The sequence below is a fragment of the Rhinatrema bivittatum genome, chromosome 5 (assembly GCF_901001135.1).
Source record: "Rhinatrema bivittatum chromosome 5, aRhiBiv1.1, whole genome shotgun sequence".
Classification (NCBI taxonomy): domain Eukaryota; kingdom Metazoa; phylum Chordata; class Amphibia; order Gymnophiona; family Rhinatrematidae; genus Rhinatrema; species Rhinatrema bivittatum.
Window position 1 is genome coordinate 376,825,834 of NC_042619.1, and position 288,358 is coordinate 377,114,191.

The window sequence follows — 288,358 nt, forward strand, 5'->3', positions numbered from 1 at the left end:
ATAGTTTTCTACTGTTATATTCTTCCGTTATATGCCTCTGTGTTAATATTTATATCTTATTTATGCCTTTCCTCCATACTTTTATGCATCTTACGTTCGCAATTCCCAGTTTCCTGCGCCCTGTTTTTTTGTAACTGATTTTTCTATGTTGTTTACCCTTGTTTCGATGTAAACCGGCATGATGTCCCTGACGAAGGTCGGTAAAGAAAAACTTTAAATAAAATAAATAAATAAAATAAATAAGAGTTAAACTGTAAATTCATGGAATCGTTATTCTATCAAATGTGCAAGATCGTCGACAGACTGGTATGCATCTTCCCCAAAATGTGCCGCTGTATGCTGAATTTTAGTATTTATATATAGATTTGGGTAGATATTATTTAAAAACATTGTGCGCGCGCGTCCATGCGTGCATGCTACCTGGCACGCACACATGGATGCGCGATTTTATGACATGCGTGCACTGGCGCGTGCATGTTATAAAATGCCACGTCGGCGGGCGCAAATGGGGGGGGGGGGAGATTTTTGCATTTATGCGCCGCGATGCATCGGGGCCTTTCCCAGTTCCCTCCAAGTGGCACAGCGGTAAATGGCTGTGCCACCGACGCGTGGCCGGGCCTTCTAAAATTGGCCCGGCGCGCGTAGGTGATTTAAAATCCGGCCCATTGTGTTTATCAGGCAAAGGGTAGAATGGTTTGAAAAACTGGCTTTAGCTATCAAGTGAAAGCTAAAATATGGCAAATGCCATCTTCCTCTTGTCAGTCATTGGAAACTATAACTACATCTTAAAATAGAAACAACCAACCAGCACACCCACACAACGAAAACTGTTCTCAGCAAGTGAAGAAAGGAACACTCATGAAATCATGAGGATACAGGTGATGCCCACCACATGCAGATTATAATGACTGAGTCCCCATAGTCCTTTATATATATATATATTTATATATATATTTTTTTTTAATCTAAAAGTCCCCTAGTCCCTTACTATTTACCTAAGAGCAGTGGTTCTCAACCCTGTCCTGGGGACCCCCCCCCCCAGCCAGTCGGGTTTTCAGGATATCCACAATGAATATGCATGAGAGAAAATCTGCATGCACTGCCTCCATAACATGCAAATTTTCTCTCATGCATATTCATTGTGGATATCCTGAAAACCCGACTGGCTGGGGGGGGGGGGTCCCCCCAGGACAGGGTTGAGAACCACTGCCTAAGAGTCTCCACGGGCACTTGTCAGTGAGGGAGTGATCAGTGCAGTGATTCCCCAGACAATCACCACTGGGAGATATCTTGCAAGGACTACAGTTTTCATAAAACAGACAAGCCCTCGAGATTTCCTGTTCTTCTCGTCTTTCTCCTATTCTAGAAAAGTGACTGCGGCTCAAGTATAAAGTTCCCAGGCCTCCAGGAGTTGGAAGTCTTCTTGGATCCTGAGTGCAGAGGTAATTTCAGTATACGCCTTGTATACTGTACTTGTTAAAATAATGGTTTAGAAAGTGGATTTACATTCTGGAGTCAGAGGAAACACTGCCAGGTTTGTGAAGCTATTGCTTCGATCAGTAGCAGCAGAAGCTTATGATCAGGAGAATCTCACAGAGGAGATCAGCACATTACTGATTAGGTACCAGTACAGGGAAATTCCCGGAAGGGAGGAGCAAATCTAAAAAGAACATTAATAAGAAAATGTTTAGAGAAGAGGAATCCCGATTGCTGTAGATTTCTGTCATTGTAAACAAATATGGCCTGGTTTGAATTTTACTTTCTGTATGAATTGCTCTTGAAAGAAGGTATACTGTCTGCTAAATCATCCAGATTTACCAAGTACCCCAGTAAACTTGCACTGGTGGACAAACCCTCATTAGTGTATGGCTGCGTTATTTTGCTGGGAGATTCCAAAGACACTCCAATGTAGTGAAGGAGGGCAAGGAGAATATATATAGGTATATATTATATATACACCTTTAAAACAGTCCAAATTAAGTCCAAAGGCCCCAGAATTCCTGGATATACCTCATATTATCTGTTCCTTTAAGCTTTGGGTGATGATATATGGAACCCATAACCCCAGTCCCACCTTTTGGCAGCACGGGTAAAAGTATTCATGCGGTGGAGGGGGAGGGGGGTGCAATGGCAATTTTCAGCAGTTGGTTTTACCCAGGCAACTGCCAGATGGGCCTGTTTTCTGTAGATTATTCAAAGCCATTTTAGGGGTCATTTTCTCACCACTGCAAAGAGGGTTACCTGCAGATTTTGCACCAGTATTCAAAGTGAAAGTATGCATGTGCATTCACTTAGAAAATGATCCCAGGAAAAATACCCGCACACATTTACACCTGCCAAACTGTGCAAGGGGGTCCTTCTGTGATGAATTGAAAAGAATGATTTTAACCGCAAGCCGTGCTCCTTGGAAGGCTTCTCCTCACCGCAGGTAAAAAGGTGCATGAAGTGGAGCTATGTGCCCACTTTTACCTACGCACAGGGCGAGCAATTTTTGTAAAAGCCATTTCCTCAAGTAAGCCACCTTTTTACCCAAGGAAATTACTATGAAAATTATGTTCCCTGTGTCCTCAGTACTCCCATTCTAGAGCATCACTAACATCTTTCAATGTCTTTTATTAGAGTACCCTTATATTAGAATTTCCATTGAGAAACGGTACAAAAGTAAAACCTTACCCTATTCCTCTTGTGGTGCCATAACAGCCTCCTATTCCACCCGTAACCCCATTTTCCTCGGGGTCACCTTCAGAGACTGCACAGGGATGTGAGTGCCAATGCTCCAGCCCTGGGAACCAGTAAAGTCCACCAGGGGATCACCAACTGCGAGACCAGACTGTCTCTGGGAGGCACAAGGGAAAACTTACTACACAACAAAGTCCAAGATCCATGCCATTGGTTGGTTCCAAAAAAATAATTAATTTTATTTGTAAATCCAAGTGACAGGACAGCAGGAAACAATAGTAGAACCTTAAGTTGAAGAGCTGGATATTGTCCAACAGAAAAAAACCACATTCAGTATTTACACACTTTTCTTCGACCAGGAGGAATCCCACTCAGACTTCACTTTAGCTCCAAGGCCTTCGGGACAGCATCATACTTAGAAAGTTCTTCCACAGGAGCTTTCCCAGACTAGGATTTTACCCTTTCTCTTAGCAGAGTGTCCTCCCTCTAGTAGGCTATCAAAAAAACCTTTTCCTTATCTTAGAACCTATCTTGTTCTTTGTTTCAGAAATCTCTGGATGCCTTACAAGGCCTGGCTTCTCAGGACTCTAAAGGCAACACCTTACAGATTCCTGGGCACATCTTATATAGACTTTTGCTAACCACATTCCTTGTGGAGGGAAATGTACTTCCCCTATAACATCATCCTAATCTTCTCCATGCATCTCTCACTCCTAGAACAAGCATTACCTCATCCCCCTTAGTTATCCCACACAGAATTACCTGAACTTTAGGTGAAACTTGAACAGCAAGAACCGTTCAGTAGGGATATGCAGGTGAAAGAGATTCATTTTTGTTTTCGGTTCATTTTCTGGAGGGTTTTTTCCCACAAATTTCGGTTTGTGGATTGTTTTATTCTTTACGTTTGTGAGAAAAAAAATGAATCAAACAATTAAAAAAAAACAACAAACCCCCAAATGGCCAAAAAATGAAAACAAGGCCTCCCGTCCACCTACCCGGAAAAATGCCGGGACCAGGATCCCCCCCCGGCTTCCACTTACCCCGTCTAATGGAGATCCATTGGCGAGGCCTAGGCCCAGGCTGAAGCCTCGGCCTTGCACAGGCCAAGGGAACTGTATGTCGCTGTGACCTCAGCCTACTCAAGGCCAAGACTTTGCCCTGGGCCTAGGCCGCAACCCAGACCCAGGCCTGATGCTGTGACGCAGCCCAGGGGCCGGGTCCCAACACTGAGTTCACAGCCTAGGTTAGAGCTTGGACACAGGCATGCCTCTGCAAAACAGCCAAGAGGCTGGGTCCCGACACCGGGACCTTGGGCCGGACCCAGGCCCGATGCCACAACTTGGCCCAGAGGTCAGGCCTCACAACTTCTCCCGTGTTGTCCTCTTCTGATACAGTCTGCTGGGGTTGTGCCAGAGTTAATTAACTCCGGCACATTCATCCCAACAGATGATGCCATTTTGATGTATGGCAATTGCCTAATTTATAGGGGGTAAATTTGTTTACTTGCATAAAACACCTTGACAATTGCAAATATTGTAGATCTATCTATTTATTTATTTATTTATTTATTTATTTATTTATTTATTTATATTATTTTTTATACCGAAGTATGGCTGAGTGCCTTCACCCCGGTTTACATTGTAACAAATTCATACAAGAAACAAGTTTTAACATATAACGTAAGTACAGAATAATATGAGTATAACAACTCGGCAGAGGCAGAGTATAACATGTTAGCAGAAGACAATTTACATTTTAATTAGAAGAAGATATTTATAACAGAAGAATTAGAGTTCAAGATGAGGATTGAGAATATTTGAATCAGTCTGTGTATGATTGTCTAAACAGCCAAGTTTTTAGTTCTTTTTTGAAAGTTTTGGAATCTCTGATAGAACTTAAGTACTTTGGAATAGAGTTCCATTCTATGGGTCCTGCTATCGAGAAGGCTCTATTTCTAGTAACGGATAGTTTTGCAGATGACAGGGGGGGGAATGATTAGTTGTAATTTTTCAGTAGACCTTGAAGAACGGGGTGATTTGTGAATTGCGATCATATTATCCAGAGAGGAATTCTTATCTTTGTAAATTTCATTATGTAGAATAGTTAAGGTCTTGTATTTAATTCTTTGTGAAATTGGTAGCCAATGAAGATTTTTTAAGGTTGGAGAGATGTGATCAAACATCCTTTTGCCAGAGAGTACTCGTGCTGCTGTGTTCTGCAGTAATTGTAGCGGTTTTAGAGTAGTTTGAGGAAGCCCTAGGAAAATTGCGTTACAATAATCTAGGCTTGAGAAAATGAGGGTTTGTAGAATCGTTCTAAAGTCGTTCGGGTACAGTAGGGGTTTGAGATGTTTGAGAATCTGTAGTTTATAAAAGCCTTCTCTCGTTTTTATAGCTATACAGTTTTTAAAGCTCAGATCATTATCTAACCAGATACCAAGGTCCTTTATTGGATTCTTCATTTGAATGTTGGAGTTGTCAATTTGAATGTTGGGTATTTGAGGAGATTGCATTGACATGTTTCTTTTTATTAGTATCCATTCGGTTTTGTTCATATTTAGACAGAGTTTTAGTTGGTTCAGAAAACTTTTGATTGATTTGAGGTAATTTACTATGAGGCATATGGCTTCTTCGATGGTAGCTGTTATAGGGATTAGTAGTTGGATATCGTCGGCATATAGAAAGAAGGTGATTCCAAGATTAGAAATGAAGTGACATAGTGGTAGAAGATAAATATTGAAGAGGGTGGCAGACAGAGCAGATCCTTGCGGAACTCCTGTTTCAAGTGGGTAGAGATCAGATGAGGAGTTATTAAAGGTGACTTTGAAAAACCTGTCTTTTAGAAATGAAGTGAACCAATCAAGGGTATTTCCAGCTAGGCCTATGTTGGCAAGGCTTGATATTAGTATACTGTGATCTACTGTATCAAAAGCAGCAGATAGATCAAGCATAATTAGTAGGTGATTTAGTTTGTTGTCCAAGCTTCTTGTTAATTTGTTAGTTAAATTTAATAGAAGGGTTTCAGTGCTGCGGTTCTTCCTGAAGCCATGTTGTGTGGGGTGGAATATGTTGTTGTTTTCAAGGTGCTCATTTAGTTGAAACAGCGCAGCTTTCTCAGTTTGGCAAGTAATGGGAGGTTGGAGATTGGACAATAATTATTCAGATCTTTGGGGTTAGATTAGTTTCATCAGTTATTTTGTGTGAATAGTTTTTTTTTCTTTTTTATTTGCTTTTTGTTTTGGAAAATAAAGCATGACATGCTATTTGCAAAAGCAAGAAAAAACATTTAAATCTCAGACCACACCGCGTCCCTGGAGGAGGCTGTTTCCCCAGGAAAAAATACTAATTTTTAAAATAAAATCCTGCCCACAGGCCCTGCTCCCACCCCTTCCCCTTTATAAACCCCCCCCCCAAAAAAAAAAAAAACAACAACCCTAGATTATCCCCTTGGGAGCTGGCCCACCCTCCTGACCCTCCCTGCTTACTCACCAAATCCTGCCTGGTGGTTTATTGGGGCTGAGAAGTTATGTTTATTCTCCTGGACCCGGCGATCACTATTTTGAAAAATGGCACTGGCAATCCTTTGCCCCTTTCATGGGACAGGGTTCCAATGGTACCATTTTTCTAAATGGTGGGCACTAGGTCTGGGAGCAGAGGGGGGGGGGTCATTCCTGGGCCCCCACTAGACCACCAGGCAGGTTTTAGTGAGTGATGGGGGGTGGTTGGGAGGGTGGGATGGCTCCGAGCGGGGAGTATTCACAAATATTACTTGTTCTAGGGAAATTAACCGATGCAGGGGTGGTGAGGAGGGTACAGGGTGTCCCTGGAAATCTCTGGGTTGCTCTATTTTGTGGGTGTTCCGGTGTGTACTATTTGCAAATAATACACACTTTTGTAAATAGTGTGCACTAAAAAACGATAGGAAAAAAATATATTTTGTGGGGTTTTTTCTATCATTTAGTTAAAAAAAATGACATGAAATGACATAAGCAATGTTATTGACATTGTCTGTCATTTCAAATGACAGATCATTCCTACTAGCTGGGTAAAATGGCTTCCCTGTGTATTTGGATTAGGAAAACAGTACACATATATTCGATTTCAAAATGCACACACACACACACTATTTTGACACACTCCTGTTTTGCTCTCCCTCCACTATCCAATGCAATGCAATGTTTGGACTATTTGAAAATTGCCCTGAAATTAATCATGGACATACAAACTTCCTCCAGATTGTCCCTTAGCATCATTTTTCATATTTATAACATAAAACGTATTCACAGAACGTGCAAGACCAGCCGAAGATATAGCAGCAGTACTGGTAGCATCAGTTGGAAATTTTGAGTACTCCTCTTCATGCCTTGGCTATTCTGTCACTAGCAAACTTCCTACTAAAATCAGTCTTGTGTGTCTCTCTCTTATTCTGAAATCAACAGAATTATTACAAATATACTCCTTATAGTTTGCAAGTGAATCAGCAACAGAAAGATAGTAAAAGATGTGCACTTGCAAATCAGTAACTTCAGTTATGCACACTTCCTCCCTACATCCTATTTTCCAAACTGTAAAGGAAAAATTTTTGAAAAAAATAATAAGAAAAAGAAAATGAGAAAAAAGTAGTTCTATAGGTATGAATGGTACTATTTTATAGGATGTCACAAATGAGTGATATTTATTTTATTTATTTATTTATAATTTTTATATACCGACATTCTTACATTAAAATGCAAATCATACCGGTTTACATAAAACAGAAAAAGCAGGAAAAAATATTTCCATAGTCAAATACAGATATAAAAAGCATACAGATGTTTTCTTCTTGCTTTCTCATTATACACAATGCTAATGGCAATATTGACCTTCTTATCTATCTTTGCTGATATCATTGTGTGCCATATTTTCTTCAGTTTTGCATAAATCACTTGTAATAGAATAGGTCAGTTTTATAAAACGAATATCTACCATATTACTAGACAATGGTGTTCATTAGACTTAATCTCATTTTGTTCTATGTCACAAGTAGAATGTAGAGCAGCTGCAAAAATTTAGCATCATCATAATCATGATCTATAACAGTGTTTCTCAACCCAGGCAGTCTGATTTTTAGGATATCCACAATGAATATGTATGATTTATATCTGCATGCACTGCTTTCACTGTGTGAAAATCTATCTTATGCATGTTCATTGTGGATATCATGAACACCAGATTGGATGGTTTCTGACTCCTGCACTAGCTTTTGTCTTTGTTCCTCTGATGATGCATTGGAGAACTGCCAATGCTGGTACCCCCTTTGCCCCTTTAAGAAGCTGTAGGATATTGATGACACTTTTTGTGCGACTTTGCCACAGTCCAGTTATCTGTTCTTTCCCTTTTCTGATTATTTCTTCCCAGAAGTTCCACATTCAGAACATATATTTGGTTTCCAATGAGTGTGGTTTTATTTTTCTCACAAGTTGTGAGGGTTGCTTTATTTAAGAACCCTTTTCCATATTCTGTAACTGGACAATGCTGTTCTATTTCTTTATCTTCTAGTTTTGCATGAGTTCTTTCTTCCTTTCTGATATGTTTACAACACTCAAAACATGGAAATCATTTCTCTTCTGTAAGTTTCCTGTTCTGCCTGTATTTTTTCCTTCAGACTGAGGAATTTTTTTATTTTTTATTAAACCACCCCAGGATAATCAACAAACAATCATGGTGAGAGAACTAGGCTGAGAGTAGTAGAGTAGTAGAAGAAAGTGATGAATCATAAAATTGGTGGAGTATGGAGAAACTTGAATTTTTCTTTTTTTTAATTTTTCACATTTTTATGTCTGGGGAAAAACAAAGTATAACCATACCCAACAAATTAACAAGAGCAAACAACACAGAGGCACCAAAACTCCCATGTTGGATAATACTAGGCATAGGAGATAGGTGGAGCAGTAGCAGCAAGATTCCTATGGTGATACAAAGGGATTGGCAGGTAGGCAGATCAGTAGCACCAAGACCCCTGTGTGGTATAAGGGGATTCACAGGTAGGCAGAGTGGTAGCAACCCATTAGATGGTATATGGGGGCATAGCAGGCAGATAAGTAACAGTCAGGCCCCTCTGCTGGTTATATCTGTTACATGGCAGGCAGATTGAGTGTTTAGTTAGATCTCTGGGGTGGTAGATGTGGGGCATGGCAGGCAGGCAGGCAGAGTGTCATTACTGCTTTCCTTTCTTATTGGGTGAGACCAGTGCAGCAGTACTAGCAACAGGCAGACAAAATGTATTTTCTAATGTTGAAGTACAAGTGAAGTTTGCATTGTTGCAGCACCCCATATACATGCACAGTCTCCAGGATCAGTATCACAGGATCCAGAGAGCAGTATAAAAAAAAATCTTCACTCTGATATGTTGTCCAACTAATCTCTGTGGTTTTCTTGCCAACAAGAAAAAAAAAAAAAAAAAAAAGGGTTCGCACTCAAAACGCGGGGAGTAGCTGGCTTGTTACGGCAGTTACTACCCCAAACCAAATGTGCCTGATACTTCACTTTCCATGCATATCCAGCATGGTTCTCTGCTGCATCGGCATGGGAGAAAGACTGATACATCACGCATTTCCAGCATAGCTCTCTGCTTCAACGGCAGGGGAAAAAAAAAAAAAAAAACAAAAACAAAAAACTGATGCTTCACGCATATCCTGCATAGCTTCAACGACAGGGGTGAAGAAAAAAAAGGATTCGCAATCACAAAGCGAGGAGTAGCTGGCTTGTTACGGCGGTTACTACCCCAACCAAATGTGCCTGATACTTCACTTTCAATGCATATCCAGCATGGCTCTCTGCTTCTACAGCAGGGGAGAAGAAAAAAAAAAAAAAAACCCAACAAGAGCTGTACAACATAGTCTAGGTAAAACAAATAAGCATGGGTGTAGCTTGCTTATCGCGGCGGTTACTGCCCCTACTACCCCTAACTAATCAAGCTAGATATTTCACTTGCATGCAGCTCCATCACTGCTCTCTACATTAATGGTGGGGGTGGAAGGGGAATAGAACAAGGAGCTAAGAGTAACAGATAAGAATGAGAGAAAAAATGTGTGAGGCTTGCTGGGCAGACTGGATGGGCCATTCGGTCTTCTTCTGCCGTCATTTCTATGTTTCTATGTTTCTATGTACTGCCCAGTCTATGACTCAGAGGAAAGAACTGATTGTTATGCTTACTTACACCTGTCTTCCCTATTGACTTCACAGCGAAGGTCCTGGTTCTGCTGTTCTGATTGACTTCAATGGCCCACAGAAATGAATGGGGGAATAATTGAATGAAACTAACAGGATATGTTTAATTCATGGGATGGTTCCTAGTCATTTTATGGTCCCCATGAATGAAACAAATGGGACACATTTGTTTCAGATGTCATATTCATTTTAAACAAATGTACATCCCTAATCAGTAGCTACCATTCTGGAAGAGACAAGGGGATACACTGTTCTTCTTGATTCTTATAACATACAATGTGCCTCTTGGTCAAACCCCTACCATTATAATACAAAACACCAGAAAGGGGGAATGTTAAAGCTTATTGGTGAATTCTTTTGCCTGGTACATTAACTTAAGTTTATGGCCACATTATTGGCCATAAACAAAAATGGACTGCTGTACCAAAATGATGTGACATTTTTCTTATGACCTGTGTTTTAGTCTTTTTCAATTTTTATCTTTTTTATATGCAAATAAAATTTGATTTGTAAATCATCATGTCTTTCTAAAAATTCATGAATATGCTACTCTCTCTTTGTTGTTTTATGAATGGTGGTATTTTGCACTTTCCTGCCTGTGGTGTCCTGCTTGGTGTATCATGCCTGATACTGGCAACCTTTCGACAAAGATTGTCTGCTTCAGGTGCTAGAGAGAGTGCTTAATCCATAAACATTTATATTGTGAATGTTTCTAATCTTTAAGCCCGCATGAGAGTCCAACCACCCTAATTCCTTAAAATAACTTACTGTGTGCTTGTCAGCTTCTTTTACATGGTTGCCATCTTACACAAGTCATCAGTGTCTTACCTCATTTTAAAGCAGCTGTTGCACCAAACTCATGCTCAGTTTTAGATGTTGTCACTATTTCTGATTGGTTGCTTGTCTATTACTGTTCCCTGCTGCGAGCAGGCTCTTACCTTGGCCTGTTAAGATGAAGCCAAGGACTCGCCTGAAGCTGCCGACGCCGGGTGCTCCTGCGGCCGGCCGCCATCTTGCCGGCACAGCAGGAGCTGTGCCGGGACTGTCTACTGCAGCAGGAGGCTGCTCACATGCTTGTCTCCTCTGGGGAAGGGGTCCTCCTCCCCGGTCCTTCCTGAGGCAGGGATATTGCACCTCAGCTTGTCTCCACTGCTTGGATGCCACCTCTCTCGTCGGGCCTGCTCCATCTCCTCCTGCTCTCCTCTGCACAGTGGCAGCATGGCTGCTGTCCAGAGTCCTTCCCCTTTCCCTTTAGGGGTGGACCCGCGGCTTCCTCCGAGATTTTAAGGTACAGCGTAGGTGGGATCCCCCTGGCCCTACCTGATGACATCACCTGGGAGCCTCCCTAGTTGGCCTACTTAAGGACTCTTCATTCATTCACACATCACCTTGGCAATGGTTCAGTCCTCCCTAGGACTTCTCTATCTTTATCCTGCCTGGCTTCCTTGATGTCTTCGTCTCCTGATCCTTGATGATATCTGCAGTATCTCTGATATTCCACTCCTGATATTCTAGTCCTGATGACCCAGCTTCCGAGTAACCCATGCCTCTGGAGGTTCCTGTTTTTATTGTTGAGGTTCCAGCCCTCAAGTTCCCTAGTTACGACCTCAGAGGATCCAGGGATTGCTCAATCCTTTCCTTGTATCTTGTTCTGAGCATGCCGCTCCCCTCGTGGTCCGCGCCCAGCCTTCCGGCTGTGTAGGGCGCATGGAGATCAGTGTGGCCATGACCAGCCTAAGGGCTGTGTAGGGCACTTTAGGGACTGTGCTCGCCCGTCTCATCTCATAAGTTCCAAGACCTCGTCTCGTCTGTCCCAAGTTCCAAGATCTCATCTCGTCTGTCCCAAGTTCCAAGATCTCATCTCGTCTGTTCCAAGTTCCAAGACCTCGTCTCATCTGATCCAAGTTCCAAGGTCTCACCTCATCTGTTCCAAGGCCTTCAGCTAAACCTGACCTCTGTCCAGCCTGCTGCCTCTGCTGCTCCCTGCGGCAGGGCCGGGAACGGTTGGAGGACCGTTCAGACACCACCATAGCATTGGTGGTCTTTCTGGGGTGTGCAGGTTCGGCGGAGGCTCTGGACCTCCAGATTCCTTGCCTCTACCCAGAGGGACTAGTCTCACCGCAGGGGCGCACATCTGCTCCCGTGCTTAGGAGTGCTCCCTTGAGCTCCCATCCACTGAGCACAATTACCTTGTTAATTGGAGCCTGATAGATAAATGGTATTGAATAGAAGTATTGACTGATAAAAATGTTAATTAATAAAAAAATATTGATTAATAGAAATGTGCCCATTCTATTTCTGTTTAATCCTCGGGGAATAATGGTGTTCCATTATAAATGAATTGTTGTTCTAGTTGCAATAATCATGAATCAAAATCCCCTCCTCTTGATCTTTGCAAATGAATTAGGAAAAATGCTCGTACTTCTTCTATCGTGTGGGGTATTGCTATCCAGTGTACTACCACTAGTGCCTCCAGTTTTAGCAGACATATGCAGCTCAGATGTTCTTGGATTTGTGTGCAAAACATTTGAGTTGTTTTGCCAATATAGATTAACCCACAAGGACACCAAAAGGCACAAATTACTAGGGATGTGAATCGGGTGCCCGATCAATCCTGCTTTCGGGATCGTCTGGCCTCGGGAAAAAATTGTTTTCCTGCGTTTCCCCGTTTGTTTTTGTTAGTGAAAAATCGCTTTTCGGGTTAGTGCGCGCTAACAAAAATAGCAAAAAATAACAAGGAGTAACAAAAATAAATAGTTTTTTGTTAGCGCGTGCTAACATGAGTTAGCGCGCACTAACCCGAAAAACGATTTTTATGAAAAATTGTTTCTTTCTTTTAACGATTCACATTCCTACAAATTACTCCTTCTGAAGTACATGAAAGATGCTGATGAAATTTAAATGGTTTCTGATTGGGCAACCTAAGTTCTGATCCTTGGACAGTTTTATCACAAACATTACAATGTCCACATGGAAAAAGCCCCTGTGGCTGAGCCAAGCATTTTCTTAATTGTTGTTCAAAAAAGGCTGAATGCAATATCATGAAGATTTTTGCTTGGGTCATTGCAAATATAGGTGACTGCTGAAACATTAGATGTATACTTAGAACCTGCCAATTGTTTTGTAATCCTCTTTTTGAGCTCCTGTATGTACAGATTAAAGGGCAAAATACACTCAATGTTTTGTTCAGTGTCTTTAGGAGTTGTGACCAAAAGGAGTGGTCTGTTTGCCCATCTTCCTCTTTTATAAGCTATTTTGATTAAATAACTGGGATATCCTCTTTGTGAGCAAAAAATGTCTCAAATGTAAAAATTGTTCTACTGGAAGATTATCCCGAAGATGTCTTGGGTGGAAGCTCGTGTAATGGAGTAAGGTATTGAGATCCATCTTCCTGTGGTGAATAGAAAACTGGAACCCTTCCCCAGTAAAAAAAAAAAAATTAAGATATCTAGAAAGGAAGCTTTTTTTTTTTTTTTTACACTAAAGGTTGATGTAAAATGCAGGTTTTTATCACATGTTTAACCAAGACAAACATCTCTCCAGATCTTCAGAATCTCCTACCCATAGCATAAGGAAGACATTGATGAAACATTTCCAAAGTTTAATGTTCTCTCGATATGGGCAAATTTGGTAATCACCTCTGCTCAAAGTCCCCCCACATCGAGGTTAGCTAAATCTGGGGCCATTGATTTGTTGCTAATAGATTCCAAGCTAAATAAAGTTTTCTTGTATGGCCATTGCAGGCAAATCATATAATCAATGATGTGCTGACAATTTCATATCAAAGAGCTCTCACTAGGTCTGTTCCATATGGTAAGGTGCTCCTTTTTTACAAAATTTAATTCTGCACCATGTCTCTCCATATAATAAAAAAAAATCTTATATCACCATCACTTCACTCTCTCTGTCCTCTTATATTTAGGTCATCCCTCCTCCTCCCTCCCTCCACTTCTATCCTTCATCACTCACCCTCCAATTCTCCCGGTTCCAACACTTCCCCATCTCTTCCCTCCATTATTTCTCTCATACTCCATATCTCCTCACTTAGGCTCTTGCTCTCGGGGGTCCATCTTCCCCCAATAGTAACCCTACCTCTTTCTACTCCCCATCATCCGCACGCTGACTTTCTCACCTCCCTCACCTTCTCATGCAGTCTGATGAGTGTGACCACATTTATTTCATTGCTTATGCAAGCAAAGCCCTTTTACTGACTGAACAGAGATTATCTCAAACTTCGAGGGAAGCTCCCACTTTCATCTATATATCTCTGGTTGTCCTTTCATGGTGGTTACTGACCACAAGCATTTGGAGACCATGCTAAACCACATTTCATTTCAGCCACCAGTTCATATTGAGCATTGATGCTCAAGATGCAAACCTATAAATACAAAGTCATCTATCATCCAGGCAGCAATAATCCTGCTGACCATTTCTCAAAGCACCCATGCCACCAATCATGAACAACCTGCCTGTCAGGATGGGAGCTCCTGCAGTAAAATCCATGCTGAGGATGTTGTCTCAATGCTGATTTCTGAATATTCAAGATGTTAACATAAACATACCCTGACTTAGAAAGTACTGCAGGAATGAATAAACAAGTAACTTCAATAAAGATTGCAAACACTCATGGTTAAGGCAAAGCTTAAATCCAGTCCATTTTTCTAATCAGGTCAGTTTTCACAGTCATTTCTTTCTATTGACAAACAAAATGAAGCATAACTTCTATGCACAAGGTTAGCACAGAGCTTTCATATCTTCATATATACAGGTCTTCCACCAGGACCCCACACCATCACTTGGCCTCTGGGCCTTCTAAATGCTCGGAACACCTTCCTTATATCTCAGCATGTCTTTTAAATCCTCGTGAGACCAATCCGGATCATCATGGGTAGGACCATATACTAGACAATCAGTAGTGAGTGCTTGGATTTCTCAGAGGCATTATATGGCTCTACACTAGGGATGCACAGAGGCACAAATTGTTTCACTTCATTTATTCATTTGATAGGTCACAATCATTCATTTGGTTCATTTCAGATGAAAAATATTGTTTTTGTTTATTCATTCTATTTGCTTATTTGTTTTCCATTAAAGTCAATGGTGGAAGCAATGCAGCCTATTTTGTCAGCTGATGACAAAGGAACTTGAAGAGCTCTCAGAAATAAGAAAACTGCTACTCAAGTCCAAATCTACAATATTAACTTATGTTGACTTTGTACCCTACAGTGCCTCTGTAAAAAATGGGAACACAGAGGATGAACTAGAGTACAACTACCACCAGTTTTTTATAGCACTAGAAACATTAATGTGGCAACTAAGAAACATCTAGGGAAAATGGCCCCTATTATGAAGGTCATGACAAATATATCCTAGCTCCAAGCCCACTGTCACGGTGCCTGGCTGTGCACTAATGTGTGTGGTGTGCACACAGACGCTGCTTGCTTGTAAGCACAAAAAGGCAGACTCCCTGGGCACTTGACTGAACAGACCCACCCAATAATTAGGTTCAGTCTGTTAAAACTACTCACTGCCCTCTGTCACGGTACCTGGCTGTGCACCAATGTGTGTGGTGTGCACACAGACGCTGCTTGCTTGTAAGCTCAAAAGAGGAAGACTCCCTGGGCACTTGACTGCACAGACCCACCCAATAATTAGGTTCAGTCTGTTAAAACTACCCTCTGCCCACTGTCACGGTGCCTGGCTATGCACTAATGTGTGTGGTGTGCACACAAAGGCTGCTTGCTTGTAAGAACAAAAGAGCAGATCCCCTAGGCACTTGACTGCACAGACCCACCCAATAATTAGGTTCAGTCTGTTAAAAATACCCACTGCCCACTGTCACAGTGCCTGGCTGTGCACTAATGTGTGTTGTGCACACAGAAGCTGCTTCCTTGTAAGCACAAAAGAGGCAGACTCCCTGGGCACTTGACTGCACAGAGCCACCCAATAAATAAGTTCAGTCTGTTAAACTAACCACTACCCACTGAAGACCAGTGTACAGAGAGACTAAGTGACTTGAAGAAAAAAAAACTCAGTTTAAAAAAGCTGGATTTTTTTTTAAGTAATATATCTCTCCCAGCCAGCCACAACACCCTAATGGTGGTGCGTGGTAGCTGCTTCTCTCCCTGGCACAGCTTCTCTTCTCAGATCACCTAAATAAACAGCTTGAAAGAAACAGGACTAGCTGGCACTGGCACCTCAGCAAAATAAAGAATAATTAGCTTTTTTTTCCCTTAACTAGCCTATCTCTCAGTGCAGCCTCCTCTTACATCAAGCCCACCTCCCCACAGCTCTGCTCGTGCTGATCTTTGTATAGTGCTGGCTCATCAGTAAAATCGACAGAGAGCACTGAATGACAGCGCGATTGGCTGCATTCAGTGCATTTCACAAAATTTCAGCGCGGATACGCTGCATTCCGGTATCCAGGCCGACCTGTCCGACCCTTTCCTGTGAGTCACTGTGACCCCCCCCCCCCCAAGACTTGCCAAAAGTCCCTGGGGGTCCAGCGGGGGTCCGTGAGCAATCTCGCCGTCTGCTGCCAGTAATCAAAATGGCGCTGATAGCCTTTGCTCATACTATGTCACATTCTTGAGTTTGGGTTTTGGCCTAGGCCGAGTTCCACACATCAAGCCTAGACCAAGCTGCCAGGTGGCTTACCGCTGCCTCAGCCTACACAAGCCTGAGGCATTGGCTTGGGTCTAGGCCTTGAAAGCAGAGCCCCAACAAAACAGGAAAGTAGGGGCTCGGGGGGGGGGGGATCCTGGCCCCAGTATTGTTCCATGTGAGAGGGATGTGAGAGTGGGATGGAAGGCCTTAAGAGGCCCCATTTCCTTTTTTTCCTTTTTTGTTTCATTCATTTTTTTTTAACCAAAAGAAAAAAATTATTAAATTAAATTAAATTTGAGGGGGAAAAAACCCTCCCGAAAATGAAATGAAAAACAAAACAATTTTTTTTTCCCCCTTCACATCCCTAGAAGACACCACAGCTAGGCTCTCCCGATCAACATTCGGCAGAATAAAATCCACTAACAATAGCACCTCCTCTTACAGAACAATTTTGTGAATATCCTCCATTAAATAACTATCTCTTTCTTCTGTCTGGGTTGGAGGTCTGTATATATACCAATATAAATAAATGTATACTATACATAAAGAATAATATTAAAGCAACAGAATAGCAGGGCTTACGAGGTAAGGAGGCGGCACTGTGGGTTAATCTGGAAAGAGAGAATGGAAAATTTATTGGCATCCTCCTTTCCTTCCTACCCAGTCCTTCCTGAATAGATTATAGCTCAGTTTAACTATGTCCCAGTCATGGTTTTCCATGTTATATATTGTCTCTGTGACAGCTAGAGATGTGCATCGTTTTTTATTTTCGTGTCGTGCTTCGTTTTCGGCCCCCGTCCCGCCCCCTCCCTGCCCCTTTTTGCAAGCCCCGGGGACTTACACGGGTCCCGGGGCTTTACACGCGTCGCTGGGCCTTTTTAAAATAGGCCCGGCGTGCGTAAGGCTGGTTACGCGCCTAAATCCTTCAGATTTAGGCGCGTAACCTTTTTGAAATCCGGCCCACAATTTTTATCCCTGGCATGTTACAAAGCCACGTATACTTTAGCTTTGAAAATTAGTGCAATTTCTCTGTGTTAAAAGTACTCGAGGTCTTTGTCCCAGGATAGACAGTTTCAGAATTGCCCCCAAATGTGACAGAATGGATAAAAATCCTGTTTCTTTTTGAGACCTGGGTAGCCAGGGTTGAGAGGAGTGAGGATTTCCAAGATGACATTGGAAGAGATAGCAGATAGAATCGGAAGTTTGGAATTGTTTTTGCCAGATCATGATGTGAGAAAAGGCAGATAAAGATTTGCATCTGCCTCCCACAGAAGATGCCAGCCCCCCTGGCTCTTGCAGGCCACTCTGGACAGCTTCTTGCTATCAGCAACAGAAGGAAATATTGCTCTAGAGATGGGGGCATGGTGATGGATTCTCCACCTCATAAGATGTAGAGGTTCTGCTGAGCTTGGAGTTTCATGTATCCCCCCCAGCTCTATGCCCAAGATACAGTACGATTTGGCGGTCGCCCTTTTGGAAGCAACAGCAGCTATGGAAGAATTCTGATTGCAGTTCCGCCTGGGAAGACAGGTCTGTCAGTCTTCCTGCCTACTGCTAAAGCTCAGAGTGGGATTCTTGGAAAAGAAGAGGCGATGAGTGGAACACTGGATGGAATGCCTTCTCTGATCTGTTTTCGCAATATTTGTTCTTAGCTGAGGATAATATCCCAGCTATATGTAAAATGCCCTTTATTTGAAGTTGCATATACCGATCTCCATTTCTTCTCTGCTATACAGCCAACTGGATCGGCTTCCGATTTGTTTTCTGGGTAATATCCCAGCTACCCTCTATAATTTCCTGGATTCCTTCCATCTTTTGAGGTTTAAATGAATACATTATTTTTTCTTTGCATGATCATGGCTTCATACAGTCAAAGGTATATTGTTGTATCTCTTGCTTATAATTTGAGTTGTTTTTGTTTTTTTTTCATGGATTCTTGAAATGTACAATGTTTATACATAAACTAAAAAAAAAGTAAGCTTGCCTTTTTTTTTTTTTCAAGATGTGAGCCCTAGGAAAATGCTGCCTGAACTGCACAAGGTACCTGACTGAAGGCTCTATAAAGTAGACGGGTTTGGGGGCAGAGTTTCCTGCTAGCGAGACCATAAATCATGTGCCCTGTCAGCTAGCTTGGGAAAAGGTAAGCTTATGCTACTTAGTGTTGGGTAATGTTTGCAGGAAAAGGACTTGTAAGGCTGTGGTTTTCCTTTCAAAACTATGCTGTTCTGATGTCTACATGCTGGAACATTCTTTTTTGGTGCTTGAGGAGGGAGTTGTATCTTTAAATGAACAAACAGGAAGAAATAGTCATCATTTCGCAGCTGCTGTGCTGCATTGTTTCAGAATTACCTGCCAGTAATCCTAGCAAAAAATGATTTGTCATAGTTCCGTCACATATGCATAATGTTACATAACTGTGTGCAAGTTTGGTTTACCCATTTTGCATAGAAATGCAAATGTTGAAAATGTATACTTTAGATGTGCTCACAAAATGTAGTCAAAACTGGCAGTGCCTCCTCCTTACGAGAAAATGTAAGTGTAGAAGAGGATTCTTTTCCTTTAAAACAGATATATCAGTGTTGCAGGTGACTGAGTCAAGCACAACTGGAATTTTTGTTCTGAGCAAGACTACAGCAAGAGAGAGTTTGGCCTTTAAAGGTTGCTTGTTAACTTCTGGCAGGAAAGGAAAACAAAGCATGACTTACAAAGAGATCATACAAAGCGGAGGGAGGAAGGGTTGGTTTAGAGAACTGTGTTCCCATAAAGGAAATAGATAGACCTGAAATGTGAGCGGGTCCTAACCACAGTTGACAAATGATTTCACAAAACATGTAGGTATTTTCAAATGCTCCTGCTGTTTTTTCATTTACTTGGTATCTATTTCAATTAAAACCTTAAAACTGTCTCTTTTCTTACAATGTGTTATGATGAACTATCTATGCCTTCATTTCTTCCTTCTTTAATATTTTTTTGTAGAGCAGTTTACGTTTACCTTTTAAAGTCTCACCTGTATTTTTAAGAATCACTACAGCAGGCTGTGGATGAAAGAGGAGTTTCTTATGTCTTTATTATCTTTTCTGATGCAGTGTATCAAAAGATGACTGTGGACCTCTGAAAGACTCAATTATCACCTTTACTGTCAGTTTGCTCCTTTGGATAATGAGGTACAATAGCGCCTTCTTTATAATGAGGTCTCTATGTATATAGCAGCATTCTCATTGGTTAGGGAAAACCTTTATAGAGTTGCAAAATCAATAAAGCAAATCTGAAATTAGTTAAAAGAAAGCTAGTATACTAGCTGGGTAGTGGTGATACTTCTAAAAGGTTTAATAAATGTTTAAATAAACAGCTTTCTGGGCTACTAAAGTTCCTTCTTCAGGATTGTCTCAAAAGAATATATCAAGAAACCGAGTAACATTTTAAGAGGTTGGAAAATAACATTTTAATAATAATGCTGCTGTAAAACACGTTTTGAAATTATTAAGAAGTAGATCTACTCCGGAAACAATAGCCTCCTTTCCTTAACAGGTTCTAGAGCAACGGAAAATGGAAGAGATTAACAGTATGATTTGGGGTGTTGTATATTGGATGGCAATCTGAATTTTGTTGTCAATAACAATAACTGGAGATTCATTTTCTTTGTTAGTCATCTAATGAATAATATTCTAAAGATCTGTGCTATTTGCCTTTATATACATATTAATAGCACCGAAACATGTCTGGCATTGCTCAGGTAGTCTGGTCTATAACAGCGTGTGTGTATGTGTGTGTGTGTGTATGTGTATGTGTGGGTGCCTCTGCCTGTCTGTAATTACCCTTCTAGCGCTGGAAGTGTAGTCCGAGTGTAAGTTGTGTTTCCAACGCAGCTTTAAAAGAGGCTGCCTGGACATCGCCGGGAGTGAGTAAGTTTGGACCCCACTCCCAGTAGGGCTTTTACAGGTTTGGGGGGGGATGGGAGGAGGGTTTGGGGTGGGGGTATGTGCGGCAGTTGGGTTTATCTAGATGGTGGAGTGGTGGGAGTGGGAGGGCCTGGAGGAATCGTTGCACGTCCGGGATGGGGGTTAGGAGATCTGCAACGGAAAAGGGGGAATTTGATCTATAAAGGGAGATGATGTGGGGGTGGGGATTGCAAGACCCCGCTAGGGCCTCTTTGCTATTTGATGATGAGGGGGTGGGAGGAAATCTGGCCATGGAGCCCCTGCACGTTTTCCTTGCGCTACTTATACAGATACCTTAGGCCACAAAAGACCGAATAACTTAGAGACCTAACCGGCTATATTCAGTCATAGCTGATTAGGTTTTCAAGTTATCTGGCTACATTCAGTCAGATAACTTTAAGCAAATATGTTCAGCAGGACATTTATCCGGCTGAATGATATACTGAACAAATTATCTTTAGCCGGATAACTTCTCAACCAACCAGCCTATGAAATATTGTCCTCATAATGTTTTATTGTTAACATCAACTTTGTTCAATTATTTGCATTTTTTGTTATTAGAATTCGACTCATAGACTTTAAGGGATTAATTTTCCAAAGATTTTGTTGCATAAAATTTGCATATATATGTAGAAGTAGCATATACACATTAGGGATGTGAATCGTGTGATCGATTGTCTTAACGATCAATTTTGGCTGAGGGGGGGGGGGATCTGATCGTCTTAGTTTTTTAGGTTAAAAAATCGTTTTATCGGGGGAGGGCGGGAAAACCGGCACACCAAAACAACCCTAAAACCCACCCGACCCTTTAAAATAAATCCTCCACCCTCCCGAACACCCCCAAAATGTTTTAAATTACCTGGGGTCCAGTGGGGGGGAGGGGGGTCCTGGCGCGATCTCCAGCTCTCTGGCCACGGCTGCGTTAAGAGAAATGGCGCCGGTGGCCCTTTGCCCTTATCATATGACAGGGCAAAGGTAGCGCCGGCGCCATTTTGGTTCCTGTGACCCGATGTCACGAGGGCAGGAGATCGCTCCCGGACCCCCGCTGGACCCTCAGGGACTTTTGGCCAGCTTGGGGGGGCCTCCTGACCCCCACAAGACTTGCCAAAAGTCCAGCGGGGGTCCGGGAGCGACCTTCTGCACTCGGGCCATATTGCCAATATTCAAAATGGCGCCGGTGCTACCTTTGCCCTCGCTATGTCGACATAGCGAGGGCAAAGGTAGCACTGGTGCCATTTTGGGCCCCTGGGGGAATTTCTGGGCCCCTGGAGGAATTTCATTTTTCCCACGGTTTGGGTTTTTTTTTCGGGGGCCCCGATTTTCAAGTTAGTGTGCGCTAACTTCTGATAGTGCGCACTAACCCGAAAATGATTTTTTTTCGAAATTTCAGAAAAAATTCAATCCTTTTCGGTTCTCCCGAATCATTCTGAATTAGGCAATTTCGTTGAAATTTGTTCAGGGGAGGGTCCCCACTATCATGTTCGAAGGCCCCCTGTGATAGTGGGACCACTCCCATGAAAAAATATCACAGCTTGATGCATCTAGGGCAGGAGTGGGCAATTCCAGTCCTCAAGGGCCACAAACCTGTCGAGGTTTTAGGATATCCTAATGAATATGCATGACATAGATGTGCATGCAAATCTCTCTCATGCATATTCACTAGGGATATCCTGAAAACCAGACTGGTTTGTGGCCCTCGAGGACCGGAATTGCCCAACCCTGATCTAGGGGTATGTGATCCAGATGACATCAGAATTTGATCATTGTTAGTCATCTGTAGGAGTTTTCTGATGACAGCACAATTTCCTTATCATCAATGATGAAAACCTGTTCATTTGGTTTGGATTGTCCCCATGTTTTGTGAAATAAATATATGATTATGTATTACATTTTTGGTTCATTAAGGAGGAGTTTTTGAACTAGTTCAGACTGGGAACTATTTTGATTGGATTATTTTACTTGCAACAAAATATAATAAAACAAAATGAGGAACATATTGACTGATTAATAGCAAATGATTATATAATACAAGTGAATTTTCAAAGAGATACTTATTAATTTTATATATTTTAACAACTTGTATTCCACCAATCTACAAATCTTGGTAGATAAGAACAATACATACACGATCAAAAATAAGCAAACATAAGTAAAAAAAATTACAAAATATTCTAGATACAGTAAAAGAAAACATAGGGGCCCAACCAAATCTTGTATCTGATCATCCACAAAGAAATAGACATTACCAAACCATTCTCAAGACCCACCACAGCCTCCATGAGAGGTCACTGAGGGAATTTAAGAAGGAAAAGTCAGAGAAAAGAAATAGCCTTTAAACCTTTTCCTAAAGCATATCAGGTCTGTTTCTGCCCTTAATTCTTTCAGTAAGCTTAGCTAGTCCACAGAATAGGGCCTGCAATTTTAAACATCCTATTTCTAGATTCAGAAAGCGGCATATCTCTTAAAGAGGGAATTTCTAATACACATTGAGAAGTTGACCAGAGTGTTTGGCCTGGTTGGTAATTGTGTATTGTGGATGCAATTGTTACGACGGTCGCTGCTCGAAGTCCTCACTCCGTGCTTTTTACCTCTGTGGCAACTCCCTCCGGGTCTGATGGAAGGCTGGCTGCCGCAGCATCTCCATGCCATCTCCCTCCAGTGTCCCCGGACTGGCTCAAAGTTGCAGATCCACCATGTTGCCTGAAGACCTAGGGCGCGTGCGCGCGCTCTGATTGAAGTACCAGCAAGAGCGCTAACTGAGATGACGTCATCCGCTTCCAATATTTAAAGGTCTCTATTTCACTATCTAACTGAGTTAGCAAGGGGATTGCTTATGGCTACACCTCCAGAGCTACTCTACCTCCTCGGACTTACCAGAGGTACCCGCTCCTCGGGGCCTCGCTTTTTTCTTTACTTTCAGATTACAGATAGGAACCGGTACTCGCTCCTCGAGGGCCCATGTTCCTGTACACTCTGAATATTCTCTACTGCTTGGAAGCTATTGCTGCTACAAAAAATTGTGAGTTACCAACGCTCTCTCAGAGCTTTCCCTGGAACCAGGTACTCGCTCCTCGAGGGCCTAAACCTTTCCAGCTCCTGAGCTTCCTTGAGACCTTATGTGAGTTTTGTCATCTAGTTCTGTTCATGAACTCTGCCTACTCTACCTACTCACTTTCTACAGTTTCTCAACAGCTCAGCCATCCTGGATTGCTGTTCCAGTACCTGAGGGACTACAGCCCTGCCGGGCATATCAGCTCACTACTGCCACCTCTGGTAGTTTCAAAAACCTGTTTAATAAAAGAACTAATGTGTGTCTGTCTCCATACTCAAGCCTAGCCGATGGTCCCTCTCGGGATATCCTCCCGGGGGCGTGGTCATCTGCCACCGGCCCAGGGATCCACCCAGCACCCACAACTATATCAGAGTCATTACAGATTGCTACTCCTTAGCAAGATGATATCTGAGACAATACAAGATTGCTGACTCCTCCTTCTTTAGGAGCCATTAATAACAGATTGCTACTCCGCAGTCTAACTAACAGTAGATTTATTACAGATTGCTAACTCCAGTGGATCCGGCTTAAACTTTGGGGTGTTGTTCTCCAGTGGATCCGGCTTAAACTATGGGATGTTGTTAACTCCATGGATCCGGAACATCTCTCTGCCTTGCAGGCTATACCGGGCCTGGCCCAATGCATCTCAGAGCAGCAAGAAACTTTGGAGAAACTTACTGCAGCATTTCATCAGCTACACACACAGAAGATACAAGGCACAGCTTCTAACCAAGAAGGTCAGTTACAGGAGGTAACTTTAAAGACTGCTGTACCACTGGCGGCTCCTATCCGCTTTTCCGGAGAAATCCAAAAGACCCTGGGCTTTCTGAACCAGTGCTGCATGCACTTTACCTTACAGCCAACTTTATTTCCCATGGCTCTTTCAAAGACCACCTACATCCTGTCATACTTGGATGGAAGAGCCCTATCGTGGGCATCTACCTTGTGGGAATGCAAGGACCCTATTTTGCAGGACATAGAAGGATTTATGGACTTGTTTAAATCCGTCTTTGATGACCCTGCTCATATTTCTGTTGCCGGTTTTGTTTTGGTGGACTTGAAGCAAGGCAACAGATACTGGCTAAATTCGCCATAGAATTGAAGACTCTTGCAGCGGAACTTCGCTGGGACCCCAAATGTCTCAAGACTCTCTTCTGCAGAGGCCTGGATACCCGCTTAAAGGACGAGCTGGCCGTTCGCCAGACACCTGACTCACTGGACGAATTAATAGACTTGGCCACTCGGATTGATCACCGGCTCTGAGACAAAGTTAAGGAACTCCGGCCTAAGGTGTTACTTGGGTTGAAACAGGCTAGTACTACCACTGCACCTCGGATGGTTCCAGTAACTTCTGCTGCTGATAAAGATGAACCGATGCAACTTGGTCATGGACACTTGACCTCCAAGGAGAGAAGATTTCGGAAGAAACGCGGCTTGTGCATGTACTGTGGTCAGCCCGGCCATGATGTCTCTACATGGCCCGTTTTGTCCGGGAAACGGACGGACTTAAGACCTGCGGGAGGACTGTTCTTAGGCCTTACTGCCTAAGAATAGTCTCTCTCTCCCAGTCTCCTTGACCTACGGACCAGTCACGGTTCAGACTCCTGCCCTGGTGGACTCAGGGATAGGAGGCAACTTCATTCTCAGACGTTTAGTGGAATACTTGAGGATCCCGCTCATCAAATTAAAAGATCCACTACTGTTATCCTCCATTCACGGGGAGCCCTTACCAGGCATCGTAACTTGCGAAACCGTACCAGTTACGCTTTGCACTGGAGCGCTCCATACGGAAACAATCTCTTTCTTTGTACTGGAAAAGGCTATGCACCCTATCGTCCTGGGGTTACCCTGGCTGCAAATGCACCAACCTCAATTTGACTGGGCATCCCTGGATCTCTCATGATGAGGCCCAGAATATCATGGAAGGTGCCTTAAGGAGATCTCACCTATCATATGCATGCCTACGACTCCAGCGATGCCAGAACTGCCGCCCCAATACGCATCCTTCAGGGATGTGTTCTCCAAAGAAGCGGCTGATATTCTTCCTCCATATAGGCTCTATGACTGTGCCATAAGACTGAAGCCCGATACTGAGCCACAGAAAGGACGGGTGTATCCTCTCTCAGTTCTTGAGAATAAAGCTATATTGGAATACATTGAAGAAAATCTCCAAAAGGGTTTTATCCGACCATCTAAGTCGCCAGCTGGCGCAGGCTTTTTCTTTGTGGGGAAGAAGGACGGTACCCTATGCCCATGTATCGATTACTGAGGTCTAAATGAGATCATGATCAAAGACTGTTACCCCTTGCTGTTAATCTCAGAGCTATTTGACAGGCTGCAAGGGGCCAATATATTTTCAAACTTGACCTGAAGGGGGCCTACAACCTTATTCGCATACGGAGTGGCAATGAGTGGAAAACGGCCTTCAATACACGAGATGGCCACTTCGAGTATCTTTTAATGCCATTCGGGTTGTGCAATGTACCCACCATATTCCAAAATATGATGAATGACATCTTGCGGGACCTGCTGTACAAGAATGTTGTGGTCTACCTGGATGACATATTAATCTTCTCCCAGGATTTGGACACCCACATTGCAGATGTCAAGCAAATACTCCACCGTCTCCGTGAACACCAGCTGTACACCAAACTCTCCAAGTGTGAATTTCACAAAGACTCTGTGCCTTTTCTAGGCTACATAGTATCGAAAGAAGGTTTTCAAATGGACCCTCACAAACTTGAAAGTATCAAGAATTGGTCTCAACCTACCAGCCTGAAGGCCTTAAGGAGATTCCTGGGGTTTACCAACTATTATCGAAGCTTTTTCACATTCGAGAAATTGAAGACTGTCTTCTCCACTGAACCATGCTTATGGCATCCAGACCCCAACAAGCCCTTCATAGTTGAAGTTGATGCTTCAGATGTGGGGGTAGGGGCTGTGTTGAGCCAAGCAGGAGACTCAAAAACCTTACGACCCTGTTCATTCTTCTCACGAAGATTTTCTCCAGCCGAAAAGAACTACGGGATCGGCAACAAGGAGCTCCTGGCTATAAAGCTTGCATTCGAGGAGTGGCGGCCATGGCTCAAAGGCGCTCAACATCAAATAACTGTCTTCACGGACCATAAGAACCTTGAGTATCTCCGCCATGCACAACGTTTGAATTAAAGACAAGCCAGGTGGTCTTCTTCAACCGTTTTGATTTTGTGCTTAAGTATCGACCTGGAGATCTGAACACCAGAGCAGACGCGCTGTCTCACTCGTTTCACTAAGAAGATGTGCCTGTTGAACCACAGCACATAAGAGATCCGAAGAAGATATCTTTAGCAACCAGCCAATCTGTTTCCGCTGGTGATGACACCATCTCTCATCCAGCAACTTCTACTGGAGAGTCATCTTTAGAAGTGGGTCTTGGACTTTCCTTAACATCACTACTTCCACTGAAACTTTCAGTGACGTCCACAGCAGCTCAATCCTTTGCTGCTGATATCATCAATAACACTCTGCAAGATTCTTCCAAATCTCAAGATCCACCAGTCATCAATGAGGAAGACGACTTAGAAATTAAGATCAAAGAGATTCTGGATGTTCATAACAGAGGCAAGACTTTTGAATACCTTCTGATTTGGGAAGGCTTCAGCCCCGATTTTATCTCTTGGGAGCTTCAGACCAATATCTTGGACAAAGAGATGCTTCATCAGTTCCCCTCACGCATCTTTCTAAACCTAAGCCTGGTACCCGAAGAGCAGATCACCCTTTGAAGGGGGGTACTGTTGCGACCATCGCTGCTCGACATCCTCACTCCTCCCTCTTTACCTCTGTGGCAAATCCCTCCGGGTCTGATGGACGGCTGGCTTCCACGGCGTCTCCATGCCATCTCCCTCCAGCGTCCCCGGGCCTAAACCTTTCCAGCTCCTGAGCTTCCTTGAGACCTTATGTGAGTTTTGTCATCTAGTTCTGTTCATGAACTCTGCCTACTCTGCCTACTCACTTTCTACAGTTCCTCAATAGCTCAGCCATCCTGGATCGCTGTTCCAGTACCTGAGGGACTACAGCCCTGCTGGGCATATCTGGTCACTACTGCCACCTCTGGTGGTTTCAATAACCTGTTTATTTATTTATCTATTTATTTATTTATTTACTTTATTTAAGAGTTTTTATATACCGTCATTGTTATTCTCCATCATATTTTATTTATTTATTTTATTTATTTATTTTATTTAAAGATTTTTATATACCGCGGTACATATGGATATACATCACCTCGGTTTACAGAAAACAATAAATTAGCAACAGGCTTTACATACAACAGGTTATACAGTAAGTAATCAACAGGTAAACAACAGGTTATACAGGAAGAAAACAAATAACAGCCATAGGCTTTACATAAATAACAGGTTTCAGGAGTTTTACGGTTTACAATAGGGCACCTATATAAAAAATGGGTCGTATATTACATAGGTGGTGCCATTAGTATTCGGTAACAAAAAGGCGTTTATTTGTGGGGATTGAGTGTTTCATAGCAATGTGACCTGAAGGTTGCCTACAGTTAAAAAAAGGTTGAACTAATTCAGTAAGGAACATTAAATTAGGCATTCAGTGCTTTATGCCGCATATCCTTGCTTAATTGCCTGCATCAATTTTCTTTCTTGAAGGCTTGTATGAAAAGCCAGGTTTTGAGTTGTGTTTTGAAAAGTTTATGATTGCTCTGGAGTCTGAGGTCAAGGGGCATGGAGTTCCATAATATGGGACTGGATAGGGACAAAGCTCGCTCCCTCACTTGGGTAAGTCTTGCGGTGAGGGAGCGAGCTTTGTCCCTAGCCGGTCCCATATTATGGAACTCCATGTTTAGGGGTAGATTTTAAAAGAAGCGCGATCAGCCTACTTTTGCTTGCGCATCAGACTCAAGCAAAAGTACGCTGGATTTTAGTAGATACGCGCGGAGCCGCGCGTATCCACTAAAATCCTGGATCGGCGCGCGCAAGGCTATCGATTTTGTATAGCCTGTGCGCGCCGAGCCGCGCTGCCTCCCCCCGTTCCCTCCAAGGCCGCTCCGAAATCGGAGCGGCCTCGGAGGGAACTTTCCTTTGCCCTCCCCTCACCTTACCCTCCCTTCCCCTACCTAACCCACCCACCCGGCCCTGTCTACACCCCCCCCTTACCTTTGTCGGGGGATTTACGCCTCCCGGAGGGAGACGTAAATCCCCGCGCGCCAGCGGGCCTGCTGCGCGCCGGGCCGCGACCTGGGGGCGGGTACGGAGGGCGCGGCCACGCCCCCGGGCCGTAGCCACGCCCCTGTACCCGCCCCCAAAACGCTGCCGACACGCCCCCGGAACGCCGCGACGACCGGGCCCACCCCCCGACACGCCCCCCTCCGAGAACCCCGGGACTTACGCGAGTCCCGGGGCTCTGCGCGCGCCGGGAGGCCTATGTAAAATAGGCTTCCCGGCGCGCAGGGCCCTGCTCGCCTAAATCCGCCCGGTTTTGGGCGGATTTACGCGAACAGGGCTCTGAAAATCCGCCCCTTAATAAAAGAACTAATGTGTATCTGTCTCCATACTCAAGCCTAGCCGGTGGTCCCTCTCGGGATATCTTCCCAGGGGTGAGATCATCTGCCACCGGCCCAGGGATCCACCCACATCAGATTCATTACAGATTGCTACTCCTTAGCAAGACGATATCTGAGACACTACAAGATTGCTGACTCCTCCTTCTTTAGGAGCCATTAATAACAAATTGCTACTCCGCAGTCTAACTAACAGCAGATTAATTTCAGCAATAGAAGGTGGGACCAGATTATGCTGGGATTTAAAAACCAGAGTAAGTGCTTTGAATTTAATCCGCCATTGGACAGGTAGCCAATGCTAAAACTGGAGAGATATGTTCGTGAGTTGCTACCCAGTTGATCAAATGAGTGGCAAAATTTTGTATAAGTTGAAGAGATTTAAAATATGAAGGAGGAAGCCCCCCCAAAAGGACATTACAGTAATTGAGAGTAGACAGAAACAAGGCTTGTATAACAGAATGGAAATTAGCCTGATTAAATAGAAGTTTTAAAGACCGCAAAAGACATAGTTTATAATAAGAAACATTGACTAAAGAGTTAAAATGTGGCCATAAAGATAACAAGGAGTCTACATGAATCTCCAAATTATGCCCATGATTTTTTATAGCATCAAATGAAACACTCAGAGAAGCAATATCGGTTTTTGTTCACAATAGAAGCAAAACTTCTGTTTTCCTGACGTTCAGCAGCAGCTTGTTATCAGCCAACCAATTTCTGATCTGGGATATGTATGATGATACTTTCTCCAGAGCCAGATCCATAGAAGAAGAAATAGGAAAGAAGAACTGGATATCATCTATATAATTTTAAGAGACATCCAAGCGAGAAAAAAGTGAGCAGAGAGGAATTAAGTAGATATTGAAAAGAATAGGCAAAAGCAAAGACCCTTGTGGAACCCCTGTGGATAGGGGAGATGCGTTCGAGAAAGCACCATCAATTGTCATCCTTTAAGACTGGTCTAATAGAAAGGAGGAGAACCTGGAATGGCCCCGATACCAAGACTTCTCATGTGAGTCAACAAGATCTCATGATTTAGGGTATCAAAGGCTGAAGATATGTCTAACATTACAAGCAAAAATTTGGTCCCTGAGTCAAATCCCTGATGAATAAGGTAAAAGATGGACAAAAGTAATTTCCATATTATGAAGCATATGGAAGCCAAATTGTGAGTGTTGTGACCACAATCTACAGGTCCTGATGTGGGTGCATCCACTAGTTCATGGGAGAGCGTGAGCCCCTGGACCACGACACGACTCAGAGAGGATCCCCGAGCAACACCATGGGAAGTGAGCGCATGCAAGCATGGGCAGAGCAGGAACAAAGCAGGACTGGAACTAAAGCAAGGAACTCGGAACAGGCACAAAGCAGGATCAGCTCTCCACTGGACCTACACGTACCAAGGAGACCCAGCAACACAATGCTGGTCTCAGAAGTAGCCCTCCGGCCACTCGAAAGCCCTTTTGGACCCGTCGCTTGGGAAAGACGTGAGGCGTGAGGCCAGACGGAGGCTGAGGGCAGGAACAAGATGAAGACTTGGAACTTGGAAGGACTCAGATAAAGACTTGGAACTTGGAAGGACACAGAAGAGGACTTGGAACTTGGAAGGACTCATACAAGGACTCAGATTACTCGGAAGACTCAGATGAGGACTTGGAACTTGGAAAGACTTGGACGAGGATTCAGGTTACTCAGAAGACTCGGACGAGGATTCAGGTTACTCAGAAGACTTGGACGAGGATTCAGGTTACTCAGAAGATTTCAGGCAAGGTTTTTCAGGACTCAGGTGAAAGTACTGGGTGAGAACTGCATCACAGCACACCCTACACAGCCGCCCATGGCTGGTCGTGGACCACACTGAGTGCGAAGCAGACTCCAGGCGAAGTAGTGGAACTTGAGACTGGAACATGTCGAAGATTCAGTAGAGGCCTGCAGTGGGGCACGCCCTACACAGTCGCCTGTGGCTGGTCACAGACCTCGTTGAAGCAGAGCAGGTTCTGGCAAAGTCTTGGGCATGGATGGAAGCAGGCAATGAACTCCAAAGACCGGGACAGGATTCAAGACTTAGGATTCAAGACTCGGAGCATGGAACTCGGAACTCAGAACATTAAAAAACAAGGGTCTTCCAGAGACTTGCGCTACAGATGAGAAGAAGGCCTTGTACCACAAAGTGCCCTACATAGCCCCCCATGGGATGGTCATGGACCACAACAGTAGCACGCCAGGAAAGGTGGACGCAAGAAACTGGAAATTGGTTGCAGAGGTGAAGATGAAGGCATCAGGACCAAGACATCAGGAACACGGCACCTGTGGAACATCAGGACTCAGGAACAGAACATCGGAACATCAGGACATTGAACATCAGGACATGAAACAGGCAACAAAGGAACTCCAACGAAGGATGAGACCAGGAACACAGAACGAAGCCATCTAGACAAGTGAAGACCACGGAGGACCTGGATCGACACGGAAGAACATGGACAACCATGAAGTCATCCAAATGCATATCCCTACCAGAGAGAAAGTATGACACACCAATTCTGGAAATCTATTCCAAGTATATGATGCATCAAGATAAGAAGCACAGAACTGAGAGTTGGCGATGGAGGATAAGGGCATGGATAAGAGCATCTTGCCTGATGAATGAAGTGTTCATGAGAAGGGATGTAGGGAGCATTAAGGGAAATAATTTAATGATATGCTGCAGAATGAATGCACTTGTAGTTGAGCAAGAGAATTATGTGCAGAAGTGGGTAGGGAGCCAATGAAGTGATTTGAGAAGAGCAACACTGGCAGATGATAAGTTACACAGCTGAATTTTAGATAGATTGTATTGGAGCGAGACGGTTCACTGGGAGAGCTGTAAAAAGCAAGTTGCAGTAGCCAAAGAGGGAGGTGATAAGAACTTGGATCAAAGTTTTAGTAATTTATTCAGAAAGGATGGGCCAATTTTTGATGATGTTATAGAGATAAATTACACATTTTAGTGGTGTTTTGTATGTGTGTAGAGAAGGAGAGATAGAGAAGATGACCTCAAGGTTATAGGCAGATGGGACGCTTTATCCCTCTACCAGGTCTCCCTTCAGCCTCGGAGCTTGCTAAACTTTTTCTGAAGAATATCTTCCATCTTCACGGACTCCCCAAGTAGATTGTGTCCGACCGGGGACCTCAGTTTGCCGCCAAGTATTGGCGTTCCTTGTGCCGAAAATTCAATATTACCCTAAACTATATATCGGCCTACCATCATCAGCGAATGGGCAGGCCAAGAGAACCAATTGGTCCTTGAAGACATTTCTACGTTCCTACGTTAATGATCTACAAGACAATTGGTCGGAACTCCTCCTCTGGGCTGAGCTGTCACATAACACCCATGTCGCAGCAGTCACCGACACATCTCCGTTAGCAGTAGTCTTCAGAAGGCAGCCCCATCTGCCTCTTCCTGTACCTTTGGCGGTTCCATCTCCAGCAGCTCAATCCATGGCTCAAACCATTCGCCACATGTGGACCCGAGTAAGAGAGTGACTGGCACAAGCTGCAGAACGTGCCAAGCACTCCTCTGATCTTCATAGAGACCTGCTCCACTCTTTTGTCCAGGCCAGAAAGTGTGGTTGAGTGCTCGACACATCTGCCTAAGACTACCCTCGAACTGCCTGGCTTCTAAATACATAGGACCATTTCCAATAATCAGAAGAGTAGGAGCTGTTTCCTATCAACTGCAGTTACCTCGTTCATTGGGTATCCACAACACATTCCACGTGTCCCTGTTGAAGCCATTGGTTCACTCTTGGCCCTCTCATAAAGACCCTCCTGCTCCGCGTGTCTCTGCAGAACCAGACACGTCTCTCCAGGTAAGAGATGTCCTCGACTTCCGACGCTGCCGAGGCAAGTGGGAATACCTCTTAGCCTGGGAGGGCTATGGGGCCGAGGAGAATTCATGGGAACCATCTCAAAAGTTTCTCGATCTTTTGAAGACTTTCCAAAGAATACACACTGAGAAACCACGGCCACGTAGGGGGAGGCCTAGAAGGGGGGATACTGTTACGCGCCCCACCTGCGGCCATCCCACGTACAGGACCGCTCACCTGCATAGTTCCTCAGTGAGTCCCGGGACGACCTCCCTCGCAGTGGTTGCTAGTCCAGCTAGGCCCTGGCGGTCCACTTCGGTGGTCGCCGGGCCTTCTACTGAATTCCAGGCCTCACGCCAAGGTTTGGCGTCTTCCTCCATGCTAGCCATGCCCATATGCGCGCGCGGCCTGCCTCAAGACTTGTAGGGCCGAGGGCAGGACTGGGTTCCGCGGTGCGCCCTGATTGAGCTACGATATAAGGAAGTTCCTGTGCACTTTCTTGCCTTGGTAATCGGGTTAGTACTCTGCTAGATTGTCTTCGCGTTTGTTCCTTCTTGTTCCTATTCTCATTCCAGGATCCTTCTGTTCCAGTTCTGTTCCTGACTTGTTCCTGTATCTTCGTTCCTGAGTCCTGTCTGTTCCTGTGTTCATCTTTCTGCCTTCCCAGGTAGTATCCTCGGTCTGACTTCTAGCTTGTTCTTGACCTGTCTGCCTGCCTGCTGCCTGTCTATGACCTTAGCTAATTCCTGACTCAGCCTGTTCTTCATCTACTCATCTGTCTGCCACCTGCCTCAAGGACCTCTGCTTGCCTCTGACCTCCAGTATCTGACCCTTGCTTTGGTGATCACTCCTCGGACTGATCTATGGACATTGACCTTTCGCCTGCCTGACCACGCTTCTAGATTCTGGATCTGTTCTTCGCCTTGTTGTTACCAACTCTGTTCTGGTTCTCCTTGCTCCAGCTCAAACCTGACCGCTCCTTCTGTGTCTGTGGGCACGCCGGACTATCGTTCTCCCAGGAGACCCTGTGAGGTCCACCTAAGTCTAAGCGGCCCGGGTCCCTACGGGCTCCTCCCGGGGGACCTTGGGCCTCTAGTGGTGAAGCTCTGCCTAGCCTCTGTCTCCTTCAGTGCTCCACCCCCTGGGGCCAGTTACCTCCTGTTTCCTTTCAGGAGCTATTCCACCCTTGCCCCAGGCCAAGGGTCCACCCGTGAGCACAACAATAAGCACCAAAACACATAACACGATGCAAATTTTTAAAAGGGGAGGGATTGGGGGGGGGGGGGGATTTCTGCAAAAGTGGGCTGGCTTCACAAAGTGTGAAGCCATAACATACAATATCACACAGTTTTAATGCTGAAAATAACTATACCTTTTCCAGTACTGTTAAACTGTGTGATATCATGCATTAAGCCTATAATGCAATTTGTGATTTATTCACAAATTCTGTTTTGGGCATTTTTAGGTTGGGGAGGGGCCTGTGGAGTGGGAGGAGGAGGAGTTGGGGGAGAGGGAGAGAGAGCCTCTGGGGATAGTATCATAGTAAGCAGCTATTTAAGCTACTATTGGAGGCCCACCTAGTAACTCGAGGTGAGATTGAAGTGAGATTAATATAACTTGCCTAATATTACACACGATGTAATTTTGGTATATAATGCTTACCATGTAAGCACTTACGTTTCTGCTTATTTGCTTTGTTCTCCTGTTAGAAATTGTTTAACCTATCCTTTCCTCTAACTACCAAGTTCCACATTCCCTGTTATAATGTAATTTCCTGCTTCTATTGTTAACTGTTTTTTTCCCCCTAGTTCATTGTAAACCGGTACGATAAGACCTGGTCTTGAGCATCGGTATATTAAAAGAATTTAAATAAATAAATAAATAAATAAGTAGTAGTGTAGGGGGTTAGGGGTCACTTTTACATGCAGAGTGAGACGTATGAACAGAACAGTATGCTCTTGTGAAGATTTGATGTCTTTCGGAGTGAGGAAACCCACCCAAAGATGAGATTTAAACAATGTTCTCTCAACCTAGCTTGATGTTACCCAGGTAGAGAGTCCATCAATTCCATAGAGCTAATAACTAAGAAACACAATTTTGGGCTACATATGGAAAAAGATGAGGGCACAAGAAGGCACAAAATTATTTTCTGCTATAAAATATTTTCAATTATGGAGCAACTAAGATCATACAATCTAGTCAAGACAAGATACATGAAAAACAAAAGCCTTTAAGAATTTATTTGGGAGAAGAATGTAGGAATAAACTTTCAAAGTTTTCGTGTGTAAAAAAGCGCATATGTGCATGTATGAGAGGCATCTGCATCCAATCTGTATTTTCTCAACATGTAATATATGTGTGTATATGAGCATCTGTGCATAAATACATAAAAAAAATAGGGCATGTTGGGGCATGATTACTATGTACTTGCGTAATGAGCTATTTTAAAAGAGACATATGCACAAACATTGAACATAGCCAACATGTATCTGGCTATCATCAAACAGTTACTAAACCAGATGGAATTAGTTATTACCATAGAGAAAACAGAATTCCTACATTTAGAACGTAAAAACATTGAAATCATTCAAAACACAATCATACTCAAAAACAACCAAAAAATAGAATTAGCAGAGAAAGTAAGAAGCCTTGGAGTGATAATTGACACAGAGCTTAACCTGAAACAACACATATCTTTAAAAGTAAGGGAAGGATACACCAAACTCATGACTCTTAGAAGACTAAAACCACTACTAACAACTAATAATTTCCGTTCAGTATTATAAGCTCTAATTTTCGCTAGCACTGATTACTGTAACACCCTCCTACTTGGTTTACCATACACCACGATAAGACCACTCCAAATACTGCAGAACATGGACGCAAGAATTCTGACTGGTAAAAGTAAAAGCTGAACTACGCTGGTTACCCATCGAGCAAAGAATACAATACAAAACCCTATGTACCATACATAAATTAATACATAATGAAAAAGCTGAATGGCTGAACACAGCCCTTCGCGTACATGTCCCTCACAGAAACCTGAGATCAGCAAATAATGCTTTACTAACCATTCCCTCAATTAAAACAGCAAGACTAACCCAAGTAAGGGAAAGAGCGCTTTCCTTAGCAGGACCTATACTGTGGAACACCATGCCTGTCGAAATCCGCTTACAAAGAGACATCAAAACCTTCAGAAAAAATGTAAAAACATGGTTATTTAAACAAGCGTACAACAAAGAGAAAGTAGAGTAGAACACAAGGAAAATGGGAGGCAATCTGCAGTACACCCATGCACACTACCCTAATCTATACGGGTATGTATTTTATTTTTATATATATTCGCTCACCACCAAAGAATAAGAAATTATAAGTTATCTATTTTAAATCTGTCACTGATAAGAATGGACATGATGTATCACACCCACCAATGAGTAATTATAACAAACTATGTTACCGTAAATTGTTGGCACCTGTTTAGTGGATAGAAATCAAGATATTTTTCCAACATTAATATTTGTGCCTTATTGTAAACCGTTGTGATGGTACCTAACTAAACGACGGTATAGAAAAGTTTTTAAATAAAAAAAAAAAAATAAAAACCTAATCAAAACTATTTGAGTGCTTTTACTATTGCTGATTTATGCACAGAACTTCAAACTTTCATGCTGTTTTGCCACTTACTGTTTTCCAGGCTAGCTTTTCCGGGTTAGTGGACATGCAGCAGGCTAGGGGGTGGCAATGAGGGTCCCTGGGACAGACTGGCCCATACTGGTGGTTGCTAACTGAGACATTCTGGGCTATACTGAGGGATGTGAGTAAGTGTACCTGGAACATATTGGGCTATATCGAGGGGTAACAGTGAGTATATCTGGGACTGACAGGGTTATACTGGGAGTGGGATTCTGTGGTGGTAAAACCATCTAATGGGTTTATGGGTACTCATGTCACAACAGTTAAAGAGAGAGGGAGAACAGAGGAAGAGGACGAGATACCCCTTACAGAGAAAATACAGGACTAGGACACAGGTTTTTGGATCTTTCAGAAGAGCAAGTGTTGCATCTATTCAAATTCAACAGCAGTTAGAGCAGAACATGCACTCTTCCACCCGCAGGGGCCACATCTTGCCTGTACGCTCAAGATCACTATTACTCTGATATTTTTGGCCTCTGGTATCTTCCAGACATCTCATGGCAGGAATATGCCAGTCTGCCAATATGCCAGTCTGCCAGCTCCATGTTTATAGATCAGTTCCTGGCTATCAGTCTAAGGAAAACACATCAATATATCTCTTTCCCTTGGAGCAGACAGCAACAACAAATTATAACTGATCTCTACAACACTGCATACTTTTCCTCTGACTTGGAGGCTATTGATTATATTCATGTCCCTTTAAGGGCACCAGGAAGAGATGAGGCTACCTACCATATCCACAAGGTCTTCCCCTCCCTCAATATGCTAGTGGTCTGAGATGCCAAGGGCATCATCTTAAACTTTATGCCCAGGTTTCCAGGATCCAGTCATAATACCTATATCCTCTTATAGTTAGGAATTCATGATCATTTCCAGGAAGGCCACATTACTGGGGGCTAGGGATGTGAATCGTTTTTTGACGATTTAAAATATCGTCCGATATATTTTAAATCGTCAAAAATCGTTAGGGCCACGATACAATACCAATTTCCCCGATTTATCGTCAAAAAATCGTAAATCGGGGGAAGGGGGAGGGCAGGAAAACCGGCACACTAAAACCCCCTAAAACCCACCCCCGACCCTTTAAATTAAATCCCCCACCCTCCCGAACCCCCCCCCAAATGCATTAAATTACCTGGGAGTCCTCCGTAGCGGCGGTCCGTGGCTAAATCGGGGGAAGGGGGAGAGCACGAAAACCGGCACACTAGATCGTGAGGTCTTCAGCCGGCGCCATTTTTCAAAATGGCCGCCGCAAAATGGCGGCGGCCATAGACGAAAATGATTCGACGCAAGAGGTCGTTCCGGACCCCCGCTGGACTTTTGGCAAGTCTTGTGGGGGTCAGGAGGCCCCTCCAAGCTGGCCAAAAGTTCCTGGGGGTCCAGCGGGGGTCAAGGAGCGATTTCCTGCCGCAAATCGTTTTCCGTACGGAAAATGGCACCGGCCATACGCATATGGCTGGCTCCATTGTCTGTATGGAAAATGGCGCCGGCAGGAGATCGACTGCAGGAGGTCGTTCAGCGAGGTCCGGAAATCTCGCGAGGGTTCCGGACCTCGCTGAACGACCTCCTGCAGTCGATCTCCTGCCGGCGCCATTTTCCGTACGGAAAACGATTCGCGGCAGGAAATCGCTCCTTGACCCCCGCTGGACCCCAGGAACTTTTGGCCAGCTTGGGGGGGGCCTCCTGACCCCCACAAGACTTGCCAAAAGTCCAGCGGAGGTCCGGAACGACCTCTTGCGTCGAATCGTTTTCGTCTATGGCCGCCGCCATTTTGCGGTGGCCATTTTGAAAAATGGCGCCGGCTGAAGACCTCATGATCTAGTGTGCCGGTTTTCGTGCTCTCCCCCTTCCCCCGATTTAGCCACGGACCGCCGCTACGGAGGACTCCCAGGTAATTTAATGCATTTGGGGGGGGGGTTCGGGAGGGTGGGGGATTTAATTTAAAGGGTCGGGGGTGGGTTTTAGGGGGTTTTAGTGTGCCGGCTCACGATTTTAACGATTATGACGATACTTTACACACACAAACGGCAACAATATGATTCCCTCCCCCTCCCAGCCGAAATCGATCGTTAAGACGATCGAGGACACGATTCACATCTCTACCGGGGGCTGACTTCTAGGTAAGAATGTACTTCTCATTACCATCATGCTTCAACAAACTTCTTCTTTTGGTCTCTCTCATATCTAGCTAGATTTACAACATTGATCCTGAAGGATCACTTCTACTTCCATCAGAGAACTATCCCCTTGTCCAACACTAAAGGATTTAACTCTGTTCTTCTCTGTGTTCTCCCCTATAGGTGATAGAGGATATTCACTCAAAACCTGGCTCGTGATTTTAATTAATAATTTAATAGGGATGTGAATTGGGCTTTGGACGATTTAAAATATCGTCAATATTTTCAAAATCGTCAGCAATCGGGGGCTCTCCAAAAACAATAGGAAAACCCCACGATATTGATCGTGGGGCTTCCCTTATCGTTTTGGGGGAGGGCGGGAAAAAACGGCACACAAAAATAACCCCTAAACCCACCCGACCCTTTAAAAGTAACCCCTTAGCTTCCCCCACCCTCCTGACCCCCCCAAAACCTTTTTACATGTACCTGGTGGTCCAGTGGGGATCCCGGGAGTGATCTCCCGCGATCTCCCGCTCCGTGCCGTCCTCCGGCTACCGGGCTGTCCTTTGCCCTTACCTTGTGACAGGGTATCCGTGCCATTGGCCGGATCCTGTCACATGGTAGGAGCACTGGATGGGCGGCGTCATCTTGTGCTCCTACCATGTGACAGGGGCTGACCAATGGCACCGGTAGCCCCTGTGACATAGTAAGGGCAAGGCTATTGGCGCCATTTTGGTTCCTGGCACCCGACGGCACGAGTGCAGGAGATCGCTCCCGGACCCTCGCTGGACCCCCAGGGACTTTTGGCCAGCTTGGGGGGGGGGGCCTCCTGACCCCCACAAGACTTGCCAAAAGTCCAGCGGGGGTCCGGGAGCGACCTCCTGCACTTGGGCCGTATTGCCAGTATTCAAAATGGCGCCGGCGCTAGCCTTTGCCCTCATATGTCACATAGGTCCACCGGAGCGCACTGTACTGTATCGGCCTGTAGGTTTACCATGAGAGGTCATTATTTTTTTTATTGATAAAGGAAATTAAATCTCTCTACCCAAAAGCTACAAGATGTTGTTTTCAATGTGACCTACTATAGTCTTATACAAGATATAGGATATAGAGTTCACCTGATCCATTTCATGCTATAACTTGGATAAATAGTGTAGTTGCTGTGTGAGTCCACTTGAATGCTCAGAAATAAAGGTTAACAAACACAAAAATATACAAGGTGATATCTTTTACTGGACTAGCTTTCGGGAGTTTACATTTCTTTATTCAGGTCCAAATGAATGAATAGATTAGAGTAAAAGATGGCTTGCCATAAAATGCAACTGAATTATAAAATGCATCCAGAGGTGGCTTGCTCTATTGGGCATCCTACTAGTGGGTCAGTTTGCAGAGAGCTTCAGTGCTGACCTGTGCATCTGCAACCTGTCTGGGAAGGCGGGAAACAGGAGGGGAGAGGCTAGATTAGGGAGCAGAGTAGCTCTTCTTCAGTCTGCTCTGCTCTATCTAGTCCAGATTCACCCCTCTCCACCTGTTCCCTGAAAGACAGGTGGGAAGGGGCTGGATAATGGAGCAGCGTGCTTATTTTCTTCTCCACTCTGTCTGCTCCAACATCTGCCTCCCCTTCCCTCCTGTTCCCTGCAGGCTGCCTAGGAGAGGGAAAGGCTGGAGCAGCAAGCAGAGAGCTGTTTTCTGCTGGGTGAATTTCCTTTCGCTAGGGAGAGGGAGAGGGCTTGGGTCAGTCGGCACTACATAGTAACATCCTGCACTGGAAATGAAACACGGCTTGGCAGTGTCCTCCCTCCAAAGTGGGGTAAGTGCTGATCACCATCATAAAAAATAAATTTGGTTAGAAAAATAATCACCTGTGAAGGAGAAGTATTCAGCTGACAAGAAATGTTAGACCTGTGGCAAATGGAAAAAAAAAATCTAATGAGAGACAAAGTAGTAAAATGTGTTTAGAAAGTGGCTGAGTGGGCCTGTAGTGCAAAGAGCTTTAGCCAACAGGAACCAGAAGCCCAGCAGTAAGAAAGAAGAAGAGAGACTGAAGCACTGATGGATGAGGTGGAAGAGAGAGAGAGACTTGGCATGCTTTTGGGAGCTATTGAAGCATGTGCTGCAGGAAAAAGCACACAAGGGAGTCAGACAGATTCCCTGTAAGCTGTTTTTGAAAACAATTATTTGGGCTATTTTACAGTTCACCCCTGCATAGAGGTTAGCAGAATTTCCTTTGCCATGAAAAAGAAAAAAGGAACAAAACAATACTTTCTTAAGAAATGCTTTTGCAACCTCAGCTGCAGGATTGTGAAATACTTTGAGTAAGAGTAATAGTTGTTCCCTACAATCCACAATAATATTTAATACCTCATATCTAGGAACCTTCGTTTTCCAATTTTTATTTCATTTTTCCTGGGACTTTCTCAGTGTTCATTTATAGAAAACAAAAATGGGAGCAAATCAGTGGAAAAAAAAAATGAGTCAATATTTTCTAACAGATTTTCTCTCCTTTGTTTCATTATTAATATAAACACTGATAAAATTCCCCGGAAAAATACAATAAAAACTTGAAAATAAAGGGTTCCTACTTACATCAAAACCTGTTTTCACAGCAAGACATTTTATGGGGAATATAATTTTTCAGCTTTTATCTTATAGAGACCTATTTTCAGGCAAATCTGAAGGATGAAAAGAAAATTGCTAACCACACATTGGATATTTCTCCTGGCAATTGCAGAGGCAATGTCTCGAGATTCGGCTTTAACAGGTAAGGATTTATTGGATTATTTGTTAGTACAAGATAAATATGTAAAGAGACCGATATTCAAAGTGTGTTTAGCACTACTTTGCTACATAATTATAGCTTATCTGGCTGTGGGGCTACTGAATATCTGGCTAAAAACCTACTAAAATATAACTATCACACCTCAAAATTCACAAAAGTAGTATTTAAATAGTAATGACCTTCATACTTGGTTTCATCGTAAATGCTAGCCGTGAACAGGTAGCATATTTGGATGTGTGAGTATTAAGAATAACACCGTATTCACCACTGTAAATAGAAAAGACACCGATAGCAAAAACTTGTTGAGATATGAGAGTCATCATACCACGCCATTTAAACGTGGGTCACCAGTGTCACAATTTTTCCATATACGATTAATTTGTTCAACGACGGCTGAATTTGACCATTAGGCAGTCTTATTAAGCCAAAGATTTTTGTCTAGGGGATATCTTAAAAAGGCCATTAGACATGCATACAAAAGGGCAAAATATGGTGATCGCAATACATTGTTACAATATAAACCATGTAAAGAACAGGATCGGATGGTTTGTGTATTACCTCAGAGCATGTCCACAGGGGCTATTATCACTTCTATCAAAAAACATTGGCATGTTCTGGTGCTACATGGGATATTTCAGGAGGTGCCCCTAATAGCCACTAAAAGGGGGCCGTAACATCAGAGACTGTTTGGTGCATTCCCAGTTGAGAGAAGTCATTCCAACAGAAGTGGGCACACACAGACAGTGTGGATGATGCTAAGTCTGTGAAAACACCATTGAAGGCACAACCTGGGTAGACCTAGTTATGAGACACAAAGTTAGGAGGAAGAATGATACAGATTGTCTGAATGAGTCAGTGATTTATATGATAATATGCCCCTGTCCAAAAGTATACGTGGGATTAACAAGTAGGTCTGTTAAACAGAAGATCATTGAACATCGTTTGCAGTTGCATATGGCAAATTTCACAGCACCAATAGTGACGCATTACATGGATAATAAACACATATTTGAACAGTTACAATGAACTGTCATAGATAACATTGCCCAAATGGGAGGGGATGTCTCAGCAACTTTAAATTATCGTGAACAATTCTGGATCTTTAAATTATGATCAGAACAACCAAGTGGTCTGAACGAGGAGTTGGATTGGATGTCTCTAATATAAATAAAGAACGGTGATTGGTTCTTTCGGAATATCCATGTGATCATAAATTTGAGTATGGAGTTGAGCACAGGTTAACCACCATTAGGACGCACTTAATCTAGGCCTGGATTTATCAAAATGTGATAGCAAAAGGGGTGTGTTTTATGCTAATAGGGAGTTTATTGTGATAATGTTTTCAAACTTTGTGATACATGCCAGGTCTGTTGTATTTGCTGCAGATAACCCCTGGAGGACCATGTTTAATGGTCCCAGGGAGTTCAGATGAGAGAGAGAGAAAGAGAATCTAGCCCTAATGCCCTAACCCTAGATAGATATTTGTATCTCTATGGGAAGCCCACCTAGTAACTCGAGGTGAGGTTTATGTATTAGTGTAGGGGGGTTAGGGGCCACTGTGACATTCAATGTGAAACGTATGAACAGAACAGTGCTCTCTTGTGAACATTTGAGGACCCTTGGAGTGAAGAAACTCACTCACAAATGAGATATGTGCAATGTTCTCTCAACCTACCTTGATGGACTCTTTACCTGGGTACCATCAAGGTAGGTTGAGAGAACATTGCACAAATCTCATCTTTGAGTGACACATGCTTTCACAAGTGAAATAACTTCATATATAATGTTGCACTAGAAATGTCAGAGGCTGCAATACTTTTATATGCAAACAATTTGCTCATACAGGGGCTGTTGCAATAACATGCATCCAGCCTAGCGCACAGGTTTAAGCGCAGTTGGATGCACGTTTTGGACACGCTAGACTAGCATCAGATGCAATAAGATTAGTGCATCCAAAACGCGCACCCAAACAAATGCATAGCTGATAGCACTTGTCACATGTAAATTCCATGTAGATTAGCTATTATCCCCGATGCAGAAAATTGCTGAGTACCCAGCGCACACTTTTTATTGCAGCAAATTTAACTCCAGCCCTGGAGGTGATGTTAAGTCAATCCGCAAGTCAAGGACACAGGAGAAATTTAAAAAATATGGTCCTCCATGGTTTCTTCTATTTAGTATTGTTGCGATACTTAAATCACCTGCTTGCAGTGTTTAGGAATAGATATAATGCAATGGCTTGATGTAAAAAAAAAAGAAATTCTGGATGCGCAATATACATGCTCCAGGCCGATTTTGCCCCTTGCTATGTGGGTGCATATTGGGCGAAACTGACCTGAAGTGGGTTAAAATGGATGCTTGTATTCAGTGCCCGTTGCAATTGTGGGTACCCTGTGCATTTGAGCGCATCCTTTTTACCGCAGCAGCTCATTTAAATATTGCATCGGGCATCCAGGAGACGTGGCTATGCACGCATTAGGAAGATGGGCGCTCAATAAGAGTGCTTTATTGTCTCAGCCCCACAGAGCCACAAGAGTTCTGGCTCCAATTAGAGGGATCTTGCACACATGATATATGCTGGGACAATGACACTATCTTATCACATAGGTTAAATATGTTCCCTTCTGCATGCAAAGATGGGCCCTTCCTTGAAAACCTCATCAATAGTGAGAATGTCCCAGAGGGCAATTTTCAAAAACCATTTACCTGGGTAAACGGGTATTTAAAAATTGTCTAACTTGTATGCAGGTAAAACATGCCTGCTTTTGCTCACATTTTCTGTAAGCAATCTCAGGGCAGGGCTAGGCTGAGGGAGGCAACAGCATGTATAGTTGTGCATTTCCAAAACTGCATGCATTTTTTTTGTCCAGAAAATATTACCCTCTGAAAAGTTGGCATTTGGTGGCAATGCTGTTCTTGGGCAAATTTTCAGAGGGGAAGAGTTCTCGTACTTTCCCTTTGGGAACTGGTGCAGAATCCAGGGGTGAAAGCATCCGCAGACTTTACATCTGCCTGCACAGTTTGAAAGCTGACCCCTATATAGTTAAGTAATCATTTTTAATGATGCAATTAGCTTTGGTACAAGGGATGTTCTTGTTCATAAATGTGCAGGATTGATTTACTTTTTTTTTTTTGCTTAATCACTCTCCTTATTTAAACCATTTACCAGAGGGAATGCTTGGCATACCGTAAGAACTAGGGATGTGAATCGTGTCCTCGATCGTCTTAACGATCGATTTCGGCTGGGAGGGGGAGGGAATCGTATTGTTGCCGTTTGGGGGGGTAAAATATCGTGAAAAATCGTGAAAAATCTAAAAATCTAAAAATCGCAAAACCGGCACATTAAAACCCCCTAAAACCCACCCCGACCCTTTAAATTAAATCCCCCACCCTCCCGAACCCCCCCCAAATGAGTTAAATAACCTGCGGGTCCAGCAGCGGTCCGGAACGGCAGCGGTCCGGAACGGGCTCCTGCTCCTGAATCTTGTTGTCTTCAGCCGGCGCCATTTTCCAAAATGGCGCCGAAAAATGGCGGCGGCCATAGACGAACACGATTGGACGGCAGGAGGTCCTTCCGGACCCCCGCTGGACTTTTGGCAAGTCTTGTGGGGGTCAGGAGGCCCCCCACAAGCTTGCCAAAAGTTCCTGGAGGTCCAGCGGGGGTCAGGGAGCGATTTCCCGCCGCGAATCGTTTTCGTACGGAAAATGGCGCCGGCAGGAGATCGACTGCAGGAGGTCGTTCAGCGAGGGTTCCGGCGCCTCGCTGAACGACCTCCTGCAGTCGATCTCCTGCCGGCGCCATTTTCCGTACGAAAACGATTCGCGGCGGGAAATCGCTCCCTGACCCCCGCTGGACCTCCAGGAACTTTTGGCCAGCTTGTGGGGGGCCTCCTGACCCCCACGAGACTTGCCAAAAGTCCAGCGGGGGTCCGGAAGGACCTCCTGCCGTCCAATCGTGTTCGTCTATGGCCGCCGCCATTTTTCGGCGCCATTTTGGAAAATGGCGCCGGCTGAGGACAACAAGATTCAGGAGCAGGAGCCCGTTCCGGACCGCTGCCGTTCCGGACCGCCGCTGGACCCGCAGGTTATTTAACTCATTTGGGGGGGGGGGTTCGGGAGGGTGGGGGATTTAATTTAAAGGGTCGGGGGTGGATTTTAGGGGGTTTTAGTGTGCCGGCTCACGATTCTAACGATTTATAACGATAAATCGTTAGAATCTCTATTGTATTGTGTTCCATAACGGTTTAAGACGATATTAAAATTATCGGACGATAATTTTAATCGTCCTAAAACGATTCACATCCCTAGTAAGAACAGTTCTATAGCCAGACGGGACAACCATGGTAGTGGAGGCCATCTTCCCTCCCTCTCTGGGACTGAGCATACCGCATGTGTGTGGTGCATCCTGGTCCAAGCAACCCCTAGCAGATCGTAATTGTGAATGTTAATGTAAATCATTTCTGCACAGTTGATTTCCACTAATTAAGGTTGCCATTGACTTACTGTAGCGATGACTCTTACAGGTTGCTTGCATGAAAAGCCAAGGTTGAGATATCGTGCACGGAGTGAGGAACAGTTTTACCTTCAATGTGATTCACCACATCCACCATTTCAAAATTCAGTCCATTTCTTCAACCACTCCTCAGTCAAATGGTTCCGACAGCAAGAAAATGAGACTTTATTAGAGCTTGAGAACAGCAGCAAAGACAGTAACACCCTTTGGTTTTTACCGGCAAGAATCAATGACTCTGGAACATACATCTGCACATGGTACTACAAAGACTAATTAACAATACATAAGTATGAAATGATGCTTGTGTTTGCAATGGAAAAAGTACCTCCGGTTTAATGAAACAAGAAGTGTTTTACTTCCATGTGAATGACCTCTAACTGAAAAGAGTAATATGCACCACTGTTAGATAAATTGTGCCAGAAAGCACTAATATCATTAATTTTTTCAGTCTGCAGTAACGGTAACACTTTCCATGCCATTAGTGAGTATTGATGATTAGAGGCATGAGCTGAGTCTCAGGAGCTTTGATTTCATTTACTTGATGCTAACTTATCAGGAGAGACCCAGTCTGTCACAACATTTCTTAAAATTAGACACTGAGTAGCTTTAGGCTGCCATTTGGGACTCTGATGGCAATAGTACTACAGACATGCATTTGTACACCTTGCAATATTACCAATGAGGCCAATATTCAAAACTTACTAAATTTAGTTTTCAGGTCCCATAAGCAGTCTCAAAATTTGTCCCATAATATGTATTTACCCAAAAATTCAGATTAACACAAAAGCCTTGTCTTCTACTGGGTCCTGGGGAAGAGGGGGTAGATACAGTAGCAAAGAACACCTATATCAATTATTTTCATTATATCTTTAATTCCTTTATGTTTAATGCTTAGAGTCTGTAGTATCTACAACAGAGTAAAAGCAATACATTCATAAACACATACTGTAAATAAACTAAAAATACATACATAAAACAGACAATACAACAAACACCGCTGAATCAATAAAACTAATCAGCCATTACTCAGCAATAAATAAAAGATACTATACTAATTCAATTCCTCAAAAGCCTGCTCAAATAGATGTGCTTTCAGCAGCTTCAAAAACTTGCAGATTACCTTTTAACTTGCAGATTACCTTTAATAGGGACAATAGGACTCTATATATATATCCTGTATATATCTAGCACTGTAGATGAGTACATTCAACTCAGGGTGGCTTTGGAGGTTGGGCTTACATACACAGAGGAAATAACTAAATTTGCAATCACTGAAGAATTGTTATCAATTGTACAAATCAACTCCTCTTGTACTTTTCATCAATTTAAATGGTAGAAATTCTCTCTCTCACACACACACATTGATGAATCTAGCTGTTAAAAATCCCTGCTAACTTTAGCTGGATAAGTTATCCGTTGACTGCTTTTCTGAATATTTACAGCATTTAGCATATGTCCAAGTATTACATTTTTACTTTATTACTATTTTTTTGGCTTGACAGGAACCTTTGGATTTCCAACTCAATCAGATCCAGCTTTCAAGGAATTTTGCTCTCATATTTAATCTACCCTTCCATTCAGCCCAACTTTTGCAGGGACAATCCTTCATTCAAGAGCCACAGATTCCTTTGGAACCCAGAACATATGCACCCAGAGCCTGACCAACAAGGGTTAACGTGATTCCCGCTCCCAACCAAGGATGCAAATACTGCATCTGTAGCATTCTCCAGGTTTAGTCAGTTTGAGGAGTAGAAGCCGAATTCAAGAATCTTTGGCATGGCGCCCCTCATTGCTAGCATCTCGGGTGGCTTCCTGATGTATGGGGAAACCTATGTACGGTTTATACCATTTCAGAGTAGAAAATTAAGAAAAGAAACGTATCTGATGATATTTTTGGTTGTGATTTCTGGTCATTTGCAATCTAAGCTTTTGGTCTGGTGGAGGTTCGAATTCCAAGTTGAGTTCCAACATTTAAATCCCAAGCATTGGTATGGATGCTGTCCCTTAATCCCTACTTGGCCTTCTGGTTGGCCTCAGTGACAAGGGTCAGCGACTCTCTTATTCTAACCAAAATAATTGTTAAACAATCTCCTCAACAATCAGCCCGCTCTCCATTTTAAAAAAAATCCAATTACCATAGGTATTCCTTCAACTGCTTTTATTTTTTTGCTTCATATGTCCAATTTCAGAAAAAAAACCATAACTATTCTTCAGGTAGAAATGCAATTCTCCAGTAACTAATCACAGCCTACACTTCTGGGTTTGAAAACAAAACAGTTGCAGCTCCCACAAGCAAGCTATAAGACTTGGGTTAATCATGTTTTATAAGATAGGAATTCTAATTCTGCTAGTACTGCTCTTAGGTGATTCCTCAGTTCCGATAAAGCCTGGGATTCTGGATAGCAAGTGGTTTCCTTTCTTCAGTTATGAAAGTTCAGTTTCACACAGACAATTAGCTTTCAAATAGGGAAGTTCCATTCTGTATGGCTCACTCTCAAGCTGTGGTTTCAATTATATGGCCAATGGATGAGAGTTTCACATCTGTATAATCCTAATTCATTGATTTAGCAGTCAGTACCAACTTACTCATATGCAGATCCAATGTCTGGCTAAACATTTAGGAAAGCTTTTAGCTTTATAAAACATTCTTGATTAAAAGTCTTTACTCCTGTGTAGTTTCTAGATACAGCTTACTAACTGAGGAGAATTCTATTTCTGTGTATTACTGGAGAATAAAGGATAACTTCCCACTGCCGCCATCACATGCATTCCTTCTACTTCATTGGGTACATCCGAGTTCACAGCAGCATTCTTGAACAAAACAAACGAACCAAAATTAAAACAGGGTGCAGCATTTCTAGTTCCTGTCTTATCTGTCCCTCTTATCTGGCTTCCTCAGGCCTCTCTGTAAAACTTCTCTTTTCACCTTCCCCAAGGATTAGCAGTTCAAACTCTCCTTTTTCACAGTAGGCATAGAAAAAAATTCACTTAGCTCTGAGGCTGAGCTGATAGGTAAATCTTGCCTTCGGGTCTTCCTCATCCTCAGTGCCTTCATCCATGGTTAACAAAAGGCCAAGTCTGCCTCCTTTCACAGGTGGGTCCTTCCTTTTCCCCACAGCTCCATCCTTCTCCTTCATGTCTAGTTGTTCCCAGCCACGACCTCCTCCTCAGCCCCTGCTCAGCTGCTCCACAAGCCTCTTATAGCCCTCCCCGAAGTCTGAGAGGTGTTAACCAATTCAATTTGTCCTAAGCCAGATGTGATGGCCTCAAGGTCAAGAAACTAGGCAGAGGCATTATGGGAAATGTAGCTCCCTGCATAGCTACTTTTATTTACCTAATGCTGTACTACTCCTAGGAGTTTAATCAGGGATTCCTGAACAGGGACTAAGCCTCAAACTGGTGCATCACCGCAAATCAAAGTCTGATTTCCAATATGGCAAAGCTTAGCACTGCTACTGAATTATTGAACTGATCCTTGCACAATATATTTTTCTTTCATATGACTAGTGTGTCCATGTTTTATTTTTATTTCTAGGCAAGAAAATGATTGTGTCAAGATCATCCTTGAAGTTCATGGAAAGGAAAAGGCAAATTGCTCAGATTATGGTGAAAGTAATATATATATTGTTGTTGGAACTGGTAAATCCATTTTTTGTCCTGCAGTGAACTGTGACAATGATTTACAGAGGTCAGCAGAAAAGATAACATGGTACAAGGTAATCACTTTCATAAAACTATAAAAAAAATCATTGTGTAAAGTATTTTTTAAAGCAGAGGAGCAGAAGAATCTTAAGTGCCTCTTTACTAAGCTGCCCTAACGCAGCAACATGTATTAAATTCTCATAATATCAGCAACTCTTGAGTGAGAATATTACACAAAAATAGCCCGATGAGATCAAAATATTAAGAAACTTTCAGGGTCATTCATCAAAATGTGTTAGGCCTCTAATGCCCGTGACAGAGAGGATTGAGGAGAGAGAGGGGGCCAGCCTCTAGGATGGCACACATAGAGTCAACTATACCACTATAGGAGGGCCAATAAGTAACTCGAGGTGAGGTTATGGTGGTAATCTAGGGTTTTGTGGCCAGTTTTATACGCACAGTGAGACATACGAACAGCATCTTGCTTGATGGATTCTCTATTAGGGTACTATCAAGCTAGGGTGAGAGAACATTGTAGAAATCTTATCTTTGTGTGACTTTCCTCACTCAAAATTTATTTATTTATTTATTTAACATTTTTATATACCGGGATTCATGTAAGAATTTACATATCATCTCGGTTTACATTGTAACTGAAAAAAACAACAAGCATGTAAGAATGCGATTACATAGAACGGGGCATAAAACTTGGATCTGAATAAATGGGAAAAAACGCATAAATTATATTAAAGACATGAAAGACATGTTTATGGACCAAGTTTAGTCTGGCTGAGGATCTAGGTACATATTAGCTTTATTTAATGATCGGGTAATCTGAGAAAAAAACTTTGGGGTGATCTGCCGAGGAGATGGGTTGCTAAATTATAAGGGTAGTATGCAAGGATAGTCTGAAATTTAGCCTGTTGGCTAGTGTGGTGGTGCCAAAGGAAAGTCATTAGCATAATTGGAATGCTTGCTCACATCAAATCTTCACTGATGTGTATTGTGCTGTTCGTACGTCTGAATGTGCATGTAAAACTGGCCCCAAAACATAAGAAATTGTCATACTCGGTCAGACTAAAGGTCCATCAAGCCCAGCATCCTGATTCCAACAGTGGCCAAACCAGGCTAGAAGTACCTGGCAAGTACCCAAACACTATCCCATGCTACTGATGTCAGTAATAGCAGTGCTTAATTATTCCCTAATTCAACTTGATTGATAGTAGTACTAGTTAATGGACTTCTCCAAGAATTTATCCAAGCCTTTTTTAAACCCAGCTACATTAACTGTACTAACCAATTCCTCTGGCAACAAATTCCAGAGCTTAACTGTGCTTTGAGTGAAAAACAATTTTCTCCGATTAGTTTTAAATGTGCTGCTTGTTAACTTCTATTATCTAAAAGAATAAATAATCAAGTCACATCTACCTTTTCTAAACTTCTCCTGATTCTATCATATCCCCCCTCAGCCATCTCTTCTCCAAGTGAACAGCCCTAACTTCTTTAGCCTTTCCTCATAGGGGAGCTGTTCCATCCCCTTATCATTTCGGTCACCCTTCTCTGAAATTTCTCCACTGCAACTATATATTTTTTGAGATGCGCTAACCAGAACTGTACCCAGTACTTAAGGTGCAGTCTCACATTGGAGCGATACAGAGGCATTATAAGGTTTTCCATTTTATTCCCCATACCCTTCCTAATAATTCCTAACATTCTGTTTGCTTTTTTGACTGCTACAGCACACTGAGCTGTCGATTTCAATGTATTATCTACTATGATGCCTAGAACTTTTTCCTGGGTGGTAACTCCTAATATGGAACCTAACATCGTGTAACTATAGCATGGGTTATGGTTCCCTATATGGAACACCTTGAACTTGTCCACATTACATTTCATCTGCCATTTGGATGACCAAGTCTCGCAAAGTCCTCCTGCAATTTATCACAATCCGCTTGTGATTTAACTACTCTGAATAATTTTGTATCATATGCAAATTTGATAACCTCACTCATTGCATTCCTTTCCAGATCATTTATAAATATATTAAAAAGCACCAGTCCAAGTACAGATCCCTGAGGCACTCCACCGTTTACCCCTTTTCCACTGAGAAAATTGACCATTTAATTCTATTCTTTGTTTCCTGTCTTCTAACCAGTTTGTAATCCAGGAAAGGACATCACCTCCTATCCCATGACTTTTTAGTTTACTTAGAAGCCTCTCATGAGGGACTTTGTCAAACACCTTCTGAAAATCCAAATATACATCTATTGTGTTGCACCCGTCGGTTGCAGACAGCTGTGACCTCTGTTGCTCACCTCTCTTTTGCCTGCTTCAGTGATTTCAAGGAGTCTTTTGGCCTTAGCCTGCAAACACCGCTCTACCCAGCATCCCCGGGATGGCTTGGGTGATCCCGGACGCCATCTTGATGACGGAGTTACCTAGGGCGCGTGCACACCTGCCTCCTTCTTTCCATCAAGGTGGGAACCTCTGAGGTGTTCCCTCCTGTGATGTCACCGGCCAAGAGGTATTTAAACCCTACACTTCCTAACATCCAGCGAGTTAGCAAGGACTTCTGTCTTGCCTGATTCTACTCCTAGAGAGATCTTCCCTTCGCTTCACAGTACTCGTTACTGACTACTGATAGTGGACTTAAGGTACCCGCTCCTCGGGGGCCTATTGTGTTCTGGCTATCTGCTCCACGGAGGGCCATGCTGCCTGCAGGAATCTTCTACTTCAGTCTGTGAGAACCATCATCTACCACCTTGGTGATAAGACCTTCAGTGTACCCCGTGCCTTGGGGCCCTACCGAGTGCTCTCTGTTGCCTGCCTCATCTCTACTAAAGTGAGTGCTTTCATCTTCTCTGCTCCTCTGCTTTGAGTGCTTCTCTCTCTCATCATCCACCTGATTTATGGTGTATCCCATGCTGTGGGCCACTACTGGATCACATCTAAGAAGCATCTCCACTCCAGAGGAGCTGCCCTGGCATACCCCGCTCTGCGGACCATTACCAAGAGGACCAGCATTGCACCACCTCAGTCCGGACTGAGTCTTTGCCCACCTAGTGGGATACTTACGTTCCTGCTTAATAAAGTCTAATCTCCTGTTGTATGTCTATTGAAGCTAGAGCATATCGTAGTTAGTCCCCACAGGGCTCCTTCCTGTGGGTGGAGCCAACTCTCACTACTAACGAGGGGTCCACAACCACACTGAACAATAACATATTGGTTGACATTTATTCACATGTTTATTAATCCCTTCAAAAAAAATGAAGCAGATTTGTGAGGCAAGACTTCCCTTGGGTAAATCCATGTTGATTGTGTTGCATTAAACCATGTCTTCCTATATGCTCTGTGAATTTGCTCTTTAGAATAGTTTCCACTATTTTTCCCAGCACTGAAGTCAGGATCTCTGGTCTATAGTTTCCCAGATCACCCCTGGAGCCCCATTTAAATATTTGGGTTACTTTGACCAACCTCCAGTCTTCAGGTACAATGAATGCTTTTAATGACAGGTTACGAATTGTAAATTATAGATCTGAAATTTCATTTTTGAGATCCTTCAGAACCCTGGGATGCATACCATCCAGTCCAGGTAATTTACTACTCTTTAGTTTGTCAATCTGGCCTAGTACATCTTCCAGGTTCACAGTGATTTGGTTGCTCATCTAATTCATTACCCTGAAAATCATTTCCAGAACCGGAATCTCCTCAAAATCCTCATTATTAAGCACAGAAGCAAAATATGCATTTAATCTTTTTGCAATGACCTTATTGTTGCGGTCGGGAGTGGATCCTTGTCCTGGGGCAGAGGTGGAATGCCTCCTGAAAGAGAACAGGAGGTAACTGCCCCCAGGGGGCGGAGCACTGGAGGAGACAGAGGCTAGGAAGAGCTTCACCACTGGAAGCTCGAGGTTCCCCCGGGAGGAGCCCATAGGGAACCAGGCCGCTTGGACTTAGGTGGGCCTTGCAGGGTCTCCTAAGAGAGTGAAAGTCCAGCATGCCCACGGAGACAGGGGGAGTGCAATCGGGTTCAAAGGTGGCTGCTGGTTGGAACAAGGAGAACCAGAACATAGTTGGTGATGACAAGGCGAGGAATAGAGCCAGAATCTGGAGACAAGGTCAGGCAGGCAAAGGTCAATGTCCAGAGGTCAGTCTGAAGAGTGGTCAGCAAAGCAGAGGTCAGGTACCGGAGGTCAGATGAGGTCAAAGGCAGGCTGAGGTCTTGAGGCAGACGGCAGGCAGGCAGGCAGGTTAGGAGCAAGCTGAGGTCTGAGGCAGGCGGCAGGCAGGTCAGGAACAGGCTGTGGTCTTTGAGGCAGGCGACAGGCAGGCAGGTCAGGAACATGCTTTGGTCTTTGAGGCAGGCGACAGGCAGGCAGGCAGGTCAGGAACAAGCTGAGGTCAGTACCAGTAAGACAGTCCGAGGGTATTACCTTGATAGACAGACGAACACAGGTACAAGCAGGGCACAGGAACTAGGATGCAGGAACGAGTCAGGAATAGAACTGGAACAGAAGGATCCTGGAACGAGATTAAGAACAAGCAGGAACAAGTACAAGTGCAGAGGCAATCTCAGAACAAACCGACCCGATTGCCAAGGCAAGGAAGCATAGACAGGAACTTCTTTAAATCGGGGAATCAATCAGGGTGCGCCACGGAGCTAGGACCCACCCTTGGCCCTACATGAGTCTGGGCAGTCCGCACACGCATGGGCATGGCCAACATGGCCAAGGATGGCGAACCTCGGCGTGAGGCCCGGCGCGCAGTGGAAGGCCCAGTGACCGCCGCCGCGGGACGCCGAGGCCTGGCAGGACGTGACTACCGCGAGGGAGGTCATCCCGGGACCCACTGTGGAACCATGAAGGTGAGCAGGCCCGCACGAGACGGCCACGGGTGGTAGCGTAACACTTATTTTCCCTAAGAGCCCCTTTAATCACTTGGTCATCTAATGGTCCAACCGACTCCCTCACAGGTTTCTTACTTCAGATATATTTAAAAAAGGTTTTATTATGAGTTTTTGCTTCTATGGCCAACTTCATTTCAAATTTTCTCTTAGTTAGTCTTATCAATTTTTTACACTTAACTTGACAATGCTTTGCTTCTTAATATTTTCTTCAGATGGATCCTTCCAATTTTTGAATGATTTTTTTTGGCTAAAATAGCCTCTGTCACCTTACCATTTAACCATGCCAGTAATTGTTTGCCTTCCTTTTACCTTTCTTAATATGTGGAATACATCTGGACTGCGCTTCTAAGATTGTATTTTTAAACAATGTCCATACCATACCAAAAAAGTAGTAAAAATGAACTGAGATGTTAAAAGAGAAAATCAGCGATGTGAAGACTCGTGTCCCCCCCCGACGTCATGACGACCAGCCAGCGGCGACCTGATTAACGGTGCGATTCCACCAGGCGCTGTTACAGAGGGGCAGCCCACTACCATAGGGCACTTAAAGAAAACTACATCTTGTGAGAAAAAGACACAAAAAGTAGTAAAAATGAACTGAGATGTTAAAAGAGAAAATCAGCGATGTGAAGACTCGCCCCCCCCCCCGACGTCATGACGACCAGTCAGCGGCGACCCGATTAACGGTGCAATTCCACCAGGCGCTGTTACAGAGGGGCAGCCCACTACCATAGGGCACTTAAAGAAAACTACATCTTGTGAGAAAAAGACACAAAAAAATAGTAAAAATGAACTGAGATGTTAAAAGAGAAAATCAGCGATGTGAAGACTCGCCCCCCCCCGACGTCATGACGACCAGCCAGCGGCGACCCGATTAACGGCGCAATTACACCAGGTATCGCGTGCCGGGCGTGACAAAGGGGTTTTCCCCTTTGTGCTCCCCTTCATGCTAACCTTTGTGCTCCTTCTAATATAATTATATTTATGTTTATGTTAATAATTTAACTTTTATTAATGTTATTTAGCTTTTTGCTTTGTTTAAAATTATTTCATTATTGACGCTTAAATGTATTAGACTAAGGAATTTTACTTCCTGCTCATTCTGTTTCATTGTAAACCGGTTTGATATGCATTTTATGCAGGAAAATCGGTATAAAAAAACTTAAAATAAATAAATACCTGTTGAACAGTTTTATCCTTTGCAACTTCACCTTTTAGTTTTTTTCTATTTTCCTCATTTTATCAAAGTTTTCCTTTTGAAAATTTATTGTTAGAGCTGCAGATTTACTTATTGTCCCCCTTCCATTTATTAGTTCAAAGTTGATCATATTATGATCACTATTGCCAAGTGGCCCCACCACTATTACCTCTCTCACCAAATCCTGTGTTCCACTAAAATCTAAAATATTCCTCTCTCTCTTGTTGATTCCTGAGCCAATTGTTCCATGAAGCAGTTGTTTACTCCATCCTGGAATTTTATGTCTCTTGAATGTCTTTACATTTACCCACTCAATATTGGGGAAATTGAAATCTTCCAAGACAGAAGCAAACCTTGCACATAAGCAAGTATCAGCAAAAACCGGTGCAAGAACACACTTAGGCCATCCACCTTCAAATATAAATAGTCTTTAATAGAAAGTCTTTCATTCAATGTAATCGGCAACTCCACATAAACTTGCAAACATGATTTAGATTGGTCCCCCAATCTAAATCATGTTTGCAAGTTTATGTGGAGTTGCCGATTACATTGAATGAAAGACTTTCTATTAAAGACTATTTATATTTGAAGGTGGATGGCCTAAGTGTGTTCTTGCACCGGTTTTTGCTGGAAATTGAAATCTCCCATTATTATTGCACTGTAAAAATTGGTTAGCTTCCCTGATGTCTCTTAGCATTTTATCATCTGTCTGACCATTTTGTCCAGGTGGACGGTAGTATACTCCTATCACTATACTCTTACCCAACACATATGGGATTTCTACCCATCCATCTCAGACAGGCCTTTTACCAGGAACAAGTACAAGTGCAGAGGCAATCTCAGAACAAACCGACCCGATTGCCAAGGCAAGGAAACAGAGACAGGAACTTCTTTATATTGGGGGATCAATGATGGTGCGCCATGGAGTTAGGACCCACCCTTGGCCCAATTGGCCTTTTACCACTTCTTAGCCCTGAAATTGAGAGAGGAGAGGCTGAAGCTCAAAGAACACTGTTCCTGCTATACTTGGCCCTGTTTACACTCTATAGGGCTGAAATCCATGCCCCCCGATGATGTCATCAGAACAGGGGGGTGAAGAGCCAGCGTGGGATGCCAGAGGAAGTCGTGCATCCATCTTAGACACAGCTCTGCCTCCTCTCTCCAAACTAACGGGTCTTTTACTACCTCTTAGCCCTGAAATTGAGAGAGGAGAGACTGAAGCTCAAAGGACGCTGTTCCCACTATACTCGGCCCTGTTTACACTCTATCGGGCTGAAAGCCATGCCCCCGATGTCATCAGAATGGGGGGGTGAAGAGCCAGTGTGGGATGCTGGAGGAAGTCGTGCATTCATCTCAGATGCAGCCCTGCCTCCTCCCTCCGGACCAACAAGCCTTTTACCACCTCTTAGGCCAGAAATTGAGAGAGGAGAGACTGAAGCTCAAAGGAGGTTGTTCCCGCTATATTCGGCCCCATTTACACTTTATCGGGCTGAAAGCCATGCCCCCTAATGATGTCATTGGAACAGGGGTGAAGAGCCAACGTGAGACCCTGGAGGCGCATCGGGCCGGAACATCGCACGACTTGTGCTCACGAAGGAGCGTGACAAAGGAGCCCCTTTGTGCACTCCTTCTTGTGCAATGAGTAATGTTTCTCACTTTGAGGTTTATTCAATTCGAGTAATTTCAGGTAGAGGTATTTATGGTGATCTTTCTGCTTCTGTTCGAAAAACTTCTCCTTGTAGACTTTCAAGTTTAGTAAATATTCCAGTCACTGTATCAGCATCCAACCCCGTTCCTTCTGACGTGAAAATTATGTTAATTAATGCTCAATCTGTTAGAAAAAAATTTCAATTTTTATATGATCTGATAGAGATGGAAAAACCTGATTTTTTTTTTTTTGTATAGTTGAGAGTTGGCTTTTAGACTCTGATTTAGTCACTTTAAATCAGATGTGTCCCATGGGATATTCATTTACTTCACAACCACGTGTTAAAGGTAGAGGTGGGGGATTGCTTATAATCTTCAAAGAAAGCTGGTATCTTAAGTCAAAATCTTAGTGGAATCTCTTCACAGGAATTACTTCTTGTTTATATATCAAGTTTTACCATCTATCTTGTTTATTATCCACCTAAACTTTTACATTCTAATCTATCTCTATTATTTGAGCAATTGCTTATGGCTCAAACTAATTTGAATAACATGTTAATATTAGGTGATTTCAATCTACCTTTCAATCACATTTCAGACGATAATCAGATACAATTATTTAATGACATTTTAGTGTCTCTGGGATGGTTTCAATTGATTCAGTGCCCTACACATCGATTAGGAGATATTTTTGATTTGGTTTATATTAATAATTTTTCTAAATTTCAGTCTATGAGTACTCCAGTTGTTAAAGATGTACCTTGGTCCGATCATTCTCTCATCAGTTTTTTTTTAACTGGTGCTAATGAAGTTAGCATATGTGCTACATCCTCTATATACTCTAAGAGATCTTTTATTGATATCTCTAAATTTAAACAGGCCCTTTCTCCTATTCCAGAATTTCTTGAGGATAATGACCTTGATAGTTATCACGCAATTACTGTACTTGATAATATTGCCCCAATGAAACAATTTATTCATATGAAAAAGAAGTTCAAACCATGGCTGACACCTTCATTAATCTTACATCAACTCTTAGAAGTGAGCGAAAATGGTTAAAAAAAAACCTTCTCGAGAATGAAGTCAATTTTAGAGCTTTATTAGCTAAATATCAGATAGAAATGCTCAATGCTAAAAAAAAAGAATACTATTCAAGAAAAATAAAGGAATTGGCAAATAGTCCAAAAGTCCTTTTTCATCTTGTGCATAACGTGACCAGAGATCATAAGGCGAATAGATCCTGTACTGATTCTTTATCAGCTGATATGTTTTCAAAATATTTTGCCTTAAAAATTAAGAATCTTTCATTGATTTTCAATGATGTCATCCCTGGATTCTCTAATGAAGCTTCCACTAGTTGTCCAGTTTGGACAACCTTTGAGACTGTCTCTTTGTTGGAAGTGTCCAATATTGTTTCACATATGAATAATACAATTTGTCCTATGACAAATATTCCAGTATCAATTTTTAAAGCTATCTTTGATGTTTTGAGTTCATCCATTACTTCCATCGTGAACATTTCACTCAATTCAGGAGTGATGCCTAACAGTTTGAAATCTGCTTCAGTTAAACCTCTATTAAAAAAGCCACATTTGGATGCTAATAATGCAGCAAATTATAGACCAATCTCTTCATTGCCATTTGTAGCCAAGATCATTGAAGGCACTGTATTAAAACAACTTACTGATTGTCTCAAAAATAACGAAATTCTAAACTCACATCAGTTTGGGTTTCATCGTGGTATGAATACTGAGCCTTCTCATTTCTCTTATTAACTCTATTAAATGAGGTCTTGTTGGAGGTCAGCAATACCTGTTGGTTTCATTGGATATATCTTTGGCCTTTGATACGGTCGATCATGATATTCTACTTTTTCGTCTTCGTGAATGTGGTGTCTCTGGAGTGGTTCTCTCATTGTTTATTGATTATCTTAACGGTCATTCTCAATCTTTTAAATTCAATCATCAGTCTACTTCTTCTCAATCATCAAAATAAACTTTCTCTTAATACAAACAAAACATAATTTTTATTGATACATCGGCCTCATTCTGTGCCACAAAAAAATAACATTACTCTTGATAATTTTTCTTTTCCACTCAACAAACCTGTTAAAAGCCTCAGAATTTTGCTGGATGAAACTCTATCTTTTAAATCCCAAAGTAATTGTTAAATCTGGGTTCTATAAACTTTGCTTGATCTCTGCTTCATGATTATGATCTTCATACTGTGGTACGAGCTATTCTTTTTCCGCATGTAGACTATTGCAATAGTCTGGTAATAGGGCTGCCCAAAGTTACTATACAACCTTTGCATCTACTACGTAATGCAGCTGCTAGACATGTATCCAATACTAAACGTTTTGAGCATATTTCACCAGATCTTTCTAGCTTGAAATGGTTATCCATCTCTGAGCATATTGGATACAAGATTGCCATGGCAGTATTTAAATTACTTAGCCCAGATTCGCCACTTTGGACTAATGCTCTGTTACGTATCTACAAACCCACTCGTGGGTTGAGATCTTCTCAACTTGGCTTACTCAATATACCCTCTGTCCTTCTCGCGCATCTTTCCTCTATGAGAGAAACATCATTCTCTGTAGCTGCTCCAGCTCTGTGGAATCTCCTCCCATTTGAGCTGCATACACAAGATAACTTGAAAAAATGTAGATGTTTATTAAAAGACTTTCTTCTTCAACATGCTTATAGAATGTTCTAAATAACTGATGAGTTGCACATAGAAGATAGTCTTTCTCCCTCAATATGCTTATGATTTCTTCTAAAATATATAATGATGGAATAGCACGGTTAGTGAATACTAACAATACGAATTTCCTTCGGCAAATGTCTTTTTTGTTTGTTTTCTTTTTTTTTTTGAATGCTAATGGTATGTTTATTATTTGTATGGTATGTTATCAAATTATTTTATGTATGTTTTTACTGTGAATCACCTAGACCTGTGACAGGCGATCAATAAATTTTAATAAAAATGAAAAAAAATATGTAGATTCTACTGAGCATTTAGTCTCCTGTATTAGAGATGTGAATCGTTTTCCATATCGTCTTAACGATAGAAATCGTGTGGCAGGGCAAGAAAATCGTGTTAGGCACGATTTTTTAGTTAAAAAATCGTTAAAAATCGTTTTTTCCGATTAGTGCGCACTAACTGGGAGTTAGTGCGCACTAACTGAAAATGATACAATTTGACACTTTTCAGATCAGTTAAGGTCAGTTTAGGAATGAATATGTATTCCTATTGGCTGCCCTCTTATTTATTCATGTTACCAAGCTTCCCACTGACAGTATATGGGGGATGGGAAATGGAAACAGTTGGTAGCTTGACAAAACAAGTAATGTGATCAGTCAATGTGACTAGAACTTGTGCCCTAACCCTAATACCAGGGGTATTGTGATCTTCCTGCACACAGTGCCCTATCCCTATTAATACCAGGAGTGTTGTGATCTTCCTGCACACAGTGCCCTATCCCTATTAATACCAGGAGTGTTGTGATCTTCCTGCACACAGTGCCCTAACCCTGGCACCAGGGGTGTTGTGATCTTCCTGCACACAGTGCCCTATCCCTATTAATACCAGGAGTGTTGTGATCTTCCTGCACACAGTGCCCTATCCCTATTAATATCAGGAGTGTTGTGATCTTCCTGCACACAGTGCCCTAACCCTGGCACCAGGGGTGTTGTGATCTTCCTGCACACAGTGCCCTATCCCTATTAATACCAGGAGTGTTGTGATCTTCCTGCACACAGTGCCCTAACCCTGACACCAGGGGTGTTGTGATCTTCCTGCACACAGTGCCCTATCCCTGGCACCAGGGGTGTTGTGATCTTCATGTACACAGTGCCCTATCCCTATTAACACCAGGAGTGTTGTGATCTTCCTGCACACAATGCCCTATCCCTAATACCAGGGGTGTTGTGATCTTCCTGCACACAGTGCCCTATTCCTGATACCGGGGGTGTTGGGATCTTCTTGCACACATCCCGGTATCAGGGATAGGGCACTGCATGCAGGAAGATCACAACACTCCTGGTATCAGGAAAAGGGCACTGTGTGCAGGAAGATCACAACACCCCTGGTATTAGGGATAGGGCACTGCGTGCAGGAAGATCACAACACTCCTGGTATTAATAGGGATAGGGCACTGCATGCAGGAAGATCACAACACCCCTGGTATCAGGGATAGGGCACTGTGTGCAGGAAGATCACAATACCCCGGAGGAGTGAGGGTCAGGCAGCTCCCCCCTGTCTGTGAAGCCAGCCTCTCACTAGTAATGCAGGGAGGGAGCTGTCTCAGACTTCACCATCCTCCCCCCCCTCACCCACGCACCATTCACTAGCTGGGACATGGGGGAAGTCAGGAGTGAGGGTCAGGCAGCTCCCCCCTGTCTGGGAAGCCAGCCTCTCACTAGTAATGCAGGGAGGGAGCTGTCTCAGACTTCACCATCCTCCCCCCCCTCACCCACACACCATTCACTAGCTGGGACATGGGGGAAGTCAGGAGTGAGGGTCAGGCAGCTCCCCCCTGTCTGTGAAGCCAGCCTCTCACTAGTAATGCAGGGAGGGAGCTGTCTCAGACTGGTATCAGGGATAGGGCACTGAGTGCAGGAAGATCACAACACCCCTGGTATCAGGAATAGGGCACAGGTTCTAGTCATATTGACTGATCACATTACTTTTTTTGTCAACTACCAACAGTTTTCATTTCCCATCCCCCCAACCATCACCTCAGTTGTAACCTTGGTAACATCAATAGATAAGAGGGCAGCCAGCCAATAGGAATACATATTCATTCCTAACTGACCTTTACTGACCTGGATAGTGTCAATAATTTGTATCATTTTCTGTTAGTGTTCCTGAGTTTCCATTTCCATTTCCCATCCCCCCAACCATCACCTCAGTGGGAACCTGGTTAACATCAATAGATAAGAGGGCAGCCAGCCAATAGGAACACATATTCATTCCTAACTGACCTTTACTGACCTGGAAAGTGTCAATTTGTATCATTTTCAGTTAGTGCGCACTAACTCGAGTTAGTGCGCACTAACACGATTTAACGATTTTTAACGATAAATCGTTAGAATTTCTATTGTATCATGTTCTATAACGATTTAAGACGATATTATAATTATCGGACGATAATTTTAATCGTTAAAAAACGATTCACATCCCTATCCTGTATGATCTTTATCCTGTTGGACTCTATACCCTCCCGGACATACACCCCATCAAGTTGATTCTCCCTATCATTGTGTTATAATTTGTATCCTGATATAGCACTGTCCCATTGGTTATCTGCCTTCCACCAGGTCTCTGAGATGTCATTTATGTCTATCTCATCATTTACTGTTATACATGCTAACTCTCTCATCTTAGTTCTTAGACTTCTGGCATTGGTATACAGACATTTCAAAGCACTTTTTTTGTTTGTATTAACAAGCTGCTTTTCAGTTGATAGGGATAATTTAGAAATCTTTGGCTCAGGTGATTTTTTACACATAGGCACATGGATTACGTTTGCTTTTACTGGAACCTCTCTGTTGGGATGCCCTAACTCTCCTGTTTCATTAGTATCCTTCAAAGATATATTCCTCCAAACTATGCATTGCTCAGTGACTGTTCTAGTTTAAAAGCTACTCTATCTCCTTTTTAAAAGTTAGCGCCTGCAGCCTGGTTCCACTCTGTTTAAGATGGAACCTATCCTTTCGTAAAAGTCTCAGCATTCCCCAAAAGTTTCCCAGTTCCTTACAAAACTGAATCCCTCTTCCCTGCACCATCGTCTCATCCACGCATTGAAACTCTGGAGCTCTGCCTGCCTCTGGAGACCTGCATGTGGAACAGGAAGCATTTCAGAGATTGCCACCTTTGCAGCAAGCAGGCAAGTTACCAGGCAGTCCTCATGTCCACCAGCCATGTGTCTGTCTGCATTTCTAATAATCAAGTCACGAACTATGATGGCCGACCTAATGCTTCTGTCCTGGGCAGTAGCCCTAGGAGACTTGTCCTCAGTGTGAGAGGACAATACATCACCTGGAGAGCAGGTCCTTACTACAGGATCACTTCCTGCTACACCAGGGTTATGTTCTCCTACTGGGAGACCTTTCTGATCCAAGGCAGCACCGGGGCTACTAGACTGGATTTGGGACTTGGTTACAATGTCCCTGAAGATCTCATCAATGTACCTCTCTGTCTGCCTCAGCTCCTCCAGCTCTGCCACTCTAGCCTCCAGAGTTTGGACTCGTTCTCTGAGAGCCAGGAGCTCTTTGCACCGGCTGCACACATACGATCTCTCACCGGTGGGTAAAAAATCATATATGTGACACTCAATGCAAAAGACTGGAAAGCCCCCCTCTTGCTGCTGGACCACCACCAAAACCTCACCTCGAGTTACTAGCTTGCTGTCCTAAAGTGGTATAAAGAGTTGATTACTATGAGAGCCTTGTGAACACATTCTCTCTCTCTCTCTCTCCCACTCCAGGATCAGCTCAAAATAAGAAAATTCCTGTTTGGACACTTCACCTTATTGAAATGTATAGCATTTTGATGAATCTAGACCTGAGTCCTATACAAATGCATGCAAAACAGCTCATTAATATTAACATGGATTACAATAAATTTTACAGTCTAGCATAGTCCATGAAAAGTTAATTATACCTCTAGGTATAGTCAACTTTTTCTCCAACAGCATCAGCAGGCTTATGTGCCTGCCAGTGATCTCTGCCGCTTCCCACCCCCAAAACACGCACACCATGCTTTGAAAAGGGGCAGTTAACCCTGAGTAACAAGCCCACCCTGCATATGAAAGCTCCCCCCCCCCCAGTGGAAATTCTCATTGAATTCCTCAGTCACTCTAGCTCTGCCAGCATCGTCATCCAAAATATTCATCATGGCTGACTTCACATAAGGGACAAAGAGAAGTCTTTGCTCAGCCATGCCATTTTGAATGGTGACATTGGCATGGGCTTTTGGTAGGGGATTTTGAGTGTAGAGAGGGCAATTTCTGAGGGCTTACTGCCCTTTTAAGAAGCACAGTAATAGCAATTGGAATGTGTATTGCCATTTCTGGTAGAGGATAAACCGTCAGACCACAAAACACCTATCTTCTACAGACTACAATGAATACTGATTGAAACCAGGATTAAATTCAAAGCCTACTCCTTCATTTTTAAATGTGTGAGCAAACAGGCCCTGGCGTATCTCACCTGTCTCCTTGCCTCTTCTACACCCTGGCTAGAGAGCTCTGATCCTCAAGTCCCTTCTCTCCTCCCCGACCCTGACTTCTGCCAAATTGAGCTGCACAAGACTAAGAGCTCCCAAGGCCTGGAATGAGGTTCCTTTGCTCATCCGCCAAGAACCAAACTACCTCGCTTTTCAGAAAAAAAACCAAGGCAAGGCTATTCAACCAGGCCTCTCCCCAGCCGGCTCATTAGGAATATAAAAGTTTTACCCACACTTGGTCCTTATGCCATACAATGGCCCTCAGTGTTAACTATATTAACCATGTTATACCTGTCAATTTCTGTAAACCAAAACTGGCAAAAAGTGGAATATCAAATGTTCGCGAACAAATAAATAAATAATGCTGTGGTATCTGCTTGCTTTAAAATGGGGTGTCAGTGCTCCATTTTAATAAGGCTTAGTAAATTGGCTCTTTAGCAGAGAACAATCTGTTTTTTTCTTACAGGATGAAAAAGCATTTGTCATGTCATCACCAAGAGTGGAAGTTAAGCCTAACAAAATTGAATTCTTCAGAATTGACAAGCACGACACTGGAACTTATGCGTGTGATTACGTTCAGTGTGATAACACCAGCCTGTGTGACATCACCAATAAGTGGATAATGAGAGCAGTACTCAAGGTGATTGTGATTGGTATGTAACAGAGTAAGTCTGCATTCTAAAATGCTAGATATCTGACTGTTTCCAATAAAATGGCATGCCAAAAATGCCCTCTACAGAGTGGTTATTACTCTATGAGGAGTCCTTGTGCCTTTGTAAGCCCTCTGAGGACAGGGAAATACCTACCGTTCCTGAATGTAATCTGCTTTGAAGCACTGAAAAAAGTGCAAAAAGTGGAATATAAAAATCTAAAAAAATTAATAAATAAATCTAAATATAGGGGTCAGTTTTCAAAGGAACGTGCCTGCATCCATGTGCGTGCGGTTCCTGGTGCACGCACATGGACGCGGCTATTTTATAACACGTGTGTGTCATAAAATACGATATCCGTGCACACATGCGCGGTGGATTTTAAAATCCATGTGCGCATGTGCAAGCGGTGCATGCTGGGGGGGTGAGCATAGACTCCACCCACAGGGAGGAGCCCTGTGGGTGCTCACTACAACAGGCGAATGTCTCAGTAGTGAAAGACAACAGAAAGGTTTTATTATACTGCCAATGATGATCCGTGAAGCGAGTCTAGGAGTCAGTGGATGAATACCGTCTCTAGGCATAGCTTGTGCTGGTTACTCCGGTAGTGGTCCACGGAGCGGAGTAGGCCGGAGGCAGTGATGACAGCTGGGCGCTGCTAGTGGCCCACAAGCAGGGTAACCTGGGAACCCGTGCCACGAAGGTAGATGAGCAGGTGTTGTACTCACTGAGACTATGTAAGTAGACGGCAAGAAGGCAGGTCAGGTGTCGAGGAGACCCAAGACTGGAACAGGAGGGGACCCATGGAGCAATGCAGGAACTCACAGGATGAGTAGCGAGAGAGAATGGTCCTCCGAGGAGCGGATAGCCCTGAATGTGGGAAGGCCTCTGAGGAGCGGGTAACTGGGTCACTCAGAAGGACAGCGAAGCGAAGTCCCAGAATGGTGGAAGTAGCAGGACGGGAATCCTTGCTAACTCAAATAGCAAGGAAGTCAGCTGAGCTTAAATTTGGGAGTTTATATTGACCAAGAATTAACCTTCAAAAATCATATCGCAAACAGGACACAAGAAGGATACTATAAATTGTTAATTTTAAAAAGATTAAAACCACTGTTAAAATCAAAAGACTTTAGAACAGTCCTGCAAGCCTTAATTTTTCAATCAATTGATTATTTCAATGCTTTACTGCTCAGACTGCCTCATTCAACACTCCATCCATTACAAATTATGCAAAATTCTGCTGCACGACTACTTACAGGTACCAATAGAAAAGAACATATTACACCAATATTAAAAGAACTTCATTGGTTACCAATTGAACAATGTATATAGTTTAAAACCCTCTGTATTATTCATAAAGCAATACACAAGGAGAAGGTGGAATGGCTGAACGCTGCAATACGGGTACATATACCCCAAAGAAACTCAAGATCTGCCAATAAAGGCCTACTATCTATTCCCTCTATGGTTTTGGCAAAATTGACGTCAGTGAGAGAAAGAGCTTTGTCACTTGCTGCCCCAAAACTCTGGAATAAATTACCGGTTGAGATATGATTAGTAACAAACATAATAACATTCAGAAAAAAAGTCAAGGCATAGCTTTTTCAACAAACATTCAATGAAGGCACCAGTAACTTGTGAAACAAGCTCTATACGGAGATAAGTGCTAAGAGAGGTTGAGAAAAAAAGGGTGTTGAATGTTTTGGTATTATATGGTTTTTTTTAGGCCTTTTATAAAAAATATTGTAACAAATCGAATAATTTTAGGATGTGTTTTTATACTGTCTGTATTGATTTTTATTTTATTTTATATTGTGAAACTTTGGAAACCGGTATGATGGTTTTTCCTAATACCGGTATAGAAAATTTAAATAAATAAATAAATAGATATGGTAGGCTGATGACATCATGCGGTGGGGACGCCCCCGAGGTTCCCGTCATGACGTGCTAAGAAGGGGGCAGGCACGTACGCGCGTGTGCCTTAGGTAGCCCTGGATGTAAGCTGGCTGCCAGGAGCACCCACGCCATCCCAGTCATGCCATGAGGGTCAGTGTACAGATGCAAAGGTCGCCCTCCTTCCCAGACTCAGAGCTGGATAGAGAAAAGAGGTGAGCAGCAAAGGTCGCAGCCACCTGCGACCGACGGGAGCAACATTTAGCTTTTTTGCAAGCAGCGCCCTGGAGATGACATCCCTCATAATTTACACTTTTTCCACCGGCAACCGCAAATTCATTTCGACAGAATCCAACTCAATACTTAGAAAAGCCAGACAAGTACAGGATCCCTCTGTCTTACCTTCAGCTATGGAGATCCCAAAATGTGAGGCAGTCCTCTGAAAACAGCGCAGAAAATGCAATCAAGTCGACGAAGACGAGTCACCTATGAACAGAAAGTCATCCAGATAGTGCACGATGTTTGCTACACCAGCCTTTTTGGCAACCACCTATTAAACAAACGAACTAAAGACTTCAAAGTAAGTGCACATGATTGAACACCTCATGGCCAAGCATCTATCAAAATAAAATGCATCTTGAAAATGAAAACCCAACAAGGAAAAACACTCTGGGTGTATAGGGAGCAGCCAGAAGGCAGACTCGATGTCCACCTTTGCCATCAAGGCCCCCATGCTGCAACAACAGACAACAGCTACTGCCAATTCAAAAGAAGCATACCGTACAGTCCAAAGATCTCTGGGAATGTAATCATTGACAGAATTGCCTTCCGGGAACGAAAGATTATGAATTAAGCGAAAATTTCCTGGTTCCTTCTTCAGTTCCACCGATAAAGGAGATAAAACCATATCAACAAAGGACCCGCAATTCTACATATCAACATATCAATTCTACATATCAACAAAGGACCCGAGTTGATCTCATTTTGCAATTTTGTAGCAACCACATGAGCCAATTTCCGAACTGACGGACAGTTCTGTCCCCCCCAACCCCCACTGGACCCACAAAGGGAATGTGAAAACCATGTTCAAAACTGTGAAACAAGAGAAGCGCGGCCTCTACTTTTGGGTACCTCCCCAACCACGGAAACATGGCCACCAAATGGATGGGGTTAGGAGCCCTCTCAACCCAGGAGGCCTGCACCTATCAAACCGACCGCTGGGGCCACTGCAATCCCAGCCTGGCATGCCCCTTGCCCCCCTGGGCCCTGGATCTGCCCCAGGAACCAGCCCCAGCTGAGTATTCAGACACATGCACTACCCCCAGCTTCAGCACCAGACAACTCCGTGTGTGAAACTACTGCAGGCACAGCCACCGGAAAAGACCCAGGAGTCTCACCAGATGGGGGGGGGGGGGGGGGGGGGGCTGTTGCGAGACCGCGTGTTGGGGATCAAAGAGGCAGCTGAAGCACCCACCCTCTCCTAACCACCGCGGCCTTGCCACTGCGCACCCGGGCTCGTGAAGCCCACACCCTGGAACCGCCCGTGTCCGAACTTACCACTGCCGGAGCAGCCTCAATACCCGCACCACCACTGGCCCTCTCCAAAGCCACCAGTCGGCTCCCCACCTGGCAACGCCACTTCCTTGGACTCCATTGCCAGGGCCCCAAAACCACGGTAAGCCATCAGACCAGGGATGCAGCATCAGGCGCAGCAGCGGGCAATTGAGGCTTGCCCAGCTGCGTGTCAGGGAGACCATCCAGACTCCGCCCACTCCCAGATACCCGAAACAAGTGGGAACCAATCGGTTCCCCTGAAGCCAATGCTTTAAATTTAAACCACAGGATCCCTGACTTACAAGCTGCAAGCAGCACAACGGCCCACAGGCCACAAACGTCTACCCCCCCCCCCCCCCCCCCAATGAACCTGACCTGCCAGGCTTGCATAAGTGAGCCTGGCACCATATTACAAAGACCAGGCAGGTACAGGACCTGCCTGACCTGCTAATCCCTAGATCTGGAAACATGGGAGGCATGGGAGCATGATCAGAGGGGCCTGAAGATGCCTATTTTTTCTTTTGTTTTGGGAGTGGGGATTTGCTTCTTAAATTATTTGTTGGGGGAGGGGAGAGGATATGGGAAATGTACCAAACTGAAAAAACATTAAATGAACTGAAAAAATGAATCCCCCCCCCACTCAAAACGAAAAAATGAACTGAAATGAAAAATTGTGTTCTGCACATCCTTAGTAAATGTCTGTTGTAAAACAGGCCAGAGCTCAGTTGGGCTGATACAATAAATGTGTGCAGAAAACGGGCACTCAGCCACCTTTCCTGGCCAGATGATCTGATAGTTAAATGAGGGGTCACAATAAAAGGAGGTGCTAGGGAGAAATATGCATCCCTAGTGCCTTCTCGGCATTGGGCGCACAGAGGTGGCTGTCAAGTGGGTTGGGAAAAAGCACGCTCAATCTACGAGCATCTGTTTTCTCCCACTGCAAGATAAACACACACGAGATAAACGGCCTGGACCGTGTATCTTGTGTGTTTATTGGATGTCCAGAATTTTCTTTTTTAAAGACTTTTAAAAAAACATAAACATTACTTTCTTTTGTTCCTCCTACTTGTTTTCGCTACAATACTATTGGGAGAATTCACAGAAAGCAGGATTATTTTTTTTCAGTGCGCCCTTGAGCGTGACATACCTTTACGCCAAAATTTGCCATGTTGCAAGGGAGCATTGGCCACGTGGAAAATGTATCAGATCATGGCGATTAGTTAATAGTGCTCATCTACATGAATTTCCATGTGATGAGCACTATTAGCTACGCAGTGATTTGGACGTGTGTTTTGGACACACGAATCCCCATATTGGATTGGGGGTTATGGAAGCACATAAAAGTCGGCAAGTGTTAAGGAAAAAAGGTGAGGTTCTTTTTCTTGTGTAAATGATTAATATTAGGAGCACAAACGCATGTGCACAGCAGATGTCCGCCACTTATTCAGATAAATTTTGACTTAGTTGAATAAGTCTTAAAAAGCACTACTTAGCCAGATAAGTAAGATAGCCAAATAAATCTTCAATTGCTAATTATCTGTCTATTTTAATTATCAGGCTAAGCAGTGCTTATTGTTTTACTTATCCGGCTATCTTATGTAGCCAGATAAGTCTTAAACAGCACTATTTAGCTGGATAAGTTGCCACAGTGCTATTTAGCCAGATATATGTCATCACTTAGGCCTGGATTTATCAAAATCCGATAAGTATTGCATGTGATAGAAAAAGGGGTATGGTTTGTGCTAATTTACAGTTTATCGCAATTTGCATTATTTACCTATGCAAAGAGATGTTAGTATACATTGTGCTAACCTTTTCAGACTTTATGATGTGCTAGACCGAGAGAGTCTAGCCATAATAGCCTCTCCCTAGATTAGGTATTTTTATCCCTATAGTAGGCCCACATAGTAACTCAAGGTGAGGGTTAGGTATTGGTGTAGGGGGTTAGGGGCCACTTTGACATTCAATGTGAGACGTACGAACAGAACAGTGCTCTCATGTGAAGATCAGAGGACCGACGGAGAGAGGAAATTCACTCCAAGATGAGATTTGGGCAATGTTCTCTCAACCTAGCTTGATGGACACTCTACCTGGGTAACATCAAGCTAGGTGGAGAGAACATTGCTCAAATCTCATCTTGGAGTGAGTTTCCTCTCTCTGTCGATCCTCAGATCTTCAGAAGAGACCACTGTTCTGTTCGTATGTCTCACATTGAATGTCAAAGTGGCCCCTATCCCCCTACACCACTACCTAACCCTCACCTCGAGTTACTAGGTGGGCCTACTCTAGTGATACAAATACCTATCTAGGGAAAAGCTATTACAGCTAGTCTCAGTTTCTCTCTCTCTGTTAGCACAATACTTATATACTGACTATGAACATGTTATTAGGTAGATTTGTGTGTATTGTAGTGTTTGTGCATAGCTCAAACTGGTACTATTATTTTATTCTCCCACAAACAAATTTTACAAAAACATATAATATTTCTTTTTTTATTTTATACTCCAGCGGAAAATACAAAGCACACACCAACTATTCTGGATCCCCAAAAGGACACTACAATGGAAGTGGAACTTGGTAATTTTGAGATTTTATTTTATGAAATCGAGTATATCAATTAATCTAAACAAGAGGTAAGAGAGAAACACTTGATAGGTTAAAGACTTGTTCAGTTATCCTGTTCAGTCTGCTACAAATCATTTTATCACTAAGATCTGTTCTTACAGAATAGCTTCAGAAATAATTTCCACATTTGCAAAAATTAGTTTTCAGAATTAAATATCATTGGTCATATTTTCTAAAGTTCTACAATAGGCCCAAAATGAACACAAAACTAAAAACATTATTATTATTATTATTAACTTGATTAATTGCAGTACATTATAAAAGTAAATCAATTAATTTTCCTTCCCTTATTCTGAATCATTTCTAGCTCCTAGCAAAAACATTTGAGTAACACAGATTAGAGAGCGCTGTACTATCATACTTCTATGCCATTGTTCATTTTACGGTATGTGCATATACAAATCTCTATACTAGTAAGTAACTCACTCTGGGGCCGATGCAATACAGTGTGCTCAGCTGAGCAGGTTCTAGAGGCACTACCTAATCCCCTTATGCAATAAGGGGCAGATTTTCAAAGGCTATGCGGGTAACATATGCACGTAACCTGAGAAAATCTGCACCTGCATAGGCTCGGCGGTGCACGCAAGCCCCGGGACGCGCATATGTCCCGGGCCTTAAAAAAAAGGGTGGGGCGGGACCGGGGCAGGGCTACGGTCCGGGGCGTGGCTGGAGGTGTGGCGGTGGTGCGGGGCAGTCTGGGGGCGGGGCCTAGTGCTCCTACACAGCAGCCTGTGCTGGGGCATGGCGCACCGGCAACTGGCCAGCGTGCGCAAGTTACGCCTGCCTTGGGCAGGTGTAACTAATGCAACAAAGGTAGGGGGGTTTAGGTAAGGCTGGGGGGGGGGGGTTAGATAGGGGAAGGGAGGGGGAACGGAAGGAAAGTTCCCTCCGAGGCCGCTCCGATTTCGGAGCGGCCTCGGAGGGAACTCGGAGGGAGGGAACTCGGAGGAAACCCGGAGGGAACCCAGGGAAAGCCACTGGGGCTCCCCTGGGTTCGGCGCGCGCAAGGTGCACAAGTGTGCACCCCCTTGCATGCGCCAACCCCGGATTTTTTAACATGCGTGTGGCTGCACGCATGTTATAAAATCGGGCGTAGATTTGTTTGCGCTGTGCTGCGTGAACAAATCTACGCCCGCGCGTATTTTTTAAGATCTGGCACTAAGGGTATTAGCGCCTCTGCAATGCGCATCTAATGCACAGCGAAAGTAATAGTGCTCATCACATGCAAATGCACGTTGATGAGGCTATTAGCGGTTCACCTGCAATGGAAAAAACAAATGTGTATAAAATGCACATTTTTACGCTAAGAAATTAAAGCCTGCCTTGAGCAGGAGTTAATTTCTGAGCTCTCCCAAAAATTGTACAGAAAAGCAGAAAATACTGCTTTTCTGTATATCTTCCTAAATATTGTTGCGCTATTATGTAGGAAAAACAAAAATGCCCCTAACGCCTCCTTGACAACGCGACCCCTGATTTAAATATTGCATGGCAACCCCAGGAGGGGCACCCGGGGGCGCATTAGGAAAGCGAGTGCTGAAAAGTCAGCGTCCGCTTCCAGCACATTTTAATTGCATCGGTCCCTCTGTTTCTGTGGATGCTTAATTAATGCACTACCAATTAACCTACACACATGGTTGAGGTATCCTGGGCAATAGTAAAATCCGTAGTTTAATGAAAAAGTTGTGTTTTTAAGAAAAGTGGCATCAAGAATAGGTCTGCTCTGTGAATGTTACAGCAGCCACTGTAAAAGTGATTGCTATGCAATTCACTCAGGGTAGATTTTCAAAGATGCGCGAGCTACCCGGCACACATACATGGACGCCCAATTTTATAACATGCGCACGCAGGTGCGAGCATGTTATAAAATTGGGGGTCGGCACGTGCAAGGGGGTGCACACTTGTGCATCCTGAGTGCTGACGCCCGCGGCCTTCCTCAGTTCCCTCCCAGTCCGCTCCAATTTTGGAGCGGACTGGGAGGGAACTTCCCAACCCCCTATATTAATCTCTCTTCCCCTTCCCCTAACCTACCTGCTCCCTAGCCCTAACCTAAAATCTTTATATTTTACCTTTTGTGCCTGCCTAGTGGCAGGCGCAGGTTGCACGCACCGGCACCCTGCCAACATGTGATCCCCCATCATATTGGGAAATGGCCGCTGTGCCGGGCATCTCTAGCCATGCCCTGCCCCACCCCCTCCCTGCCCCTTTCTCAAAGCTGCATTGAGAAGATAGAGCTTGAGGCTGGGCAGGTAATGTGGGAGTTTCCATAGCAACCAGCCCTGATGCCTATGACTCATGTATACATTTTTTTTTAAATATTCGGGAGAAGTAAACTATTGAGGTATATTGTTTGGTGTGTTGGTGTGTTTGTGCTTTTAATAATCAGTAAGACAGCTAATAAACAGAAGTTAGTGTGTTTATTTTATTTTTTTTGTATTTAAAACTTTTATTTCCATTTTTCATGTTCTATTTACTTTTTCAATTAACAGCAGAGTGTTGATGTTTGTTGATTGTGTCTGACTATTATATTATCATGTTTGGTAAGGAGAGGGGAGGGGGATGGGATTGGGAAGGGACAGAAATATACTCTCAAAAATTTTTGGCATAGTTTATTTTGTGTTTATTTTTAAATAGTCAGTCAGTAAGGCAGCTAATAAGAAGTTAGTGTGTTTGTATTTCCTAACCCTCCCTCTCCCACCCTCCCTTAGCTTATTCTTTAATTTATAGGCAGGTGCCACTTTCACACTAAAAAAAAAAAAAAAAAGCCTTTTAACTTCACTTCATGAATTCCCCACACCTTATTGAGAGTTTGATCATTTCCCTGTAGGCTACTACCAGACATATAGTGAATGCACTAATACATTTAAAGTACCCTAATTAGACACATTCCTACTCCCATAGCAACCTAAAACTTAACTAGGAACTGAACAAATCTGAGATTAAGGCAGCAGTCCAGCAGCAAGAGGTAGGCCTCTCAGTCTTTTGCATCGAGTGTCACATGATGATTTTTTTACCCGCCGGTGAGAAGTTGTACATGTGCATCCGATGCAAAGAACTCCTGTCTCAGAGAATGCGTCCAATCTCTGGAGGCTAGAGTGGCAGACCTGAAAGAGCTGAGGCAGACAGAGAGGTATATAGATGAGACCTACAGGGACATAGTAGCCAAATCCCAACTTCACACTGGCAGCTCTGGTGCTGCCTTGGAGGAAAAAGGTCTCATGATTGGAGAGCATCAAACGGGTGCAGCAGGAAAGCATCCTGTAGTAAGGACGTGCTCTCTAGGTAGTGCATTCTCCTCTCGCACCGAGGATATCTCCCAGGGCTACTGCCCAGGAGGGGTTAAGCCAGCAGTCATAGTTGGTGATTCGATTATTAGGAATGGAGACAGCTGGGTGGCTGGTAGGCATGAGGATCGCCTGGTAACATTCCTACCTGGTGCAAAGGTGGCAGACCTTACGCGTCACCTAGATAGGATTATAGACAGTGCTAGGGAGGAACCAGTTGTCATGGTGCATGTGGGCACCAATGACATAGGAAAATGTGGGAGAGAGATTTTGGAAACTAAATTTAAGCTCTTAGGTAGAAAGCTTAAATCCAGAACCCCAGGGTAGCATTCTCTGAAATGCTCCCTGTTCCTGTGCAGGTCCCCAGAGGCAGGCAGAGCTCCGGAGTCTCAATGTGTGGATGAGACGATGGTGCAAGGAAGAGGGATTCAGTTTAATAAGGAACTGGGGAGCCTTTTGGGGAAAGGGGAGACTAACTTTCAAAAAGGAGATAGAGCAGCTTTTCAACTAGAACAAAGGGGAAAGCCAACAGTCGCTCAGCAGCGCATGGTAGGGATGTGAATCGTGTCCTCGATCGTCTTAACGATCGATTTCGGCTGGGAGGGGGAGGGAATCGTATTGTTGCCGTTTGGGGGGGTAAAATATCGTGAAAAATCGTTAAAAATCGTTAAAAATCGAAAAATCGAAAAACCGGCACATTAAAACCCCCTAAAACCCACCCCCGACCCTTTAAATTAAATCCCCCACCCTCCCGAACCCCCACCCCAAATAACTTAAATAACCTGCGGGTCCAGCGGCGGTCCGGAACGGCAGCGGTCCGGAACGGGCTCCTGCTCCTGAATCTTGTCGTCTTCAGCCGGCGCCATTTTCCAAAATGGCGCCGAAAAATGGCGGCGGCCATAGACGAAAAAGATTGGACGGCAGGAGGTCCTTCCGGACCCCCGCTGGACTTTTGGCAAGTCTCGTGGGGGTCAGGAGGCCCCCCACAAGCTGGCCAAAAGTTCCTGGAGGTCCAGCGGGGGTCAGGGAGCGATTTCCCGCCGCGAATCGTTTTCGTACGGAAAATGGCGCCGGCCATACGCGTATGGCCGGCGCCATTTTCCGTACGGAAAATGGCGCCGGCAGGAGATCGACTGCAGGAGGTCGTTCAGCGAGGCGCCGGAACCCTCGCTGAACGACCTCCTGCAGTCGATCTCCTGCCGGCGCCATTTTCCGTACGAAAACGATTCGCGGCGGGAAATCGCTCCCTGACCCCCGCTGGACCTCCAGGAACTTTTGGCCAGCTTGTGGGGGGCCTCCTGACCCCCACGAGACTTGCCAAAAGTCCAGCGGGGGTCCGGAAGGACCTCCTGCCGTCCAATCTTTTTCGTCTATGGCCGCCGCCATTTTTCGGCGCCATTTTGGAAAATGGCGCCGGCTGAAGACGACAAGATTCAGGAGCAGGAGCCCGTTCCGGACCGCTGCCGTTCCGGACCGCCGCTGGACCCGCAGGTTATTTAAGTTATTGGGGGGGGTTCGGGAGGGTGGGGGATTTAATTTAAAGGGTCGGGGGTGGGTTTTAGGGGGTTTTAGTGTGCCGGCTCACGATTCTAACGATTTATAACGATAAATCGTTAGAATCTGTATTGTATTGTGTTCCATAACGGTTTAAGACGATATTAAAATTATCGGACGATAATTTTAATCGTCCTAAAATGATTCACATCCCTAGCGCATGGTTCGGAAGGAGGTATCTTCAAAGGATACTAATGATGCATTAGAATTAGGGCATCCCAAGAGTGAGGTTCCAATAATAAGAAAAGTAGTTCAAGTGCCTGTAATTAAAATCTCACCTGAGCTAAAAGATTCCAATTTATCCTTATCAATTAAAAAGCAGAATGAAAATACAAAAGACACTTTAAAATGTTTATATGCTAATGCCAGAAGTCTAACCAATGTTTATATGCTAATGCCAGAAGGATAACCAATGGGACAGAGCTATACTGGGGTGCAAATTATATCACAATGACAGAGAAGAGCATCTGGGAGGCGGGGGTGGCACTTTATGTCTGGGATGGCATAGAGTCCAACAAGATAAAGATCCTGCATGAGACTAAATGCACAGTCAAATCTTTATGGATAGAAATCTCTGGTGTATTGGGGAAAGAGTATATTGATAGGAGTATACTACCATCCACCTGGCCAAGATGGTGAGACGGAAAATGAAATGTTAAGGGAAATTAAGGAAGCTAACCAAATTGATAGTGCAGTAATAACGGGAGATTTTAATTACCTCAATATTGACTGGGTAAATAGCACATCAGGACATGCTAGAGAGATAAAGTTCCTGGATGGAATAAATGATAGCTTTATGGAGCAATTGGTTCAGGAACTGACGAGAGAGGGAACAATTTTAGATCTAATTCTCAGTGGAACATAGGATTTGGTGAGAGAGGTAATGGTGGTGGGGCTGCTTGGCAATAGTGATCATAATATGATCAAATTTGAATTAATGACTGAAGGGGAACAGTAAGCAAATCCATGTCTCTAGTGCTAAACTTTCAAAAGGAAAACTTTGATAAAATGAGGAAAATAGAAAAAAACTGAAAGGAGCAGTGTGCAAGAGGCATGGATATTTTTAAAAAATACCATCCTAGAAGTACAGTCCAGATGTATTCCATGCATTAAGAAAGGTGGAAGGAAGGCAAAATGATTGCCAGCATGTTTAAAAGATAAGGTAAAAGAGGCTATTTTAGCCAAAAGATCTTCATTCAAAAATTGGAAGAAGGATCCAACTGAAGAAAATAGGATAAAGCATAAGCGTTGGCAAGTTAAAAGTAAGACAATGATAAGACAGACTAAGAGAAAATTTGAAAAGAGTTGGCCATAGAGGCAAAAACTCATAGTTAAAACCTTTTTAAATATATCTGAAGCAGAAAGCCTGCAAGGGGTTAAAGGGCCACTTAGAGAAGATAAGGCCATCGTGGAAAGATTAAACAATTTCTTTGCTTCGGTGTTTACTGAAGAGGATGTTGGTGAGATACCTGTTCCGGGGAAGGTTTTCTTGAGTAATGATTCAGATGGACTGAACCAAATCATGATGAACCTAGAAGATGTGGTAGGCCTGATTGACAAACCAAAGAGCAGTAAATCACCTGGACCAGATGGTATATACCCCAGGGTTCTGAAGAAACTAAAAAATGAAATTTCAGATCTATTAGTAAAAATTTGTAACCTATCATTAAAATCATGCACTGTACCTGAAGACTGGAGGGTGGCTAATGTAACCCCAATATTTAAAAAGGGCTCCGGGGTGATCTAGGAAACTTCAGACTAGTTAGCCTGACTTCTGTGCCAGAAAAATAGTGGCAGGTGTTCTAAAGATTTAAATCACAGAACATATAGAAAGACATGGTTTAATGGAACAAAGTCAGCATGGCTTTACCCAAGGCAAGTCTTGCCTCACAAATCTACTTCACTTTTTTGAAGGCATTAATAAACATGTAGATAAATGTGAACCAGTAGAAGTAGTGTATTTGAATTTTCAGAAGGCATTTGACAAAGTTCCTCATGAGTGGCTTCTAGGAAAAGTAAAAAGTCATAGGATAGGTGGTGATGTCCTTTCGTGGATTACAAACCGGTTAAAAGACAGAAAACAGAGAGTAGGATTAAATGGACAATTTTCTTAGTGGAGGGGGGTGGGCAGTGGAGTGCATCAGGGATCTGTACTGGGATCCGTGCTATTCAATATATTTATAAATGATCTGGAAAGGAATATGAGTGAGGTAATCAAATTTGCAGATGATACAAAATTATTCAGAGTAGTTAAATCACAAGCAGATTGTGATAAATTGCAGGAGGACCTTGTGAGAGTAAAAAATTTGGCATCCAAATGGCAGATGAAATTTAATGTGGATAAGTGCAAGGTGATGCATATAGGGAAAAATAATCCATGCTACAGTTACATGATGTTACTAGCATGGCATATACTTAGTTTTTGGGTTCTTGCCAGGTACTTGTAGCCTGGATTGGCCACTGTTGGAAACAGGATGCTGGTTTGATGGACCCTTGGTCTGTCCCAGTATGGCATAGGGATGTGAATCGTTTTTTGACGATTTAAAATATCGTCCGATATATTTTAAATCGTCAAAAATCGTTAGGGCCACGATACAATACCAATTCCCCCGATTTATCGTTAAAAAATCGTAAATCGGGGGAAGGGGGAGGGCAGGAAAACCGGCACACTAAAACCCCCTAAAACCCACCCCCGACCCTTTAAATTAAATCCCCCACCCTCCCGAACCCCCCCCCAATGCTTTAAATTACCTGGGGATCCAGCGGTGGTCCAGAACGGCGGCGGTCCGGAACGGCCCCCTCAATTGAATCCTGTTGTCTTCAGCCGGCGCCATTTTGCAAAATGGCCGCCGCAAAATGGCGGCGGCCATAGACAAAAACGATTCGACGCAGGAGGTCGTTCCGGACCCCCGCTGGACTTTTGGCAAGTCTTGTGGGGGTCAGGAGGCCCCCCCCAAGCTGGCCAAAAGTTCCTGGGAGTCCAGCGGGGTTCAGGAAGCGATTTCTTGCCGCGAATCGTTTTCCGTACGGAAAATGGCGCCGGCAGGAGATCGACTGCAGGAGGTCATTCAGCGGCGGTCCGGAACCCCCGCTGAACGACCTCCTGCAGTCGATCTCCTGCCGGCGCCATTTTCCGTACGGAAAACAATTCGCGGCAAGAAATCGCTTCCTGAACCCCGCTGGACTCCCAGGAACTTTTGGCCAGCTTTGGGGGGCCTCCTGACCCTCACAAGACTTGCCAAAAGTCCAGCGGGGCTCCGGAACGACCTCCTGCGTCGAATCGTTTTTGTCTATGGCCGCCGCCATTTTGCGGCGGCCATTTTGCAAAATGGCGCCGGCTGAAGACAACAGGATTCAATTGAGGGGGCCGTTCCGGACCACCGCCGTTCTGGACCACCGCTGGATCCCCAGGTAATTTAAAGCATTGGGGGGGTTCGGGAGGGTGGGGGATTTAATTTAAAGGGTCGGGGTGGGTTTTAGGGGGTTTTAGTGTGTCGGCTCACGATTTTAACGATTTTCACGATAGTTTACACACCCAAACGGCAACAATACGATTCCCTCCCCCTCCCAGCCGAAATCGATCGTTAAGACGATCGAGGACACGATTCACATCTCTAGTATGGCATGTTCTTAACCATTACCATTGAGGCCTGTCACTTACAGATACGGCATGTCATGTTCCAACCATTAACTGAGGCTTGTCACTTAAAGCTACAACTTTCCATGTTCCAACCATTCACACTGAGGCCTGTCACGTACAGCAATGGCATGCCATTTTCAAATCCTAACCAGTGAGGCCATTCACTTACAGCTACAGCATGCCATATTCCAACTATTTATAAATACATATAAAGTAAACCTCAAATGGAATTAATTAGGGATGTGAATTGGTACCGGACTCGTTTCCAGTATCCAGTTCAGCTAAAAACCGCGGGAAATCTTTGTTCCCGCGATTCTTACCCATTTTAATCGGCTGTGTTGTGCCGAAAAAAATAAAATACACCCCAACCTTTTAAATGTAATTCTTTCACATCTCCCACCCTCCTGGAGCCCCCCCGGGAGGGTGGGGGATGTGGGAGGGTGGTCCCAGGAGCGATGTCCCGCTCTCGGGCCATCGGTTACCACTAATCAAAATGGTGCCGATGGCCCTTTGCCCTTAGCATGTGACAGGGTATCCGTGCTATTGGCCGGCCCCTGTCACATGGTAGGAGCAATTGATGGTGTGGGCCAATTTCGTGGGGTTTTCCTATCGGGTTCAGGGGCCCTCCCGAATTCTGACGACTTTGAAAATATCTTCCAATATTTTCAATCGTCAGAAAAATGATTCACATCCCTAGAATTAATATCAAATAAGAAAAAAGTGAAAATGCCACTGAAAACCTGTACAAACCAAAGATGTTAGAATGAGGCCTTCATAGAAGCACTCCAAAACCCCATCTATTGGTTAGATGACTGACTTTTCAAATGATGCTATGGATTAATCATAAGGTCTGAGAATGCCTTAATGTCGCTCTACTTTTCACAAAAAATGTATTTGAAGTTTTAGATGCACATAAAAAACACTTATCTTTTAGATGACTTTGTTGAAAGCTTTGGGAGGTCCTCATTGATAATCCTCATTTAGCTGTGCTCGTTAAACTTAACAAATAACCGGGTCTCCCAGGAGAAGGCTCTTAAGTTAAGAGTGTAGTCAGTCAATGCTGCAACGGTGTTCTCCATTCCTTTATTCCAACTATTGGCAGTGATGCCTGTCACTTACAGCTATAGCATGCCATTTTCAAACCTTAACCACTGAGGCCTGTCACTTACTTACAGCTACAGCATGCCATGTTCAAACCAACCATTACCACTGAGGCCTGTCACAGCTGCAGCATGCCATGTTCCAGCCATTACCACTGAGGCCCTAGCCATACATCGCATTACAAACTTACTGAAACACTCTTCAGGATTTTAATATCATTCTTCATCTATGGGACTCACGTTCTTGCCATATCTTGCTCTTGCCATGGTTATCCATTGTTTTGCACACTTGTGGCACCACTTCATGAACCATAACTAATTTCATGGCCCACTAGCAGTTCCTCTGTACTGTGCATTTGGGTACCTACCTACTACCTAGCTATGATGTGTGTGGCTTACTCCAAGACACAAACATATCCTATTGGACGGTGGATCAGCCAGGTGCAGCCATACTTTGACAGAAAGAGTCATCCCCCTCTCTCTATGGTTGTCTGCGTGCTCCAAAGGAATGACTGGTATCTCCCATGCCACTCTACCTTAATGCTATACCCCATATCCTTTACCTTCAGATCCTTGTGCAGCTCGGCCTTGCTGCCATACACAGATTTTACACCTAATTTTCTTTCTGCCTGTATCTTCCTGGCATACTCCAGCTCTTATACTTTGAGGATTTCTTGCCAATCTGGGGTGCTGCTGTGCACCTTTTCCATGCTTTTGAATTCTTAATCTTGATACCTCTCTTTCTGATTCTTGGTCCCTTTATCTGTAGGATGGGATTTTTTAATGCCACATTTTCTGCTCCATTCCCCCTTCATTTTGCCTTAGGGCCCTGATGCCACTTTTGGTGACAATTTGACTCTCGTGATGCCATCAGCTGTTCATGTCACTATTGCTGGGCAGCCATCCTCTTTCTAAACCTTGAGTTGTTCTTCCTCCTCTTACTGCTTCTTTGCTTCACTTGCATTGCATTAGAGAACTTCTGCCAATCCTGTAAGCCTGGCACCCCTTTGCGAATCTTTAGATTACTTTATGCTACTTTTTTTATGCCACTTTTCCACATTCTAAAATACTGTGCAGCTCTTTCCCTCTTTTGATGATTTCTTCTCCCAAATTTCATTACAATTGATATAAAAAAAATCACTATTCTAGAGCCTAGTATAGACTGTAATAATTCTCCCATATGCTTTAATGGAAAACGAATAGAACTAATGAAACGAATAAACACATTTTTTTATATGTCTCAACGAACCAAATGAACAAACTGAAACAACATTTTTTGTTCTGCATATCCCTATTGTGTAGCATCTCAGATTACAAGCCAGGGTGGTCCCCGGCTAGAGCAATTAATGGGCAAGGCCTTGTGATCCAAACAGGCCTTGAAGCCAGAGACCGGTGCAGCTGGAGCAGCCAGGACAGGGTGTGTTGTCTCAATGGCTCCTGATAACTGCTCTTGGATCATGGGCTGGCATAGGACCCCCCCGAATGTGGGTGTGGGGGGAGGGCATAATGTCATTGGGAAGCTCAGCACCTGATACCTGTAATTTTTCTATTTGTTAATAATAGTGTGACCATTTACATTTCCAAATCAAATTATGGTCAGTGTTGATCCGTGAGTATGTATGTTTGAATAAGTTGGGGTGAGGTGGGGAATACTTGGGGGGAATGGTACTGGATACCTCTGTTAATATTGTTCATATTTTAAAAGCAGATCACATCAGTAGACGTTATTGTCAGCTAAAATGCATTGTTGCTTTAATATAAAATGTACTGTTAATATGAAATCATATATTAGAGATGTGCATGACTTTTAAATGAATAAGGAATTCAAATTGAAAATGGCAAATTTTTTTCATTATAGTAAAATCCAAAACTTTGGCTCCAAAAAAAATCCCCAAATTTTCATTTGTATTTGTTTCAGAAAATAGCACATGCTATTTGCAAGTAGTGTACTTTCTGCAAGCCGTATGTGCGCCAAAACCAAGAGATATGCACGTTTCTTGGATCTGCATACATTGCGTGGATTTTAAAAGGCCTGCGACAATGCAGGTATCTTCAGTTACACGCACAAAAAATTCGGAGGGGAAAAGGGGCGGGGCACGGGCATGGTATGAGCGGGCCGTGTCTGAGGCATGAATTCTGCACATAAGTATTTACGTACATAAGCACCCATTGGGGTCCCCAACTACATAACTACTTCTGCTATGGGTGGAGTATAAGGAATAAAATAAAAAAAAATTTAGATTAGTTAGTGAGGTTTAGGTGGTCTAGGCTAACAGGGTAAAAGGTAGGCAAATTTACAGGGAGGGGTAGGAAGGCCAGTTGGTTAACTGGGCAAACTGGGAATAAACTGGGAAAATGGAGTCTAGCGTTGGCGCGCATATCTACTGAAATCCCCCCCCACTTACACGGTCCAGGAGGCATTTGCAGGCACATGCGCATGTCCATATAAACTGGGATGCGCATGTATGAGCATCCAGGCTATATGCATACGTTATAAAAAGGACATAAGTGCATGCTAGAAAACATGTGCATGCGGCTCTTAAAATGTACCTCTCTATTTTCTGAAACAAATATAAAAATAAAATAAAACAAAACAAAACGTCCAAAAAAAGTAAGAATATGAACAAAACTATTTGGCCACACATTCGATATTATAATTATAGTAAACCTAACAGCTGAACAGTGTGATTTGTCAAATCGATTCATGTGAACAAGAACATTTTATTATATTGTAATCTCATGATATATGAGAAGTTCCTTCTTTCTTTCCATTGTTTTATCAGGAAAACCTCATGAAATATCATGCAAAGTGTCCTTTGGGTTTGAAATTAATTATTCTCCTCGGATTAAATGGCTAAGCACCATTCGTGAATCCAAAGGTGGTCGACTGGAACAGAAGTCAAAACGGTAGGTGAAAGAAAAATAGAGATACGTGCAGTGCAAGCAAGATTAAGGGTCCTCAGAGATTTAAACTGCTTTCCACAAAATTCCTGAGCCATGCAAATGGCTGAATATTTGGAGATATTCAGGCCTCCGTAATTTTTCTCTTGATACAAAAAAGATATTTGTGCCAGTTCAAGGGATATTTTACTTTGTTTTGTGATTTATTCCTGTACATGATACAAGCCACCATGAATTTCTCTTTTGACTACAGACCACCTTTTAATATTGACACAACTCAAACACATTTAGAACAACAGCTGCCCTTTATAGATAATTCAACTATAGAGAAAGCAACACATTTGTGGCTTTTAATCATATAACAAATAGTGGCCGATTCAAATCCGGTAAGAACAAAACACATCAAAGGAAAAAAAAGAACAAATCCTTGTATAACACTGCGATCAAAGACATGAAACAAAAACAGGACTAAAGAAAGGGCATGGAGAAAGAATAAATGCACCTTAACTCTTTCAAACTATTGGATAATGTTAGCTCAATACAAGAAGTTAATAAATAAGACAAAGAAGGAATACTACAGCAAAAAAATTGAAAGATTTGCAGGAAATCCAAAAACATTATTCGAAATAGTTAACAAATTAACCACAGATTCAATTCAGTCAGAGATATTCCAATCAAAACTTAAGCCAAGAATTAGCGGTATTCTTCAAAGATAAAATTGAGCTGATAACTTCTAGTTTTGACAAGTGCTCTACCCAAGAAGTTAAAATGAATAAATATGGCTTACCCAAATTGACTGACTAAAGAAATTTCAATAGATATGTAAACTAATCCGGAACTTAAATCCAGCACAACATCCTTTAGATATGATCCCTATTTCAACATTAAAACAGATGGAACAAACTATTGCCCCAACAACAATGATGATTACCAACCTATCATTGACAGCGTCCTACCAACAGTGTTATGCTCAGGCTTGTGAACCCTTAGCCAACGGGAGGATGGTATACCTTTCGGAGGATCCGTAGGTTCTCTCGTCGGGTGGCGAGGCAGGGCAGAAGACGGGGCCAGCTGACCCTTGGCACTGGAGACTGAGGCGACTGCAGAGGCGGATGAAGACGAGAAGAGATGCTGTGTCTTCACCACTGGAAGTCTGTGGTCCCCCCAGGAGGAGCCTGTAGGGACCCAGACTGCTGGGACTTAGGCGGACCTTTGAGAGGTCAGGGTGTCGGTGCAAGGGCTGACTGGAGCTTCGCCCTGGAAGCACGCGGTTCCCCCGGGAGGAGCACATAGGAACCTGGGCCACTGGGACTTAGGCGGGCCCTTGGAGACGGTAGTCAAGAAGGAGTCCTAGGTTGAGTGCCAGATGGTCGTCGCTCACCAGTCCGAGGTCACACATCAAAGGATCGCCACTTGCCAGTCCAAAGTCACACACCAGAGAATTACCATTTGCCAATCCGAAGTCGTACACCAGAGAATCCTCGTAAGCCAATCCGAAGTCAGGATCCGGGAACACCAAGACGAAACAGGAACAGGATCCAAAGCTCAAGGAACTCACCGAAGCAAGCAGACCAGACAGCACTGGAGGACGTTGCCAAGTCACTGGATGAGCAGAGGAAGCTTCCTTTTATACTTCCCCTGCCTAGGCTGATCAGGAACAGGTGAAGCCAGTTAAAGGGATTAGGTCCCTTTAAATCTGAAGAGGAGGTGCGGCCTCGTGCCTAAGGATGGCGGCAACCATCTTGGATTTTCCCCCGTGGAGGAGAGACGCCGCTGGACGCCGCGAGGGGAGAGCAGGACGGCTCCCCCTGCAGCGAGCAGCACCAGAGGCCGCACTGGAGCGATGGCCCAAATCAGAGCCCTCCCCCAGGGCTCCCGCAGCGAGGGAACACCACGGACACGGTAGGGGGCCGCGGTCGTGGGGCGCCATGGCCACGGAACACAACAAACAGAGTTAAAATGAGCAATAATAAAACCCATTCTGGAAAAAAAAAAGATACAGACAACAAAGTTCCAAGAAATTATAGACCAATTTCAAATCTCCCATTACTTGCAAAAATTATTGAAAAAGTAGTCTTAAAGCAACTAAATGACCATCTTGAAAGCAATGAAATCCTTTATCCAGCACAATTCGGCTTTCGAAAAAATCTAAGCACTAAACATTAGGGATGTGAATCGTTTTTTGACGATTTAAAATATCGTCTGATATATTTTAAATCGTCAAAAATCGTTAGGGCCACGATACAATACCAATTCCCCCGATTTATCGTTAAAAAATCATAAATCGGGGGAAGGGGGAGGGCAGGAAAACCGGCACACTAAAACCCCCTAAAACCCACCCCCGACCCTTTAAATTAAATCCCCCACCCTCCCGAACCCCCCCCCCAAATGCTTTAAATTACCTGGGGATCCAGCGGTGGTCCAGAACTGGCGGCGGTCCGGAACGGCCCCCTCAATTGAATCCTTTTGTCTTCAGCCGGCGCCATTTTGCAAAATGGCCGCCGCAAAATGGCGGCGGCCATAGACAAAAACGATTCGATGCAGGAGGTCGTTCCGGACCCCTGCTGGACTTTTGGCAAGTCTTGTGGGGGTCAGGAGGCCCCCCCAAGCTGGCCAAAAGTTTCTGGGAGTCCAGCGGGGTTCAGGAAGCGATTTCTTGCCGCGAATCGTTTTCCGTACGGAAAATGGCGCCGGCAGGAGATCGACTGCAGGAGGTCATTCAGCAGCGGTCCGGAACCCCCGCTTTTTCAACAGATATTCAATGATGGTAACAGTAATGATGAAACAAAAAAATGCTGATAAATGCAAAGAGAAGCTCAGTCAGACTTAGGGCCTCATTTTCTAAAGTATCGCAGGCCTGCGATACTTTAGGTAATGAGGGGCGGGGGCTGAAATGTGGGGGCAGTCCTGCGCAACCGGCAGCAATCGCACCGCCGCGGTGCAATCGCTTCCGGTTTTGCACCCAATAGCTCCACCATAGAAGGTGTAGCTCTTGGACGCGAAAAGGCCCTTACCTTTTCGTCATCCACGGCGCCTTCGCATAGTCGGCCCTGGTGACGCCCCGACTCCTCCTCTTCCGGGGCCGACTCCGCCCCCATCTTGGTATCGCGTGTGATCCATCTGGTAAATGACCCCCATAGTGTTATATGTTATTGTTTTATTTGTCTTTGTTTATTAGGCCATTTTTTACAAACTGCAATGAAACTTTTAATTTTAGTATTGTTGATACATTGTATATAATTAAGATTTGTTTTAAGTGTTTTATGAAACTATGTAAACCAATATGACGTTCTTGACCAAAGACCGGTATAGAAATTTTAATACATAAATAAATATTTTGCACCCGTGTGAATTTCTCAAAACAGATTCCTACGTAAATGATTAATTGGCATTTTAACCCCTTTTTTTTTTTTTTTAAATAATTTCAGCAAGTGATAACTGCTGTATTTTTAGAACTGACCATTCTCATTAACTTTATGGACTAAAATAAAATTCTCCTTTGATATGGGGGTTCCTAATATCACAAACATTTATGAATCAACTACTCCAGATCTCAAAATGGGAAAGGAAAGGTTTTTCCATTTAATATGATGAGGGCTGATTTGAGGAGACACCCCTTGATTAAACAAAAGATTGGTTAGGAAGGAATGCCCCGTGAATACTAACATTATGGGGCAGATTTTAAAACCTGCGTGCGGGTGCAGATTTGTTCGCGCAACCTGGCGCGAACAAATCTACGCCCGATTTTATAACATGAGCCCACCTCACCTTCCCCTCCCTTCCCCTACCTAACCCGCCCCCCAGCCCTACCTAGAACCCCCCTTACCTTTGTTGAAGAAGATAGGCTCGGCGTGCGCAGGGCAGGCAGGGGCAGCTTTTCAGGGGTTACGCGCATATCTTACGCGTGTAACCCTTTGAAAATCTGCCCCTATGTGTACATGAGACGGCTAAAGCTGTCAGTCATGCCCTTCTTACAAAGCAGGAGCCTTGATTCTACCTGAGATGAACAAGTGATGTTTATTTGAAAGAATGCTTGCCAGTTACATAATTATGATTGAATGTAAGCCAGTGTTTCTGCAATATAAAGTTAATAAGCAAGAATAAGAATGCGATGTCGTACGGTATCTTGTTATATCATGAAAATCAAATTTATGTAAAGAAAACTAAAAAGGTAGAGAATTATTAGGTCAATGAGCATTTGCAAACACTTGTGAGCTTAATAGAGTTATTGGAACCCCCTGACCAAATAATTTCCTTTTAACAACTAAATTGTAAACCCAGTGAAAATGTTCTTTTTTTCTTTTAGTGTTCAATCAAAGCAATTATATGGTGAAACTTATCTTCACGTAGCAAAACTGAATGAAGTCACTGAAGAGGACCTCCGTGATATATTTACTTGTCATGCTCAGAATTCGGTTGGAAACTCTACTGTGGCTCTAAAACTAGAACAAAAGAAAACAGGTAAAGCACAGGAAATATCACCTACGGTGTATACAAAGTCATTCCTGGAATTAAGATCAAGCCTCCTCCCTTTCCTCTCTGGCCTACTGTCAATGTTCTCTTTTGATTATGTGCTCTGCTGTTAAGTAGGTCAGAAAGTTTGACTGTCTTTAGAATCTGCCATCACACTCCTTGGGAATGTGTTGTTAGTGACCTATTAACCCATTTGAGACGTTACTAATGCTGATGAGAAGAGAACATTTCAAGCCATCTAAATTGTGCAAACGCTATCATAATTTTCAGATAGCTTTCCTCGAATCCGAAACATTTTTGTAACTTTATAATTTTGAAATCATTGCATAATATTGACGAAGAATATCAGCATCTTTATTTTTTTTTAAAGTTCACAATTTTCTATTAAATGTTTGCATTAAAGTATGAAATAAACCAAAGTAATCAGAAAAAGAAAACAAAGACAATTCAAATGCAAACAGAACTATGGATTTCCATATAACAATCTTAAAGGAAATATCTTCACTTATATGCACTATTTTTATTGTACATAGCCAGATTCCCGAAAGTTTTAAATAATGTCACAGTACAACCGCAGATATGAAAATATTCCCAAGTCCCTGTCACAGATTCAACATTTATTGCTACCCATGGGTTTGATCTACCAAGGCTTTTCTCCCATTCTGTGTCTACTGTCTATGGGAAAAACATTTAGTAAATGAGGCTCCATATTTGTTATCTGAAACACTTTTAACAGTATCCAAATGACTCTGTGAGCTATAAAATACAGTGACTGAGTCAGTGACGTTTTCATTCAGTTTCTCCAAACCTCTTTCCAATTCTGAAAATTCAGAGTATCCCCTAAATCTTTTATTCTTCTCACAATAATATCCAGATAACTGGCAGGCATCTGCTCTGCGCGTGGATTTGTGCTCCTAATTTAAATCAATTACACGAGGAAAGGTAACTCGCATATTTTCTTTAACACTTGGTTTTTATGTGTATAAATGATCAAGTTTTATAACATGCGCGCAGGAAGGAAATTACTGGTTAAACCAATTAGTCCACCAGTTTGCCCAGTCATCAAGACCCCCTTGGTTCTTTAGCCTACTCCCCTCCCCAGTTTACCCAGATCCCTTACCCAGTCTATATTTGTCTATAAAGAATTTGACTTACACCTGATAATTAATGGCTGTAAATATGCGCAAGGTAACAGCCTCATATGTGTCGTGTTCACAGGTTTCAAAATAGCATCTTATGTGTGTAAATGTTGGCGCTGCCCCAGAATGCCCCTGCCCCATCTCTTCTACCCCTTTTAGATCTGAGAAAATGTTTATAAAATAGTACCTACGCAAATATGTGCTACTTGCACACCCATGTTCATTCTTGACATTCAGCTCTTTTAAAATTCGCCTTTCAATTCTGGTGGCGTTCACACATAAGTCACTTTTAAAATAGCTCATTATGCATGTACGTGCAAACCATGCCCCAATGCATCCCTAACAGGCCCCCTTTTTTTGCATGAACTTTTACTTGTGAAGGCTCATATGTACGTGACCCCTTTATAAAACCCCCTTTATAAAACACAGATTGCATGCAGATGCATCACAAACATGCGTGTCGGTGCATTTTTGTGCATGTAAGCTTTTAAAAATTCACCTGTTTGCCAATACTGTTTGAACCTGCATTTACGTGAGCAACTCTGTGGCTCTATGTGCCTGATGCCAGCCTCTGATGGGATAAACTGATTCAAGGCTGGACAGGGCACTTTTTCCCCTTACATCACAGACATGGCATACAGGAAATCTGTAGATGCCCTAGGATTCATGATCAGCCACCATTAAGTGCTGTCTTCTTGGAACCGCATTCTCTGATGGTCCATGTGGGAGCTTTGGGTTATTGCAAAACATGAAAGACAAATAGAGAGGTAGATGAACCCCACAAAAAATATGAAAGAAGAGTGGTACACAAAAAGATAAATAGATAATAAAATATATGAATAAATAAATATCTAAAAATAGTGATAACTAATTAAATTTAATATCAATAACAGCATATTTACAATAAAATCAAACATAAAATTAACACAATGATGGATCCAATATACCTGACATGGCCATGTTTTGACATCTGCTTCAGGGGTATTATATAATTGATTGCCCTTATTCCCTCCTAGCTAAGAGGAGAAGAGGCTGACCACTGGAACATAAATGAGCTAAAAATTCACAAACCTAAAAACAGCTGTAAAAATTACAAGGCACCCTAAGAAGCTCCAGAAATGGTAAAATGAATATTCTTCTTTATTTGCGTACAGAAATCACAGCTCGCAGTGAATAGTCTTGCAGCACTGCACCAAAGAATGAACCAATTTGTTCATTTACCATTTCTCGTGCCTCTTAGGGTACCTTGCAATGTTTAACAGCTGTGTTTAGGTTTGCGATTTTTAATAGGGATGTGAATCGTTTTTTAACGATTTAAATTATCGTCCGATATTTTTAATATCGTCATTAATCATTAAAGAGTGCGATACAATAGAAATTCCCCCGATTTATCGTAAAAAAATCGTTAATCGTGTCAGTGCGCACTAACAGGAAGTTAGTCGCACTAACAGAAAATGATACAATTTGACACTTTTCAGTTCAGTTAAGGTCAGTTAGGAATGAATATGTATTCCTATTGGCTGCCCTCTTATTTATTGATGTTACCAAGGTTCCCACTGAAGTGATGGTTTAATATATGGGGGATGGGAAATGGAAACGGTTGGTAGCTTGACAAAGGGAAGGGAAAGGGGAGGTGAAGGGCAAAGCAGTCCCACTCCCTGGTCTCTGAAGGACAGATCTCTTCAGAAAATCAGAGCTGCTGAATGCAGGGGCTGTCTCCCCCTTCACATCTCTCTTCCCCCCCCCCCCCCCCCCATTCACTGTGCTCAAGTTTGCAGTTCCTGTGTTAAACTAAACTTTTTTTTTCACTAGACTAGAATAAAATAAAATGAAGTACTTTGTGTATTAAACTAAAGAAACTTTACATAACATGAAATTAAGTACTTCTCTATATTCTACTTTAGTGAAACAAAACATTTAATAAAGAAACTTGCAACCTGAGCTTCAAAACATTAACATACTATAGAAAAACTAAACAAAAAACTTTATTATTAATTTATTATATTTACAGTAGTTAAATTTAAAGAGCAGGCTGAGGCTAGACTGGCTACTGGCTAGTGGCTACTGCTGGCACTGTCACTGCTGCAGCCTGCTAGCACTTTTTTTCTCTTTCTGGCTAGTGCGTGCTATATCTGGTAGCAAAATGGCCACTGGGGTCAGCACCAAGCATGCGCGGCTTAGTGTGCACCTCTAGCTAACGAACATTTCCTCAAATGTTACTTTTAAACCATTAACTATTTTTTTATAGTGTGCACTAACTCGCGTTAGTGCGCACTATTCAGAAAAATGATTTTTTTGCAAACAAATCATGCCGATCAGATTTATTTCTCCCCCCAGCCGATCCAGATCGTTAAAACGATCGGGCACATGATTCACATCCCTAATTTTTAAGCTTGTATATGGTTCAGTGGTCAGACTGTTATTTATTCATATATTTTATTACCTATGTATCTTTTTGTGTACCATTCTTGTTGTTATCTTATTGCAAATAATGCCACTCCATGAGTCTTTTTTCAGGCGCAAGGCTTGGGACCCATGAGGTGGTACCACCTTGAAGCCTAGCCCCACATGGTGGACCATCACCTGTTACTACAGCAGATGGTTGAACTGCAAATTGTTGGCAGAGTTCTTTCATGGTTTGCTTCTTACCTGTCTGACTGATTTTATCAGGTCAATTTGGCTAATAAGCTATCTGTCAAGATTGCTCAAATGTGGTCTACCTCAGGATGCTATGTTAGCTCTTCTACATTTTTTTAAATTTTTTATTTATGCAAATTTTCAAAAATACAAACAAGCATACATTTGTGTGGGAAAAGGAAAACAAGATGGAAATTAACATGGTAATTCGTACAGGAAACTAATAAAAAATCTTAAATTCCAATAGTCCTCCAAAAAGGGGAGGTCTAATTACACGATATAAGTTAAATATGACAAAAGAAAATGCAATGGATTATCAGAGGAGTACTGTTTTAAAGCAAGATACTCAAAGGACTAAGGAGGAAAATCCGAAGAAGGGGCTTTCATCGGAGACTGTGGAATTACCTTATCACTAAGAAAGATTGATAACTGAGATGACAAGAGAAAAACAAATGAGACACCTTTAAATTTAACGACATTTGAAGGACATTTTAAGAAAAATAAGGCCAATATCTGCAAGACTCTAGGTCTCATATGAAGAAACTGTTTTCTTTCCTTTTGGGTTTACTTGGAGGCATTGGGAGTTGGGAAATACGCAAACATTGAGATGAAAAAAGAAATCTGAGCGGTTTGAGATACAAACGGAGTAGTGCCCAGTCCCAGTCAGGTTCCAAAAACAAATGTAACAAGCATGGTGACGGATTCAGTTAAAGCAGAATCTGATGCTTCCAAGAATTGAGAGAGTTCAAAATTAGCGGGTCCCAAAGGATCCATATTCTGTGTGCCCTGTGTACCCCTTTTTTATAGAAGGTAAACAGTAAGACATTGAAACAGGAGGGACCGCTTGTTCAGGAACTTTTAACATTTCAATCAAGTGTTTCTTGAACATATCCTTAGCTGTATATTGTGGAAGTTTAGGAAAATTAATGAATCTTACCACGTATCACATTTTCCATATTTTCCATCTTATATTGCAGACTCTGATTTTTCTTTAATAAAGTTTCTTGGGCATTTTTTGAACCCTGAATATCAACTTTAACAGCGTCCACAGATTGTATAACAGAAGGATTAGAAGCTTCTAAGGTGGATAACCTTCTCTCTGAATCTTGCTCTTTATCCAACAATAGTTTAAATTGAGATGTAACCGAGGCTCCTAAGATCTCTATGGTGTCCCAAATAGTATCCAAAGTTATAAGATTAGGTCTTACCAGCTCATAATGAAATTTGGGTGGGTCCAGGTGGGTTTCAGAAGGTGGTGGGGTTAGGGGAGTGGTGTTCATTCTGAGGTATTCTGAGGAGTAGATTCTTCTAGTTATACTTTTCATCCATTATAATGACTACAAATCTTTAGTGATGTCAGTTTTACTATGAACACCTCAGAATATTTCTGTAACACCACTCCCCTAACCCCACCACCTTCCGAAACCCACCCTGATTCAAAGCGCCCCTCTAAGGTGGTACATGTATAGAGCGTGTCAGACTGACTCTATACAGAGTCTCCGTCTCTCTATCTTTTTCTTGCTAGATTTATAGCATTTTGATAAATATAGGGGTTAGCCAGATAAGGGTCCTTTTAAGATTTATCCAGCTAAGTAGCGGCAAAGCTGGATAAGACGGAATTTCTATGAATAAGTGCAATATGTATTTGTGCATTTTTTACATATGCTCACATGGGTGCATTTATGCATATTTTATAACATGCGTATATGATATACGCGCAGGTTATAAAATGCAGGAGTACATTTTTGCGCACCCATGTATCTGAGTATATCGATGCACACACAGGTTTCAAAGTTATCTTCGCTTTGTACATCTGAAAATTCAGGTCTACATTTATTACTTGGGCTTGACCCAATCACAACCATGAAAACATCGTTTTTTTAATCAAGCTAAAATTATGCAATTTGTGAAAGCATGCACATACTTGTATCCACTGCAAGAGGGAAAATAGTCATTCAAAGCAATCCACTAGTCAAATAACTTTTTAGATACCCTACTGAGTCAATTTGTAAAGTGTCCTTTAAATATTTTTCTATAATGATCTCCAAAATATGAATATAGCAGTGACATATCAACAATATTTTATGTTAATAGCGGCTATTTTCTTGTTTGAACAGATCGCATGTATTTCATTTACATATTGTGCATAACTGTTGTACTACTGCTGGCAGTTTTGAGTGGAAGTGGTTTTGTCTACATTTATTGGATTGAAATTGTATTGCTATGCCAAAACTACTTTTCAAAGGATGAAACTCTAGGAGGTAAGAAAAGTAAACTTGTTTTATTGTTTTTTAACCTGATTGCCCTCTTCAAAATGCAATTCCAGTGGTTGTATAGAAAGATTTGCATTGTAATAAGTATGCTGCTTTATAAAGGCTTGCCTTTCTTCACCTTGTTTTCCTCACATATGCCATAAGAACATAACAATATGCCATACTGGGTCAGACCAAGGGTCCATCAAGCCCAGCATCCTGTTTCCAACAGAGGCCAAACCAGGCCACAAGAACCTGGCAATTACCCAAACACCAAGAAGATCCCATGCTACTGATGCAATTAATGGCAGTGGCTATTCCCTAAGGGGCAGATTTTAAAATCTGCGTGTGCGGGGTATATTTGCGCATGCTATCTGGCGCGCACAAATGTACACCTGATTTTATAATATGCGTGCGCTGCCGCGCAAGCATGTTATACAATCCAGGGTCGGCATGCGCAAGGGGGTGCATACTTGTGCACCTTGCGCACACCGAGCCCTAGGGGAGCCCCGATGGCTTTCCCTGTTCCCTCTGAGGCCGCTCCGAAATTGGAGCGGCCTCAGAGGGAAATTTTCTTCCACTTACCCCTATCTTCAACTCCCTTCCCCTATCTAACTCACCCCCCAGCCCTACCTAAATCCCCCCCTACCTTGTTTCAATTATCTTGCGCACGCCAGCTGGCTGCCGGCGCGCTATCCCCCGGCACAGCTGCTGTGCCAGAGTCCTCGGTCTCGCCCCCAGACTAGCACCAAGCCCACTCCCCCACCCCTTTCCCGCCCCTTTTTCAAAGCCCTGGGACATCCGCGTGTCCCGGGGCTTGTGCGTGCCTCCGAGTCTATGCAAAATAGGCTCGGCGCGCGCAGGAGCAGTAACCATTTGAAAATCTACCCCTAAGTAAACTTGATTAATAGCAGTTAATGGACGTGTCCTCAAGAACCTATCCAAACCATTTTTGAACCCAGCTACACTAACTGCACTAACCACATCCTCTGGCAAGAAATTCCAGAGTTTTATTTTGCGTTGAGTGAAAAAGAACTTTCTCCGATTAGTTTTAAATGTGCCACATGCTAACTTCATGGAGTGCCCTCTAGTCTTTCTATTAATCCAAAAGTGTAAATAACCGATTCACATCTACCCGTTCTAGACCTCTCATGATCTTAAAGACCTCTATCATATCCCCCCTCAGCCGTCTCTTCTCCAAGCTGAGCAGCCCTTTCCTCTTCAGCCTTTCCTCATAGGGAAGCCGTTCCATCCCCTTTATCATTTTGATTGCCCTTCTCTTGTACCTTCTCCATTGCAACTATATCTTTTTTGAGATGCGGCGACCAGAATTGTACACAGTATTCAAGGTGCAGTCTCACCATGGAGCGATACAGAGGCATTATGACATTTTCTGTTTTATTAACCATTCCCTTCCTAATAATTCCTAACATTCTGTTTGCTTTTTTGACTGCTGCAGCACACTGAGCCGACGATTTTAAGTATTATCCACTATGATGCCGAGATATTTTTCATGGGTGGTAGCTCCTAATATGGAACCTAACATCGTGTAACTACAGCAAGGGTTATTTTTCCCTATATGCAACACCTTGCACTTGTCCACATTAAATTTCATCTGCTATTTGGATGCCCAATCTTCCAGTCTTGCAAGGTCCTCCTGTAATATATTACAATCCACTTGTGATTTAACTACTCTGAATATTTTGTATAGTCCACAAATTTGATAACCTCACTCATCGTATTCCTTTCCAGATTATTTATATATATATTGAAAAGCACCGGTCCAAGTACAGATCCTTGAGACACTCCACTGTTTACCCTTGTCCACTGAGAAAATTGACCCTTTAATCCTACTCTCTGTTTCCTATCTTTTAACCAGTTTGTAATCGACGAAAGGACATCGCCTCCTATCCCATGACTTTTTAGTTTTCTTAGAAGCCTCTCATGAGGACTACCAGTTCACCTTTATCCACATGTTTATTAACCCCTTCAAAAAAATGAAGCATATTTGTTAGGCAAGACTTCCCTTGGGTAAATCCATGTTGACTGTGTTCCATTAAACCATGTCTTTCTATACGCTCTATGATTTTGATCTTTAGAATAGTTTCCAGACTTTCCACTATTCTTCCCTGCATTGAAGTCAGGCTCACTGGTCTATAGTTACCTGGATCACCCCTGGAGCCCTTTTTAAATATTGGGGTTACATTGGCCACCCTCCAGTCTTCAGGTACAATAGATTATTTTAATGATAGATTACAAATTTTAACTAATAGATCAGACATTTCATTTTTTAGTTCCCTTAGTACCCTAGGATGCATACCATCCAGTCCAGTTGATTTGCTACTCTTTAGTTTGTTAATCTAGCCTACTACATCTTCCCGGTTCACAGTGATTTCATTCAGTTCGTCTGACTCATTACCCCTGAAAACCATCTCCGGAACTAGTATCTCCCCAACATCCTCATTAGTAAACACAGATGCAAAGAATTAGTTTAGTCTTTCTGCAATGGCCTTATCTTCCCTAAGAGCCCCTTTAACCCCTTGTCATCTAATGGTCCAACCAACTCCCTCACAGGTTTCTTGCTTTGGATATATATTTCATAAAGTTTTTACTATGAGTTTTTGCCTCTATGGCCAACTTCATTTTAAATTCTCTCTTCGCCTGTCTTATCAATGTTTTACACTTAACTTGACAATGCTTATGTTTTATCCTATTTTCTTCAGATGGATCCTTCTTCCCATTTTTGAAGGATGTTTTTTTTTTTTGCTAAAATAGCCTCTTTCACCTCACCTTTTAACCATGACGGTAATCGTTTTGCCTTCCTTCCACCTTTCTTAATGCGTGGAATACATCTGGACTGCGCTTCTAAGATTGTATTTTTAAACAATGTCCATGTCTGTTGAATACTTTTAACCTTTGCATCTGCACTTCAGTTTTTTTCTATTTTCCTCAAGTCATCAAAGTTTCCCTTTTGAAAGTTTAGTGTTAGAGCTGTAGATTTGCTTATTGTCCCCCTTCCAGTTATTAGTTTAAATTTGATCATGTTATGATTACTATTGTCAAGTGGCCCTACGACTGTTACCTCTCTCACCAAATCCTGCATTCCACTAAGAATTAAATCTAAAATATCTCCCTTTCTTGTTGGTTCCTGAACCAATTGCTCCATGAAGCAGTCATTTATTACATCCAGGAACTTTAGCAAGTCCTGATGTTACATTTACACAGTCAATATTGGGGTAATTGAAATCTCCCATTATTATTGCACTGCCAAATTGGTTAGCTTCCCTGATTTCTCTTAGCATTTCATCATCTGTCTGACCATTTTGTCCACATGGACGGTAGTATACTCCTATCACTATACTCTTTCACAACACACATGGGATTTCTACCCATATAGATTCTACTGAGCATTTAGTCTCTTGTATGATCTTTATCCTGTTGGATTCTATACTCTCCGGACATAAAGTGCCACACCCCCACCAAGTTGATCCTCCCTATCATTGCGATATAATTTGTACCCTGATATAGCACTGTACCATTGGTTATCCTCCTTCCACCAAGACTCTGTGATGCCAATTATGTCAATCTCATCATTTACTGCTATACACTCTAACTCTCCCATATTACTTCCTAGACTTCTGGCATTGGCATACAGACATTTCAAAGTGTGTTTTTTGTTTGTATTAATAACCTGCTTTTCAGTTGTTAGGGATAATTCGGAAATCATTAGCTTTGGTGATTTTTTACATATAGGCATATGGACTATATTTGCTTTAAATGGAACCTCTCTGTTGGGATGCCCTAACTCTCCTGTTTCATTAGTATCCTTCAAGGATACATTGCTGCGAACCATGCACTGCTGAGTGATTATCGGCTTTCCCCCTTGTTCTAGTTTAAAAGCTGCTCTATCTCCTTTTTGAAGGTTAGTGCCAGCAGCTTGGTTTCACTCTGGTTAAAGTGGAGCCCATCCTTTTGGAAAAGTCTCCCCCTTCCCCCAAAGTTTCCCCAGTTCCTTACAAAGCTGAATCCCTCTTCCCTGCACCATCGTCTCATCCACGCATTGAGACTCCGGAGCTCTGCCTGCCTCTGGGGACCTGCACGTGGAACAGGAAGCATTTCAGAGAATGCTACCCTGGAGGTTCTGGATTTAAGCTTTCTACCTAAAATCCTAAATTTGGCTTCCAGAACCTCTCTCTCACATTTTCCTATGTCATTGGTGCCCACACGTACCACGACAGCTGGCTCCTCCCCAGCACTGTCTATAATCCTATCTAGGTGACACGTGAGGTCCGCCACCTTCGCACCAGGCAGGCAAGTTACCAGGAGGTCCTCACATCCACCAGCCACCCTGCTATCTACATTTTTAATAATTGAATCACCAATTATGATGGCCGGCCTAACCCTTCCCTCCTGGGCAGTAGGCCTTGGGGAGATATCCTGGGTGTGAAAGGACAGTGCATCACCTGGAGAGCAGGTCCTTGCTACAGGATCACTTCCTGCTACACCAGGGTGAGGTTCTCCTACTGCCTCAGGTGGCAACATTTTGGAGTTTCAAAAAGTACTCCCCAAAATGTCTGGCAGCTGCCTCACCCTACCATCAGATACATATTTTGCAACACGTCAGTGGGGTTTCCACTCCCCACTGACCACTGAAAAATGAGAAGTCCTAATGCACAGCCGGTGGAGCTCAACCTGCTGATGGCAGAAGGCCATACACGCCACCGGCAGAGCCCAACCTGCTGGCGGCCAAAAAAAGAAGAGGAGGCCCTATGGCTGTGGGCCACTGGTGGAGCCCAATCCACTGGTGACCAAAAAAGGACACCTTGTGGCTGTGGGTCACCAGCAGACCCCCAACCCACCAGCAGCCAAAAATGAAGAGGAGACCCTGCGTACCGCGGTAGAAGGAGAGGGGGCTCTATGCCGCTGGCAACCGGAAAAAGAAGAGGCTCTGTGATTGTGAGCCACTGGTGGCTGAAAATGAAGAGGGGGCCCCGCCACTGGCTGAAGAAGAAAAAGGTCAGCAGCTGCCTGCAGCCAAAAAAAGAAGTTAGAGCATGAGAGATTGAGGTAGAGGGAGTGTGTGTGTGGATGTGGGTGTGTGCGTGTTTGTGAGAGAGGATATGCATGGGTGAGTATGGAGAAAGCATGTGCATGTGGGTTAAGAGAGCATGTGTGTGTGAAAGAACATGTGAGCTGAGCATCTCTGTGTGAGAGAGACCATGTATTACAGCATCTGTGTGTGTGAAAGTGCATGAGTGAGAGCATCTGTGTGCATATGTGAGAGTATGTGACCATCTGTGAGCATCTGTTTGCGTTTGTGTGTGAACATCTGTGTGTATGTGTGTGAGATCATCTGTGAATGTCTGAAAGAGCATGGGTGTGTGTGAGCGAGCGAGAATGAATATGTGTGTGTATATAAGTGGATAATCCACGGAAATTTAAGGGTGACTAGAAATCAAAAGTTCCCAGATATGGAAAATGAGTATTTTTGTATCTCTACTGAGGCCAATATTCAGTTGGCTGTCTAGTGGACAAATTATCCAGTTAGAGTTAGCTGGATAACTTGTCCTGGATATTCAGTGGGGTAACTGTCCCACTGAATATCCCTGATTGAAGTTATGCAGCTATTAACCAGATAGCTTTAAACATAATCAGATATTCTTTTGAATATAGCTGTTTTTTGAGTATGGACCTCTTTAGTTTTAATTATTGTGTGTTATTTGATGTCTGCTATTTTGAAATATTATTGAAGTTTGGGAATTTTTGTAATTTCTTAATTTTTCTGAGTTTTTAGTTATTGTTTTTTTGTTCTGTTCATCATGGGGTAGATTTTATAAAACAGTGCGAGCGCGTACTTTTGTTGGCGCACCAGGCGCTAACAAAAGTACGCTGGATTTTAGTAGATACCGCGTAGCCGCGTGTATCTGCTAAAATCCTGGATCGGCGCGTGCAAGGCTGCTGATTTTGGGCAGCCGGCGCGCGCCGAGCAGCCTGTCTCCGTTCCCTCCGAGGCCGTTCCGAAATCAGGAGCGACCTCGGAGGGAACTCCCTTTCGCCCTCAATCACCTTCCCCTCCCTTCCTCTACCTAACCCACCCCCCCGGCCCTATCTAAACCCCCCCCCTACCTTTATCCCTGGATTTACGCCTCCCGGAGGGAGACGTAAATCCACGTGCGCCAGCGGGCTGCTGGCGCGCGGAGACGCGATCCGGGGGCGGTTCCGGAGGGCGCGGCCACGCCCCCGGACCGCCCCGGCCCGAAACCACGACCCCGGGCCCGCCCCCGAAACGCCGCATCCCTGCCCCCAAAACGCTGCGCCGATCGGCCCCACCCCCGACACACCCCCTGACACGCCCCCCTCGAAAAACCCCGGGACTTACGCGAGTCCCGGGGCTCTGTGCGCGCCGGCGGGCCTATGGAAAATAGGCGCGCCAGCACGCAAGGCCCTGCCTGCGTAAATCCGGGCGGATTTACGCGAGCAGGGCTTTTAAAATCCGCCCCCATCTGTATTGAAATATTCATTTTTAGTAGTATGTTTTTATTATTATGATTTATATTTTATATTCTTTGATTTTATTGTTTTGAGGAATTGCATTTCCATTTTTCTATTACTGGTCTGCATACAGCCTGATTTGTTGAGGTTTCCAGTTAGAGGCCATATCTCAAAAAAGGTAGAGACAGGATGGAGGGGTTCCAGAGAAGGGTGACCAAAATAGTGTGGGGTCTGCATCGGAAGACTTATGAGGAGAGACTGAAGGATCTAAATATATATACCCTAGAAGGAGGTGCAGGGGAGATATGATATAGACCTTCAGATTCCTGAAAGGTTTTAATGATTCATGAACGTTGAACCTTTTCTGTTGGAAAGGAATCAATGGAACTAGGGGGTCACAAAATGAAACCTCAAGGGGCATAACTCAGAACCAATGTCAGGAAATATTTCTTCATGGAGAGGGTGGTGGATGCATGGAATGCCCTTCTGGAGGAGATGGGATAAACATTGTGGATCCCTAAAGGCTAGAGGACAGAAATGAAGACATGTGTGCATGGGGGTAGCTTGCTGGTGCGGCAGTTACTACCCTTAGCAGAAGACATGGAGATTATATCCTTAATCAGTAAGCCTTGATGCTTTTAATCCAACTGCAACTGCAACATTGCTCTCCACTTTGACGGCAGGGAGGAAAAGGGGAATTGGATTCAGATGACAACCATCACGGCCCTGATTTTTACAGTCTGGGGTACTGATAAGCAGACATAAGCAGAAAAGCACAGGATTGCTTCTAAGGGCTGGTCCATGAGCAAAGCATATCAAGCAGCACTGTCTGAATTTTCAAGGCTCATCACCCAGTAAAATGTTGCTAGCAGTAATTTTTTATGGGTTATCCTAAGGCTTGGGGATAGCTGCATGAAGCAGCAGTCACTACGCTTAAGAGAAACATGTGGGTAATCTGCACAGAGCGGCATTTACTACCATAAGAAGCTTGCTGGGCAGATTGGATGCACCATTTGGTCCTTTTCTGCCATCATTACTATGTTATTATGTAAGTTTATTTCTAGGGATGTGAATCGTATTTCTGACGATTGAAAATATCGTATGATATTTTCAATGTCGTCAGAAATCGGGGGCTCCCCAAAACCAATAGGAAAACCCCACAAAATTGTTCGTGGGGTTCTCTTATTGTTTTAGGGGAGGGCAGGAAAAACGGCACACAAAAAATAATCCCTAAACCCACCCGACACTTCAAAACAGCTCCCTTAGCTTCCCCCACCCTCCTGACACCCCCCCCCCCCAAAATGTTTTAAATCACCTGATGGTCCAGTGGTGGTCCCGGGAGCGATCTCTCTCTCTCAGGCCATTGGCTGCCACTAATAAAAATGGTGCCGATGGCCTTTGCCCTTACTATGTGACAGGGTATCCGTGCCATTGACCGGCCCCTGTCACATGATAGGAGCACTGGATGGCCCGCACCATTTTTAAAGATGGCGTCGGCCATCCATTACTCATACCATGTGACAGGGGCCGGCCAATGGCACGGATACCCTGTCACATGGTAAGGGCAAAGGGCCATCGGCGACAATTTTATTAGTGGCAGCCGACGGCCCGAGAGCGGGAGATCGCTCCCGGGACCACCACTGGACCACCAGGTGATTTAAAACGTTTTTTTGGGGGGGGGGAGCTAAGGGAGCTATTTTGAAGTGTCGGGGTGGGTTTTTTGTTTATTGGTTCGGTGCAGCCGATATAAAAAAACCCGATTGGGCCACACGAAAAAAAATGCACGATGTGAATCGGAACCGGAATTGGAACCAATTCCGGTTCCGATTCTTATCTCTATTTATTTCTGTTTATACGTTATGGTTTCTTTATTCTGTATCTAGTGAGAGTCTGTCTGTGTTCTGCATGTGTGAGTGAGGTGAGGCATTCTGCTGCCATGCAGTTTCTGTGTACGGATCTATAGCAACTCTGCTTGTTCTGTTTTCCTAATGGGAGCTGAATGGGTGTTTAGGGTCTGGTGTAAATGTTTGCAGTATTGCCTTTTCACAGATAGGAGTTTTACTGTTTGAGGGCTTTTAATATGGGAGGAATACAAATACTATAATTGAAAATTCAGTTTATTCGGGGCTTTCTGGGTGCAGAGCCCTCACCCAATATGCATTACTATAGGCCTAATACCGTATGCATTCCAAGTTTGTTTTTTGCAGGGTTGTCATATTTTGTGATTATTTTTACCTCAGAAGGCTGTTCTCTCAATGTCCTTTTTCATGTAAAATTGATTATTATAAATGCAGAATTTTTCATTCTGTGTGATGTGGGAAGGGGGGACACAGGCACAAGGCTGCAAAGCTCACTCGGGTTGCCCAATGCCCTTACACTGGCCCGGAAATAGAATTCCACACACAGACCCCCACCATTCACCCATCTCTCACTTCTCCAGGGGAAAAGGTAGGAGGTGGGTTTTAGGGGTCTTGGGAGTATGGCAGAGTTGCCAGCTTCCTAGAAACATTATCTCTGCCACTCCTTTGGGTACTCTGACCCCTGCTTTTCCCCTTCCTCAGTATTTGAAATTGCCGAAAGGGCCAGACTAGAAAGAGACCCCCTTTGCCCCTCTTGTAGATTTGACCTGTACCATTTCTTGAAGGGGAGTGGGTGCCATATCATCCCTCGCCTCAGGCAGCAAATTGCCTTGAGCCGCCCCGGCCTAACCCCCCACCGTCCTGGTGCTTCTATTCTCGTCCTCTCTCTAAAGTTAATATTTGTCCTGAAACAGTGGAGTAACCTCACTCTCACTGCTAACAGCAACAGCAGCAGTCAATGAGTGACTCGTGGGACTGTGAGCTGGGGCACACTCAGTCTCCATAGTAGCCTTGCCGCCTCCCCCTCTGGCAAACAGGGAGCCCTTGGTATGGTGGGAGGGGTCAGGCATCCACCGGTGGGGGACTGTGAACATCTGCCAGCTCACAAGCCTGAACTCCTTCACTGACTGTTGCTGCTTTAGGAAAGACTTGAACCACTAACAACAGTGAGGGCGCAGAGGCACTGGGAATGGGCATGGGGTGGGAGAAGGGACTGTAAGGAGAGAAGCAATTGGAGGCACAGACTAAGGAGGAGGAACTGTAACTCAGCCTTTTTTTTTTTTTTTTTGGATGCCTGCAGGCCTGGATTTGTCAGTAGGCACACTAGGCCTGTGCCTAGAGAAGCAAAGATCTGAGGGGGGGGGGGGGGGGGGGGGGAGGCTGCATGCTGGCTGATGATTTGCTGCCTTTCAGCTATGCTGACTCTCACTCAGCACTCTGTTTCCTAACTCAGGGTGCAGGGAACTGGAGAGGAGAGGGAGCGAGCCTGCAATAAACAGAGCAAAGGGGGATCATTTTGGGAGATTAGGAGCGTCTGAATAGAGACCATTAAAGAGTGGAAAGAGAGGAGAGGACAGGGGGATCGGCTAGGGAATGTAAGCCTCTATCTGTGTGTGTGTGGAGGGGGGGGGGGGGATAAGGGTAAGGGGCAGTGTTTGTGTGTATGTGAGAGAGAGAGAAGAATCTGATGCCGAGTATAAAAGTGCATGTGATATTGAGTGGGATGTTAGAGAGGGGTTGCAAGGAGGAGCAGGGACAGAGCATGGTAGCGGGTGCCTCCTTCCTCTCCTCCTCACTCACTGCAATTCCAGTCCTCCCTCCCTTGAACTTGGGTTCTATCCCCCAGATCCTGGAACCTCTCTTCCTTCCTTCCTACCTCTCCCTCCTCCCTCATCTCCCTAATCTCTTGAAACCCCCTCCCCACCTCCTCCTCCTTTCTCCTCCGATTCCACATCCCATATGCCTAATCTTCCCCATCTCCATTCTCCCCATCCCTAATCCTCTTTCCTTCTCATATCCTGCCCCTTTTCTCCTCACCCTGTGTCTTATCACCCTCCCCTCCTCTTCCCATCCCTGGTGTCCTCCATACACTCATTCTTTGAGATCACTTTTCTTCACCCAATACAAATACCTCAAACAACCTAAGCCATGACCTAGCTATATTCTTTAAAAACAAAATAAACAAAATAACAAGCAATTTTCAAAACAACACATACACAGAAGACAGGCTCGGAACAAACTCCATAACCCCGTGGTCAGAATTCAAGACCATTTCAAACTCAGAAACAGAAAAAATGCTAAAAAAACCCAACCCTGCTCGCCATAACCTCGATACTATCCCAACACGCAATATGAAAGAAATAGCTCACATCATCACACCAACAATTGCCGCCATCATTAACAAATCGCTAGAAGAAGGAGAGCTACCAGCAGAATTAAAAACCGCAACTATCACCCCTATACTAAAAAAGAAGAACCTAGATCCCACAGATCTAAACAACTACAGACCAATCTCAAACCTCCCCCTTCTCGCAAAAATGACCGAAAAAGCAGCTCTTACACAACTCAACGAACACCTTGAGGACAACAACATTCTCCACGACGCCCAACACGGATTTAGGAAAAACTGAAGTACGGAAACTCTCCTCGTCAACCTAACAAACAAGATAATAAGGGGTTTCGACAACAACCTAAGCCACATCCTCATCCTACTCGATCTATCCGCAGCCTTCGATACCGTAGACCACACATGTCTACTTTCGAGACTAGCCAGCATTGGGCTCACTGGCAAAACCCTCAACTGGTTCAAATTGTTCCTGAAAGACAGATTCTTCAAGGTCACCATTAATAACCAATCCTCAAATCCTCTCCCACTCGAAACTGGCGTACCACAGGGATCTGCACTATCGGCGACACTCTTTAACATATATCTACTCCCTCTATGCCACCTCTTATCAACCATCGGAGTTACTTTCTATATGTACGCCGATGACATCCAACTCCTCTTCCCAATAACATCCACAATAGAAGAAACATTAAGCACCGCAGCCAAACACCTAAGCACCATAAAAGACATGCTGAACCACCTAAAGTTATGCCTCAACATGAATAAAACAGAATGCATACTCATAGGAAGAAATAACCCTATACAATCCTCCACATCCCTCTCTCTACAAATAGAAAACATCAACATCCAATTAAAAAATTCAACAAGAGACCTTGGAATCTGGATCGACAACGAACTCAACTTAAAAAAGAACATCGCTTTCAAAACCAAAGAAGGCTTCCACAAACTTCATATCCTCAAACATTTAAAACCACTTCTACACCAACATGAGTTCCGAACAATTCTACAATCACTCATCTTCAACAGCCTCAACTACTGCAACTCCCTCCTGATTGGCCTACCAAAATCTACCCTAAAACCTCTGCAACTACTACAAAACGCCGCAGCAAGAATCCTAACCGGAAAAAAAAAATCTGACCATATCACCCCAGTCCTCAAATCACTTCACTGGCTCCCAATCGACCAGAGAATCAAATTCAAAGCATTAACAACAGTTCACAATGCATTACATTCAACGGACAACACAGCCCTCAAAGATCTAATCCAAACACACAAACCTCAAAGAATGACCAGATCTGCCAATAAACTTCACCTCAAAATTCCATCTCTTCCTCAAGCCAAACTCACCAACACCAGGAACAGAGCCTTCTCAATAGCAGGCCCAAACTTATGGAACAACCTACCACAACATCTAAGCTCATTCCACAACATCAAAGCCTTCAAAAAAGAACTAAAGACATGGCTTTTCAGTCAAACATTTAGAGATGGCGTGGGATAAGAAACCCACCCCCTATTGAACCATTACACCTTGACGCTCCCATTCTTTCGATGATACTTTCTATTATCACTTTTCCCCCTCCCCCCCCACAACACACCCTTCCCCCACCACTCCCCACACCTTGCCCTCCTCCCCCATCCAACCAATCCCAAGACTTCACTTGATTCAACCAACATACTCCGAGCTCCTATTCAGACCCTTCCCAACTATAAATCACTTCTCATGCTCAGCACTTACGTTGTTAATTTTGTTCCATATGATATTTAAAGAATCTGATATACTAACTCTTTTATGTTTTATCTCTCATATAAATCGTCAATTAATATGTTAAATAAGGTTCTATGTTCTGAATGTTAAATACAGTTCTAATGTTAAATACAGTTCTAAGATATTTGTATGTATTATGTTGTTATCCTGTAAACCGGAGTGAAGGCAAACGCTATACTTCGGTATATAAAAGAATCCAAATAAATAAATAAATAAATAAAATAAATTATACTAAATTATATTAATAAATATACTGCAAAGCTAAATTATTTTTATAATATAATAAAAAAGGTGGAAATGCTTGCTAGTAGAGTTTTTCACAGAATCTACCCCTGACCTGCCATAGGAAACTGGGGGACTGTGCCTTAGACCTCCTGTTCCCTGTTGTCCAACCTTGGGGAAGGGGAGGAGGTATAGGGAGAGGGGGTAACGGGGGTTGACAGTGCCTAAGGGCACCAAAACCCTAAATTCATCTCTGGGTACCTGAGCTGGCATTTCTAGCCGGATCCCTTGAATCACCAGGACCGTGTTAACTGTCCATGTCAGTGATCATATTCTGACCTCTTTCCAGCTCAATCTTATCGTAAACGTAAAACCATAGAATAAGTGAGGTTTATGTAAGATTGTAACAAAGAGGTAAATTAGATGGTCTTTATCGGTCATCATGCTCTGTTTCTCAATAGAATCCATTAAAGCGTTGAGGCTATGGACAAAAACAGTGCAGGCTGAACTGCAAGTGGAAAACACAGGTGTTTGGAACATATCAATGACATCTAAATAGCGCAGAGGATGAAACCATATTTCAGAATCACATTAAAATACAGGATGTCAGAGTCTCAAAACCACAAGCTGTCTCAAAGATAAGAAGCAGTTTCACACATTTTACTGGCAATCTATGACAAAGTACCAAACATAAGAATTTGACATACTGGATCAGACTGAGGGTCGATCGAGCCCTGTTTCCAACAGTTACCAATCCAGTTCACATGGCAGAATCCCAAACAGTAAATGGATCCCATGCTGCTATTGTGCAGTGATAGGTAGTGGCTATTGTCTAATTAGTAAATAAGTTTATGGACTTCTCCTCCAGGAACTGTCCTAACCATCTTTAAACCCAGCTACACTAAGGGCCGAATTTTAAGAGGTACGTGCGGGCATACACTTGTGCACGCAACCCGGAGCGCACAAATGTACGCATTATTTTATAACATGCGCACGCAGCCGTCATCCCAGGGGAACGTCCCCGAGCTCCACGCCTTTGCTGGTACATCAATCGGAGCACGCGCGCGTGCATGCCCTATGTCATCAGGCAACATGGCGGATCCGCAGCATCATGCCCGTTCAGGGACACCAGAGGGAGATGGCAAGAAGACACTGCGGCAGCTAACCGTCTATCAGACCCGGAGGGAGTTGCCACAGAGCTAAAGAGGGCGGAGTGAGGGCATCAAGCAGCGACGGACGCAACAGTCATTGTGCTTGCATCCATACCCCTTACTCTATGTCTTGGGGTCTTTATGCCATTGTTGGTGTACTTTGCCCTTATTTTGATTCCTTGGAGTCTTCATGCCACTGTGTTGTTTTGCCCCCTCAATGTGGCTCGGATTGTTCATGTCACTTTTGGTTCTCTGGGCCCCCCTTTTGGGGCTATAAGATAGTCATGCCATTTTTGATGTCTCAGGGTGCTGTTACCTCTGCTGCTGAAGCCTGGATGTAAGTTTCATACAAATTTGGATGGAAAACCCCCAGCGTTAGAGTCAAAAATAGAATGCATTGCTTCACCCGTCGACTTTAATGGAAACAAATTAAGCGAATGAGCAGAATGAAATGAATGAGCTTCTGATCCAAAGCGAATGAACCAGGAAAATGAACTGAAAATCTAAACCAAGCCAGCATTTGTTTCTGTGTACATCCCCACAGTAGAACAGTGACTGCCATTCTGCACAGAGAGCACATAAACGCAAATTTCCTTCCTCACATACGAATCATCAAACAATTAATACACATGCAGAGAAATGCACTCATGGAAAAGGTGAAGACCACAGCTCACTTTCTGGATGAACATGTTCCATGCAGCCCTCTTCTAATCACTGGGGCACCTTTACATTCACAGACTTTCCCTTTATGTAGTCAAACACCTGAATCAGGAAAGTGATAGAGATGGTCTGTAGTCCATCTGAAACACACAAGAGACATATTTTAGCTGACAGATTAACTAAAATTAGAGAGAAATACAATGTCCCTCTTGCTGTTCACTCAACAAGACTGTAATGGATAAAGAAGCAGGATGAGATGTAAAAACTGCAAAAATTGTATATTCTCCTTAATGGCAGAGCAATTTAGAGGCCATCTATTATAGAAAAATTTGCATAGATGAACAAATCCTCTTATATCCTTTCCAAATAAAAAAAAAAAAAAAAGCAATGTATAAAAGTACTTAATTTGCTTATTCTTCTCAGTGATATCTAGCATAACTGGATTTAGAAGGCATTTGGACATGTTCCTGTTGTTATTAATCTGTTGCAAGGAGTTAGCAATCTGCTATTATTTAGGAGAGTTGTGGGTGGATCCTTGGACCGGTGGCAGATGACCACACCCCCGGGGTAAGATCCCGAGAGGGACCACCGGTCAGGCTCAGAGTTCGGAGACAGACACACACTAGTTCTTTTATTAGACAGTATACTGAACCACCAGAGGTGGCAGTAGTGAGCTGGAATGCCCGGCTGGGCTGTAGTCCCTCAGATACTGGAACAGCGATCCCTGGAGGCTGAGCTGTAGAGAAACTGAGATATAGTGAGTAGTAGGGATGTGAATCGTTTTTTGACGATTTAAAAAATTGTCCGATATTTTTTAAATCGTCAAAAATTGTTAGAGTGCGCGATACAATAGAAATTCCCCCGATTTATCGTGAAAAATCGTAAATCGGGGATTTGGGGCGAGGGCGGGAAACCCGGCACACCAAAACAACCCCTAAACCCACCCCGACCCTTTAAAACTAAACCCTTACCTTTCCCCACCATCCCGAACCCCCCCAAAACCTTTTATGAGTACCTGGTGGTCCAGTGGAAGCCCCGGGACCAATCTCCCGCTCTCGGGCCATCGGCGCCATTTTGATGCCACTAATAAAAATGGCGCCGATGGCCCGATAAAAAAAACAACCCGACCCTTTAAAAATCGACCCCTTAGCTTCCCCCACCCTCCCAACCTCCCCAAAAAAACATTTTAAAATTACCTGGTGGTCCAATGGGGGCACGGGAAGCAATCTCCCGCTCTCAGGCCATCGACTACCACTAATAAAAATGGCGCCGATGGCCCTTTGCCCTTACCATGTGACAGGGGCCGACCAATGGCATGGATACCCTGTCACATGGTAAGGGCAAAGGGCCATCGGCGCCATTTTTATTAGTGGCAGTCGATGGCCTGAGAGAGGGAGATCGTTCCCCGTGCCCCCACTGGACCACCAGGTAATTTTAAAACGTATTTGGGGGGGAGAGGGGGGTGGGTCGGGAGGGTGAGGGAAGCTAAGGGGTAGATTTTTAAAGGTCGGGGTGGACCTTTGTTTATCGGATCGAGTGCAGCCGATAAACAAAAACCCAATTGGACCGGATGATAAAAATTTTAAGATTTGAACTGGAACCGATCAGATTCCGGTTCTGATTCACATCTCTAGTGAGTAGGCAGGGTATGCAGAGTTCATGGACAGAACCTAATGGTAACACTCACACAATGTCTCATAGAAGTCCAGGAGCTGGAATGAAGTAGGCCCTCAAGGAGCGAGTACCTGGTTCCAGGGAAAGCTCTGAGAAAGAGATGGTAACTCATAGATGTAGTAGGCAGCGATGACTTCCAGGCAGAAGTGAATTCCGAAGAAGTCCAGGAATGAGGGCCCTTGAGGAGCGAGTACCAGTTCCAGACTGCAACGTACAAAGTAAGAGAGAGAGAACGAGGCCCCCGAGGAGCAGGTACCCCTGGTAAGTCCAAGGAGGAGAGTAGCGTAGATAGAACAAATCCTTATCCGTATCTTTATCCTTGCTAACTCGAGTTGTTAGCAATTCAGAGACCGTTAAATATCTGAAGCAGATGACGTCATCTCAGGGGGACGCCCCTGAGGTTCGCGCCACTTCTGGTACTTGAGGTGGGACCGCGCTGTGCGCGTGCCCCTAGGCATCAGGTCAACATGGCGTTTTGCAGCGTCGGGCCGGTCCGGGGATGCCGGACGAGGACGGCCAAAGAACACCATGGCGGCCAGCCTTCCATCAACCCCGGAGGGAGTCGCCAATGCAGTAAGGTGGGCAAAGTGGAGATGTCGGGCAACGACGGTTGAACACCTGGAAGAAAAGTCCATAAGAAATTATTAGTCAGATAGACTTAGGAAAAGTCATTGTTTATCCCAGTGAGTGGGCAACAAGGAATGGATCCACTCTTTGGATTTGCTGGGTTCTTCTTAGTTATCTGGATTAGCCACTGTCTGAGACAGAATGGTCAATTCAACGGACCCTTGGTCTGAGCAAATATGGCATGTCTTAGGTTCATATGATATCTTTTGTCTTCTGAGCAGGTAGAGTTACACCTTTACAGGCAGGGCATTACTGAAGCAATTAAGGAGGATGAAGCATCACTACATGGAAATAGATCTACTTTTCCTTTTGATATCTTAGCCTCTTACAATTCCAGGCCAACATGTTTTCTGCCTTCTTATGAGATAGGTGTACAAAAGAACATATTCTCTTCTCATACACCCAAGATTTCTCAAAAAAAAAAAAAAAAAAAAATCAATCACATAGATGTTAACAAAACAATCTATCACAATTTATATATAGGTGCAATTTTCAACACTGTGCAGGTTGGTACAAGGTATCAGGGTACTTTTATCAGTGTATTTTGCAACAATTCGTAAAGGGAAAGTGCTAGTGAACTTTCCCTTTGAAAATTGTCCAAGGAAAAAGTTCCCACAAAAAAATCGCACCTCCTTTTTCTATGGACAATTTTTTTCAGCAAAGATAAGACACACAGTTTTGAAAATACAAAATTATGTGCAATTGTGCATTCTGGCCTAACCTTGCCCTGGGAATACATCCACAAGAATGCAGATAAAAGTGCATGTGTTGTAGAGCAACAGCCATACTTTTACCATGAATGGTGGACAACTTTTAAATAGTTCTTTTACTTGGGTAAGTAGCCATATACATGGGTAAATAAATGGTTTTTAAAAATTGCTTTCCCTTTGTCAACAGCAGAAGAAAATCATACAATCCTCTGGTGTCTCATAAATATCAAGGATTCTATACAGTATGGAGCAGATTTTCAAAGCTTATGCACGTAAATCCACATGGATTTATGTGCGGGGGGGGGGGGTGTTACGTGCGCTGGGCCTATTTTCAAACGGCCTGGTGGTGTGCGTAAAGCCCCGGAACGCGCGTACGTCCCACGGCTCGAAAAAAGGGGCGGGGTGTGGCCGCAGCCTCTAGGCACAGTGGCCATTTGCTGCTGTGCTCGGGATTGCGGGCCGGCCATCGGCCGGCGCGTGCAACCTACGCCTGCCCGGAGGCAGGTGCAACTTATAAAATAAAGGTGGGGGAGGGATTTAGGTAGGGCTGGGGGTGGGTTAGATAGGGGCTGATAGAAAGTTCCCTCTGAGGCTGCTCTGATTTTGGAGCAAGATGCACTAGTGTGCACCCCCTTGCACATGTTGAGAGAGAGAGAGAGAGAGAGAGAGAGAGAGAACCTTGCTATAGCGCCTCCTCCCTAGACAGGTATTTGTATCCCTACGGGAGGCCCACCTAGTAACTCGAGGTGAGGGTTAAGTATTACTGTAGGGGGTTAGGGGCCACCTTGACATTCTACGTGACACCTACGAACAGAACAGTGATCTCTTGTGAAAATTTGCTGGCCTTCGGAGTGAGGAAACTCACTCCAAGATGAGATTTGGGCAACGTTCTTTCCACCTAGCTTGTTGTTGCTCAGGTAGTGTCCATCAAGCTAGGTGGAGAGAACGTTGCCCAAATCTCATCTTGGAGTGAGTTTCCTCACTCCGAAGGCCAGCAAATCTTCACAAGAGACCACTGTTCTGTTCGTACATCTCACGTTGAATGTCAAAGTGGCCCCTAACCCCCTACACTAATAGTTAACCCTCACCTCGAGTTACTAGGTGGGCCTCCCATAGGGATACCAATACCTGTCTAGGGAGGCGGCACTATAGCAAGTCTCTCTCTCTCTTTCTCTCTCTCTCTCTCTCTCTCTCTCTCCTGCCCAGAAACATCGTGAACTGCAATAAACCTCTAGTGCACAACGTAACACAAATGATGAAAGAGGTGTAGTTATGAGCCATGCTAACACTGCAGCTGTTTTGTGGCACATGACAAATCCTCCCTACTTTACATTTACTCCACCCCCTGAATACAAAATTAAAAATTTGCATTCGCAAATCGCGGTAACAGCTGTTAGCGCGATTTGCGGAATTATCACCCGCGGTAACTCCTTGGAGAATGACCCCCTTAGATAGATAACTTGTCTATCGAAATGGTAAGTTCTGCAATATTCATTTACTTAATGGGTTAAATAATAGCCGGATAAGTCATTATCCAGCTATAATTTAGCCGGATAAAAAGAAGGCATTCCGGGGACATTTCTGGAAGGGGATTATTAATCCGGCTATCCGGCTAAATTAGCTGGATAACGTTAGATCTACTTCAGGATAAGCTTGAAGTTATCCGGCCTCAAGTCAGAAGCTGTTCTGGAAACGGGTAGGGACTGTATGTCGCTCCCAGCAGTGGATTTTAAGTGTTGGGGGGCGAAAGGGAGTCCGCGCGGTAGGAGCGGGTACCATCCTAGTATTTAACCACAACAGGTGGGTGGGGGGCAGGGTCTGAGGTGGGAACACAATTTTTTTTAAGAGAACCAGTTTCATGGGGGGTGGGGAGGGGGGCCCATTTGTGGACCCCAGGGAAATTTTAATATTTCAGAAGTTATGTGGGTGGCTGGTGCACCAGCCTGACAGGGCCATTTATGAGATTTGGTGGGGAGGAGGGAGGAATTAGGGCCAGAGGCCTCCTTTTTTTAAAAATTTCACAGCACTCCTTAGCCAGATATCCACTTAAATAGCAAGTAATCTTGGATAACTAAAAAAACCCTAACCAGTTATTTTCAAACATAGCCAGTTAGGTTTTTTAGTTGTCCATCTGCATGTAGCTGGATAACTTTAGGAAAGTATTCAGCGGGATGTTTACCTTGCTGAACATACAGAACAAGTTAGCTGGCAAATTTGGTAAAGTGAGGGGTAGATATTAAAAAATAACTATCTAATTAAGTTAGCCGGAAAAGTCTTATCTGGCTGAACTAAATGGATATTCAGTGGCACGGCTATGCTGCTGAATATCCCCATAAAAATCATTAGTTAGCTGGATAAGTCTTATCTGGCTAACTTTAGACCCGCTATTAAGTAAGTCTAACTTACCTGGTTAACTTAACTGGATAAGTTTAAATATCACTAGTTATCTGGCTAAGTTAACCAGATAAGTAGCTCCTCCCATGAAATGCCCATTTCCCACCCACTACTTATCTGGTTAAGCACTTATCCAATCAAGTTGTTGCAAGTGTGGACCCCCTAGGCCGAGATGGAGTTGATGCAACCTGCAAGGAGGAGCCCTGCAGGTCCCCACCATTGCCCGGCAGAGCTGGTTGGAGCAGAGGCCCAACAGGAACTTTGCCAATACCAGCCCTTGTTCCTGTTAGGTTGAGCCCTCAAGTGCCGTGGCCAGCTGAACTTAGGTGCAGGCCTCTGTGAAGGGGACGATCCGTCGCATGGAGAATGCTTCAGGCCAGCCTGAAGAGGAAAGCTGAGTCAGGACAAGCAGCAGTCAGGACAGGCAGCAGAGAAGACAAGGTCAGGCTCAGGCTGTGGTCAGAGGCAGGTGGAGTTCAATCAGAAATAAAGAGAACACAGTGGTCAGTGGCAGGGGGGAGGCCATTGAGGTGCAATCCGAGGGTCATGCCAGAAGTGCAATCCAAGGAGACAAGGAATGAAGTGGAGAATGAAGGCGCACAAAAGCAGGAGGGGACGCTGAAGACCGATGAGGAAAGACTGACCACAAAGACAAGAACTCAAGATGAAACGGACTGCCAACAGAACCAGGAACAAGACACAGGAACTCAGGAAGACACAACAGGAATCAGGAACAGGAACGCAGTGGCAATGCACTACTCAACTGAGATGACCTATTGCTGAGGCACTGGAAGGCAAGAGAAGGGGCACTTATGTAGGCCCAGGAGCATGAGGTCATCAAAAGGGGCCGCAAGGATTTCCCTTCTGCCGTCTCTTTAAATTAGCAGGGAGAAGCACATGACTAAGGCAGCCATCTCTTCCGGAGTAGAGTGGTGGCGACTGTCTGTGGATGAGCTGTGGATGGCATGCATCTGCAGACAAGCTGCCAGCGGCATCCTGCTGCGAATAGTGGCACGGTGCAGAAATACCTCACTGCGCCAGTCTGCAGCACCACGCTGGGGTGCAGCCAGGGTAGCAGTGAGCACGGCGGTCTGCACGGTTAGCCCATGGATCACCAAGCATAACACAAGTGCTGACCACTAAATAGAGTCAGATATTCCACCGCTGCCACTCAGCCAGATAAGTTACCACTTCTCTGGCTAAGTGGTTCTGAATATCAGCCCCTAACTGGCTTACTGAATATTATACCCTATGTGAATGATGATACTTCATGTTATTTCTTGTAATTAACTTGACAGTGTAAACAAATAATATGTGAGGAACCATGTGATATGTTTCTGATTTGTTCTCCTGTCTTTGCATCTGTTACATTTTTTTGAGCATATAAATAAACTTGTATAAAGGTGAGCCAGCTGATATAGTATACCTGGATTTCCAGGAAACATTTGACAAAGTACCTCAGGAGAAACATTGATTTTAGGAAATTGAAAAGTCATGAGATAGGGAAAGTGTCTTATTGTGGACTGGGACCTGGTTACAAGATAGAAAACATGGAGTAGGGCTAAATAGCAAATTTTCTCAATGGAGAAAGATGAAAAGTAGAGTGGGCCAGGGATCTGTTCTGGGAGAACTGCTTTTTAACATATTCATAAATGTAAATGACCTGGAAATGAGGCATGAGTGAGGTGATCAAATCTGCTGATGACACAAAATTATTCAAAGTTGTTAAATCACAATAGGATTGTGAGAAATTTCAAGAGGACCTTGCAAAACTAGGAAACTGGTCAAGCAAATGGTAAATTCAATTTAATGTGGACAAGTGCAAAGTAATACACTTGGGGAAGAGTAACCCAAATTATAGCTACACAATGCAAGTTCCCACATTAGGAGTCACCATTCTGGAAAAGGATCTAGGTGTCATTGCTGAAAATACATTTAAATCTGTTCTGCGTGCAGCAGCAGCAGCCAAGAAAGCAAATAGAATTCTAGGGATTATTAGGAAAGGAATAGAGAATAAAAGAGAATATCATAATGCCTCTGTATCGCTCCATGGTGCAACTGCACCTTGAATACTGTGTGCAGTTCTGGACACCGCATTTCAAAAAAAGATATAGCGGAATTAGAAAAGGAACAGAGAAGGGTGACAAAAATGATAAACAGGATTCCCCTATGAGGAAAGGCTAAAGAAGTTAGGACTCTTCAGCTTGGAGAAGATGTCTAAGGGGAGATATGATAGAGGTCTATAAAATAATGAGTGGAATGGAACGAGTAAGTGTTAATCAGTTGTTTACTCTTTTGAAAAGTACAAAGACCAGGGGACACATAGGGGCAGATTTTCAAAGCGTAGGGGGTTACATGCGCAGGGGCCTATTTTCAAAAGGCCCGGCAGTGCGCATAAAACCCCGGGACGTGTGTAAGTCGCGGGGCTTGAAAAAAGTGGCGGGGCGTGGGCGAGGCCTGGGATCGCGGGCCAGCCATCGGCGCAACTTGCACCTGCCCAAGGCAGGCGTAACTGGGCAAGATATATTTTTAGGGGGTTTAGCTTAGGGCTGAGGGCGTGAGAGTTAGGGGAAGGAAGGGAAAGTGGGGTAGGGGGGTAGGGAACGGAGGAAGACGGCTCGGCGCGCAAGCTGCACAATTGTACACCCCTTTGTGCGCGCCGACCTCTGATTTTATATCATGCGCGTGGCTGTGCGCGCATGATATAAAATCGGGCGTACATTTGTGCGCGCTGGGTTGCACGCACAAATGTACGCCGTGCGCGTATGTTTTAAAATCTGCCGCACAATGAATTTACTAAGTGTACATTTAAAGATAATAAGAGGATATATTTTTTTACTGAAAGCATAATTAAGCTCTGGAATTCATTGCCAGAGGATGTGGTGAAAGCTGTTAGTGTAGCTGCATTTAAAAAAGGTTTGGACAAGTTCCTGGAGGAAAAAAAATCCATTAACAAATAACCATTATTAAGGTGGACTTAGGGAAATCCACTGCTTATCCCTGGGGTAAGCAGCGTGGAATCTATCCATATCTTTGGATCCTGCCAGGTACTTGTGACCTGGATTGACCACAGGAAATAGGATACTGGACTTGATGGACCTATGTCTGACCCAGTATGGCAAGCCTTTTGTTCTTATGCTGTTACTGATGTTGGGGCTTTATGTGATCTCCTTTTATGTGATTATAATGAATAAACATTTCAATATAAAGTAGTTATATTAATCGGTGTCTGTTTTTTGTGAAATTTGTAATAAGTGTGTCTCAAACATTGTAGCCTATGAGTAGGGACCTTCATTTTCAGTTATTTTATTTTTCCTGGGAAATTAAACGTTTATTATAAGAAACAAAAAACAGGAGAAAACCAGTGGGAAAAATGTCTGTTTTTTCTTTTTTTCCCATTTGTTGTTATTATAATAAAGACTATAACCATAGAGTTCCTTTGGGCCAGATTACAGCAATTACCTTCTAAATAGTCAGTACCCATGAACTGTCTGTTATAAACCGTAGATGTGGAGTACTTTCATGTCATTAAAATATTTATGAAGCAAAAAGTAAGGTTTAACATAAGGTAAAGGAATAAAATAGTAACATTTTGCATCATCTGTTCCGTGATCATCATCTTTGCAGACCTGAAAGAATTTGATGCATTTGTGTCGTATGCAAAGCATGGCTCATTGAACAGCAATGACAAAGAAGAAGAGAGTTACTGTGAAGAGGAGAAATTTGCGGTACAGCACCTTCCTGAGGTGCTAGAAAACATTTATGGGTACAAACTATGCCTTCTTGAAAGGGACATCCTTCCTGGAGGAGGTAAGATCTCACATGATCCAATAGATACGAAATGTAAAGATCCTGCATGGATTTCACAAAAGATTTTATAAATGATATATGAACTATCACTCTATTCATTATATTAAAAAAAAAAAAAGAAATCTCCATTGCTTGTGGCTCAAAAGGTTTTCCACCCCAAGTTATGTCTTTTAATTATGAAAAATAACATTTAAAAAACACTGTGGTAACAGCACAAGGGTGTCTGCCTGGGCTCCACTTGGATCCCATAATAATAAATGAGTATTAAGCTAAGTACTGTTATAAAATTGACTGTCTGCATGTCTGCGCCCAATTTTAAGTGGGTGTGCACCTATGCACCTAAATCCTACCTCAACCGTGTAAGTCGGGGAATTTTAAAAGGGGCACACGTCCATGCCACTTCCAGTTTCACCAGTTCACCAGTTCGTCCGGTTAATAGTTAGGTCCTCCAACCAACTCTGTTTTGCTAGTCAGTACCCCCCCCCCCCCCAGTTGTCCCTTTAAACCCCTGAGAAATGGCTATTTCTTTTTATTTTAAAACTTATATCTCCTCCATAGCAGAAGTAAACTTACACGGCAGGTGATCTGAGTTCGCGCATAGGCACATAGGTATTTATGCACACATCTCTTGCCCATGTCCCGAAAAGCCCATGTTCCACCCAGGCCATGTCCACTAGTCTCACCCTTTTTGCAAACTTTTGAGATGTGCGCACAGCAAGAGATACGCGTGCATCTGCGTGTCTTATAAAATGCGGCGGGTGCGCGCAAGGCCGACTTGTGCGCATATCTCCCGATTTTTCCACGGGCCGGGCTTTTAAAATTCACCTCTAAGTTCACTTATCGAGGTTAAAACCTATTGACAATTCAATAGCTATTGTCAATAGATTTCACCTTTGTTAAGTGAACCTTTGAAAATTACTCTGCTAAAATCTTCTTTATTTCCCCAGTTACAGTTTCTCTGGTAGTTCTGGTGCTTTCTGGTCACAAGCTCGATTTAAAACTTTTTCATGTACAGTGCTACCACCTAGTGTCTGACATGCAGAATCCAGTGCTTACTGTAAGTACATACCTGATGGCTCTGACGCTTGATATGTCTGCTTGAAAATGAGTAATAAGAACATGAGAACCACCTTTTATAAAAAGAAGAGCAAAATTTAGAGCCTTCAAAAGCTGTTTTTGAGCAAATGATACAAATGGGAAGCATGCCTGATATTATGAAAATTGCATAAGTCATGTTAATATCGAAGCCTGGTAATGATTTAGAGTAACCAAACCTAGCTTCTATAGACCTATACCATTATTAACTCAGGACATAAAAGTTTTCACAAAAATTATTGCTAATCAACTTAAAAATATTCTACCGAAAATAATTTCCCTGGAGCAGGCTGATTTTGTATTTGGCAGACAATCAGGTGTTACGGGCGCGTCCGCCACGCCGCTGACGGGCCGAGGGTCTGGGCGCCCTCGGGTACATATCGTGGGCGCAGGGAGCACGGCCATCTCTAAAGTGGGTGGTGTGAGCCCTTGGGCCACAGCGAGAGCTAGGGAGGAGCCCCAGCCACACCATGGCAGGTGGGCCGGTGCTGGCATGGAGAGCCAGGCGTGTACCGAAGCAGGAATTCAGGAACGGAGTCTGACCCTCAGCCGGACCTGCACGCCCATGACAACCAGCAATGCAATGTTGGTTGATGAACGGTCCTCCGACTGTTCCAAGCCCTTTCGGACCTGCCGCTGGGTAACGGCAAAGGGCGGCAGGCCGGACAGAGAACGAGGGCAGACAGAGTCCATAGTACACGAAGGACATCTTAGGCGTAGGCCAGTGCAGAGACAAGGACTGGTGCAGAGACATCAGAGGCAAGGACTGGTGCAGAGACATCAGAGGCAGGAACGAGGTATGAGACTGGCAACATGGAGCGCCCTACACAGCCCACCCGTGGGGCTGGTCGCGGACCACTACAGAGGTTGCCTTCAGTAATAAGGTAAGGCTTTCTCACAGATATAGGAACGAGGTGCATGGCTTGCATCACGAAGTGCCCTACACAGCCCGCCCACGGGGCTGGTCACGGACCACGACATGGCTTGCCGCGAGGCACCAGGACATCTTGAAGGTACAGGAACGAGGTGCTAGCATTCAGGAACAGGGTAAGGCTCTCTCACAGACTCAGGAACGAGGTGCATGGCTTGCATCACGAAGCGCCCTACACAGCCCGCCCACGGGGCTGGTCACGGACCACGACATGGCTTGCCGCGAGGCACCAGGACATCTTGAAGGTACAGGAACAAGGTGCTAGCATTCAGGAACAGGGTAAGGCAAGTAGCTGCAGTACAAGCAGTCTATAGCAGGGTTTGCTGCACACCGGCAGCCTGAAGCAGGGGATTGCTGCACACCGGCAGCCTGAAGCAGGATCATCTGGGAAACTCAGGAACTGGATCAAGCATAGGATCAGGAACAGACATCAGGTAACACATCAAGGCACGGACTGGAACAGACATCAAGGCAAGACAGAACAAGGAGCCATCAAAACAAGGCAGACCACGGAGGACCTGGATCAAGGAAGCAGTACAGACAACTGTAATGCTCAATCCAAAGGCAAGTAGCAAGTGAAATGAGAGTCCTTTTATACTGCAGGATGTAGGCAACTCCCTGGGAGGAGTTTGCCAGGACTGCCCCTTGCTGGCCCTATAACTGGGGTAGAGAGCTGCGGGCCGGCCCCTAGGGAGAAGGCCGTGGCCAAACAGGAAGTCCAAACACAGCCATGCAAGCCACTCTCCTTCCCCTTCTTTTGTTGTCCCTTTCTCCTTTTGCTTTAAGCGGGCGGGGCGGCCTTCGGCCACCGCCACCTCCCTCCCTCCCACAATAGAGCCATGCAAGCCACTCTCCTTCCCCTTCTTTTGTTGTCCCTTTCTCCTTTTGCTTTAAGCGGGCGGGGCGGCCTTCGGCCACCGCCACCTCCCTCCCTCCCACAATAGAGCCATGCAAGCCACTCTCCTTCCCCTTCTTTTGTTGTCCCTTTCTCCTTTTGCTTTAAGGGGGCGGGGCGGCCTTCAGCCACCCCCGCCTCCCTCCCTCCCACAATAGAGCCATGCAAGCCACAGGCAGGCCTCAAGAACAGCTAGGCCTCCCAGGCCCTGGAGCAAGTCCTGGATGGTGCACAGGCGAGGCCCTTGCTTCGGAGCGGCCTCCGGAGGAAAGGTAAGATCCCTCCTGTAGCGCAGCAACAGGGGGGATCGTAACATCAGGGATGAACACGCGTAACTTACTTCTCACTATGGAGACCTGTTTAAGGAGAAATACTATCGACCCTTTAGTTATAAGCTTTGATACAGAAAAAGCTTTCGATGGGGTTTCATGGGCTTTTTTCGATTATGCCCTTCAGAGTATGGATTTTCTGATTTTATTTACAATAGTATTAAGATTCTTTATTCTAATCCCATGGCTCAGTTCTATGCTATGGAGCCTTTTGGATTATGTAGAGTTTCTAGACAAGGATGTCCATTATCATCACTTTATTTATTATTTACATTGGAGTTTCTTAAACTTAAAATTAAACAAGACTCTCACATTGCTGGCATAGAGGCTGGAAATATAATTCAAAAAGTTTGACGATTCACTAATGATATATTATTACCAATTTCTCAGCCAAAAATGTCTTATCCTTCATCCTGAAGGTTTTTTTTAGGAATATGGTAGCTTCTTGGGGTTAAAAAATTTGGAGAAATCAGAGGCACTCAATCTGTCTGGGAAGTTGAAGGAGATCTACAGAAATTTTCCATTGCAATGCACGGGGAGACAATCAGATATTTGGGAATTGCTCTTAATTGTGTTACAAATGTAACATTCCTCCTGCCATCAGGAATTTAAGCAGGAATTACCCAGTTGGATGCAGTTGCAATCATCTCCTTCTGGTAGAATTACACTTGTTAAAATTATCCTTATTCCCATGCTCTTATATGTCTTGCAAACATTCCCACTGTTTGATTTACAAAAATATTAAATTGATACAGAGATTTTGTTCAAATTGTTTCTGGAATGGGAAAAGAGCCAGGCTGCTCATTAATAAATTACTAGTACCCAAGGAGGAAGGTGGATTGGGATTTTCCACTATTAGATAGGGATGTGAATCGTTTTTCAACGATTAAAATTATCGTCCGATAATGTTTATATCGTCTTAAATCGTTATAGAACACGATACAATAGAAATTCTAACGATTTATCGTTAAAAATCGTTAAATCGTGTTAGTGCGCACTAACTCGAGTTAGTGCGCACTAACTCCCCGTTAGTGCGCACTAACTCGATTTAGTGCGCACTAACTGAAAATGATACAAATAAACACTTTCCAGGTCACTGAAGGTCAGTTAGGAATGAATATGTGTTCCTATTGGCTGGCTGCCCTCTTATCTATTGATGTTACCAAGGTTACCACTGAGGTGATGGTTGGGGGGATGGGAAATGGAACTGGAAACTAACGAACACCAACAGAAAATGAAACAAAGTGTTCACACTTCCCAGGTCAGTAAAGGTCACTTAGGAATGAATATGTATGTATGTATTCCTATTGGCTGGCTGTGCTCTTATCTATTGATGTTACCAATATGGTTGGGGGGATGTGAAATGGAAACAGTTGGAAGCTTGACAAAAAAAGTAATGTAATGATCAGCACTCACGTGACTAGAACTTGTTTGTTTATTATTTTTGTTAGCAGGCACCTGAAATGCTAGTGCATGTTGAATTTGCCAATCACTGTGCATTTTAGAAAGGTGGTCCTGGCTGGAACTGTACACAGTTCAAATATATGTAATTGATTGTTGGTAAGTGTATTTTTTAAGTAGCCACACTGGCACCAGTATGTTTACTTTTCCTCCTACTTAACTCACTAGCTCAGCTTTGTAAGAAGGACTTCTCTGCTTGTGTGTTGTTTTTGTTTGGTGTGAGGAGAGCAGAAACATCAGATCTTTATTCAATCTACTACAGTCATCTCTTACAGTGCCCTATCCCTATTAATACCAGGAGTGTTGTGATCTTCCTGCACACAGTGCCCTAACCCTGATACCAGTCTGAGACAGCTCCCTCCCTGCATTACTAGTGAGAGGCTGGCTTCACAGACAGGGGGGAGCTGCCTGACCCTCACTCCTGACTTCCCCCATGTCCCAGCTAGTGAATGGTGTGTGGGTGAGGGGGGGGGGAGGATGGTGAAGCCTGAGACAGCTCCCTCCCTGCATTACTAGTGAGATGCTGGCTTCACAGACAGGGGGGAGCTGCCTGACCCTCACTCCTGACTTCCCCCATGTCCCAGCTAGTGAATGGTGTGTGGGTGAGGGGGGGGGGTGGATGGTGAAGTCTGAGACAGCTCCCTCCCTGCATTACTAGTGAGAGGCTGGCTTCACAGACAGGGGGGAGCTGCCTGACCCTCACTCCTGACTTCCCCCATGTCCCAGCTAGTGAATGGTGTGTGGGTGAGGGGGGGGGGGAGGATGGTGAAGTCTGAGACAGCTCCCTCCCTGCATTACTAGTGAGAGGCTGGCTTCACAGACAGGGGGGAGCTGCCTGACCCTCACTCCTGACTTCCCCCATGTCCCAGCTAGTGAATGGTGTGTGGGTGAGGGGGGGGGGGGTGGGGGAGGATGGTGAAGTCTGAGACAGCTCCCTCCCTGCATTACTAGTGAGAGGCTGGCTTCACAGACAGGGGGGAGCTGCCTGACCCTCACTCCTGACTTCCCCCATGTCCCAGCTAGTGAATGGTGTGTGGGTGGGGGGGGGGGGGGGAGGATGGTGAAGTCTGAGACAGCTCCCTCCCTGCATTACTAGTGAGAGGCTGGCTTCGCAGACAGGGGGGAGCTGCCTGACCCTCACTCCTGACTTCCCCCATGTCCCAGCTAGTGAATGGTGTGTGGGTGAGGGGGGGGGGGAGGATGGTGAAGTCTGAGACAGCTCCCTCCCTGCATTACTAGTGAGAGGCTGGCTTCACAGACAGGGGGGAGCTGCCTGACCCTCACTCCTGACTTCCCCCATGTCCCAGCTAGTGAATGGTGTGTGGGTGAGGGGGGGGGGGGAGGATGGTGAAGTCTGAGACAGCTCCCTCCCTGCATTACTAGTGAGAGGCTGGCTTCACAGACAGGGGGGAGCTGCCTGTCCCTCACTCCTGACTTCCCCCATGTCCCAGCTAGTGAATGGTGTGTGGGTGAGGGGGGGGGGGGTGGATGGTGAAGTCTGAGACAGCTCCCTCCCTGCATTACTAGTGAGAGGCTGGCTTCACAGACAGGGGGGAGCTGCCTGACCCTCACTCCTCCGGGGTATTGTGATCTTCCTGCACACAGTGCCCTATCCCTGATACCAGGGGTGTTGTGATCTTCCTGCATGCAGTGCCCTATCCCTATTAATACCAGGAGTGTTGTGATCTTCCTGCATGCAGTGCCCTATCCCTGATATCGGGATGTGTGCAAGAAGATCACAACACCCCCGGTATCAGGAATAGGGCACTGTGTGCAGGAAGATCACAACACCCCCAGTATCAGGAATAGGGCACTGTGTGCAGGAAGATCACAACACCCCTGGTATTAGGGATAGGGCACTGTGTGCAGGAAGATCACAACACTCCTGGTATTAATAGGGATAGGGCACTGTGTGCAGGAAGATCACAATACCCCTGGTATCAGGGTTAGGGCACAAGTTCTAGTCACATTGACTGATCACATTACTTGTTTTGTCAAGCTACCAACTGTTTCCATTTCCCATCCCCCATATACTGTCAGTAGGAAACTTGGTAACATGAATAAATAAGAGGGCAGCCAATAGGAATACATATTCATTCCTAAACTGACCTTAACTGACCTGAAAAGTGTCAAATTGTATCATTTTCAGTTAGTGCGCACTAACTCCCAGTTAGTGCGCACTAACTCCCGTTAGTGCGCACTAACTCGAGTTAGTGCGCACTAATCGGAAAAAACGATTTTTAACGATTTTTTAACTAAAAAATCGTGCCTAAGACGATTTTCTTGCCCTGCCACACGATTTCTATCGTTAAGACGATATGGAAAACGATTCACATCCCTACTATTAGATACTACAGTTTGACCTGAGCTATGAGATCCTTGGGAGATTGGTTGGTATATAGAGGAGACTTTTCTGCTTTAGATATTGAAGATCAGTCAGTTAGGGATGTGCAGAGCAAAAGTTTAAGTTCATATGTCCATATGTCCAAAGGGGGTCCCATTTGCGGTCAATATGGACATAAACAGAATTCAATGAGTTGAGTATATGTCCATATGTCCAAATAAAAATTTAAACCCCTCACCCTTCTTAATCCCCCCCCCCCCCCAAGACTTACCACAACTCCCTGGTGGTCCAGCGGGGTCAGGACGCCATTTCTGACCAACTTTGCAAGGAGCACGTGACGTCGGCGTCACGTCGGAGTGACGCGGTGTCACGTGATTCCCCGCGAGTTCCCTCCGGCACCCTCGTTCGGCCCAAAAGGAACTTTTGGCCAGCTTGGGGGGGCCTCCTGACCCCCCCAAGCTGGCCAAAAGTTCCTTTTGGGCCGAACGAGGATCCCGGAAGCGACCCCGCGGGGAATCACGTGACGTCGGCGCCACGTCAGAGTGACGCGGCGTCACGTGATTCCCCGCGAGTTCCCTCCGGCACCCTCGTTCAGCCCAAAAGGCACTTTTGACCAGCTTGGGGGGGTCAGGAGGCCCCCCCAAGCTGGCCAAAAGTTCCTTTTGGGCCCAACGAGGGGTCCGGGAGCGGAACCGTGATGGACCACGTGACGTCAGCGTCACGTCGGAGTGACGCGGACGTCACGTGATTCCCCACGCGTCCGCTCCCAGGACCCTCACGGAACTTTTGGCCAGCTTGGGGAGTTTTGGTAAGTCTTGGGGGGGGGGATTAAGGAGGGTGAGGGGTTTAAATTTTTATTTAGATCAACAATCGCGATTTCCAACGTATTCAACATAGCTTTGTTGAATAAGTTGGAAATCCGATCGTTTACGCCTCATCATTTTTTTAAGTTAAAAAAAAAAAAAGTTGCGTTTTCCATTTAAGTTCAAAACGAATGCACACCCCTACAGTCAGTATCTCTTTTGAATTTACAGCTTGTGTAACATGCAAAGAAAACATTTCTCTAGTGTTTGTTGCATTCTCCCTTGCAGGATCATCATTTAACCAAATGCATTAGGGCCTTAAGGCCTGTGAAAATGCCATAACACAGGCATTATTTATCGCATCGCAAGCTCAGTATGCAAATTTAAAAAAAATGTATTCAAGTGGGCGGATTTAATGGAAATGAGAAGTGCTAATGCTGTGTGTGATAGCACAATGCATGCATTATATATGCTATCATGGGATATAATGCTGGAAACAACTACACCATTTTTCCTAGCATTATGCCTGCGATAGCTATGCATTCTGGCCAAAACGGGATTTTTCGCAAAACCCAATTTCATGCGGAGAGAAAGAGAGAAAGAAAAAATAAAAAAGAGAGTGAGAGAACTTCTAGGATGGTACACATTAGGGATGTGCAGAGCAAAATTTTATGTTCATATTTTTTATGTCCGAAAGGGGGTCCCACTTGCGGCCAATATGGACATAAAAAAAATCCAATGAGTTGGGTATATGTACATATGTGCAAAAAAAAAATTTAAACCCCCTCACCCTCCTTAATCCCCCCCCCAGACTTACCACAACTCCCTGGTGATCGAGCGAGGAGTGAGGACGTCATTTCTGCAATCCTTGGCGAGAAGCATGTGACGTCGGTGGCACGTCGAGTGACGCGGCGTCACGTGATTCCCGGCTCGTTCGCGCCGGACGGCTCGTTCGGCCCAAAAAGAACTTTTGGCCAGCTTGGGGGGGCCCCCCCAAGCTGGCCAAAAGTTCTTTTTGGGCCGAACGAGCCGGGAATCACGTGACGCCGACGTCACGTGATTCCCGGCAAGTTCGCGCCGGATGGCTCGTTCGGCCCAAAAAGAACTTTTGGCCAGCTTGGGGGGGCCTCCTGACCCCCTCAAGCTGGCCAAAAGTTCTTTTTGGGCCGAACGAGCCGTCCGGCGCGAACTTGCCGGGAATCACGTGACGTCGCGTCTGAGTGACGCGGCGCCACGTGATTCCCGGCTCGTTCGCGCCGGACGGCTCGTTCGGCCCAAAAAGAACTTTTGGCCAGCTTGGGGGGGTCAGGAGGCCCCCCCAAGCTGGCCAAAAGTTCTTTTGGGCCGAACGAGCCGTCCGGCGCGAACGAGCCGGGAATCACGTGACGCCGGCGTCACTCGACGTGCCGCCAATGTCACATGCTTCTCGCCAAGGATTGCAGAAATGGCGTCCTCACTCCTCGCTCCATCACCAGGGAGTTGTGGTAAGTCGGGGGGGGGGGATTAAGGAGGGGGAGGGGGTTTATATTTTTATTTTGGCTCAACAATCGCGATTTCCCACATATCGAACATATCTATGTTCGATATGTGGGAAATCCGATCGTTTATGTCGAATCAATTTTTTAAGTAAAAAAAAAATATGAGTTGCGTTTTACTAATGCGGTCAATCCGAATGCACACCCCTAGTACACATATTAGTCAAGTATTTATACCACTATAGGAGGGTCAACTAGTAACTCGAGGTGAGGTTTTGGTGGTGGTCAAGACTTTGGGGAGCAGTTTTACCTACACAATCAGATGTACGAATAGCACAGTACACATCAGTGAGAGTACAATGTACAAATACCATCTTTGTGTTCCTTTCCTCACTCCATATGTATTTATTTATTTATTTATAAACTTTTTTTATACCGACATTCGTGGGAACATCACTGCATAGCACACTGATGTGTACTATGCTGTTCGTATCTCTGCTTGTGCATGTAAAACTGCCCCCCAACCCGAGTTACTAATTGCCCCTCTTATAGTGATATAAATAGTTTACTAATATGCAAGCCTTGTAAAGAGTCTCTCTCATATATTTATTTAAAAGATTAGAGGCAGCAGGAGTTAGAAATATCAGGCCGGATTTTAAAGCCCCAGGACGCGTTTAAGTTCCGGAGCTTGCAAAAAGGGGCGGGTTTGGTAACAAATTCCATAGTTTAATTGTGCACTGAATGAAAAAATACTTTCTATGATTTGTTTTAAATGTGGCAGCTATTAGCTTCATGGACTATGTCCTAGTCCTAATGCTATTTGAAAGGGTAAATAATTATTTCCTGCTTACCTGTTCCAATCCACTCATGATTTTGTAGACTTCTATCTTATTCCTTTCAGGTTAGGACTTTTCTCTTCACTTCATAGGGAAGCTGTTCCATTCCTTTTTATTATTTTGATTACCCTTCTCTCCAACCTTTTCTACTTTTGTTATATCTGTTTTGAGATGGGATGACCAAAACTGCGCACAATACTCAAGGTGCAATTGCACCATGGATTGATACAGAGGCACTATGATATTCTCTGTTATATTTTCCATTCCTCTCCTAATAATTCCCAACAGTCTGCTTGCTTCATGACTGCTGCCATGCACTGGGCCGAGAATTAAAACTATTGTCCACAATGATTCTCAGATCCTTTATCTGGTTGGTGATACCTAATTTGGAACCCAGCATCTTGTACCTATAGTTTGGTTTATTCTTCCCAATATGCATCATTTTACACTTGTCCACGTTGATGTTCATCTGCATTTAGACACCCCAGTTCCCCAGTCTCACAAGGTTCTCTTGCAGTTTGTTACAATCAGCCAGTGAGCTGACAACTTTTAACAATTTTGTGTAATGGGCAAATTTGGTCACCTCTCTCATCACTCCCTTTTCAGATCATTTATAAATATATTAAAAAGCACCAGCCCCCGTACATATCTCTGGGATACTCCGCAGTTTATTTTAATTAACTGAGAGAAATGACCATTCAGTCCTAGTCGCTGTTTCCTATCCTTTAGCCAGTTACCAATCCAATAGGACATTGCCTTGTATTTCATGACTTTTTAATTTCATAATAAATTTCTCATGATGGACCAACCAAGTCACCTTTGTCTCCATGTTTATTAATCCCTTCAAATATCTAATATTTTAAAACAAGGTTTCCCTTTTTTAATCCATGTTGGCTCTGCCCCATTAGTCTGTATCTATCCAAATGATCAGTAATTTTGTTTTTCAAAATAGCATCTACCATTTTGCCTGGTACCAACATCAGGTTCACTGATCTGTAGTTTCCAGGACCACTTCTAAAGCCCATTTTAAAAATGGACATTACTTTGGTGACCCTTCAATCCTAAAATACTTTAGCTGATTTGAATGAGAAATTAATTACTAGTCTGCAATTTCATTTTTTACTTCTTTCAGAAGTCTGGGTTATATATCATTCAGTCCTGGTGATCTGATACTCTTTGGTTTATCAATTTGCTATTAGCTCTTCTCAGCTCACAATGATTTGAGTCAGTTCCTTTGAATCATCACTCTCAAAGAATGTTACCAGCTTAGGAATCTCACCAACACTCTCCTAAGTAAAAACCAAAGCAAAGAATTAATTTAGGTGTTCTGTTATGGTCTTGTCTTTCCTGAACATCACTTTCACCCCTCAATCATCTATTGGTCAAACAGATTTCTTCACTGGCTTTAACTTACCAGTGTTTATGTGTTTTCCTATTTTCTTCATTTGGATCCACCTTCCAGTTTTTGGAGGACATCCTTTTGACTAATAGTCTCTTTCATCTCACTATTTAACTATGTTGGCAGTCATTTTGTCTTCTTTCTACCATCTTTTTGCTTCAAATACATCTTGTTACAGAAGGGTTTTTCATGTGCCCTTGGGCCTCAGCCCGACCCCAGACAAATCTAGGACCGAACCGAGGGCAGTGTGTCCCAGCATGGCGGAGACAAGGTCTTACCCTCTGCCTGACCTGCATGCTCCCGGAGCCAACAAGTTGATGTTGGTAGATGAACAGTCCTCCGACCGTTCCCAGCCCTTTCGGACCTGCCGCATTGGATCGGCATGGAGCAGCAGGCCGGACTGAGGATGAGGGCAGATGGAGGCCTTGTGACACAAAGACGTGGAGACACTGGATGAGGGTCTTGGAGACTCTCGACGAGACGAGGAACTTGGAAGAGTCAAGACAAGACGAAAAGCTGGGAAGGTAGACATTGGCACTGTCTCTCAGTGCGCCCTACACAGCCCACCATCATGGGCAGACCCAATGGGCTGGTCGCGGACCACCCTGTCCCACTGCGCACCCTACACAACCTGAGGAGGCTGGTCACGGATCTCACGGAGAGCAGGATGAGCGCAGGAAGGAATCCAGCCGAGGCGAGACTCCGATGATGGAGCCAGTGTCATCCGGAGAACCACAAGAGCTGGCAGGTCAGGAAGGCTCAGGAGTTCAGGACATGAATCCAGCTGCAGGCAACTCCACTGATGGAGATGCGTCACTCGGAGAACCATGGAGCTGGCAGGACAAGAAGGACCAAGAGCGCAGGAGAACTCGGAAGGCACTGGAGAAGAACATCAAGGAACCTGGGACATCAGGAAGCGAGACATCGGGAGACGAGACATCAGGAGACCTGGGCAAGGACCTCAGGAGATGAAGACATGGCACAAGAAGCAGACGAGACATGGAGCTCCTACGATGAACGAAAAGGACCTGACGGAGTGCTGGAAGGTAGGACTTCCAGGAATGAAGTAACTCCGATGCAAGGCAAAGGTAGGACATGCAGGAGCAGCCCTTTTATAGGGCTGATACAGGAAACAGTGTCTAGGTGGGGCCAGGGTATATCCGGCTGTGGGCCCTTTAAATCTTGAAGAGAGGCGCGGCCACGCACCTAAGGATGGAAGCAGGAAGCTGTGCAGGACCGTGGACAGCGGCCCTGCACCGCCGTAGGTGTGGAGAAGCAGGGCTGGGCCAAGGAGCAGGCCCCGACGTCGGCAGCGGCTCCTGCCACTGCAGGAGGACCCGAGGGCGGCTCTGGCCGCCAGACAAGGTCAAGGACTGCGGCCTCCGGCTGTGAAGACGACCACGATGTCGGCGGCAGCTCCAGCCGCGAAGAACCATGGCGGCAGGCCTGCCGCGCTAGGGAGGAAGCCCGCAGTCCGCGGCTCCCACCGCTGAGAAGAGGAACGTGATGGGCGGCCTCCGAGCCACAAGAGGCCAACTGAGTCCGCGGCTCCGGCCGCACAGAAGGCCCAACGTCGGCGGCTCCATGCTGCGATGGTGAAGGCAGCAGCAAGGTGAGTGACCTGCTTGCGGGAGAAGCCCGTGGGCAGGATTCATAACACATCTAGCCTTGGCTTCTAAGATGGTGTTTTTAAACAGCATCTATGCCACATGCAAACTTTTAACCTTTGATTCTTTTCTTTCATTCATTTATTTATTTATTTATTTATTTAAAGTCTCTTCTATATCGACATCCGTTCACACATCGCATCGGTTTACAAAAAACAGGAACTATTGGGCGGAGCCCTTACATATAACAGAGAAAATGCAAATTACAAATTACAAATTAACTTTTGGGCAGAGCCCTTACATGTAACTGAGAAGAATAGGTGCAATAGAATCTATAAATAGGTATAACAGGAACTATAAACATAGCTATACATAAATAGCACTGAACAAAATACAAAAATCATTGGGCATAAAGGCAAATTCTTAGACATGAATTCTTAGTCATCGATGCACTTCTTAGTCAATTCTTAGTCAAGCAGGGGAGTATTATGTAATAGGGGGTGACAAGGGGTAGGCTTGCTGGAAGAGCCATGTTTTCAGTTTTTTTTTTGAAAGTGGGAGTATATGTCTCCAGGCGTATATCATGAGGTAGGGAGTTCCATATAGAGGGGCCGGCGAGAGAGAAAGCTCTGCTTATAGTGGAGGAGAGTTTGAAAGATTTGATAGGTTGGGCACGTAGGGTTCCTTGGAGGGCCCATTTATCTATGTTACATACACTTAATGCAGATAAAACGTATTGACAATTCAATAGTATATATTATAATCATTTTCATAAGTAGCTTCTTTTTCCTCTTCCCTTTATTTACTTTTCTAACATTTCTTCATTTTAGCATACTGTCCATTTTCAAAGTTAAATAATACTGCTATAGTTTGCCTTAATGTCCTTTTTTCAGTGATAATGTTAAATTTGATTTTATTATAATTACTATTATCAAGAGGCCCTAGCTCTATTACCTTTCATACCAGATCCTGTGTTGCAGTAGGGGTTATATCTAGATTAGGCCCTCCCCCCATTGTCATTGTTTCCAGAACCAGCTGCTCCATAAAGCAGTCACTTATAGCATCAAGAAGCTTACAAGGTAAATTTCAAAGGAAAATATAAATGTAACACAGAATTGTAAAAATTTTCAAAGGCCCATTTATCTATGTTACGTACACTTAATGCAGATAAAACATATTGACAATTCAATAGTATATATTATAATCATTTTCATAAGTAGCTTCTTTTTCCTCTTCCCTTTATTTACTTTTCTAACAAAAAGAACAAAATAGAGAATAGCCACTGCCATTAGCAATGGTTACATGGAATAGACTTAGTTTTTGGGTACTTGCCAGGTTCTTATGGCCTGGATTGGCCACTGTTGGAAACAGGATGCTGGGCTTGATGGACCCTTGGTCTGACCCAGTATGGCATTTTCTTATGTTCTTATGTTCTTATGATTATATCTCCTTTTAGTTTTGCCCATTGCCCTTCTTCCACTTTACCTAGATTTTCCCATCCAACTAACAACTTGAGGTACTCCCCCCATTTTAAGAAAGTTAGTTTTGCTGAAATCTAGGACACTAGTCTTAGAATGTACCTTCATCTAGCTTGATGTTACCCAGGTAGAGAGTCCATCAAGCTAGGTTGAGAGAACATTGCACAAATATCATCTTTGGGTGAGTTTCCTCACTCCGAGGGTCATCAAATCTTCACAAGAGCGCACTGTTCTGTTCATTCGTTCTGTTCGTTGGTTCGTCTCACTTTGAATGTCAAAGTGGCCCCTAACCCCTACACTAATACCTAAACCTCACCTTGAGTTACTAGGTGGGCCTCCCATAGAGATATAAATACCTATCTATGGTTAGTGCATTATGGCTAGTCTGTCTGTCTGTCTCTCTCTCTCTCATCATAAACATGGTCCCCCACTCCCAGTGGCTGCATGCAGGAAATATCACATTCTGGCACTTATCACAATAATTTAGCTCTTTACATAGGTATTAGCAATAAACTGCCTATTACCATAAAATACACCCCTTTTTCTATCACAGGCAATATTTAATGCATTTTGATAAATCCAGGCCTTAGCTTCTTACCAACCAGTGAGCACAGTGAACATGTCTTCTCAATGAGCTCTCATCACTCAAAGTTGGTGCAGGAGTTGATAGAAAAGCTAGTCTTTTTGAAAATCAATCCACTTATGCTTAGATTTTCAGAATTTCCATGCGAGAGGGAAGATGATTGAAAGCACCTTGAAGGACTTATTGTTGCTATGCCTACCTACCATATCTCAGATATTTAGGTTATTTAATACTTAATAAATTGCAAATATTACAGAAGTAAATCAATGTGATGTACAATAAAATAAAATTAACATGGTATAATAGAGGAACATCTACTAGATAAATGAAGCTTGACCGACATGCCACAAATGCACAGTAGAGAGCAACTCTACCGTGCATGCGCGGGCAGCACGTCGCTCAGAGCTTGCCAGTAACCAAAATGGCGCGGCGAGGAGTACGAGCAGTAACAGTGGCGGCGGCGGCGAGCAGTAGCGGCGGAGGCGCACGTGAGGGAGGGAGGGAGGGAGCTCCCCCGGAGATCTTCCGTCTGCGCTATCCAAAGGGGTAAGGGGTTGTGAATGCGGGGAGGGAGGAGGAAGTGACTGAGGAGGAGGGAGGAGAGAGTGACAGGGGGGAGGGGGGAGAGAGTGACTGAGGGTAGGAGGGGAGAGAGTGACTGACTAAGGGGAGGGAGGAGAGAGTGACTGAGGGGAGAGGGAGAGGGGAGGGGGAGTGAGGAGAGGGGAGGAGAGTGAGGGGAGGGAGGGGGAGGGAGAATGAGGGGAGGGAGGGAGAATGAGGGGGGTGAGGGAGAATGAGGGAAGGGGGAGGGAGACTAGAGGGTGAGGGAGAGGGGAGGGAGGGGAGAATGAGGGATAAGGAAATGGACTGAAAAAAAATGTTAATGTAGCCCATTGTTACGGGCTTAACAGCTAATAATGTAATAAAATGAACACCACAAAATAAAATAGTACAATAAATTTAAAAAATAAAATAAAATAAATACATTTAAAAAAATTAAAAACATATAATGTAAAAATGATATACAGACAACAAGCACCAGAACATAATATAATTTACAGAACCCTAAAATGAAAATAGTAACGGTAATTACAGAGAAGATTTGAATACAAATAATAAGCTAAATGGTGTAAAACACCTTAGGGGTCTTGCTGCTACCACTCTGCTTACCTTCCATGACTCTGAAATTCCACCTTAAGGGCTTTGCTGCTACTATGCCTCCCTGCCATGCCCCAGAAGTACCACCTTAGAAGTCTTGCTGCTACTTTTTCTACCTATGACCCATGCCCTGATATACCACATTAGGGAATCTTATTGTCACATGCCTACCTGCCTTGCCCCTGATATATTGGGGGTCATATTGTTCATATGCCTACCAATCATGCCTATGATGTATCAGCATAGGAGTTTTAGTACCTCCATGTTCTTTGCTGTTTGGATCTTAGACTAAGTCTATCACCCTTTTGTTTATTGATTATACTGTTGTGTTTTGTCCCAAGAAAAAAATGTAAACAAAGAACACATATAAGTTTCTCCTCCTATCCCACCTCTTTTATGGTTTTCCATCTTGATGGCAAAGCCTGTACTGGCCTTTGTGCTTTTTGTTATTTCCCACACTGTGCACCTTGGGGGGCTTTCTGCCAATCTGCCTCGCTTTCATGCCCCAGATATACCACCTTAGGTGACTTGCAACAACCTGCAGCCCTCAGCCATCTAGTTACCTAAACATTGGGCCTTTCCCAGCAACCACTTTTAAGCTTCCAGAGCACCAATCCAGGCCCTTGGGAGCATGGCCATGTTTTGAGTTTACAACTGGTCTAAGGCTGCCTTATATTAAACCAATCTGTGGCATCATCAGCAGGACACTAGCCTTTCAGAGATCTGATATTTAAGACAGAAAATGTACATAGAGACTATAACCTATTTTAAAAAGACCCGGTGGCACGCAGAAAGCCCCAGGACGTGTGTAAGTCCAGGGGCTTTACAAAAGGGATGGCCCGGGGGTGGGGCTCTCAGCACAGCGGCCATATTGTCAACGTCAGCGTCTTTGCAGCACCTGTTCTCAGGCGCTATTGGAACAGCATTAATAGTATTCAACATTCATTGCATTAAGAAGATTTTTGTGAAAACCCTATTGAGAGATAAATATAAAAAATGATTGACCTCCATCAGGCGAACTGTTGCTAGAATTAAGTTGAATGCATTCAGTGATTACAAGGACTATTATAGCCACAGACAAAAGAAGATACATTTGGCCACATATTGAGGAGAACACAGATTTTTGAAGATCTTTTAAGGATTAAATAAAATAAAATAGATTTACTTAAAATTCAAAAAAAAGAGAGGTTTTTTTTTTCCCTATGATTGCAATGACTGGTGTTAGAATTGATGAAATACACAGTCAGAACCAGTGCTGAGGTCATTTCTTCTCTCATAAATACCGCAAATATATGCACAAATTAAATCAACAATATGATTGAACATAAGTAAATATTATAAGAATTTAAATGCTAGCAACACTAATTCATTAGTAACACCAGCTAGTTTATTTTCATGATAGAACTGCCCCTGCATGAGAAAAGTGGAACCTGCTAGAACATGTTTGTTAATTGTAACCAAGCTTATTTTATTTCTTATACCTATTCATTTGTGGCAGTGGGTCAGATTCTGCCATTGGCGGTGGTGGTAGGGGGGAGACTGGAGGTCTCTGAAGCCACTTCTAAGCTGCTATTAATGCAAAAGGAATGCGAAGAAGCCAAGTTAATTTGGATGATTAGACAAGTACCTTTGGTTTTTAACTAAATCTACATCAAACTAATTGTGTTTTAATTAAATCACAAATAAAATAAAACAGTTTTTCAGTATCAAAGCCCAAACCACAGGGCTTTGGTCCATCTTCATCATGCAGTTCAAAACAAGTGTGAAACAGTTTCAAAACTGAACTCTGTACGTAAGGATGTTGTGAAGGCCATTTTGTACAGGGTCTTAATAACTGATCAGGAAATCATAAGTAGCCAACCTTGCCATTTAAGTTCCTCTTTGCTTGGGATTAATTAGCAGGGATGTGAATCGTTTTTCAACGATTAAAATTATCGTCCGATAATGTTTATATCGTCTTAAATCGTTATAGAACACGATACAATAGAAATTCTAACGATTTATCGTTAAAAATCGTTAAATCGTGTTAGTGCGCACTAAATCGAGTTAGTGCGCACTAACTCCCCGTTAGTGCGCACTAACTCGATTTAGTGCGCACTAACTGAAAATGATACAAATAAACACTTTCCAGGTCACTGAAGGTCAGTTAGGAATGAATATGTGTTCCTATTGGCTGGCTGCCCTCTTATCTATTGATGTTACCAAGGTTACCACTGAGGTGATGGTTGGGGGGATGGGAAATGGAACTGGAAACTAACGAACACCAACAGAAAATGAAACAAAGTGTTCACACTTCCCAGGTCAGTAAAGGTCACTTAGGAATGAATATGTATGTATGTATTCCTATTGGCTGGCTGTGCTCTTATCTATTGATGTTACCAAGGCTAACACTGAGGTAATGGTTGGAGGGATGTGAAATGGAAACAGTTGGAAGCTTGACAAAAAAAGTAATGTAATGATCAGCACTCACGTGACTAGAACTTGTTTGTTTATTATTTTTGTTAGCAGGCACCTGAAATGCTAGTGCATGTTGAATTTGCCAATCACTGTGCATTTTAGAAAGGTGGTCCTGGCTGGAACTGTACACACTAGTTCAAATATATGTAATTGATTGTTGGTAAGTGTATTTTTTAAGTAGCCACACTGGCACAAGTATGTTTACTTTTCCTCCTACTTAACTCACTAGCTCAGCTTTGTAAGAAGGGCTTCTCTGCTTGAGTGTTGTTTTTGTTTGGTGTGAGGAGAGCAGAAACATCAGATCTTTATTCAATCTACTACAGTCATCTCTTACAGTGCCCTATCCCTATTAATACCAGGAGTGTTGTGATCTTCCTGCACACAGTGCCCTAACCCTGATACCAGTCTGAGACAGCTCCCTCCCTGCATTACTAGTGAGAGGCTGGCTTCACAGACAGGGGGGAGCTGCCTGACCCTCACTCCTGACTTCCCCCATGTCCCAGCTAGTGAATGGTGTGTGGGTGAGGGGGGGGGGAGGAGGATGGTGAAGTCTGAGACAGCTCCCTCCCTGCATTACTAGTGAGAGGCTGGCTTCACAGACAGGGGGGAGCTGCCTGACCCTCACTCCTGACTTCCCCCATGTCCCAGCTAGTGAATGGTGTGTGGGTGAGGGGGGGGGGGGGGAGGATGGTGAAGTCTGAGACAGCTCCCTCCCTGCATTACTAGTGAGAGGCTGGCTTCACAGACAGGGGGGAGCTGCCTGACCCTCACTCCTGACTTCCCCCATGTCCCAGCTAGTGAATGGTGTATGGGTGAGGGGGGGGGGGAGGATGGTGAAGTCTGAGACAGCTCCCTCCCTGCATTACTAGTGAGAGGCTGGCTTCACAGACAGGGGGGAGCTGCCTGACCCTCACTCCTGACTTCCCCCATGTCCCAGCTAGTGAATGGTGTGTGGGTGAGGGGGGGGGGGGGGAGGATGGTGAAGTCTGAGACAGCTCCCTCCCTGCATTACTAGTGAGAGGCTGGCTTCACAGACAGGGGGGAGCTGCCTGACCCTCACTCCTGACTTCCCCCATGTCCCAGCTAGTGAATGGTGTGTGGGTGAGGGGGGGGGGAGGAGGATGGTGAAGTCTGAGACAGCTCCCTCCCTGCATTACTAGTGAGAGGCTGGCTTCACAGACAGGGGGGAGCTGCCTGACCCTCACTCCTGACTTCCCCCATGTCCCAGCTAGTGAATGGTGTGTGGGTGAGGGGGGGGGGGAGGATGGTGAAGTCTGAGACAGCTCCCTCCCTGCATTACTAGTGAGAGGCTGGCTTCACAGACAGGGGGGAGCTGCCTGACCCTCACTCAAGCAGAGAAGCCCTTCTTATAAAGCTGAGCTAGTGAGTTAAGTAGGAGGAAAAGTAAACATACTTGTGCCAGTGTGGCTACTTAAAAAATACACTTACCAACAATCAATTACATATATTTGAACTGTGTACAGTTCCAGCCAGGACCACCTTTCTAAAATGCACAGTGATTGGCAAATTCAACATGCACTAGCATTTCAGGTGCCTGCTAACAAAAATAATAAACAAAGAAGTTCTAGTCATGTGAGTGCTGATCATCACATGTCAAGCTTCCAACTGTTTCCATTTCACATCCCCCCAACCATTACCTCAGTGGTAACCTTGGTAACATCAATAGATAAGAGCACAGCCAGCCAATAGGAATACATATTCATTCCTAAGTGACCTTTACTGACCTGGGAAGTGTGAACACTTTGTTTCATTTTCTGTTGGTGTTCATGAGTTTCCAGTTCCATTTCCCATCCCCCCAACCATCACCTCAGTGGAAACCTTGGTAACATCAATAGATAAGAGGGCTGCCAGCCAATAGGAACACATATTCATTCCTAACTGACCTTCAGTGACCTGGAAAGTGTCTATTTGTATCATTTTGAGTTAGTGCGCACTAACTCGAGTTAGTGCGCACTAATCGGAAAAAACGATTTTTAACGATTTTTCAATGAAATAATCGTGCCAAACACGATTTTCTCCTGCCACACAATTTCTATCGTTAAGACGATATGGAAAACGATTCACATCCCTATTAATTAGTGCTTACTTTTGATGACTTTTTTTTTTCAGCTTATGTGGAAGAAATTGTAAAATGCATTAAAAGAAGCAGAAGGGCAATATTTATCCTGAGCCCCAGATACATCAATGGACCCAGCGTCTTCGAGTTGGAGACAGCTATCAACTGCACCATAGAAGACAATAAACTGAAATTAATTTTAATCAAATACAAGCCCTTCCAGGAGCTAGAGTCTTTAACCCCTATTGTAAAGAAAGCCCTGAGTGTTTTGCCAGTGGTTTCCTGGAAGGGAAAAACAGTCACCTCTACCTCTCCAAGCTCTAAATTCTGGAATAATATTCGATACCACATGCCGGTGAAGAAAACTAAGAGTCGGACGAAAAGATCTAAAGCTTTGGTTTGATGACTATGTTAAGCTTAATGAAAATTACAATTCAGAAAATAACATTTACTGAATAAAGAGACAGTGCATAAATGAATTAATCAGTAAGCATTATTTCAAAGGACTCATGGGAGCAAATAAAAAGTAAGTTTGAATAGAGGAAAGAATTTAGACAACCAGGACTGTGAAGTTACTCACTGTAATAGACTGTGCCTGTAGTAGCATATGCCAACTCCAGTCATCTTAGGCAAGGTATCAGCCTGTGGCTGCTGTTATATGTTAGCATATATGTACTATAACTATACTTACATCTAAGAAACAGTGATACTAGTGCGCATTTTAGCTAACTATAGTGTGGAAACCCATATCTTTGGACTTAATGCCTCTAGTACTTTGTATTCTGCTGTTTTGAAATAAAGAAAACTCAATGAGTTGAACAATATGCTGAGTACATCTTTGTGCAGGGGTGTCAGGTGATTCCACCCTCACCCCTGGCAGTCTCACATGTACCCCTAATCCAAACCCCTACTACTGCAAAGTAGAGAGGGCCACGGTGCTTAAGTGAGCAGCTTTGTTCTTCAGTGCTTTCTCTCACTGTGTCATTCAGTCTCCCTCCTTGGCTCAGCACTCACCCATGCTGATCCTCCCTTGTCCTGCAGCTCCCACGCGTCTATTGCTCCTGCTTCTTGCTACTGCCAAGCTGAACCCCTTTCGCCTCCTAGACCCACAGTCTGCTGCCACCACTTTGCAGACCCACAGATTGCTGCGATTGCCTGAGAAATCCATCCACCCCGCAGACCCAGGGGGTCCATTGCCACCATGGCTACTGAGTCCTGCGGGCGTCAGCCCTCCACGGACCCACAAATGGCTGCCGCCGCTGCTGAGCCCCACCTAGGGTGTCATTGATTCTCCCATCTCAGTGTGGGCTCCATCCTATTACTCTTCCTTCCCGTGCTGGTTCTTCCCACCGCAGCAGTCTTCTTTTCCTCCTGCCACTGGGTGCTGCCGCTGCAAGAAGCTTGCAATAATTGTGATTTCTGCTATGATGCCTGGTTGCTCTTGTCTCCACAATGTGCCAGCATCATGTGTGTATATGAGAGAATCTGGGGGAGTAAGAGATTGTGTGTGGGGGATGGGGGGCAGAGAGAGAGAGTCTTAGAGTCTGGAAGTGTGTCAGTGACTGTGAGAGAGGTTGTGGGTGTGTGTATAAGAGTATTGTATGTATGTGTATGTGACAGGGTATGTGTGAGGGGGTGGGGCGAAGGGGCTGCAGGCAGGGTGGGGGGGGGCAGGGGTGCCATCTCATCCCTCGCCTTAGGCAGGAGATTGCCTTGAGCCACCCCTGGATAAGAACATAAGAACATAAGAAATAGAGATGTGCATTCGTCTAATTCAGTATGGTTCGGGGGCAACGAAAACCGAAAATAATTTTTCAGAAATTTCAGAAAAATTCGTATTTTGGGTTAGTGCATGCTAACGGGACTTAGTGCGCACTAACTTTAAAATGTTAATGCGCGCTAACTCCCGTTAGCGCGCAGTAACCTGAAAATCGGGGGCCCAAGGAAAAAAAAAAAACCTGAACCGTGGGAAAAATGAAGTTTCCCGCGGGGCCCTGAAAACGAAGCCTGAAACGAAAAAAACAAAACAATGCACATCTCTAATAAGAAATGCCATACTGGCTTAGACCAAGAGTCCATCAAGCCCAGCATCCTGTGTCCAACATTAAATAAATCAAACATACCTGCTACTATTGCTTATTAATTAATAGCAGTTTATGGATTTTTCCTCTAGGAACCTATCCAAACCTTTTTTAAATCCAGTTAGACTAACTGCCATAACCACATCCTCTGGCAATGAATTCCAGATCTTAACTATGCACTGAGTGAAAAATAATTTTCTTCAATTTGTTTTAAATGAACTACTTGCTAACTTCATGGAGTGGCCCCTAGTCTTTCTATTATCTGAGAGAGTAAATAACCAATTTACATTAACCTTTTCAAGTCCTTCCATGATTTTGTAGACCTCTTTCATATCCCCCCTCAGTCGTCTCTTCTCCAAACTGAACGGCCCTAACTTCTTCAGTCTTTCCTGATAGAGGAGCCGTTCCATGCCCCTTATCATTTTGGTCTCACTTTACCTGCTCCACTTCCTCCAGGATAGGGAGAAAGTGCCTTGTGAGGGTTGGTTAGCGCAGATTTTCAACACTATCTGGCTAAGTGTAGGAGTTCAAAGGCCGTGCATCCGATTTCTAGGCAGCAATGTTTTTTTAGCCACTTCAATCTAGGGTTATTTTCAAATGAAAATCAGCTTATTTCAGCCAGGCAAAATTTGTTTGGCTAAGTTACGTGCTCATAATTTTTTTTGAAAATTGGCCTGCTTGATTTGTAATACCAACAGATACTAACGGGTACATTTTCAAAGCTATGCGCGTGCAGATGGACATGCCGATTTTATAACATGCAAGCGCTGCCCACTCGCACAAGCAATGGGAGGGGGGATTCTTTTAGACACACAAGCCGACAGGATAGTGCCTTTCCCCAGTTCCCTCCCAGTCTGCACCAATAAAGCAGACTGGGAGGGAACTTCTTTAACCTCCTAACCTTCCTCCCTTTTCCCCTCTCCTCCCCGACCCCTAAAACTCCCCTTACTACTGTCATTTATTTTTATTTTTTAACTTACCTGCTCTTCTGAGCAGAAGTAAGCTGCGCGCACTGGCCGGCTGCCGGTGTGTGCTTAATCGGGCTGTCTGCCCACCTACAGCCCGCCCAGACCCCCATCCCTGGCCTTCCCCAGCCCAGCCCTTTCCTGTTTGCCGGCTATTCCACGCGTTCCACGGTGTTGCATGCTTAGGGGCCGATCTTAAATCACCGGCGCACGCCGGTTTCGGGAGATACGCACGTAGACACAGGCCTTTGAAAGGTCCCACAGCGTCCGCCAGCGATTTAAAATCGGCCCTTAAGCATGCAACACTCATACAGTTAAAAAAAATACTTTAAAAATAATATCTCTTTGCTAACAAATAATACTCATAACAAAACAGAAAATCTTAATAATTCTGGGCCTGATTTACTAAGGTTTTTCTCCCATTCTGTGTCTATGGAAAAAAAACAAACCATAGTAAATGAGGACCTTTGTTTGCTGTAACACCCACCATGCTTGGCTAAACAATGTCTGGGTAATATTGCTGCTTAAATGGGCTGGCATTGTATTTCTTGGATCAATTAAACTGGATATACGTGTTATACCTGTTCTCTTGTTAAGCAAGTAAGTGATTATATTCATGTGCTGACTGTTCAGAACTGATAGCAATTTGTTATATCCTGCAGTTCTACCGTAGTCCAACCATGACAATGTCTGATTGACTCCATGAAAGTCAATACGCTATCAGAAGGTTGCCGTGGCAATCCTTACAAAAAAAATATGAGGTTGCCGGTCGTTCTGAGTAGGTAGCTTGCGTAGGTAAATATTAGGGATCTGCTTTTGTTTCTAATGACACTGGCAATGTTGAAGACATTGCTTATTTTGTTTCATATTTTATTTTATTTATTTATTTAACATTTTTCTATACCGACCTTAATGGTAATAACCATATCAAATCGGTTTACATAAAACAGGGAGGAACTTTAACAATAAATAATAAATAAATAGTCATTTAACAGCAGGAGCAAAGTTACAATCAACAAGGAGGATAAACTTGGAAGCATAGGTAGCTGGAAAAAAGAGTAGAAGGAGACAAATAGCTGAGAACATAATAACAATACAGGTTAGAATTTTGTATATTTTGGCTTCTAAACTGAAATGCAAAAAAACCACATTCACATTTTGTTATTTTTTTATTTTTAATTTAGTGCACACTGTTTTAATTTTGTGCACACTATTTTGATTTAGTAATATCGCACACTATTATTAACTCAACTAGATGGCAGCTTTAATACCTGCGCGCAGACGCACATCTAAGCGCATATGCTGGCTCGCATCCAGAGATGGGGCCATTTTATAAGGTGCGTGTATGTGCACATGGTATAAAATAGGCTGAATGCGCGTACATGTCGCACAATTTTATATGAATGCGCACATGTGAGCGCAAATGCCACCTCTACCACGGAAGTAGGGGGGCTAATAGTAGCAAAACAGTCACATACATGCTTATGTGGACTATGTGCGAACAACATGAATTTTAAGAAGCCACAGAGTACACGTGTACATACCCATGCACATGTCAAGAATAAGATGGCGGAAGAGGGGCGGGGCATAGACATTCCGGGGCGGAGCCCATACTTAATGCTCGTAACTTCAAATTTTAAAAAAGCTGATTATAGCGGGCGTTCGTGTGTGTTATCTGCATAACACTACTGCTGGACCTGATGAGGAGCAAGCTTAGAAATCTTGCATTTTAAGGATTTCAGCACAGCATGAAGATTCAGGGTCAAGTGGGGGGGCCTACACGATAAAGAACCAAAGGGGTCTTGAAGACCTCAATAGCAATTGGACAAACAGGTCGGACTTATTGAAAACACAGGTTTTTCCCTCACGCGGGCATGCTTTAAAATCTTCCTGCACACGCGCATAAAATCCGCTGAACCCTTGTGGAAATACTCGTGGGACACTTACTCGAGCTGCCTCGACAGATTACGCATGGCAGGGGGATTTTAAATGATACACACGTTCGTGCGAGCACGATATAAAATTGCAGTATATCTCCGCTTGCGTTTATGGATGCTCACGTGTTCCTGTTAAAATTAGCCAGCAAATTAAAAATAAAAAAAGGAAAATATAACAAAACAAAAAAAAATATGATACAAGGGGAAAAAGGAAACAAAACAAAACAAAATACAAATATTATTGATGCATACCCCTAGTAAATGCTAGCATTAGGCAACAAGATAGCATTTCAATAAACTATACTGAGATTGGGCACCTTGCATGAATGACATGTGGTTGGATTTCTTTATCAGAATATGTTAAAGGGAAGACTATAGGACAGCAAAAGTACGGATATTTCAACTATTATATAATAGAAACAGCTTTAAGGGTACGGAGGAGGTTTTAGACAGGTAGAGTCTTTTTAATAAGACTGCTATGGGTCCAATAAACGAAAGCATACTTTGTATGCTGTATAAAAGAGCTACAATTTTATTTTAGGAAACCAAATGTGTTTAAAGATTCTTGCAGAAATAGTACATAGTAGCAAGTGGTGTTGGGTCAGTGTCATTGTTAAGAAACTGTTCCAGCGTGAAGGGCTGAATTATAGACACATTTTAGTAAAACAGTTGCACTAATTCTCCACTAGATGTCACCAATGTAACTTTTGTATTGTACAGTGAAAATTTATGTGAACATGTACAAATAAGTTAGTTTGTAAAAAATCTTTTGTACTCAGAATCCTGTACATAAAATATATCAGAATATAAAAAGGAATTGGCATGAAAGGTAGAAAGATTTCATACCAAATATATCTCAAACCCGGGGGAGGGGATAGGAATATGAACACTGAATGAATGTGACTTTTTTTATTTTTTTTTTTTTAAAGAAACTCAAGCCCTATCTTAAGTAAACATAGTAATTATAACCCAAGGCAGCTTGTTGAAAGGAAATCATTTTACATAGAAAGCTAGAGGCTGAGTTTCAAGTTTCACAACTAGAATTTGTCTTTTGATTCTTAATAGAAAAAAAAGGAAGGCTACACATTGGGAGTTCTTAAAATGATATAACAATAGGGAATTTGATAAGGAGGACCAAACAACTGTAATACTTTTTTTTAGAATAAAAAAAACATCTGCTCAAGAAGTGTTTAAAGGCCTGAAGTAATAAACATGGATGCTCATCAGCATTTGGAGTTGAATCTAAATTATTTGTTTTTATTCCTCGTGACTGTGGAATACGCACACGCCAGTTCAGAAAATGGATCTTATTCTGGACCATCAGAACCAGGTGACCAAGATGAGCGAGTGCATGCTTTCACGGTGGATTATAATTATGTACAAATTCCCTATGAAATCACACTTTGGATAATCCTTGCCTCCTATGCTAAAATTGGTGAGTAAAAGATCATTCTTCATTTTAAAAAATGTACCGCAATATGAAAAGAGCTACTGCAATCAAGATCTTAAATGCTATAATTTTGATTTTAATGCTCATGAAACAGCTAAAAATGAATTGTTTAATATTATTCAAATGAAACTGGATGCGCCTGAGTTGAATTGGTCAGTACTTTGATTATGTAACAGTTTTATTTATTTGCAGTGAGAAAATCTTTACTGGAAGAAAGTAAATAATGAAAACAGTACACGTATAAAGTAAATTTAACAGCAAAATTAGATCTATGGCACACACAGACCTAATTTTTGAAAGTTATACACTGCAAAAACACTGTGCCAGTAATTTAGGAATCATAGTAGTAGCACTACTCATGGATAGAGCTGAGAGCGATGTGCCAGGGAGATATTTTTTCATCCTCAGAGATGCGCAGGATAGGTTTTAAAGTTTACCTTTGCTTGTTTGAGGCCTAGACTCTTTGCCATGTTTCCTTTTTCCAGCCACCCTTACTACTTGCACCAGCGTTCATTGTGCCAGTTCTCAGAGTTACTGTGGTTTGTGTTGTTGAAGTTGACGTTGTTGAAGATGAAGATGCAATTCCCATTCTTCATGTACATTCACTGGGCATTTGTATATGGAAGAGTTGTATGCCAATTGTTTACCTGAAGTTGCTGATTATATGTGTTGCGCTTCCCGGCTGCACCCGCTCCGCGGCCGGTCCTGCTCACGTCTCCCAGCCATCTACAAGCTCCAGTCTCACCTCCTCTGCCGGTCCTGGCCGTACTCGTTGCTCTCAGGCTCCCCCGGCGTCCCAGGCCTCACAGCGGAGCTCCCGCCGGGGCTCCGCGCCCAGCGTCTCCTCGGCCCCAGCCCTAGGCGCGCTCGCGGCCGACATCATCCTCTAAAGGGACAACCACGGGAAACCCGGCCAAGACGTGCCCCGCTGACATCACTCAGTCCCAGCATAAATAGCGAGGTCCTGTCCCCAGGACCTCGCCTTGGCAATCTGGTCGATCACTCTGTGATAGCAAGTTTGCCTTTCTGCGTTTCCTGTGTCTCCTGTTGCAGTCTCTATGTTTCAGCATCTCCTGAGTCTCCAGTTCCAGCATCTCCAGTTCCAGCATCTCCTGTGTCTCCTGTTCCAGCGTCTCCCGTGTCTCCAGTTCCAGCGTCTCCTGCTCCTTCATCTCTCCATTCCTGGTAGTACCCATCGGACTGATCTCACGGTACTGACCTCTGCTTGTTCTTTACTCCTTGACTGCTGCCTGCCCTGACCTCTGCCTGGAACTCCGACTACTCTTGTCTGCCGCCTGGAACCTGACCTCCTGCTTCACCTCACTATGTCTGTACTGACCTTGCTACTGACCCTGCCTGGCTGACCATTCTGCATATTGACTCTGGCCTTGATTCTAGCTATACACACGGACACTCTATTCTGGCCTCCTGCAACTTCCTGTTCTCCATATCTGAACACCGACCACGCTCCCTTGTTCATGGTGGACACTCCCCTGCACTTCCTCTCTAGGAACCCTGCGAGGCCCACCTAAGACCAGGCGGCCCGGGTAACCAAGGGCTCAACCTGAGGGAACCCCAGGTTGCTATTGGCAAAGCTCCAGCGAGCCTCTGTCTCCTCCTGTGCTCTGCCTCCTGGTGGCAGGCGCTCTCTCCGGGTCCAACCGGAGGGCCTATCCAATCCTGCACCAGGCCAAGGGTCCACTCCCAATGAACAAAATGTCATTTTTTTGATTGGACACACATTTTCAATTAAACATAAGGAGGCAACGTGGTTGCAGCCATTTTTCATTTCAAATAGGAGATGTTTTTCATCACTTCAGAATGTTTGATGTATAAGAACAAACACAGTTTGATGAGATATTTTTAAGTTTAACTATTTCAAAGGTATTCATGGCTTGAGATTTGGCATCTGAAGTTCTTCCTCCAAAATATATAATGTTCTGGACTTTGAATTTCCAATTCTAGATGCTTTCTCCTGTGCTTTACACTTATTTTCAAAGTAAAAGTACATGCCTTCAATACCTTTGAAAATTGTTCTAGAAAAACTTCCCACACACATATTTAGACCTGTTAATTTGTGAGGGTCACTTTTCAAAGAAAGCTTATGTGCATATCTGTTACATTTGGCAGTTTGCGGGATGTCCCCCACAGCTCACCACACTCACCTTCGATGCCACGAAAAGGCTGGGACTCCTCTCTCCGGTGAGACTCCATCGGACCTCACAGATGCAGCATGGAGCCACTGGGACTGCTTCCTTGGGCCTGCCCTCTAGGCATATTGTTAGGCTCTCTGGCAGTGGGTCCGCGCAGCTGGGTCTGCTCACCATAGGGGGCCAAGGATGCTCGCCTACCCCGTCCTTCGCCGGCCCCGGCACCCAAGGACTCAACCTGTGGGGAATGAGGCCTGGTACATGTGAAGGTCTGGTTGGGTCTCCACCACCTGTATCCGCGTCCCAATGATGAGGACCTATAGGAGCTCCTCTTTTATTAAGTTCACTTAGAGAATAGCCAGTGCCATTAGCAATGGTTACATGGAATAGACTTAGTTTTTGGGTACTTGCCAGGTTCCTATGACCTGGATTGGCCACTGTTGGAAACAGGATGCTGGGCTTGATGGACCCTTGGTCTGACCCAGTATGGCATTTTCTTATGTTCTTATGTTCTTATAGGTGGCACCAACCTCGGGGTCCACCACTCCACACAACAGATATTCATCATCGCTGAATTTAAAGGTGCAATGGTGGGAAAAGGCCACAGCAGATAACATCACCACCGCTGCCTTATAAAAGGGCCCCTGAGACACGCCTAGTTCTGCTCAGCAAAGGGTCTCCGTCATTCCTTGCAATGCTTGTATTGCCAGGGTTCCTATGCCACATCTTGTCTTTCAGTCCAGCCTTGTCCAGCCTTGCCTTGCCTGATCTTCCAACCCAGCCTCGTCTAGCTTTGCCTCTCCTCGCCTTCCAGCCTAGCCTGTCCAGCCTGCCTTCCTTGTTCTCATCATCAGTGTTTCTTGAGTGTCCACGTCTTCCCTCGGATTGCTGCTTCAGATCTTAATCTCCTGCCTGTACCTGACCTCTAGCCTGGACTGCCTACTCTTGCTCTCTGCCTGCCCCAACCTTGGCTCATCTGCCTTCCATAAGCCTGCTGTCTATTTTGTCTCTGGACTCTAGCTACCACCTCTGCCCTAGGGCCTGTCGCCAAGGGCAGGACACCCGGGTTCTGGTGTATGGTATCAAGGCAGAGTGGCAGAAAGTTGATAGGGGAAAGACAGGCTGGCACAGTGGAGGTAGTCAGGTCCCTATGGTGTTGATAGGAGCTTAACCTCAGCTACCACTTCCAGTTCCTCTTACTGTTCCTTCTCCAGCTGCACAATTCAGTGTCCACACCATTCGCCAGGTGTGGAATCAAGTCAAAGAACGCCTTACCCAGGCCGCTGAGCACTCCAAGTGAACTTCTGATGCTCAGAGATGTCCCTCTCCACTCTTCCGTCCTGGTCAGGAGGTGTGGTTAAGAACCTGACACATAAGGTTCAGTCTCCCTTCTCATCGCCTGGCTCCCAAGTACATCGGCCTGTTTCCAGTGCTTCAAAGAGTGGGAGCAGTGTCTTATCAACTTCAGCTACCTTGTGCCATGGGCATCCACAACACATTCCATGTTTCTCTCTGTTGAAGCCTTTGGTCCTCTCTCTTGGCCCACTCGTAGAGATCCTTCACCTCCGCGGATCTCTACCGAACCTCACTCCAGGTAAGAGAGTTCCTCAGTGTCTGTCGGCGTCGAGGCAGATGGGAATACCTCTTAGCCTGGGAGGGTTATGGGGCTGAGGAGAACTCATGGGAACTATCCCACAATATTCTTGATAAAGAGCTCCTCAAGACTTTCCATAGGACCTATCCTGAAAAGCCACGGCCGCGTAGAGGGAGGCCTTGAAGGGGGGGGTACTGTTGCACGCCCCATCCGTGCCCGGCCCACACACGGGCCTGCTCACCTTGCTAGCTCCTCTGCAAGTCATGGGTTGGCCTCCCCAGCAGCAGCTGTGAGCTCCTCCAGGCCTCGGCGTCCCGCGGCAGTGGTCACCGGGTCTTCTACTGCGCACCAGGCCTCATGCCAAAATTTGGCGTCCCCAGTGGCATTGGCCACGCCCCTATGTGCACTCTTGCGGACCAGCCATCCTCTTGTAGGGTTCAGGGGTGGGTTCTAGCTCCACGGTGCACCCTGATTGAAAGTATGATATAAGGAAGTCCCTGCCTGCACTTCCTTGCCTTGGCAATCAGGTCGGCACTGAAAGTGTACTAGTTTGCTTCTGCGTTCACAGTCTTGTTTCAGCCTTGTTCCAGCATCCTACTGTTCCAGCCTTGTCCAGCATCCTTCTGTTCCAGTGTCCTTCTGTCCAGCGCCTGTCTGTCCTGTCTCCCCAGGTAGTACCCTCGGTTTGTCTCTCTGGTACTGACCTCGGCCTGCTCCTTAACCATGTTCGCTGCCTGGATCCTGACTTTTGCCTGCCTTGTGATCTCATCTGGCCTCTGGAACCTGACCCCTGCTTCGTTGACTACTCCTCGGACTGATCCTCGGATTCTGACCCCGGCTGCCATTGACCACGTCTCCTGATTCTGGCTCTGTCCCTTGCCTTGTCATCACCTATGCTGTTCTGGCCTTCCTTGCTCCTCCAGATCTACAGCCTAGTGTCCGACCACGCTCCCTTGCTGTTCATGGGCACACCTCCCTACTACCTCTCTGGGAGACCCTGCGAGGCCCACCTAAGTTCAAGCAGCTCGGGTCCCTCTGGGCTCCACCCGGGGGGACTGCGGGCTTCCAGTAGTGAAGCTCATCCTAGCCTCTGTCTCCTCCTGTGCTCTGCCCCCCTGGGGGCAGGTGCTTCCTGGTCCCTACCAGGGAGCCATTCTCCACTGCTTCAGGACAAGGGCCACTTCCAAGCGCAACACCCTGGCTCAGCACATCACATGTTTTAATGGATGTGGAATCAAAAGAAAATAAAGGGAGATGGTGAATAATTGGTATGTGATTAAAATACATTTTCACTCAGATTATTATATTGCTTTTGGCTTATGCTCTTATGTACAGGGTGGGCAATTTTCAGATAGAGCTGTTCAGATAGAATTCAGCTGTTTGTTTTAAAAATGTTGGGTGATTTTATTTTGCATTTTGAGGAGAGTTTTTCAAATGGGACTCAGGATTTGGTATTATTATTGTCAGCTCTATCCTGTGTGCAATTTATTACAGGGAAAACAGATAAGGTTGGGCGTATGCTAAACTTGTTACTGTGTAGATTACAGATGTCACAAAGAAAAACAAATATTACATAAATGGAGGTGGCATGGACAGATCATTATCAATTTCATTTCACCTTGACTGAATCCTGGAAATCAATGCAGAATACTCCGTAAGGGAAAGATGCAAAATACTTATAAGGGAAAAATGCAGTGTCCATTAGTGCACGCTGAACAATTCAAATATTGTTGGTTGGTTACCAGAAACTGAGGCAGTAGATTGGGATAATGCTTCCCTATGTGAATTGACAGAAAAATGGCAATTGACTCTTTCTAGATTGCATAAGCAACCAGCTCCTGCATGTATAGTTAAAGTTAGGAATAAAGAGGATGGAGCTCCATGGTTCTCAATAAAAGTTGTGTATCAAAGGAGGATATTGAGGAAAAATGAGAGACATTGGAGGAAAAGGGAAAATGAAGATTCCTTTGGAGCATTTAATACAGCTTTATGGGAAGATCGTTCTTGTTGCAGAATAGAAAAATATACTTATTTTCCAACCATTTAGAAAACTTGCTTAATAAGCCATTAGAATTGTTTCAAATAGTAAAGGGGTTGATAACTAGTCTGGCAATTTCTGATGCGTCATTACTGAATTGTGAGGATCTGGCAAATTAGTTTGAGATTAAGATGGAAAACTTCCAGAAGCAAATTAGCTATATGCCAGGGATACAGGAGGCAAATCGGGATAACAATAGGAAACAAGAAAGTTGGACAGAGTTTTCCCTGATGTCCTTAAAGGAGTTCAGTTCAATAGCTTGTACTTTCTCAGTTTGTAATCTACTTTCTCAGTACTGAACTCTTGCCCATTTGCATTGCTAAAAAATCTTGGTGGTGCAGCATGGGAAATGTAAAAAGGTTGATTAATAAGTCCCTTAAAGAGGGTAAGGTGCCAGAGACCAATGGAAGTATGCAACAGTGAAACCAATATTGAAGGATATAAAGCTTCCAACAACAGATTTAACAAATTACTACCCAGTTTCAAATGTATTGACAGTTGGTAAAATACACGAGATGGTGGTATTAATTCAGCTGGAGGAGATTTTAGATGATCATTCCGTTCTAGATAAAAACCAATATGGTTTTCAGAAAGATCGTAACATGGAGCTCTTGCTGTTATCATTATGTTTTGTAATCTAGATTATGGGCACTCAGGTATTTTGGTCCAGCTAGATCTATTGGCCACGTTCAATACGATGCATTATGAGGTAGGGGTGTGAATCGTGTGATCGATCGTCTTAACGATCGGTTTTGGCTGGGGGGGGAGGGAAATCTGATCGTCGTGTTTTGTTTTGTTTTTTTTAAATCGTTAAAAATCGTAAATCGGGGGAGGGCGGGAAAACCGGCACACCAAAACAACCCTAAAACCCATCCCGACCCTTTAAAACAAATCCCCCACCCTCCTGAACCCCCCCAAAATGTTTTAAATTACCTGGGGTCCAGTGGGGGGGTCCCAGCGCGATCTCCCACTCTCTGGCCAAGGCTGCGTTAAGAGAAATGGCACCGGTGGCCCTTTGCCCTTATCATGTGACAGGGCAAAGGTAGCGGCGGCACCATTTGGTTCCTGGCTCCCGATGTCACGCGTGCAGGAGATTGCTCCCGGACCCCCACTGGACCCCCAGGGACTTTTGGCCAGCTTGGGGGGGGGGGCCTCCTGACCCCCACAAGACTTGCCAAAAGTCCAGCGGGGATCCGGGAGCGACCTCCTGCATGCGGGCCGTATTGCCAATATTCAAAATGGCGCCGGCGCTACCTTTGCCCTCACTATGTCATACGGGCGACGGTCGCCCGTATGACATAGTGAGGGCAAAGGTAGCACCGGCGCCAAATCATCTAAATTTGTTATTCTCCGCGTGCAGGAGGTCGCTCCTGGACCCCCGCTGGACTTTTGGCAAGTCTTGTGGGGGTCAGGAGGCCCCCCCAAGCTGGCCAAAAGTCCCTGGGGGTCCAGTGGGGGTCCGGGAGCAATCTCCTGCACGCGTGACATCGGGAGCCAGGAACCAAAATGGCGCCGGCGCTACCTTTGCCCTGTCACATGATAAGGGCAAAGGGCCACCGGCGCCATTTCTCTTAACGCAGCCATGGCCAGAGATCAGGAGATCGTGCCGGGACCTCCCCACTGGACCCCAGTGTGCCAGTTTTCCTGCGCCCTATTTAACGATACAATACAAATGCCCCTGATGATAAATCGTGGGCATTTGTATTGTATCGTGCACTCTAACGATTTTGGACGATTTTAAAATTATCTGACGATAATTTTAATCATTCAAAAACGATTCACATCCCTATTGTGAGGTATTATTAGAGTGGATGCTGTGGGTGGGAATAACAGGGCCAGAACTAGAATGGTTTTGATCATTTCTACAGGGCTAGAAACAGTGAGTACAAAATGGTGATCAATGCTCTACTTGGCATACCCCAGAGTGGGAGGTACCGTAGAGCTGAGCACTGTCACCGGTGTTCTTTAATCATACTTAGCCCCATTAGGGAAGTTACCTGATAAATTGAAAGTCTGCTATTATATGTATGCTGACAATGTTAAGCTTTTCCTATCCAGTGTTATGCAGGAAAAAGTACCAGAGAAAAGCCTTCATAAAGTATTTTCATTGATAAAAGCCTGGCTAACAGAAAATTACCTATTTCCGAATATCAAAAAAACTAAGATCCTTTGGGTAGGAAAAGAGCCACCTGAGAATTATGAGAGTCAACAGGTATGCTTGGAGGGAATTTTGGTTCCTATCCTTTTGCAAACCCAAAGTTTAGGGTTCATTTAAACTCTCAGTTGACAATGAAGCACCAGATTGGCCAGGTGGCCAAAGTAGCTTTTATAAACTTAAGTTAGTTAGGCCACTGAAAAAGTTTTTGCCACAAAATATATTCCGTACAGTCCCTGGTGCTAAGTCATGTCAATTACTACAGCTCATTATATGTGGGCTTACCAGATAAGCATTTGCATGTGTTACAACTTGTGCAACATGTTATTGGCCTGGTGCTGTATGAATTGTAGGGATGTGAATCGTGTCCTCGATCGTCTTAACGATCGATTTCGGCTGGGAGGGGGAGGGAATCGTATTGTTGCCGTTTGGGGGGGTAAAATATCGTGAAAAATCGTTAAAAATCGAAAAATCGAAAAATCGAAAAACCGGCACATTAAAACCCCCTAAAACCCACCCCCGACCCTTTAAATTAAATCCCCCACCAAATAACTTAAATAACCTGCGGGTCCAGCGGCGGTCCGGAACGGCAGCGGTCCGGAACGGGCTCCTGCTCTGAATCTTGTCGTCTTCAGCCGGCGCCATTTTCCAAAATGGCGCCGAAAAATGGCGGCGGCCATAGACGAAAAAGATTGGACGGCAGGAGGTCCTTCTGGACCCCCGCTGGACTTTTGGCAAGTCTCGTGGGGGTCAGGAGGCCCCCCACAAGCTGGCCAAAAGTTCCTGGAGGTCCAGCGGGGGTCAGGGAGCGATTTCCCGCCGCGAATCGTTTTCGTACGGAAAATGGCGCCGGCAGGAGATCGACTGCAGGAGGTCGTTCAGCGAGGCGCCGGAACCCTCGCTGAACGATCTCCTGCCGGCGCCATTTTCCGTACGAAAACGATTCACGGCGGGAAATCGCTCCCTGACCACCGCTGGACCTCCAGGAACTTTTGGCCAGCTTGTGGGGGGCCTCCTGACCCCCACGAGACTTGCCAAAAGTCCAGCGGGGGTCCGGAAGGACCTCCTGCCGTCCAATCTTTTTCGTCTATGGCCGCCGCCATTTTCGGCGCCATTTTGGAAAATGGCGCCGGCTGAAGACGACAAGATTCAGAGCAGGAGCCCGTTCCGGACCGCTGCCGTTCCGGACCGCCGCTGGACCCGCAGGTTATTTAAGTTATTTGGGGGGGGGTTCGGGAGGGTGGGGGATTTAATTTAAAGGGTCGGGGGTGGGTTTTAGGGGGTTTTAGTGTGCCGGCTCACGATTCTAACGATTTATAACGATAAATCGTTAGAATCTGTATTGTATTGTGTTCCATAACGGTTTAAGACGATATTAAAATTATCGGACGATAATTTTAATCGTCCTAAAACGATTCACATCCCTAATGAATTGTCCCGATATGAACACACATCACCGGAATTAAAAAGTCTCCATTGGCTCCCAGTAAAATGGAGGTCAAAATTTAGGCTGTTATCGATTATTTATAATTTTCTGAATAGTGAAAGACATGTCCTTTGTGAAATGTTATTACTTGGTTCATGGTCACAAAAGCTCTTCTTTTAGAAGGGACATGTTTATTACAAACTCCTGCAGCCCTTGATTATTGATTGGAACAAACTTGGGCTAGACCATTTCCCAGTGTGGCAGTAATGGCATGGAATAAGATGACGGTCAAGATACGGAAGGATTGAGAAGTAAAGCAATTTAGATAGCAGATTAAGATGCTGTTTTTTAAAGAAGTCGATGGGTGAAGAGCAATTTTATGAATATAGTTATTATGGATTTTTGTAATGTTTTATTGGTATGTTGTTTTTTATATGGTGTATGAATATTATTTATTGTAAACCACACTCAATCTGGATTTTGAGAAGATGCAAAGTATAAAAATGTTTAATAAATAATAACAAATAAATAATAGATGGTTTATCCAGGCAAATGCTTTTTACATACGGAAATTGCTTTCAAAATTACCTAGGTTTAAAGTGTTGCGCTGGAGGTGGACCCTTGGCCTGGTGCAGGATTGGTACGGCCCTCTGGTCGGACCCAGAGAGCACCTGCCACCAGGAGGCGGAGCACAGGAGGAGACAGAGGCTAACTGGAGCTTCGCCAATAGCAACCCGGGGTTTTCGCAGGTTGAGCCCTTGGGTACCCGGGCCGCCTGGTCTTAGGTGGGCCTCGCAGGGTCTCCTAGAGAGGAAGTACAGGGGAGTGCCCACCATGAACAAGGGTGTGCGGTCAATGACCGAGCAAGCAGGTTCAGGAATCACAGGAAGCCAGAAGAGAGTGTCCGAGTGGATAGCGAGGATCAAGGCCAGAGTATCAGTCCAGAATAGTCAGCCGAAGCAGGGGTCAGTACCAGTAGTCAGTCTAGGCATAGTCAGGTCAGGCAGAGGTCAAGTTCCAGGCAGCGGTCAGATGAGGTCAGAGGACAGGCAGAGGTCAGTTCCAGACAGCGATCAGACGTGGTCAGTGGACAGGCAGAGGTTGGTTCCAGGTAGCGGTCAGACAAGGTCATTGGACAGGCAGAGGTCGGTTCCAGGCAGCGGTCAGACGTGGTCAAGAGCAAGCAAAGGTCAGTACCGTGAGATCAGTCCGAAGGGTACTACCAAGAGAGACGCTGGAACAGGAGATGCTGAAACATCTAGGAACACCAAGGTGTTTGACCCAATTGCTAAGGCGAGGAACAGGAAGCAGGGCCTCGCCTTAAGTATCCGGCCTACGTGAGGTGCTCCTGAGGGTTTTCCCGCCTAGGGGCGGGACAGAGGAAGCTGACGACGCAGAGCCCCAACGGGAGCTCCGCTGTGAGTCCTACACGGGGGACTGCGAGCGGGGAAGCTGGGGACACCGCAAACTGGCTGTGGAGGAGGAGAGCCCGGAGCCCGGAGCCCGAAGCTCGTGGACGGGAGAGCGAGGTGAGCAGGGCTGGCCGCCGAGCGGATGCGGCCAATATGCGCAACATATAGTATTAGCCCTATTTCTGTAAGGTTCACATTTTATTCAGTATATCAAACTCTGATATTTATAGGCTCCTAATTTTAAAGTATTAATTGTAATACTTGTTTGAACTAACATCCAAATGAAATAATAACCACTCCCTTGAATAGAATGCTTAACAAATGTTGTATCTGGAAGATCAAAGAGCATACATTTTAAGTCATCTTGGATCTTACTCAAGTATGGGAAATTTCAAGTATAATATTTTGACATCAGCAGAGGAAGCATACACAATATTTTAAAATAAATATGCAATGAAAATAGGAATAAGCAATTCAGTCGGTTTCCATGTAATCAGATGCCTCCAAACCACGAATGGAGGTATCAGTGTAATCTAGGTTATTTAAGTTTCAGTCATTTCTAGTTTAATATGGTTTGCCAAAATGTTTTTGGCCTCAGGCCTGGCTCTTATTATTAAATTTCACATTACTTGCAAATATGAACAAAGGTGACTCACAAGTTAAATTTTTACATCACCTAATGTTTCATTGCCCTAACTTAGCCAATGCTATTGGCAGATAAAGAGCATTTGGCCCACCCAGTCTGTCTGGTTGCCCCTGTATCTCTGGGCTGTCAGTTACACAAGCTTGACTGCCTTCCTTGTTCTAGTTGTGGCCATCTCTCCACCCACTGTGAGAAGGTGGGTGGAGTGATGGGCACACACTAAATATTCCATATGTTTGGCAACCTTTCTCCCTAGGTGAGAAAGGTTGCCAAATAATCCTGCAACCCATGCTAGGAAAATTGTCCCTTCCCCTCCAGTCTCAATTAGGAATGTCACAAAGTTTTGATGCTATTTCCTAGAAGCTTGATGCAACTGTTATATTACTAAGTGCAAAGTAGCTTACACTGCTCCCATTTTGACTCTCTAATTTTTCATGTGTTTGAGCATATAAATTTCCATATCTAGCCCATCACCTAGAAACACCGCAATCATATTTATTTTACTTACTGCTCTCCCACCTGCTTTTACCACTGTCCTTTGTATCTGTTCTAAGTATACTTAGATTCTGCCATGGTTTTATCTCTGCTTCTAGCCTATCAATGTCTTTATGATGGTAGGGACTCCAGAACTCAGCTATGGTGGGACGAGAGCTCTGCGCAGATAGAGACATCCAAGAAACATGGACCAGTTATCCTGCTTAAGCAAAGAGGAAGCAAATAATACTGGCTGTTGGAAATTATAATCCAAGGAAGTTATAGCACAAAGAAGGGGAAGGCGATATTGCTTTAAAGTGAGAATTATGGAGATTTTAGTCCCAGGGAAGCTTGGCTGGAATGGCATGCTGAAGGTAATCATGATGTGATAAAATAAAATGAAGCCCCTAAGATGGCGAGGAAGGGAGATTAGAGGAGCCCAGGAGTCCGCCACACAAGCAGAAGGCTAGGCAGGGACCATCAGACAATTAAAATGTCACCTGAAGTAGAGGCCACTAGAGTAAGGCTATGGTATGTTAGGTATTTCCATTTCAGCTGGAGAACTAGAACTAAGGGTCAACATCAATATCAATCGGAGGTGGTAAAATTAACACCACTACCAAATCAAAATCCTTGCTTTAACATGTCTGGTATTATCAAACAATGAGAAAAATTCGAAGATTAAAAATTAATTTAATGAGAGGTCACGTAATGTGGTAGCTGGGAAGTAGCATCACTTCCTAGTTCCAGGTCCGCCTTGCCCATCGCATGAAATTTGACCACATTAAGCCCCCATCTCCAGAATTGGACACCATCGACGGGTAGAGCATATGTCCATGGTCCGGGCTCGGAGCAGAACAACACTGCCAACGCTGAGTAAGAGCGGAAAGAGGGACAAAGAAATGCTGCGGGTCCCGGAATCCAAGATGGCGACCGCATCTGAAAGTGAGTCCCCTCTTTCCCCCCCGATGCCGCTTACCATTACCGACATAAAAGATGCCATCCGTGAGGCACTGGACGAGAAATAGGCTGTAATTAATACACAGCTGGGGGAGATCAGGGACTCCCTTGCCACTTTGCCTCCGCAGTTGGAAATGGTGGAGATGAGGGTATCCGCTCTCAAGGATGCCACGAACATTAACACTCCAAAGATGGCCGCCCATGATTTAGCCCGTGATTTAGCCCTGCAGGCCCTCGTCGAGACAATTTGCGATTCCTGGGTTTTCACGAGCATTTAGAGGCGCGCTCCCTATGCTCCTTGCTTGAGTCCTGGCTCCCAGAAGTCATAGGTTTACCACATCTGCAGGGTAAGCTGGTGGTGGAGCATGCACACCGACTGGGGGGGGGGGCAAAACCCGAATTCGAAGCGCCCTTGGCTTGTTATAGCCAAAATCCTCAATTCAGCACATAAAGCAGAGATCTGGAGAGCCTCACGTTCTCGGTCGGAGCTTCTTTATCAGAATCACCATATCCGGATATTCCAGGATTTCTCCTCCTCGGTATCAGAGGCAAGACGGGGCTTCTCCCTTATTTGTTCGACCCTGCACAATCACGGCATTAAATTTGCACTGATGTTCCCGGCACGCCTACGAATCTGGCACGCTGACAAAATTCATAACTTTGACTCAGTGGATCTGGCAAGGGGATTTATGGACTCCATTACTCCTTGAGGCGGGATGCTTTCCCTTGTTTAACACGTTGGTGGACCGGGTGCCCTCGGCTTGCAAGGAGATCGGCGGGTTTTTTTCTCTTCCCCAAAGCACTAGACCTACAAAGGACTGGGTTTTTTTTTCCTTTATCGATGGTCCCAGGACAGCCGGGGCATCTTTCTAAGCACGCTGGTACGGGATTACCTTGACTGGACTCGCTCTCTCCATACCCAAGCCTTTCTATCACAGAGGCTCTGGAACTGGGAAGCTGGGTTTCTTCCCCACTTGTTAAGACGCCTGAGAATTGCTGTAAAACCTCGGGACCTTGGACATAGGTTGGACTACAACATGGAACACTGCTGAGACAACTTCTCTACTGCTTCTCATTCACTGTTTGTGGCTCTCCTGGACATATATCCTGGACAGAAGCCCTTCTAGCATCATTATCTGACACCATCCTCCTCAATCTTGAAAGAAAACAATCATACCTCCTCGCGCTTCTCGACCTATCCGCCGCTTTTGAAACAGTCAATCATGCCATCCTTCTCGAGCGGCTATCAGATATAGGAATCCAAGGAGAAGCTCACAGCTGGTTTCAATCGTTCCTGGAGAATAGATTCTATAAAGTCAAGATCAATAACGAAGAATCTTCTCCTATAAAATCTAACCGAGGAGTACCTCAAGGATCATCGCTCTCCCCTACTCTTTTTAACATTTACCTGCTTCCACTCTGCCACCTACTCTCCAGCCTCAAGCTAAAGCATTATATTTTCACAGATGACATTCAGATACTTCTTCCCATCACAGAAACACTGCAAAAAACCTGGGCACATTGGATCAATTTCTTACAATCCATCAATTCCCTGTTATCCAGCTTGAACCTCATACTCAACGCAAATAAAACAGAAATCCTCATCATCTCGACTGACGAAAACAACACTCTCATCAACTCCCAAAGCGCAACACAATTCACAAATTCATCCATTAACCACTCCCCTACCGTCAGAGACTTAGGGGTGCGTCTCGACAATCAATTCAACCTCAAGTCCTTCATTCACAACACAACTAAAGAATGTTATTTTAAACTTCAAGTGCTCAAAAATCTGAAACCACTCCTTCACTTCAGCGACTTCCGTCTAGTAGTTCAATCTTTAATTCTGTCTAAGTTAGACTACTGCAACTCTCTACTGTTAGGTCTTCCGATCTTATCTACAAAACCCCTACAGATGGTGCAGAACGCTGCGGCGAGGCTACTCACCAACACTAACAAAAGAGCCCACATTACACCTATTCTCCACAGCCTCCACTGGCTTCCTATAAAAGCCAGAATCAACTTCAAGACATTATCAATGATTCACAAGGATATTATGGGCATCGCTCACCTAAATCTTAACTCACAACTCCGCCTTCACACATCACAAAGACCTATTAGATATAATTACAAAGGTTCATTATATGCTCCCCCGATCAAAACTTCACTATCTAAATGAGCACTTTCCACTGCCGGGCCCACCCTTTGGAATTCATTACCGCCGGATCTTCGACAAGAAACATGTCATCCAACTTTCAAGAAAAACCTAAAAACGTGGCTCTTTCGGCAAGCCTTTCCGGAATCGCAGGAACACTCTGACACCGGTCAAAGAACAAAATAGCCCAATACAAGTTCCATGACCGCACATATCTCCTCAGGGCCCGAATACGCCTATATGGACAGTCCACTTGCCTTGAAAGACCCTTTGTTGATACATTAGTCCATTAGCTCATGCACCTCTCTTGTTTATGCCCCCCATGTATTCACTGTTACCTGTTTATCCCAACTTAACTCGCCATTTATTTTTAGCTATTTTTATATCTTTATTTCCCTTTAATTGAAGAGTTCTTGTTATCTACTGTATACTTATATTGTTATATTTTCACTTTATTTTTATACTTATTTTTGACGTTCTTATGTTCAGAAACACTGTTTAATGTAACGCCATATCCGCGACAGTTTTGTTCTATGGAAACCGACCTGATTTGATATTTGTATCGAGAATGTCGGTATATAAAAATCCTAAATAAATAAATAAATAAATATACCTGTGGTTGATGGCTTTGAGACGGCCCCTAGAGAATTCATTGGAACTGTGCTGCCCGGTGCCAACAACACACTGTGAACCACTGGCTAGTGGTGGACATTCAGTTTAAACAGTATAGTCATTTAAGGCCGTGCAGACTGGAGGAGGGAATCTGTTACTGTGCGCTCCCTGTTGATGGAGACAGATACTGTATCTTCCCTAATGAGTAAAGGTTATGTTGTTATTCACGCGCGCTGAAGGTGGGAAGAGCGGTGGGTCACGGGCATATCTAAAACGAGATCTCTACACTTCCTTTGTGGAAGTCATGAGGAGATGGGAGTTGTGGGAATTGTGGGGACCTGTACTAGGTGATGGGGGGAGCTGGGGGACAGGATGTAGGGAGGGGGGAGCAGGAGGTGGGCGGAGTGCAGGGGAAGATGGAGGAGGGGGGGCGGGGAGGGCAGGGGAGAGAGGAGGTGGTCTCATAAAGACAATAGGTGATTGTATATACCAGGTTGTTTCTCTGTCCAATGCTATGGTACCTTGAAAAGATGGAAATGTTAGGGGGGGCCTCAGCTGGGAGGGCTCTCACCTGCACCTTTTTTTGAAAATTAAGCACTTACTATCCTTTCCCTTGATGTATTCTGAGTAATCACACGAGGTTTGTATCTTGGAATGTTTGTGGGATACACTCTCCCATCAAGTGCTCTAAAATACTTTCTTTGCTGAAGAAAAAAGTGGCTCTAGTGGCCTATTTGCAGGAGACTTATCTCTCAGTAGCGGAACATGCCAAATTACGACATGACTGGGTGGGGGAGGTGCGATGTGCCTCTGCTTCCTCGAAATCAGCGGGAGTGACAATCCCAATACATAAGAAACTTCCCATCAAAATCAATAATGAAATTGTGGACCTGCAGGGTAGATATCTCATCCTGGTTACTGATCTATACAGTCAAACTGTTGTATTATGTAATATTAATGCCCCTAATACATATAGCCCTAGTTTTTTCAGGGAAATTTACTCTCATTTAATCCCTTATCTCAATGGCACCCTGATATTAGGGGGCAATTTTAATACCATTCAGGATGCCACTCTGGATGCCTCTATGTTGCGTGGGAGGGAACGGGGCCTGGGATGGGGCCCTCATCTTTTGGAAACGACACTTCACTTGTCCGAACTATGGTGCCTATTATATCCCATGGACCATGATTTTACTCACATTTCTCGTGCCCACGCCACCTTTTCAAGGTTAGACTATTTGTTTGTTAGTAGTCATGCATTCCCCTGCATCCAGGATGCGGGAATTGATAATATTATCAGATACGATCACGCGCCCATCTGGATAGACTTCCAATTTACTGGCTGTCAGCCCACAGTTAACCTATGGCGGTACCCATATGTTTTGGCCTCTGACATGAAGTTTAGGGAATATCTCAGAGCTAAGTGGACGGACTTCATGTCCCTACACCAAACCCAGGCCTCTCAGCTCTCTCTACTTTGATACACTGTGAAGGCAGTTTTACAGGGGGATATTATATCCTATGTATCCCACCGTCGACGGGTTTTAGACAAACACATCTTGGCTCTGAATGGATAGTTGCGTAAAGCCCGGGCATGCTTGGCAGAGGTTGAGAGCAACGAGGTGAGGGTTGCCTATCGCTCATTGTAATCGGCTCTTAACACCCTTATACACCAACGAGCTAAAAAAAAGCCACCTCTATTACCAATACCATCTATACCAATACAGCAATAAAACGGGACAGCTGATGGCCAACTTAATACGATCCACCAGGAAAAACAGATTTATCCCAGCGTTGAGAACATCGCCTAATACAATAGTCAGAGACACCCCATCCATCTTAAAAGGTTTCCGTGAGTTTTATTCTAACCTATATACATCTGAGGGTGGGAATGAGGTGGCAGGAGTACGATTTCTCACAGAACTACCTCTTCCTTGTTTGTCTCACGCACATCGGGAAGTACTTAACCAGCCTATCACGGAACAAGAGGTCTGATTGGCAATAGGCCAACAAAAACAGTTTAAGGCACTGGTTATACGGCTGCATTTTTTAAACACCTGGTAGACCTGATTTCGTGGCCCTTGGCAGTGGGATTCTCCAAACTGATATCTCGGGGTACTTTCTCTCCCCATGAAAACCTGGCCTTAATTACTCTAAAACTAAGATGGGTAAGGACCCTCTTATACCCTGGTCTTATTGCCCGATATCATTACTAAACTTGGACCATAAGTTATTAGCTAAAATATTGGCTGACTGCCTAGCGATTATTTTGTCCACTCTTGTAGGTGATCACCAGGTGGGGTTTGTCCGGCAACGGTACGTCCTGGCTAACATATGCCAGGTGCTGATGGCCATGACAATGTGCAGACAGATGGATACCCCCTACTTGGTTAGCAGTTTTGATGCCAAAAAGGCATTCGACAGGGTGGAGTGGCGGTATTTATTTCATACTCTGGAACAAATGGGGTTTGACGGTTTTTTTCTTTGGGTGGTGAAACTATTGTACAGTGGGCCCCGGGCGGCCATCCTTGTGAACGGGGAGCAGTTGGAATCCTTTGATGTGACCAGGGGCATGCGGCAGAGTTGCCTGCTATCGCCCTTATTGTTTATTTTGCAATTAGAACCTCTCCTGTTGGCCATTCATCAATGTCGGGAAATTCGGGGAGTAAGATTTGGCTTGCGGATATTTAAAGGAGTGGCCTTCGCGGACGATTTGTTAGTTTTTATTACAAACCTGCAGATGTCCCTGCCTACTTTATTGCGATTAATGACTTTTGGTGGGTTTTCCGGCCTTAGATTAAATGAGTCTAAATCCTCTGTGCTAGCATACCCGCCTACCCTGCAAACTAATTGGCCAGATAATTTTCCATTAAAATGGGCAATGGATCCTCTATGCTACCTGGGGGTGTTCCTCCCATCCGATCCGGACCTTGTGTATCAGGCTAATATCCCCCGCTTATTACAAGCTACTACAGATAACCTGACTAATTGGAGTAATTTACCCATTTCTTTGATTGGCCAGATAAATTTATACAAAATGACCATTTTACCCAAATGGCTTTATTTACTCTATAATTTACCAGTTTTATTAAGGAGGGGGGATCTTAACAGACTTGATAATGTACTTCGACATTTCATTTGGGGGAGGGGGGAAATCCCATATATCTCTCACCCGGTTGAAGGTAGGATGGGGTAGGGGAGGTCTGGGGGTCCCTGATATAGCCGCCTATAATTTGGCCTGTAACTTATGGATTGCTAGGGACTGGCTAACAGACAATCCGGTTGAAACCCCATTATACTCTGATGAGGCCTTAATGGCCCCGCTGACCCCCGTATATGTACAGTCCAAGCCCGTGCATCTCCCATCTTTTCTCAAGCACACAGCCCTTGTGAGGCCACTTCGTCAGATTTGGAAGAAGGTGACGAGACTATTACGGCTACCCGCCTTGTTTGCCTACTTTCTCCCAGTGTCGGGGAATACCGAGTTTACCCCAGGCATGCAATCCTCTAGCTTTAAGGTTTGGGAATCCTGTGGTATCACCTGCTTGGGTCACTTGCTCATGCAAGATGGGGCGATGATTTATTTTAAAGAGTTCCAGGCAGTATATGGACTGGGGGTCACACACACACCTTCCCATACCTACAAATTGGACATTATATCCGGGCCAACTTGGACGCCCATAAAGCCCCTTCAGTGTACCAATCTCTAGACCAGATGTTTCATTTTGAGAAGTCTAAAGTCCCATTCTTGTCGATCTACTACCAATATATAAGGAAACGCTCTGAAGGAGACATATACTCCACCCTAGAATCCCATTGGAATAGAGATGGCGACTTTATTGTCACTCAGAATATTTTAAAGGTCTGTTTCCGGCACATAACCAGGATCTCAGTCAATATTTACTATAGAGAATTGCAATTTAAATTTCTCAGCCGGGCGTATGTGTTGCCTCAAGTAGCCTTTCATTTAACCATAGCCCAGTCAGCGGGTTGCACCTGTTGTGGATACCCGATGGGCACCCTGTCTCATGTATTTTGGTCCTGCCCTCCCATATTGCGCTTTTGGCGCCATGTGGAGGCTATCTGGCAGACTTATTGGATGTCGATTTCCCCGTGACACCATTATGGCTGCTGTTTGGGTGTATATTCCCCATTCAGATCCAAGATCCTAGTTTGCGCATGCTTCTGTGCAAAGCTTGTCTTGTGGGCAAAAAGATAATTGTCTCAGTTTGGCGATCCTCTGAGGTCCCATCCTTTTGGGCTTGGAGAAACTGTCTACATGCAATGATGTCAATGGAATGCCTGGCCTCTCGACACTCACCACGCTATAGATGGCGCTTTCTTACTATCTGGCAGTCCTACCTTCAGTCACTCCCACATTGCATACGTAGTCTTGTACTCAATGATTAATTACTAGGTATCATAGATCGGAATATATTGGATGGATTATATTGAATTTATGGTTTGAAATTCACCAATCTGTCTCATGTGTGGTTTGGGGAGGGGGTGGGGGGTGGGAGGGGGGCATACTCATTGTTGTTGTTTGTTTATTAAGCGTTAAGGTCTGAGGAGGGTTCAGGAAACCACCTTCCTCAAGGTTGTACCATTTACTGCTGTTAAAATTAATAAAAAAATGTTTAAACATAAAAAATTAATTTAAGAGAGGAAAAAGACCAGACTGCCTCAGATGGAAAGTGTCTGTAATGGCTCCATAAATCATTAGTCAAAAAAAACCTCTCTTTGAATTCTTATTTTTTAAGTGATGCTTATCTGTCCAAAGTCTTATCAAAAACAACAATAAATGTATCTTAAAATTCCATACGTTCTTAGTGTTCTTTCCATGTACAGCACATTGAGCACAATATATTTTTCTCTATAGTTCTCCTGTTGTGAAATTAAATATTGTGAAAATGAATAAACTTTTCTTAAAAATCCATATGTTTCATTTTTTCCACTGGTGGCATGAAATAAATCTTCCACTATAATATTATGATGGTCAGTTATAAAGACTCTGCTGTTGTTAAACTGATCTGACATGGCCCATGTTTTACCCTGCAGGCTGCATCAGGGAACAAAACTGAAAGAAAAAATGTCAGCATTAATATGCTGCTAAAAAACAATATCTGTATTGTTTTTTCCACTCTTCATCATCATTACCAGACTTTTTACTTCAAAATCATTTACTTTCGGTAGTCAGCATCTACCTCACACCTTCACTGCAACATTAATGACAGGAAAAACATGGCATTGTCAAGCTCCATAGAAACTCTTAATTCAAACTTACCAATAATCATGTGGCTTTCTCTGACCTCTAGATAGATGGACCAATAGAATCCAATGCAATCTGATTTACGAAACTTTTGCTCTCCAATTGGCTCTTCAATGAACAATCCATTCTTTTATGCTGAATTCCACTTTCTCAATTAAACATGGATTTTTAAGTCATTATACTTAATGTTCTGTTGCGCTGGGGGTGGCCCCCTGTCCTGGAGCAATGGAGAACAGCTCCCTGGTAGGGACCAGGAAGCACCTGCCCCCAGGGGGCGGAGCACTGGAGGAGACAGAGGCTAGGATGAGCTTCACCACTGGAAGCCCGAGGTCCCTCCGGGAAGAGCCCGAAGGGACCCGGGCCGCTTGGACTTAGGTGGGCCTCGTAGGGTCTCCTGGAGAGATGGTAGACAGGCATGCCCACAGATAGGAGCACAGTCAGGTTTGAGACTGGAGGTCAGATGGAGCAAGGAGGACCAGAACAGCATAGGTGATGACAAGGCTAGGAACAGAGCCAGAATCTGAAGATGTGGTCAAGCAGGCAGAGGTCAAAAGCTGGGGGGGCCAGTTTGAGGAGTGGTCAACAAAGCAGGGGTCAGGTTTGGAGGTCAGATGAGGTCACAGGCAGGCCAAGATCAGAAGGCAGACAACAAACAGATGGTCTAGGAGCAGGCTGAAGTCAGAAGGCAGGCAGGTCAAGGAGCAAGCCGAGGTCAGTACCAGAGAAACAGTCCAGAGGTACTACCTGGGAAGATGGACCGACGGACGCCGGAATACTAGATTGCAGGAACAAGGCTGGAACAAGACTGGAACAAAAGGATCCTGGAACGAGACTGGAACAAGGTTCAGATGCAGTGACAATCTAGAAAAAGTACAAACCCGATTGCCAAGGCAAGGAAGTACAGGCAGGGACTTCCTTATGTCAGGGAATCAATCAGGACGCAACGCGGAGCTAGGACTCGCCCCGGCCCTACAAGAGGCCGGGCGATCCGCGCGTGGGTAGAGGCGTGGCCAACGCCACTGAGGATTGCCGAGCTCCGGCGTGGGGCCTGGTGCGTAGCGGAAGGCCCGGCGACCGCCGCCGCAGGATGCCAAGGTCGGAGGCCGACCCAGGACCTTCCATGGAACCAGAGAGGTGAGCAGGGCCCGTGCGCGGGCCGGGTGCAAGGACGGGGTGCGTAACATGTTCCTCTTCCATCTTTATTATTCATCCATTGTCATACAATTCCTCAACGAATACTTTGCTTTTCAATTTTTTTTTAAATATATTGTTTATTTCTAACATTATTATAAAAATTAAATAGAAGAGCTTCGAGCCAGCCATATATAAATCACTGTTGTACCTGGGTCGCCCTTGAATCACAGGAAATGAACTGTGCTTATAAGAGTAATGACGAAGGAATAAAAGTGCAGCTAAGGATGAATGAACAAGGGATTGGAAAGTGTATCAAACTGGCTCAAGAGCAGCAACTTAAAACTAAACATCAATAAAACTGAAGCATTAGGGGTGGATAAAAAGTAGATACATCTGTATTATCAGTTTACTGTTAATGGTGTCTCAATATCGCTCAGGTGGGCGATGCACAATCTGGGGGTTTGGTTTGATTCAGGATTCACTTTGACCAGGTCACTATCACTGTGCGGACAGTGTTTGGCTGGCTGGATATGGTGAAGTTGAGACCCGACTTATAAGAATCTTGCCACAATAGTGCAGAAATTGATCATCTTTAGATAAAATTATTGCAACCCTGTCTATATAACTCCTGTAAATATCTCTTTCCTCGTCGTTAACAGTTACCTTCTTACATTGTAAATAAGTAGATTGTGCTACTTAGCCACATGTTCAGTCAATTGTTCGTTCTCATCGAATACCATGTTTAGTCATTTGTTCCTACCTTCCTGTTACCATGTTACAAACAGTTACCATGTTATAATGTAAAATAAGCAGGTCATGTCTTATTTGTTTTAGTTATATGTAAACCGATGTGATATCTCGATCGAATGTCGGTATATAAAAACAATAAATAATTAAATTAAATATATAGGTACATTATGTCCCCATCATTGTTTACACAACTGTAAACAACAAAGCAGCAAGGATTTTGGGAGAACTAAGTCATAGGGATCATGTTTTTGGTTACTATATATACGGTATATAAACTGCATTGGCTGCCGTTGAAGCTCATTTATAAAGTTGTGCATTGTTTAGAACAGGAGTATTTAGCCAGTAAGTTGGTCCTATATATACCATCCTATAGTCTAAGATATTCCAAGCACAAACTCTTGATGGTACCAGCAAGGAAGATGTATCTGTGCAGCATGGGAGATAAAGCATTTTCAGTGACAGGCACCTGCCTTTGGAATTACTTTCCAAAGGAAATCTGGCTTCTATCAGACAAACTTTGTCACCACAATGCAGTAAATCCTGTCTTTTTTTTTTTTTTTACCATGCATTTGTGTCAGTAATGCAGTGCCTTTGTCAGTATATAATTTTGGGATTTTTAGTTGAAGAGGCACTGTTTGGATTAAAATGCTGAAAATGCTAATATATAGCTTCTGAGGAAAAGGTTTATAGAAGCTGCAATATATAAATAATTGCATGACTTCCTTGAAATGTTCAACATTTTGGATATGTTTCAGGTTGCCTTTCGTCTCAATTACAGGACTGAATTTATAATTCAGTCTAGCTGGATGTTGTATGTATGTGATTTTGATGCTGGTACAGATTTTATACTAGTATTATTAGTAGACATATCAGCTGCTTTCAACACACTGGACCATACAGGCCTAATAGCCCATCTCACTAAGGCCTAGATTTATCAAAAAGCAATAAATAAATATCGCATGCAATATAAAAAGGGGTGTGTTTTATGGTAATAGCCTATTTAACACAGTGTCATAATGCCTTTGTATCGCTCCATGGTGAGACCGCACCTTGAATACTGTGTACAATTATGGTCACTGCATCTCAAAAAAGATATAATTGCGATGGAGAAGGTACAGAGAAGGGCAACTAAAATGATAAAGGGGATGGAACAACTCCCCTATGAGGAAAGACCGAAGAGGTTAGGGCTTTTCAGCTTGCAGAAGAGATGGCTGAGGGGGAATATGATAGAGGTCTTTAAAATCATAAGAGGTCTTGAGCGAGTAGATGTGAATCGGTTATTTACATTCAGATAATAAAAGGACTGAGGGGCATGCCATGAAGTTAGCAAATAGTACATATAAGACTAATCTGAGAAAATTCTTTTTCACTCAACGCACAATTAAGCTCTGGAATTTGTTGCCAGAGGATGTGGTTAGTGCAGTTGGTGTAGCTGGGTTTAAAAAGGTTTGGATAAGTTCTTAGAGGAGAAGTCCATTAACTGCTATTAATCTTGACTTAGGGAATGGCCTCTGCTAATACTGGCATCAGTAGCATGGGATCTTCTTGGTGTTTGGGTACTTGCCAGGTGCTTGTGGCCTGGTTTGGCCTCTGTTGGAAACAGGATGCTGGGCTTGATGGACCCTTGGTCTGACTCAGCATGCCAGTGTCAGGTGGCAGTGTTCCTGCCTTGTGTGCCAGATAGCTGCCCTGGACCGGGGTAGAGGTGAGCCCATGGACCGCTGAGCATAACACTTTGTTGCAAGTTTTTGCTGGTAGTTTCTCTTAATTTAATTCATGTTTTTAGGTAATTTTAAAATCTTTACCATCTTTTATTTTGCTGTCAGTTTACCTCTATGCTTTATAAGATGTCTTATTTTTTTAAGATGTGTATCTGATTGTCTTATTTATTGTTCACATGTTCTAATTTTTTTATATATGATGTTTATGTTTTTAACAATTTTATGTCTTATTTTAATTATGAATTAAACTTGTTTTAGATAACTTGATTTATAAATGTACCCATAAATAAATATTTTTTCTCATTTTAAGGCAGTTTTTGAACTATAATATATGATGCATAATTTTCTATAAATTTGGAGGGAATAATGAGCTATAAATGCTTGCCATACTGAGTCTCCAGACCCAGGGCCCATCAAGCCCACTATCCTGTTTCCAACAGTGGCCAAGCTAGGTCACAAGTAACTGGCAGGATCCTAAGGGGTAGATAGATTCCAAGAGCTTATCCTAAGAATAAGCAGTGGATTTCTCCAACTCTTCTTTAATAATTGTTAATGGATTTCTCCTTCAGGAACTTGTCCAAACCTTTTTTAAACCCATCTACACTAACCGCTGTAACCACATTCTCTGGCAATGAATTCCAAAGCTTAATTATATGTTGAGTAAAAAAATATCTTATTAGTTTTCAGTGTATTACCCAGTAACTTCATTCTGTGTCCACTGGTCATTGTACTTTTTGAAAGAGTAAACAACTGATTAACTTGTTCCATTCCACTCATTGTTTTATAGATCTCTATCATATCTCCCCTCAGCCGTCTCTTCTCCATGATGAAGAGTCCTAACCTCTTTAGCTTTTCTTCATAGGGAATTGTTGCATCCTGTTTATCATCATGATTGCCTTTCTCTGTACTTTTTCTAATTTATCTATATCTTTCTTGAGATGTAGTGATCAGAACTGAACACAACACTCAAAATGAAGTTGCACCATGGAGCGATACAGAGGTATTATGATATCCTCTGATTTATTCTCCATTCCTTTCTTAATCATTCCTAGCATTCTATTTGCTTTCATGGCTGCTGCTGCACAGTGAGCAGAAGATTTCAACGTATTTTCAGTGATAACACCTAGATCCTTTTCCTGAGTGGTGACTCCTAATGTAAACCTTGCATATTTGGGTTACTGTTCCCTAAGTGCATCACTTTGCACTTATCTATATTAAATTTCATTTGCCATTTGCAAACCCAGTCTCCAAGTTTTATAATATCCTATTGCAATTTCTCATAATCCTCATGTGATTTGACAACTTTGAATAATTTTGTGTTGTCGGCAAATCTGATCACCTCACTTGTTGTTCCCATTTCCAGGTCATTTATAAATATATTAAAAAGCATCGATCCCAGAACAGATCCCTGGGGCACTCCACTATTCACCTTTTCCATTGATAAATTTACCATTAGCCTTGCTCTCTGTTTTCTTTCTTTCAACCAGTTGGCAATCCAAAATAGGACACTGCCACCTATCCCATGACTTTATAATTTCATAAGAAGTCTCTCATAAGGGACTTTGTTAAATGCTTTTTGGAAATCCAGATACATTATATCAACTGGCTCACCTTTATCCACATGTTTATTTATGCCCTTAAAAAAATGCAACAAATTTGAAAGGCAAGACTTCCCTAGGCTAAATCCATGTTGGCTTTATCCCATTAAACTATGTTTATCTATATGTTCAGCAATTTTGTTCTTTATGATAGTTTCTACACTTTTTGTGCCACAGACGACAACGTCACTGGTGATCTGTAATTTCCTGGATTACCCCTTGATCCCTTTTTAAAAATTGGTGTTACATTGACAACCCTCCAGTCATCAGGTACAATAGATGATGTTATTGATAGTTTACACATTTCCAATAGCAGGTCCGCAATTTTATTTCTCAATTCTTTCAGCACTCTGGGATGTATATCATCTGGGTCAAGTGATTTGCTACTCTTTAGTTTGGTTATTTGCCTTAGTTCATTTTTGAGATTTGTTTCAGTTCCTCTGAATCATCACCTTTGAATATCATTATTGGCATGTGTATTTCTCTTATATCTTCCTCAGTGAAAACTGAAGGATGACAAAGCCATAGCAGAGAGATTAAATGAATTCTTTGCTTCAGTGAATACTGAAAGGAGCATGTGAATTCACCAGACCCTAGGCTGAGGCTCAGGCTTTGGAACCCAGCCTCCAGGCCAGGCCCCAGCATTGAACCTGGGTCTGGGCCAAGACCCAAGCATCAGGGGTCTCTAGACTAGGCTTCAGCATCGGACCTGTGCTCGGGCTCTGGCCTAGGCCGAGGCCTAGGCATCAGAACCCAGCCTCTCGCGCCCCAGCCTCTGGCCTGAGTCTGGTTTGAGGCCCTGGCCTTCAGGCTGGACTATGGAATTGGGTCTGGATCCAGCCTGAGGCCTCAACCAAGGCCTAAGCATCTGTGTCATGGCCTAGGTGAGGCCCTGGCCTCAGGCCTAGGTGTAGCCCAGAAACATTTTTTAAACAAATGGAATGAATAAGGTTTGTTTCATTCAGAGGCCCTCAATTTGTTTTGGGGCCCCCGAATGAAACAAATTACTCTTAGTCTTCATGTTTTGCACATTCCTAATGATTACTTCTTTTACTATCATTTAGTAAGAAGGCATGTCAGTTGTATTTTACATGTTAAAAAATGTGATCACATTCCTGATGTTAAGAAGTAGTAGGCCCAATAATCAAAGTTCTCTGGTTATCTAAGTTATCTGGACATAACTTACCCAGTTAACTTGGCTATGATGTTGAATATAAATGGATAAGTTCTAGTTAGCCAAATAAGCTATATCCAGATAACTTTAGGCCTACAAGTCTAACTTATCCAGTTAAATTAACTGGATAAGGCTGAATATACTGAAGAAACAGCAAGGAAGGCTGTCTAACAAAGCCGTGAGGGCGAACAAAACAGGATTAGCAGCCAATTGTCCAAAAAATGGATTTCTTTATTGCAGGGTAACACGAGTGTGTGAAAAGTGCCCAACTCTGGCTGAGTTTCGCCCTCTTACAATGGGGCTACATCAGGGGCTACAACATATAAATAACACACATGAATAAATAATAAAAATCATAAAAACATGAGTAAAAGACACAAATAAAATGGTAACATAAAAATGTGGTGTGACATATAGAATATGAAAAATTATATGTACTCAAAACAGCAAAAAAATGATCTTTACCTCAACTCAAATCGTGTATGGATCAAAGGATCAAAGTCTTGAAAAAGACTGTACATTTATGGTCTGTAATATAAAATAACAAATTTAAATACCTAAAAAATGAATACAAAACTTAATTAAGCTGGCATGTTAAAAAATTATAAAGATGAATGTATATAATAAAATATAAAAAATAATTAAAAATCAATAATGAATAATAATAATCCTGTTTTAAGGCTGAATATAGGCACTTATTTGGTTACAATAACTGGATAAGTTGCCATAGCTCGATTTGCCCATTGCCTGCCCGCAAGATATCTGGCTAAGATAAATATTTATAAGATAACTAATAAGATAAATATTTACCCGGTTAAGTAGTGGCCGTTAAATATAGCCAGATATTCAGTGGCTGCTACTTAGCCTGATAAGTCCCTATTTCTCCGGCTAAGTAGCACTAAATATCGACTCCAATATTTTTTTAGTACCTTGCCCACTTTAAAATAACTATTACCTGCAGACCATTCATTAGTGAAGATGGCAAAGTTTTAGATACGTTTGCATGTTTAAACCTTACAATTGCTAAATGTTTATTATATATTTAATTTAAGAAAGCAGGCTAAATACCTCTATACAATGAGCTACATTTATCAAAAGGTACCATTTCGGTGCAATAAAGCACTTCTGTTACCACAAAAAATAATCTTATTGGAGGGAGATCCAGACAGGCCTCTTTGATGTGCTCCTTGTGAGACTACAGGGAGTAACATAGTGGTTAGGGTAAAGAGCAGAAACCAGGGTGCAAATCCTACTGACACACAGTGTACAAGTCACTTCATCTCTGTTAGCTCAAGAATCTATAAAGATTGTTAAGTTCTTTGAGGGAAGGGACCTGTGCCCTGCATAAAACTAGTAGTGTTACAAAATATAAGTATTATTATAATTAAGTCCTGGGACATGATGAGTCTGGATCTTAGTTGTTTGAAGTAAAGTACTAATCTTTAATAATGTTGTACTGGGATGTCTATGGCATGATGCTTATAGGCAATTGGATTCTCAAGGAAGGTAACAATTGTGGTTGATCTGATTGGTGGGAAATTCTCAATCTAAAGTTGAATGGGGGAATAGTCCTTGGATGGATTAGTTTGGTTATTTTTATGATTAAAGCATTTTTGGGATTGCTTACTTTGAGAGATTATTTGACATCCAGTGTGGATTTAAATGGGTGTTAAATGTTGTTTAAAATTTGGGTCCTTGTATTTTTCCTGGTGTGTTGCTGCCTGACTTACTCTCCCAATAAAAATTCTCGAAACAAAAAGTGTATCAGTGTGATATTGCTAATGGCTGCACAGTTCCTTATTCCTAATCTTTGCCTCTTCTTTTCAAGGTTTCCACCTCTACCACAGATTGCCATCAATAATGCCAGAAAGCTGCATCCTGATTGCTATTGGAGTACTACTTGGAGGGATTATTTTCGGTACTAATCACAAAGCACCCCCGGCCATGAGGACAGATATATACTTCTTGTACCTCCTACCTCCCATTATCCTTGAAGGGGGATACTTCTTGCCTACCCGTCCATTTTTGGAAAACATTGGGACCATTATTTGGTGGTCTGTGGCAGGGACGCTCTTAAACGCTCTGGGCATTGGTTTTTCACTGTATGGAGTTTGCCAGGTTGAGGCATTTGGTTTGAGTGATATCAGCCTGCTGCAGAATTTTGCTGTTCGGTAGCTTGATTTCAGCTGTTGATCCCGTGGCAGTATTGGCTGTCTTTGAAGAAAGTCACGTTAACGAGCAGCTTTACATGATAATATTTGGAGAGTCCTTATTGAACGATGGAATCACTGTGGTGAGTTGTATTGTTCTTCCTTTTTCTCACTTCAGGGACATAAACTCTCCTCACAAAACTAGTAGAGCGTATCACGCTATTATGAATATTATTAATGGGGGAGGTTTGCATAAACAGTAGGGGTGTGCATTCGGATTGACCGCATTAGTAAAACGCAACTCATATTTTTTTTTTACTTAAAAAATTGATTCGACATAAACGATCGGATTTCCCACATATCGAACATAGATATGTTCGATATGTTGGAAATCGCGATTGTTGAGCCAAAATAAAAATATAAACCCCCTCACCCTCCTTAATCCCCCCCCGACTTACCACAACTCCCTGGTGATGGAGCGAGGAGTGAGGACGCCATTTCTGCAATCCTTGGCGAGAAGCATGTGACGTCGGCGGCACGTCGAGTGACGCCGGCGTCACGTGATTCCCGGCTCGTTCGCGCCGGACGGCTCGTTCGGCCCAAAAAGAACTTTTGGCCAGCTTGGGGGGGCCTCCTGACCCCCCCAAGCTGGCCAAAAGTTCTTTTTGGGCCGAACGAGCCGTCCGGCGCAAACTCGCCGGGAATCACGTGGCGCCGCGTCACTCAGACGCAACGTCACGTGATTCCCGGCAAGTTCGCGCCGGACGGCTCGTTCGGCCCAAAAAGAACTTTTGGCCAGCTTGAGGGGGTCAGGAGGCCCCCCCAAGCTGGCCAAAAGTTCTTTTTGGGCCGAACGAGCCGTCCGGCGCGAACTTGCCAGGAATCACGTGACGTCGGCGTCACGTGATTCCCGGCTCGTTCGCGCCGGACGGCTCGTTCGGCCCAAAAAGAACTTTTGGCCAGCTTGGGGGGGTCAGAGGCCCCCCCAAGCTGGCCAAAAGTTCTTTTTGGGCCGAACGAGCCGTCCGGCGCGAACGAGCCGGGAATCACGTGACGCCGCGTCACTCGACGTGCCACCGACGTCACATGCTTCTCGCCAAGGATTGCAGAAATGACGTCCTCACTCCTCGCTCGATCACCAGGGAGTTGTGGTAAGTCTGGGGGGGGGATTAAGGAGGGTGAGGGGGTTTAAATTTTTTTTTTGCACATATGTACATATACCCAACTCATTGGATTTTTTTTATGTCCATATTGGCCGCAAGTGGGACCCCCTTTCGGACATAAAAAATATGAACATAAAATTTTGCTCTGCACATCCCTAATAAACAGTAAGACATCCAAAATAGTAAGCAAGATTTTAAACTGGAGCTAGGATTGGACAAGAAGTTATATAGAGAATAGAGATTACAGTAATAATAATAATAAAATCTACTGGTTTTTCAGAGGCAGGGGGAAGAGTGAGGAACTCATGGGATTGACTTTCAGTACTCTTTCCCTGTAAGTTATCCTGAGAGAGATATTTTACTATTCTACAGGATGGAGGAGGATAATGAGCTTGGAAGGAACATTTTCTAAGTATTTCTACTACTGCACTGAAGCTCCATTATAGCCATCTACCTCCCATTACTGACTATGAGCCTGATTCATTCTGTGTCTATGGGAGAAACACTTAGGGCCAGATTTTAAAACTTACGCGCGGGCGTAGATTTGAGCACGCAACCCGGCGTGCACAAATCTAACCCGATTTTATAACATGCGTGCGCAGCCGAGTGCATGTTATAAAATCCGGGCTCGGCGCGTGCAAGGTGCACACTTGTGCACCTTGCACGCGCCGAGCCCTAGGGGAGCCCCGATGGCTTTCCGTTCCTTCCGATGCCGCTCTGAAATTGGAGTGCCCTCAAAGGGAACTTTCCTTCCAACCCCCCACCTTCCCCTCCCTTCCTCTACATAACCCACCCCCCAACCTTATCTAAACCCCCTCCTCACCTTTGTTCGTGAAGTTGTGCCTACCTCCGGGCAGGCATAGGTTGCGCGTGCTGGCCAAGTGCCTGTGCTCCCCGCCCATTTTTTCAAGCCCTGAGATATACGCACGTCCCGGGGTTTGCTCGCGTCGCAAGAGGCTCGGCACGCGCAAGAGCGGGTTTTCGGGGTTACGTGTGTAATATACACGATTAACCCTTTTAAAATCCGCCCCTTAGTAAATAGGGCCCTATGGATGAAAAACTGACATTTTTAAAACTTTTTATAATATTGAGAAAAATATGAACGATAGCTGTAACAAGCTCCCTCCTCTTATTTTTTTAAATAATACCCTTAATTTTTTTTTTTTTTTTTAAATCTTCCTCCTTTTGCTTTCTCCTGAGTTTCCTTCCTTCAGCTTCTTTGGGCTTTCAGCTCAATCAAAGTAAGGGATATTTTTCCCTATATTATATCCCCTCCCAACTCACCTAGCCCAGTCGTTATGGTGACAGTCCTTGCCTCAGGGCAATACCACCAGGGTTCAATAAAAAGGCAAGCAATCAAGAAAAAGGCAACTCCCTCCCCACCCTCCTACGCCAAGAGACATCCCTGCAAACTTTCAAGAAAGGAGTCAAAACATGGCTTTTCCGACAGGCCTATCCCGACACAAACCAAATCTAATCTCTCCCCAGCCCCCTCTGTTTGAATTTTCCCCACCCCTTCCTATGTTCCCCTGCTTCCCCCCGCACCACCCATGGATACCCTAGAAGAAACAACATTCCCCCTACGGCTTAATTTATTTTTTGATCATGATCGGGCAATGTGTCCTTATTGTAAGGAATAGTATTTTGTTCTAAGGTTACATCGTTATGGTTTTACTTTTATTTTATTCATTGTACATTGTTTTTGTTTTATTGTTTTATTGTATCACCCACCTGAGTTCTTTGTAAACCGGCATGATGTGCTGCACGAATGTCGGTAAATAAAAGTTAATAAATAAATAAATAAACCTGCTGTCTAGAGGAATATAGGCAATATTGCTGGCTTACACTTGCATACTTTGCAATATTCCATGTTACTTCTGCTCAAGACAAAAAGTAATGAGCACCCTATCTCAACTAAAATTCTAATTTATGGTTATTCATTTTGTTTCTGTTTAAGATACTTCCAAGCAAATGTCTTACAATCCCAAGAGAAATTACATTAGCCACAGGATCACAAATGTATTCATGCACATGCATGGAATCAAACTGGTCCATGTTGACTATGAGGTCATGAGTAACATCAGACACATTGAACTAATTTGAATCCAATGTAAGATGCTAAACTGTGCCTCCTAATACTGTGATGCTATCTTGATTTACCATTGAACTTCATACATTGTTTATCGTGTCATGGGCCATGTGATGGTGTGAATGCATAGAGCTCCAGAACAGTGGTTTCCAAATATTTTTCCATGGGAACCAGTGAAAAAAAAATTCTTCTTCCTTAGGGCCTAGAGGAAGAAAAACATCTCACCCTTTCACGTGTGCATTCCCCAACCCCCATACTGCCCACTGCTCAGTTTTACCACTCCCTTCCTCCCCAGCCTCCACTGCTCATTCTCAGCGCCCCCATCATTCACTGTCTTCAACACTCCTGTTCGAGAGGCTCAGTCACCTTACACCATGTGGTGACTGTACATCATGAGAATAGCACTGAGCGTTAAAACACAATGGGGCGGATTTTCAGAGCCCTGCGCGCCGGTGAGCCTATTTTACATAGGCCTACCGGCGCGCGCAGAGCCCCGGGACTCGCGTAAGTCCCGGGGTTCTCTGAGGGGGGCGTGTCGGGGGCGGGCCCGGTAGTCGCGGCGTTTAGGGGCATGTCGGCAACGTTTTGGGGGCGTGGCTACGGCCCGGGGCGGTCCGGGGGCATGGCCGCGCCCTCCGTACCCGCCCCCAGGTCGCGTCCCGGCGCGCAACAGGCCCGCTGGCGCGCGGGGATTTACTTCTCCCTCCGGGAGGCGTAAATCCCCGGAGAAAGGTAAGGGGGGGTGTAGACAGGGCCGGGCGGGTGGGTTAGGTAGAGGAAGGGAGGGGAAGGTGAGGGGAGGGCGTTAGAGGATTCCCTCCAAGGCCGCTCCGATTTCGGAGCGGCCTTGGAGGGAACGGGGTTAGGCTGCGCAGCTCGGCGCGCGCCGGCTATACAGAATTCATAGCCTTGCGCGCGCCGATCCAGGATTTTAGTGGATACGCGCGGCTCCGCGCGTATCTACTAAAATCCAGCGTACTTTTGCTTGCGCCTGATGCGCCAGCAAAAGTACGCCTATTCGCGTTTTTTGAAAATCTACCCCAATGTGGTTCTCATACTCTTAGCACTGTTTTCATGAGGGCGGCCAAGAGTCCCAAGGGACTCAGCCACATGGAGCAGGAGCACCAGGAATGGTGCTGTAGTCCAGTAACTGATTTGAAAACCACTGCTCTAGAGATTTCTGTTTTATATTTGGCAAGGGAACCCTAGTTGCTCGGTTAAAGTAAGCAGTAAGGATCTATCTTGGTCTGCAAAAGCAATCAGGTTTTAGAAACTCATCTAATAAGCATTTTATTTTCATTGCACAGGTATTATACAACTTGTTCATCTCCTTCACGCACATGCATACTTTTGAAACCATTGAACCTGTGGACATTTTTGCTGGAATTGCTCGTTTCTTCATTGTCGGAATTGGTGGTGTGTTTTTTGGAATCATTTTTGGCTTCATTTCAGCATTCATCACTCGTTTTACAGAGAATATTTCTTCCATTGAACCCCTCCTTGTCTTCATGTTCAGCTATCTGTCATATCTATCTGCTGAAGCACTCTACTTGTCTGGTATTTTGGCGTGAGTAATGGCATCTAATCCTATAAAAACTGAAAAATAAGTAGTGTATAGAAATTAAACAAACGTAAAAGAATAGCACTTCACAAAATAGAAAAGTGAAAGGGATGGGAGCATTACTGCTCTGTAAGAGATGTGCTTCAGGTAAAAAGTTTGTGTCGGGCTTTGTTTTGAGGCCCCACCCCCGCGGGAATTTTGTTTTTCCCACGGTAATGGGTGTTTTTTTGGGGGGGGCCCCGATTTTTGGATTAGTGCGCACTATTGGGAGTTAGTGCACGCTAACTCAAAAATGAATTTTTTCCAAAATTTCGGAAAAAATTCAATCATTTTTCGGTTCTCCCGAACCATTCCAAATTAGGCAATTTCATTGACATTGCCTAATTCGGGAAAAACAATTGCACATCCCTAAAAGTAATTAAACAGTACTTTTTAACAATCTCAAGACTGGTCAACTTGTTCAAGAATATTTCAAATTATTTTTTCAACCAAGTAGAATTAGTTTGATTGTAAGTAATCTGATTAACTTGAAGTCAAGTCATTCATTTCCCAGATATGTCCTTATTAATGCTTACCTATTCAGAATCTTTAACATATATGGTGTTAACTGGCAATTTATGCCTGCTCTGAGTTCTAAGCCTCTGCTTTGACTAGGTATACAACTCCTCTGTAGGGAATTACCTGCAAGTACGTGGTCTGTTTACTACCACTGATTAGTTACTAAGTGATGTTGGTTACATGGAGTGCTGTATGTCATCTTATTACATAACAAAAATAATATGGGCTATTGAAATATTTAATATATAGGGTGTTTTTACTTCTCAAGGGTATGAAAAGCAAATCAAAACACCCTGCATTTTCACAAAACCATACATTTCTCTTTGTGTAGCTGTGTGATTATTTATATCCAGGAGAAAAATAGATCAAACTCTCATTATATAAATGCTATCCAACCCAAAAACAGGTGAAAAAGCTCACATTAACGCCAATACCCATTAGCACCTAAACTGAAAACATTCAGGTGAATTTTCAAAAGGATTTGCACATGTAAATGTAACTACTATTGTAGCAATTTTCAAAACCACTTACATATGTAAAGTGCACTTAACATGAGCAAATCCCATGGACAATTCAATGGTATATATTATAGCAATTTTCAAAAGCCCACTTACTCAAGTAAAGTGCAGTTACTCAAGTAAAACCAGGTTTATTATTAGGGTTGAGGACCCAGCTCGGCTGGGGAACTCCTCACAGGAATAGTCCGGGACTCCAGGGGCAGACTAGAGTAGGGGATCTGCGGCCTATACCAGTCCCCTTCCCCGCAGGTTGAGCCCTTGGCTTCTGGTGGCCGGCAGGACTTGAACAAGGGAGGAGACCTAAGGCCAAAGCTGGACTGGAATCCAGAATGGAGAGGAACAAATTCAGGGGAAGCTGAGCAGGCCTGGGGATGCAGGCTACAGGGCTGGAGACAGAAGTCAGGCAAGACTGAAGAGGCAGGCTGCAGGGCTGCAAGATGATATCAGACAGGGCTGGAGACAGAAGCCAGAGTGGATTTGAGATGCAGGCTGCAGGGCTGGAGATTGATGTCTGCCTGGTGGGCCTGGACCTCAGGCAGGAACCAAGGTCAGGGATGGAACAGTGGAACAAAACAGAGGTTACTGATACTGGCAAGCTTGACACAAGAGGCCTGGGAGCAAGGCTTGAGAGCCAGGGAGCAAGCTTTGAGACAAGAAGGCATAGGGAAGCCACAATGTAAGCTTAGAAACAGGAAGGCTTAGGGAAGCCACAAGGCAGAAGGCTACGGAGAGCCACAAGGTATACAGAGGCGAGGGGCCAAGCAAGGAGCTGAGCAGACTCAATGACAAGGCCCCGAGGGTAGACAGAGGCAGGACTAAATAGGCAGGGAATTGCCGAGTCATGAGGTCACTGAGACTAGAGCTGGAGAGAGGGTAGGCGCAGTTCCCGGAAGACCTCTGGTGATTGGGAGGCTGCGTGACAAGCAGAACCACAATATTTACACGTGTAAATGCTTTTTAAAACCAGGCGCATTGGGATAGGTAATTTATTTAGGATGGTCATCCTCTCTAATTCTTTCCTTAATCGATGAAGGTGAGATTAAGTCACAAGGTTTTACAGCTCTAACCAGTAGCCTGCATTATAAATCCCATTAAAAGAGAGCTGGGATCCAAATTTCAAATCAAGTTCAGTATGAGCAAAGCTAATTCAAACATAAAAATTAGGAACATTTCCAGTTCTTATGTAACCTCCTTGCCTTCCTCTTCTAAAATGTAGGGGCACATTTGGATCCTGCAAGGTATACTAGGTCACTGCAGCACCAGGGCTCTTCAGTGGGAAGAAGCAATAGTTTGGGGACCCACAGAGTTAGGACATAGATACCACACAGGAAGAAACTCACAGTTCACAACAAGGTGTGGTGCTCCAAAGTTAGTGCATACAACTAAACAATCAAAGAATCTATGAACATAAGAGCAGAGGATTCCTTTCAGGACACTTCCTAGGAGTCTTCTAGGCTAGGGGAATCCCTTTTCGGTACCTGAATCGAGCTTGAAGTATTTTCTTCCTCTTCTGAAATCATAGGGTTGAACCGCAGCACAAGATTTGCATCCTTTTCATTCCTGTGGTTGTCCACTGACTATTCACACTGATAAGACTCCCGCTGCTACCTGTCACTCCTGGTGCAGAATCTCTTAAGTTGCAGAATAACGCTCTTGGGGGCCTGATCTGCCTCTTTCACAGATCTGGGGTGCAATCTCCACCGGAAGAAGGAATGTACAGAGTGCTCACTTTCATCAGAGTGTGCAGAGGAAAAAAAATTTCTCTCATTTGGCGTGTCATGTTGTTAGTTGCTTTTCTCATTTTTTAAGCTTTGTTTCTTTTTTAAGTTTTTTTTTGTTTCAGAAAATAATGCACGCTATTTGCAAAACAGCATGCATTATTTAGAAACAGAGCACACTACTTGCAAATAATACGTCGTATTTTCGAAAACCTAAACAAGTTTTAAAAAAGGAAACAAAAAACCCCAAAAGTGTCCGGAGAACCCCCTGTTCCACCCCCGCACCCCCTGCTGTCCCTGGAAGCAGCCATTTTCTCACATAAAGTAATAATTGTTAAAATAAAACTCTGGTCAGAAGCCCTACCCACAAACCATAGCCCCCTCTCCTTTATTGAAACATACACCCCTAGCAGCCAGCCCATCTTAGCCTACCCCTTCTGACTCATCCCCTTCAGGACTCACCAAATCATCCCTGGTGGTCTAATAAGGATCTGGGAGTAACCCCTCTGCTCCCAGATCTGGTGTCCATTATTTTTCAAAATGGCACTAGCTACTCTTTGCCCCTGTCATGTGACAGGAGCTACCAGTGCCATTGAGTAACCCCTGTCACATGATGGGGCAAAGGGCAGCTGGTGCCCCCTATTAGAATACCATGGATGATTTGGTGTCCAGGGAGGAGTTGAGAGGGTAGGCAGGGAAGCTGTTGGGGGGCAGCTATGTTTTAACAAAGGGGAGGGGCTGAAGGTTTGGTATTAGATTTTTGGAGGAAATAGTCACTTGCAAGAGTAGCAGGGAGATGGGAAGGGGGTCTTCAGAGGATGTTTGTTGGGGATATCTGTGTGCACTATTTGCAAATAGTGTGAACAAAAAAATGATAGGAAAAAATACATATATTGTCAATGTTGTTTCAAATGAATGCTCATCCCTAATTAGGAATAAAACACCAGATTCCTACTCAGAGTTGCTTACTAGGGATGTGCTTTTGTTTTAAATGAAAGCTGAAAATGTGACAAAAGAGGCCATTTTTTGTTTGTTACACATGGAATGAAACAAATTGTTCTCTAAAGAAAATATCGGAAATATTTTATTTAATTTGAGGTAGGAAAATTATTGTAAGAAGTCCTTTTGGAGGCCCTCCAAATGCCCCAACTGCCCCAACAGAAGCCTTGAGGCCAGGATTGGACCCAGCCAATGCCCCTCTCTCCCCAGACCCCACCAAACTTCCTTCTGCCACAAAAATAGATCCAGGTCTGCACCCAGGCCTACTTGGCTGGGCCTAGCCGGGCCAAACTGGGGCTTGGTTGGGCCTCTCCAATGCCCCTCCATCATTTACCCAGCCCCAATTTCCCCAACTATTGAGGATCCAGGGCTTCTAAAGAGCAGGAGTGATGCCCACTTACTCCTTTTCCATTGCAGTGTAGAAATGGAGGTGTCAGCCTTCCTGAGTACTTCAGCACCTGTCGCCATGTTGTATGGCTGTACATTTGTATAGTCATAGAACATGGCACCGGCCACACTGAGTCTCACTTCAGGAAATACTTGACATAGAAATACAGTGATAATATTTTCTGCATCACTGTTCTGTATTTAACACACTGGGCTAGATGTATTAAAGGTTTTATTTTTCCCACGTTGTGACTAAAGGAAAGTAATATTAATACATCTGGCCTTCTATGCCTTCTATGCCTTCTTAGCTTTGTGTTTTAATGCTAAGTAGGGGTGTGCATTCGTTTGCAACGTATTGGCAATCTGCAACGAATAGGGCCATATTCGTTGTATTCGTGGGGAAGCGAAACGCGATTCCCATGAATACAACGAATCTTCACTGAATTATTTGGCCATCTAAAGGAGCAAATTTAAACAAACCCCTACCCTTCTGACCCCCCCAAGACTTGCCAAAACTCCATGGTGGTCCAGCGGGGGTCCGGGAGCCATCTACTGCACTCACACCATCGGCTGCCGGTATTCAAAATGGTGCCGATAGCCTTTGACCTTACTATGTCACAGGAGCTACCAGTGCCATTGGTCAGCCCCTGTCACATGGCCATCAGCGCCATCTTGTGCTCCTACCATGTGGCAGGGCCTGACCAATGGCACCGACAGCCCCTGTGACATAGCAAGGGCAAAGGCTATCGGTGCCATTTTGATTACTGGCAGCCGACGGCCCGAGTGCAGGAGATCGCTCCCGGACCCCCGCTGGACCACCAGGGACTTTTGGCAAGTTTGGGGGGACCCTGCTGACCCCCACAAGACTTGTCAAAAGTCTTGGGAGGTCAGGAGGGTGGGGGGTTGTAGTTAATTAAATTTTAGCCGGGAAACAAATAAGAATGGAACGCATGAACGGATCGGGGGCTCCCCTTGCCGAATGCAACATATCTGCTCCCCGACGAATACGAATACCGAATGTAACGTATGCGGTCCCTCTGCACATCCCTAATGCTAAAGATGAGCTAATCAAGCTTATAATAAAACCTTCTCTCCCTAAAAGGATGACAGCTTGTGCAATGACCATGAAGAAATATGTGGAAGAAAATGTATCTCAGAATTCCAATGCTACAATAAAGTATGTTATGAAGATGCTGAGTAGCGTCAGTGAAACACTGATCTTTATCTTCATGGGAGTGTCAACGGTTGGAAAAAACCATGAATGGAACTGGGCCTTTGTGTGCTTCACCCTGCTCTTCTGCTTGATATGGCGTACATTAAGTAAGAGATAGACCTTTTAATATCTTAATTCTATCTGCACAAACTAGCATACATTTTTATGCAATCCTTTTATTAGACTTGGTTCAATTAGAAGAGAGGCTTATCGGATGGTAAAATGTCTGTTAATGCCCCTCCTCTCTCCCTTAACAGTTTGGTCTGCAAGTGGGAGGAGTTAATGAATGAGGGTCTGCTAGCATGGAATGCGGTGGAGTAATGCACACTAACGTCAAAAATGACTACATCTATTTTCTGTGCGTTATACCCGCGTTAGTGAGGAAAATGCTTTTGAGAGAGTGAGTGCCTCTGTATAGAGACAATGTACAAATCAACTCCTCTTGTTGGTAACTTTCATTGTTTCAAATGATAGACATTTATCAGTCATATTCAATTTGCAGTTAATTCCTCTGACTGTGTATGTAAAACCAGCCCCCTAAACCCACCCCGAGTTCAAAGTGTCCCCTCTTACAATGGTGTGTATTTAGTCTCATATTGTCTCTCTCTCTCTTGCATTAAAAATAGGGGTTTGTTGAGTTCTAAATTGGTGAATGATTTGGAGGTGGGAGGGAAGGAAGGGGCAATGCATCTTGAATGTTTTGCTTTTACGTGTACTTTATCAATGGTGCAGCACAATATGTCATCATAAAAGTAAATTATATGCTGATGTCTTTATAATTATATATATATAAAAAAGGCTTCTGTCGAATCTGTCTATGGCCACCAGGGGGCACTCTAAACAGTGGAAGGTGCACTGCGCAAAGACAATATTCTCTGTCTGCAAAGCCCTGGGAGATTGGAAGGCAGGTCGCGGGACCAAGGGATAATAAGGAAGATGCCCCGTGCTATGGGAAGAAAAGTCATGTATCATAGGCAGGTAGCAGGGACAAAGAGGCAGCAAAATGTAGTTTATGGAGAGGTTCTCTGAATATTAATATGCTTTCTTTTAAATAGTCATTGAAATGAAAAAAATATTTATTTTTTTCACTTTTGTTTGATTTTAAGATTTTTAATGAGTCATGCACCAGATATAAAAGGTGTGTTGTGATTCTGCACTTAGAACACCGAGAATATATCAGTTTTTCAGTCCTTTATCATTTCACAACAGTGTGGGCAGTGATTCGTAGATAAGAGTAGCACAAAAAGGCTTGCAGGCACAATGCAAACAGGTGTGCCTTATTTGTTTGGTACTGCAAGTTTCAACTTCTGTGCCACAGTATCTTAAAAACTGGCAGTAATCACAAAAGGTTTAATTTGCTTTTCTGGGACAGACACATTTCTGACACAGATATTTGTCAGCTGCTTTGAGTAAAAATAACCACATCATATGTTAAAAAAACATGACTCAGAGCTCCTGTGTTGCCTGAGAAAATTAAAAAGTCCCTTTATGTGGCTATTTTTACTGGCTTCCACTCACAGTCATGTACTATCAGTGCCATATTGGCTTTCTCATTTTGATTTCTGCAAAATATTTATGGTGGGTGGGTTCTATATGGGAATTTGATCTACTTTTGGGAAGATGCACATACAATCACTGCTGAGCAGATTAGATGGGCCTCTTTGGTTATTATCTGCCAATATTTACTATGTTACTATGTTATCTAAAATCATCCATTGTACCTGGACTGGAGGGTGGCCAATGTAACCCCAATATTTAAAAAGGGCTCCAGGGCGATCCGGGAAACTATAGACCAGTGAGCCTGACTTCAGTGTTGGGAAAAATAGTGGAAACTATTCTAAAAATAAAATCACAGAACATATAGATAGACATGGTTAATGGTGTAACCGTCTTAATTTAGTCAGGAAAGAGGTCCAGACAACTGATCCGTAAAGATAGACTTTTATTGCCAGCAAGATGCAGCTAAGACAAAGGCTTAGAACAAACTGCATGCCACTCCCCGTGGGGAGTAGACTTTTATACATTCTTTCAAGTAGGTGTAGCTTATAATCAGACTATTGCACACGTCATTTAACAGACATGATAATGATGGACATTTTATAGCAGCAATCTTATTAATATAGTACAAAATATTATTACAAAATGGTAGTGCGTTTCACTGAATGTCAGTACGTAAGTGCGTAATGCATGCCATTGCGTATCAAATGTTAGTACATTTAAAATGGCTGTGCGTTTCAATGCGTTTCAATGCTGGCGTTGTTAATCAGAGATTTTCAGTTTTTCTCATTCAACGATTGTTCATAGGAATCTGAGCTCCTACATTCCCCCCTTTGATACTTCAACTTCTTTAGAAGGCGTAAGTATCACATATCATGAGGTAGCTGAAAAGACAAACAATAATTAGTACCATAATTATTTTATGTGGACCCTAATATTCTGTTAGGATGTTGGTTACTTCACCGGGGTTGAGACGAGGGGTCCCTAGAGGAGCACCCCCCTTTGTATCTGGACTTAACCCTAACAAGAATGGTGGTCCTTGTAAACTCTTAAATCTCGTAATACGCCAGTTGGTGAAGGAATACTATACCATATTAATTCTACAAAAGTCATGATAGGAGGACCTTCCATTGCCACATTCACCTTTGATTCTTGTGAAGCAATTGATAAACATCCCAAAGCTGTTAAATGCGGATCAGCTTCTTGGAAAGCAGAATATGTATTCAACCATAAATATCTTTGCCCATATGATCGAGGGCATAACCCTACTAATTGGTTGCCATGTGCAGGAAATATTCAATTTACTGGATGGAAATTAGTATGTGACTATACAGGAGGAGGATATTCAGGTTGCTCAGGATTAGGTAGATTGAAAAGAGGAACTGGTAACATTATCTTCCTTGACTGGATTATAAGGACTGAAGGATCCCCTTGGCAAGCAACATGGGGCTTTGGAATCGATGGAACAGGAGAAGATCCTAAAACTTACATCACAATCACACAATGAAGAGAAAAACAATATCCTATTATATATCAAACTACAATAGTTGGATAACAATCATTCTTTGATGAAGTATCTCACCTCAATGAAATGCTTAAGAAACATACTACTTCTCATCAAGCAAAGAACATGTTCATAAACTTAGCTGAAAATATAGCCCTTTCTTTAGGGGTGAAGAATTGTTTTGTATGTGGAGGTACAAATATCGGTGAAAAATGGCCTTGGGAAGCTAAAGAAATCGTCCAATCTGATTGGGATGCTTTGAATCTTACCATAGCATATAATCGAAAGAACAAACCTTATGAATGGGCCCTTCAGACTGATGTTATTGGAAGACAATGTTTATCTCGTGAATACTCCAATGCTTATACTACATCAGTTGGCAACTCACCGTGTACAGGAGTTCTTACAGTTTCAGCAAATAATTATAAATGGTGGCAAACTGAGAATCATACCATACCTACTTCATTCTGGACTGAACCAATCTTAAATGCTACATGGGAAGCAGCTGGAAAATCATCAACACAATTTATAGCCCCAGATGGATATTACTTTGTATGTGGACGAAAAGCGTATGAACAATTACCTTCAAAGTGGTATGGAACATGTTTTGTAGCATCAATACACCCTAGTTTCTTTCTTTTACCACTTACAGTAGGTGAAACATTAGGTATTCCTATATATATATCAATGAAACCAAATAGACGATGAAGAAATACTAAAGTTTCAATTGGTGATTGGACTGACAAAGATTGGCCACCATAACGCATTGTACAATATTATGGACCAGCAACATGGGCTGAATATGGTTCATATGGATATAGAACACCCATCTACATGTTAAATTGCATCATCAGACTTCAAGCAATACTTAAACTCCTTACCAATGACTCAGCAATGGCCCTTAATATTTTGGCCAAACAAAACATGAAACTCATCACTGCCGTGTATCAAAATCGATTAGCACTAGATTATCTTCTAGCTCAAGAAGGCGGAGTATGTGGAAAATTTAATCTCTCTAATTGTTGTTTACAGCGCCGTATGACATAGTGAGGGCAAAGGTAGCGCCGGCGCCATTTTGAAGATTGGCAATACGGCCCGCGTGCAGGAGGTCGCTCCCGGACCCCCGCTGGACTTTTGGCAAGTCTTGTGGGAGTCAGGAGGCCCCCCCCAAGCTGGCCAAAAGTCCCTGGGGGTCCAGCGGGGGTCCGGGGGCGATCTCCAGCAGGCGTGACGTCGGGAGCCAGGAAACAAAATGGCGCCGGCGGTACCTTTGCCCTGCCACATGATAAGGGCAAAGGGCCACCGGCGCCATTTCTCAACGCAGCCGTAGCCAGAGAGAGAGAGGGAGATCGCGTCGGGAACCCCCAATGGACCCCAGGTAATTTAAAACATTTTTGGGGGGGGTTCGGGAGGGTGGGGGATTTCTTTTAAAGGTTCGGGGTGGGTTTTAGGGTTTTTTTGGTGTGCCGGTTTTCCCGCCCTCCCCCGATATACAATTTTTAACGATTTTTTAAAACAAAAAAAACCGACGATAAGATTTCCCTCCCCCCCAGCCAAAATCAATCGTTAAGACGATCGATCAAACGATTCACACCTCTACCAAAAAGAGGTGCTAGGGACGCTAGGATGGTATTTTTTTTTAACAATGACCACGCCTCTTGCACACTTTTTACCTTTGTAGCTGCTCCTTTCAGTTTTTTTTCTATTTTTCTCATTTTATGAAAGTTTCCCCTTTGAAAGTTTAGCGCGAGAGCCATGGATTTGTTTACTGACCCCTTTCCAGTCATTAATTCAAATTTGATCATATTATGATCACTATTGCCATGCGGCCCCCCACCACCATTACCATTCTCACCAAATCATGTGCTGCACTTAGATCTAAAATTGCTCACTCTCTTGTCAGTTCCTGAACCAATTGCTCCATAAAATTGTCATTTATTCCATCCAGGAACTTTATCTCTCTAGCATTTCCTGATGATACATTTACCCAGTCAATATTGGGGTAATTGAAATCTCCCATTATTACCACACGCGCACTACCAATTTGGTTAGCTTCCCTAATTTCTCTTAGCATTTCACTGTCAGTCTCATCATCTTGACTAGGTGGATGGTAGTATACCCCTATCACTATAGTCTTCCCCAACACACAAGGAATTTCTACCCATAAAGATTCAATTGTGCATTTAGTCTCGTGCAGAATGTTTATCCTGTTGGACTCTATGCCATCCCGGACATAAAGCACCACACCGCATCCCGGGTGCTCCTCTCTGTCATTGCAATATAATTTGTACCCCGGTATAGCCTGTCCCATTGGTAATCCTCCTTCCACCATGTCTCTGAGATGCCAATTAAGTCTATGTCATCATTCACTACTATACATTCTAATTCTCCCATCTTACTTCTTAGATTTCTGGCATTAGCATACAAACATTTGTTGTTTGTATTTTCATTCTGCTTGTTAATTGATAGGGATGTTAGGATTTTTTAGCTCAGGTGAGTTTTTAGTTACAGGCACTTGGACTATTTTTCTAATTATTGGAACCTCACTGTCGGGATGCCCTAATTCTAATGCATCATTAATATCCTTTGAAGACTCCTCCCTCCGAACCATGTGCTGCTGAGCGACTGTCGGCTTTGCTCTAGTTTAAAAGCTGCTCTATCTCCTTTTTAAAGGTTAGCACCAGCAGTCTCTCTCTCAACTTAGTTTTTGGCTACTTGTCAGGTTCTTATGGCCTGGATTGGCCACTTGATGGACCCGTGGTCTGACCCAGTATGGCATATTCTTTCTCTCTCTCACCAGTTATTATAAACATACCCCTTTTTCTTACCACTATGCAAAATTATAGCATTTTAATGAATCTAGGGCTTTGTTGGGATATTCAGAGGCACAGTGACACAGCTGAATATAGCTATTTCACTTTAAGACTGCTCTACATAACATAATAACATAGTAATGATGGCAGAAAAAAAAACAAATGGTGCATCTAGTCTGCCCAGCAGGTTTCTTATGCTAGAAACTTCCGCTCCATCCAGGTTACCCCCAAGGCTTATGTTAAGGGTAGCAATATTTACAATCCAAACCAAGCGACTGTCAAACTCATTACAAAATTATTGCTAGCAGCATTCATACAGGGTGAGCAGCCTTCATGATAATTTAGACAATGCTGCTTGAACGTATTCTGCTTTTGGATGGCCGCAGAAGCAGTCCTATGCTTTATCCCTAATGTCTGCATATAAGCCCCTTGACCATAATAGTCAAGGCCCACGATGGCTGTCACCTGAATTCAAATCCTCTTATCCATCTAAATGGCTTTTGAATATCAACCTCTCGATAACTTGTCTGGCTAACTTAACTCTGCCCTGAAATGTTCTCAGAATGCCTCCAAGTTATCTAGATAAATTTTATATGGCCAACAACTTATCCGGGTAACAGAGGTGGCTAACCACAGTGGGGATTTTCAAATCCTGCCATTTGTACGGCTACATGTGAACTCAGCCTCACAAATTACGCTGAATATAGGCTTCTAAGAATCAACTTTCAACCTAATCGACTACATAGTCTGGCTTTGCAACTGCGGGAGAAACAAAGGTGGAAAATTAAACAAACCCCCTACCCCAGTCCAATGCTGAAAGTCAGATAATATCCTAAAATTGTTATACTTGTAAAAACCGCATGGTAAAAGGTTTTTTTGTATGTATTTATGTCTTTAACAATACAGTTTATTTTTATTTAATCAATATACCAACGGTAGTGTGTTTTGCTCTCTCTCACAGGTGTATTTGGGCTCTTCTATATTATTAACCATTTCCGGACATACCCCTTCACAGTGAAAGATCAGTTTGTTATTGCCTACAGTGGTCTCCGAGGAGCCAGCAGCTTCTCTCTTGTATTTTTGCTACCTATTTCCATCGTTCCCCAAAAGAAAATGTTCATTACCTCTACCATTGTGGTTATATATTTTACTGTATTCATTAAGGTAAGCACTTTTTCCTCCAAACGATTTCTGTTATTGTCTTATGGCTCTTCCTGCTGTCTCTAAGGGGTTCATTTTCAAACTGCCTGCAGAAGTGCAAAGTCTGTGGATACGTTTTTCCCTCGATGGATTTTATCCCAATTTTCAAAGGGAAATCTTTCCCTTTGAAAATTTTCAGAGAAAGAACTCGCACAATTCTGCACCTTGTTATCGTGCGGATACTTTTTTCAATTAAATCAAGATTCCTACTTCTGCAAACGCAAAAGTACATGTGACATTTCAATCCTCACCCCCTACCTTGTCTCCCCCATTCCCGCCAGACATTGCATCGTCTTCACCTGAATCGTGTTCGTGTTCAATGTAGGTGAAATTATGGATGTATCGGGACTATAAAGCATGCTTTTAGCTGCGTACAGGGTAGGCTATTTTCCAAAAACCCATTTTCAATGGTAAATCATTGTTTAACCTGCAGACATGGCTTAGAAAATTGCCCTGTTTAAAGGTATATAAATTTAGTGTTCAATGTTACAAGAGGAACTATTGTTTGTTCTAACCCATAGCATTGCAAAACCACTCCTGCAGTCATACTGGTAGTGGCTAGCACCGAATGTTTGCTTTACTTTTATCAATTCTGCCCACATCATTCAGCATGAAATGCTATTAATACAGCAGGATCAGAGCCCCTGCATCGGCTACAGTGAGTCAGTCCTATTTTCAAAATGTTGATGCAAGTATAGCAAAGGAAACGTAGAGCCTTAAAGATGTTGGTTTCCCTGATATATCAGGTAGAACTCAGTTTCAGTCACTCCAGACCTTAGATCTCTTTTTCATCAGTCTGAAGCTGAAAAGACTTGAGGGCTATCTGTGGCGTTGCAAATAATTTTTCCAGAAATGTTATGCAGTTTTGCTATTTGATTTTTTTTTTTTTAAAGGGAAAACAGCACATTTCCATGTATGCAATGGGTTAAACCAGGATTTGATCAGCCTGTTTTTAGAAGTGGAGCTTAACGGTCTCCCTGAATTGGCGGATTCCCGATGACGACCGGCCCGGGGATTCGCCCGCCCAGGCCTGCCCAGGAGATACCACGTGGTCTGCCGAGCAAGGTTCTGTCACAGCCGCGCTCGGCAGACCACGTGACTAGAGTGACCGGCCCACCGGGGGATGCCGATCCCCCGATAGGGCAATCTGCCCCTATCTCCCTGACAGCATCTGGGTTTCCAGAGTCATTATAGCTCTAATCCTGCTGCTTCTGTTGCGCTCCCCATCCGCACCCGGCCTGCGCACGGGCCTGCTTACCTCGCTAGCTCCTCTGCAGGTCACGGGTCGGCATCCCCAGTGGCAGCGTCGAGCTCCTCTAGGCCTCGGCGTCCCGTGGTGGCAGTTGCCGGGCCTTCCATTGTGCACCAGGCCTCACGCCGGAGGTTGGCGCCTCCAGTGGCATTGACCACGCCCCTACAAGCACGCGCACGGACCACCGGCCTCTTGTAGGGCCAGAAGCAGTTCCTAGCTCCGCGGCATGCCCTGATTGATGGAACAATATAAGGAAGTCCCTGCCTGCACTTCCTTGCCTTGGCAATCGAGTCGGCACTGTAAGTGTACTAGTTTGCCTCTGCGTTCACAGTCTTGTTCTAGTGTCCTTCTGTTCCAGCATCTTTCTGTTCCTTTGTCCGTCCTCCCAGGTAGTAACTTCGGACTGTCTCTCTGGTACTGACCTCGGCCTGTTCCTTGACCTTCCTGTCCGCTGCCTGCATCCTGACCTCTGCCTGACTTGTGCCCTCATCTGACCTCCGGAACCTGACTTCTGCCTCGTTGACTACTCCTCGGACTGATCCTTGGATTCTGACCTTGGCTGCCATTGACCATGTCTTCTGATTCTGGCTCTGTCTCTTGCTTTTTGGGCCTTTTTGGGCCTTCCTTGCCTCTCCAGGCCTTCCTTGCCTTCCTTGCCTCTCCAGGCCAACAGCATGAAGTCCGACAGCGCTCCCTTGCTGATCATGGGCACACCTCTCTACTACCTCTCCGGGAGACCCTGTGAAGCCCATTTAAGTCCAAGCAGCTCAGGTCCCTACGGGCTCTACCCGGGGGACCTCGGGCTTCCAGTGGTAAAGCTCATCCTAGCCTCTGTCTCCTCCTGTGCTCCGCCCCCTGGGGGCAGGTGCTTCCTGATCCCTACCAGGGAGCCATTCTCCACAGCTCCTGGACAAGGGTCCACTTCCAAGTGCAACAGCTTCTTTAAGAGATAAACTATATACAGTGGGGCAGATTTTCAAAGGGTTAGGCACGTAACATATACGCGTAACCCCCAAAAAGCTACCCCAAGCTGCCCCTGCGCGCGCACGCCCTGGGACACACGGATGTCCCAGGGCTTCGAAAAAGTGGCAGGAAGGGGGTGGTCCAGGGGCGGGACTGAGGCCCCCTTCATTGCGGCCGTGCCTGGGAATGGCGCGCCGGCAGCCGGCCGGCGCATATAACGTCTGCAACAAAGCTCAGGATGGGGGTTTAGGTAGGGCTGGGGTGCAGGTTAGGTAGGGGAAGGTGGAGGGAGGTGGAAGGAAAGTTCTCTCCGAGGCCACTGCTTGCACTTTTGATCTACTTTTTTGTTTACATACTATAAGGTGAATTTTGAAAGTGCGGCACATGCCAAAACTGGGAGATATGCGCACAAGTCGGGCTGGTGAGCAGAGTGGATTTTAAAATTCACCTGACTATGCGCATATCTCCCATTGCATGCACAATGAAAGCTTTCAACAAAAGGGGTGGGAAGTGGGCATGGTCTGGGTGGGACATGGGCGCTTCTGGATTTCCCATTGAAATTAGCACAGGCACGCGCCGGGGTCATCTGCCGCTTAACTTTATTTCTGCTATGGACGTGTAAGTTCTAAAATAAAGTGAAGTAGGCAGATCAGCAGAGTTTTAAGGGTCGGTAGGAGCGGCATTCGCATGCATAGGCACGCGCCCACTTAAAATTGAGCGCACATGTGCATGCGTGGTCAGGCTATTTTATAACTTACGCTCATATGCTATAAAATCACCACGTTCCCTGTGCGCCTGTTTAATAGTTACTCTTTTATTTATTTTTATTTATTTATTTAAGGTTTTTATATACCGGCAATCATGAGCACATATCTTGCTGGTTTACATGAAACGGGAGTGCATTAAATACATCAACTAGAACTGTGGTGATCGAAGGAGCAGTTACAAATAACAAGGGTAGCAGAACTTGGATAAGAAGGAAGAGATAGGAAAGAATAAATGGTTGAACGGTATACAAATAAATTAAATGCTATGTAAAAATGGCATGATTAATGGCTGAAAATTTGAAGTCCTTGGTTTGTATCTATGACGTGATATTAGATTGTGTCTGGGAAAGCTTGCTTGAATAACCAAGTCTTAAGTCCTTTCCTAAAAGTTAAGAGGCAAGGTTCCAGTCTGAGATCTGTGGGAATGGAATTCCACAGAGAAGGGCCAGCAGTGGAGGTGGCACGATCTCTTAGAGTGATGTGTTTGGTCATTTTCGCAGGGGGAACTTTGAGGGCGCCTCGGTAGACATTTCTGGTAGGTCTTGTCGAGTTGTATACTTGGAGGGGGATTTGTAGATCGAGGGAGATGCATTGATGAATAGTTTTGAAGATGACACAAATGGCTTTGTACATGATACGGAAGTGGACGGGTAGCCAATGTAACTCTTTCAGAATGGGGGATATGTGGTCTCTCTTTCTTGCGCCTGTTAGTAATCGAGCTGCTGAATTTTGAACCATCTGTAGTGGTTTGGAGTAGGAAGAGGGCAGACCTAGCAATAGGGAATTGCAGTAGTCTAATTTTGCAAAAATGACTGCTTGGATGATCGTTCTGAAGTCTTGGGCATGGAAAAGAGGTCTTATCCTCTTCAGAACCTGGAGTTTATAGAAGCAGTCTTTGGTTGTTTTGTTGATATGGGCCTTGAAGTTTAGCCGGTTGTCTATTATCACTCCTAAGTCTCGAACTTGTGTTGTAGGTAGGTTGGTGGGAAGAGTAGTGTTGGAGATGTTGGTTTCCAGAGAAATGAGAAGGATGTCTGTCTTAGAAGAGTTTAAGATGAGGTGTAGGTTGTTTAGTAGTTGTTTGATTTTCAGGTGGCATGATTCCCAGTAGTCAAGAGTTTCAGAATATGTATCTTTGATGGGGATGATGATTTGGATATCGTCTGCATAAAGGAAGTACTTTAGATTGAGGTTGGTGAGAAGTTGGCAGAGAGGAAGAAGATAGATATTAAATAGGGTCGGAGATAATGAAGAACCTTGAGGGACTCCTATGACAGAGTAAAATCTGGAGGATTCCTTGTTTTGGATTTTAACTTTGTAACCTCTGTTGTTGAGAAAGGTTTTGAACCAGGATAGGACGGTGCCGCTGATTCCTATAGACGAGAGTTGGTTTAGGAGGATGGCGTGGTTGACCGTGTCGAACGCTGCTGAGAGGTCTAACAAGATCAATAGGAATGAGTTTCCTTTGTCAAGGCCCATTAAGATATAGTCTGTCAACGAGGAGAGGAGGGATTCTGTGCCTCGATTTTTTCTGAAGCCGTGTTGTGGGGTGAAGAGAAGATTATTGTCTTCGATGAAATCTGAGAGTTGAGAGTTCACTAGTTTTTCCATGATCTTGGCAATGAATGGGAGGTTAGCTATGGGGCGGAAGTTGTTGGGTTCCTTCGGGTCAAGGTTAGGTTTCTTTAAGAGCGGTGAGATTGAGGCCATTTTGAGGTCATCAGGGCAGATTCCTTGGGCTAGAGAGCAGTTGATGATATTTGTCAAAGATGTGGCTATTGTGTCTGGAATAGATAGAAGTAATTTGGAGGGGATGTGGTCTGCAGGATGAGATGAAGGTTTCATTTTTCTCAGGATGGCTTGTATCTCAGTGGAGGCTACAGGTTCAAAGGTGTTTAAGCTGGCATTTTTGTGTGCAGGTTGTTGATATGTCTGGAGGGCTGCTGTGTCGGGAGGCAGTTGTGTTAGGAGATTGGAAATTTTATTTTGGAAAAACTGAGCGAGTTCTTCGGCTTTAGACTGAGCCATATTGCTGGGGATTTCTCGCGGTATGGTTTGAGTGAGGCTGGAGACATAGGCGAAGAGGGCTTTAGCGTCAAAGACCAGGTTGTGAATCTTAGATGCGTAAAAATCTTTTTTTGATTTTGATGTGAGGGATTTGTACTGGTAAAGTGTGGATTTGTATGATGAGATGGTGGTGTCGCAAGGGGTTTTACGCCAGGTCGCTTCTTTTTTTCTTAAAGTTTGTTTAAGTTTTCTGAGTTCGTTGGTGAACCAAGGTTGTCTGTTGGCTGCATTGGTGTGAGATTTTTTTGTAATTGAAGGACAGAGCTTGTTAGCTATATTTTCTGTTATGTTGTTCCATGAACGAATGGCAGCGTTAGGGTCGGATAAGTCTAATAGGGGGAGCTGGGAGACTAATTGGGTGTTGAGGTCTTCTGGAGAACATCGCTTTTTGTAATGGAATGAAGGTGAGGGGATGTTAGGAGTGTTGGTTTCTTCCAGTGCGAAAGAGGTGGAGATAAGAGTGTGGTCTGACCAAGGGACCTTTTTGTTCTTCAAGTTGTACGTGTTCGTAATCCCTTTGTTGAAGAAAATCAAGTCCAGGGTGTGACCCGCTTTGTGTGTGGGTTCATTGACTATTTGTTGGAATCCCATGGCAGATAGGGCTGTGAGGAGGGTTATACAGCTGTTGGATGGTGAGGGGTTGTCAATATGTAGATTGAAGTCTCCTAAGATGATTGCTGGAGAATCCTGGTTGATGAGCATGGTGGAGATTTCAAGGATAGGGGAGACATTGGATTCTAGGAACCCTGGGGGGGCGTAGACAAGAAGGATTTGAAGATGTTGTGAGGTGAAGAAGCCGACTTCCAGTTTTGAGTTAGAGCTGAATGGATGTTGGGAGAAGTTCAGACTTTTTTTGGTAGCCAAAAGGATTCCACCTCCTCTTTTTTTCAGTCTCGGGAGTGAGAAGACGTCATAGGTATGTGTAGGTAGTTGGTTTATTAACGCTGTATCTGAGGGCTTGAGCCAGGTTTCAGTTACTCCACAAATATCTGGCTTGGCATCGTTGAGATAATCATTAAAGATTAGGGATTTTTTTGTTAGGGATTGTGCATTGAAGAGTGAGAGTGAGAAGAGGGAGAGGCCTAAAAGCTGTGTGATTGGAGTAATCGAGATGGGGGTGAGGGTTTTTAAGTTCTTGAGGAGGGCTCGTCTGGCAGATAATCTTTTAGGTGGGAGGCGGTGTTGTAATGTTGGTATTGGGAGTACTAGAGACATTGTGAATGGTTAGCTGGCTGGTGCCGTGGATAGGCGGATGACTGATGGCTGGTGCCGTGGATAGGCGGATGACTGGTTGGTGCCGTGGATAGGCGGATGACTGATGGGAGGAGAGGCTGGGATTAGGAAGAAATAATTAATTGGTTAGGGCTCTGGATGAGCGTAGAATGGTTGTTTGCTGTATACTTGCTGGATGTTTGCAGTGAGGGTGTTTGCTGAATGCTTGCAGGATGGTTGTTTGCTCAGGATGGTTGTTTGCTCAGGATGGTTGTTTGCTCAGGATGGTTGTTTGCTGAATGCTTGCAGGATGGTTGCTTGCTGAGCATTTGTTGGACGCTTGCAGGATGGTTGTTTGCTCAAGATGGTTGTTTGCTGAATGCTTGCAGGATGGTTGTTTGCTGAGCATTTGTTGGATGCTTGCAAGATGGTTGTTTGCTCGAGATGGTTGAGGGGTTGTTTGCTCAAGTTGGAGAGGCTGGATTGAATGCAGGAGTGGCTGTTGGAGAGGTTGGAGTGGATGCTGGAGAGGCTGGATTGAATGCAGGGTGGCTGTTGGAGAGGTTGGAGTGGATGCTGGAGAGGCTGGATTGAATGCAGGAGTGGCTGTTGGAGAGGCTGGAGTGGATGCTGGAGAGGCTGGAGTGGATGCAGGAGTGGCTGTTGGAGAGGCTGGAGTGGATGCTGGAGAGGCTGGAGTGGATGCTGGGAGGGTGCTGGGGAGGTAAGTTGAGAGGTGGCTTTGTTCCGGCCTACGGAATCCCCTAGCCTAGGACCTTTGCTGGCTGCTACCTTTATGACTTTAGATTTATCTAAGGGTATGGCTCAGGGCTTCTCGGGGCTGTACGAAGGGGCGAAACAAAGGGGCCTGCCCCTTTGTCGCGCTCCTTCGGCGCGCGACGCTAGGCGCGCGGCGCCGGGCTGACTGCGGATTTAAAGCCCCTCAGGGCCTGCTCCTATTGGAGGAGCTGGATCGGTGGTCGGATCGTTTTTGGCGCGGTTTCCCTTTCAGGTAGGCAAAGTTTCTTACATGGCTGCTGCCGCGTTGTCGTCGCCGAGTCTCCTCGGGTGGGGAGCGTGTAGCCCTGGCCTTCCCCCGGCAGGGCTCGGCTCCGATCGCGCAGGCCTTCCCCGATCACCGCCGGGCAGAAGAAGCAAGAAGAAATGGCACCGGGCTGACTGCGGATTTAAAGCCCCTCAGGGCCTGCTCCTATTGGAGGAGCTGGATCGGTGGGCGGATCGTTTTTGGCGCGGTTTCCCTTTCAGGTAGGCAAAGTTTCTTACGTGGCTGCTGCCGCGTTGTCGTCGCCGAGTCCCCTCGGGTGGGGAGCGTGTAGCCCTGGCCTTCCCCCGGCGGGGCTCGGCGCCGATCGCGCAGGCCTTCCCCGATCACCGCCGGGCAGAAGAAGCAAGAAGAAATGGCGCCGGGCTGACTGCGGATTTAAAGCCCCTCAGGGCCTGCTCCTATTGGAGGAGCTGGATCGGTGGGCAGATCGTTTTCGGCGCGGTTTCCCTTTCAGGTAGGCAAAGTTTCTTACGTGGCTGCTGCCTCGTTGTCGTCGCCGAGTCCCCTCGGGTGGGGAGCGTGTAGCCCTGGCCTTCCCCCGGCGGAGCTCGGCGCCGATCGCGCAGGCCTTCCCCGATCACCGCCGGGCAGAAGAAGCAAGAAGAAATGGCGCCGGGCTGACTGCGGATTTAAAGCCCCTCAGGGCCTGCTCCTATTGGAGGAGCTGGATCGGTGGGCGGATCGTTTTCGGCGCGGTTTCCCTTTCAGGTAGGCAAAGTTTCTTACGTGGCTGCTGCCGCGTTGTCGTCGCCGAGTCCCCTCGGGTGGGGAGCGTGTAGCCCTGGCCTTCCCCCGGCGGGGCTCGGCGCCAATCGCGCAGGGCCTTCCCCGATCACCGCCGGGCAGAAGAAGCAAGAAGAAATGGCGCCGGGCTGACTGCGGATTTAAAGCCCCTCAGGGCCTGCTCCTATTGGAGGAGCTGGATCGGTGGGCGGATCGTTTTCGGCGCGGTTTCCCTTTCAGGTAGGCAAAGTTTCTTACGTGGCTGCTGCCGCGTTGTCGTCGCCGAGTCCCCTCGGGTGGGGAGCGTGTAGCCCTGGCCTTCCCCTGGCGGGGCTCGGCGCCAATCGCGCAGGCCTTCCCCGATCACCGCCGGGCAGAAGAAGCAAGAAGAAATGGCGCCGGGCTGACTGCGGATTTAAAGCCCCTCAGGGCCTGCTCCTATTGGAGGAGCTGGATCGGTGGGCGGATCGTTTTTCGGCGCGGTTTCCCTTTCAGGTAGGCAAAGTTTCTTACGTGGCTGCTGCCGCGTTGTCGTCGCCGAGTCCCCTCGGGTGGGGAGCGTGTAGCCCTGGCCTTCCCCCGGCGGGGCTCGGCGCCGATCGCGCAGGCCTTCCCCGATCACCGCCGGGCAGAAGAAGCAAGAAGATTTCTTGCATTTTCATTAAAAAAAAAAAAATAAAAATAACAAATGCATCTTTGGTTGTACTCGTACCATTCATTCTACATTCTTATGGTTTATGGATTATTTGGTGAGCATTAGTATGATGTGTGCATGATGTGTGCTTGGGGTTCTAAGAAGGGTCAGCCCAACAGGTCTTCCCATTTACTTGCATTCATTATGATAAGAGTGGCTAACTAGAAAGGGCTTTACAAATCTGTAAACGCTTTCCTCTCAAGAATGAAATAAATAAATAAAAAATCAAGATCTATTTTTTTTTCATTTCAAATTTTAACTAACAACTGAGTTATCTCAAAAAAAATTTTTTTTACAAGCACTTTTCCTTTAATTTAGATTTAGCTCGTGCTTTTCCATTGATAGTTGAAGGTGAATTGCACTCAAGTACATACGGTATTCCTTCTCCTTAGAAAGCTTACAATCTAACAATTACATTTTCCAAACCCAGATAAGGCCTTTCCTCAGTTCCCTCCCAGTCCACTCCAATAAAGGAACTTCCCTAACCCCCTACCTATCCTTCCTCCCTTTTCTCCTCTCCTCTACTCCCCGACCCCGAAACCTCACCTGCCTAGCCGAATTGTTTTTGTTTTACAATTTAACTTCTCCTCCGAGTAGAAGTAAGTTGTTTGCGCCAGCCGTGCCAAAAATGGTGCAGTCCCAGCCGGCCCCCACCCCGCTCCGCCTCACAACAGACCCCATCCCCAGCTCTCCCCAGCCCACCCCTTTTCAAAACCACGCTCGTATCTCCCGGTACGCGCAGAAGAGCTGGGGTTTTGCTCTGTCCTGGTGAAGCGCGTGCCAGCAGCCCTGTCCTGTCGGCGCGTGTGTGTTAAAAAATCCCCTCCCTGTGTGCGTGTGGGCAACCACGCATATGTGCGTGTACTGTATTTTATAACATGTACACGGCAATGCGTTTTAAAGGGCCCAAGTGGCCTGAATATGTGCTCCTCAAGTAGAAAACAACCCGGAGGTCTGGTGAGAACCCCATCTCATCCTTCCACCCCTGGCTACCTCCTGATTCATAGACATAGAAAATAGAAACATGACAGCAGAAAAAGACCATATGGCCTATCTAATCTGCCCAACCACCTAATTAATTCTGGTTTATAATTCCCATTGCTCCCTTAGAGAGCCACTGATTTACTTCATGGTTTATTGAATTCAGATACTGTTTTGTCTCTTTCACGCCCACTGGGAGGCTGTTCCATGCATCCACTACCCTCTCTGTAAATAAGTATTTCCTTTCACCCTCATCCCATGACACCTCCTTCTAGAGCATCTTTTCTGTTATATGAAACTCACCTACTGTGCATGGAAACCTTTGAGATATTTAAATTACCCTATCATATCTCCCCTATCTTGCCTTTCCTCTAGGGTATGCATATTTATTTATTTATTTATTTATTTATTTAATATATATTTCTATACCGGACTTCACGAATAGAATTCACGAATAGAATTCACAAGAATTTAGATCTTTACGTCTATCCCCATATGCTTTAGAATTGAAGACCACTGACTATTTTAGTAGCCAACTCCATCCTGTTTATATCCTTTTGAAGGTGCGGTCTCCAGAATGGTACAGTAGGGATGTGAATCGTTTTTCAACGATTAAAATTATCGTCCGATAATGTTTATATCGTCTTAAATCATTATAGAACACGATACAATAGAAATTCTAACGATTTATCGTTAAAAATCGTTAAATCGTGTTAGTGCGCACTAACTCGAGTTAGTGCGCACTAACTCCCCGTTAGTGCGCACTAACTCGATTTAGTGCTCACTAACTGAAAATGATACAAATAAACACTTTCCAGGTCACTTAAGGTCAGTTAGGAATGAATATGTGTTCCTATTGGCTGGCTGCCCTCTTATCTATTGATGTTACCAAGGTTACCACTGAGGTGATGGTTGGGGGGATGGGAAATGGAACTGGAAACTAATGAACACCAACAGAAAATGAAACAAAGTGTTCACACTTCCCAGGTCAGTAAAGGTCACTTAGGAATGAATATGTATGTATGTATTCTTATTGGCTGGCTGTGCTCTTATCTATTGATGTTACCAAGGCTAACACTGAGGTAATGGTTGGAGGGATGTGAAATGGAAACAGTTGGAAGCTTGACAAAAAAAGTAATGTAATGATCAGCACTCACGTGACTAGAACTTGTTTGTTTATTATTTTTGTTAGCAGGCACCTGAAATGCTAGTGCATGTTGAATTTGCCAATCACTGTGCATTTTAGAAAGGTGGTCCTGGCAGGAACTGTACACAGTTCAAATATATGTAATTGATTGTTGGTAAGTGTATTTTTTAAGTAGCCACACTGGCACAAGTATGTTTACTTTTCCTCCTACTTAACTCACTAGCTCAGCTTTGTAAGAAGGGCTTCTCTGCTTGTGTGTTGTTTTTGTTTGGTGTGAGGAGAGCAGAAACATCAGATCTTTATTCAATCTACTACAGTCATCTCTTACAGTGCCCTATCCCTATTAATACCAGGAGTGTTGTGATCTTCCTGCACACAGTGCCCTAACCCTGATACCAGTCTGAGACAGCTCCCTCCCTGCATTACTAGTGAGAGGCTGGCTTCACAGACAGGGGGGAGCTGCCTGACCCTCACTCCTGACTTCCCCCATGTCCCAGCTAGTGAATGGTGTGTGGGTGAGGGGGGGGGGGGGGGAGGATGGTGAAGTCTGAGACAGCTCCCTCCCTGCATTACTAGTGAGAGGCTGGCTTCACAGACAGGGGGGAGCTGCCTGACCCTCACTCCTGACTTCCCCCATGTCCCAGCTAGTGAATGGTGTGTGGGTGAGGGGGGGGGGGGAGGATGGTGAAGTCTGAGACAGCTCCCTCCCTGCATTACTAGTGAGAGGCTGGCTTCACAGACAGGGGGGAGCTGCCTGACCCTCACTCCTGACTTCCCCCATGTCCCAGCTAGTGAATGGTGTGTGGGTGAGGGGGGGGGAGGATGGTGAAGTCTGAGACAGCTCCCTCCCTGCATTACTAGTGAGAGGCTGGCTTCACAGACAGGGGGGAGCTGCCTGACCCTCACTCCTGACTTCCCCCATGTCCCAGCTAGTGAATGGTGTGTGGGTGAGGGGGGGGGGGAGGATGGTGAAGTCTGAGACAGCTCCCTCCCTGCATTACTAGTGAGAGGCTGGCTTCACAGACAGGGGGGAGCTGCCTGACCCTCACTCCTGACTTCCCCCATGTCCCAGCTAGTGAATGGTGTGTGGGTGAGGGGGGGGGGGGAGGATGGTGAAGTCTGAGACAGCTCCCTCCCTGCATTACTAGTGAGAGGCTGGCTTCACAGACAGGGGGGAGCTGCCTGACCCTCACTCCTGACTTCCCCCATGTCCCAGCTAGTGAATGGTGTGTGGGTGAGGGGGGGGGGAGGATGGTGAAGTCTGAGACAGCTCCCTCCCTGCATTACTAGTGAGAGGCTGGCTTCACAGACAGGGGGGAGCTGCCTGACCCTCACTCCTGACTTCCCCCATGTCCCAGCTAGTGAATGGTGTGTGGGTGAGGGGGGGGGGGGAGGATGGTGAAGTCTGAGACAGCTCCCTCCCTGCATTACTAGTGAGAGGCTGGCTTCACAGACAGGGGGGAGCTGCCTGACTCTCACTCCTGACTTCCCCCATGTCCCAGCTAGTGAATGGTGTGTGGGTGAGGGGGGGGGGGGGGGAGGATGGTGAAGTCTGAGACAGCTCCCTCCCTGCATTACTAGTGAGAGGCTGGCTTCACAGACAGGGGGGAGCTGCCTGACCCTCACTCCTGACTTCCCCCATGTCCCAGCTAGTGAATGGTGTGTGGGTGAGGGGGGGGGGAGGATGGTGAAGTCTGAGACAGCTCCCTCCCTGCATTACTAGTGAGAGGCTGGCTTCACAGACAGGGGGGAGCTGCCTGACCCTCACTCCTGACTTCCCCCATGTCCCAGCTAGTGAATGGTGTGTGGGTGAGGGGGGGGGGGGAGGATGGTGAAGTCTGAGACAGCTCCCTCCCTGCATTACTAGTGAGAGGCTGGCTTCACAGACAGGGGGGAGCTGCCTGACCCTCACTCCTGACTTCCCCCATGTCCCAGCTAGTGAATGGTGTATGCGTGAGAGGGGGGGGGGGGAGGATGGTGAAGTCTGAGACAGCTCCCTCCCTGCATTACTAGTGAGAGGCTGGCTTCACAGACAGGGGGGAGCTGCCTGACCCTCACTCCTGACTTCCCCCATGTCCCAGCTAGTGAATGGTGTGTGGGTGAGGGGGGGGGGGGGGAGGATGGTGAAGTCTGAGACAGCTCCCTCCCTGCATTACTAGTGAGAGGCTGGCTTCACAGAGGGGGGAGCTGCCTGACCCTCACTCCTGACTTCCCCCATGTCCCAGCTAGTGAATGGTGTGTGGGTGAGGGGGGGGGGAGGATGGTGAAGTCTGAGACAGCTCCCTCCCTGCATTACTAGTGAGAGGCTGGCTTCACAGACAGGGGGGAGCTGCCTGACCCTCACTCCTGACTTCCCCCATGTCCCAGCTAGTGAATGGTGTGTGGGTGAGGGGGGGGGGGGAGGATGGTGAAGTCTGAGACAGCTCCCTCCCTGCATTACTAGTGAGAGGCTGGCTTCACAGACAGGGGGGAGCTGCCTGACCCTCACTCAAGCAGAGAAGCCCTTCTTACAAAGCTGAGCTAGTGAGTTAAGTAGGAGGAAAAGTAAACATACTTGTGCCAGTGTGGCTACTTAAAAAATACACTTACCAACAATCAATTACATATATTTGAACTGTGTACAGTTCCAGCCAGGACCACCTTTCTAAAATGCACAGTGATTGGCAAATTCAACATGCACTAGCATTTCAGGTGGCTGCTAACAAAAATAATAAACAAAGAAGTTCTAGTCACGTGAGTGCTGATCATCACATGTCAAGCTTCCAACTGTTTCCATTTCACATCCCCCCAACCATTACCTCAGTGGTAACCTTGGTAACATCAATAGATAAGAGCACAGCCAGCCAATAGGAATACATATTCATTCCTAAGTGACCTTTACTGACCTGGGAAGTGTGAACACTTTGTTTCATTTTCTGTTGGTGTTCATGAGTTTCCAGTTCCATTTCCCATCCCCCCAACCATCACCTCAGTGGAAACCTTGGTAACATCAATAGATAAGAGGGCTGCCAGCCAATAGGAACACATATTCATTCCTAACTGACCTTCAGTGACCTGGAAAGTGTCTATTTGTATCATTTTGAGTTAGTGCGCACTAACTCGAGTTAGTGCGCACTAACGGGGAGTTAGTGCGCACTAACTCGAGTTAGTGCGCACTAATCGGAAAAAACGATTTTTAACGATTTTTCAATGAAATAATCGTGCCAAACACGATTTTCTTCTCCTGCCACACGATTTCTATCGTTAAGACGATATGGAAAACGATTCACATCCCTATTGTACAGTACATAGATTTCCAAGTGAGGTCTTACTAGGGACCTATACAGGGCGAATATCACCTCCCTTTTTCTGTTGACCATTTTTCTCCCTATGCAGCCAAGAATTTTTCTGGCTTTTGCCATCATTATAGAGAACCCGGGTTTGATTCCCAGGCTAGGACACTGCTCCCCTTCCAGAAGTGGAAATAATGTGGAAGCAGTAATCACAACCCTTGGAGGAAGTCCCTAAAATTGCTCATTAGTAACACCTAGCGACCAGACTCAGGGTTCACATTACCATGTTCTGGAGGGAGTTTCAGTCTGTGGCCTCTAGCCAAGAATTTTTGCTGGGCTATATAAGGGGGTGTAAGACGATATAAAAATAAGGGAGATCCCTCAACACCACCACCTCCTCCCCCCCAACTTTGGTCGTTGTAGATCAAGGTTCATGGTGTCATATTCCAACAGTTCTAATCCAGCAGGAAACCCAAAATAGTAGAAGAAATCAGCCAGACCACCCCCCCCCCCAACCTAAAAAAAAATCTCAAATTCTTCTTTAACATTATTGTAATAATAATAATAATAATAATAATAATAATGATAATAAAACAAAGATTGGAAGGCATCTCTGCCATTCATCTGTTAATCAGTCATATTAATAAACAGTAGCAAAGATGTTGTTGTCTTAAACCTTACCCATGCTGGCTCTAATTGATCTCTGTCCTTTGGGTCTCCCTTTCTTTAGCATCAGAAAGAAATTCTCTCCCTTGCACTAGTCATTGGAATACACTGAGGAAAACGATTTAAATATAAGTGCATTCTTTATTTTCCCAAACAGGAACATTTTCCAAAGGAATTCTAGAAATAGCCTTAGCTTATAATGGCAGATACTATCCTCAAGGCCCATCCAGTCTGCCCATTTTCCTTTTCCTGCATACTCTACCCAATTCCTGCCTTTAATCTCTTTCCCATGGGTTCGGTAAAGTTTTAAATAGCTGCGTGAGAGTACATGTACATATGTAGGGCAGCTCGCGTGAATGGCCGCAGCCATTTTATAACATATGCTCACATATATGCATGCATGGCATAAAATCGTCTGAACGCACATACATGTGTGCACAATTTTATAGGGATGTGTGCATGTGCGCATAAATGCCAGATCTACCACAACAACGGGGGGGGGGGATTTTAAAAACAATGCGCACCAATGCCCTTTTTCCCGGTTTGTTCCCAGTTAATCCCCTGTTGTGTAGCCTCCTTTTTACCCAAGACCCTTAAAACCCCGCTGACTCGCCTAGTAGTTTTATTCTTACACACCATCCATAGCAGAAGTAAAGTTACGCAATAGGGGACCCTGGCGCCACGTGTGCATATAAATACTTACGCGCACATTTCAAGGCAACTTCCCGGAACGCCCCAGCCACACCCCTTTTTAAATTTTTTTGGTTTGTGCGCGTACTGGGAGATACACGCGTACTCGCTCGCTCCCTAAAATCTGCGCAGCGCATGCTGACCCAAAATACGTATCTCCCAGCTTTGGCACATGAAGGGCTTTTAAAATTCCCCTTAAGTGTTTTATGTATTCAATCTTATATTTAATATTTTTTTATATCTATATTATATTTTTCAACATGGATTCTACCTTCATTCGTAAAAATAGCAAACATAATACATTACATAAATACCATAGACAATGGTTCTCTACTTGATCTTCAGGGGCCACTTGGCCAATCTGGTTTTCAGGATATCCCAAATGAATATTCATGAGATGTAATTGCCTACACTGAAGCCAATGCATGCAGATATATTTCATGCATATTCATTAGGGGTATCCTGAAAACCAGACTGGCCAGGCAGTCCTTAAAGACCAGGTTGAGAACCATTGCCATAGACAACAAACAGCACCAATAGTTGCTACAATCGCTAACTTTTTTTCCACAATCAAGAAATAAATAATACCGCATTTACTTTTTTCAAAAACTTTAAAGAATCATGATCTTCATGGATATTAGCAGGTAAACTATTCCATAACTTCAGGCCTGCTATGGAAAAAGCTTTCACTCTAGTTTCCTGCAATCAATCAAAACTCAAGAACTGCATGGAAATGCTGAGAGATGTGAATCGTGTCCTCGATCGTCTTAACGATCGATTTCGGCTGGGAGGGGGAGGGAATCGTATTGTTGCCGTTTGGGTGTGTAAACTATCGTGAAAAATCGTTAAAATCGTGAGCCGGCACACTAAACCCCCCTAAAACCCACCCCGACCCTTTAAATTAAATCCCCCACCCTCCCGAACCCCCCCCCCCCCAATGCTTTAAATTACCTGGGGATCCGGCGGTGGTCCAGAACGGCGGCGGTCCGGAACGGCCCCCTCAATAGAATCGTGTTGTCTTCAGCCGGCGCCATTTTTCAAAATGGCCGCCGCAAAATGGCGGCGGCCATAGACAAAAACGTTTCGACGGAGGAGGTCGTTCCAGACCCCCGCTGGACTTTTGGCAAGTCTTGTGGGGGTCAGGAGGCCCCCCCAAGCTGGCCAAAAGTTTCCTGGGAGTCCAGCGGTACCGCCGCTGAACGACCTCCTGCACTCGATCTCCTGCCGGCGCCATTTTCCGTACGAAAACGATTCGCGGCGAGAAATCGCTCCCGGAACCCCGCTGGACTCCCAGGAAACTTTTGGCCAGCTTGGGGGGCCTCCTGACCCCCACAAGACTTGCCAAAAGTCCAGCGGGTGTCCGGAACGACCTCCTCCGTCGAATCGTTTTTGTCTATGGCCGCCGCCATTTTGCGGCGGCCATTTTGAAAAATGGCGCCGGCTGAAGACAACACGATTCTATTGAGGGGGCCGTTCCGGACCGCCGCCGTTCTGGACCACTGCCAGATCCCCAGGTAATTTAAAGCATTGGGGGGGGGGTTCGGGAGGGTGGGGGATTTAATTTAAAGGGTCGGGGGTGGGTTTTAGGGGGTTTTAGTGTGCCGGTTTTCCTGCCCTCCCCCTTCCCCCTTCCCCCGATTTACGATTTTTTTTTTTTAATTTTATTATTTATTATTTCATGTCTCATTAATACATTACACAGTTCTTAAGAAATATTCATCTAGGAATTACTTAACAACTTAATCTTAAATCAAACTGTGAATATCCATCCAGGAAATTAAAATCAAGCAAAAGAAGAGCTGGAAATTTAAACAGTCTTAGAGCAGATAGTAAAAGGAAATAAGACACAAAGAATTTTCATTTCCTCCTATATATCATTTTTTAAACCAACTCATTGGTAGCACTTAGGGACTGGGTATCCAGGTATTGTCTTAGCTGGCTTGCCTGTGAAAAAATATACTTGTTCCCTTGACTAATGACAATACATTGACATGGGTACCTTAATAGGAATTTTATTCCCTTATTCTGAGCTTCACTTCTCAACGCCAAAAATTCTTTTCTTTTAACCCTTGTTGTATATGATATGTCCGGAAAGATCCTAATAACCTGTCCGTAAAACTTATCATTTTGGTGCCCAAAATATATTCTCATCAAAGAATCTCTCTCAGATGTAAAAGAGAATTGTACTATGAGAGTAGCTCTAGTATTTATACAGGTTTCAAAAGATTTTTCTAGCAGTTCTGACAAATCTAATTCAGATTGGTTATCTTTATCTTGTTTTTTCATTTCCTCATTTTGAGAGATGTAGTATATTCTTGCAATAGCTGGTATTGCTTCCTTTGTATATTTCAGGATATTAACTAGGTAACTTTTAAATAAATCTGTTGGATTTATTAAAGCAGTCTTAGGAAAATTCAATATCCTCAAGTTGTTTTTCTTCACCTGATTTTCCAATACTTCTAATCTCTCAAAATGGGATTTTTCAGATTTTATTAAATTCAATTGAATTTTATCCATTTTATCTACCTTAAGTTGTACAGAATTTACAGATTCTTCAACTTTTTCAATCTTAGATTGAAGGACCACATTCTTATTTAGCACTTCCTGCAATGTATTAACAATGTTGTTTATTGATTTCTGCATGGAAACCAGCATATTTCCTATTTCTCCAAGAGTAAAACTTTTAGGAGTAATAACAGAAATTCCAGCCAAGAGTCCTTCCTGGATATTACCAGTCCCTCCCTCCAATGGAGATGTAATTCCACTTTGTTCCATAGAGCCCAGCTGTGAACTTTCTGAGAAGCTAGTTGAACCAACTGCTCCTCTCTGATCACTTGTTGATAAAGAATCCATTTTGAGTATGGGATCTCCTCCAAGTGAAATCCCCACTCGAGGACCAGCTGGTGGCTCAGGAGTTGTTGGCGCCCCCGGGGTCAGTGATATTTCATGTGCCTGGGTGGGGAGACCCTGCTCTTTGTCAACCCCTCCAGCGGCACCCCCTTCTGGGGTAATTATAGGAGTTCTCGCAAAACAGTCCTCTATTTTGGGTTGAGTCAAGCTCTCTGGGGTAGACGAATAATCTCTCAGTTTTGCTTTTCTCTTTGTATGTGGCATTTACAAAGAGATAGCAAAATTACCCAATATGAAGGAAATATATATATTCAATAAGAGTCTTACCAGGAGTTTTGTGAATGAACACTTAAGAATTGAGACCGTTCCTTTTCAGCGCTTCTTGTGGCTGCAGCTGGAATGAAAAAAGGATTCCTTGCCAGGGCCAGGTTCGCCAGGCTAAGCCAGGCAAAGCCACGCGCGCCCCTTAGGCGCGCGCGGCTTTGGCAGTGCGCCGGCGGCTGCGGTGCGCCGGTTAGACGGAGATTTTATATCGTCTCACCCGGCTCCTCCCCCGGCTTCCAGGTCCCGCAAGGCAAGTGGAGGCAAACAGGTTCCAAAGGTCCCGGTAGGTAATATCAGCTGCAGCGACCCGATTTACGATTTTTTAACGATAAATCGGGGGAATTGGTATTGTATCGTGGCCCTAACGATTTTTTGACGATTTAAAATATATCGGACGATATTTTAAATCGTCAAAAAACGATTCACATCCCTAGAGGAGATGACCACAGAGCGTGAGATGGATTACACAACAAAATCTAACTAAACAATGTGCTTTGAAATAAATAAATAGCTTTATAAATTGTTAAAATTTTAAACTGGGATCTTTGATAAATTGGCCGCCAGTGGGAATCTCTCATTTTTGGTGATATATTATCATTTCACCGCTAACCGGTTATGATTTGCTCTGCCGCAAGCTTGGTGCCATTTGTTGCTCTGTAGGTGGCTAATGGTGTTTCATCACCATCTGTTCCACAGGCATGCACTCACCAGGGTCAGATGTTGGCAGTAAAGTAAGGTGGCGTGTTTTGTTTTGTTTTTTTAACAAGAGAGTGTGTGCCTGTGTGCCTAAGTGTGTGTGTGTGTATGTCAGAGTAGTGTGTAAGAGGACTGCACATACTAACATTACTAGTAAAAAGGCTCCCTTTTTCACAGGAAATCCCACTGCTGCTGCTTCACTGCTTTCATTGTGCCTTGGTATGTTCATACTACGCTTTATCTCACAATTTGTGAGAGCAAGATGCAGCGTACCCAGCTGGGAACACAATTTGTGTCAGAACACTCCATCCTCATCCTGATAGACCGATTCAAATTTTATGATCCATTAAATGGCTTTCTTTCTGGATCATGATCATTCTCTGTGTTCTTTCTGAATTATCATCATCCTTTATAAAAAAAAAAAAATAAAAAGGAGAGGGGTAAAAAAAAAAGGTGAGAGAGAAATTTCCAGTACTTTCACATATTTGTTTGCACATCGACGTCTAAAATTAACACCTCTATCTGATTCAAATATCCTTAAGCACTAGGAGGCCAATGACGATACTGTACAGGGAGCTTGTGGGCCCATAGGTGTACTGTACAGGGAGCTTGTGGGCCCATAGGTACTGTACAGGGAGCTTGTGGGCCCATGGGTACTTCACAGGCTCATTTTCAAGTGGAAATTCCTTACAGTGTTTCCCTTTGAAACTGAGGGCGGGTATGCACACCACTTGTACTGAGTGTACCCGTGTACTTTGCGCCTACCTTAAAGCATTAAAGCAGTACGCCCTGGAAAAGTGCATGCAGTGATTAGTTAACAGCATCTTCATGTGCATTTTCCCTCCCATAATCTAACCCTTCCCCTCTTTTACCCTGTAAAAGGGGGCAATAAAACTGTGGTTTTTTTACGTGGGTAAACACATTTACATGCACAAAACCTTTTCATTGTTATACCGAATGTATACGTGCTTATTTATTAAAGGTACTAGATATCAATCCACCAATTAATCTGCAATTCAGCATTCCCCTGTGATTTTGCAGATGTGGATCATTTTTGAATTATGAGGCTCCTTCTAGGCTCTTCGATATCTCATCCAGGGGTCCTCAACCCAGTCTCCAGGAGATCCACATGCATGAGATAGATTTACATTCACTCCACTGTCTGCAAATTGATCCCATACATATTCATTGTGGATCTCTTGAAAACCTGACTGGCTAAGTGTGGCCCAAGGACTGGGTTGAGAAACACTGCTCTAGTCACTGGTTTTCATGTCTAGGTTTTACAAAATCTATTTTACTTCGGATATGTATTGCTTTCTGGAATAAATCTTGTTTTCTGTTTTAATGATTATATGTTGTTAAATATCTCCTTGGTGTTTCTCTTCGTATCCTTGCATTGCATATTATATAGAGAGTTCTGCATGTATCAAAGTAATAAAGTGTGTTGTTAATACTACATACAGCAGAATGAAATACCTTCTATCTGTCAGGCCAATGCATTCAGGTGAATGCAGTTTTACCCACACTAAAACGCACATTTTGTGCCAATAAACATAACTTCCGATGCAGGGAAGAGTTTTACCTGCACAAAATGTGTGTTTAAAAATGTGTGCTCAGCATGGCGGACTCGCGTGGAAATTTAATGCAAATGAGGCCATTAAGCATTCCTTCTCAATGCACAGCGGTGAGCTGGGCCGAACACACATTTTCTTGAAACTTTACTTCTGGTCAGATGTGGAGTAAAGTTTCTGAATCCACAACAGGGCTCTCTCCCCTCCCCCCAGCTGCAAGGACAAGGGCAACAGCTCCACAGTGCATTTATTTTCTAAGCCTAACCGTGGCCAGATAGCCAGATAAATTAGGAGCACAGCCAAAGCTGTGCTCCTAATTTATCCTAAGAAAATGAACATAAGAAAATGCCATACTGGGTCAGACCAAGGGTCCATCAAGCCCAGCATCCTGTTTCCAACAGTGGCCAATCCAGGCCATAAGAACCTGAAGATTTATCCTATATTCTCTCTCCTATTCAGCCCTCCCCTCCTCGAGTTAAAACGTGCATTCGGCCTGTGCTGAACGCACGTTTTATCTCGGTGTGCGCACATTTTAATTCCTGATGAAGTAGCATAGCATTAGCTTACTGCAGTGGGAGTTAAAAAAAAAATGACCTGTGCATTTAAACTGTGCGCTGAAATTCTGTGTGCAGGCTCTTAATGCACAGGTTATTGCACCAGCCTATTTGTCTGATAGCTTAGAAAGGCAGTTACCTCTGAAGCACAGATCAGTAGAAGTTCAGGGATGTTCTTTTATTTCTGCCTGGAAGCTTGCATTCATCGGAAATGTGTTGCCTGACCATTCACTCTTGAAGTACCTAACATACAGTGCACGTTTAAGAGTACTAACAAAGAACTGTAAAGCTTATGTGGACAACAGGGACATTCAAATTGTTACCCTGTTTTCCAACAGGGTATCTGGACTTATGAAGTCATCGTGCTGTTCTGTCTGTCTCTGCCTAACCACTTTTGAAGCATGCATTCAATTTCCTTCAGATGGTAAAGTACCCTGGGTCCCACTCCCTGGGTCATAATTATCATGTGTCCCCTGGCATCTCCTACACTTAGAATCACTGTTTGTATATTTATCTTGCTTTTGTGTAGAGAAATAGACCAGTTTAGTCCAGTTCTGTTGTAATCTCAGAGCACATTCTGGTGTCATCAAACACTAGGTCATTTAAGCTGCCCTGCCATTGGTTAGGTTAGGGGATCATAAGCCCATGAAGATTTCTGTAACAAAGAAGGAAACTTCAGCTTTGTGAACAGTTGACACATGTTCTTGTTACAGGATGTATTTATCTGTTTAAAACACACTGCCATTGCACTGACATATTTCTTGGCTAACCAAATGCAATATTTATTTGTAGCTAGTTTGTCTTTTCTTCCCTCCATACGTTTCACTGAATTTCTTTTTCTAAATGCAGGGAATAACGATTGGACCACTTGTCAGATATTTGGGTGTTAAAAAGACCAACAAAATGCAATCTATTAATGAAGAAATTCACATACGGGTAAGTTGCACTGCAAATCTAAGCAGCAGAAGTATCGCCCACAAAAATAATGTTAGCACACTGATTAAGTATATGCTTACAAAAGTGTCCCATACTATCTACCTTATAAATGGGCTCTGACCGGCCCGCAAATGCGCAGTGGAGCACGTCGGTCAGAGCGGTGCGTGCCTGAAAAGAAAATGGGGCTGGGAAGCGCAGGAGTGGCAGCGAGGAGCAGGAGCGGCGGCGGTGGCACGCGCGAGGGAGGGAGGGCCCCCCGCCCCGGAGATCTTCCGTCTGCCAGTTGTGGATGAGCTGAAAGGGGAGGGGATTGAGAGAAGGGGAGGAGGGAGGAGAGAGTGAGCTGAGGGGAGGGGGAAGGAGGAGTGGGGGAGGGGAGGGTGAGAGAGGGAGGAGAGAGGGAGGGGAGGGGGGAAGGTGAGAGGGAGGGAGACTAGAGGGGGGAGGTGAGAGGGAGGGAGACTAGAGGGGGAGGGAGAATAGAGGGGGGGAGGTGAGAGGGAGGGAGGGAGAATAGAGGGGAGAGGTGAGGGGGGGGGGAGGGAGAATGAGGGGGAGGGAGTGGGAAGGAAATGGACCGAAAACAAATTTTTAAATGTAGCCCGTTGTTATGGGCTTAACGGCTAGTATACTATATATGATCAGGCATTAAGTCTTTTGTTTAAAAAAACAATCACTACTGAATCCTCACTATATACTAGCTTTTAAAAAATAATGTTTTTCTTGCTTTCTTTGACATATTTGGTCTTATTCAATAACAATCTTTTCCATGGACAAAGTGTAGGAAATACTAGTCCTTTTTAATAAAAAGCCCATTATTTCTCCCATTTATCTGGTATTACTTTAGATGCTTGACTCAGTGATCTAATGCTTCCTTACTTTATTTCAGCTGATACTTACACAGTTGGGTCGTATTCATTAAACCAGTTTTCCTCAACTTAGTCTGGAGACACACCTAAACGATCTGGCTTTCTGGACAATCGATATTTATCAGAGAGATTTGTATATATTGTTTCTCCAATGTCTGCACATATATCTCATGCACATTGCTTCTTGAAAGCCTGAGAACCAGACTGGCGAGGTGTGCCTCCAGGACAGCGTTGAGAAGCACTTGTGTAATGAATAGAACCAACTGTATACGTGTGGGATGAAATGCAGTAAAGAGCACCAACAATGGTGGCATGACCATCCCAATGCACTACTAACCGGCTGATGCGATATCGGCTTGCGTAAAAAGGGTGCTCATGACTGAGCACCCACCCTCCTAACATGCACCCAGCAGCCACCTCTCCTGAGCACACGATGCATTATTTAAATGAGGGGGTCACACTAAAAAAGGCATCGGGCGCCCAGGAGAAGTGGCTGTGCGCTGGTTAGAAAAATGGACGCTCAATTAATGGGTGTCCATTTCCCTAACCTGACCGCTGGCAAGATTTGTTTTTTTCATGCCCCTTCCTGTGGTTCTTCCTACTTAGTACTGGGATAATACTAAGGAACCAAAGAAAAGCAGTATTTTGGTGGCTTTGTGGGGGGGTTTCAGAGGCCTCGTAGTGTGTAAAAATGCCAGCGCTGGGATTAGCGTTTTCTGTGTTAAAACGTGTGCATCAAGCATGTGATGAGCTCTATTAGCTATGCGCTGGTTTGGACGCACGTTTTGGATGCGCTAATCCCCTTATTGCATTGGGTGGTAGCCTAGCCTGTCCAAAACTCACGACTAAGTTTGTTAGCCTGTGTGCTAGGCTCAGCGCATGATATAAGCATTGGCCTGTAAAAGAGTTGAAAAGCAGCACCAAGAGTGGCATCGACAGACCAGGCACCATTAGAGAGTGAACAAAGCACCAAAAATGGCAGGAAATACCCCAAGTACTGATAGAAGGCCAAAGACGTGCAAACAGTGGAATGAAGACCCAAAAGCACCATGAGAGTCGCAAAGCAGCCACCCACAGTGGCAAGAGCAAAGCTCCAAATGAGGGCACCAATAAAAGCGGTATGAAGACCCAAGGTGCCAACAGAGGAGCAAAGGGTAGCAACAGTCGTGGCATGTTGTGCATCACATTGCACCTAAAGAGCAGTAAGAGTGGCATGAACATAGCAAGGCACAATGAAAGAGGTGAAGCAGCAGCACTGGCATTGCCTGTGAAAAGGGTTTGTCCTTTTACTAGTAATGTTAGTATGCATAGTCCACTTACTCACTATTCTGACACACACACACACACACACACATACACACCCAGCGGCAGAGAATGCAGTGCACACAGGCACACACTCTTGTTAAAAAAACACGCCCCCCTACTGCACTGCCCATGTCTACCCTAGTGAGTGCATGCCTGTGGAACAGTTCTTTTTAAAAGATGATGAAAGACCATTAGCTACCTACAGAGCAACAAATGGCACCAAGAGTGGCATGAACACCACAAAGCACCTAAGGAGCCAAGGTACGGCTGATATCCATCACCTGCGAGTGCAGCTCAGCCTGTACCCTGCTGCTGGTCTCCCACTAGAGCTGCCGCCCCTGCCTCGCACAGTTACCACTGTTGTGCCAAGGCTAGATAGGCACGTGTAGCATTTTGGCTGATCCAGATGTTGTTAGTGAAATGAATATTTATTTATTTAAAAGCATTTATTACCCATCTTTCTTATGTGCAGAGTGGGGTACAATAAAAACATACACAGTTGAGTGAATAAGGCAGGACAAGAAAATAATAGATCATCGGGGGGGGGGGGGGGGGTGTAATAACATATCTTTGCTTCACAACAATTAATAATAAAATTCCTCTCCATCACCAGCATGTGAGCACAGCGCAGAAAGCCTGCTAAATGTTGTCTGAGAGGGAAATTTGTAATTAGGGGCTAACAGCTGCATTAGCCACTTAAATCCCATGTTCTCTTCCAGCTGCAAGGGCTGGTCATACAGGGCAATCATTTCTCCACCTTTGACGCTGCCTGCCTCCTACTATGAGATAGTGAGGTAGTGACACACCGCATCTGCTCCATGGTAGCTTGCCACTGACCTGGGGTTGGGGGTTAATTTCCTATCATCTCACTGGAGGAAGAGGCCAGCAAGTTGGCTTGGGAGATTGACTTTCATGTTCTAATGCTTTCCTTCTGCTTCTGCTGCTGCTGCTGTTTCTTTGACTGGCAGATTGGGTCCAAAGGCTAGAGCACTCCCCTCAGCACCATACTAAAGGATATTCCCTTTTCACATCATGCAACGTGCCACTATTTGCATGATGCCTCTATTGATGGTCTTACAACAGTGAACGCACTCTGTGTAACATGGATCCTCTTTTGCTGTTATGTGACCCCATACCTCAGCTATCTCCTTCTCTTCAGGCTTGGGAGTTTCCACTGCTAGGGCTGGGGTTAAGGACAGACCAAGAGCAAAAAGACAGCTATCACTATCCTCTTCACGGGGATTATCTTTGCCCCAGCAGCTTTGCTTTGTGCTTCTGCTACCAACCAGTGCTCTACAGAGATCAGCATACCAGTATCTACACTCCCAAGTTCTCCCCAGCTATTAGCTCTTCTCTCTCCTCATATTAAGAAAGTCTATGACATGATTCCTCTGAATTAGGACTTTCTTGAAGGACCGCTGCGCTGTGTTTGGCTGCTCCATTCTTAGTACAGAGTCAGACCTCGCCTTTGGTCCCCCACTGCCAGTGCCAATACCACCCTTCAGTCTCTCTGCCTTCTCCTGCTCTGCACTTTAGAAACAGAGATAACAATGGCAGGCGGCAGCTCATGTTCTTCCTGATTTAGCTTCATTTTTTATGCTGCCTTGTTTCCCACGAGAAAAAAAAATCTCTCTAGCTTGGGAGAAGGAGGAGCAGGGGTGATATGATACAGACTTTCGGATACTTGAAAGGTTTTAATGATCTAAAGACAATGACAAACCTTTTCCATTGGAAAAAAATCAGCAGAACCAGGGGTCACGATTTGAAACTCCAGGGATGAAGACTCAGAACCAATGTCAGGAAGTATTTCTTCACAGAGAGGCTGGTGGATGCCTGGAACGCCCTTCCAGAGGAAGAGGTGAAGACTAAAACTATGAAGGATTTCAAAGGGATGTGGGATAAATACTGTGGATCCTAGGGGTGTGCATTTGTTTGCAACATATTGGCAATCCGCAATGTATAGGGCCATATTTGTTGTATTCATGGGGAAGCGAAACGTATCGCGATTCCCACGAATACAACAAATCTTCACCGAATTATTCAGCCATCTAAAGGAGTGAATTTAAACAAAACTCCCACCCTCCTGACCTCCCCAAGACTTGCCAAAACTCCCTGGTGGTCCAGCGGGGGTCTGGGAGCCATCTACTGCACTCACGCTGTCAGCTGCCAGTATTGAAAATGGCGCCGATAGCCTTTGTCCTTACTATGTCACAAGGGCTACCAGTGCCATTGGTCGGCCCCTGTCACATGGTAGGAGCACAAGATGGTGCCGGCCGGCCATTGCTCCTACCATGTGACAGCGGCCGACCAATGGCACTAGTAGCCCCTGTGACATAGTAAGGGCAAAGGCTATCGTGCCAGTTTGAATACTGGCAGCCGATGGCCTGAGTGCAGTAGATGGCTCCTGGAATCCCCGCTGGACCACCAGAGAGTTCTGGCAAGTCTTGGGGGGGGGGGGGGGTCAGGAGGATGGGGGGTTATAGTTAATTAAATTTTAGCCAGGAAATGAATAAGAATGGAACGCATGAACAGATCGGGCCCCCCCTTGCCGAATGCCACGTATCTGCCCCCCGACGAATACGAATACCAAATGTAACGTATGCGGTCCCTCTGCACATTCCTAGTGGATCCATAAAAGTCTAGAGGATGTGAATGAAGAGGCATGGGGGTAGCTTGCGGGAATGACAGCTACTACCTGGAGATTAATACCCTTATTCAATAAACATTCTCACTGTCAATGCGACTCCACCATTGCTCTGATACTTCACTTGGAATACATATCCAGCGCAACTCACTGGGAATAAAGAAAAGAGGAATTGTATTCAGACAACAACCAACAAGGACTGAATGGCACAGGCTGGGTAAACAAATATGCGTGGGAGAAGCTTGCTTATTGCAGCAGTTACTACCCCTAACCAATTTAGCGGGTCATTTATCAAAATGTGATAAGGCATTTTTGCATGCATTAAGGGCAGAGAGTGGGCTGGGTTAGCCTGTCTGTAACACTGATTTTAACTATACCTCTTTGGATTGCTTAGGCTTATTTCAGGTGAATTGAAGGGGGGAGGGAGAGAGAGAGAGAGAGAGAGAGAGAGAGAGAGAGAGAGAGAGAGAGCCAGCCTGGCCAGAATGTCATGCCCATAGGTAGGTATTTGTATCCCTATGGTAGGCCCACCTAGTAACTCGAGGTGGGGATTAGGTAAGCGTGTAGGGGGTTAGGGGCCACTTTGACATTGTACACGACACCTACGAAGAGGTCTCATGAAGATTTGATGACATTTGGAGTGAGGAAACTCACTCCAAGATGAGATTTGGGCAAGGTTCTCTCAACCTAGCTTGATGGACACTCTACCTCTCTCTCTCTCTCTCTCTCTCTCCCCCCCCCCCCCCCCCCCATGGCTGGGACCATTAACAATGGTCCCCCAGTGGTTGAATGCAGGAAATACAACAGGTCAGCACTTATCGCAGAATCTGAAAAGGGTATCACAATTTGCACTAACTTAGCTCTTCGCACAGGTAATTAGCGATAAATGCTATATTAGCATAAAACACACCCCTTTTGCTATCGCATGTGGTACTTACCGCATTTTGATAAATCCAGGCCTAAGTTAGATTAGCTGCAGCTCCAGCACTGCTCTCTACATCAGTGGCGGGGGTGGAAGGTAACTAGAACCAAAAAGTTACTAATAAGGGCCAAGAGTAACAGATAAGTATGAGAAAAAAAAAAGTGTGAAAGCTTGCTGGGCAGACTGGATGGGCCGTTTGGTCTTCTTCTGCCGTCATTTCTATGTTTCTATAGTACTACTAGGCCTACCAGATGTACTGGGATATTCACTTTGAGGTGCCTTTCCAAAAGGAGACAAAACCTTTTCTCTACCTTTGCCATTACCACAGCATTTCCTGTGGCATGATGGAAATTTGACCCAATGCCCACTGCCTATGGAACAGTGTTGTCTTTTACAAGCAGTGTGTTCATATGCATATTCCTCTTTTAGCTATTCTCAGATATAGAGACACATACACACCAGTGTGGTAACTGTTACACAGCATGTGCACACACACATGCAGAGGCAGCAGTGCACACAGGCACACACTCTCTTGTTCAGAAGAGTGTCACTCTGTTGTACAGCCAGTGCCTACCCCAATGAGTGCCTGCCTATGCCTAAGTGTGCTTCGGCTGGTAGTGCATGGCTACAGACTTTTTCCTACAGATGACACCATTTTATATCTATCTAGCTATATACATCTAAATAAAAGCAAACCATTGCATTCATGGACCGTCATTTTCAGTTTTTATTTTTCCCAGAAATGTATTGTTTATTACAACAAGAAGAAAAATGCTATTTACAAGGAAAACTAAGCCATTATTTTCCCACTGATCGTTCCTATTTTTTGTTCATGTGATGTTAAACACGGATAAAATAAAAACTGAAAACAGAGGTCCCATCTTTAAAAATGGCGCAGGCCATCCAGTGCTCCTACCATGTGACAGGGGCCGGCCAATAGCACATCCCTAGATGGTACCCTGTTATAGAGTCCATCAAGCTAGGGTAAGAGAACACAGTAGAAATTAAATCTTTTGAGAGACATTCCTCACTCCAAATGACGTTAAATCTTCACCAAGATATACTGTATTTTTCGTACGACTAACTCAGCATGCAAACGTGGTCGCTAAACCCTAAACCACCAACACCTCACCTCGACCTATTAGATGGCCCTCCTATAGAGATATAAATAGTTGAGTTCTATGGCAGCCTTAGAATTAGTCTCTCTCTCTCTCTCTCTCCTTCTCTCTGTGCAAGATGCAAAAACTAGGGATTATTGCAGGGAAGTTACCACATAGTGCAGTAATTAAAAAATGTCCATAAACATGCTCCTTTTTGTTATCAATGCATTAACAACACTTTTTGATGAATCTAGGGTTAGTGTGCTAGCTGCCTGGACAAAAAAGAAACCCTTGAAGTTTTGCTTGTCTCATAGACTCTAATAGGAAACAAAATCAAATGCAAACAAAATGTTTTCATTGGTTTTTGAGACACTAGCCATTTGTATTCATTTTCCAAAATCTGAAATGAATCTGCCTGATTTAGTTTGGATTCCTTATTCATTTAAAACAAATGTGCATCCCTAATGTAGTTAATGAAATAGCTATATTTATATTGTGCTATTTGCCAATCACATACTCTTCATGGGCACAGGTACCTCATATGCATAACAGTATTGAAGGTTTAATGACTAAATGATGATCCATCTAGGATAAAGGGGTCTATTGGGTGTCAAAACTCTGCAATCCAAACAAACCACCAGGCAGTACATGGCCCACCAGGAGATAATTTTTAGGAACTAACAAAGTTTAATGAATAGTTATTAGTCACTAACGCATTATTTCACAGTTTTGACAAAGCATGCGATTTATAGTTCACATGATATTCCAACCCTAACAATATGCAGACATTTGCAACAAATGCTCATATATATTAATATTTCTATAATTTTTCTGCTAAAAATATTTTAATTCATATTTACTTGTAACAATCATTTATTGAATATAAAAATGTGATTGTGTGAAAATAGCTGTTTTGCACAATGTGTGTGTGTATTCTGCTGATTTCACTCTAATTCTTATTTTCTACAATTTCCATCTCTCTGCCTATCCCCCACCTCCCAGAAGACTTGCCCACTTTTGCTGAAGATTCAGAATTATCACCAAGGGAAGGGACTAGCAGAAACATTTAGGCACTATTTCTCATGAGTGGGGCATATTTTCCCAAAGGATACCCTACCTCGCTGCTAAAAGATATCTGGTTCTCTTGTCTGACATTGGGAGTTCCAGCTTCACAAATTCTGGGTGCAGAAATTGAGTTTAGATTGCAGATTTAATTGCATCACTTCCATAGCAATATTTAGTACTGATGATGGACCATTAAGCTTGCCCAAATAGTGATCTTGGTATTGATTCTGATTCTTGGCATGAAAATATGTTATTTACTTTTTCCATTTTTTTTTTCCATTAGTTAATGGATCATCTAAAGGTTGGAATTGAAGATGTGTGTGGGCACTGGGGTCACTATCAATTAAGACAGAAGTAAGCACTTTGTAATTTTTAGCATTAAACAAAGTATATGTTAGTGCATATAAAACTGACTCATACTGTGAATATGAAACCTGCACATTAAAGAAGAAATACAAGATATTGCAATGCTAGATTTTCATGACTAATCCAACTTAGATCAATCCATTTCACTCACACGTTCTTGGAAAGGCATCAAGAAAGCAACTTTAACAACTAAGAGGAGTGACATTATAGCAGAGCCGTAGCCAGGCCATGTAGCGCCTGTGGCCAAGTGAAAAACTGCGTCCTCATCCATTACACAACACATGACACCACGAGTTGGAAGGCTCTGTTAAATGTTTGTACAGTACTGCCCACGGCCAGTGCAAAGGTATTAGCTGCCCTCCACCCCCATGACACTCTCCTTGCATACAATTACATTTTATGCATTTATAATAACATTTTACATGAAAAAGGACGTTCAAAGCACAGTCTTCTGAGGTAAAAATATCACTTACAATATGTGTATTATATTTACATGTTTTGCTGAGGTGCCAACCAGAAAACCCCGCAAAAAATGCAAGAGGCACTTGGAACCTATACGGTATTGGGCCTACTGTTATGGGTCTTGGGGGATGGGCATGACCCTCAGAGAGCCTCAAGAAAACAGAATTACAATGCAATAAACTTTCCATATCAAAACACTAACTGCCAGCACTCAAACAGCAATAACTCTACTTATGAAAGTTAACACTGCAAATGTTTGCACCAGGCCTAAAATAGTAATATACCCCCTATTAGGAAAACAGAACAAGCCAAGCTGCTATAGATCCCTACATATAAACTACACACTATTGGAACACCTCACTTCAGTCACACATGCAAAACACAGATAGACCCTCAAATACAGAATAAAGAGACCATAAAATATAAATAGAAATGTACAGACAAAAACTGAACAGGAAACTACAACAAGCCAAATTCTATATGAATTGCAACAATGGAAAAACAGAAGCATTACCATTTCTCATAAAACAATAAAATTAGTAAAACCATACCAATATAAAGAATAATTTGAAACAAATAGAATAGCATTCAAAAATTAAAAACTCACATACAAACGTTCCAAAGATCAATAAAATATTTCAAATAACACAACAAATAACACCCATTAAAACTAATAAGGATTTTAAAGAATCCTGTGTAATCCATATCTTGAACTTTTGATTTTTAGAAGCCCTAAAATTATCATGGATTATCAGGCAGAGAGGAAGTGGTGTCAGTCTTCCACACACATGATTTCTCTGTCTCCCACACACATGCTCTCTCTGTCTTTTCCACACACGCATACACACATGCATGTCCTCTCACTCTCATACACAAGTTCTCTCTCTCTCGCCCGCAAACATTACATGCATGCTCTCTCTCCCACACAGACTTGCTCCCCTTCCCCCCACTCCCTAGCACTCTTGGTCCCAACCCCCTCTCCCCTTTCAGACCCCCAACACCCCAGGAGTTTTCCTCCCGTCCTCTCTCAGACACCCAACACCCCAGCAGTTTTCCTCCCGTCCTCTCTCAGACACCCAACACCCCAGCAGTTTTCCTCCCCTATCCTCTCTCAGACACCCAACACCCCAGGCTAGTTTTTCTCCCCATCCTCTCTCAGACACACAACATTTCCTCCCCTATCCTCTCTCAGACACCCAACTCCCCAGTAGTCTTACTCCCAAGCCCCCTCGCCCCTTCCAGATCCCCCACTCCCCAGCAGTCTTGCTCTTGACCCCTCTCCCATCCCAAAAATCCCACGCCCTATAGTCTTACTCCACAGCCCCCTCTCCTCACCCAGAGCCCCCACTCCCCTGCAGTCTTGCTCAACAGGCCCTCCTCTCCTAGACCTCCACTTCTCAGCAGTCTTGCTCTCCAGTCTTTCCCCCCCCAGCCCCCCTATTGCCCAGAAGTCTTGTCACCCCTCCCATACCTTCTCATCCTCAATCCCCTCACTCACCACAGGTGGCCAGTGCATGATTTCCTGAATGCTGCTCATCCCCACAGTGCTACCATAATCCCCTCATTCACCCTCCCTGTTTCTGAAGAATCGAAGGATCGGACCTTGCAGTGCAGGCTGCTTCCTCCCTCCCAGCTGCTGGTGCCTGAATGATGTCATCAGGTGCCTACAGCCGAGGAAGAAGAAGCAGCCCATGCTGCAAGGCCCAATACTTCCATTCTTCAGGAGCAGGGAGGGAGAATTAGGGGATCGTGGTAGCGTTCATGAAATCATGTGCCGTCCCACTGCCACCAATGAGACTTTTCCCGTGGTTGGCAGCCCCCCCCCCCCCCCCCCCCCCGTTCCAACGCCTATGAATAGACGACGGGCCGCACTGCTTTTCCACTTACTAAGGCCCCACATGACGCGGCACTATGGCACCTTTTGGTAGTGGCGCCTATGGCCATATTGGCCATAGGCACGCTACGGCCATATTGGCCATAGGCACGCTACGGCTCTGCCTCTTAAACAGCCTTGGTTCAATAACTCATGCAATTGTTTTCAAAATGTGCCAACTTTGCTCTCTCTCTCTTCTGCCCCTTTTCTTTTCCCCCTAAGTCATTGACTAACTTTGAAGTCTTATGTCCTTCCAAAGACTGATCTCCACACAGCGATTAGTAGAGCTAGGACCATGCATTTCAAAGGTATAATGTAAGGGACTCATACAAACAGAGCATACAGTTCTGAGAAAACTGCCAAATTGGACTCCTCCCACATCCCCCCCAATCACTGAACAAATTTGAAAAGCTACACATCTCCCCAAGAACCTATCTGCACACAAAATGTGGTGCAGCTAGGTTTAGCAGTACCATATAGTGGCAGGTTTCAAACCGGCCTTGGGGTGCAGACCCTCAGGATTAGCAATTAGACCAACTAATCTTAGAATGCCTTGGTAGTAATTACTAGAGATGTGCAGGGAAAACATTTTGTTTATTTTGGGGGTTCCCTACCTAGGTATCATTTTGTTCAATGCTTATTTTATTTCTGTAGTTTGTATAAATGAAATGAACATTAAAAAACAAACAAACCAGAAATGGGGCCTCCCAAAGCTCCCCATCTCACCCACCACCATAGTGCTAGGGCCAGGAACCTCCCCAACCAAAACTTACCTAATCCATGAGGGTCCAACACAGCCTCGTCTCCTAGAGGCCTAAACCCGATACCTGGACCTGGCCTGAAGCCCAGTCCCAGTGCTGAGGCCTAGGCCAGACCTGATACTGGAACATTCCGTGCAATGTGAAGAGCACAACAGGTTTCTTTACATCCAGTACCAATTTTAGACCTCATTAACCAGCTCTGTACAGCCTCCATGCATTCACTAAATCTTTCTTGAGAAACAGAACCATCAGAGTTACACCGCAAACAAAACTGTAAATCATCTGCATAAATTCTATAAACAACACCTAAAGCAAAGGAAATCTGTTGCAGATAAATAATGAAAGGTTGACGATAACAAGCAGCCTTGGGGAACCCTGGAGAAAGATCAGGGGGTTGAAGAAACAAGATAATTCACTAATGCAGAATAAGTACTTTTGCTTTATTATTTACATATCCTTCTGCACTAGGAGATCCTGTTTCTGATGCCATTACAGCTAAAAATAAAAAGTCTAAATGAATGATCTGAAAGATATACATAAAAAGTGTTGAACTTGTACCCATTATTACAGATATAAAAAGTTTGACAACAAATACCTGCGGAGAGTTCTGATCCGGAAGAAGCAGCCTAAATCAAGCATTGTTTCTCTTTACAAAAAGCTGGAAATAAAACAAGCCATTGAGATGGCAGAAGTAGGAATAAGCAGAGATCCATCTGCAGCTTCTCTCATGTAAGTATCATTTTTAGTGGTGTAGTTTGTGTTTTGGGTTTGTTTTTTTTTAATATTCAATGGTTTTCCCATGGTGGAAGTGTAAAGAAAGGTAAAAGTGAAATCCTAATTCGATATCATAATAGAAGTGTAGAGCTGAGATTTTTGTTTGTTTCCTTTTGGTCCGTTTTTTGTTTTGTTTTGTTTTGTTTTGTTTTAGTGTGCAGTAAAACTTTTTAATGCATGTTAAAATCCATTTATTGCTTGTTAACATTATGTAATACGTAAGCCATTAATTTAGTGCATGCAACTTCAAATCTGTATGCATTTAGGCCTGGATTTTAAAAGCCTTACGCGCACGTAGGAGGGCTAACATGCACCGGGCCTATTTTAAAAAGGCCCGGCCACGCGCGTAAAGCCCCGGGATGCGAGTAAGTCCCGGGGCTTCTGAAAAGGGGCGGGGCGGAGTGAAAGGCTCCCGGCACAGTGGCCATTTGCCGCCGTGCTGGGGAATCGCGCGCCGGCAGGTTGCCGGCGCGCGCAACCTGCGCCTGCCCGGAGGCAGGTGCAAAAGGTAAGATAAAGGTTGGGGTGGGAGGTTAGGGGAAGGGGTAGGAAGGTTAGATTAGGGGGTTGGGAAGTTCCGCGGGCATCGGCACGCGCAAGTTGCACTAACGTGCACCCTCTTGCACGTGCTGACCCCCAATTTTATAACATGCGTGCACCAGCAAGCGCATGTTATAAAATTGGACGTCCGCGCATACCTTTTAAAATCTACCCCTTATGGTTTTAGTGAGTTAAAAAATGTATCTTGCACTAAAAAAGTAGCAAACACTAAACAAAAGAAAACAACAACAACAAAAAAAACAACAAAAAATCAGCAGCACATCCCCATATTGTAGATCCTGCATCATGAATGTGCAAGGCAATGGTATTCAAACTGATCCATATGCCTCCTCAGCTGGTGTAGTTTTACACCTCCTAAATTTGCAGGATATATTTTTATAAACAAACAATGATCTGTTTCTTAAATTTTACATATGCAAATATATCCTATGTATACTCATTTGGAATATCTTAAAAATCTGATCAACTGGAGGGGGCTACTGAGGACTGGTTTGAGCACCATTGATACAAGGAAAATAATGAATGTATTGTACTGAAATTTTTAATGATTCCATTATTACCTATTCGCTCAGACTTTGCCTTAATCATAGTAATTAATATCCCTACCTCATAAGGGCAATTCTTCAACGCTATAAGCACATTGACTGGCATATATGTTATATATATTTAAACCCCTGCTTCTTTTCTCTGATCCAAGTTATATTACTCCCTTGTTTTATTGTAACTGCATTCCTTAGCCTTCTCTTGTTTAACGTTTTTTACTACTATTACTATTGTTTTATTATTATTATTACTTAGATCAATGTTATTTATTGCCTTTTGTTCCCTATCTACTTGTTAATTGTAAACCGACATGATGCGATTTTTATCGCGAATGCCGGTATAGAAAAACTTAAATAAATAAATAAATAAATAAATAAATGATGCCAAATGAACAAAGTACATTTGACTTTTCTATAAAGCATCATTATTGTTCACAGTACTGTACATTTACACCAAGTGAAGAAATTCTATAAAGTAAAAAAGGTTTGCAGGACAATGAAGACACAAACAAGCACGGAAGTTTGTAGAATGCTTTTCCCTAAGAGCTTACGCATACTAGGAAGAGTAACTTTGTTGAAAAATTAATGGTAATATCTGAACTGAAAATGGCCATTTTGTTAAATCCAAAACAAAATTGAAAATGGCTCCAAATAAATAGTGTGCACTATTTTGGAAAACAGTTCACACTAATTGCAAATAGCACACACTATTTTCCAAAACAAATAAAAATTAAATTAAATGGAAAAAATAACCCCTCCAAAAAAACAAAATTAGGGCCATTAATAGCCCAAAACCAAAAGAAATTAAAAATGAACATCTTGGAGTTAGCACTGTGGACCCTTGAGCTGGCACGAGAGCTGGAACCTCCACTGAGGCAAGGCCCCCAGTGGACCTCATAGCAGGGAGGTGGTACAGGACCAGGAGACCTGACAGGAACTTCACCTATACCAGCCCTCGTTCCCCTCAGGTTGAGCCCTTGGGTACCAGGACCAGCACGTCTTAGGCGAGGGACTCCTGGCATAGAGAAGTCCATAGGAGGAAGCAGTGTAGACGGTCTGGGTCGAGGCTGGTGGAGGTCCGGATGAACGAGGACGGTCCAGGAGTCAGGGCAGGCAGTGAAGAAGCAGCACGAGGAGCCAGGGCAGAAGTTGGGGCAGGCAGCAGATAAGCAGGAACCGGTATCACGCGGGGTCAGGACGGGCAGCAGACAGCAGAATCAGGAAACCAGGCCAAAGTCAGAACCGAGAAGACAATCTGAGGACTAGGAACCAGGAGAAGGAATTGGAACCACAGGAACAGGAACAGAAGATCAGGATCAGCAGGAACACAAGAACTGGAACGTAGCAACTAGAATCTCCGAGGAGCAGACCCGTTGCCAAGGCAAGGAATGCTGGAGAGGAGTGAGCTTAAATAGCCCCTGAATGATGACATCGTCGCTGGGGGCCAGGCCGAGGTTTTCCGCTGCGGCCCCTTTAAAAGACAGCACTGGCCATGAGCGTGCGCCTAGGGGGGCGGATACCAGGAAGGAGTCGACGGTGTCTGCCGCATGGAGAGGACGCTGCAGCAGGGCCCCGGAGCGGCCTGCCTCGGACCGCCGTGGAGAAGGGATGGAGCCAGCCCCTGCCGATGCAGATAGGGGAACCCTGGAGCTCCAGTGGGGGTCCGGGAGCGATCTCCTGCACTCGGGCCGTCGGCTGCCAATATTCAAAATGGCGCCGATAGCCTTTGCCCTTACTATGTCACAGGGGCTATCGGCGCCACTTTGAATACTGGCAGCCGACGGCCCGAGTGCAGGAGATGGCTCCCGGACCCCCGCTGGACCACCAGGGAGTTTTGGTAAGTCTTGGGGGGGTCAGGAGGGTGGAGGTTTTGTTTAAATTCGCTCCTTTAGATGGCCAAGAAGATTCGTTGTATTCGTGGGGAATCGCGATACGTTTCGCTTCCCCTCGAATACAACGAATATGGCCCTATACGTTGTGGATTGCCAATACGTTGCAAACGAATGCACACCCCTAGCAGAATTGTTTATTAACCAACAGCACAATAAACCCTTTCCATTTACACTTTATTGGAGAGCCTGGCTACTTATTTTGAAGTAGCAAAGAGGAATACAGGGGAAACATGATATGGGTTTTACAACATTGCTTTGCAAAAAATGTGGGTTTAAAGTTGGCAGGAGAAGGATCTGGCATTTAGAAACGGAGGAGTGTGTTCCAAGGGTGTCGTGCAACAGGAAAGAAAGCGCAGGGGATTTTGAGAAGGTGCTTTTTAATCTTTTGGATCTTCTGTTCCTCTGCCTTGGTATGTACTGCAGAATAGCTGATATAGCTAGATATCACCATTAAAACGTTGTTTAAAAGGAAAGTTTTTATAATCAAGAACAGTTTATAATTTTCTGATTTGACCTTTCATTAGCATTGGCCACCACTCCATATGCAATTTTGGATCATTTAATGTCAGTAAGCTCCTTTTTGTCAGGCTGGATGACTTGACGTCTGTTCTTGATGGTTAGTCTTGATTGTGTCATCTTTATAAAATGATACTCCAAATGACTGCATGCAGCTCTAACTGCCGTACTTTCGATTCAATCAAAGGAATTTCTGCCACAAGAGAGCCGGCACAAGTAATTAATCTATTCTGAGCAAGAACTACAGTACTCTGCCTGCTTTTTCCCCAAATTACTCCATGCCCTGCTTCAGTTCAGCATTAAAACATTTAATAGGGCCTGGAAGGTAGTATTGGATCCTACTGGTTAGAGGAGTCGACTGGGAACCAAGGAAGCCAGGATTCAAATTCCACAGCTGCTCTTGTGACCTTGGGAAAGTCATTTTGCCCTCCATTTGCCTTAGCTACAAATTTAGGTCTGAATTTTCAAAGGAGTCACCCATGTAAAATTAGCAAGCATGTGCATAAGTAGCTTGTAATCATGTACATGCTATTTTATAAACATAAAACATACGTGCATATTTTCATTTTCACACAGATATTTACATGCGCAATAAAGGGGCATCTAGGGCTGTTACGTAACTTACTATTTTAGAAGAGTCTTATGTGAGTACATTTGGAAACTTATTCATGCAAATTTATACCTGCTTATTATCTTGTATAACTGATACCAGACTCAGCTGTTGTCTGCTATTGGCTGGGTGAGAGGACTGGGTGAACTGGTAGAGGTATTGACAAACTCGTGTTTTCCACTATGTGTACATGTTTTAAAATATATTGATGTCCACGTGTAAATCAGGGTTTTATGTGAGCAAGTTATATATATATATATATATATATATATATATATTTTTTTTTTTTTTTTTTTTTTGCTGCCTGCTTAGCTATTGAAGTTTCTAAGCATTTTGTTTGATTGCTGCCAATAAAGTGCATCACCGGCTGCATACTTTTGCCTTTTGAAATATGTAACTGCTAAATGTTGTTCCTTAAGACAGCGTTTCCACGAAACACAGCTTGTGTTGGGGCCGGGAACATTTTCCCGTTTGTTGCCATCTGTCAACCTCTGCTGATGCAAACATAAGCTCTGAAGCTGAAGACTCTGTGCAGCCATATGAATACAAATTCTCCTTTGAGTCTACTACAGTTTGGTAGACAATATTTCAGATTTGCTAAACCTCGACTTTGATCTTGCGCATTTTCAGCGCATTGCAGGTATTTGTGTGTAACCAGACATAAGCATGCATGTTTGGGGGTAGAAGTGCGTATTTTAGAATATGCGCATACATGATACGCGCAGCTTATATAATATTGAAGTAGATGTCCGTGCGACTATATATATACACACATGTATATTGGGCCGCTCAGAGTTGTTTGAAAGTTATCTTTCTTGATTGTGAATAGGGAAATACAATACCTGAATATGAAGGGCCAAAGACTGAATACAAGTGACATAAATACATAAATAAAGTTATGCCATCAGTGAGCACCCACCAACACTGGGGAAATAATTTATACACAAAACAGATTGGCTTCAGAAAGTTCATACTTGATGAATCCTGTTATCATTGAGTTGAGGCCAGTAATGGAATCCCGTACCTGCTGTACCATCAGATCAGTACTCTGTGTACTGCAGCTTAACATGGAGGACCTATCTACAGCTCAGAGACATTAATGAGGCAATTCAATTTTCATAACTACCCAGAATACCAAGTTTTATGCTAACTGCTATCTGGCAGAATGTGCCTATCCAGAAACATTCACCCTGTGGGGCCAAGAAAGGCAAATTGAGTTCATAGTTACTGCCTCTTCCATATGCCATTGCGTGATTAACCTACAGTTACATGCGGCCTTAGTTTCACTTAGCAATCAGCTGTGTTCCATACAACAAAAGTCCATCAGGCGATGCAGTCATTGAGCTGCCGTTAGAAAGATGACTCTTTGTGCCAGGTATTTGGATTCTGTTTTTGAAACCTAAGAATGTTTTTGATCCTGATGGCTATTCTTGTTCTGCACAATTAGAGCTAAGTTACTTTGCATTCATCTATTTTCTTCCCCTGAGGCAAGTATTGTCAAAACACTGGCTGATGTTGAGACATAATAATTTCTATTAGGGAAGGTTCGCAAATATCCCACTAAGAAAAGACTGGGTTTTTTTTTTACCCTCTGCTTGTGGTTATGTTCATTCTTTTGGATGCATTATACATAGTATTTTGTGAAGGTCCCACCGTCTGTACCAACTGTTGGTATTCCGAACACAGGCTGGGCTTCTGCAGGTGGTTTCCCTCATCTGGAGTAGGATAAGCTCTTTGCTTTAGCTCAAACACTAAGGGGTACATTTTTAAGGGCTTGCGCATCCATGTGCACACATTTCCTGGCGTGTGTACAAGGACGCGCCGATTTTATAACATGCACACGTCGCTGCTCGCATGTTATAAAATCTGATACCTGAGCGCACATACACGCTCAATTTTTTATCGGCACGCGCAAGGTGGGGGTATTTTATAAAAAAATGCACGGCAATGCAATCAGGCCTTCCCCATTTCCCTCCCAGTCCGCACCAATTAAGGAGCGGACTGGGAAGGAACTTCCCTATCCCCCTACCTATCCTTCCTCCCTTTCCCCCTCTCCTCCCCGATCCCTAAACCCACTCTAACTAAACACATTTTTTTTATTTTGTAACTTACCCCTGCTCCCACAGAGCAGGGGGTAAGTTCCGTGCGCCAGTGGGCTGCCGGTGCACGCTTGACCAGGATAGCACAAACTGGCACTGTCCTGGCCGGCCCCCACCCTGCCCCTGGCCTGCCCCTTTTTACAGGTCCCGCCATACCGGGAGATACGCGTGTGGCGGGGCCACTCTGAAAATGTGCTCGGCGTGCATGTGGCCCGGCCACATGCATATCACCCCAGATTTGTGCGCGCCGGCCTTTAAAAATCTACCTGTATGTAGTTAATAGGCCTTTGGGGCTCTGCAACAGGGCCCAACTCGGGCAGGTCCCCCTCATTCTTTCATTCATACCTGGCTCAGTTTGACAGTAGAAGTTACCAGTTCTCTTTCAATAGTTGTTATTGATCCTGCTCTCTCCCTGCAGGACCATATGAAAATGGTCACTCAATCCTCCTCCTACAAACTGTGCTTACTCTGCCATTTAAAACCTCTTCTTGACCCTAACGATTTCCGTTTTGCCTTACAATCTCTTCTCTTTTCAGGTATCGACTACTACTGTAATTCCCTTCTCATCGGTCTCCCAGCACATACCATTCATCCCCTTCAAATCATTCAGAACTCTGAATGCCAATTCGTAATCATATCGCCCCTGTCTTGCAATCTCTTCACTGGCTCCCTGCATCCTACTGTATCCAACAGAAGTTAGCCATGCTCATACTCACTACTATTCACAGCATTCACTCCCCCTGGATTGCCTCTGTACTGAAAATTCATATTCCCATTAGGTCCCCGAGATCCTCCGGTCAGAGCTTCCTTGACGTTCCCTCCCCAAAGGCAGCTCTCCTCCCTGAGACAAGAGAACGTGCTTTCTTCTCAGCCGGAACACCCTCCCGAGAGAATTAAGAAACCTCCAGGAAATACATTTTATTTTTTAAAAAAGCCTTAAAAGCACATTTCTTCCAGAAGGCAGGCCCGAGCCAGTCCACCAACATGTCCTAATTCCTGCTTCCCGACTTATGGTGCCATTCACTCGTTGCTGATTGTATTGCCTTATCCTCTGTTTTTATTTTATTATGTAGCACTGTTCTTTGCTTTATTCATTACGTACGTTTTGTTGTAGCCCCCGTCCTGAGCGCAGGAAGGGCGGGCAACACATGTATTTAAATAAATAAATAACCATACACATAACTAGAGAGCTGAGCCTGGCTGTGAGGCTTCCTCTGGCAGACTTGGACCTGCTTAACAGGGGCAAAGTCCCCATCGACAACAGGTTGAGCCTGACTTGGTGCTTTGCCCTGGTGGCAAAACCCACTGCCAGGAACAGTTTAACAGCTGGAGCTTACACCGACTTTCCCATCCCTGCCCTGAAGCTCTTGACCCTGCAGGTGCCCGAAACTGCTGTATTTGCTGTTCTCAGTGGTACAGTTCAGAGGGGGGAAAAAAAGAAGCAAAAAAATCCACCAAGCAGTATTTACTTCTCCCACAAACCCCACTTTCTGGGCCCGGGCCTAACTTCCACCCCTAGCTCGGCTCTGGCAGCCTCTCCAGTTGAGTTCACCCAGCAAAGAATTATCAGTTCCAAGTAAACAGTCCCAAAACGGTTGGCAAAAGTAAGAAATAAAAGACATCCACTCAATGTTCCCGTGCTCTGTTTGTGTTGGGCTCCCAGGACCACGGTGCCGTCTATAGCCGAAAGCAGGTTAAAAAAAATTCACAGTCCAAAATTATCATTATCACCGCTGCGCAGTTTATATCAAAACAGTTCCCAAAATACGTAGGGCCAAATTGTCGGTCCGTCACAAGCAGTTTGCTTTACCTTCCTTTTTTTCACTGCAGGAGTCCCCATCAGCAAATCGCCCATCTCAAATTCAAAGTTTCCATCTCCAGGGCTGGTTGGCTCCTCCCTCCTCCTGATCCAGGCACTCCCTATATCAGTGGTTCTCAACCCTGTCCTGGGGACCCCCCCCAGCCAGTCGGGTTTTCAGGATATCCACAATGAATATGCATGAGAGAAAATTTGCATGCACTGCCTCCATAACATGCAAATTTTCTCTCATGCATATTCATTGTGGATATCCTGAAAACCCAACTGGCTGGGGGGGGGTCCCCAGGACAGGGTTGAGAACCACTGCCCTATATACTCACCAGTCACATGAGGGGGGGGTCAGAGCATTCATCCACCCTACGCTCAGAGGATTTGTCCTCAAAGCCCCATTGGATATTCAGATCCAGCTCACTGCTGGGAGTTGTAGTTCTACCCATCTGTTTCCTTGCTTTGGGGGCCTTTGCCTTTAGCAAGTCGGTCTGTCCATGCCTGGGGACTGAGGTCTTCAGTTTTCGTGTCCTGTTACTGGGTTGAGGGGGTCTACTTAGTCACAATTTAGAAAATTACAAAAAATTGCCTGGACATCTTTAGTATAGGATAAAGGATTGATACCTTCTGACACAGCATTTCTTTATGGTGCCAAACCCTTGTGCACCTGATCCACCCTTCGTTTACTGGGTTTCATTCCGTTGTCACTTTTCTTGACGCTGCATCTCTTCCAGTTGGCGCACTGCCTCTGTTTTAGATCCAACTGTTTCTAATTCAGCTTGAATCAAATTTGAATTGTAACGATGATAACCACCAATTTGCTGGCCTTGACTTATCAGGCAGAAGCCTGAAGGGCAAAGAAAGATAACGCTGAATTTTACCTACCTACTCAGATTCTGCAGTAAGCCCGCTTTGGCTTGGGATTTTTCATACTGGGGCAAAAGGACTTTTTGGGATCTGTCCCTTTCCTCCTGCTGCTTTGGGCCACCAACTCAATTGGAACCGGCGCTGAGATCTGGCAAAAGGAGCCTTCATTTGCAAAAATCCAAGGATTTTCCTCTTTATTTTATAATTTGCTCCCCCTAACATTCTTATTCTGGTTTTACTGCTTGAAGATGGCTTTTTGCCACTTCATAGCTTCTGGATTGCTAAAGGTTTATAATGGCAACAGCTTCTCAGTTACTGTAGAATCCATTTTCTGGAGAAGGTGGAAGATGGATGAGGGGCGGGAGGGGCTCTACCTCTGATATTTTTGACTAGAGAGAGAGAAGAGTTTGAAAACCGTCCTGTGAATGCTGGTTTTGTTCGGCAAGTGATTGGCAGGATTTCATGGGGGGGAAAAAAGGCAGAAGGATCCTACTGGCAGTAAATACCAGGAATCAAGATGATTTGTAAAACATATGTGTCTTGGAGAACGGGCTAGGGAAAGGGAGAAGGGGAAGAAGGGATCGGAGGGGCCCAAGACAGATGGGAATGAGGGAGAAAGTGGGAGGGGAAAGGACAGGAGAACAGGGAACAGAGCTGGAGGGCACTGCCCTGCACCACATTATTCAGCCAGGAGGCACGCAAGCCTAAAACAAACACTGACATCTCACTCATGTTCTCCATTATAAGGTTGGCCTGCCTGTGCCTTTGGCTAGTCGTCATCAGTTTATCTGAGTTAACGCAGGTTAATGTTTACTTTCTCGTGATATTTACAGACGGTACAGAGACCAAACTGCAAAAAGGCTTTCTCCGGAAGAAGTTGAATCAATGAGGGATATGTTAGCACACAACTTATATCAAATCCGACAAAGGGTATGTAATGACTTTCTTGCATTTTGCATGCGTTTTTCTGTTTGATATCTACAAAGTAACTAGAAAACATATTATTCTCCATTTGTTATCACCGCTGTTATGGCAACCGCTGCCTCCCCACAATATGGCAGAGTCCAACCTGTTTCCTCTGATTGAAATCAATAATATACTGTAAATCCTGGATCCAATGGTATAAGTAACAAGGAGGCACAACATATATATAGCTCTTTACGCTGGGACAGTAACTTTCAAACCAATACGTGGGAGCACATTGATGCATGTGTGTCAGTGCACGCCCAGGGACACGGCCATTTTGTACACGCACATGTGTGCCAATTTTTCCGTGGGCGCACACATAGGTGCACAAATCCCACTTCTACCATGACTTTGGGGGAATTTTGTTTTGTTATTTTTTTTATTCAAAGCAAACTTGAGTACATAAGCAACATTGTTTTACATCGGTAGAGCCCTTCTAGCCATAAACATTTGTTATGTGTATCAAAAGCTGCTGTAACGTTTTTATTTCCATAACATTGCTGCTCTCCCTGCCCGCGCGTTTGGCGTAGACTTGCCGGGGTCCAGGTTTGCTATCCTCCCACTCCGTTTGGGCCTGCACCCCATCTCCTCGTTGCGGCTGCATACCCCGCCCTGCAAACTACGTCATCGGAGCGACTGGAGCCTGCCTATAAATCCGACTCACTGCCACAGGTAGCTCTTCTTTGTCGGCTGTTCTCCCTGCCCGTGTGTTTGGCGTAGACCTGCCGGGGTCCGGGGTCCAGAGCCTCGGATTGAGCTTTCGGGGTCCAAGTTTGCTGTCCCACCGCTCCGTTTGGGCCTGCACCTCATCTCCTCGTTGCGGCTGCTTACCCCGCCCTGCAAACTACGTCATCGGAGCGACTGGAGCCTGCCTATAAATGACTCACTGCCACAGGCGTCACACGCCTAAGGAGTGCAACAAAGGGGCCTGCCCCTTTCCGCACCCCTTTGTGTGGCCCCTTTGTGCGGCGTGCTCTACATTATCCCTTAGCCTTGTTCCGTTCTATGGCAACCCACTGCTAATCTTCTTGAATCCCTGGTACTCTGAACATTTTTGGCTGTACACCTCCATCTGCCGCTTTCCACTCCAGATGGTTCACCGAGCCCACTGAGCCCTAGGCACCAGCCCCATTGGAGATAGATCAATTCCTCGCTCTTAACCTGGGCTCCGTCTTCGAAACCATCAATGTAGTGCACCTCAGCTCAGTGTACCACGGTTTGTCTACCCCAATGGTAGATCTGTTAATCTCTGTAAGCTTTATAACACTGTAAGCTGCTGTATTCTGCTGTAATCTTTGTACCCCTCCTTCCATCTCTGTGGCCTAACATGATAACCCACACCATCCCCCGCATTCATTACCCTTCCCAAAGACACACCAAACCCACCATTTCCAACCCCCCCTGCACAGCGCAAATCACTCCTTCCTATTTTGATTTCCCCTTTGACACAGCTCCTTGGTCTTACCACCCTATCTATCGTTCTCTTCAATGCTCAATCCCTGATGAAAAAATCCTCCATCCTCAATGATCTCTTCCTAGACTGCAAACCTGAAATTTGTGCCATCACTGAATCCTGGCTTAAAGATACTGACACTGTCCTCTTAAATTAGCTCCCCATACAAACATGATATATTCTCTAGGGATGTGAATCGTTTTTTGACGATTTAAAATATCGTCCGATATATTTTAAATCGTCAAAAATCGTTAGACCCGCGATACAATAACAATTCCCCCGATTTATCGTCAAAAAATCGTAAATCGGGGGAAGGGGGAGGGCGGGAAAACCGGCACACTAAAACAACCCTAAAACCCACCCCGACCCTTTAAAATAAATCCCCCACCCTCCCGACCCCCCCCAAAATGCCTTAAATTACCTGGGGTCCAGAGGAAGGGTCCCGGTGTGATCTTTTACTCTCGGACCTCCGTGCGTTGTAGAAATGGCGCCGGCGCTACCTTTGTCCTGTCATATGACAGGTCAAAGGTAGCGCCGGCGCCATTTTGATTTTTTGTCCCCCGACATCAGGAGCGTAGGAGATCGCTCCCGGACCCCCGCTGGACCCCCAGGGACTTTTGGCCAGCTTGGGGGGGCCTCCTGACCCCCACAAGACTTGCCAAAAGTCCAGCGGGGGTCCGGAACGATCTCCTACCGTGTATCGTTTTTCCGTACGGAAAAACGATTCAACTGCAGGAGGTCGTTCCGGACCCCCGCTGGACCCCCAGGGACTTTTGGCCAGCTTGGGGGGCCTCCTGACCCCCACAAGACTTGCCAAAAGTCCAGGGGGGGTCCGGAACGACCTTCTGCAGTGGAATCGTGTTGCCGTACGGCCAGCGCCATTTTGCGCAAAATGGCGCCGGCCGTACGGCAACACGATTCGACTGCAGGAGGTCGTTCCGGACCCCCGCTGGACTTTTGGCAAGTCTTGTCGGGGTCAGGAGGCCCCCCAAGCTGGCCAAAAGTCCCTGGGGGTCCAGCGGGGGTCCGGGAGCGATCTCCTACGCTCCTGATGTCGGGGGACAAAAAAACAAAATGGCGCCGGCGCTACCTTTGACCTGTCATATGACAGGTCAAAGGTAGCGCCGGCGCCATTTCTACAATGCACGGAGGTCCGAGAGTAAAGATCACACCGGGACCCTTCCTCTGGACCCCAGGTAATTTAAGGCATTTTGGGTGGGTTCGGGAGGGTGGGGGATTTATTTTAAAGGGTCGGGGTGGGTTTTAGGGATGTTTTAGTGTGCCGGTTTTCGATTTACATGATTTACACGATATTTAAAAAACCCAAACTGCGACGATCCGATTCCCTCCCCATCCCAGCCGAAATCGATCGTTAGGACGATCGATCACACGATTCACATCTCTAATATTCTCCATCCCAATGCCTAAAAAAAGAGGTGGCAGCCAGTCTCCTCCTAGCGGTCAAAAAACACCTCAAATTGAGACCGCTAAACATCAATGCCCCCCTCCCCCCAGATTTGAAATCGGCCTATTTAAATCCCTAGAACTTCAAATTTGCCTTATCTACCCCCCCCCCCCCCCCGGCCTACTTGAATACAACCCATCCCCCCTAATTGAATTCATCTCTGACAACCTTACCATAGACATCCCTGCCATCATTCTAGGAGACTTCAACCTCCATGTAGATGCCACCCCCCTCTCCTCTTCCTGTGAAACTTTCCTTAACTCTCTCAATGCCATTGGTTTCAGACAACTCATCACATCCCCCACACACAAAGCAGGCCATGCCCTCGACCTTATTTTTGTCAACTCCTGCATTCACTCCCCTAACTCACCTACCTGCGCACCTGTCCCTTGGTCAGATCATGCACTCATCAATGCCCTCCTCTTTATAAAGTCCTCAACCACACACAACCCCTCTCACGGTAATACCATTATCTTTAGAAAACCCTGCTCTACAGAGGACTTGATCTCTTCCCTCTCCAACTCTCTCAACAACCTAGACCTCACCAATCCTGATGCCGCATTCTCTTCCTGGAATAACCTCACTAATAACATCACTAATGAAATATGTCCTCTAATTAGTAGAGAGTTACACCATGCACAAAAAAAACAAAAAACCCTAGTACACCCTTGAACTAAAAAGATTGAAAGATTGAAAAATGACCTCAGACTGAAAGAGAGAATTTGGCACAAAGACCCCACCCCACAACAAGCCGCCATATATAAATCTGCTCTTTACACCTACAGACTTTTCACACTCCAGATTAAACGTGACTACTATGCAACCAAAATACATGACTACCAGTACAATGCAAAAGCCCTATTCTCATATGTCACAGACCTTACTAAATCAGACCCTCCCATCACCGACGAAGAAGCCAAAAGAGGTGAAGAACTTGCCCACTTTTTCAACAGGTTCCGGCAGCAGTTGGCGAAGTCGTTGGACAGGCAAAGGTCAGGTTCCGGCATCGGTCAGGCAAAGTCGTTGGATAGAAAGAGGTCAGGTTCCAGCAGCGGTCAGGCGAAGTCGTTGGACAGGCAATTTAGCAAGAAGCCAAGACAACTAGGGAGAGAACCAGTTGCAAAGGCAAGCTCTGGTTGTCAGAGCTTGATTTAAATAGATCTGTGGAACTGACATCGTCAAGGAAGGCCCGGCAGCCCTAGCGCGTCGCTGCCCCTTTAAGTCTTGGGGAGAGGCGTGCACATGCGCTAGGGAAGTCCTCGGCTGGAACAGAGCTCGGTGGCAGAGGAACCGTGTGCGAAGGCCAAGAGGTGGGTGGCTATGGCTGTTGTGAAGGCCGGCCACAAATCCCGTGGCTGGCTTTCCTCACCCCTCTGCCGCGGTCCAGGCGATCCTCTGCCACTGTCCTATTTCCAACCTTCCCTTTCTAGCTAAAATTATGGAAAAGGTGGTTAACTCTCAACTCTCTGATTACCTTGACGATCACAATATACTCCACTCATCCCAATTCAGTTTCCGCAAGCATTTCAACACGGAAACCCTCTTACTATCTCTCACCGACACCCTCCTCAAAGGCCTAGACCATGGGCAATGCTATATCCTTGCCCTCCTCGATATCTCTTCAGCTTTTGACACTATAAGCCACATTATCCTCCTTTCTCGTCTATCTGAAATAGGCATTTCTGGTTTAAATCCTACCTGGCCAACAGAGACTACTCTGTCAAAATTGGAAATTCGGAATCCTCACATATCCATCTTACCCAAGGTGTCCCTCAAGGCTCCTCCCTATCCTCCACTCTTTTTAACATATACCTTTTTCCCCTTTGCCAACACCTCTCCGATCTTGGCCTCAGATTTTTCATATATGTGGACGATGTCCAAGTCCTCATACCAATACAAGAATCCCTCCCCAAATCTCTAAAATTTTGGGAAAACTGCCTCGCCTCCATAAACATCCTCCTCACAAATCTCCACCTAGCCCTAAACACATCTAAAACTGAACTACTCTTCATATCTAATCACCATAACTCAATGCCACCCTCCTCTAGCGACTCTGCCCTCCACATGATCTCAATCCCTCCCTTTGTACGTGATCTTGGTGTCTTGATTGACCAGCAATTAAACTTACAAAAACACATCAATACAATCCTAAAAGCATGTTACTTTAAGCTCCATGTTCATAAAAAACTCAAACCCCTATTACATGCACACGACTTCCATACAATCATACAAGCGACCATCTGCCCAAAAATGGATTACTGCAACTCTTTGCTCCTAGGCCTCCTGTACTCCACCATCAAACCGCTCCAAATGTTGCAAAATGCAGTGGCTAGAATTCTAATACCTGCAAATCCAACCACATCATCTCTGTCCTCAAAGAACTTCATTGGCTCCCCATATCCTCTCGCATTCTTTACAAAACCCTCACCATCATCCACAAAACCCTTTACAATCACAACTCCAATTGGCTTGAAGAGCCGCTCCACTTCCTCCCCTCCAGCCGCCCCACCAGAACAGCCCACAAAGGTCCCCTTCACACTCCCTCCCTTAAGAACACACACCTCACCTCCACGAGGGAGCGAGCATTATCCGTCGCAGGCCCTGCCCTCTGGAACACCATGCCCCCTGAACTCCATTTCGAGCCTTGCCGGGCCTTCCTTGATGACGTCAGTTCCACAGATCTATTTAAATCAAGCTCTGACAACCAGAGCTTGCCTTTGCAACTGGTTCCCTCCCTAGTTGTCTTGGCTTCTTGCTAAATTGCCTGTCCAACGACTTTGCCTGACCGTTTTTATTTATGTATTTATTTAAAAGTGTTTGTATACCGTCTTTACAAACAGTGTTTAATCAAAATGGTTTACATAACTAAATAAAAAACAAATGTAAATAAAGATTTAAATTTAAAAGAACATAAAGATTATCAAATTATAAAAGCTCAAAATTACAAAAATATATAATAAAAATAAAAATCTAAAACAATGAATAGTTTACATAAAAAATAAATCAATATATAATATATAATATACAATATATAATAATGCTGTGCCCTGTGTGATGGAGAAGTAGTTATGTTATTTAGTGTGTGATATATGGAAAGCAGATTGAAATAAATGTGTTTTGCCGGAACCTGACCTTTGCCTGTCCAACGACTTCGCCAACTGCTGCCGGAACCTGACCTCTGCCTGTTCCTGCATCCTTCCATTCCAGAGTCCTCTTGTTCCTGTGATCGTCTGTCATCTCCCCAAGTAGTACCTCCAGACTGTCTCACTGGTACTGACCTTGGCCTGCTTCTTGACTACTCTGTCTGCTACCTGCCTTCTGACCTTGGCCTGCCTGTGACTTCATCTGACCTCCAGAACCTGCCCCCTGCTTTGTTGCCCACTCCTCAGACTGACCCTCGGATTCTGACCACTGCCTGATTGTCCACATCTCCAGATTCTGACTCTGTGCCTTGCCTTGTCATCATCTACGCTGCCCTGGTCCTCCTTGATCCATCTGACCACCATTCTCGCACTTGATCGTGCTCCTCTCCTGTCTGTGGGCACACCGAACTTCCATCCTTCCAGGAGACCCTGTGAGGCCCACCTGACCAAGCGGCCCGGGTCCATATAGGCTCCTCCCGGGGGACCTCGAGCTACCAGTGGTGAAGCTCATCCTAGCCTCTGTCCCCTCCAGTGCTCCACCCCCTGGGGGCAGTTGCTTCCTGGTCCCCACCAGGGAGCCATTCTCCACTGCTCCAGGATAAGGGTCCACTTCCAAGCTCAACACTCTTGTCCCCCTCTCCTCCCCCTATTCCATCGTCATTCCCCTCTTGGAATTCCATTGTTCGAGCAAACCCCACATGATGAAATGCTGCCAATGTGTCTCTTCTCAAGGCAGTCAGCTTCTCCATTTAATACATATATCGTAATCAAATAAGCAACTTTTCATCGCTTGGCGCGGCCTTCTGTTTCCACTGGATTGCTACTTCGCACCTATCTGCCAACAGGATATGCAAAATTTATCTGGCAAGTGGTCTTGAGTAGTCATTTAATTCTGCAATAAATAAGTAAGTCTCTGGTTTCAGCTGAACATCACAATGAGTGATGTTCTTTAGCGTATTTGGAATTCCTTTCCAATAGCACCGTATCACTGAGCATTGTCACCAAATGTGATCCATTGTGCCTTTCTCCCCACATTCTTGCCAGGACTCCTCTGGGGCCCCCTTACACATTCTATGAAGCCTTACTGGGGTAATGTACCATCTTAAATAGATTTTATAAGTATTTTCTGCCAAAATAGTAAAGAGAGATGAATGAATCACAACTGCCCTTATATCCACCCACTCTACTTCTTCATATATCTGCTGTAGGTCCCTTTCCTATTGTTGCTTGTGGCCTAGCTTTTCTTTCCTAATCCCTTGCATCTATTCCCCTTTCTCACCAGCCCTTCAAATGCCGTTTGGCCTTTTTGGACATAGTTTTGGCCTATACATTGTTCTAGATAAAGCTTTCAATGTCTCACAAAATAATTTAAAAATATACATACTGCGAACAGGTAGCCAATGGAAATCTTGGAATAATGGCAAAACATGATTGGAGGCCCCCAAACACAATTCTTGCTGCTGTGTTTTGAAGCGCAATTGAATTTGGTTCAGATTAACTTCTGCAATACTTACATACAAAGAGTTAGTCAATTGGCGACAAAACAAAAGCACATACTAACTTTATTGGTTTACTTAAAAAAAAGGAGTCAATTTATGAGTCATTCAAAGGCAATAAAAAACAGATTTAGATAAAAAAAAAAAAAGACACTTTTTTTGACAATGATAATGCATCATCTAGGTCAGCTAAACTCATTCCTTGGAGTATTCTTTCCACTTCTTTTCTAAAGACACAAAATAACTCTCATTCTCTGACCCTTCTCCATCACTTGCCTCCTCACTGTCTTCCTGTCTCTCTCTGCTATATCAAATATTGCAGGTGTAATAAATTTAACAGGCATTGCAGTAAAATACCTTTGCAAAGTGCTAAAATAGCATGCATTGCGGTAACTCATAAATTACCCTACTCACACCCCTGTTTTATCACGGGTGTTATGCATGCGAAATTTATAGCATTTTGATGACTATAGGCCTCAGTCCGGTGCCATTTTTTCCAACAGCTCTTCTGGCTGGCTGATGCCATTTTCAAACTGAAAGCCAGTGAAACGGACGTGACCGGGGATTGTTCCTGCCGTTTTCTATACTGGAGATCCTTGTCAAAGCACTTTCATTTGGTGAATCCTTGTAACAGGTTCTGCCTTGTATCTACCTGTGTTTCTTCTTTTATGATTGCCTGCGCTTCTTCCTTCTGACTCTGCTAAATGTTTCAGAGTAGCTATACTTCTCCATACACACATTTTTATTCTCTTTCACTCTCTGCTAGGGATGTGCATGGAAAATAAATTGTTTTGTTTTTTAGATCTGATTTTATTTATATTCAACTTTTTATTTGTTTAATGTATATTTTGGTTCATTTTGATTGCTGAACCAAAATAAACATTCAATTAAAAAAAAAAGAAAAAAACAAGAAGAAACAATCCCTCTACTCCCTGTATCATACTTACTGCTTTGACAAGGATCTCCAGTATAGAAAACGGCAGGAACAATCCCCGGTCACATCCGTTTCACTGGCTTTCAGTTTGAAAATGGCATCAGCCAGCCAGAAGAGCTGTTGGAAAAAATGGCACCGGACTGAGGCCTATAGTCATCAAAATGCTATAAATTTTGCATGATAAAACAGGGGTATAAGTAGGGTAATTTATGAGTTACCGCAATGCATGCTATTTTAGCACTTTGCAAAGGAATTTTACTGCAATGCCTGTTAAATTTATTACACCTGCAATATTTTCACTTTCTGAAGTGCCCAGAGAGGCATTTACTTTTTTTTGGGCTGCTCCTGGCAAGAGAGAGAGACTCTTTACAAGGCTCGTATATTTATTTATACCACTATAGGAGGGTCATCTACTAACTCGAGGTGAGGTTTTGGTGGTGGTCTAGAGTTTGGGGGGCAGTTATACATGCGCAGTCAAACGTACAAACAGCACAGTACACATCGGTGAAGATTTGATATGATTTGGAATGAGGAAAGATACACAAAGATAAGATTTCTACAATGTCTCTCTCTCCAGCTTGATGCAGTCTCTACCTGGGTGTTGTTCGTACATCTGACTGTGCATGTAAAACTGCCCCACAAACCCTATACCACCACCAAAACCTCACCTCGAGTTACTAAATTACCCTCCTATAGTGATATAGATGACTAATATGGGTGCTACCCTAGAGGTTCTCTTGTTGCGCTGGTGGTGGACCCTTGGCCCGAGGTTGGGTTGACGCAACCCACAGGGCAAACCCTACGGGTCCACACCATTAGGAGGTGGAGCTGACTAGGAGACGGAGGCCAACTGGAGCTTCACCATTACCAGCCCTTGTTCCCCGCAGGTTGAGCCCTTGGGTGCTAGGGCTGGTTGGTCTTAGGCGGGCCTCCTTGTGATGACGCCCAGTAGAAGTGGTACAAGGGTTGCCGGGAACCAACAGAGGTATCAAGGGTCCGATGTAGGTCCGGAAGAGGCAGGGATCCAGAGATCTGGGTGCCAACGGAAACAGGGCAGAGGCAGAGGGTGCCCAAGTACTACTCTTGGCTTCAGCCTCTACTCTTGGCTTCAGCCTCTATTAGGCCAAATCCAATAGATTCCAAAGGAGAAGTCAAGGCAAGCTGAGGTCAGGGCAGGCGGCTGAGCAAGACAAGGTGCAGAGTCCGACGGAGCAAGGGTCAAGGCCAGAGAGTCAGTCCTGAGCATGGTCCAACGAAGCAAGGGTCAAAGCCAGAGAAGCAATCCTGAGCATGGTCCAACATAGCAAGGGTCAAAGCCAGAGAAGCAATCCTGAGCGAGGTCCAACGTAGCAAGGGTCAAAACCAGAGAAGCGATCCTGAGAGTGGTCCAACATAGCAAGGGTCAAAGCCAAAGGTCAGTCCAGCAAGACAAGGAAGGGACCAAGGTATGGGTCAGGAACAGGAGCCAGGAACGAAGTCAGGATCAGGAACCAGGAACAAAGGGCAACAAGCACACGAACAAATGTGGAGACCTGTTGCCAAGGTAAGGAACTAGTGGCAGAGCCCTGCCTTTTATAGCAGGGCCCGATGATGTCATCATCCGGGGCTGTGGGCTAGTTTCCGCCATGGCCCTTTTAAAGGTTAGAGCAGTGTGCGCACGCCTAAGGCCAGGGCCCGCAGGGGGTTGAGCGACGGTGTCTCTCAGCGGCACATGTGGGGAGACCCGTCGGGAACTGGGTAGGTCTGCAGAGGAGCCAGGAACAGCCAAAGAGGCAATAGGTGCTCGGGGGCATAGGCGGCTGCCCACAGTCGTGAGCGAGGATAGACCGGGTCCGGGACCAGCGCTGCAAGGGTGAGTAGGCCATGTCGCAGGCCTACAGTGGATGGGGCACGCATCTCTCTCTCTCTCTCCATTTTGATGAATGACCAGTAAGTGCTGAGGCTAGTGCCATATTTCATTTTTTTTTACAGTTGGGCAAGAGCATCTCTTGATTGCTCCTGTGCCTTTCTACATCAGAAGAGGTAAGCATGGGGATTGCTCCTGTCCCATGAAAGAGATAAGCGATCTGGGTGGGAGGTTTAGGGAAAGAGGAGGAGGAAGAAATTTTGCATGTTAGGTTTATTTTTCATTGATTTTCCCAAACAAGCAAAAAAAGCTTTTTTGGGGGCATTTATTTTTAAAAATAAATGCCCATCCCTAATATCTGTTTGATAAAACCTAGAAAAGCAACTCATCTCTTACGTTGGAAATTTGTCATCATTTCAACATGCTATCTTCTTCTATCTCTTAGATAACTGCAGTAATCTTGTTGACATTTTCTATTCTACTTAAGTCCTCCATCTTCCCCAGGAATCTGCAACATGCATTCTATTCCAATATTCACACTATTTTCACAATATATTGGTGCCTTCCTTATGTTGGCTGCCAGTTAAATACCACTACCAAGAAATATTTAAGCTTGTGTTAGCTCTCAAATGTATCCATTTTCTTGTTCCTCACTTTAATGTCTTTACCTTTCCTTTCTCTCTTTTGCTACTTAAGCAGACTTATCCCAATACGTGATTTTTTCAGCTTTTCGTCTTAGGTTTATTAACACTTACATTTTGTTATATGGCATTTGATTTTGACATAATTTTGTTGTAAAGAATCCTAGGTAGGATGCCATAGAAAAACTGAAATATGTGATTAATAATATACATGTGAAAAAATATAATCAAGGTATTTATATTTCAGACCCTATCATACAGCAGATATAACCTGCCCACTGAAGAAAGTCAAAGACAAACCAAAGAAATTCTTATCCGCCATCATACTTTGAGGGCAAGCAAAAGGAAAGGCAACAGTCTACCGTGGCAGAGACCAGTATGTGTCGAGCTATTTATATGATATTAAAATGTGTATTATTTTGTTTATCTTTTACATTAAATAAAAAGTTGTGGTGAATAAGCACATCTTCACCAGCTCTCAGGGCATATGGATTCATGTAGATGACTGACCATTAAGCAAATCAGTTCCCCTCTAATTTGATCCAGATTACTTGTGAGTTAATTCAGATAACTCAATTAATGGTTTAGGGATGTGCATTCGTTTAAAACAAAGGGGTAGTCCAAACTTCATTTTACCTGAAATAAATGCAGGTTCCCTATGAAAAGTCTGAAAATGTTCAGGGATTCTTCATTTCAGAAACAGTGCATGCTATAAACAAATAGCCTGCACTATTTCTACAGCCCTGCCACCAAGTCAGGGCAGGGGTTTGCTCAGCTGGGCTAAGACAACACCAGTCAGGACTTCCTGGACCCCCTCCGACCTCATCGTTTGAAATCAGTAGGGGTCCATGGATCTCTCAGGCCCTTTACCCCTTCTGTGGGGGACCTGGCAGGAGAAAGGATCACAACCAATCCCCTTTTGATCCTGCCCTGCTGCATGTATTTACAAATACAGAGATCAGCACCAAAGTGAAATCAAAATGGCGCTGGTCACAGAGCCAGCTAGCATCGTTTTTTTGTATAAAAATATGGCTGTAGCTGTACAAGAAAATGGTGCCAGCTTGCCTGAGACTAGTACCATTTTGACTTCAGTCTCTGGACTAGGAACAATTTCTAAATATCAGGTAGATTTTAAAAGGACTGCCTGTGTATAAAGTATATGTGTAGGTTTTAAAATACTCTTCTCATACATATGGGGAGAGAGAGAGTCTTTATAAAGGTCAGCCTTACACTCAATATATGGAGAACTGTAAGGGGGCACTTTGATTCGGGGTGTTTTCAGGATGTGGGTTGGGGGCTGGTGTTACGGAAACATTCAGGGGTATTCATTGTAAAATTGACATCATTAAATAAGTTTAGTTATAAGCGATGAAAAGTAGTTGAGTTGTCCAATGCAGCTAGCAGAGACTTCAGTGTACAAATCAACTCCTCTTGTTAGAATTTCCATCACTTATAGGATCTAAAATTCTTTAATAATGTCAATTTTACAATGAATACTTCTGAATGTTTCTGTAACACCAACCCCCAAACCTCTATCCACCTCCCAAAAACTCTTGTTTTTTCTTTCAAGGAGCAGAGAGAGCAATGGCCCATACCATTATCTTGACTAAGTCCCTTTATTCCCAGTTAGCTTGATATCTGTAGGTAGGGATGTGAATCATTTTTTGACGATTTAAAATATCGTCTGATATATTTTAAATCGTCAAAAATCGTTAGGGCCACGATACAATAACAATTCCCCCGATTTATCGTCAAAAAATCGTAAATCGGGGGAAGGGGAAGGGGGAGGGCGCGAAAACCGGCACACTAAAACACCCTAAAACCCACCCCCAACCCTTTAAATTAAATCCCCCACCCTCCCGAACCCCCCCAAAATGCCTTAAAGTACCTGGGGGTCTAGCGGGGGTCCAGAACGGCCTCCTGAAATCGAATCGTGTTGTCTTCAGCCGGCGCCATTTTGCAAAATGGCGGTGCAAAATGGCACCGGCCATAGACCAAAACGATTCAACTGCAGGAGGTTGTTCCGGACCCCCGCTGGACTTTTGGCAAGTCTTGTGGGGGTCAGGAGGCTCCCCCAAGCTGGCCAAAAGTCCCTGGGGGTCCAGCAGGGGTCCGGGAGCGATCTCCTGCCGCGAATCGTTTTTCCGTATGGAAAATGGCGCCAGCAGGAGGTCGTTCCGGACCCCCAGGGACTTTTGGCCAGCTTGGGGAGGGAGCTCCTGACCCCCACAAGACTTTCCAAAAGTCCAGCGGGGGTCCGGTTCCTCTACTCATAACACGAAGCATCCTAGTATAAGGCTAAATGTTTTAAGACTTAGGGCCTCATTTTGAGAGAGAGAGAGAGAACGAACCTTGCTATAATGTCTATGCCCTAGACAGGTAACTCGAGGTGGGGATTAGGTAAGAATGTAGGGGGTTGGGGCCACTTTCACATTCCACGTGAGACGTACGAACAGAACAGTGGTCTCTTGTGAAGATTTGAAGGCCTTCGGAGTGAGGAAGCTCACTCCAAGATGAGATTTGGACAACATTCTCTCCACCTAGCTTGATGGACACTCTACCTGGGCAACAACAAGCTAGGTGGAGAGAACGTTGCTCAAATCTCTTCTTGGAGTGAGTTTCCTCACTCCGACGGCCAGCAAATCTTCACTAGAGAGCATTGTTCTTTCCGTAGGTCTCATGTTGAATGTGAAAGTGGCCCACAACCCCCTACGCTCATACCTAATCCCCACCTCGAGTTACTAGGTGGCCCTCCCACAGGGATACAAATACCTGTCTAGGGCATAGGCATTATAGGAAGTGTCTCTCTCTCTCTCTCTCTCTCTCTCTCTCTCTCTCTCTCTCTCTCTCTCTCTCTCTCTCTCTCTCTCTCTCTCTCTCTCATATAAATTTTGTATCTATTAAAGTCAAAAGGGGAAGCAATGCATCCTATTTATACTCTTCCACCCAAGATAACAAGAGTGGGGCAAAATGGCATGAACACCACAATAGGGCAGCTTGGTAATACAGTGGCATGAACATGTCAAGCAGCACAGTGGCATCAGCACCCCAAGACAGTGACTGAGGGAAAAGGCTGAGAGAAGAGTGGAATCGGTATCCTAAGGCATAGACTACAGAGCAAGGCAGCAAGAAGAGTGGTATAAACACAGCAAGGTGACGAAACAAAAGAGAAGCAGAGCAGTGGGAGCAGGCTGGGCAGAAGCATCGTCAGTGGTGACAAGCTCCCAAGGCATTCAGAAAGGGGCAGGGCAAAAGAAGTATTTTTCTTTTTTTTACATTTCCTTTTCCTTTTTGGGCACCAAAACAACCCAGTGGAAACAAGAGAGTGGCAGGGCAGCAGGAGCCGGCCTGGCAGATGCAGCAATAAGATTCCAAGGCATCCAAAGAAGGACGGGAGAAGAGAAAATGTTTTTTGATGTCCTGGGACTTGTTGCCACACTGTTGCTGCTTCTGCTGGCGCACGCATGCTAGAAAATCAGCACATCCGTGTGTGAGCGCCGGGAAGTGCGCGCACATGTTCTAAAATCTACCCCTAAGTGACCGAACTGGTATCTTTTCAAGCTTTGCTTGCTTTGTCACGTTCAGGGAAGCAGTGATTGGTCCTGCTCCTTCCCACATCTACCCACTGGTTCCAGGCTGTGTGACTTAAAGGAAAGCATTGCTTCTCCCATAGATTTTAATGGGCAACAATACAAAATAAGCAAAAATGAAGCAATTTTTTTGTTTTCTGGTTTATTTTGTTTTGTTGCCAATTCAACAAAGTGAAACAAACATTTTGGTCACATTTTTTATTTTGTTTTCATATGAATTCATAGCCGTAATTTCTAGTTTGCTAAAACTACTCTCATGCATTTCGGGCGCTGTAGAAACTGGCATTGTTAGGGGTGTAACTTGATAGGAGGAGAAAATCATGCACCTACATTTAATCTAAAACAAAATGCATGCCCATAGTCCACACTTGTACTTTAAGCTCCAACTGGAGATGACTTGAAGTAGGCATGGACATAATCACTAGGGGTGTGCATTCGTATTGAACATAAATGTAAAACGCTACTTTTTTTTTTTTTTTAACTTAAAAAAGTGATGAGACATAAACGATCGGATTTCCAACTTATTCAACATAGCTATGTTGAATAAGTTGGAAATCGCGATTGTTGATCCAAAATAAAAATTTAAACCCCTCACCTTCCTTAATCCCCCCCCAAAGACTTACCACAACTCCCTGGTGATGCAGCGAGGAGTGAGGACGCCATTTCTGAAATTCTTTGCGAGGAGCACGTGACGTCGGTGCCACGTCGGAGTGACGCGGCGTCACGTGATTCCCCGCGGGTTCGCGCCGGAACGCTCGTTCGGCCCAAAAGGAACTTTTGGCCAGCTTGGGGGGGTCAGGAGGCCCCCCCAAGCTGGCCAAAAGTTCCTTTTGGGCCGAACGAGGGTGCCGGAGGGAACCCGCGGGGAATCACGTGACGCCGCGTCACTCTGACGTGGCGCCGACGTCACGTGAGTCCCCGCGGGGTCGCTTCCGGGATCCTCGTTCGGCCCAAAAGGAACTTTTGGCCAGCTTGGGGGTGTCAGGAGGCCCCCCCAAGCTGGCCAAAAGTTCCTTTTGGGCCGAACGAGGATTCCGGAAGCGACCCCGCAGGGAATCACGTGACGCCGCGTCACTCCGACGTGACGCCGACGTCACGTGCTCCTTGCAAAGTTGGTCAGAAATGGCGTCCTGACCCCGCTGGACCACCAGGGAGTTGTGGTAAGTCTTGGGGGGGGGGATTAAGGAGGGTGAGGGGTTTAAATTTTTATTTGCACATATGGACATATACTCAACTCATTGAATTCTGTTTATGTCCATATTGACCGCAAATGGGACCCCCTTTGGACATATGGACATATGAACTTAAACTTTTGCTCTGCACATCCCTAATAATCACCCAATCTTCAAATACAAACAATGCGGGAGGTTTCTGCTTTGTGCAGGATGAAAAGCATGCTTGCAGTTTATCAGCTACATGGCTTATTAAACATTTGCCCAGTGGTCCATAAAGTACTTTCTCTTCCAGTACTTTATTGTTATAATTTTTATAATAATTGAACATTTTTCTCTGCTCAGGTTGGCACCAAAAATGTTCGCTATCTTTCATTTCCTTACAACAATAAGCATTCAGATGGGAGAGAAGCCATGGAAGCAGTCTTCACAGGTAACAGACCCAACTGCTTTTACTTAACATATTTTTATAATCACTTGACATGGCCTGTGTAGACTTCAGCAAGGGTGAGCAATTCCAGTCCTCAAGGGCTACAAAGCCATCGGCTTATCAGATGAATATGCATGTGTTGCGCCCGTCGGTCGCAGATGGTGACACCCTCTGTTGCTTACATTTCTTCTGCCTAACTCCGTTCATCTTGGGAAGAAGGCTGCCTCCGCCTCTCTACGCCGACCCCTTCGGCGTCTCCAGTCCGGCATGGGCGATTGTGTTTGCCATCTTTCGCCCGGGATTACCTAGGGCACGAGCGCGCGTGCAGCCCCGTCCTTTACATGCGTCATGGTGGGAACCTCGGAGGTGGCCCCTCCGCATGATGTCACAAGCTCAGAACATTTAAACCCAATTCACAAATCCAGCTACGAGTTAGCAAGGAATCCTCCATGCTGATCTCTCCTCGCTACCAGACGCTTCCGCTCTGTGTACACTTGTTCCAGGACGACTTAGGTACCTGCTCCTCGGGGGCCTTGCCTCACTCTTCTTTACCCTCTGGGGTTATCTGCTACCAACAAGACGCCTAAGGCACCCACTCCTCAGGGGGCCTTGCCTCACTCCTCTCTACTCTCCGGGGTATCTGCTACCAACAAGGATGCCTAAGGCACACTTTCCTCGCTACCCTCCGGGGTATATGCTATAGAGATGTGAATCGGGTGCCGGAATCGGTTCTGGTTTCGGGATCATGGACCCGCGGGAAATTCCGTTCCCCACGGGATTCGGATGGTTTTTGTTTTCGGCTGTCCCAAGCCGAAAAAAACCCCGAACAACCCGACCCTTTAAATCTAATTATTTAGAATCCCTCACCCTCCCAACCCCCAAAAAACTTTCCTAAAGTACCTGGTGGTCCAGAGGGGGTCCCGGGAGTGATCTCCCACTCTCGGGCTGTTGGCTGCCAGTAAACAAAATGGTGCCGATGGCTCTTTGCCCTTACCATGTGACAGTGGCTATCGGTGCCATTGGCCGGCCCCTGTCATATGGTAGGAGCAATGGACGGCTGGCACCATCTTAAAAAATGGCACGGGCCATCCATTGCTCCTACCATGTGATGGGGCTGGCCAATGGCACCGATAGCCCATGTCACATGTTAAGGGCAAAGGGCCATCAGCGCCATTTTGACTAGTGGCAGCCAATAGCCCGAGAGCGGTAGATCACTCCCGTGACCCCTGCCGGACCACTAGATATTTTAGGAAAGTTTTGAGGGGATCGGGAGGGTGGGGGATTGTAAATAGAACCTAAGGGTCGGGGTGGGTTTGGGTTTTTTTTTCTGTGTGCCCTTTCAAACCCCCCCCCCAAAAAAAAAATGATAAGAAAAGCACACAAACATTTCGTGGGGTTTTCCTATCATTTTCGGGGACCCCCGATACTTGACGGATTAGAAAACATTGTATGATATTTTCATTTGTCAAAAAAATGATGCACATCCCTAAACTGCTATCAACAAGGACGCCTAGGTACCTGCTCTTCGGGGCCTTGCACATGTAAGACCTCAGCTTCTCAGGGCTCTCTCCTACTACAACTACCAGCATCAGAGTGAGTACTGCCACATCAGTTCTGTCTTGCTGTGTCTCATCTCTCTCTCCATAGACTCCAGAGCATCCTGCACCTTGGGCCTGGTGAGACTGTGGAACTGCCATTCCACTCTGCTACATTCAGATGGAACAATATCGTCTGGTTTCTCCTCTCCTAGCTGGGATCCTCACCCAATCCTCGGGTTACCATCTGTGTTGGGAGAGGAGGAATAGCCTAGTGGTTAGAGCAGTGGGCTACAAACCAGGAGACCAGGCTTCAAGTCCTGCTGTCTCTCATTGTGACCCTGGGAAAGTCACTTTACCTTCCATTGCCTTAGGTACAAATTTAGATTGTAAGCCTTCTGGGAATAAGGAAATACCTCCAGTACCTGAATGTAAACCGATGTGATATGTCAGTACATAAAAACAATAAAGATATATCTCTGCCTAGAGCTAGCCTATTGTTTCAAGTCCCACAGGGCCATGCTCCTCCCATGCCCTGTGGGAGGAGTCATCTCTTACAGTGAACATGGGCTCATGCTCAAGCTCATGCTTCATTGTCCAAAGTACAACAGAATGGGATCAATATGCGTAGAACTGAGGCAGTATGCAAGCAAATCTCTTCCATGCATTTTCATTAGGGATATCCTGAAAACCGGACCGGCATGAGGCCCTCGACGACTGGAATTGCTCACCCTGGGCTAGAATGATTTCTGAGGCTGCCCTAAGGAACTTCAGGATCAGTTTTTATGAATGCTACAATACCGAAAGCAGAATGTGGACATGTCGAGTGTTTAAATCTGTGCCTAGATCCAGAATGCTTCCAGAATCATATATCCGCTGCAGCTTTCTTGATCTGAAGATCTGGAAGAAAAGAAATCTCTTTGCAGTTGACAAAGCCCTTGATTTCCTACAGCAGCTGACAGGAAGACTGCGTGGCAATGATCAGAACATTATTTGGCGCATAGTTCTATTACAGTTCTGCAACGCGCATACCTGAAATTTTCATAAAGTCGGTCTTTTTAATATGCACAGTCACCTTTAAAAAGTATAATAGTTTTCCCAATATCTGTTGTACAGGTATGGATACCTTTTTAAATTATTACTTGACTTTTCTTTCTCTCATTGTTTTTTCTTTTCTTTTTGCTTAGCTTTCTTCCATTTTTCCTTTCTTCTCTGTTTTCTATCTTTCCTGCCACCCTACCCTTTCTTGCTACAGCTTGTCTCTCCTATCCCAAAAGATGCAGTCTCCTCCCAGCTGACTCTGCTCTCCCATAATATCCTTTTCTTTATTCCTTCTCTAGGCATTTGTAAATCCAAATTCTTCTTTTCTTTCTTCCCTCCCTCTTTTTTCTCTTTGCTCTGTGAGTTCTCCAAACCAGTCTATGATACAGTATATTATACTTCCATTATCTTCTTCTGTTTTCTCCCTCCAGTAGTTTTTAGGAATGTGCATTCGTTTAGAATGAATTAGTCAATTTCAATGAAATTGCCTAATTTGTCCTGGTTCAGGAAACCCAAACCCTGAAACTGATTTTTCCCGAAATTCGGTAAAAATTCATTTTTCGGGTTAGTGCCGGGGGGAGGGGCACATTTATTTAAAAAAAACCGCAAGCCCAACCCAACCCTTCAAATTTACTTAATTACAACCCCCCACTATCCCGATCCCCCCTCCCAAGACTTACTAAAAGCCCTGGTGGTCCAGTGGGGGTCCCGGGAGCGATAGCTCCCTCTTGGGCCGTCGGCTGCCACTAATCAAAATGGCGCCAATGGCCCTTTGCCCTTACCATGTGACAGGGGCTACCGGTGCCATTGGTCGGCCCCTGTCACATGGTATGAGCAATGGACGGCTGGCGCCATCTTTGAAAATGGCATGGGCCATCCATTGCTCCTTCCATGTGACAGGGACCGACCAATGGCACCGGTAGTCCCTGTCACATGGTAGGGCAAAGGGCCACTGGCAACATTTTGATTCCTGGCAGGCCTGACAACCCGAGAGCGGAAGATCACTCCCGAGACCCCTGCTGGACCACCAGGGCTTTCAGTAAGTCTTGGGGGGGGGGGGGGGATTGGGATTATGGGAAGGGTTGTAATTAAGTAAATTTGAAGGGTTGGGGTGGGGTTTTTTTAGGTTCAAAAAATCTGCTGAAAAAAACCCGACCCCCTGGAAAACACATTTCTCCACGAAGCACATGACTCGAAAGCTTAAAACGAAGCACATCTCTAGTAGTTTTCCCTCTCTCCACTCTAATTTTTCCTTCTCTCCCTTGCTTCTAACATGCTCATTAATCACAGATCCTTCAGCAGACTCCTCTATTACTGCTTGGGCCTGCTGGCATCCTTTTTCCACCCTTTGTCTGACAGCCCATGACTCTTTTTATTGTGAGCTACAGTGGAAGAGTGGTAGTAACTGATTATTAAATCTGTTATTAGCCAACTGTAGAGCAGTGAGCCAGAGCAGCAGGCTAGAGTAGCAGTGATGGTAAAGAAGGTGGGTGAGTGGGATTAAGTAATGGTGCTGGCAGAAGAGATGGTACCCAGCCTGGCAGCTGTAAGGATGTAGGAGATGCCAGCATCAGAATTTGGCGAGTCATTATTCCATGGCAAAAGGAGAAATTCTTTGGTACTTGCAAAAGTTGCAGAATTGCAGGCCTGGTAACTGGCATAGTATACATTAAGGTGGGAAGCTAAATGTAAGCGATCACAACATATTTTTTAAACTAGCATATAAGGTTAACACATTTCCAGTGCAAAATGCATGCATTTTATTTGCTTTCTTCTGTTTGTTCAGTTCTTCTCTTTAACACTATTCCTGCGTACTTCTTCCTAACCTCCTCCATTGACGCCCACTATCACTTGTCTGACGCCACAGACCCCCAATATTGTGATGACACTCAATAGGACTGCCAAGATTGTGAATGAAAAACAAGGGACAGTGTCAACCCTGAGTGCAAACAGGTTTTGCCTATGTATGTACTGTGATATGGTCTCATCTACTATGGCATTTTTGAGTGGCTCTGAACATTAAAACAGCTGCCCCGAGAAGATGACGAGGCAGGGCATCATTAGGAACTTCATCAAATACAGCCTTACAGCATAAGTTCTAAATGTTTACTAAAAGCAGAGCTAAGCAATGTCATTCAGCAATCAAAACTGCAACTCTTTCATAGGTGTGTTGTAGGGATGGGCATCAGGGACGGATTTTTCCCATTCAGTATTCGTATTCGTGGGGAGCCAAATCCATTGCATACGTTCTCGGGGGACCCCGATCCGTTCATTAGTTACGTATGTATTCGTTTCCCAAAAAAAAAACAACCCATCCCAACCGTTTAAATTTAATTAACTACAACCCCCCACCCTCCTGACCCCCCCCCCCCCCAACCCCCAAGACTTGCCAAAAGTCCCTGGTGATCCAGCGGGGGTCCTGGATCACCAGGGACGTCGACTGCCAGTATTGGCAAGTCTTGGCGGGGGGGGGGGGGGGCACTGGCCGTCCATTGCTCCTACCATGTGACAGGGGCTGACCAATGGCACCGGTAGCCCCTGTGACATAGTAAGGGCAAAGGCTATCAGCGCCATTTTGAATACCGACATCCCGAGTGCAGGAGATCGCTCCAGGACCTCTGCTGGACAACCAGGGACTTTTGGTAAGTCTTTGGGGGGGGGGGGTTTCAGGAGGGTGGGGGTTATTCATTAGATACGTTGTATTTGTGGGGGTTTGCCATACGTTTTGTGACCCCACGAATACAACGAATAGGGACATATACGTTGCGGATTGCCAATATGTCAAAAACGAATGCACACCCCTAGTGTGTTCATGCTTCTTTTTAAACTGAAATTGCTGAATGATTTTTATATAGCCAGAATGAGAAATGTGTTTTCAACACAGTTGTAATCTTATTGGAAGAAAATCTGGGTTGTTTTTTTTTTTTTTTTTGCAAAGCATTGGAGTCAGATTTTAGTCGAGAATCGCTGAACCACTTTGCATTCTGAACCAAATGCTGGATGCAAACTGGTTCAGCGAGAATCGCTGAACCAGTTTGCATTCTGTTGCATTCAGTTTGCAATAGGGCAGTGCCTGAAGGCCCACAGCACTCTCCCCTAGCCTCAGATGGGTTGTTAGGGACCAATGAGAGGGCCAATGACCCTTACTGCCCAGAGGCTCAGATCACTGTCAATCCACCCTTACTTTTCACAAGGCTCGGAGGGCGAAGGAAAGTTCCCTCCGAGGCCGCTCCGAAATCAGAGCGGCCTCGGAGGGAACAGGCAGCGCGCGCTGGCCTCGGCGCGCGCAGGTTGCACAAAAGTGCACCCCCTCGCGCGCGCCGACCCCGGATTTTATAAGATACGCGCGGCTACGCGCGTATCTTATAAAATCCAGCGTACTTTTGTTTGCGCCTGGTGCGCCAACAAAAGTACACGATCGAGCAATTTTTTAAAATCTACCCTACAGTGAGAGCATCATCAGGAGAAGAGAGATATCAAAACTCAAATATAGTACTGGCAATCTGGCCTATAACAATGCTGCATTAGCAAATATGATTGGCCTACAATACTTATAGCAATAGATAGAATTATATTATACAACCAATTAACTATGACACAATACGCCAATTTACAGTTTTCCACATGTATAATTAGCACCTTTATTTCTCTCTGCATACAATGATTTCAGAGACAATTCATCATTCTTTTTTTTTTCCTGCCATATATAGCACTGCATAAATTACGGTCATATGGGAACACAGAAAACACACTAGATATATAAATATCTAAGACATGTATTTCCAGAACAACATAAGAAAATAAATATATTCGGAAAGTTTATTTACATAGATCCTCAACTATTCTGAGGCCAGCGGAGGTGACGGGGTAAGGTTCGGTTCGGTCCCATTCCATCTTCCTTCCTAGGCAAATCTGGAGCTCTTCTTCCGCGTGCTACTGCAGTGTAATCCTCAGATATCTGAAGCAAATCAGAGGATATCCACCAAACGGGCAGAAAGCCGCGGCAGATTTTGATTAGATCCAGTGACAGATTCTTTGGATCTGCTTCCAATGTTGGCAGCCACTGGCAGAGCCCTGCATGATTTTGCAAATTAGTTTGTGTGAACCTATTTTTTAAGAAACATAGAAATGCGACTATAGGGCCTAGCCAGACTGCCCATCTACACCAACTGCTCAGCTCTGCAATCCCTGCCACTCCCTTTGCACATCCTTACTCATGACCACACAGCAGCCTCAGTAGGACAGGACAATAAAATTCGGATTAACTCATCCATACAAACATTCCTTTATTGTGCCACCTTCTTGACCACAGGCAAAATGAATGCCAACTTTTTCCCAGTGGTTGTAATCCTTCTAACCTTGCCTGCCAAGACAACTTAACAAAGGACTGCCTTGTATGCATGTGGTGAGAGGCGGGATTTTTTTTGTTTTAAAGAGCAGAGGCCTTCCAGCTGCACCTGAATTTGTAACTCACCTTGAGCTTGTAAGTGAAGAGATGAGCAATGAAATCTTTAAAAAAGGGACTGCAGTGTGGCCATCTGTGCAGGTTTTGGTTGATTAATAATTGAAATATTTGAATTGAATAATTTGAGAAGTAGGTTGTAAGGATTAGGTACTTGTTTAATCGAGGGTTTCTGCTATTTGTTCACTTATTTATTTAAAATATGTATATGCTGCCTAGAGCACAGTTCTAGGCGGCTTACAACTGGAAACGTACAAAGAGTTTGTTCCATGTGGGAACACCATCCTGATCCTCCTGTGCAAATAACCTCTGGCTTATTAATTTTTTGGCAGTCCTAGGTGGAAAACATCGATTAAGAACTGAAAACGTAGGTTTAGTAGGTGTAAGCAGTATTCCTCGTGGCATTTAGGAGCTAATTTTCACACAAATTTTCAAGTTGCAAAAATGTCTCAAAATATTAGCCCGCGGAAGTTTTGCAGAAGAAAAGAATTGATAAGCTTACCTAACAGAGCAAGTAAAGGAAGTTTAAAATGTTAGCTTCATATATATATTTCACAGTTTCCTTACTTGCATCTAATCCATACTACTTATTAACATCCACATTCATTTCTTTTTATTTATATTTTAATCTAAAAGATGTAAGAAATGTTTTGATTTACATATCTTACTTACAATAACTGTCTTCAGCTATGTGCAGTTCAAGACAAATGAATGATCCGGCAGACCCATATTTAATCTTAATAAGCAAAATCTTTTTTTTTCCTTCTTTATGCAGCTGACACTGTTGACGGTGACTCTGATTCAGTATTCTCCCCTGCAAAATTCAACCTGCAGTCCAGGCCAGGATCTCACATAGTAAAGCAGCCACAGCAGGAGCAGCAGCAGCGGTTTGAAATGGAATGGATTCGTCCGAGAGCCTCCTCCTCGGACTTTAGGGATGAAACAGGAAGAAGTGTAACCAAGCTAGACCAAGTGGCAATGGGAAGATGGCACGGTTTGGCGCCAAAGCAACGGTTTGCCGCTGTGTATGAGGAGGACACACGGATCTATGAGACCGATGAGGACAGTGAGGAAGGAGCAGCAGCAGCAGCAACAGGACCTTCCATCAGATGCCCTAAGAGGTCCAGACATGGAAATAGCAATTACGAAGGACAGAACCCATTGCTAAGAAGAAAAGGGTACTAAATATCAATAAAGGAACTTGATTTTCTTTGGGGGGAGGTCACTTAAGCCAAATTCTAGAACTAGGTTCAGAAATAATATCACCGTGTTGAAGAATTTATGGATTGAGGTGGATATTGGAACTTTCAGGTCACATTTGGGGGCCGACGCACGAAACAGCATTGGCATCAGCCATTAGCAGGTGGAAATGTGTACAAACAGCTGACATTAATGGCATGCAAATGAGGCAGACAGTAAAGTACACACGTACTTACATGCAGTACTGTAACCCATAAAAACATAACTTTATCTCCCCAAGGTATAAAACAGTTTATATTAATGCATCTGCAAAGCAGTTTGTGCACAAACCTTTGTTGTACTGTTCTGCATGGCGTTACCTCTTTAGCATAGATTTCTCATTATTAAAAATATTAGAAACAAATCTGCGTACATTAGCAGCATTGTTATCGTGTGCAATCCTAGTGGGCGTATGCTAACAGCACTATTGATGAGCATAGGAATGATAACTCTCACAGAGGTGCGCAGGCGCACAAACGCACGTGTAAGTCAGTGCACGCCCAGGGACACAGCCATCCTATAACCTGTGTGCACATATGTGTGCAAGTTATATAATAGCCCAGGTGTGCACATATGTGCGCCTAATTTTAAGCTCGTGAGCACTCAGCAGTGTGTCTAGTTTCCTCCGCTTAAGTGAGGGAATTTTATAACCCGCATGGGTCCACACCATAACCAGTTTCACCAGTTTTGCCCACAGGAGATCTAGGTCCTTCAAACCCCCCCTGGTTTAATAGCCTGCACACCCCCAGTTAACCAAGACCCCCTCAAACGCCTATGGATACCTGTAAATAGTTTTATTAACACGTAAAACCTCCTCAAGAGCAGAGGTAAAGTTACGTGGCACTGGACCTGGGCACAAGCCCGGATGCGTAAGCGTTTGCATGTACATTTCTTGGCCCCGCCCCAGAACGCTCATGCCCCGCCCACACCATGCCTCTTTTTGGCTCGGAGTGAGATATCCACGCAGCGGAAGATGCACACGCATATTGGTGGCTTTTAAAATCTGCTGGGAGCGCACATGTCCTGCATGCACACGTATCCATGAAGGTTGGCACGCACCCGACTTTTAAAAATTCACCTTTAAAGCTTTCAATAGCATTTAGTGCATTTTAGTACATTGCACCCTTGGTTCCGTAAAACTTTCTAAAAATATATGGGCCCAATATTCAAAGTGTGTCCAGTACTATTTAGCTGGATTAGCACCTACATTTAGCGGCCGCTACTTAGCTGTATATGTCCCTTATACGGCTAAAAGTTACGCACACAAAACTTAGGAGTGTATTGGGGGATCCGGGGTAGAGCAAGTTAGCCGTTTAACTTATATGGCTGATATTCAGAGTTAGCCATGTAAGTTTAGATGCATCATAGAGCAGGTATAAACTTAGCTGAGTAGAATTATCCGGCCAAGTGTGTATATATATATGCATATATTCAGTGGCTTCGCCGTTGCCGCTGAATATACATCGTAACTTAGGCCTAGATTTACCAACGTCGCAGGGTTCCCTGAATCACGCGCTAACGGGGGGCGGGGGGCGAAACAGGGGGCAGTCCTGCGATAGCCGGCAGCGAACATACCTCCGCGGTGCATTCGCTGCCGGCGTCGCGCCAAATAACTACACCATAAAAGGTGTAGTTATTCGGCACAAAACGGGCAGCGAAAAAGCAGCGTTCCTTTCGCTGTCGGCGGAGTCTTCGTGGTGTCAGTCCCGGTGCCGCCCCGACTCCTCCTCTTCCGGGGCTGACGCTGCCCCGACTCCACCCCCATCTTGGTATCGCACACGATAAGGGACTTCTCGCGTGCGAAACGTCCCTTATCGCATGTGATCCGCTTGGAAAATGACCCCCCTTAGCCAGATAAGTTCTAACCGGCTTAGGGGGTCATTTTCTAAGCCTATCGCATGCAAAAAGGCTTCACTGTATCTTCACTGGCGGTGATAAGGTAAGTTACGTTATCGTCACCAGTAGCACGCCCAATAGCGCCACCTTTCATGGTGGCGCTATTGGGTGCGAAAGCCGGCAGCGATAACATCGCGGTGGTGCGATCGCTGCCGGCTTTCGCAGGCCTGCCCACCCTTCGCCCCCTGCCCTCCGTTACCGCTGGATTCTCCATTCGCTGCGAGAATGGAAAATCCAGGCCTAAGTTACTTACACGATCAGCTTTGAATATCTCCCCCATATATATTCTGTGATACTAGTATTACAGTTTTTTAGGTAAATGAATGGAGGCCATGCGGTTTTAAGATTAAATATAAATACATCTTAAGTCAGTTATGTCACTTCACTGTCTGCCTATTTCTGTGAACATTTTTTTAAATATATTTTTTTTTCACAAGATGTAGTACAAAGATTTTACCAAGAGGATTCAATAAAGCATAAAGAATAAACAAATCATTCAAACCAATTGTTTATGTAATTATAATCTCAAATATACAGGGAATTTTCAAAGGGTTTTAGTGGGGTAATTTTGGAAGTTAGCTGACTAAACTACGTTTGAATATTTCTTCCATCACAGCAAATAAATGTAGGCATCTAGATTCACTAGGTTTCTAAATTGAATTTCCTAAAAAACTGGGTAGCCTGAGGAATATGGTTAATTGTGAGAGGGGAGTTAGCCTGCAAAAGTGCTTTTAGCACTAGCCAGCTTATTTTGGGACCCAAATTCAGGTGGACTCAATTGCCAGCTTAAATCTGGCGGGCCGCATTTTAACTGGCCACTGGTTTAAGCTGATTTTTCAGCCCCGGTACTCAGTCCTGGCACTCAATCCCCTTCCTTCCTGGCAGCCAAGAATTCCCCACCTGATCTTGTAATCCCTCCCTCCCACTTGCCCAAGTTTGATTTTATAAAGTTATTGCAACAGTTGCCCATCTCAATTTTCCTCCCACTCACCTGACCTCGATAAAAGAGACCTTGTCCCCTTCCACCCCAGGCCCACCTCCTAAAAGCTCCCACTGCTGGAAGATACAAGCTCGCCCCCTCCTGGCCTGGCATCCAGCACTGAAGACACCGGAGGAAAGCCTTTATCATCTTGCCACCTGGGCAATGGGGGTTTCTGAGGGCTAAGAAGGAGGATTAGGGTTGCAGGTTGTCAGGTCAACTATTTAAACAGGCTTGAGTGGGTGGGAGCAGGATCAGCGATCACGCGGCAACTTTCGTTCAAATGAGAGCTGGTGGGAGGGCGGGGGAGGTTTCTTTAAGGGGCCAGTTAGCTAGTACTGATTTTCTGCACTTGTTAATAAGGTTTAGGCACCCAGGGTCTGATGTCCCTGTCTAGTCAGTTGAGCTTTAGCCAGCTAGATTAATGCTGCTTTTCGGTCGTAAATCTACTAGCTGTTGAAAATCAACTTGATTTAACCATCTATTCTGTAGCCTTTTGAAAACCAAACCTATGATTTATTCCATTATGATAATTCTCAAATACAGAGTCTGTATGTTTATGTAGCTGTCCCCAGAGTGGGTAGTTTAGCCTCATACAGGGGTGTTATGTGTCCATATCCAAGTCAGGATTGGGGGGGGGGGGGGGGAGGATTATCTTCCTGGGCTCCTGGTGCTATTACTGTCTCCAGCTCATACTTTAGCTCAAAAATCTCCAGAAGGTGCCATACTGTCCAAAATATGAGCAAAAGAAGCCACATCTAACAAACGGGCCGATACAATAAAAATCGCGGGAGAGCGGGTGAGCGCCCGCTCTCCTGGCTCGCGCACAGGACACTCTCCTGTGCGTGCAATACAGTAAATTAATTTACTTAAATTAGGGTCCACGGCAAAAAGGCACTAGGGACACTAGCACATCCCTAGCGCCTCTTTTTGGACAGGAGCGGCGGCTGTCAGCGGGTTTGACAGCCGATGCTCAATTTTGCCGGTGTCGGTTCTCAAACCCGCTGACAGCCACGGGTTCGGAAACCGGACGCCGGCAAAACTGAGCATCCGGTTTTCAACCTGCGAGTTGCGGGCCCATTTTACATTTTTTTTTAGTTTTTATTTTTTACTTTTTTTAACTTTTGGGGCCTCCGACAATATCGCCATGATATTAAGTCAGAGGGTGCACAGAAAAGCAGTTTTTAGTGCTTTTCTGTGCACTTCCCCGGTGCCGGCAGAAATTAGCGCCTACCTTTGGTAGGCGCTAATTTCTTAAAGTAAAATGTGCGGCTTCGCTGCACATTTTACTTACTGTATCGCGCGGGAATACCTAATCTCATGCAAATGCATCAACATGCATTTGCATGGTGCGGGCGCTATTAGGTTCGGGAGGTTGGACGTGCGTTTTTGACGCGCTATTACCCCTTACTGAATAAGGGAATAAGGGGTAAAGCTAGTGCGTCAAAAACACGCGTCCAATCACGGGTTAACAGTGCTCTCCCCTGGAGCGCCCTCTACTGTATCGGCCTGAAAATGGGTAGGAAACAGGACATAAACCATTAGGTCCATCCATTCAGTCCATGCAAAGGGGACAAAATGTAAAATAAAAAAAAAAAAACATGTCCCAAATTGTTGTTGAAAATAAAGTCTTTACTGTAACTTAAAGAAAAGGATGCATATCAGGATCACAAAAATCAGAGTCAGCATCAAACAAATCACAGAGATGAAAACAAGGGTTTCCTAGTCCATAGTAAATGTTTTCACTTGCCTCCTTTCTTTTATACCTTCATCCATAGCAAAGATATCCTCACCAGTGACGGAGGGATAACCAACCAGAATGCATTTCAAGGTGTAAAAATATATCCCCAAGCACCAAATATAGAAACATTCCCAAAATCCAAACTTGGGTCAAAACTCGTAATCTGTAATCCAAACTCTCCAAATTCTTCAAGTCTTGAGTTCTTGGCTCAAAAGTCTTAATCCTTCTGTTTGTCCTTGCTATTTCTGATTGCCAGGGTGAAAAGATCTCTGATCCAGTCCTTTGGGATACTGGGGGGGGGGGGGGGGGTATGCCCTTCCCTTCCCTTCCCTCTGGCACTGGTCAGACTTCCAAAAATCTTCTTCAACTCTCCTTCCACAAAACACCTCTTCAGATGCTTCAGATTCTGGGGGAACCTTCAGCTCTCCAATCACTCTCTCTAACCCTCTCTCCAGTCGCCTTCCCACTAAAGAATGAGCACGCTCCCAGGTATTAAATACCCCTAGAAGCCTTTCTCCCAGAAAGGTAGGGTTATAGCCATGGGACGATCCAAAAGTTTGCAAAACCCTTCCCACTATCCTTTTCTGGAAAAATATACATGGGATCGTTTCTTCTTATTGGCAAAACCCTGTCACATACTGGGTTTTTTTTTTCCTCAGGCAACAGTGAATGCAGAAAATAATGGAGTTTAATGATGTCATCATGCCAACCATTGCCTTCATTCTTAGGATTTTAGTTAATGATTCTTTAAGATTTACTCTATACCCACAAAATGGGCCAGAGTATTTTAAAAATACCCTCTTTTGAAAGGAAATATTTGTTCAATTTTTAATCATGTTATCTTTTCTGTATGTCAGAAATCTGTGGTTATGAAACAATCCATATACGTGACACACAAATCAGAAATTATAGGATTTTTTTTATTTCTGTATTTTATTTATTATATTTTATTAAATCCAACTTTATTTTTGCATTATACAATAGATATGAGATCCAAAAATATCAGAATAAACTCCTTTTCCTGTCCTAAGATCTGTTGTGCCCTTACCATTATGAATGAAATTCACATCTCAGTCTTTCTAAATTATGGGGTTGATTCAAACCTCAAATAAATCCATCTCTTAGGGCAGTCTGTGCCTGTCTATCTATCTGCCACCCCTAGGTGGAATGGATCCCTCAGGTTGTACCTAGGGGCACATAGAAATTTCTCCATGCATAGCTTAAGCCCTCTGAGTTCCAGAGCTCCCTGTGGGGGGAAGCTTAGCATTCACCTATCTACAAGCTCCTTTCTTAAGTCTCTGTACACAGCATCAGAAGTCTTTACAGTTGTAGCAGCTGTTTAAATCTTTATACAATGCAATAGAAGTCTCTATAATGGAAGCAGAAAAAAATTACTCAGAAAAGGAAGGTGGTTTCTAACTTCTTTACTGATAGGATTGTGCTGGTGGTGGACCCTTGGCTCAAGGTGGGGTTGACGCTACCAGCAGGGCAAGCCCTACGGGTACCCACCGTGGGGAGGCGGAGCAGGCTAGGAGACGGAGGCCGACTGGAGCTTTGCCAATACCAGCCTCATTCCCCACAGGTTCAGCCCTTGGGTGCCAGGGCTGGCTGGTCTTAGCCTAGCAAGGATGCACCTTAAGGAGAGGAGACAGAGGACCTGGGAAGGTCTGGGCGAGCAGGGTTCCGAAGACCTGGATGCCAATGGAAAAATAAAATAAAAAGTAAAAACGAAGCTCCCTGTGGAGTGATCACGGCTGCTATAATTTCTGCTAGCTCACAGCTTGATACCTCTGAGAAACAATCCCAATCGTGATCAAGTGGAAGGTAGAATAGGGCTGAGAAAGGAGAAGACTGATTAATGTAATGGTTATAACATATATTAGAGAAATTAAATCACAGAGCAAATGCTTGTGAAATGGCATTCATCCCTAGAGCAGCTTTAAAACGAGGAACTGATCTTCAGCATGCCAAATGTAACAAAACCTTTAAACATGGGGGAAATGAGTGAAAAATGTTGATATAACTTTTCAAATGTCGAAAAAGATGATGCAAAGTTATCCGGTGTAAGAGATGATGCATCGCGCAAAGGTTTCTGAAACAAAGGAAATATTTTGCAATTGTTATAAAAAAAAAAATCCAATAGAAATGATTGATGCTGCACAGTGGCAACTCTCTGATCTTGCTTGGAGCAAGAGTACATATATTTGGGTCTGAGGGAACCAAGATCAGTACAGAATGATTGTCATTTATGTACTAGAGGAATTAGCCCTGGGAGACAGATACAGAATTAAGGGAGTTAGTCTATTATGTCTCCATCTCATGCATGGCAGAAATCCTTTTTTTCAAGTCATGGGAAATATTTCTTTTTCAGCTCAAACATCTTTTTTTTTTTACAGCAATAATCAGATAAATCTGAATATCTGTAGCTATTTACTGTAATGTTAGGCCAGCCACAGGTCAAGAGCGGGGGCCGCAGCCCAACACCACCATCTCTAAAGCAACGTGACCACCTCTATCCTGCCTCCTAGGCATGCGCACCTGCCCCTGATGCTGATGGCAGGAACAGCGGCCTAGACATCCCCGGATGATGTCAGCACAGCTGGGTATTTAAACCCCAGCCACGCTCTCAGCCAGCACCTCAGCAACAAGTCCTCCTGATCCCGCAGTGTGTGTTGCTTCATTGTCTCCATGCCCTGCCTCCTTGTTAATGCCTTGTCTCCTCGTTGTCATCTCTGTGTTGCTTCCCTATCATTGCCCTGCCTGGTCTCGTTAGTTCCTGCTGTGTCTTGGTCCCCTGTTCTTGTCTGTCGGTCCATCTCTGCTTACCTTCTGGTATTGACCCTGGCTTCGGACCCTGACTACTCTGTTGGATTGCTGCCTGCTCTGACCTCAGCCTGGACTGCAACACCGATTGACCTCCGTCTGCCCCGACCTTGGCCTGCACGCTACCTATTTCGACTCCTGCCTGGAGCTCAACACCACTTTCTCGCTGCCCATCCTGAGGTCAGCCTGTTACTCGACTTCACACGTCTACTCTTTGCAGGACTCTTGTCTAAGCCCTGCTGGCATCTGGAACCCAAGGGCTCAATCCGTGGGGAACAGGGCTGGTATCGGTGAAGTCCTAGAACCAATGCTCATGAGTGCGTGCTCACCGGTTGTTTGTGTGGGCCTAGCAGGTTCGCCTACTAGTCTGCGTCAACCATGCCCAAGGGCTTACATCTGTGACATTTACCTTCTGGAGTCCAAAAACAATGTGTGTGTGATTTGAGCCTTTAGTTTCAAGTGAATTGATTTGTTCAAATTTAATATTTCCTTAGGGCTAAATTTTGGAACAGAAAAGGTAAACCAAGCCATCTAGACTCAAAATAAGCTGTGAAACAGGCCTACATTTGACAGAGATGCAAGGTTTATTTTTTTTAACATTATGTCATCACCTTAGTATTGCTGCAAAGCCTTTCAGGAGGGATTAAATATTCTAATTGGAAATCCAGTTTGTCCTCCCAATACTTTTCTCAATGTCAGCTAAACAAAAAGGGAGCTGGATAGAACTGGTTTTCTTATTACACAGAAAGGGGAGGCACCGGAAAGGAAGTGTTGATGTGAACTGCCTGTAGTTATGACAAGTAACTTGCGTCTCTTGCTCATGAACGTTTGGGCGACCTTAATTATTATAGCTCCTTCTGAATATGTCGCAACACCACATACCTGTGTTGTGCAAGACAGAAAGCGCTTGGAAATGTGAAAGCGCATGTTTTCATTCAAGGAAAAGGATTGCTATCAGTGGTATCGGCTGCATGAGCCAAATTTCCACAGTAGTGAAGTGCCCTGGAAAGACCCATTTTTAAATAGTGGAAAGAGGCCTCAAATATATCCTAAACTGGGTTTTATGGTGCACTCAAGCGGATCCTTCCTATTAGGATTCCATTCTCTATAGGACATAACATTTTCTTACACATTCTTTAATATTATTGTTGCTATCATTATTTCAGTTCATATATGTATTCACGAGAAATATGTAACCAGATTTTCTTGGTTGACTGACTGTTGATATCTGATTCCCTTCCCCTGGAAATTACCTTTAGACCTTTAGGAAGAAGGTTAAACGATTTCTGTTGGAGCAGGCCTTTTCCTTGACTGTTTAATCTTCGCTTTTATCTGACTCTCTGCTTGTTAGGTCCTAACAATTTTTAATGATCTGTTATCAAGATTGCAGTGTATTTGTTACATTGTTAAGTGCTTCACATTGATGTAGATGTTTTATGGCTTCTACTGCAATCAGCTTAGAATTGCTTTGCTGTACCTGCGTGCCCATTGGCCTGGAACCCTCTGGTCCTGACCCCATGGTGCTCCCACCCGCTGGCATTTCTGAATGCAGGGGAGCTAGAAGCTGACAGGGAGGAGATAGGGCACCTGGGTCGCCTCAAGGAGCAAATGTTACTAATATGGGAACCATGAATCGTGGGGGAAAGTCCCAAAAGACCCCTATTGGAAAGTATAATTCGGCTAATTTGGCAAAAAATGGGAGCCAAGGAGGAAAAGCATTGGAGGGTAGCAGCAGCAGCAGCAGCATCGGTGCTCTCAGCACCAATACTATGCAGTTCACCCCTGAGGAAATCAAGAATCAGTCAGTCATCCAGATGCAAGTCATCCCACCTATCCTCACAAACGTGGTACCTGATACAGGTGTGCAAAGTCTGGCTGGTTACGTGGAACATGTCTTAGTATCTCCTTGCGAGCCCAGTGTTAGGAACTCATGTAGCCCAAGGGATGAGATCCAGTGCAGATCCCTATCCTAGCCTCCCGCTCACCATCTGAGCATTTCCACACCAGTCCCGGCCCATGGTTCAGGCTGTACTGGTGGCTCTCCTATGATGGTTGACCCTATGGAGATCCGGACGGCACCACGCATGTCAACCCATGGCCCAGGTGGGATAAATGGCCTTGCTATTTCCCAACCGCATTTTGATCTCCACCGCCCCACACCAAGATCTCTCACCATATCCTGATAGTGGTGAGGAATCCAGAGAGCACAGTCACTTCCTGACCCAATTCAGAGGTAGCCCACAGTCACAGAGAGCAGCCTGCACAGGGAGGTGGAGATGGAGATGCTCACAGTCTGAGAATTCTCTCATCATCAGTGCACTCAAAAGAGTACCATCACATCCTCGCTGCTTGCAGATCCTTGACATTGAAGCCACAACCAAAGATCCCTTCATCATTGGCATAGCCTAACAAGGAACAGAGGAAGCATGATGCACAAAGCGTAGAAGAATTTCCGCTAAAAGAGCGCAAAGGCATAGGCGCAAGTAGCTGAGGCATAGGCAGGCGTTGTTTCCATCTTCCTCACTTAGTGACTTTTCCAGTTCCTTCTTTTCTGCCTGAAGTTCAGGATCTGCTTCTACAGCATGCAGGTATGATCAGGAGGACATCGTCCACCTCCCATGAGCTGCTGGAATCGGAACATGAACTTTGGGAACTGGTACCCAGGCCCCCTCAGGCATCATAACAGACAAAGGCACTACATTGATGTGTCCGGCCTGATGGAGAGACATAGGAGACGGGGACAGACTAAGCGGGAGAGGAGAAAGGAGCTGGAAGCAGCCAAGCCCATTCAAAGAGAGATCATAAACTAGGTGTGTGCTTTTGCATGACTGGTCTCAGTCGTGGTGCATTCAGAGCCTGCTACAATGCAGCCTTTTCTCTCTTTCTTAAACATTATCATGGGTGCATACAGAAAATACAGTGGTTTCGCATGGCTCAACTACAATGAGGCCTTCCAGAAAAGAATGGCCAGTAGGTCTGCATGTTGTGGGGAAGACAGAACATAAGCCTGTGGTTCACAAAAATGACTCCCCAGGCTGTCGACTCCAAAGCCAGTTCGCAGCCCTTTTGTAGCAAACCCGCATCCAGCAGGCAAACCAAGCGTGTGCAAAGCACAAGCAGTGCCTGCTGGAAATACAACCATGGTGCCTGCTCCACGACTGATTGCAGATATAAACACATCCAACTTCAATGCACCGCACCCTATCAGGCTAACAAATGTCCAAGCAGCGACAATGAGGGAAGGAACTAGCCCTAGCTCCAACCCCAGTGAGGTGACAAGCGATGCTTCCATGGTTGGATCGCCATCCCAACAGGACCGGGGCAAACACTGTACTGAGTGGTTTTTGAGTGGGTTTCCTTATTCCTTTCATGGGTCAGCCACAATCTGCTAAGGTGGCCAATGCTCCTTCAGCACACATTCTGGCTGATATCGTCCGGGAGAAGCTCAGAAAGGAGGTTCAGCTTGGGTGCATAGCTGGCCCGTTTGCTGAGCCTCCTTTAGAGTACCTGGTGCTGTCCTCTTTAGCAGTTGTTCCCAAAAAGGAGCTCACAAAATATAGGCTCATACATAACCTTTCCCACCCACTTGAAGCTTCTTTAAACAACCATATTTCCTCGGAATACTGCTCAGTGCAATATTCATCTTTTGATACTGCGTTGGACTTGTTAATATTCCGCAGTCAGGGTGCCCTTAAGACTAAAGTGGACATCGAGTCTGCATTTTGACTGCTCCCAGTTCACCCGAGCAGTTTCCATCTACACGGCTTCCAGTTCGAGAGCGGTTTTCACTATGACGTGTGCTTGCCAATGGGATGCTCAATTTCGTGCACCTATTTCAAAACCTTCAGTACCTTCCTTCACTGAGACACTGAGGGGGCATCTGGGCTAGCATCACTAGGTCATTATTTGGATGATTTCCTATTCATAGGAAAAAAGGGGTTCGCTGGAATGCGTTAAGCTGTTCCACACTTTTCACAAATTGGTGAGCAGATTTGGTGTCCCTTTTGCGGAAGACAAGTCCCTTGGCCTGGTAACTGTCCTCACTTTCCTAGGGATTGAGCTGGATTCCACGCACATGGAATCCAGACTCCCAAGTGACAAAAACTGTCAGAGTTAGCGGCTGCAACTTGTGCAGCAGTAAAGTCATGCTGAGACACATGAGGTCCCTCATAGGCAGCCTCACCTTCGCCATATGGGTTATTCCCATGGGCAGGATTTTCCTGCATCATTTAATTCAGTCCATGGTAGGCCTGGTTCATGACCACTCCCACTTGCAGGTTAGTATGCCCATTAAGGAAGACCTGAAGCTATTCCAAGTTCCTCAGAGACTTCAATGGTGTCTTAGCCTGGCTCCCTAGCCCAGTCAGCAGCAACGACCTTCAGTTATACTCTGACATATCAAGAGGCATTGAATTTGATGTCTATTTTAGGGGAGATTGGTGTGCTGTGCACTGACCTGACAGCCGGGCCACTCACAGCTTGACCAAGAACATCACATTTCTCAAGCTCTTTCCCATCTTTGTCGACACACATATTTGGGGGCGGCACACTCAGCTGTCAATTGGTGGTGCCAATGCTGCAAGTAGTCCAATCAATTAACAAGCAGACCTCCAAGTGCCTCCTGTTGGCAGAGCTGCTGATGGAATTCGTTTAATGCTGCCTGCATATGAACATTGTGGTGCCGGCGAAGCATGTTCCTGGAATGTGCAATGAGCTAGATGACTCTCTTTCTCGTTGCAAGTGGTCCCTGTTCAGGAAGTTGGCACTGCAAGCCAAGCTGAACAGATGAGAAGTCCCAGTACAGCTTTGGTCTTTTGGAACCGGACAGCATGTGAGATGCTGCAAAGGTCACTTGCCCCATCCACATGGAACTCATGCATCTGCAATAAAAAAAAGTGAAGGCATTTTTTATTGCAAACCACTGGTCTAGCCACCAGGTTCCAGAGGACTTCTTGATTAGCTACATAGTGCACGCCAAGGGTGGTTCATTTGCATCTAGCAGCCCTAGTGTTTTTCTCAAAGCTAGAAATGGGTTGCGTGGAGCAGCATTTTCCATTGAAAAGGGTGCTGCTCGGCTGGGCCAGGGAGTCCCTGCCTCGGCATGACGCACAGAAACCACTAACCCACAATCTTCTGTTACGATTGTGACTCATCCTGCCTATGGTAGCTACTGATGAGTTCGAGACTATGTTTTCCAAGTTGCTTTTGCGCTAGCATTTCTTGGTGCATTGCACGTCAGTGAGTTTACAGCACCTTCACATAATGCACCACAGCTTCGTGGCTTACTGGGGGAGAACATCAGCATATCAAACAGCACCTTATACTCAAAGCTGAGACAGCCAAAGACCGATCAGTGTGCCCATGGCCAAGTCATCACGCTATGAGCAGTTAGAGGTTTGGAGACATGCCTGGTAGCAGTCATAACCCTATACCTAACCCCTATGCCCGGGAACTGTTTATTTTTGCCACACCATGATAAATCCCCGACATAACTTGATGTACACCGGGTGGTGGGGAATGTACCGTACCAAGTTCAATTGGCAGGTAGCCAAGGCCATACAACTCCAGGGTTATTATCATTTGTAACATGAAAAGGTGGACAGACACTGTGCAGAATTATATACCCCAGACTCTGTACACTTGTCGAACTTGGGAAATGATCTGTTCCTGCAAGCTATGCAGAGGTTATTCACCCATCTGATGCAGGAGCCGTAGACATTGTTTGGGGGGTGCTGTTACGTGCGGGCGGAAAGGTACTTCCATGTCCGCATGTGCCAGGCCCCTTTGGAGGTGGCTGAGTCCAGGAAAGTATTTGTAAATGCAAAGCCATTAGAAGGAAGCTGGGAGGTGCCAATATGTACATGAGAAGTCTATGGGCCTCACTCGTTTGCCACTGTTGATCAATGTTGGGCTTGAGCTCGGGCCCGCGACAGATTGATGGCTGTATATGTGGGGAGGGGCTCTGGCAGGGCTTGCTTTGTGGTAGCTGGGCCGAGATCCCCTCAGGCAGATGGGCTCCAGTGGGGCTTGCTTTATGGAGGCCCGGGCTGAGAACCCATCCAGTGCTTGATGGCCACGACACCTGTTCCGGGGGCTCCACAGGCAGAGTTATCGGCACCTGCCCAGAGGCAATTTGGAAACATTATTGACCGGACTTGGCACCTAAATTAGATTCTCCTGTTAGGGACTGTAATAAACAGCTGTGGCCTTTCCATCCAAATTATGAGTCGTGTTTTCCTTGTGTGTAATTGGTGGAGTCCAGCTAGGCTGGGGTGGTGGAATAGAGCCCAGAGGTGTCCGGGCTACCTGGTTAATGGGCTGTCCCCCAGCACAGATGTGCGGGTGCTGCGAATAACTGGGCACGTGATGCACCCATGTAGGTGGCCACCCCCACTGCACCGGTGCCTTGCCTCCCCTTGGAGGGGAAGGGGGTCCAAACCCATCCCCTCCACGTGCTGCTAAGAAGGGCATTGACATTGTGCTACCAGCTCCGCGGGGTGCTGCGGTGCAGTAGCACCACCGATGATGTCACTCCCACTCGACTGGCCCGGTGGGAGTGGCGATGTCATCAAGATGCACCCCGACGCCAGGTCACCTGATTGGCCGGGGGGAGCGCTATCCCCACTACATTGGAGGAAGGATCACCAATGGACAATTTAAAACCCGCCGGCTCCCCTCGGCTCAGCCTCTTCCTCCTTGGCTCCCGAGCAGAGCGGTTTCCCCACCCATCCTCCCCCTTGAGTAGATAGAGTTGTTAGATAGCAGTTTTATGCCTATCTGTTATTCTGTCGTGGCAGCAGCGACCGAGTCCAGGAAAGCATTTCTAATTACAAAGGAATTAGAAGGAAGCTGGAAGATGTCAATATGTATGTGAGAGGCTTAGGGGCCCTCACTCATTTGCCACAGATGATTAATGTCGGGCCGGGCTTGGGGCCTCAATAGATTAATGGCTGTATATTTATTTTATTTATTTATTTTTTATTTTTATATACCGACATTCTTGTATAATATACAAATCATACCGGTTTACATTAAAACAGGAGATGCAGGAAAAAAAGTTACCTTTGTCAAATACATTTAACATTAATAACAATGAAAATTGTTAACAAGGGATAACAACTATGAAAAAAGAGAAAGGTAAACAAAAGTGGAAGAAACATAGAAGTTAAAAAGAAAAAAAACGAAAAAAGGTAGCACCAAGGGTTGCACGAAGGGGTGCACAAAGGGGAGTGCCCCTTTGTTGTGCCCCTTCGGCGCGCGACGCCAGGTGGAATGGCGCCGTTTACCGGCTCGATGCTGGGCTGGTTGGCATCACAAGGGGGCGGGTCTCATGCTCACTGTTTTTCTTCATAGCGATCTCCATTCACATTTTAAAGCTGATTTTTGCATGTATAGGTGGAGAGGGGCTCCGACAGGGACTTGCTTTGTGGCGGCCTAGACCAAGATCCCATCTAGTGCTTGGCACTCATGACCCCCAGTTCCAGGGGCTCACTGGGCGTGAAACCCCACGGCTCCGCTTGGGCAGAAACCAGAGTTCTCAGTACCTGCCCAGCGGCAATTTTGTAAACATCATTGACCGGACCCGTCACCTAAAGTAGACTCCCCTGTTAGGGACTAAAAAAAGGCTGCGGCCTTTGTATCCAAATTATGTTTCATGTTTTCCTTGTGTGTAATTGGTGGAGTCCAGCTAGGCTGGGCTGTGGGGTGGAATAGAGTCCAGGAGTTTCCAGGCTGCCTGGATATTGCTTTGCTGTAGCTGTGTGAAATAAAATAAATAAGTAAATAGGCAATCAGCCATTCCACGGTCTGATCTTAACAATAATTAAATCTTTTTCTTCCATCACGTTAGACTCTGAATATCATCTGCATAAAGATAGCAGTTGTGGCTCAGGCTCTGAATTACCATTGCCGAAGGTGCCAGAAAAACGTTAAGCAGACAGGGGTTCAAAAATGGACCCTAGAGGAACCCTCATGAAAGTGACTTTGCCCCAGATAACTCATTCATCCAAGTCACTTGGCAGACACAGTTGAAAAGAAATGAAGTAAACCATGCTAACACAGTTGCTGCAATAGTAATCTCATGGAATTTCCCAAGGAGCAACTAACGATTGATTGTGCCAAAGGCCGCGCTCATCTCAACAGAGAAAACAAATGTGCCCTTCCCATCGTCAATTTTTAACCCGATTTCATTTTTAAGAACCACTAAAGCGGTTTTGGTACTGTGTTCTTTCCTGAATCCAGACAGCCTAGGATGATAAATGTTGATCTTCTGGAGAAAAATTTCAATTTGGCCAGCCACAACTTTCTCAATTGCTTTAGGGATAAACAGCAAATTAGATACTGGCTGGTAACTGGTAATCACCAAAGTTATCAAGTGACTCCCTCTTTAGGATGAATCCTAGCCTGTTTAAGAGCTGGACTAAAATATCCTTATCTGTGCCACCCTGCACTGACCCTCCTCAAGCTCCCTTCCCCTCTGGACATCCCACCATGACCAGGAGGAACCCCTAAATTATAATGAGTCAGAAGTGATCTCCAGTCATTTCTGACCTACTGGAGCCATCGGACACAAGGATCCTCTTTGCCCCTCATGTGCAATCTGTGCATTTTATTTTCCTCCCTGACCAAAACCTGCCCATGGGTATGCCTCCTCCAAATGCAACTAGAAGTACACATTCATCCACAGCACGTAGGCCCTGGCTGCATTGAAGGAGGGCAAGTTTTAGACAACCAATTAATACTGGTAAGTGGTAAATCCCTTTTTGCCTGCGGAAATCACTTTGAAAAGCGCCCTTTAAAAGGGTCATTTTCAAAGAGGCTTCTTACAGGTAAAACTGTGCTTTATGTTCCAAAATGGTCCTTTAGAAAATTGGGTAAAGGCAATGCAGGTGTCAGAATCAGGGGAGGGTTTGCATTTGCACACGTTCTTTCCAGTTTAGAAAAGTATACATGCACATTTGCACGAAAACTCTCCCTGCACAAAATAGCAAGCGTAACTGCTTGTGGGTAGTTTTCTTGGGGCAATTTTCAAAGTGAACTTGCGCATGTAAGTTTGCTTTGAAAATCGGTGTAACTTAGGTATGCAACAGTCTACAAAAGTATGTGGTCTGTTACAAAATTACTTCCTGACTTACTCCAATGCCCATGTTATCTCATGACTCATCTGGAGGTCTTCCTGGGCACACTGATGGGTAGAGACCCAGAAGCTAAGGATCTCCAGTCCATTAGACTAGAGAATGGAGGCCCATTCTCATAACTGGAAGTTTTCTCATGCAGGCTCCCCTACTAATGAATGAAGTATTTCCTCTTTCAGGTCGTGATTATAGGCAGATACAATACGTTAGAACAGAGAACAGAAAATAGTTTTGCCAAACACAAGTAGAACTAAATATTCCAGCACTGCCTTTATTTAATCAAGATAAGTACATTCAAATGAATGGCTTTGGAATGCATTGATATGATAATCATATTTAGTGTGATCTATGACACACATAGTGTTCTAGCATATTGCTATTAAAAACAAGGGCTAATAAACAGAAATCCACAGAGAAATGAACAGTACTTCTGAAAGCATGATGTTGAATTGTTTGCATTGGAAAGGTATACAACCCAAATACATAAAAGTTTTCAAAACTGTCATCTGGAGATTGTTCATTCTTCACTTTAAAATATGAAGATGTCCTTGCTTAATGGTCCTGTTGAGAATGGGGTGTTTAGTGTGCCCTTGGGTCTCAGACCGACCCCAGACGCATCCAGGACCGAGCCGAGGGTTGATGGCATGCTCCAGCATGGCTGAGCACGGTCTTACCCTCTGCCAGGCCTGCAAGCTCCCAGAGCCAACAACATGTGATGTTGGTAGGGGAACGGTCCTCCGACTGTTCCGAGCCCTTTCGGACCTGCTGCTTGAATCGGCATGGAGCAGCAGGCCTGGCCTGAGGTTGAGGGCAGATGGAGGTCTTGACACGTAGCCAGGACTAAGATGGATGCGAGGGCATCTCGGACGAGACTGGGTTGATGCGACGGCATCACAAGCATGACGAGGAACTTGATCCAAACAAGACAAGACATAAGGCAGGAGGACATTGGAACTGTCTCTCAGGGCGCCCTACTCAGCCCACCCGTGGGACTGAGTCACGGACCACCCTGTCCCAGGAGAGCGAGACACACGCAGGGAAGACCCAGACAAGAAGGAACTCCAATGACGAAGCCGGTATCATCCGAAGCTTCCCCCATGGCTGGCGGGAACAGAAGCTCCAGGGCACAGGGACAGATCCCACCTGTTGGCCACTCCCAGGAGCAACAGGTCAGAAGGCCCGGAGCAAATGACAAAGATGCAGGGAAGAACATCCTGGCAGGCAGACACATCAGGAGATGGGAAATCATGGCGGAACATCAGGACATGGTCAGGGACCTCAGGCAAGACATCAAGACACAAAGATGTGGTACGAAGGCAGACGAGACGAGGAGCTCCACGAAGAACAGAAGACCTTACAAGGCTCTGGCAGGCGGGAACCTCCAGAGGGAAGTCACACTGATGCAAGGCAAAGACAGACTGAAGTTGAAGTCCTTTTATAGGGCTGCAGACCGGCAACTCCCTGGGAGGAGTTTGGCAGGCCCACACCTAGCTGGCCCTATAACTATGGAGAAGTGCTGTGGGCCAGCCCCTAGGGGAAGGGCATGGCTCACACCAGGAAGTCCATGCAAACACAAGCAGCCTCAGGCAGGCCCAAGGACATCGAGGCCTTCCAGGCCCTGGAGGAAATCCTGGATAGTTCACAGGCGAGACCCTGGCTTGGAGCGGCCTCCAGGAAGAGGTAAGGAGCCTCCCGTAGCACCGCTACAGGAGGGTTCATAACAGGTCCTATAACTCAGAGGGAAATTCTGGGGCTAATTCAAACTTAAAGGTCATAAAATGCCTGACCCCGATAGATATCCTGCAAAGTACTATACATTGCTGAAAGATTGGATTGTGAAACCCCTTCATGCTACGAATGTGGAATCTTTAAAGTTGAAGGAACTTCCACAGTTTTTAAAAGAGGCCTTCATCACCATTTTACCAAAAAAAGGGAAGGATCTAGAATTGCCATCCTGCCTACTAGAAATGAGTTTTGTTTTTCTGGGTCGGGTCGGGTTTCAGTTCTGGCGCTTCGTGGGAAAACTTGTTTTCCCAAGGATCCTTTTTCGGCAGAAACGAAGCTGAAACCCGAATTCAAATCTGGAAAAACAAATTTAAAAAAAATGAATTGGAAAAAACCACCCCAACCCTTCAAATTTACTGTATTACAACCACCCCCCCCCCCTCCCACCATCCCGATCCCTCCTCAAGACTTACTAAAAGCCCTGGTGGTCCAGCTGGGTCCCGCGAGCGATCTGTCCCTCCAGGCTGTCGGGCTGTCAAAATGGTGCCGATGGCACTTTGCCCTTACAATGTCACAGGGGCTACCGGTGCCATTGGTCGGCCCCTGTCACATGGTAGGAGCACAAGATGGCACCAGCCATCCATTGCTCCTACCATGTGACAGGGGCCGACCAATGGCACCAGCCATCCATTGCTCCTACCATGTGACAGGGGCCGACCAATGGCACCGGTAGCCCCTGTGACATCGTAAGGGCAAAGGCTATCAGCACCATTTTGAATACTGGCAGCCAACGGTGCAAGTGTAGAAGATTGCTCCAGGACCCCCGCTGGACCACCAGGGACTTTTGGCAAGTCATGGGGGGACTCCTGACTCCCCCCAAAAGTCCCTGGTGGTCCAGCGGGGGTCCTGGTAAACGAATGCACATCTCTACTGCCTACAGACCCATTTATCTGCTAAAGGTGGATGTTAAGATTTACTCAAAAGTATTGGCTAATCGTTTGAAAATGGTATTGCACGATTTAATCTCTAAAGAGCAGGTAGGGTTTGTCCAGGGATAAAATGCTATAAGTAACATACAGATAATCTTGGCAATGGTGGAGAATGGACATACTTCTGAGAGTAGCCTGTTCTTATTAGCTTCGATATTGAAAACATGTTTGAACATCTCTCATGGAATTTTGTATTCTTTATTTTGGAGAAAATGGGGTTTCAAGGGGGTTTTGTGGAGGGTTTACATATAAGGGGGAATTTTAAATCCCTGGCGCTTGCCGAGCCGTGCACACGCCGAGCTCATTTTCAGAGCGGCCCGGCCACGCACGTATCTCCCGGTATGCGTGGAAGTGCCAGGCTTTTAAAAAGGGGCAGGCCTTGGGAAGGGCAGATCCTGGCTGGTACAGAGCGATTAGGCGCTGTCCCGGGGAAGCACGCGCCGGCAAAATTCGGGTAGATAGATGGGGCTTAAGGGTCAGGGAGGAGAGGAGAGGGGAAAGGGAGGAAGGAAAGGCAGGGGGTTAGGGAAGTTCCCACCCAGCCCGCTCCTTTATTGGAGCGGACTGGGAGGGAACTGGAGATGGCCAGATCACATCACCGCGCGTTTATTAAAAAATCCCCCCCCCCCCACCCATGCGTGCACTGATATAAAATCAGGCGTGCATGTGCGTGTGGGTATTGGATTTTATAACATGCATGCGGTGACGCGTGCATGTTATAAAATCAGTGCGTCCTTGTGCATGCACCGGGAACTGCGCGCACATGGACACCCGCCTGGCCCTTTTAAAATTTACCCCATATTGTATAAAAGCTATACAAGAGCGGTGGTATATAATGGTATAATTTTAGAATAATTGCCTCTTATGAGAGGTACCAGACAAGGGTACCTTTAGTCTCCATTTGTATTTATTTTGTGTGGAACTCCTTGATCGAAAGTTTTTGCTGGATGAGGGTGTGCGAGGTATTCAGTTGGGAACAACAAAAATGAAAATAGCTTTGCTTGCTAATGACCTTTTGGTGTGCTTGTAAAGACCTAAACAGTTTCTAGGTAGCTGGTTGGACAGGTTGCAGGCTTTTGCTTCCTTCTCAGGTCTTCATATTAATTTGGCTAAATCACTTGTGTAAGATCTAGAAGGATCTTTAAGGAGTCTTGGGAAGATCAATTTCCATGAAGGTAGATGGTGGACCCTTTAACTTACTTAGGGTTTCTTATGCCTAGAAATATGGCTCTTTTATGCAAACTAAATGTGAAACTTTTGTTTAAGGCTACAGAAAGATTATTAGAAAGCTGGCTTTACTTACCTATTTCCTTTTATGGGAGGATTATTCTGTTGCCAAAATAGCTTTTATATGTTGCAACATTTGCCTGTTTTCTTAGTAAAGTAAGATATAGTCTGATTGCAGAAAGAGTTTTTGTATTTTGTCTGGAAAGGTAGGAAACCAAGGCTACAACTACAAAAGCTGCAGATACTGGTTTCAGATGGAGGGATCAATTTGTTGAATATTAATTTAGTTTGTTTATTGAAAATGGCTTGTGATTGGATTGGAAAGTCAGCTGCAGTGTTGGATGTGGATTCTGAAGCTGGTCTTGTGTCATTATTTGCATTATCTTACATTCTAAATGCTAAAAAACGTCGATTTCAAAAGCGCTGCTTCCACAAATCGGCCACATACGCGCATTTGCGGGCCGCGCATGAGCAACGCAGATTTTAAAAAGTCGCGTAACTACGTACACACATACCTGTGCATGTGTCAAGAAGAAGGGGGCGGGGTATGAGCATTTTGGGGTGGGGTCAAGACTTGTGTGTGTAAGTCCATATTTTCAAAAAAGCTTACTATGGCGCGCATCATCATATTAATCATGTAACTTTACTGCTGGTCCTGATGTGGAGCAAGTCCGGAGATCTCTAGGGCTTTTAGCACAATGTGAGGGTTCGAGATCAAGTGGGGGGCTTGCAGGATGAAGAACCAGAGGAGTCTTGAAAACCTCGATATCAAGTGGACAAACTGGTAGACTAACTGGAGAAACTGCGTTTTCCCTTGCACGAGCTTGAATAAAAATCTGCCTGAATATATGCATAAAAGCCACTAAAGCCCTAGACGAAATACGTATGGGACATTTATATGAGCCGCCTCTTAAGATTCCACACACACATATGGGCGTGAGGTTTATTTTAAATTATACACGCATACTTGCTCATGATATAAAATTGCAGTGTAACTCTGCTCGCACACTGATACGCATGCTTATGGGCCACACACATGCATTCCTTTTAAAATTACTCTGTAAGGCATTAGCTATGGCTATGAAAACTTCTGTTCTATCTAATACAGTGCATAAAGAATGGGTACGGGTAAAGAAAAATATGGTTTATCTCCCTGGGCTTCTGTTTATCTGTTATTGTTTGGGATAGTTGTGGGTGGATCCTTGGGCCGGTGGCAGATGACCACGCCCCCGGGGGAAGACTCCGAGAGGGACCACCAGCCAGGCTCAGAGTTTGGAGACAGACACACACTAGTTCTTTTATTAAACAGTATATGGAACCACCAGAGGTGGCAGTAGTGAGCTGGAAGAGCCCGGCTGGGCTGTAGTCCCTCAGACACTGGAACAGCGATCCCAGGATGGCAGAGCTGTAGAGAAACTGAGTATAGTGAGTAGGCAGGGTAGGCAGAGTTCAGGAACAGAACCTGATGGTAACACTCACACAATAGTCTCTTGAAGCAGCCCAGGAGCTGGAATGGATTAGGCCCTCGAGGAGCGAGTACCTGGTTCCAGGGAAAGCTCTGAGAAGGTAACTCACTGGTGTTGTAGGCACCGATGACTTCCTGGCAGAAGTGGTATTCAGAAGCAGATCCGAGAACGTGGGCCCTCGAGGAGCGAGTACCGGTACCAGACTGCGACCTGAAAGGCAAAAGAGAAACAAGGCCCCCGAGGAGCGGGTACCCCTGGGGAGTCCGAGGAGGCAGAGTAGCTAGGAGCGTAAGAAACCTTTCCTTTCCTTGCTAACTTGATTAGTTAGCGAATTCAGAGACCTTAAATATCTGATGCGGATGACGTCATCTCAGGGGGACGCCCCTGAGGTTTGCGCCACTGCTGGTACTTGAGTCGGGGCCACCCCGTGCTTGCGCCCTTAGGCTTCTGGGAAACATGGCGGAGTGCAGCGTCTTGCCGGTCCGGGGACGCTGGAGGAGGGTGGCAAGATGACGCCACGACAGCCAAACATCCAACAAGCAAAGAGGGAGTCGCCACAGAGGTAAGGAGGGCGGGGTGGAGACGTCAAGCAGCGACAGTTGCAACATTATCCACCTATTGGGGAGAATATGAAGTTTTTGTCAGTATTGGAACATAGTGGGCCAGATTTTAAAACTTATGCGCGGGCGAAGATTTGTTCGCGCAACCCGTCACGAACAAATCTACGCCCAATTTTATAACATATGCGCTGCCGCGCGCATGTTATAAAATCTGGGGTTGGCTCGCGCAAGGGGGTGCACATATGTGCACCTTGCATGCGCCGAGCCCGAGGGGAGCCCCGATGGCTTTACCCGTTCTCTCCAAGGCCGCTCCGAAATCAGAGCGGCCTTGGAGGGAACTTTTTTTCCAGCCCCCCCCCCCCCCACCTTCCCCTCCCTTCCCCTATCTAACCTACCCCCCATCTCTAACTAAATCCCCCTCTACCTTTGCTGGGCGTAACTTGCGCGTGCCGGCCGGCTGTCGGCGCACCATGCCCCGGCACAGGCCGCTGTGCCGGGGCACTCGATCCCACCCCCGGACCGCCCCCGAACCTCTGTCACGCCCCGGCCACGCCCCCAGCCCGCCCATTTTTGCGGGTCCCGGGACATAAGCGCATCCCGGGGCTTGCGTACACTGCCCAGCCTATGCAAAATAGGCTCGGCGCGTGCAGGGGCAGATTTTCTCGGGTTTTGCGCGTATGTTACGCACGTTGCCTTTCAAAATCTGCCCCAGTATATTTAGTAGTTGGGAATCAAAAGGATTGGGATCTGTTCAGCAATTGTTATTGGATAATGGGGGAGTCCAATCATTCCAGAATTTAAGGGATAGATTTGATCTTGATTTTATGCGTATTTGCAGCTGCGATACTATATTTCTTGTTTTTTACAAGTGTAGAGTACGGAGTTTAAGATAGGGCATTTTGAAAGAGATGCCCACTAAGCTGGAAAAATGATAGTTGCCTAAAATATATAAAAATATGTTGAGATAATTTGCTAGAAGATTGCTTTCTTCTACAGTGGTGGATTGGGCTGTAGATTTGGAAGCTGAAATTATGGAAAATGATTTGATGAATACTATGGCGCAAATTCACAAATTAGTAGAATATGCGGCTCTGAGGAAATTGAAGTTTAAATTTATCGATAGACTGTATTTCTTCCCAAGGAAAGCCTATCTGCTTAAGGTTGCTGATAGCAGCAACTGCCCTAAACATGGAGGGGAAGGTTCTTATACATGGCAATGTTGTTATATTCAGGAACTTTGGCAAAGAGTTTTCTCAATTTTCTCACCATGTTCAAATGGCGATGTCATAAGAACATAAGAAATTGCCATACTGGGTCAGACCAAGGGTCCATCAAGCCCAGCATCCTGTTTCCACCAGTGGCCAATCCAGGCTACAAGTACCTGGCAAGTACCCAAACTAAGAAGATCCCATGCTACTGATGCCAGTAATAGCAGAGGCCATTCCCTAAGCCAACTTGATTAATGGTCTTCTCCAAAACTTATCCAAATAATTTTTAAACCCAGCTACACTAACTGCACTAACCACATCCTCTGGCAACAAATTCCAGAGCTTAATTGTGCATTGAGTGAAAAAGAATTTTCTCTGATTAGTTTTAAATGTGCTACTTGCTAACTTCATTATCCGAAAGAGTAAATAGCAACTGATCTTTGCCTTCTAAATATATTGGACAATTATGTATTTGACGATGAGCTGGTACTGGTGTCTATATGAAAGTCATGTCATCATCAAAAAAATGTATGTTGTTACAATGGATAGCAAACGATCCGCCCAGCTTGTCTATGTGGAAGATTCAAATGCACAATTTGTTGCTTATGGAGAGATTGTAAGCCGGACAGAAAGGAAAAATTTCTAAAAATGTGGGATCCTTATATTGGCTCTCTTACTTCCAGAATGGGAAGCTTTATTGTAAATCTGTTGAGCTTATCTGATAGCATGGAGCTAAATTATCATATTAACATTTATGCTGTTATGTGGTGGTGGGGGGGGGGGGGACCCTTGGGTTGGAGAGAGGGAACCCTAGGGTTGGAGGGAGGAAAGAAAGGGGTATCTTATTGTAATTTTTTCAATGATGGTTCTATTTTGCTTTTTTTTTGTACTGTGTATTAGTGGACTACCTTTTTTAATAAAAATAATTTTGTGAAAGTATGATGACGTAATTTTCAAAAGCAATTATGTGTGTAAAACTGTTTTACATGCATAAATGGGCTTTTGAAAATTACCCCATGGGTTGTACATGTAAAAGTATGCACAATGTGAGTCAGTGCATTCTCTTGTGTGTACTGCAAAGAAACATTCCAAGGATGGGGTGAGGAACTCATTTACATGTGTACATTTGATTTTCGAAAGTATGCATGTAAATGTTCATGTGGACATTTACACCTGCCCTCTAGCAGGCATAGATGTGAGTTCCTTTGCCTCACCAATGTACCTGCAGCCCATTCATTTTCAAATCGGACTTACGCACATAGAAGTCCTCTTTGAAAATTAGGGCTGACCACCATGCATGCAGGGAGCCTCTGGTATCCTTTAGTAACAGGCGTTGCCATTTAATTGGGGAGTTTCAGGCAGAAATGAGTAGAGGTCTGAGTGTTACTCTCCCATGTGTTCTAGCACCATCAGTCTTTGTGGAGTTTTAGTTCAACTTCTGTTCAGGCAGGATATGGATTTTTAATTGGATTTTCCTGCAGACAGAAGCCCACTGTCTCTCCTACTTGTAAAATTTTTCTCCTTATTTATTGTAAAGGAGTTGGGAATTTTCCCTTCTGGGGTCGGCCTCCTTTCTGACCTGATTCTGCTTGATTTTACTCTTTTAAGCCATTTTGGAGAATTCCCGTTGAGAGCCTGGTCCCCCTTCTTGCAGTGGATTGGGGCACCCCTATGTTCAAACCTGGATCACGGGGTTGGGAAGACCTGTAGTGCACTATCTCTCCTTCAGAGGATGGACCTGACAGTGACCCAAAGCAGAGGAGTTTAAATTAGCTGTCTTTTTGTACTATCTCCTCACTTCGGAGCCAAGGAGGTTTTTCTACTCTTCCTGTCTCCAATTTATTTTCTCCCTTTCATTAAGAGACTATTTTTTTTTCACCTGGAGCTGAGTGCACTTGGTACAAAGGAATTATTTACCATTCTATTGGGAAGAAGTGTATTTCATTGTGAAGGAACCTGAAGACTGGAAACTATCAAGGAATGTTTGAATCTTTTGTCTTTTATAGAGGAAGGGATCAGCTATAGGAGTATGAAGAAGTACAAATTAAATTTCATTTTGGGCCGTTTACCCCATGAATTTCATTTCATTGAATGTTATTTCATGAAAAAAATGTTAAAAATATTTTTAAAAACCCCAAAAATGTAAAAGAAAAGAAATGGAGCTTTCTGAGACCTCCTGTCCCCATCACCCATCCTTCCCACTTGAAAAAATGCCAGGGCTAGGATACTCCTCAGCCCCCACTTACCCAGTTGGAGGGGATCCGATGATGAAGCCTAGGCCAAGGCTGAAGCCTCAGCTTTGCATAGGCCTAGGCCGCAGTAAGTGCCACAGCCATGGCCTAGGGCCTACACAAGGCCCAGGCTTGGAGGCCTGGCCCTGACACTGGAACCTAGCCTTCAAGCCTGGATCTTGTGTAATATAAGGACTAGGGGCACTCCATGAAGTTAGCAAGTAGCATATTAAAAACAAATCAAAGACAATTCTTTTTCACTGAACGCACAAATAAGCTCTGGAATTCATTGCCAGAGGATGTCGTTAAGGCAATTAGTGTAGCTGGGTTTGAAAAAGGTTTGTATAAGTTCCTGGAGGAGAAGTCCATAAACTGCTATTAATCAATAGGGAATAGCCACTGCTTGCTTGCTGCCAGCATTAGTAGAATGGGTTGTATTTAATGTTTGGATGCATGCCAGATACTTGTGACTTGGATAGGCCACTGTTGGAGGCAGGATACTAGACTCGATGGACTCTTGTTCTGACCCAATATGGCACATCTTATGTTCTAATGTTCTACTATTCTTATGGGTTCAGGCAGAATGCAGGTATCCATTTCGGAGGCTGGGGCCCAATGCCTGGGATAAATATAAATATAAATATGATACCTGATAAAATATAGGATCCTCTACAAAACCCTCTCATCCATCCATAAATCTATTTACAAAGCCACACACCTCGACCTCAGGATCCCATTCCAGCTACATTCATCCTCACGTCCATTGAGATCAGCGCAAAAAGGCTCTCTAAAAACCCCTCCACTCAAAATTTCGTCAAACAAAAGAGCCCTATCCACAGCAGGTCCTATCCACTGGAACTCTCTACCATCTGATCTTAGGCTTGAACAATGCCCCATTACATTCAAAAAAAGACTTAAAACTTGGCTTTTCACTCAAGCCTACTCCTGAGCTGATCTTCACAATACCCTCCCTCCTGGACAATTTCATTTCATACCACTTTATTCAATAATACTAGAATTAATTGCAAATCCTTCTTGTCAAGTTTCAAATACTAGATACTCGACTGATTCATTATAATCGCCTGTCTATAAGATTGTTGTTATTTAGTTGCTGTCTTTTTATGTATTATTTAATTCAATTTTCTCCAAGTTCATTTTCCTGTTCTATGTAAGACTCATATGTTAAGTCATCCTAATGTTATATGTAAACCGAAGTGATTAGTAACATTGTTACCAAAACCTCGGTATATAAAAAATGTTAAATAAATAAATAAATAAATAAATAAATAAATAAATACCATGGCCCAGGCAAGAGGTTGGGTCCTGACACTTTGGGCGTCGGCCTAGGCCAAAACCTGGGCTGGGCCTAGGCCTAGGCCAGAGCCTGGGCCCAGACTTAATGCTGGGGCCAGGTCCAGTGGACCCAGGCCCAGCACCAGGGCCCGGCTCCAAGGCCAGGTCCTGATGCCTGG

The 288,358-nt window shown here is 44.6% G+C and overlaps 2 protein-coding genes across 2 annotated transcripts; both read left to right on the forward strand.

Annotated features, from left to right (window-relative positions):
* Positions 1-19,205: 19,205 nt before the first annotated feature.
* Positions 19,206-139,784, forward strand: IL18RAP (interleukin 18 receptor accessory protein). Its single transcript, XM_029604832.1, has 12 exons — positions 19,206-19,324; positions 19,580-19,657; positions 41,340-41,462; positions 46,004-46,250; positions 49,529-49,709; positions 65,086-65,272; positions 71,225-71,293; positions 83,700-83,823; positions 88,124-88,278; positions 94,184-94,327; positions 117,847-118,029; positions 139,014-139,784. The coding sequence occupies exons 3-12, from the start codon at positions 41,381-41,383 to the stop codon at positions 139,361-139,363; spliced, it is 1,722 nt and encodes a 573-aa protein (XP_029460692.1). The 5' UTR covers positions 19,206-19,324; positions 19,580-19,657; positions 41,340-41,380; the 3' UTR covers positions 139,364-139,784.
* A 5,176-nt stretch (positions 139,785-144,960) lies between these two features.
* SLC9A4 (solute carrier family 9 member A4) lies at positions 144,961-262,701 on the forward strand. The gene is given in 13 exon segments (XM_029604833.1): positions 144,961-145,378; positions 174,487-174,818; positions 174,820-174,951; positions 179,368-179,627; positions 184,904-185,121; positions 191,790-191,992; positions 214,373-214,459; positions 222,648-222,718; positions 226,397-226,555; positions 236,328-236,424; positions 247,686-247,814; positions 252,546-252,633; positions 260,444-262,701. Coding segments are annotated over 13 exon segments (2,409 nt in total). The 5' UTR covers positions 144,961-145,155; the 3' UTR covers positions 260,854-262,701.
* The last annotated feature ends 25,657 nt before the right edge of the window (positions 262,702-288,358 follow it).

What these genes read in the sequence shown, in the direction of transcription:
- IL18RAP (XM_029604832.1), top strand. Translation starts at nt 41,381, where the DNA reads ATGAAAAGAAAATTGCTAACCACACATTGGATATTTCTCCTGGCAATT. An exon ending in AAAAGATAACATGGTACAAG is followed by an intron (nt 49,710 to 65,085) that starts GTAATCACTTTC and finishes TTTTTCTTACAG; the next exon opens with GATGAAAAAGCATTTGTCAT. An exon ending in GGACATCCTTCCTGGAGGAG is followed by an intron (nt 118,030 to 139,013) that starts GTAAGATCTCAC and finishes TTTTTTTTTCAG; the next exon opens with CTTATGTGGAAGAAATTGTA.